This window comes from Narcine bancroftii, chromosome 3 (genome assembly GCF_036971445.1).
Source record: "Narcine bancroftii isolate sNarBan1 chromosome 3, sNarBan1.hap1, whole genome shotgun sequence".
Lineage (NCBI taxonomy): Eukaryota > Metazoa > Chordata > Chondrichthyes > Torpediniformes > Narcinidae > Narcine > Narcine bancroftii.
Genome location: NC_091471.1, coordinates 229,609,703 through 229,898,060, shown reverse-complemented (window position 1 = coordinate 229,898,060; position 288,358 = coordinate 229,609,703). Strand labels below are relative to the sequence as shown.

At 43.5% G+C, this 288,358-nt stretch overlaps 4 protein-coding genes, 1 long non-coding RNA gene and 1 pseudogene across 5 annotated transcripts; 2 read left to right on the top strand and 4 right to left on the bottom strand.

Moving 5' to 3' along the window:
- Window positions 1-89,093: 89,093 nt before the first annotated feature.
- Window positions 89,094-166,397, bottom strand: LOC138758212 (zinc finger protein 850-like). The gene is given in 5 exon segments (XM_069926818.1): window positions 89,094-91,796; window positions 91,799-92,720; window positions 145,319-145,397; window positions 145,481-145,633; window positions 165,348-166,397. Coding segments are annotated over 5 exon segments (1,986 nt in total). The 5' UTR covers window positions 166,058-166,397; the 3' UTR covers window positions 89,094-91,674.
- Window positions 94,365-123,043, bottom strand: LOC138758215 (uncharacterized). Its single transcript, XR_011354217.1, has 3 exons — window positions 122,954-123,043; window positions 98,654-98,792; window positions 94,365-95,467 (listed from the first exon to the last, which is right to left on the bottom strand). It is a non-coding gene; the product is annotated as an uncharacterized lncRNA (long non-coding RNA).
- Window positions 97,233-131,032, top strand: LOC138758211 (zinc finger protein 420-like). The gene is made up of 2 exons (XM_069926817.1): window positions 97,233-98,774; window positions 123,549-131,032. The coding sequence occupies exons 1-2, from the start codon at window positions 97,733-97,735 to the stop codon at window positions 124,259-124,261; spliced, it is 1,755 nt and encodes a 584-aa protein (XP_069782918.1). The 5' UTR covers window positions 97,233-97,732; the 3' UTR covers window positions 124,262-131,032.
- A 25,225-nt stretch (window positions 166,398-191,622) lies between the features above and the next one.
- On the bottom strand, window positions 191,623-192,290 carry LOC138756759 (zinc finger protein 239-like). The gene is made up of 3 exons (XM_069923143.1): window positions 192,203-192,290; window positions 192,091-192,141; window positions 191,623-191,984 (listed from the first exon to the last, which is right to left on the bottom strand). The coding sequence occupies exons 1-3, from the start codon at window positions 192,288-192,290 to the stop codon at window positions 191,623-191,625; spliced, it is 501 nt and encodes a 166-aa protein (XP_069779244.1).
- A 17,903-nt stretch (window positions 192,291-210,193) lies between these two features.
- Window positions 210,194-214,226, top strand: LOC138758203 (zinc finger protein 229-like; annotated as a pseudogene).
- A 23,731-nt stretch (window positions 214,227-237,957) lies between these two features.
- LOC138758207 (zinc finger protein 774-like) lies at window positions 237,958-244,211 on the bottom strand. The gene is made up of 2 exons (XM_069926807.1): window positions 244,018-244,211; window positions 237,958-240,858 (listed from the first exon to the last, which is right to left on the bottom strand). Exon 2 carries the CDS (start codon window positions 240,326-240,328, stop codon window positions 239,402-239,404), a length of 927 nt encoding a protein of 308 aa, XP_069782908.1. The 5' UTR covers window positions 240,329-240,858; window positions 244,018-244,211; the 3' UTR covers window positions 237,958-239,401.
- Window positions 244,212-288,358: the final 44,147 nt, after the last annotated feature.

Genomic DNA, 288,358 nt, shown 5'->3' with positions numbered 1-288,358 from the left:
CATAATATAAACTTATCTTTCACTGATTCCGTATTTATTTCAAAGTACATTTTAATTTGTCGTTCAATTAATTCTCTAAAATCCTGTCTTTTAAGTAGCATGGAGTTTAATCTCCATCTATACATTCTTGGTGGGATGTCCTCTAGCTCTATTTCCAATAACAGGGGTGAGTGGTCCGATAATAGTCTAGTTTTATATTCTGTTTTCCAAACTCTCCCTTGAATGTGGGCTGATAACAGGAATAGGTCTATCCTTGAGTATGTTTTATGTCTACCCAAATAATATGAATATTCCTCTTCCTTTGGGTGTTGTTTCCTCCATATATCCAAAAATTGCATTTCTTGCATCGATTTAATTATAAATTTAGTTACTTTGTTCTTTCTGTTAGTTTTTTTTTCCCAGTTTTATCCATGTTTGAGTCCAAATTAAGGTAAAAATCCCCTCCTATTAGTATGTTCCCTTGCATATCTGCTATCTTCAAAAAGATATCTTGCATAAATTTATGATCTTCTTCATTAGGTGAATATACATTAAGTAAATTCCAAAATTCTGAATATATGTGACATTTTATCATTACATATCTACCTGCTGGATCTTTTATTTCCTCTTCTATTTTGTTTGGTATATTTTTATTCATTAATATAGCTATTCCTCTGGCTTTTGAATTATATGATGCTGCTGTTACATGTCCTATCCAATCTCTCTTTAATTTCTTGTGTTCCACTTCAGTTAGATGTGTTTCTTGTACGAATGCTATATCAATTTTTTCTTTTTTCACTAAATTTAACAGTTTCTTCCTTTTGATTTGGTTGTGTATTCCATTAATATTTAAAGTCATATAGTTCAACATAGTCATTTCATACTTTGTTTTCTTTCCTTTCCGTTTCCTCATCACCACCTTCCCTTCTTATCTATTTCTGCTTTCTTTTTTTGAACACATTATAAGACAACATTTCTAAAACATAAAATATTTCCACTATTCTCATATCTAAGATTCCTTTAACCCCAATAGTCCCTCCCCTTTCTGAGTTGCCCTTTGTCCCTTGTCGGGCAACCACATCTCCCCTCTCCATTTGGATTTGCGAATCCACTCGCACGAGTTAACTGATTTCGCAGTGACTGTTATTCCCCCCCCCACCCAGCCCCCCCATAAAAGATTTTAATCTTCATATATAACAAAGGTCACCCTCTTAATTTCCTCCTTACTTCCTTTCTTTCCCTTCTTAGTTCTTACCTATAGTCTATTTTTTATATATACATATATATATGTATACATACATACACACATACACATAGTTTGTTGTCATTTTGTTGTTGTTACATCTCTTCATCTCTCTGTCTGTTTTGTAGTTGTTCTGCAAATTTTCGTGCTTCTTCCGGATCCGAGAATAGTTTGCGTTGCTGCCTCGGAATAACTATTTTAAGTTCTGCTGGGTATTTTAACATAAATTTATAACCTTTTTTTCCATAGGATCATTTTTGCTGCATTGAACTTCTTCCTCTTCTTCAGGAGTTCAAAACTTATATCTGGATAGAAAAAAATTTTTTGACCCTTGTATTCCAGTGGTTTTTTGTCTTCTCTTATTTTTTTCATTGCCTTCTCCAATATATTTTCTCTTGTTGTATATCCTAGGAATTTTACTGGAATGAATCTTGGTGTTTGTTGTGGTTGTGGTTTAGGGGCTAATGTTCTGTGTGCCCTTTCTATTTCCATTTCTTCCTGTAATTTTGGTCTCCCTAGGACCCTGGGGATTCATTCTTTTATAAATTCTTTCATATTTTTGCCTTCTTCATCTTCCTTTATATCTATCCCCTGAGCTAACAGCTCCTGTGTCTCTTTAACTTTTTTATCAGATGCTTCTACTTTCTTTTTTAAGTCATCTACTTCCATTTCTATGGCTGTTTCTCGTTCTTCCACCTTGTCTATTCTTTTTCCTATATCTGTCATGATCATCTCTAATCTATTCACTTTTTCTTCTGTACTTTTTATTCTTCTTTTTATTTCACTGAATTCTTGTGACTGCCATTCTTTTACTGATTCCATATATTCTTTAAAAAAAATATATCCATTGTCTTGCCCTTCCCTTCATCTTCCATTTCTCTGTGTTCTTCCTCTTCTTCTTCTGAGTCCATTCCAGGATCTGTGTTCTTTACCTCTGTCTCTTCTGGTTTTCTTGTTGGGTTGTTTGTTTTATTTTTTTGGGTATTTTTGGTCTTCTTATTTTTATTAAAAGTGTCTTGGTGTTGGTCTTCTTCCTCTGGGTTGGTCATCTGTTGTTTCTTTGATTTATTTTAATTCTCTTCCTTCTTGTTCTCGTTATTTTCTATGTTTTCCTCTTGCTGTTATGTTCTAGTTGTCTGTTCCAGCTGTGGAGATTTACTCCCAGCTGGTCCCCCCTCCCGTCAGTGTTATTTTTGTCTGTTTCAGCTGTGGAGATTTACTCCTCAGCTGGTCCCCCCTCCCGTCAGTGTTATTTTTGTCTTGCGCATGCGCGGTTGCAAACTTTTGTTTGGCTCCGTGAGCCATTTTTGTAGTCCCGAGTTCGGGGCTTCCACTGACCTCAGGGAGCGGGCTTCTCTCTGCACAGTGGGCCTCCTCATACCGGTAAGGCCTTCACCTTCCTCCTCCGACGTCCTTCCTTCTTCTTTTCTTCCTATTGTTTTTGATTTTTCTTTCTTCGCTGCCATTTTCTCCACACTTTTACTTTCACTTTGTTGTGGTTTTTATGTTTGTGCCTTTGTTTTTTCTCTATCTTTTTTTACTTTTCTGGAGAGGGCTGGAGTTCCCTTACCGGCCACTACTCCATCATGTAACTCCTCCCGAAAGCCTGTCTTAAAGTATATTTGTTTGAGGTTGTGTGTGGGTGTATAGTGGGAACGCGATGCTGCAGAAATCAACGATCTGCTGCACGTATATAAAATATACGACTAAAATTTAGCTGAGATATCTGCAAATAATATCTGGATGTGGGGAAAGTGTACAGCTGTAAATTCTTCTTTTCTGTCTCTGTCAGTCTGTCTTATTATTTCTTTCTTCTTTCAATCTATGTGCATGTGTGCTTGAAGCGTCTATGTATGTGAATATGTGTGTTTCAGTCAGTACGTGTGTGTTTGCATGTGCATGTGTGTTTATTTGTGTCTACGTGTCCAGATTCATGAATCTGTGTTCGTATGTAGATTTGAGTGCCTGTTTGTGCTTGTGTGTGTTTCAGTGTGCATTCGTGTGTACGTGTGTGTGTGTGTGTGTGTGTGTGTCTGTCTGTCTGTCTCAGTGTCCTTGTGTTTGTGCACATGAACGCATGCATGAGGGTTACTGGAGAATATGAGCTTTGAGATAATGCAAGAACACAAGATAACAGGAGCAGACGTTGGCCACCAGGCCATTCAAGCCTAGTGCAATTCTCGTAGTCTTTCTCTAACTCTGTTGGCCTCAATATCTCTTCGATGCCATGTCCACATCACCCACAATTCCTCGTCATTTTTTCGAAATTTATTTATAGTATCTCCATACATTCATTTCAAATTGACTTAGTATAATATTACATAATAGATACTAAATAATTTTCAAATTTTCACCCCCCCCCCACCTCCCCTAACTCCTTAGGAAACCACCTTGTGGTGGTTAATTCCCAAAAACCCAAATGGGTGTGGTATAAACCACAAGTGGCATATGACTTTCGGGAGCAGAAGTACCACTCCCTCCCCCCCCCCCCCCCCCAGGCAGACAAAATACACGTATAAACCTGTGATAGTACAGGTCTATCACCAATGTACATAGTGTATATAGTTACTGTATCTAGACTGTGCTTACAGCGATTGGCTGAGAGCTAAGCCACACCTATTGTCTGGGCCTTAAAGGGTTGTGTCCCTAGCCAGGTCGGATCATTCCGGACTGGTCGGCCACCTGTGAAGAGCTCCGGTCTTTTGCTAATAAAAGCCTTGGTTTGGATCAACAAGTCTTTGGTTCTTTCGACGAGCTCTACAATTTTATTAGCAAAAAGAATTTTTTTTGAAAGGGATGGAGCGTTTAACTCGGCCAGAAAAACTTGATATCGACCCACAGTCAGCTACAGCCTTCAAAGCCTTTAACTTCCGGCTGCTGAACTTTGAAAACTTCCTGAGACTCATTGAGGTGGAGGAGGATAACCAGCGTCTAACAGCATTGCTGTCTATGGTGTCCTTGAGAGTCTACGAGAACATCCAGGGTGAGACCACTTACACCGCAGCCATAAAGGTACTGAAAGGACTGTATGATCAACCGGTGAACAGAGTTCATGCCCAGCTTGTGCTTGCGTCGAGGAAGCAACAGCCCGGTGAGTCCAGCAGGGCATATTTACAAGTATTAAAGGCATTGGGCAAGGACTGTAACTGTGTGGACAAAACTGCTGCCGAGATCACAAATGACCTCGTCCGGGATGCCTATGTGGCTGGGCTCAGATCAAATGACGTGAGGCTGCGCTTGCTCGAACAAGGGGTAGAAAAACTAGAGGACGTGGCCCGGATTGCAATCACAATGGAGGATGCAGCCTTAAAGTCCACCGAGCTCTCTAGGGACTGGACCCCTCGATCTGATGTGAGTAGAGTGCCCTTCTACCCTACCACCCCAAGAGAAACTGACGGCCTGTCGGCTGCTGCTACACTGCCCCGTGTGAACCAGAAATGTTATTTCTGCGGGAGGGACAAGCACAGCAGGTCCCAGTGCCCAGCAAGAAAAGCCAGGTGTCAGAAGTGCCTTAAAAACGGCCACTTTGCTGCAGTCTGTAGGTCTAAAATGGCCGCCAGCAAACACAGTGCCTCGTGTGAAGCCCAATCGCCGCTTTCCCATTCAAACTCTTCTTCCCCAGAGCTCTCGTCCAATGAGAGCGAGGGCTCCGCTGCACGGCAACGCCTGACGTCACGGAGACGCCGAACCCGGAAGGGGAAACCCACCGTCGCAACCATGGTGATGGCCCGCCTCTCGCCCCCGTGCGGAACACTCGACATTACCGCCGCTGCTGCCGCCGCCACAGACAACCCAGGGGCCGCTGCTGCCGCCGCCACAGACACCCCAGGGGCCGCTGCTGCCGCCGCCACAGACACCCCCGGGGCCGACGCTACCGCCGCCGCTGCTGCCGCCGCCACAGCCACCCCCGGGGCTGACGCTACCGCCGCTGCTGCCGCCGCCACGGACACCCCCGGGGCCGACGCTGCTGCCGCCGCCACAGACACCCCCGGGGCCGACGCTACCGCCGCCACAGCCACCCCCGCGGCCAACCAGGTGCTCACCCTAACGTCCAATGCTGACGACCGCCAGGGCCCGACCGCCGCGACCAATGACCTACCCACCGCCAATCGCGAGCAACTACAAACCCCACTACTTACCATTCACCCGCCAACGCCGCCACAACAGCACTTCCGGGATGTCCTCCAACCTGCTCCTCGAGCGTTGACTACGTCATCCCGTTGCGTGACGTCATCGCGCAAAACTCCCCTGTCAACTGCTTCAATAACATTAAACCAGCAATGCTCTCATCCCCTCACCAGAGCAATGGAACTGATTAAAGTGCATGAACACTACACCAATTGCTTATTTGACTCTGGGTCAACTGACAGTTTTATCCAGCCAGATCTGGCCCTCAGTTGGGGACTTGACATTATCCCCACTACCCAGAGGATCTCATTAGCGACGAGGTCGCACTCGACTGGGATAAAGGGGTATTGCATCACCACGCTGGAAGTGCAGGGTGTGACGGTCACCCACTTCAAATTATTCGTCCTTCCCCAATTGTGTGCCCCAGTGTTGCTGGGATTAGACTTCCAGTGTCAGTTCCAAACGGTGTCCCTACACTTTGGGGGACCCCACGCCCCCCTCTCGGTCTGCCATCGCCCCACTCCCGAAGCACCCGAGCAACCCGCCCCCGTGCCCCGGGGCCAATCCTGCGGCCTTTCCACACTCCGGATTGCCCCGCCAGCTCTCTTCGCAAACCTCACCCCTGGCTGGAAGCCTGTGGCCACCAAAAGTCGGCAATATAGTTACGAAAACAGGCAATTCATTAGGAGTGAGGTGCGTAGATTGCTGGATGAGGGCATCATCGAACCCAGTTCAAGCCCCTGGAGAGCCCAGGTGGTGGTTGTCAAGAATGGGGAAAAACTACGGATGGTGGTCAACTATAGCCAGACCATTAACCGCTTCACGCTCCTGGATGCGTACCCCCTGCCACGCATCACGGATGTGGTGAACCAGATCGCCCAGTACCGCATTTTCTCCACTATTGACCTACGTTCGGCCTACCACCAGCTCCCGATCCGCTGCGAGGACCGACCATTCACGGCCTTTGAAGCGAATGGGCGGCTATATCAATTTCTCAGGGTACCATTCGGGGTCACGAATGGTGTCGCGGTCTTCCAGCGGGAAATGGACAGGATGGTGGACCAGAACGGGCTAACCGCGACCTTCCCGTATCTGGACAATATCACCATCTGCGGCCACGACGTGCAGGACCACGACGCCAACCTAGACAAATTTCTTCAAACTGCCCGTCAGCTAAACCTGACTTACAATTTGGACAAGTGTGTCTTCCGGACCACACAACTCGCTATTCTAGGTTGTGTGGTGGAGAACGGGATAGTCATGCCAGATCCTGACCGCATGCGTCCCCTAATGGACTTACCCCCCCCACCCCCCACATACCCAGAAAGCTCTCAAACGTTGCCTGGGCCTTTTCTCGTATTACGCCCAATGGGTTCCAAACTACACCGACAAGGCGCGTCCTCTTATCAAGACCACCTCTTTTCCCCTCTCGACCGAAGCCACAGCGGCTTTCGATCGAATCAAATCTGACATCGCTGCTGCGACGCTGCACACGATCGATGAGTCTGTCCCATTTCAAGTCGAGAGCGATGCATCTGACTTCGCCCTGGCAGCCACCTTGAACCAGGCCGGTCGGCCTGTAGCCTTCTTCTCCAGAACCCTCCAGGGTCCGGAGAGTAGACATTCCTCGATCGCGAAGGAGGTCCAGGCCATAGTTGAAGCGGTGCGTCGTTGGAGACATTACCTCGCTGGGAGGCGCTTTACACTGTTGACTGATCAACGCGCGGTCTCCTTCATGTTCAGCAACACCCAGTGTGGTAAGATAAAAAACGACAAAATCGCCAGATGGAGAATCGAACTCTCCACCTTTAACTATGACATCCTGTACCGGCCTGGTAAGCTCAACGACCCGCCTGACGCACTCTCCAGGGGGACGTGCGCCAGCATACAGATGGACAAACTACGGAAACTCCATGAGGCGCTCTGTCATCCAGGGGTCACTAGGTTTGCTCACTTTGTCAAGGCGCGCAACTTACCCTACACAGTCGAGGAGATCCGCTCCATGACCCGAGCCTGTTCGGTGTGTGCTGAATGCAAGCCCCACTTCTTCCGTCCGGATAACTCCCACGTTATCAAAGCCACCCGCCCCTTCGAGCGTCTTAGCGTAGACTTTAAGGGGCCCCTACCGTCGACCAACCGTAATACCTACATCCTTACAGCCATCGACGAGTACTCCCGCTTCCCGTTCGCTGTGCCCTGCCCAGACACCACTGCCACCTCAGTGATACAGGCCCTTCACAGTATTTTCACCATCTTCGGGTACCCCAATTCCATCCACAGTGATAGGGGGTCCTCATTCATGAGTGCAGAACTGCAACAGTACCTTCTGGAGTGTGGTATTGCTTCAAGCAGGACCACGAGCTATAACCCACGCGGTAATGGCCAGGTCGAGAGGGAGAATGCCACCATATGGAGAGCGGTTACACTGGCTCTCCGGTCTAAAGGTCTCCCCACCTCTCACTGGCAGGAGGTTCTCACTAGTGCTTTACACTCCATCCGCTTCCTCCTATGTACTGCAACAAATGCCACCCCCCACGAAAGCATGTTCCTTTTCCCGAGGAAATTCGAATCGGGAACCACTGTACTGGCATGGCTCACCGTCCCTGGCCCCGTCCTTTTGCGACGCCACGTCCGGCACTCAAAGAACGACCCCTTGGTCGACCGAGTGACTCTACTCCACGCGAACCCACATTATGCATACGTGGAGTTCCCAGACGGGCAGGAGGACACTGTTTCGGTGCGGGACCTAGCTCAAGACGCGGTAGACCCAGCAAACCCCCCAACTCCTTCTCCAGGCCCCGTGCCGCAACAGAAGGACCAACAGCACCCCAATGACCCGGGCCAGCCTGCCGACAAAACGACTGGGGAATTGAGCGACGGAGCAGTCGCACCCGACGAGCCCGCTGGCAACACCACTCCAGCGACCCCAATCCCGGCACCACGGCGGTCACGCCGGATGGTCAGACCCCCTGACCGCTACAGTCCTTGACCTACCCCTTCCTTTCATTCTCTCCCTCGTTTTTGTTTTTTTTTCCCAGGGTCAATTCTCCAAGAAGGGGTGAATGTGATAGTACAGGTCTATCACCAATGTACATAGTGTATATAGTTACTGTATCTAGACTGTGCTTACAGCGATTGGCTGAGAGCTAAGCCACACCTATTGTCTGGGCCTTAAAGGGTTGTGTCCCTAGCCAGGTCGGATCATTCCGGACTGGTCGGCCACCTGTGAAGAGCTCCGGTCTTTTGCTAATAAAAGCCTTGGTTTGGATCAACAAGTCTTTGGTTCTTTCGACGAGCTCTACAAAACCGAAAAATCATCATTTCTTATATCCATAAAACCCCGGTCCATCAATTTAACCAATCTTATTCATAAACTCTTTTTTTTGAAAATCCAAACTTGATATTAAATTTTGCACCCTTTCCACCCTCCCAACACTGAGTTAAACATTGTTTACAAACAATAAAAGTTTTAAAAAAAATTTTTTTTTCAAGTCTTTCTGAATTTCATCCACTGAATTAAAACACCTCTGAACATCCCAGTTCAACACCGAATCTTCCATTCTTCTCAGTCTCAAGTTGAATTTGTAGCTTACTTTCAAAAAAAGTTTTTTTCAAATCTTTTAAAATTTTCTTGAACATAATTCCTTCGGTCTTGATCTTCTAAAGCATCAATGTTATTCATAAGTTCTTTCTTCTGTGTTTCCCAATTTAATACCAAATTTTCCACTTTGTCAATCTTCTCAATGTTAAGTTGAAATTATTGTTTATTTTCAAGAAAAACTTATTCAAAATTTTTAACTCTTCTTGGACATTGCTCCTTCGACTTTAATTTTATAAATCATCAATCTTGTTCATAGTTTCTTTCTACTGAATTTCCAAATGTAATAATAAAGTTTCTGTTTTTTCCAATTTTCTCAATATTAAACTGATCTTGTTGTTTAGTTTAAAAAAAACCTTTTCAAAACTATTAAAATCTGTTTGCAATGTATGCATACTCACAGATAATAAATTCACTCTTCCAATATTCCATCCAATAAAAATCACTGATAAACCTTATTGCAGGTCAAGGAGTTCCATATATATGTTTATCTTCAGAAAATATTTCAAATATTTCAAATCAACATTCGTCGCCATCTTTCAAAAAGGAGTCCGAAATCAACTTTAATAAGTTCTGTTCTTGAGAAAATTCCAGCACCAACTCCGGCTCTGTCTGGGCAAATAGGTCAAATTTATTCCAAAGTCAAAGAATGTAATTTTGTTCTGTATTTATAGATAATAAATTCATCCTTCCGATATTCCATCCAAAAAAAATCACTAATAAACTTTAATGTTATCTGGATTTTAAAACTCACGGGCAACCAATGCCAATTACTGCAATTTATCTTCATAAAACATTTCAAATCAATATTCATCACCATCTTTCAGAGGGGTGTCCAAGACCAGCTTATCCGACAGTCCAATTAATGAGCTCCGTTCTTAAGAAAATTCCAGCCTTGACTTCGTGGTTCTGTCTGGGCAAGTAGGCCGAGTTTCTTCCAAAGTCGGAGAGTGTAATTTTGTTCTGTATTTGAACTCTATTTTCCTTAATCTTTGTTGCCATTTTAAACATCTTTCAGAGGGGTGTCCAAGGCCAGCTTATCCGACAGTCCAATTAATGAGCTCCGTTCTTAAGAAAATTCCAGCCTTGACTCCGTGGTTCTGTCTGGGCAAGTAGGCCGAGTTTCTTCCAAAGTCGGAGAGTGTAGTTTTGTTCTGTATTTGAACTCTATTTTCCTTAATCTTTGTTGCCATTTTAAACTAAAAACAATTGATAAACAAAACAAAGACTTTTAACAGAAAAGAAATATTCTTAAAACGGGTATTTATATAACTGCCTGGGGGAGACTGGGAATGCACGTCCGCTCCCTACGCCATCTTGCCACGCCCCATTCATTCCTCGCCATTTTAAATATTTCCTCTCCCCTTGGAAGGTATCCACTAATCTCGCGACCCTCTTCCTGTCAAGAGGAGATCCAGCAATTGATTTTTTTCTGGGAGAATATATTTCCAGACACCACCGTTGTCAATAACCAGCCCTTCCTTTTTGTCCATGACACCTTCTTCGTCTCGCCGGTGTTTACACAAGTAACCCTCGACTTTGTAAAAACCAATTAAAATTTCTCAATTTAAATACCATCGACCCTCATTCTCTTGAACGTCATTGAATATCGACACACAGTGCCTGCCTTCACGTGGAGAACAAAATGGGTCAATAGGTCGAGGAAATTTCATGATTGGCACAGCTTAATGTTTAACAGAAGAGTCCATGCAGTTCGGGTCCAAATAAAGAAAGACAAATTCTCATCTTAACAGCAAAAGAGTTGCAAAAGGTGAGGTAGAATTAGCTTTGGACATCCTTGGGCAATAATCTCCACCATGACCCAATGGTTGGTGAGTAATCGACAATCATCGTTTTCAAATCAACATAAAGCCCAGATCTTAGTGACCTTTGTCAAAGCATCCGAGATATCAGAAAACCAGACCAACCTGGATCTTTGAAGTAAAATGTTAAATTGATGTAAACATTCTGCGGGCAATATTAGGAAAAAGAAAAGAAAAGAAAGCATCCTGTCTGGGGCATCACAGTGTGGCATGTTTGCTGCACGGAAATGGATCTTGGAAAATTGATAGGTTAGAAAATTATAGTAGGTGAAACAACATAAAATTAGTGGGCCTGAAGGAGAGTGAAGAAGGCATAACGTGAAGAAATTTATAAAAGGATGGATCCCAAAGTCCTGGGAACGACAGAAATGCAGGAAGAAATGAAAATAGAAAGGCCACACAGAGCATTAGATCCAAAACCACAGGCACATCAAAAACCAAGATCCATCTTATTAAAATGTTTGAGATATACGATAAGAGAAAATATACTGGAACTGGCAAGGAATTAAATTAGAGAAGATAATAAACCATTGGAATACAAAGGTCAAAAATATTTGTTTACCCAAACATAAGTTTTGTACTCTTAAAGAGGAGGAAGGAATTTAATATAGCGAAATTAATTTTATGGATAAAAGGTTACAAATTCATATTAAGACATCCAGGCGTGCTTAAAATATTTATACCCGGGGAGCAAAACAGACAGTTCTCGGATCCGGATAAAGTGCAAGAATTCGCACAATGTTTGCAGGACAGGAGAATTGATCAAGAGATGTAAAAAGAATGAAGAATGGCAATAAAATATATATAAAGATGTAAAGACAATGTATATGTAAGGAACTAAAGAGGAAAAGAGAAGGGAAGGAAGGGAGTAAGGGGAAAAAGAAGAGAGAGAGCCTTGTTATTTGTGTTAAAAAGTTTTTTCTAGAGAGGGCTGGGTGGATGGGGTAAAACCGTCACTGCAAAATCAGTTGATGCTGCTAACAAGATCGCAACTCAAATGAAAAAGAGAATTGTGGTTGCTCAGCAAGGGGTATGGGGAAACTCAGAGAGGGGGAACCTTTGGGGTTAAGGTATTAGTGGATGTGGGAACTGCAGGGGAACTTTATGTTTTAAATGTGTTGTCGTATATTAAGTGTAATAAGAGAAAACTAAGAGATGAAAATGGGGAAAAGGAGGATGGAGGTGACAAAGAAGTGGAAGAGAAATGTATGCAAGATATAAGATGTCCATGATGAACTATATGAACATAAGCATTAATGGAATACATAATCAAATTAAAAGGAAGAGGTTGGTAAATTTATTGAAAAGGTAAAAGTAGATAGAGCATTTGTGCAGGAAATGCATCTAACTGAAGCGGAATTTAACAAACTAAAGAGAGACTGGGTAGGACACGTAATGGCAGCATCCTATAATTGAAAAGCTAGAGGTGTAGCCATACTATTGCACAAAAATGTACCAATCAAAATACAGGAGGAAATAATTGATCCGGCAGGGAGGGATGCAATGACAAATTGTGAGATATACTCAGAATTTTGGAATTTGCTCAATATATACACACCTAACGAGGATGATCAAAAGTTTATGCAGGATATATTTTTTTTAAGATTACGGTCACACAAGGAAATATATTGATCGGAGTGGATTTTAACTTTAATTTGGACCCAATGTTAGATAAAACTGAAGAAGACAAGTAAAAAGAATAAAGTAGTCACATTTATGGTTAAATCAATGCAGGCAATGAAACTTATGGATATATGGAGGAGGCAACACCTAAGAGAGAAGGAATTTTCATATTATTCGAGTAATCACAAAACTTACTCAAGGATTGATATGTTTTTGTTGTCAGCCCATATTCAAGGGAGAGTTAGGAAAACTGAATACAGAGCTAGAGTACTATCAGATCATTCACCCCTATTATTAGCAATGGAACTGGAGGACATCCCACCAAGAACTCCATGCTACTTAAAAGACAGGAATTTAGGGAGTTTATTGAACACCAAATTAAAACATATTTTGAAATAAACACGATATACAAATTTATATTATGGGACGCAATGTAAGCCTTCATTAGAGGACAGATAATATGTTATGTGACTAAGATGAAAAAGGACTACAATCGGGAAATAGAGCAGTTGGAAAGGGAGATAGTATGAACAGAAAAGGAATTAGTAAAAAGGTTTGATATAACAAAAAGGAGAGAACTGGCGGGATAAAAAATTAAATATGAAACATTACAAATGTACAAGGTGGAGACAAACATAATTAAACCAAAGCAAAAGTATTATAAACTGCGAGAAAAAATACAAAATATTAGCCTGGGAACTTAAATCAGAACAAGCTAAAAGAACGATACTGCCATCAAGGAAAAAGGACAAACAAATTACATATGATCCAACAGAGATTAATGAAAATTTTAAGGAATTTTATGAACAATTGTATCAAACTGAGAACGAGGGGAAAGATGATAAAATAGAGGAATCTTTAGCTAAAATTGAACTGCCGACATTGCAAGACGATGAACAAAACAAACTAATAAAACAATTTGAAATACAGGATATAGTAAAAATCTACTGAACAATAAAACACCAGGAGAGGATGGAGTTCCAATAGAATTTTATAAAACATTTAAAGAACTATTAATTCCTGCTCTCCTGCAAGTAATACACCAGATAGAAGAAACACAAAACTTGCCAGATTCACGTAAGACAGCAATAATTACATTAATACCAAAGAAGCAGAAGGATCCACTAACACCAGCATCATATAGACCAATATCTCTATTTAACACAGACTATCAGATAATAGTAAAATTATTAGCAAACAGATTGGCTGATTGTATACCTAAAATAGTAAAACAAGATCAAACTGGATTTATCAAGAAAAGACGAACAGTGGACAATGTCTGCAAATTTATTAATCTAATTCACGCAGTTCAAGCAATTATTAAACCAACAGTGGCTGTTGCTCTATATGCAGAAAAAGCCTTTCACAGAGTAGAAAGGCTTCAATCTACAAATTCAATCTACCAGAAAAATATATAAATTGGATTAAAGCATTGTATAATGGATCGTTGGTGAAGGTAACAGTCAATGGATATGTATTGAGTCACTTTAAATTAAGTAGGTCAAATAGACAGGGATGTCCACTATCCCCCTCATTGTTCACCTTAGTAATAGATCCTTTGGCAGAACTGATAAGAATAGAAAATAAAATAAAAGGGATAAAAATAAAGGAAAAGATGTATAAAATCAGCTTATTTGCAGATGACATCATAGTATACCTAACAGAAGCAGAGGTATCAGTAAATGAATTATGTAAGAAATTGAAGGAATATGGAGAAATATCGTGGTACAAGATCAATGCAATTAAAAGTGATGTGGTGCCAATGAGTAACGCAGACTATTCAGAATTTTTTAAAAAAAAATCACTATTCGAATGGCAAGCACAAGCAATCGGATACCTAGGGATCAAGTTAGATAATAACTTAAGCCACTTGTACAAACTAAATTATCAGCCACAAATAAAAAAAATTGCGGGAAGACTTAGAACAATGGAAAGAATTACTGCTAATGTTGGTAGGGAGGGTAAACTGCATTAAAATGAACTTGTTCCTAAGGATACAATACTTATTTCAAACATTACCAATTCCCCTAACAGAAAAATTATTTAAGGAACTAAAGAGAATAATAAGGAAATTCTTGTGGAAAGGGAGGAGTCCAAGGGTAGCATTAGATAAATTAACAGAGAGGTATGATAAAGGTGGTTTACTGTTACTAAATTTTAGAAATTATTATAGAGCCTCACAATTGAGGTATGTATCATATTTTTACAAGACAAGGAAAAAATCAGACTGGACTAAGACAGAACTTGCTGAAATAGAGGAATGGGTACCGGAACATATATTTTATAAGTGGGATGAAAAGCTGGTGCAATATAAAAACTCAACAGTACTGCATCGTCTACTTAGTACATTGAAGATTATCCACTTAGAAAGGAAGAAACGAATGATCAAATACCAAAATTACTATTGACACAAAATCCACTAATCCCTTTTACAATAGACAACCTTTGCTTTAGAGATTGGGAGAGAAAAGGAATCAAAAGAATTGAAAACTGTCTTTTGGGAAATAATTTATTAACATTTCAACAGTTGAAGTACAATATGGAATAACTCATGGTACAATGCTTGCATATCATCAATTGAAAGCACATTTAAAGGATAAATTGGGAAACAGGTTGAGATTACCTGAAGGAAGCAGCTTTGAATACCTGATTACAACACAATGATAATCAAAAGATTTATAACCAACATGTGCATTAAGCTGTAAGCTAAGGAAAATGAAATAAACTATACACCTAAGCAGAAGTGGGAAAAGGATCTAAACATAAAAATGAAAAATGAAGTATTGGAAAAGTAATTTTCTGGAACTATGAAGAATACAATAAACAAGGTGATGCATGACACAGTATAATTGGTTACACAGTGTATATATTACTTCTCAAAAGTTAACAAAAATGGGATTCAACATTATCAGATAGATGTTTTCGCTGTAAGAATGAAATGGGAACAACTTTACATGGAACTTGGGTATGTACATAAGTAAATATGTTTTGGGAAGAATTAAATCAGATACTAAATAAAATTACAAAAAATAACATACCAACAAAACCAGAGATATTTCTTTTAAGTAACATAAAAAGTAGAGAATTAGGTCTCAAATTGGATAAAGTGCAAAAAAAATTCATTATGATAACCTTAGTGATAGCAAAACAATGTATAATGTCAACTTGGAAAATGGAAGAGAGCATGAGTATACAGCAATGGTACATTGAAATGAATAAATATATTCCATTGGAAAAAAATAACATACAATTTAAAAAATAAAGTCACAATGTTTGAACAAATTTGGGAACCGTACATGGAACATATCAGAGAGAGGTTGCCTACGACCTCCGTCTCCTTAATTGAGAATGAAAATGATAAGATAAAATGACTAGATTCAGTGTGTAATAAATAGATGATGCATTTTTCTTGTTTATTTTCCTTTGTGTGAATATATTGGTTTATGGTTTTATTTTATTGTATATGTTGAATATTTATGGGTATTGGAGGGGTTGGGTAGAATGGAGGGAGGGAAGGGGGAAAGGGGAGAAAAGACTACTGTGTAAATTTAATGAGATACATTTGTACATATTTTGGTTGATATGGTTCACAGTGTGAAAAAAAAACAAAAACCACGGTGTCTGCAGATTTGCGTGTTTCACTCTTCTCACAAGGAATTACTCAACCGGGAGTGAGATTACTAAGAGTCGGCGCCTGCAATTTGCCATCAGTCATCAAAACACGCTATATGTTGGATAGTAGTATAATGATTCGATCTTAATCAGGTAAAGATGTAAAGGACAAATGGAGGATATTCAAAAAGAAATTTTGAGGGTACAGAGCAGATTGTCCCAGTGAGGATCAAAGGAAAGGCTGGAAGCCATAGGGAGGCTTGGTTTTCAAAGAATATTGGAAATTTGGTTAGGAGAAAAAGGGAGGTGTACAAGAGGTATAAAGAGCAGGGAGCTGAGAATTTGAAGGAGGACTACAAGGAGTGTAGAAGCAATCTTAAGAAAGATATTAGAAAGGCCAAAAAAAGGCACGAAGAGGCTTTGGCAGACAGAGTAAAAATAAATCCAAAGGGTTTCTATAGGTACATTAAAAGAAAAAGATTAGTGAGGGATAAAATTGGACCCCTTGTAGATAGCGAGGGTAGGCTGAGTGAGAAGTCAGAGGAAGTGGGGGAAATTTTGAATGATTTCTTTGCCCCGGTATTCACTAGGGAAAAAAATATTGAACCAGTTGAAGTAAAGAAAAATAGTGGGGAGGTCATGAGCATATAAGGATAACTGAGGAGGTAGTGATGGCTGTTTTGAAAAAGATAAAGGTGGATAAATCTCCGGGACCGGACAAAATATTCCCAAGGACACTCAGGGATGCTTGTGGACAGATAGTGGGGCCATTAACAGAGATATTTAGGATGTCACTGGCCACGGGGATAGTGCCAAAGGATTGGAGGGTTGCACACGTGGTTGCACTGTTTAAGAAAGAATCCAAATGTAAACCTGGGAATTATAGGCCCGTGAGTCTGACATCTGTGGTGGGAAAGTTGATGGAAAATGTTCTGAGGGATGGTATTTACAAATATTTGGAGGTACAGGGATTGATAGGGAGTAATCAGCATGGTTTTGTCAGGGATAGATCATGCTTGACAAATCTGATTGAGTTTTTCGAGGGGGTTACAAAAGGTTGATGAAGGGAAAGCTGTGGATGTTGTCTATTTGGACTTTAGTAAATATTTTGACAAAGTTCCCCACAAGAGGTTAGGAAAAATGGTGGAGGCATTAGGTATAAATAAGGAGGTAGTGAAATGGATTCAGAAATGGTTGGATGGGAGGTGTCAGAGAGTAGTGGTAGAAAATTGTTTGTCCAATTGGAGGCCGGTGACTAGTGGAGTTCCTCAGGGATTGGTCCTGGGTCCACTATTGTTTGTTATAGATATATTAACGATCTGGAAGTAGGGGTGGAGAGTTGGATAAGCAAGTTTGCAGATGATACAAAGATTGGTGGTGTTGTGGACAGTAAGGAAGATTACAGTAGATTAAAAGGTGATTTGGAAGGCTGGGGGTGTGGGCTGAGAATTGGCTGATGGAATTTAATACAAATAAATGTAAGGTGTTACATTTTGGAAAGGCAAATCAAAATAGGTCATATGCATTAAATGGTAGGCTACTGAGATGTGCAGAGCAACAAAGGGATTTAGGAGTTATGGTAAATAGTACCCTCAAGGCTGATACTCAGGTAGATGGTGTGGTGAAGAAGGCGTTTGGAATGTTGGCCTTCATAAATCGGAGTATTGAATTCAAGAGTAGGGAGGTTATGATGAAATTGTACAAGGCATTGGTGAGGCCAAATTTGGAGTACTGTGTACAGTTTTGGTCACCAAATTATAGGAAAGATATAAACAAAATAGAGAGAGTGCAGAGAAGGTTCACGAGAATGTTGAAAGAATTTCAAGGTTTGAGTTACAGGGAAAGGTTGTGCAGACTAGGGCTTTTTTTCTCTGGAGCGTAGAAGATTGAGGGGGGACTTGATAGAGGTGCTTAAGATTTTAAAAGGGACAGACAGAGTAAATGTGGATAGGCTTTTTCAATTAAGAGTGGGGAAGATTCAAACTAGAAGGCATGGTTTATGGCTGAAGGGGGAGAATTATAAGGGGAACATGAGGGGAAATTTCTTTACGCAAAGGGTGGTAGGGATGTGGAATGAGCTTCCGGCAGATGTGGTTGAGGCGGGATCATTGGTTACATTTAAGGATAGACTGGATAGTTACATGGAGAGGAGAGGACTGGAGGGGTATGGACCGGGTGCTGGTCAGTGGGACTAGGAGGGTGGGGATTTGTTACGGGATGGACTAGTAGGGCCGAACTGGCCTGTTCTATGCTGTAACTGGTTATATGTGTCAGAAACACAAATTCTCACAAATTAGTCTCTTTAAGATCGGTGACACGACAAGCTTTATTCTCAAGTCTGCAGAGTTGGACTCAACCGGCTTCTTGCCAAGTCGAGCTCTGATACATACAGTGCATTGTTTTTTATACAATTTGCTTGTCCTTCGGCATCTCCACTACACTGCTTTAATTGGTTAGTTTTTGCAGAATCATCCTGATTACTGTTAATCACGCACACCACGATCATTCATGACCTCTGCTCACACCAAATTCTGTTTTTCACTCTTTATCAATCTTTGGCTCCTGCATGTCTCTCTGTAGTTAAATCTGTTGCAAGTCTTTTGTAACATTTTCCAGCTAAACTCCAGTGGTTAGCCCCCTTTTATGACTAATCATCACATTTTAACTTAAACCCTTTTTAACCCAAATTCTCTATCTATAACAATCCACCCCTTTCTTTCTTTAAAATGTGTGTACTATTGCTGAATGGAGATCTTAACCCAGGGAAGAGAACCATCTTCTGCTATCAGGCCAACCGTCAAGAGGGAAAGGAGTGCGATTAGGAATCTGTATATAATAACTCACACTACTTCCCTCGTGCTCCGTACAAGGGGTATATGGATGTTGGGTGGTGTTGTCTGCCCAGCATTTCTTAGAAACTGAGGTATGGGAAAACCAAAGAAAAACCAAAGCATATAACAATAACATTGTCAATCAAGTCCTCCTGCGAAGTCACAAAGTAAGAGGACTGTCCCCAGGAACACAAGTCCAATCTGAGTCCGTATCAGGGTCCTGAGGCGCCTCTACAGGTCCCTTAAATCTGGATGCATGCGTCCACCCCCTCTCTCTTGTTCGCACTGCAGCCTCTGTAGTCAAGAGAACTTGGAATGGACCTTCCCACTGTGGCTGGAGTCTTTCGGTTTTCCAGGTCTTGATGAGGATCCAGTCTCCCGGTTCCACCTTGTGTAGAGAGAAGTCTAAGGTCGGTGTTTGTGTCAATAGTCCCCTCTTCCGTAAATCTGTAAGAGAGTGTGACAGTGCCAGTAAATAGTTCCTAACAAAAATATCCCCTTCCCCCAAGGTGGGACACCCCTCAACTTTACTCCAGAAGGGAAGCCCAAACATCATCTCATAAGGGGACAACCCACATCCCTGCGTGGGGCAGTACGAATTCTCAATAAGGCCAGGGGCAGACACTTTATCCTAGGTATTTTAGTATCCACCATTAATTTTGTCAACTGCGTCTTTAGGGTTTCATTCATACGCTCAACCCTCCCTGAGCTTTGCGGATGCCAAGGGGTATGCAGTTTCCAAGAGACTTGCAGGGCATCACAAATCAATTGGTGAACTTTGGAGCAAAAGTGTGGACCCCTGTCCGAGTCTATAGAATCCATGGTAAAGTGATCTACCATCACCAACAGATACTTCCACCTTTGGACCTGAGGTAACTCCGTGAAGTCGATCTGGATTCTTTGGAAGGGGCGTATTGCCAACGGTTGACCTCCCACGGTGCCCGTCCTCATTACCTTCTTATTAATTCTTGTGCAGATGTGGCAGTTCTGCACTTCCTGTCGGGCCAAAGTGTAGATCTCCTTACACACATAGTCTTGAAGCACTGTGTCGCACAAGGCCTGGGTGCCCCAGTGGCTCTGATGATGCAGGTGTTTTAAAATATTGCGAGTTCTTTCCTTATTTAGAACCATTCTTCCATCTGGGGTCTTCCATGTTCCATCCGGCAGTCGGCATGCGCCCAGCTGAGCCATGTCCGTTTCTTCCTTAGCAGTGAAAATGGGAGCCTTTTTTATACCTGGTCTTACTGGGATTAAGGTCAGCAAGCAGACTTCCCGTTGCATGGCCGCCCTTTTGGCCTCTTCATCAGCCCGTCTGTTCCCAATTGCGGTCGGGGTATCTCCTCTCTGATGGCCTGGTATGTAGACCACTGCTATTTCCCGGGGTAATGTCAGGGCTTCCAGAGTCAGAGTAATCATCTGTTCATGTGCCAACTCCTTCCCTCTTGATGTAATTAGACCACGCTCCTTCCAGATCTTACCAAAGGTATGCACTACCCCGTATGCATATTTGGAATCAGTGTAAATTGTCCCAGTTTTCTCTGCCAGTACTCTGAGGGCCCTCTGCAAGGCATATAGTTCGCAGGACTGTGCCGACCAGCTTCCGGGTAGCCTCGCAGATTCTACCACTTCCCAAGCATCTCCTTCTATTATGGCATATCCGCTTCTCCTCATTCCGTCAATACATCTGGCGGAGCCGTCAATGTAGAATTCATATCCCTCTCCCAGGGGGGTATCGCGAAGGTCCTCTCGGGTCTTGGTCTGGAGATCTGTCAACTCGACACAGTCGTGCTCCACTTCTTCCCCTGTTTCACCACCGTATAAAAACTGAGCTGGGTTGCAACTATTATTCTTAGCAAACTGTAGGTCTTTTCCGACTATTAAAATGGTCTCGTACTTTAATATGCGGGAATCAATCAGCCATCGATGGGCGGTTTGTGCTAATAGAACACTCACAGAGTGGGGGGTGTACACAATCATCCTTCCTCCAAAAGTGAGTTTGCGTGCCTCCTCCACCAACAGAGCAGCCGCTACTCCCTGGATGCACGTCGGCCATCCACGAGACACTGGGTCCATCATTTTGGAAAGGAAGGCCACTGGGTGTCACTGGCTGCCTTTTTCCTGTGTCAGAACCCCCACAGCTGTTCCTTGATTATGGGTGACGAATAGCTGGAAAGGTTGCTTCAAAGAGGGCAGAGTGAGTACCGGGGCCCGCGTCAGGCGACGGTTCAGGTCCTCAAACCATCCCTTCTCCTCCTGGGTCCATTTCAATGGATGTTCATCCTCATTTGTCAGCTTTTCATACATAAACTTCACCAACGCCGAGTAGTCCTCTATCCATAACCTGCAGTAACCTAAGAGCCCCAGGAATTGTCTTATTTCCTTCTTATTATGGGGTAACGGCATTCTGGTGATTCCCGCAATCCTTTCAGGGGTAATCCATTTCTGTCCTTTACTTATCTGGTGTCCCAGGTACACCACAGTCCTCTCAACGAACTGTAACTTGTTCCTGGACACTCGCAGACCCTTTTTCCCTAGATAGTTCAAGAGTCTAATTGTATCTCCCCTCATTTCTTGTTCCTTGGGCCCTGATAACAACAGATCATCCACATACTGCATCAATTGGGAGTCATTGGACCATGGATAGTCCGCCAAGATCTGTTCTAGCATTTATCCAAACAGGTTCGGAGATTCAGTGAACCCTTGGGGCAATACGGTCCACCGAAGCTACCTCCGTCTACCTGTCCATGGATTCTCCCATTCAAACGCGAACATATCTCTACTTCCCTCTTCTAAACCAGGGGTCGCGAGTTCAAATCTCGCTGGGGCATCCATAGGATCATTTCGGTTTCTTCACTAGGAGTATGGGGGTGTTATAGTGTGACATACATTTCTCCAATAGTCTGTCCCGTATCAGGGTCTCGATTACCGGCTGTAGCCCCTTCCTCCCTTCCAAAGAAATAGGATACTGACGTTTCCTTATCGGCTGATGACCTGGTATTAATGTGACATGTAAAGGTGGGATGTCCAGACCTCCTCGATTTCCCTTCTTATACCAGACTCTCTCGTCAATCTGCCGTTCGTCTTCCTCCTTCAGAACACAGAGGTGGACCCGCACTTCTCCGTCCACGGGGAGAGCACCCAGACCTAGGAGAGCCTGTATATCTCTTCCTAAGAGGTTAAATCCGGCCGACGGTAACAACAAGAGGTCCTGTACCCCTTCTCTCCCTTCCAGCCTTACTGTCACTTGGGGAATTATCGATACAGTCCTGGGAGCCCCTTCTATCCCAGAAATTTTCAAATTGCTTTTTACAGGCTCGGTCCCAGTTGGCACAGTTATTACACTACTTCGTTCCGCTCCCGTGTCCACCATAAACACCACCTCTTCTTCCTGGGGACCAATTTTCAGTTTTACCAGGGGTTCTCTCTTATACTTGGTCCCCAACACCCGGAAACCCTGGCCCCCCTAATCTTCTTCCATGAGTTCGATGGTCCGCACTTCCCTCCTATATCGGGGGCATTCCCTCTTGAAGTGTCCTTCCTCGTTACAGTAATAGCACTTAGCGGGTCTCCTGGGTCTCCACTCTCTTGGATTTCTTGGGTTGCTTAAAGGGGGGTTTTGTCTCCTTTCCTCTCTAGACCTGGCATTTACCTGCCGGATAGTCTGTACCATAATCTTCGCTGCCCTCTTTTGACCTTCCTCTTCCCTCCGTACATATACCCTTTGTGCCTTTTTAACAGGTCGCTCAAGGGTTTTTCATTCCAGTCCTCCTCCTTTTCTAGTTTCTTCCTAATGTCCTGCCACGATTTGGACACAAATTCGATTCGAATAAGCTGTTCACCCATTGGTGTACTAGGGTCCACACCCGCATACTGTTGGACATTCTTTCTCACCCTCTCCAAGAAATCAGTAGGGGACTCATCTTTCCCCTGGTGGTTCCCAAATGCCTTGGCGAAATTGTGACCCTTTGGCACAGCCTCCCGTATCCCTTTAATCGTCCACTCTCTGTAGTGTCTCATATTTGTCAATCCCTCGGGTGTTCGTTTGTCCCACCTGAGTTCATTCAGGGGATATTTTTGTTCATGGGGTCTGGGGTCCCCAGGTTGTTCACGTTCCCACATAAGGAGGGCAGCCTGTTGAATCATCTGCCTCTCCTGGGGTGAGAATAATGTTCCCATTATTGCATGCATCTCTTCCCAGGTATATGTGTTTGGTCCCAGGAACTGGTTGAACTGTTCGGCCAGTCCCATGGGATCTTCCAACAGATTTTTCATTTCCTTCTCCCTCCAGCAGCAAGTTTCCCTCGGGCGCCATGGGCGCCTGGGGAACATAAGGAGGGGGGGAGGTTGTCCAAAGGTTCCCACTTCTTTTCTCCCGCTACCCCCAATTTAAAACATTTTGTTAAGGATCCTGGCCAGGGAACCCAACAAAATGCATACGCTGACTCTTCTTGATTCACCTTTGGTCTCGAGTTTACATATATGTTTAATGCTTGTCTAACCCAATCCTCGTCAGATCCGAATTTCGGCCACCTGACCGAGAAACCTTTAATAGGCTGTTTCGACCAAAGGAGACAATATTGAACCATCTTTCTCTTGTCTTTGTCTCGATATCGTCTACTATCCCAATTTTCAAACATTCTCCCCAAAGGGCTGTCAGGGGGAACCCCCGGGAAAAGTCCCGATCCCTCAGACGAGCCCTTAGACTTTGTTCCTCCCATTTTCCCACCTAGATCCATTTATCGTGGCTGAGGACTCCCTTCGTTTTCGGGACCCTACTCCCTTTCGTCTCGGTCGCCTCGTCGGAGGTACTATCCCTCCTTCGGTTCCCCCCAAGGTTTCCCTGGGGTCTATCCTAAGGTCCCACGATGGGGTCCTCACGCCACCCTCTTTACACCTTATTTATATTTTTACTCTGTCATGACTGTTACCTGGGTGGTCTCGTCCGTCAATCCCCACACCACAATCGTAAGTCGTCACTTACCGGTGTCTTCCTGGGGATTGAACCATCACCCCTCTCCTTTTCGTCTTGTCGTGTCACCTTGTCCGGATACCACTCGCTCAAGCCGCCCAAGGCAACGAGCAAGGGACTAGGAGCCGCTGAACTCAGCGGGGTGCACCACCTCCAACGTCCCCCTTTATCGCCTCCCCCAACGGCCGGAGTGTAGATCCCGGACGAGCCCCCAAATTGTCAGAAACACAGATTCTCACAAATGAGTCTCTTTAAGATTGGTGACATGACAAGCTTTATTCTCAAGTCTGCAGAGTTGGACTCAACCGGCTTCTTGCCAAGTCGAGCCCTGATACATACAGTGCATTGTTTTTTATACAATTTGCTTGTCCTTCGGCATCTCCACTACACTGCTTTAATTGGTTAGTTTTTGCAGAATCATCCTGATTACTGTTAGTCACGCACACCACGATCATTCATGACCTCTGCTCACACCAAATTCTGTTTTTCACTCTTTATCAATCTTTGGCTCCTGCATGTCTCTCTGTAATTAAATCTGTTGCAAGTCTTTTGTAACATTTTCCAGCTAAACTCCAGTGGTTAGCCCCCTTTTATGACTAATCATCACATTTTAACTTAAACCCTTTTTAACCCAGATTCTCTATCTATAACAATATGGTTATATGGTTAATGAATGTGTAACATAGTCCTCCTTCGCCCAGTTCTTGAGCACAATCAAACTGGATCCCAATGGAGACCTGAGTTACACGGCAGTACCGGTCATTATACACATGGTCCAGTTGTTTTTCACTTCAGTGTGAACAGCCGGATATTTGTCGTTGCGGGACCCAGCCATGTTAAAACAATTAAATGTTACGTTTACATGTTACAACATCTCTTGTGGACAAAGGTTATTATTTTGCCCTCATCGCCCTCGCCGTAAGCAGAGGGATGAGGAATAGAATCATGGACGGTCATTGATGGAGCAGCTGGAGACGGAAGGTTCGAGAACACTCTGAAGAAGTTTTGGTGTTTCGATCATTGACTCTGGACAACATAACCGTTTTTTTCTGTGCTGGACATTAATTCAACAGTGTTTTCCCGTTGGATTTGTTTAAGCGTGACACTCGGTGCTGCTACAGTTGTTGCTGAGCCAGATGGAGCTGCATCGGGTCTCCCAGCGCTTCACGGCGGGGTGCTACTGGCCGGCAGGTATGGCTGAGAGCTCAGAACATATTTCTTTCACCTGCAGAATAGGGATGGCGATTTATTTTGAGTTTCTGCCAGCTCTCGAATGCTCGTGCCCAAGATGCGAAACCCACACGTTCAGCACAGTCTGATTCAGATTTATTTTTTGTATATAATCCTGAGATTTTTTTTCCTGCATTCGAGAGAGAATGATCACATATTGGTCATGAAAACATTGTACTCAACGTGCACATGTAAACAAATAAAAACATGTAAACAACCGCTGCATACAAGCGATAGGTAAAAAATGAAGTTCCAAGGTAAGTCCTAAAATGATTGAGTTTGTTGTTGAGCCGTCTGATTAGGGAGGGTAATCAGTTGTTCCTGAAGCTGGTGGGGCGAGCCCTGTGGCACCTCCACATTATCACTTATTGGTCTCGAAAAACTTGTACTCAACGTGCACATGTAAACAAATAAAAACATGTAACCAACCCGTGCATAAGAGCGATAGGTAGAAAATGAAGTACAAATGTAAGTCCTAATGTTATTGAGTTTGTTGTTGAGGCGTCTGATTAGGGAGGGTAATCAGTTGTTCCTGAAGCTGGTGGTGCGAGTCTTGTGGCACCTCCACATTTCCCGATGGCAGCTGCGAGAAGAGAGCGTGGGGAGGGTGGTGAGGATCCTTGACATTTCCTGCCGCTCTCCAACAGCCGAGTTCCCTGTAGATATTCTGGATAGTGCGGTGGGTTTAGCCTATGATGTGTAGTTCATTTTACTGGGCGTTATGCACAGGGGTATTGTTTTCCCCATACCAGTCCGTGATGAAGCCGGTCAGTATACGTTTCACCACACATCTGTAGACATTTTCAAGATTCAGCCCATTGTCATTATAATAAAACACTGTCATTTACATAAAACTATTCTTGCCTGCAGTAAAGCAGACAGATTCACCACTGACAGAAATTGCATGAAGTGCCTGAGGGAAAGAGAAGCAAAGAGGAGCCCCGCAGAGTCACTGAGTGTCCTAGATTTGCCTCCAGCGCTTCTTCAGCCAAGCAGAGTACAGTCAAAACCAATGACAACCTGAGCTCCAGATCCGAACTTGTGATATGGTCAGGAACCCCTCAGCTCCTTCACACCCACTCGCATCCCGTTTTCGATAACTGGTACCCCTTCCGCCAATTTAGAGCCAGTCCCCAGCAGTCCGCAGACCTACACGAGTCTCCAGACAGCAGTCTCCAGTGGCCCCCAGCCTCCGTGGGTTCTTTGCGGCCCACCGCATGCGTAGGTCATTCAGCCGCAGATCCACCGCCGTGGTCACCGTCACCTGGGTTGGTCTTCCCTTTTCCTCGTGCCCTGCGCCAGTTCTCTGGAATCTACCACCCCTGGTTGCTGCCGTTCACAGGGCGCAGACCCGCGGTGTTGGGATTATAAGTAAAACTTTAATGGGCCTGTGGCGATTTGACGGCTGTTGAGTCGGTGGTTGGACCCCGCGGGAGCGCTGTATCTCCGCTCCTCGCTCCCGCGGGTCCGCACCAGAGCCAGCTGCCACTACAGCGGCTCCGGCAGTGCAACCATTTTCTTGTTTTCGCTGTCATACCAAACGTCCGCAAAGTCCTGAGGAGGTAGAGGCGCTAACATGCTTCACGATGCTGTTGTTGTGTTGGGTCCAGAGAAGATTCTCCGAGATAGTGACTCCCAAGAACTCAAAAAAAAATGTCTCACCCTCAGCAGTTCTGATCGCTGTTTTTCCACTTATTGCACAGGGTTTGGCGGATTCTGAAGACAAGTTCACGACGGTGGGAGACTCTCCCACGACAAAGAGAAGCTCATTGGAAGACCCTCCGATGTTGAAGACTACAGTAGCACGTGCCTCCAGAGGCGAAACACTCATTCCAGATAGCGGGCTCTGGACACAGGCTCGCGGGACCAGGAGTTTGCCAGTTGACAAGGCGTGCAGTTGTCCCAAAGGGACTCTGACTTAAAAATGGTTCATAATTATATTTAGAATTCACACCTGAGTGTGTGTGGGTGTGTGTGTGGTGGGGGGGGGGGGGTGCGGGGGTGGGGGATGGGAACGCGACATGGATGCCCAAAGCTCAGATTCTCCGCTGTAAGCCGTTAGGTGTCGGGATTGAAGGTGGTGGGATTCATGGATCATGATGTCCCTTTGCTTCTCTAATCTGTCGGGGGTCTGACTGATACAGCTTTTTATAGATGTTTATGTATATAGTTAAGGACAAACAAGGGCAAAGATTTTATAGATTTGTGTGAATGAGAATAAAAGAATCTTGAATCTTTTCCCTGGCACCTTCTGCTTGACCGGCCATTGTTACTGTTCTTTGCTCCATTAGAAATCAGCTCGACGAAGGGAAATGGTGCATAATTTCATCAATTCGCAATTTACCCGAAAACAGACGTTGTCTGTGGATGTATTGCTGATCTCAATATTGTTGAACCTCCTCAGCAATGTAGAATGTATAAAATTGTGACAGATTATGTTATATTATGTAGATATGTTTTGTAAGATAGATTGTGGGGTTTTTAATTTGGTCATCCACAGATACAAGCACTTCAAAACAGATCACATTTAAAATTCCGGAGCTATGCTCAAGTCAGACAAGTCGGCTCAGAGAGCCTTTGCAAAAACTTTGAAAAATGCCTATAGAGAATTCACAGGTTGATGTTAATTAGACATGATGAGGAGTAATGGATTATTGTTTTCGAAAGCAACAGATGAACGGACTCAGAAGATTGGGATCAATGCCACAGTATGTCTGAGAGCAGCAAATTTTAGGAAGGTCATATTGTTGTGCAAGCAGAGAGGTCAAGCAGGTTTCTTTGGCTGAGTGTGAAGAGAGAGAGAGAGAAAGAGAGAGGGGGACAGACTGCTGGTTTTCTGCAATGGCTTTTGGAAGTTTGCTTGAAACCCCATTTTGGAAGACAGGTTGTGAGTTCTGACTTCAGCCACTACAGCCCTTGTGGTCCATACAAGAGGAGAGGACTAGTTGTGTAATATTTCACCTGAAATAAAGAAAACGAAAATGAATTCTGTGGTGACCTGAAAGAAAAAGGTAATCATTTGGAAATCCCTAATGTGGCAAGTTTCTTCAGCAAGACACTGAAGTGGCTGATGGAAGTAAATCAGTTTGTGTGTGTCCAAAGAGCAACAAATCTCTCTCTCTCAAAACTGACAAGAACTTTCCTGAGCAGTAACCACTTACCTTTGAAGCACCAAAGCCTAGTGAAGATTCCTAAATTTCCTTTTACCTGTGCTGAGCAAAATGGAGATTAAGGAAGCACAAATGTTGGATCGTAAAACACATAAAAATTGATATGATGGACTCAATATATCCCAGGCTGCTGTGGGAAGTGGTTGAAGAGTTATCTGGGCCTGTAGCTATGATATTTGAATAATTTCTGTTCACATGGAAGGTGCTTCAAGTTTGGAGAATGGCAAATATAGACCCCTTGTTTATAAAAGAATGATAGGAAGAATCCTGTGAATTTAGGATCAGTGAGTCTTGCATCAGTGGTGTGCATACTCAAAGAGAGGCTGCTTAAGGATAGAATCTATGAGAATTTGGAGACTAAAGTTTACTGAAGGATAGTCAGCATGGCCTTGTAGAGGGAAGTTTGTGCCTCAGGAGTCTAATTGAGTTCTTTTTGTGGAAGTAAAATAAGAAATTGATGAAGGAGAGTAATAGATGAAGTCAACTTAGATTTTACCAAGGCATTTGCTAACGTTCCCCAATGTGAAAAGCATCCAGAAAGACATGAGGTATGAAGCAGCGGAACCTTGGTTTTGTGGAAACAATGGGCTTATAGGAAGAAAGCAGAGTAGTATTAGATGGAAAATATTCTTCTTGGAAGTTGGTGATGACTGCAGGATCGCATGGATCTGGTCTGTGACCCTCTCCTTGTGAATTTTATAAATGACCTGAATAAAGAGGTGGAATGATGCGCCAATACGTTTGCAGATGATCCCAAGTTTGGTAGTTATGTTTGGAGTGGAATGTTCTTGAAGCTTACAAGAGGAAGGAGACTGGATGCAGAGTTGGTAATAAAAGTGGCAGATGGATCTCTATTCAGGTAAGTGTGAGGTGATGCATTTTGGAAGGACAAACTATATGGCTGAGGACAGGGTTAATGGTCGGTTACTTAAAAGTGTGGATGAACAGTGAGACCTTGGGGTACAAATCCATACATCAATCAGGTTGATAGGATAAATAAGAATGACTATTGGATGTTGAAGTTCATTCATAAGGGAAGGGAATTCAAGTGAGGAAGTTCATGAAGCAACTCCACAAATCTCTGGTAAAGCCATACATAGAGTATTGCGTTCAGTTCTGGTCACTTCATTAAAGGAAGTATGTGGAAGCTATGGAGAGGGTGCAGAGCAGATTTGCCAGAATTTTGCCTGGACTGGGAAAGAAGTCATATGAGGCAAGATTAGCAGAGGTGGGTCTTCTTTTCTCTTTGGAGCAAAAAAGGTTGAGAGGAACCTTGATAGACATCTAAATGATAATGGGAGGATTAGATAGGATGGACAGCCAGCACATCAACAAACACCAGCGGACATATGTACAAGGTAAAGGGAGGGAGGTTTAGAGGTGATAATCAGGGGAAAGAATTTTAAGCAAAGAGTTGTGGGTGTCTATAATGCCCTGCTGGGGGATGGCGATCGATGTTGACACTTTGGGGGGAATTTACGAAACTCTTAGACAAACACATGAATGATAGAAAAATAGAGGGTTATGGGGTTGGAAGGCTTTATCACTTTCTTGGGAAGGAATATATAGGTTGGCACAACATCGAGGGTCGAAAGGCCTGTACTGTGGTGTATTGTTCTATATTCTTTCTACCAAAATTATGTGCAGTGAATGAAAACCAGCAGGAAGATCTTAGAAACAATATATTTTACCACTTCAAGAAAATGCAGACAGTGCAGAAGAGCTGATGTGAGCTGGAGTTCAGATCTCCTACCATTTTCTGCGTTTAGCGGTTGTGTCAATGGTGACTAATATGAAGGAAGGAGGTCCATTCTTGTAAATGAGAAATCTGAAGGCAGAGTAATTGTTACCATCACAGGATTGTGGCTAAATTATGGATGCCATTGGGAGCTTAAGGTCAAAGGATACATGGTGTATGGAAGGATAGGATGATAAACAGAGGAGTGACATGGCTTTGTGGGTAAGGAACAACATTATATCCATAGAAATAATTTACTTAGCATCAGAGGATATAGACTAATTGTATGTTGAGTTAAGATATGTCAAGGGTAAAAGCGCACTATTGTTAGTTATACATAGACCTCCAAACTGTTACAGGGATGTGGACAACAGATGACAACAGTAAATAGAAAGGAATGTCAGAGGGTAGTTTTATAGTAGTGGTGTGATATTTTACCATGCATGTAGATTGAGTAAATTAAGTTTGGACTGGATCTCAGGAGGGAGAATTCATAGAAAGACAATGTTTAGACCAGCTTGTGGATGATCCCAGTAGGGGATAGGCTCTGTGAGATTGTGAGTTGTGCAATGAATCAGCAATGAGTAGAATGAACAGCTAGGTGGCAGAGATCACTATATGATTGACCTCACTTTGAGGTTTTTTAAGGAAAATCTGAAGTCTGTTGTCGGTATTGCACTGGAGTAAAGGAATTATAGTGATATGAGAGAGTAACAGACAATGTAGATTGGCAGGGGCACTATAAGGGAAGAGGGCAGAAGAACAATGAATGGAGTTTCGGCAAGAAATTTGCAAGGTGCAGGTGAAGCACATACAAAATAAGAGGAAAGATTTAAATGTAAAATATGTCACAACTGTAGATGACAAGTGAAATCAAAGCCAATGCAGAAGCACAATAAATGGCATTAAATGAGGTAAACTTTAGTGAGAAGATTGAGGATTGGAAAGTTTTTAATAACTTTCAGTAAGTAACTGAAAATGCATAAGGAGAGAAGATGAAGCATGAAAGTAGGCTAGAAAATAACATCAAAGAGAATACATGAAGATTTTTCAAGTGCATAAAAAGTAAAGGAGTGGTTAGAGTAGATGTTGGACTACTTGAAAATGATGCTGGAGAAATAATAATGTGAGACAAGGAGATGGTAGAGGAACTAAACTAGTATTTTGCCACATTCTTCACTGTGAAAAATATTAGCAATGTGCAGGTTGTCGAAGGGTATCAGGGAAGGGACATGAGTGCAATTATGATTTCAAGGGAGAAGGTGCTCTTAAAGCTGAATGGTCCAATGGAGGAAAGGCCTTCTGGTCCAGATGAATTACACTCTCAATAGAGGTAGAGATTGTGCAGGCATTGCTAATGGTTTTCAGGTATCAAGATACTCCGGTGTTGGTTTCCTTAAGGGAAAGTCTTGTTTGACAACACTATTGGAATTCTTTGAAGAAATGACAACCAGGTTGGTTGTGGTAGATGCAGAGGATGTTTCAAAAGATGTATGACAAGATGGCACACATGAGGCTCCTTAACCATATAAGATCCCGTGGTAGAAAAGAAAGTAGAAAGTAGGCATACTGGGATCATCTTCTAGTTGGCTGTCAGTTATTACTGATGTCCTATAAGGTTCCGTGTTGGTGCCACTTCTTTCCATGTTGGTTATTATTAATTTGGATTATGGAATAAATGGCTCTGTGGCCAAGTTTGGAAATAATATGAAGGTAGGTGGAAGAGGAAGTAGTGTCAAGTAAATGGGGAAAGACTGAAACAGATGAGGAGAACGGACAGAAAAATCGCAAATGAAACATAATGGCAGAAAATGTATAGTCACGCACTTAGGTCAAAAAAATAAAGTGACTATTTTATTTTATTAAATGGTGACAAAATTGAAAATAACTAGGTGCAAAAGGAAACGGGAGTCTTTGTGTCTGAAAGTAAACTTCATGTTGAAATATCGTTTCAAGAGGAATAGAATATAAGAGCATGGATATGATGTTGGGCCACTAGGGAGTCCTCGTGTGGCGTATTGTGAGCAGTTTGTGTTTCCCATTTAAGAAAGGATAAACCGACATTGGAGTGGGTTCAGAGGAGGTTTACAAGGATAGTTCTGCGAATAAAACATGTTTCATATGAGGTGCGTTTAACAGATCTTGGCCTGTAATGGTTAGAATTTAGGAGAATGAGGGAGGTTCTCATTGAAATAATTCCAATGTTAAATGCGTGCAGAGTCGATGTAGAAATGTTCTTCCCCATGGAGGAGAGTTTCAGACAAGAGGGAACAATGTTAGGATTGAAGAAAGACCGCTTGTGACAGAAATATGTCATAATTTGTTCAGCCAGAGGGTGGCCGATTGAAGGAATGTGTTGTAGAGGTGAGAGCAATGGGTGTGTTTAAGGCAGAGATGGAGAGGTTATTGATTTGCAAGAGATCAAAGTTTATGTGGAGAAGACCAGCCAGTAGGGATGAAGGAAAATGGATGAGCTCATGTGAAAAAGTGGGTCATACTCGATGGGCTGAAAAGTCTATTTCTACCCCCATGTATTTTGCACTTAAGGACTTATAGTAAAAACACAACACTGGAAAAACTCAGCATGCCAAACAGGGAACTTTATATATAAAAGGTAAAGATATTAATAGGACTTAACAACGGTATTACGAATGGGGAGAGAAAGCACATAAGGTATTGGCGTGGCAATTAAGGAAAGAACTGATATCGAAGACTATTAATGCTGTTAGATGGAATTCCCTTATTACATAAACCTCATGAGATTAATGATGAATTTTATTCATTTTATAAAAAGTTATATACATCTGAAGGAAAACAGAAAACTGGATCGATTGATTTTTTAAATCACAGTTGAATTTACTGACATTAAAGGATGGAGATATACAGGAGTTAGAAGAACCATTTTACTGATTCGGAAATTAAAATGGCTATGCTGGAAATGTCGAACGGTAAATTGCCTGGTGATGATGGATTTTCGGTTGAATTTTATAAATATTTTTTATGATGATTTATCTACAGTGTTTGGGGATGTATTACGTCAAGTTGGAGAACATCATGATTTACCTGATGCTTGTTCTAGTGCTTTAATTACAGTAATTCCTAAAAAGATATAGAGATCTTTTGAAGGTATCTTCATGTAGACCAATTTCAATGTTAAATGCAGATTATAAAATAATAGCTAAAATATTAGCGAATAGACTGGGTAAATTTTTACCAAAGTTGATTCATATTGATCAAAAAAGTTTTATAAAGAATTGATATGCTTCAGATATCATTTTGCGAGTGATTAGTTTGATTAATAGATTTTGACAATCTTTAGATCATCCGATGGTGATATCCTTTGATGCAGAAAAAGCATTTGATAGAGTTGAATGGAATTTTTTGTTTAAAGTTTTGGAGAAATTTAAGTTTGGTCCTTCTTTTATTGGTTGGATTAGGGATCTATATAGTAAACTGGTAGCTAGAGTATTGATGAAAGGTTTGATTTTGGAATCTTTTAAGTTAACTCAATCTACTCGTCAAGGTTATCCTTTATCACCAGCTTTGTATGGGTTAGTGATTGAACCTTTAGCACTGTTGATGAGACAAAATACATAGACACAAGGTTTGAAAGTTTTAGATGAGGAGTATAAAATTAATTTATTTGCTGATGACGTATTGGTGTATTTAATAAATCCAGATCAGTCACTTTTGCATTTGAAGAAATGTTTAATACATAGAAACATAGAAGATAGGAGCAGGAGTAGGTCATTTGGCCCTTTGGGCCTGCTCCGCCATTCAATGAAATCATGGCTGATCTTAAAGTTCAGTACCCTGTCCCCGCCTTCTCTCCGTAACCCCTAATTCCCATATACTGAAGAAATATATCTAACTCGCTCTTAAATATATTAAATGAACTGCCTCTACTGCTCTCTGTGGCAATGAATTCCACAGATTCACCACCTTCTGGGTAAAGAAATTCCTCCTCATCTCAGTTCCAAATGGTTTGCCTATTATCCTCGAACCATAGCCCCGAGTTCTGGACTCTCCCACCATTGGAAACATCCCTTCCACATCCATTCTGTCTAGTCCTGCTAGAATTTTATATGTCTTGATGAGATCCCCTCTCAATCTTCTAAACTCCAGCGAGTTCAATCTGAAATTGCGCAATCTTTCCTCATAAGTTATTCCTGCTATTCCAGGTATGAACCTGGTGAATCGCCTTTGCACTCCCTCCATTGCAAGAACATCCTTCCTCAGATAAGGTGACCAAAACTACACACAATACTCCAGGTGTGGTCTCACCAAGGCTCTGTACAGCTGCAGTTAGGTATCCTTATTCCTATACTCAAACCCTCTTGATATGAAGGCCAACATACCATTTACCTTTTTAAACGCCTGCTGTACCTGCATGCTCGCCTTCAGTGACTGGTGCACAAGAACCCCTAGGTCTCTCTGCACTTCCCCATCTCCCAATCTATTGCCATTCAAATAGTAATCTGCCCTTCGGTTTGTATTACCAAAGTGGATAACCTTACATTTATCCACATTGTAGTGCATTTGCCATGGTTCTGCCCAGTCCCCCAATTTATCCAAATCACACTAGAGCTTCCTGACCCCCTCTTCAGTGCACACAGCTCCTCCTAGCTTACTGTCGTCTGCAAATTTGGAGATATTACATCCAATCCCCTCATCTAGATCATTAATGTAAATTGTGAACAGCTGGGGTCCCAGTACAGATCCCTGCGGCACCCCACTGGTCACCACCTGCCACTCAGAAAATGAGCCGTTTATCCCAACTCTCTGTCTTCTATCTGCCAGCCAGTTCTCAATCCACATCAATTCCTTGCCCCCAATCGCATGAGCCTTGATTTTGCATGCCAGTCATTTATGTGGGACCCTATCGAAGCCCTTTTGGAAATCCAGGTACACCACATCTACTGGCTCTCCCCCATCTATTTTACCTGTCACCATCTCAAAGAATTCCAGTAGATTTGTCAAGTACGATTTACCTTTTGTAAATCCATGTTGACTCTGTCCGATCCCTTCTCTGCTAGTCATATGCTCTGCTATTACATCCTTAATAATGGATTCCACAATTTTGCCCACTACTGATGTAAGGCTCACCGGCCTATAATTCCCCACTTTTTCTCTACCCCCCTTTTTAAATAGTGGGGCAACATTAGCTACCCTCCAATCCATGGGTACTGATCCTGAGTCTATCAAGTTCTGGAAAATAATTCTTAAAGCATCTGCTTTCTGAATGTCCACTTCTTTAAGTACCCTAGGATGTAGATTATCAGGCCCTTGGGATTTATTGGCCTTCAATCCCTTCAATTTCCCCAAGACCACATCTTTTGAGGTACTGATTTCTTTCAGCTCCTCCCTTGCATTAGTCTCTATGTTTCCCAACATCCTTGAGAGGTTATTTGTATCCTCTCTTGTGAAAACAGAAGTAAGAATTTAATTGGTCTGACATTTCCTTATTCCCCATTATATATTCCCCTAATTCTGACTGCAAGGGACCAATTTTGGATTTCACCAATCTTTTCCTCTTGACATATCTATAAAAGCTTTTGCAGTTGGTTTTTATGTTTGCCGCAAGCTTACTTTCGTAATTTATTTTTGCCCTCTTGATTAATCCCTTTGTCCTCCTTTGCTGCATCTTGAACTGTTCCCAGTCTTTGAATTTTTTCTGCCAATTGATATGCTCTCTCTTTGGACCTAATGCTGTCTCTAATTTCCCTTGTTATCCATGGTTGAGTCATCTTTTTTGGTTTATTTTTATGCCAAACCGGTATAAATGATTTCTGCAATTTTTCCATTAGATCTTTGAATGCTTTCCATTGTCTATCCACCATCAACCCCCCCCCTCCCCCCATAAACACCACCCAATCAATCTTACCCAACTCCTGTCTCATAATTCCCTTTATTTAAATTCAGGACCTTAGTCTCAGTTTTAATTTCTTCACTCTCCATGTCGAGTGAGAATTCAATCATATTGTGATTGCTCCTACCCAAAGGGCCTCGTTCAACAAGATTGCTGATTAGCCCCTTTTCATTGCATAATACCTAGTCTAAAATGGCCTGCTCCCGAGTTGGTTCCTCGACATATTGGTCTAGATAACCAATCCATAAACATTCAAGGAATTCCTCCCCTCAGTATTTTTACTAATTTGGCTAGTCCAATCTATATGTAAATTAAAGTCTCCCATGATGTCAGCTGTTCCCTTATGGAACGCTTCTCTAATTTCTCTTTTTATGCCTTCCCTCACCTCTACATTACTATTTGGAGGCCTATATACCACCCCCACTAACGTTTTCCACCCCTTGCTATTTCTCAGTTCTACTCATATAGATTCCGCATCTTCCGAGTTAATATCCTTCCTGTCAATCGTGTCGGTCCCTTCTCTCATCATCAATGCTACCCCACCCCTTTTCTTTCTTGCCGATCCCTCCTAAACATTGTATACCCTGGGATGTTAAGTTCCCAGGCTTGCCCACTTTGCAGCCATGTTTCTGTAATCCCAATCAAATTGTATTTGTTTGTCTCAGTTTCCACAGCCAATTCATCTACCTTGTTCCGAATGCTTCTTGCATTAAGATATAAAGCCTTCAGATTTGCTTTTTTCACCCTCTTTGCTCTTTCTGATTTTTTACTTTCGCTGCCTGACCTAACATTTCCTATTTTATCTTTCCTGTCCTTTGCCCTATCATACAGGTTGTCATCCCACTGCCAAATTAGTTTAAACTGCATCCGACGGCTGTACCAAACCTAGCTGCCAATATATTGACCCCTTTTCGGTTTAGGTGTAACCCATCCTTCTTGTACAGGTCATGCCTTCCCAAAAAGAGATCCCAATTGCCCAAGAAGCCAAAACCCTGTCCTTTACACCAGCCCTTCAGCCACACATTCATTTGTCCAAACCTTCCATTTTTATCCTCAGTTGCACTTGGCATAGGTAGCAATCCAGAAATCACCACTCTGGCAGTCCTGTTTCTTAGCTTCCGTCTTAGCTCACTGTAATCCTTTTTCAGTACCTCCTCCCTCTTTTTATCTATGTCAATGGTACCCACATTTACCAAGACATCAGGCTGCTCACCCTCTCCTTTCAGAATACTCTGGACCTGATTTGAGATATCCCGTACTCTTGCATCAGGGAGGCAGCACACCATGCGGGTATACCTATCTGGTTCACAGAATCTCTTGTCTGTACCTCTGACAATGGAGTCCCCAATGACCACTGCATTCCTCTTTACCTTTTGTACCACCGTGCCAGGCTCAGTGCCAGCGACCTGGTCACTGCGGCTGGCTTCTGTCAGGACATCTCCCTCAACAGTATCTAACAAAATATAGCTGTTGCTACGAGGGGTAGTCACAGGTGTGCTCTCCATTTTCCAGGCATTTTTCTTTCCTCCCCTGACAGTTACCCACTTACCTGACACATCTGGTGTCAGGATAACTATCTCCCTGAAAGTTGAATCTATTAACTCCTCACTCTCCCTTACCATCCGCAGGTCCTCAAGCTGCAGCTCCAGATCTCCAACTCGGTCTTTAAGGAACTGCATCTGGGTGCACCTGATGCAGATGTGGCTATTTGGGAGGGTGAAACTCACCCATGATTCCCACATCTGACACCCAGTAGAAAGCACTAACCCCATAGGCATGACTGAGTTAAAATAATGCTGCTTACCTTTCTCCTTGCCTGCTTTCGCCTAAGCCTATTGAGCAAAAGCCTGGAAGTCCCACTTCTTCACCGCATTGCTCGCTTGCCAGGCTGCTCACCTCACCTTGCCGGGCTGCTCACCTCTGCTCGCCGGGCTGCTCACCTTACCTCACCTCGCCGGGCCGCTCACCTCACCTCACCTCACCGGGCCGCTCACGTCTCCTCACCTTGCCGGGCCACTCACCTCACATGGATATCTTTCTGGATATAAAGTTAATTGGGAAAAAAGTGAAATATTACCGGTAAGTGAAGGAGATTATTCAGTTTATAAGAATATTATTAATTTGAAGTGGACTGATCGAATTAAATATCTGGGTATAACTTTGAATGTTAATTATCAATCTTTATATAAATTAAATTATGCTCCATTAATAAAAAATTAAAACTGATTTGATTAAATGGAAAGATTTACCTATTAATTTAATGGGAAGGCTAAATATAATTAAGATGAATGTATTTCCGCGTATACAATATTTGTTTCAATCTATTCCATATTTACTTGATAACATATTTTTCAAAATTTAAATTTAGGGAGTTTTTATGGAGGGGTCAGTAAATTTTCGAGAGTAGCTTTGAGTAAATTAGCTTGGAAATATGAGTTAGAGGGATTACATTTACCACATTTTCAAAATTATTATGAGGCAGCCCAACTTAAATTTATTAATTAATTGATGGATTTGGTACGGCCTCCTAGTTGGGCTAAAATTGAGATGGCAAGTATTTCTGAATTTGAAATACATCAATTTTTTGTTTAGGTGGAATATGAATGTGTTACAACAATATAATGTGCCTATACTAAAAGATTTAATGAAGTTTAAAGAAAAATAAAGTAATAGGTTCGAGGGGTAAATTATTGGCTTTGACTCTGTTGTAAAATAATCAACTTATTTCTTTTTCAATACATAATCAAAGTTTATTGTATTGGAGATTTAAAGGTGTGAAAAATTTGGGAGATTGTTTTAAAGAGGGTAAGTTTTTATCTTTTAATCTGATGAGGGAAGATTTTGGTATCGATAAGAATTCTTTATTTCTTTATTATCAAATTCGATCTTTGGTAAAATGTATGTTTGGTAGAGATATGATTTTACCTAAAATGACTAAATTTGAGACTTTTCTTATGAAGGTACCAGAGAAGGGTTATATTTCATTTATGTATCAAATATTACAGGATGGTATGGATAAAAAAGGCTGGGATAGATCTAAAATTAAATGGGAAGCAGATATTGTTTTTATTTTTTCTGAAGAGGAGAGGTTAGATATCTGTTTTGGTAGTATAACTAGATTGATAAATGCACGTTATGCAATGATTCATTACAATTTTTAACATCAATTATATTTGACACCTGAAAAATTTTAAAAAATGGTTTTAATGAATCAAATTTGTGTTTTAGATGTGGTGATACGAACTTTTTTCATGTTTTTTGGTCATGATACAATCTTTTTGGAAGAAAATTCAATGAAAAAATGTATTGCTAGTACATGGAAAGGTACAAATATGATTGATATTAATAGATGGCATAATGAGATGAAATATTGTTTAATAATGGAAAAAATTACATATGTTTCGCATGATAATTATATATTTTTATTAATAAGTGGCTGTTATATTTGGAATATTTACTTTTCAATATACATTGATTAGATTTTAATATGTATATTAAACATTTTTTAATATCCTTTTCTATGGCTCTCCTTAGGAGAGTTGGCTGAAGGGGGGGGGGTTCTTTTTCTTTTTTTATCTAAAAAAAATGTTCATGTTCATGTTCAATTGCCGTATATGTCATATACTTTTTTTTTAACGAATAAATAAAATTTAAAAAAAAGGTAAAGATACCTTGCTGAACCAATGATTCGGGCTTGACTCCTTCATCAAGGTGTGGGCACTTGTATGTAGGACCGTATGCAGCACCGACGGCTCCCAACGGGCTTTGAACGGCCTATTAATCGGCTGCAGCAGAGAGGCTGCACACACCGAGGAAGCGCAGGTCTGGGGCAAAGCACCAGAGGACGGAAAGATCACCCCGTGTGAGAGGGAGAAAGAGAGGAGACGACCGGCGGCAACGGTGACTTTTGTGTCGAACCAGTGCTGCGGCTCTACGGTTGAGGTCCAGCAGAGGCGGCGGGCTGCGGACTGCTGGAGTATGGCTAATGCTGGCTTGACGGGTGCAGGTATCGGGATGCAAGGAGGTGCTGAGGGCGCTGAAACATTCCTGACTCTGAAGAAGATTCGGATCTGGAGTTCGTGTTGCCAATAATTTGAGCCGGACTCTGTGAGGCTGCGGGGGCTGCGGAAGCGCTGGAGGGGACACTCGGTGATTCTGGGGGGATTCTGTTTTGCTTCTCTCTCTCTCACTCTCTCTGATTGTCTAGAAGTCTGGCTGTAAGAACTATGAGAGGTACTTTGGCAATCCCTTTCGCTGGCGGCTCTGTCTACCCTACAGCAGGCAAAAAGGAATTTCATGTAATACAAACCTGTTTTATTACCACGTTGTCTCCGCTCCATCCTCAACATCCATTGGAGCGCTTTCATCCCTAACGTCGAAGTACTCGAGATGGCAGAGGTCGACAGCATCGAGTCCACGCTGCTGAAGATCCAGCTGCTCTGGATGGGTCACGTCTCCAGAATGGAGGACATCGCCTTCCCAAGATCGTGTTATATGGCGAGCTCTCCACTGGCCACCGTGACAGAGGTGCACCAAAGAAAAGGTACAAGGACTGCCTAAAGAAATCTCTTGGTGCCTGCCACATTGACCACGCCAGTGGGCTGATAACGCCTCAAACCGTGCATCTTGGCGCCTCACAGTTTGGCGGGCAGCAACCTCCTTTGAAGAAGACCGCAGAGCCCACCTCACTGACAAAAGGCATAGGAGGAAAAACCCAACACCCAACCCCAACCAACCAATTTTCCCCTGCAACCACTGCAATCGTGTCTGCCTGTCCCGCATCGGACTGGTCAGCCACAAACGAGCCTGCAGCTGACGTGGACTTTTTACCCCCTCCATAAATCTTCGTCCGCGAAGCCAAGCCAAAGAAATCTGAATCTTGTTTTATTCGGATGCCGTAACTGTTTGGAGATGCTCTGATTTCCAATAGAAATGCAGCGAACGTAGTGCCGGATATTGTGGTGTATCTGTGGTAAATTGTGTAGAACCTGGCATAAATAACAGAGACCATGGCGTTGATGTAAACTGTTCGTTCAAATTAAGGTAACGAAGACGAGCAATTGGCGATGCAACCGTGTCCCCAGGGACTGATCCTCTGTAAAATTCGGAGCTCATTTGAATTAATCATCTTCGAGTGTCTGTCGGAGCTGTGGGTTGCGGGAGAACAGAAGTCACAACTTCTCACTGAAATGGGATATGCAGTAATCGGGCGGATAGAAGATATTTACTATCCTCTTCCTACAGCCTTTGGAATTCTCGGTAAGCCGCTCTCCCTGCTGCTGTTGGTGGAAATTGATATTTAATTCAAATGGCGGGAACTGGTTTCCCGCTGCCACTTCCCTGATTCGCCCGCCTATAAATAAAGGGCAACCGGCATTTCTGCTCCTTTGGTTTTGATGTCATCTCACTGCATGTGCAATTCTGTTCAAACAGAGCAGGCGCTTTATGCAGGCTGATGGTACGTGATGTGCACCGTGAGAGAATCTCTGCATTAATTCGTAGGAGGTATTATACATCTGCTGGTGCTGAGATCCTCAGGAATTTTCAGATACTTGCCTACCGCTTCATTCTGCCCTGTTTAACAGTCCAGGACTCAGTTTCCATGTATCGATGCAGCAAAAAAAAAATAAAAATAAAATAAAAATGCGGATACGTAAATGCATCCGCCAAACTGTCACTTTGGCTGCTGGACAGGTACGTATTTTATCTTCTTTCCTCTTCTCTTCCAGTGAACTTGGTGGCCATTGCGATCCTGTCCCGAGGAAGGTGCGGTCTCTCCAAATGTATCGCTCGCTACCTGGTGGGAATGGCAGCGGCCGATCTCCTCGTCGTTTTCTCCGACCCTCTGCTGCGGCAGACAGCTGGCATTTATTTTCCACATTCTTTCTTCCACCCACGTTTTCCGATTAATTTTTTTGGCTGGTCTTTGCAGTTACAGCCGTCTCCGTCTGGCTGACGGTCGCTTTCACCTTTGACCGCTTTGTAACCAGTTGTCATCAAAGGCTGAAAACAAAATATTGCACCGAGAGAATTGCGGCGTTTGTTATCGGGACTGTGAGTGGGCTGTGTTTTGCGGAGACAGTGCCCTGGTACATCAGCCTCGGACCTAGTCAATTCATTGACAATATTCCATGGGATTCTGTCAAGAAACAGAGCGTCTTATCGTCCCCAGCTTGGGCGGCATTTGAGATATTTCATCGCATTTTAACTTCTGGTGTCCCGTTCATTCTCATTCTGTTCCTCGATATTCTGACGGTCAGACAGATTTTAGCGGCCAGTAGAGTCGCAGGAAACTCAGGGGTCGCAGCAACGGAGAGAATGAGAAGGATCCCGAGATGGAGAACCGTAGGAAATCGATAGTTTTACTCTTCACCGGCAGCTTCATCTTGTTGTGGGTGACACAGGTGTTGTTTTACATCTATCAACGACTTTCAAAGGCGTTCGAAAACTCTGTCGATGATCCCCGTTACATCACCGAACGCACATCAATAATGTTGCGTCTTCTCAGTTCCTGCACCAACACGTGTATTTACGCCGTGACTCAGAGTAAATTCAGAGAAGAGCTAAAGAACACGGTGAAATACCCGTGAGTCGGATCATGAAATTCTCGAAATGATGGACATAAACAGTTTTAAATTTGGCCTCAACAACACCGACTCCAGTTGAAATGGAAATTATATTCTGATACTGATGGCGCCTCCGTCCAGCGATCCAACGATTCACTGATATCTTGGAGAATATATTTCCACGCACCTTCATTTTGAACAACCGATTTCTTTGTATATGCGACCCATTCTTCATCTCCCCAAAGAGTGTGCACAAGTAAATCTCTACCTTGTACACCAGCATTAGAATTTCTCTGTTTAAATAACGTCGTCCCTCATTCTCCTAGACTCCAGAAAATATTGACACACAGCGTCCGATTTTGCGTGGATGAACGAGCCAATATGACCAGAGAAATTCATGGCAAGAGCACGTTAACATTGAACGGATGGGTTTATGCACTTGGGCTCCAAATAAAGAAAGACAAATTCCAACCTTAACAGCAATAGGCTTGTAAAAGGTGAGATGCGATGAGCTAAAACATTCGTTGGGAATTATCTCCCCTATGACCCAATGGTTGGCGAAATGTCGGCTGCCATATTTTCCAGAGCTATATTAAACCCCACCCGTAAGATCAACGGCCAGCGTGCATGGTCTTGAAGAAGTCCACTCCGGGGCAATCCCGCGCTACTCTGGCTGTCGTGCTCTGTGGCGTGGGACCCAGATGAAGGCTTTGGTCCTGGGCAAGCACTCGCCTCCAAGTCCTTGCCCCGGCATACGGTGCCTCAAGCTACAAGGTACTGTGTTCATCTTCGCTTGCGAAGGGATGGGCTTAAAACACAGCACTCAGCGATCTTTGTCAAAGCATGGGAGATTGTTGAAAACAATACTAAAATCGAACCGTGAGGAATGAAGCAACATTGCTGGAAACACCCAGGAAGCGCTATCAGTGGGAAGAGAGAAAGACCACGTCAGGCAGTAGCACTCACCGCTACTGCGCTGTCGCTGACAAACACCAACACCTCGATATCATTTTTAATTTTGTGATACAGCATGGTAACTGACCCGCCCTTCCACGCACCGGCACTGCCCAAATTCACCAATCTCACCAACTAACCCCGGACATATTTAAAACTTGGGAGTGTCTTGGGTAAACTTATACCTCTCACTTTGTTCGGTTTAGATTGGTCACAGTGTTTAAGCTACCGAAAGAGAATAGACACACACACCAAGAGCAGTTCAGATTATACAAATGTTTATTACAAATTCAAAAGCTGATTTCACACTACAATATGTAAGCCCTTCCCAACTATACTTATCAACGCTTGGACTGGTCCCAACTGCCGAAGCGAGGCAACGACTGCACACTTGTAGTAGGTTGTCAGGGTGCCGGTAGCAGCTTCTCCACCTCCCCTGACCGGGAAGTTGGCTGGACTCCAGAAGTTCTTCTTCTTGCTGAGAGATGTTGCCACTTTTCGGAGAGTCTCAAACTTCAGCAGCGGGACCATGACTTATATTACCCAAAAACTGCTTATCCAAGCACCTATTCCCAGCACAGCAAGAAAGATAAGCGAGCAAGCTAGCATGCTAGGCTACTAACGAATAACATAATTTTCGACTTCTCACTTTGAATACAATGGTTTATTTTGCATCAAGGCAAAGCCTCTGACAGTCTGTGACCAAAACAAGCAGGAAGATTAAATGTTCTTGGTACAGAGATGTCATTTCTTCAGATAACAGCATCTCTGGCCCCTCGTGGAATTTTGCTTATGTCTGCTGATTCTAAAAACAATTAGATTCTCAGCCTTGCAGAACCCAAAGCTGCAAATTTAAAAAAAAGACAGGTTAGAATCTTCCATTATAGGGAGGAAACCAGAGCAGCCCAGGAAACTTGTGCAGACAAAGAAAGAATGTACAAACTCCTTGCAGAGAACAACGGATTCGACTCCAGTCGCTGGCGCTGTAATAGTGTGTGCTGAACACACATTAAACCATCTGTTCGTGAACCAGACCGCCTCCGATGCTACAGATTTCTCAGCGACGGGTGCAAAATACAGATCCCATTGAACTGTTTTCTGATGACACCTGACTCGTTCCGACGCAGTTCCCGATCCGTCCACGTGATGTCCCCATCGCACAACATGAGGAAGGATTCAGCCGAGAGCGAGTTTAATGTCAGTCGGCGCCTGCAATTTGCCTTCAGCTATCAATGCAGCACGAGGTGTGCCGCAAACTTAATGAGATCGTTTTATTGTCTCTATGCGAGTTGAAAGACACGTGGTCATGTGTAACATGGTCCAACCTTCGCCCAGTTCCTGAGCACTGAATTCGAAAGCACACTTGACTTCCCTCTTGTCACACGGCAGTAATGGTCACAATGTGGGTGTCCAGTTGTATGTCAGTTCAACGTGGACAGCCGGATATTTGTGGTTACGGGACTCACGACCGTGAAGACTACTCTGATGAAGTTCTGGTGATGCGATCACTCGGACAACACATCTGTCTTTTCCTGTTGGCTCTGTTGAAATCAACCCACGGCGTTGCTGCACCTTTAGGAAGGCAGCGTTGCTTGCGGACCCAGGAGGAACGGACACGCGTCTCGCAGCCCATCTCGGTGCGGCGCTACGACCTGGCTGAGAGCTCAGAACATATTTCACCTGTCTGTTCAACAGGGATAGCGGTTTATTTCAAACGTAGGTTAGTGCAATATAACTTTTTACACCAATTGTATTTGACTCAGCATAAATTGAAAAATTTTCAATTTAGTTCTACAGATTTATGTTTTAGGTGTGGTCAAGAAGTAGGTACTTTTTTTTCATTCGACGTGGCCGTGTCCTAAGGTTAAAAGTTTTTGGTTGCAATTTTAGGAACGGATATGAAAAGTGAATTTACCTTTTGATCCATTGTTGTTCTTATTAGGAGATATTAAGTTTTTAGCTTTAAGATTGTGATTGACCCATGTATCAAATTGAATGTTTGCGTTTGTCTCTGGCTGTTTATAAAAAGTGTTTAGCTATTAAGGCAAAGGAGGAAAAACCCAACACCCAACCCCAACCAACCAATTTTCCCCTGCAACCGCTGCAATCGTGTCTGCCTGTCCCGCATCGGACTTGTCAGCCACAAACGAGCCTGCAGCTGACGTGGACTTTTTACCCCCTCCATAAATCTTCGTCCGCGAAGCCAAGCCAAAGAAAAAGAAAAAAAGAAAATCTGACTCGGTTTTAGATATGAAAAGATGCCACCGTTCCTGCAGCCAAAAAGTTTAAATGTGATTGTAGTCATTGATAATCTCCTTTGTAGGTGGGGAAGGGAGGAGGGAGGGTATTAGTAGAGTTGTGTGTGGGGGGTTGTATATTTTTATATAAGTATCTAATCACTCGATGTCAGTATCAATATGCAGTAATTAATGTTATGTTATGTGATTTTAAATTTTAAATAAAATATTTTTTTAAACGTAGACACCCCAGATGGGGCAGGCACGCTTTTCAGCTCAGACCACAGGGTTTGGGGGATTCCGGGGGCCAGATTACCCGGACAAGAGTCCACTCCCTCGACAAGAGAAACTTCGTAGAAGTTCACCTGACTTCCTCCTGATTTAATCATCTCCTTGATTTTGCTAATGTTGAGCGCAAGGTTGTTGGCATGACATCACCCAACGAGCTTGTCTATCTCCTTACTTTATGCTTACTCATTGCTTTTTGTGATTCTGCCAAGAACAGTGGTGTCATGGGGAAATATGTAGATAGCTTTGGGATTGTGCCTAGCCACACAGTCATGAGTGTATAATGAGTAGAGCAATGAGCTATAAACATGCATCCTTGGGCCTGTGTTGATAATCAGTAAGAAGGAGATGTTGTTTCCAATTCGTACTGACTGTGGTCTTCTGAAGAGGAAGTTAAGGATCCATTTGAAGGGGGAGGGGGCACAGCTTGGAGCTTTCTTGACCAGCAATGGAGCTGAAGGCTGAGATGAAGTCAATGAAGAGCAGCCGTATGTATGAATTTCTATTTTGGAGGTGATCCAGACTGAGTGGAAAGGTAGCGATATTGCATCTGATGAAAGGCGACTTGCAGTGGGTCCAGATCTTTACTTAGGCTTGTGTTAATTCTTGCCGTGACCAATCTCTCAAATAATTTCAGAGTATATGTTAGTTCTCCGGAGGATAATCGTTGAGGCTTCTCACACTTCTCTTCTTGGTTCAAAGCGCCATCACGCACAAAACTCATGGCGCACTCAAGTACTGCTCCTTGCATATCACCCAGGTTCCGTTACGCAATTGCCTGATCAGCAGATAAAACACTGACATTCATAAATTCTTCTGCCCCAACAGCCCCACCCCATTTACTGACTTGGTTTTGAATGAACTGGTTGACCCTCCAGTGTGGCAGGGTGGACATTGCCAAAGGTTCACTAGCCTTCAGTGAAGAGTCACCTGACCAAAACCGACCCTTGCATCGAAGCTGCGGTTGGACACGATGAGATCGGGGAAAAAGGTCACCCTCCCCCTCCCTTCATCCTACTCGTTCCTATGTGACGTCATTCCACACCGGGAGAACAGCCAGAGTGTTCACTTCACACCCAATATTCAAGATCCCCGGATCCTCTCTTTGGAACATTCATTGCTACCCCACAATGTGCGAAACTACTTTTGTAGCGGGGATCAGGCCTTACTCAGCTCCAGTACCTCCACCCAGAAAAAGCGACAAATAACTTATTCGGCTGTCCGTCCTTTTAAGCAAAGTGTAAAAAAAACAAATCCTCCTAATATTATACGCACGCCGGCAATTACTCAAATCATCTCCTTGATGACATTGTTATTAGATACCCCGCAAGGAATAACACGCTGAAAGGAGAGAACCCCAGAGTGAATAAGGAAACAGCGGAGAACTGGGCTCTTGAACAATATTATATTTTCTCAAGACCAACATTTCAAAGAAGTTGCCATCAGACTCTGCGCTGACACCCGCCTTCTGTGCCCACAAAACTAACACCAGACAGTGGACCAACGGACAGCATCACTGCCCCGGCTACCACTCCACGGGACGGGCATTCAGAAGCACCTCTTCCAAAATAAGACGGGTTTAAAGCGTCTGCAGGTCCCTGCGCACTCGGCAGATGTGGGTACTTCCTTTACGCTTCTTCGGACAACGGTTGTTGAAGGATGATGGTCCCACCGGCGCTTCATCGTCTTTCTTGGGATTGGTGGGGAGGTCTGAAATCTGGAGGGACTCAACGGGTCCATTACTCCATGGAGAGTAATGGGCACCTTTTCGGTTCGGGACCCGAATCTGCAACTTACGTTGGGAGAGACAAGGGGGGGTGGAGGTTTGTTGAGACATGTCCTGGAAAAGACAACGGGTGAGGCGAGAGAAAAGGAGAAGAGGGTCGGTAATGTCAGAAATAAAACTTCTCACACATGAGTCTCTTTAAAACTGATGACACGACAAGCTTTATTTACAAGTCTGCAGAGTTGGACTCAACTGGTTTCTCACCAGTTAAGCCCCGATACATACAGTGCATTGATTTTTATACCTTTATTATTTGCCCTTCCCCTTCTTATTAATACTGTTTTAATTGGTTAGTATTACAAAAACATTCTAAGTATAACTGCATTATTAATTATCACGTTCGTTACGTACGCTGTGAACTCTACATTCACTGAATTCTGTTTCTCACACTTCTTATCAATCCTTTGTCTCCTGCATGTCTCTCACTATGACCATGAAAAGATAGGTTTAAAAAAACATATTCAGCAGCTCCTTTTGTCCTTGGCTGCTAGTAAGCTCCCTGTCCGTTCTGGCTTCCCTGTTTATGATTAATCATCACATTTTAACTTAAGTCTTTTTAACCTAAATTCTCTATCTCTAACAATCCACCCCTTTCTCTCTTTAAAATGTGTGTATTATATATATATATATATATATATGGGGATTTTAACTCAGGGAAGAGAAACGTCTCATGATAAATTAATTTCGTGCTGAATTAAAATTCTAACGGGATCTCCCAGTTCCCCTGGTTGCATAGCCTGTTGGACCATGGAAATCACCAGGCTGCGTAGACAGGGAATAATACAGGGCAAAACAAGTATTACCACATACCCAGAATAATCCATTTGGGGATACTCCATATCCCCGTTCCCCCGCAGACCCAACAATTGGTTACATTAAAAGTTCCTGCAATTTTAGTTGCAAGATCTACAAAAAGGTTATCTCCCCCAACTGCATTACCGAAACTTTCATGGTTATTTGGATGGACTCGAACTAAGTCCGGCTGTCTTAAAGGGGCAGGCACTTTTGACTGTGGAGTGGAATTTCTTATTGGAACAGTACGCTGGTGTATGCAAAACCAGAGTCCATCAGGGCATGGTGGGCCTGAGTCACCCTTCCAACCGTTAAGAGGGAAAGGAGTGGTATTAGGAATCTGTATATAATGACCCATATTATTTCCTTCTTTTTCCACACAAGGGGTATATGGATGTTGGGTGGTATTTTCTGCCCAACATTTCTCAGGAACTGAGGTATGGGAAATGAAATTACCTTCCTTTCTTCCCCAAATGTGGTCCTGAAACAGGACCACTGTATCTCTGCATTTCTTACATTTCACACCTGATAAAGACATAGGCAAACTAAGAAAAATCAAAGAACATAACAATAACATTGTGAATTAAGTCTTTTTGCGAAATCGTAAGGTAAGAGGTTTTTCTCCAGGAATACAAGTCCAATCTGAGTTCGTATCAGGGTCCTGAGGCGCCTCTACAGGTCCCTTAAATCTGGATGCGTGTGTCCACCCCTTCTCTCTTGTTCGTGCTGCAGCCTCTGTAGTTAAGAGAACTTGGTATGGACCTTCCCACTGGGGCTGGAGTTTTTCAGTCTTCCAGGTCTTGATAAGAATCCAGTCTTCTGGTTCCACTCTGTGTAAAGAAAAGTCTAGAGGCGGTGTTTGTGCCAATAGTCCTCTCTTTCGTAAATCTGTAAGAGAGCGTGACAGTGCCTGTAAATAGTTCCTAACAAATATATCCCCTTCCCCCAAGGTGGGACACCCCTCAACTGTACTCCAGAAGGGAAGTCCAAACATCATTTCATAAGGGGACAACCCTACATCTTTTCGTGGGGCAGTACGAATTCTCAATAAAGCCAGGGGCAGACACTTTATCCAAGGCATTTTAGTTTCCACCATTAATTTTGTCAATTGCATTTTTAGGGTTCCATTCATACTTTCAACCCTCCCTGAGCTTTGTGGATGCCAAGGGGTATGCAATTTCCAAGAGACCTGTAATGCATTACAAATCAATTGCTGGATTTTTGAACAAAAATGTGGACCCCTGTCTGAGTCTATAGAATCCATTATACCATATCTGGGGATTATCTGCTCTAGGAGGAGGCGAGCTACTGTAGAGGCTGTAGTATTTATTGTTGGGAAGGCTTCTACCCATCGGGTAAAGTGATCTATTATCCCCAACAGATATTTCCATCTTTGAACTTGAGGTAACTCTGTGAAGTCGATCTGGATACGTTGAAAAGGGCGTATGGCTAATGGTTGACCTCCCATGGTCCCTGTCCTCATTATCTTCTTATTAATTTTTGTGCATAGGTAACAATTTTGCACCTCTTGTTGGGCCAAGGTGTAGATTCCCTTACACACATATTCTCGAAGCACTGTGTCACATAAGGCTTGGGTGCCCCAGTGGCTCTGTTGATGCAGGTGTTTTAAAATATTGCGAGTTATTTCTTTATTTAGAACAATTCTTCCATCTGGTGTTTTCCATGTTCCATCAGGTAACTGGCTTGCGCCCAGCTGATCCATGTTCTTTTCTTCTTTAGCAGTGAAAATGGGAGCTGTCTTTATGCCTTGCCTTATTGGGATTAAAGTCAGCAAACGGACTTCTTGTTGCATGGCTGCTCTTTTGGCTTCTTCATCAGCCAGTCTGTTTCCAATTGCTGTCGGGTTATCTCCCCTTTGATGGCTTGGTATGTAGACCACTGCTATTTCTTGGGGTAATGTTAAGGCTTCTAGAGTCAGATTAATCATCTGTTCGTGTGCCAATTCCTTTCCTCTTGATGTAATTAGACCACGCTCCTTCCAGATCTTACCAAAGGTATGCACTACTCCGTATGCGTATTTGGAATCTGTGTAAATCGTTCCAATTTTCTTTGCCAGTATTTTGAGGGCTCTCTGCAAGGCATATAGTTCACAGGATTGTGCTGACCAGCTTCCGGGTAGTCTCGTGGATTCTACTACTTTCCAAGTATTTCCTTCTATTATAGCATACCCATTTCTTCTCATTCCGTCAACACATCTGGCGGAGCCATCAATGTAGAATTCATATCCTTCTCCCAGAGGAGTATCGCAAAGATCTTCTCGGGTCTTGGTCTGAAGATCCGTCAACTCGACACAGTCGTGCTCCACCTCTCTCTCTGTTTCACTGCCGTATAAAAACTGAGCTGGGTTGCAGCTATTAATCTTTGCAAACTGTAGATCTTCTCCGACCATTAAAATGGTTTCATACTTTAATATGCGAGAATCAGTCAGCCATCGATGGGCAGTTTGTGTTAATAAAACACTCACAGAATGGGAGGTGTACACAGTCATCTTTCCTCCAAAAGTAAGTTTACGTGCTTCCTCTACCAACAGAGCAGCAGCCGCTACTCCCTGGATACACGTCGGCCATCCGCGAGACACTGGGTCCATCATTTTGGAAAGGAAAGCCACTGGGTGTCGCTGACCGCCTTTTTCCTGTGTTAAAACTCCCACAGCTGTTCCTTGGTTATGAGTGACAAATAGCTGGAAGGGCTGTTTTAAAGAGGGCAGAGTGAGCACTGGGGCTCGTGTTAGGCGATGTTTCAAGTCCTCGAACCATCCCTCCTCCTCCTGGGTCCATTTCAATGGATAGTCATTTTCATTTGTCAGTTTATCATACATAAACTTCACCAAAACTGAGTAGTCCTCTATCCATAACCTACAGTATCCTAAGAGTCCCAGGAATTGTCTTATTTCCTTCTTATTACGGGGTAAAGGCATTCTAGTGATTCCCGCAATTCGTTCAGGGGTAATCCGTTTCTGTCCTTTACTTATCTGGTGTCCCAGATATATCACAGTTTTCTCAACAAACTGTAACTTGTTTCTGGACACTCGTAGACCCTTTTTCCCCAGATAATTCAAGAGTCTAATTGTATTTCCCCTCATTTCTTGTTCCTTGGGTCCTGATAATAGTAAATCGTCCACATACTGCATTAGTTGGGAATCATCAGATTGTGGATAGTCCATCAGGATTTGTTCTAGCATTTGTCCAAACAGGTTCAGAGATTCAGTGAACCCTTGGGGCAATACAGTCCACCGAAACTGTCTCCGTCTACCTGTCCATGGATTTTCCCATTCAAACGCAAACATATCTCTACTTTCCTCTTCTAACGGACAAGTCCAGAAGGCATCCTTCAAGTCGATAACACTAAACCACTCATGGTCTGGGGGAATCCGACTCATAATAGTATAGGGATTAGGCACCACTGGGTGGCGGGTCTGAACAATAGCATTCAAACTTCTTAGATCCTGAACTAGGCGATAGGATCCATCTGACTTTTTCACTGGGAGTATAGGGGTGTTATAAGGTGACATGCATTCTTCTAATAGTCCGTCTCATATTAGAGTCTCAATTACCAGCTGTAGCCCTTTTCTCCCTTCCAAAGAAATAGGATACTGACGTTTCCTTACCGGCTGATGACCTGGTATTAATGTGACATGTAAAGGTGGGATGTCCAGACCTCCTCGATTTCCCTCCTTATACCAGACTCTCTCGTCAATCTGCCGTTCATCCTCTTCCTTTAGAGCACAGAGGTGGACTCGCACTTCTCCGTCCACAGGGAGAGCACCCAAACCTAGGAGAGCCTGTAAGTCCCTTCCTAGGAGGTTAAATCCAGCCGACGGTAACAACAAGAGGTCTTGTACCCCTTCTCTTTCTTCCAGTTTCACTGTTACTTGGGGAATTATTGATACCATTCTGGGAGCCCCTTCTATTCCAGAAATTTTTAAATTACTTTTTACAGGTTCAGTCCCGATTGGCACAGTTATTACACTACTTCGTTCCGCTCCTGTGTCCACCATAAACACCACCTCTTCTCCCTTGGGACCAATTTTTAGTTTTACCAGGGGTTCCCTCTTATACTTGGTCCCTAACATTTGGAACCCCTGACACCCCTAATCTTCTTCTATAAGTTCGAGGGCACGCAATTCCCTCTTGTATCGGGGGCATTCCCTCTTAAAGTGTCCTTCCTCATTGCAGTAATAGCACTTAACGAATCTCCGGGGTCTTCCCTCTCTTGGATATTTTGGATTGTTTAGAGGAAGGTTTTGTTTTCTTTCCCCTCTGGATTCGGCATTCATCTGTCGGATAGTCTGTACCATAACCTTTGTCGCCCTCTTTTGATCTTCTTCTTCTCTCTGCACATATACTTTTTGTGCCTTTTTTAACAGTTCACTTAGGGGTTTTTCACTCCAGTCCTCCTCCTTTTCTAGTTTCTTTCTAATGTCTTGCCATGATTTGGAAACAAATTCAATTCGAATAAGCTGTTCACCCATTGGTGTACTAGGGTCCACACCAGCATACTGTTGGACATTCTTTCTCACCCTCTCCAAAAAATCAGTAGGGGACTCGTCTTTCCCCTGGTGGTTCCCAAATGCCTTGGTAAAATTGTGACCCTTTGGCACAGCCTCCCGTATCCCTTTAATTGTCCACTCTCTATATTGTCTCATACTTGCCAATCCCTCGGGTGTTCGTTTGTCCCACCTGGGTTCATTTAAGGGATATTTTTGTTCATGGGGTCTAGGGTCCCCAGGTTGTTCATATTCCCACATGAGGAGGGCAGCCCGTCGAATCATCTGCCTCTCCTGGGGTGAAAATAATGTTCCCATTATTGCCTGCATCTCTTCCCACGTATATGTTTGGTCCCAGGAATTGGTCGAGCTGTTCGGCCAGTCCTATAGGATCTTCCAATAACTTTTTCATTTCTTTCTTAAATCCCCGCACCTCTGTACTAGTTAGGGGAACATTCACATATCCCGTTCCCCCTCCCGGTCCTCCCATAGGAACTTCCCTCAGGGGATTTAGGCTTACTGAAAACTTTGATGGTCCTGGACCAGTCTGGGATCTTGTCCAGGGTCAGTTTACCGGTGGAAGTTTAGGGTCCGACTCCCTTAATTCATTCTTTTTTTCCCGGCCCCTTTCGGGGCAGTCAGATTCATCACCTTTCCCCTCCGGTAATGAGCTTTCCTCGGGTGCAGTAGGCACCGGGGGAATATAAGGAGGGGGAAGGTTGTCCAGAGGTTCCCACTTCTTTTCTCCCGCTACCCTCAATTTAAAACATTCTGTTAAGGATCCTGGCCAGGGAACCCAACAAAATGCATATGCTGACTCTTCTTGATTCACCTTTGGTCTCGAATTTACATATATGTTTAATGCTTGTCTAACCCAATCCTCATCAGATCCAAATTTCGGCCACCAGACCGAGGAACCTTTAATAGGTTGTTTCGACCAAAGGAGACAATATTGAACCATCTTTTTCTTGTTTTTGTCCCGATATCTATTACTATCCCAATTTTCAAACATTCTCCCCAAAGGGCTGTCAAGGGGTACTCCCAGGAATTGTCCTGAATTTTCAGACGAGCCCTTAGATTTTGATCCTCCCATTTTCCCACTTAGATCTGTTTATCGTTGCTGAGGACCCTCTCGTTCTGGACCCTACTCCCTTCTTCTCAGACGCCTCGTCGGAGGTACTGTCCCTCCTTCGGTTACCGCTGAGGTTTTCCTGGGGTTGACCCCTCTCTTCTCGGCACTTCGTCGGAGGTGCTGTCCCTCCTTCGGTTACCGCCGAGGTTTCCCTGGGGTCTATCCTAGAGTCCCACGACAGGGTCCTCACGCCACGACAAAAGCTCTATACCTGATCTATTACGTTAGGTTTTTTATCCAAACAGGTGTATCCCGTTACACCTGTTACCCAATCCCCACACCACAATCGTAAGTCGTCACTTACCGGTGTCTTCCCGGGGATTGAACCGTCACCCTTCTCCTCTCCGTCTTGTCGTGTCACCTTGTCCGGATACCACTCGCTCAAGCCGCCCGAAGCGACGAGCAAGGGACTAGGAGCCGCTGAACTCAGCGGGGTGCACCGCCTCCGATGTCCCTCTTCTCGCCTCCCCTCACGGCTGGAGTGTAGATCCCGGACGAGCCCCCATTTGTCAGAAATAAAACTTCTCACACATGAGTCTCTTTAAAACTGATGACACGACAAGCTTTATTTACAAGTCTGCAGAGTTGGACTCAACTGGTTTCTCACCAGTTAAGCCCCGATACATACAGTGCATTGATTTTTATACCTTTATTATTTGCCCTTCCCCTTCTTATTAATACTGTTTTAATTGGTTAGTATTACAAAAACATTCTAAGTATAACTGCATTATTAATTATCACGTTCGTTACGTACGCTGTGAACTCTACATTCACTGAATTCTGTTTCTCACACTTCTTATCAATCCTTTGTCTCCTGCATGTCTCTCACTATGACCATGAAAAGATAGGTTTAAAAAAACATATTCAGCAGCTCCTTTTGTCCTTGGCTGCTAGTAAGCTCCCTGTCCGTTCTGGCTTCCCTGTTTATGATTAATCATCACATTTTAACTTAAGTCTTTTTAACCTAAATTCTCTATCTCTAACAATCCACCCCTTTCTCTCTTTAAAATGTGTGTATTATATATATATATATATATATATGGGGATTTTAACTCAGGGAAGAGAAACGTCTCATGATAAATTAATTTCGTGCTGAATTAAAATTCTAACGGGATCTCCCAGTTCCCCTGGTTGCATAGCCTGTTGGACCATGGAAATCACCAGGCTGCGTAGACAGGGAATAATACAGGGCAAAACAAGTATTACCACATACCCAGAATAATCCATTTGGGGATACTCCATATCCCCGTTCCCCCGCAGACCCAACAATTGGTTACATTAAAAGTTCCTGCAATTTTAGTTGCAAGATCTACAAAAAGGTTATCTCCCCCAACTGCATTACCGAAACTTTCATGGTTATTTGGATGGACTCGAACTAAGTCCGGCTGTCTTAAAGGGGCAGGCACTTTTGACTGTGGAGTGGAATTTCTTATTGGAACAGTACGCTGGTGTATGCAAAACCAGAGTCCATCAGGGCATGGTGGGCCTGAGTCACCCTTCCAACCGTTAAGAGGGAAAGGAGTGGTATTAGGAATCTGTATATAATGACCCATATTATTTCCTTCTTTTTCCACACAAGGGGTATATGGATGTTGGGTGGTATTTTCTGCCCAACATTTCTCAGGAACTGAGGTATGGGAAATGAAATTACCTTCCTTTCTTCCCCAAATGTGGTCCTGAAACAGGACCACTGTATCTCTGCATTTCTTACATTTCACACCTGATAAAGACATAGGCAAACTAAGAAAAATCAAAGAACATAACAATAACATTGTGAATTAAGTCTTTTTGCGAAATCGTAAGGTAAGAGGTTTTTCTCCAGGAATACAAGTCCAATCTGAGTTCGTATCAGGGTCCTGAGGCGCCTCTACAGGTCCCTTAAATCTGGATGCGTGTGTCCACCCCTTCTCTCTTGTTCGTGCTGCAGCCTCTGTAGTTAAGAGAACTTGGTATGGACCTTCCCACTGGGGCTGGAGTTTTTCAGTCTTCCAGGTCTTGATAAGAATCCAGTCTTCTGGTTCCACTCTGTGTAAAGAAAAGTCTAGAGGCGGTGTTTGTGCCAATAGTCCTCTCTTTCGTAAATCTGTAAGAGAGCGTGACAGTGCCTGTAAATAGTTCCTAACAAATATATCCCCTTCCCCCAAGGTGGGACACCCCTCAACTGTACTCCAGAAGGGAAGTCCAAACATCATTTCATAAGGGGACAACCCTACATCTTTTCGTGGGGCAGTACGAATTCTCAATAAAGCCAGGGGCAGACACTTTATCCAAGGCATTTTAGTTTCCACCATTAATTTTGTCAATTGCATTTTTAGGGTTCCATTCATACTTTCAACCCTCCCTGAGCTTTGTGGATGCCAAGGGGTATGCAATTTCCAAGAGACCTGTAATGCATTACAAATCAATTGCTGGATTTTTGAACAAAAATGTGGACCCCTGTCTGAGTCTATAGAATCCATTATACCATATCTGGGGATTATCTGCTCTAGGAGGAGGCGAGCTACTGTAGAGGCTGTAGTATTTATTGTTGGGAAGGCTTCTACCCATCGGGTAAAGTGATCTATTATCCCCAACAGATATTTCCATCTTTGAACTTGAGGTAACTCTGTGAAGTCGATCTGGATACGTTGAAAAGGGCGTATGGCTAATGGTTGACCTCCCATGGTCCCTGTCCTCATTATCTTCTTATTAATTTTTGTGCATAGGTAACAATTTTGCACCTCTTGTTGGGCCAAGGTGTAGATTCCCTTACACACATATTCTCGAAGCACTGTGTCACATAAGGCTTGGGTGCCCCAGTGGCTCTGTTGATGCAGGTGTTTTAAAATATTGCGAGTTATTTCTTTATTTAGAACAATTCTTCCATCTGGTGTTTTCCATGTTCCATCAGGTAACTGGCTTGCGCCCAGCTGATCCATGTTCTTTTCTTCTTTAGCAGTGAAAATGGGAGCTGTCTTTATGCCTTGCCTTATTGGGATTAAAGTCAGCAAACGGACTTCTTGTTGCATGGCTGCTCTTTTGGCTTCTTCATCAGCCAGTCTGTTTCCAATTGCTGTCGGGTTATCTCCCCTTTGATGGCTTGGTATGTAGACCACTGCTATTTCTTGGGGTAATGTTAAGGCTTCTAGAGTCAGATTAATCATCTGTTCGTGTGCCAATTCCTTTCCTCTTGATGTAATTAGACCACGCTCCTTCCAGATCTTACCAAAGGTATGCACTACTCCGTATGCGTATTTGGAATCTGTGTAAATCGTTCCAATTTTCTTTGCCAGTATTTTGAGGGCTCTCTGCAAGGCATATAGTTCACAGGATTGTGCTGACCAGCTTCCGGGTAGTCTCGTGGATTCTACTACTTTCCAAGTATTTCCTTCTATTATAGCATACCCATTTCTTCTCATTCCGTCAACACATCTGGCGGAGCCATCAATGTAGAATTCATATCCTTCTCCCAGAGGAGTATCGCAAAGATCTTCTCGGGTCTTGGTCTGAAGATCCGTCAACTCGACACAGTCGTGCTCCACCTCTCTCTCTGTTTCACTGCCGTATAAAAACTGAGCTGGGTTGCAGCTATTAATCTTTGCAAACTGTAGATCTTCTCCGACCATTAAAATGGTTTCATACTTTAATATGCGAGAATCAGTCAGCCATCGATGGGCAGTTTGTGTTAATAAAACACTCACAGAATGGGAGGTGTACACAGTCATCTTTCCTCCAAAAGTAAGTTTACGTGCTTCCTCTACCAACAGAGCAGCAGCCGCTACTCCCTGGATACACGTCGGCCATCCGCGAGACACTGGGTCCATCATTTTGGAAAGGAAAGCCACTGGGTGTCGCTGACCGCCTTTTTCCTGTGTTAAAACTCCCACAGCTGTTCCTTGGTTATGAGTGACAAATAGCTGGAAGGGCTGTTTTAAAGAGGGCAGAGTGAGCACTGGGGCTCGTGTTAGGCGATGTTTCAAGTCCTCGAACCATCCCTCCTCCTCCTGGGTCCATTTCAATGGATAGTCATTTTCATTTGTCAGTTTATCATACATAAACTTCACCAAAACTGAGTAGTCCTCTATCCATAACCTACAGTATCCTAAGAGTCCCAGGAATTGTCTTATTTCCTTCTTATTACGGGGTAAAGGCATTCTAGTGATTCCCGCAATTCGTTCAGGGGTAATCCGTTTCTGTCCTTTACTTATCTGGTGTCCCAGATATATCACAGTTTTCTCAACAAACTGTAACTTGTTTCTGGACACTCGTAGACCCTTTTTCCCCAGATAATTCAAGAGTCTAATTGTATTTCCCCTCATTTCTTGTTCCTTGGGTCCTGATAATAGTAAATCGTCCACATACTGCATTAGTTGGGAATCATCAGATTGTGGATAGTCCATCAGGATTTGTTCTAGCATTTGTCCAAACAGGTTCAGAGATTCAGTGAACCCTTGGGGCAATACAGTCCACCGAAACTGTCTCCGTCTACCTGTCCATGGATTTTCCCATTCAAACGCAAACATATCTCTACTTTCCTCTTCTAACGGACAAGTCCAGAAGGCATCCTTCAAGTCGATAACACTAAACCACTCATGGTCTGGGGGAATCCGACTCATAATAGTATAGGGATTAGGCACCACTGGGTGGCGGGTCTGAACAATAGCATTCAAACTTCTTAGATCCTGAACTAGGCGATAGGATCCATCTGACTTTTTCACTGGGAGTATAGGGGTGTTATAAGGTGACATGCATTCTTCTAATAGTCCGTCTCATATTAGAGTCTCAATTACCAGCTGTAGCCCTTTTCTCCCTTCCAAAGAAATAGGATACTGACGTTTCCTTACCGGCTGATGACCTGGTATTAATGTGACATGTAAAGGTGGGATGTCCAGACCTCCTCGATTTCCCTCCTTATACCAGACTCTCTCGTCAATCTGCCGTTCATCCTCTTCCTTTAGAGCACAGAGGTGGACTCGCACTTCTCCGTCCACAGGGAGAGCACCCAAACCTAGGAGAGCCTGTAAGTCCCTTCCTAGGAGGTTAAATCCAGCCGACGGTAACAACAAGAGGTCTTGTACCCCTTCTCTTTCTTCCAGTTTCACTGTTACTTGGGGAATTATTGATACCATTCTGGGAGCCCCTTCTATTCCAGAAATTTTTAAATTACTTTTTACAGGTTCAGTCCCGATTGGCACAGTTATTACACTACTTCGTTCCGCTCCTGTGTCCACCATAAACACCACCTCTTCTCCCTTGGGACCAATTTTTAGTTTTACCAGGGGTTCCCTCTTATACTTGGTCCCTAACATTTGGAACCCCTGACACCCCTAATCTTCTTCTATAAGTTCGAGGGCACGCAATTCCCTCTTGTATCGGGGGCATTCCCTCTTAAAGTGTCCTTCCTCATTGCAGTAATAGCACTTAACGAATCTCCGGGGTCTTCCCTCTCTTGGATATTTTGGATTGTTTAGAGGAAGGTTTTGTTTTCTTTCCCCTCTGGATTCGGCATTCATCTGTCGGATAGTCTGTACCATAACCTTTGTCGCCCTCTTTTGATCTTCTTCTTCTCTCTGCACATATACTTTTTGTGCCTTTTTTAACAGTTCACTTAGGGGTTTTTCACTCCAGTCCTCCTCCTTTTCTAGTTTCTTTCTAATGTCTTGCCATGATTTGGAAACAAATTCAATTCGAATAAGCTGTTCACCCATTGGTGTACTAGGGTCCACACCAGCATACTGTTGGACATTCTTTCTCACCCTCTCCAAAAAATCAGTAGGGGACTCGTCTTTCCCCTGGTGGTTCCCAAATGCCTTGGTAAAATTGTGACCCTTTGGCACAGCCTCCCGTATCCCTTTAATTGTCCACTCTCTATATTGTCTCATACTTGCCAATCCCTCGGGTGTTCGTTTGTCCCACCTGGGTTCATTTAAGGGATATTTTTGTTCATGGGGTCTAGGGTCCCCAGGTTGTTCATATTCCCACATGAGGAGGGCAGCCCGTCGAATCATCTGCCTCTCCTGGGGTGAAAATAATGTTCCCATTATTGCCTGCATCTCTTCCCACGTATATGTTTGGTCCCAGGAATTGGTCGAGCTGTTCGGCCAGTCCTATAGGATCTTCCAATAACTTTTTCATTTCTTTCTTAAATCCCCGCACCTCTGTACTAGTTAGGGGAACATTCACATATCCCGTTCCCCCTCCCGGTCCTCCCATAGGAACTTCCCTCAGGGGATTTAGGCTTACTGAAAACTTTGATGGTCCTGGACCAGTCTGGGATCTTGTCCAGGGTCAGTTTACCGGTGGAAGTTTAGGGTCCGACTCCCTTAATTCATTCTTTTTTTCCCGGCCCCTTTCGGGGCAGTCAGATTCATCACCTTTCCCCTCCGGTAATGAGCTTTCCTCGGGTGCAGTAGGCACCGGGGGAATATAAGGAGGGGGAAGGTTGTCCAGAGGTTCCCACTTCTTTTCTCCCGCTACCCTCAATTTAAAACATTCTGTTAAGGATCCTGGCCAGGGAACCCAACAAAATGCATATGCTGACTCTTCTTGATTCACCTTTGGTCTCGAATTTACATATATGTTTAATGCTTGTCTAACCCAATCCTCATCAGATCCAAATTTCGGCCACCAGACCGAGGAACCTTTAATAGGTTGTTTCGACCAAAGGAGACAATATTGAACCATCTTTTTCTTGTTTTTGTCCCGATATCTATTACTATCCCAATTTTCAAACATTCTCCCCAAAGGGCTGTCAAGGGGTACTCCCAGGAATTGTCCTGAATTTTCAGACGAGCCCTTAGATTTTGATCCTCCCATTTTCCCACTTAGATCTGTTTATCGTTGCTGAGGACCCTCTCGTTCTGGACCCTACTCCCTTCTTCTCAGACGCCTCGTCGGAGGTACTGTCCCTCCTTCGGTTACCGCTGAGGTTTTCCTGGGGTTGACCCCTCTCTTCTCGGCACTTCGTCGGAGGTGCTGTCCCTCCTTCGGTTACCGCCGAGGTTTCCCTGGGGTCTATCCTAGAGTCCCACGACAGGGTCCTCACGCCACGACAAAAGCTCTATACCTGATCTATTACGTTAGGTTTTTTATCCAAACAGGTGTATCCCGTTACACCTGTTACCCAATCCCCACACCACAATCGTAAGTCGTCACTTACCGGTGTCTTCCCGGGGATTGAACCGTCACCCTTCTCCTCTCCGTCTTGTCGTGTCACCTTGTCCGGATACCACTCGCTCAAGCCGCCCGAAGCGACGAGCAAGGGACTAGGAGCCGCTGAACTCAGCGGGGTGCACCGCCTCCGATGTCCCTCTTCTCGCCTCCCCTCACGGCTGGAGTGTAGATCCCGGACGAGCCCCCATTTGTCAGAAATAAAACTTCTCACACATGAGTCTCTTTAAAACTGATGACACGACAAGCTTTATTTACAAGTCTGCAGAGTTGGACTCAACTGGTTTCTCACCAGTTAAGCCCCGATACATACAGTGCATTGATTTTTATACCTTTATTATTTGCCCTTCCCCTTCTTATTAATACTGTTTTAATTGGTTAGTATTACAAAAACATTCTAAGTATAACTGCATTATTAATTATCACGTTCGTTACGTACGCTGTGAACTCTACATTCACTGAATTCTGTTTCTCACACTTCTTATCAATCCTTTGTCTCCTGCATGTCTCTCACTATGACCATGAAAAGATAGGTTTTTAAAAAAACATATTCAGCAGCTCCTTCTGTCCTTGACTGCTAGTAAACTCTCTGTCCGTTCTGGCTTCCCTGTTTATGATTAATCATCACATTTTAACTTAAGTCTTTTTAACCTAAATTCTCTATCTCTAACAGGTAAAAAGATGGAGACAATGGAATCAGAAGTGGGGGCGTGATAAATTGGGGTGGACGGTAGGACGGTGGGATTATACGCAAGCCGTTGGTATGAAGACTGTGCAGGAAGGATTCTCTGTATTTCTCCTTAAGTTGATGCTTAACCTTAACCCAGCCGAGGACCATCGTGTCCGCATAAGAATGGTGAGCGCAACAATTGGTATCAACCGGCATTTGAAGCGAGAGTGGTCTGCCTAAAAAGGAAAGTCGCGTTCTGACCAGCAATCTCCAGTGAACGGGATTTGTAGGGAGAGAGTGCCGGAGCAAGTTGCTTTCAATAGGTGAGTAGCAAAGCGGAACGGTCATCGGGGAAGTTGGCCAGAGTTAGAATGTGCCGTTGAGAATTTGGCTCAAGAGGCTTCAGCGAGAAGAGGCAGAGCCTTGTATTACCTTTGACTTTGTATTAATTATAGAACTCTGCCAAGTGGAGTGTTCGTCCTGTGAGATGTGACAGTTCTGGGAGACTTTCCATCTCCTTCATATCTAATCTGCTGGAAGTGTGTGGGGATGCAGCTGCTTACAGATAGTATTAGGGAACTGGATCTGCAGCTCCATGACCTTCAGTTCCTATGGGAGAACGAAGGGTTCAGAGACAGGAACTACATGGTGACAGTCACACCAAAGGCAGGAAACTGGGTGACTGTCAGGAGAGGGCAAGGAAAGACAAGCAGACAAGTAGAGTAGGGTACCCCTGTGACCGTTCCCCTCAATAATAAGTCTACCACTTTGGATACTGTTGAGGCGATGACCTACCAGGACAAAGCTGCAGAGGTCTCTGGCATTGTGCCTGTATCTCAGAAGGGAAGGAGGGAGGAGAGGAGAGAGGCAGTGACAGGGGATTCAATAGTTAGAGGGACAGGTGAGCAAACCTGAGACACACAGATGGTTTGTTGCCTCCCAGGTGCCAGGGTCAGGGACGTCTTGAATCGGTCCATGGTATCCTGAAAAGGGAGAATACATATTAGTAGATATTGCTATCAATTACATAAATAAGAAAATAGATGAGGTCCTAGGTAGGATGCTGAAAGACAACACCTCATGGGTAGTAATCTCAGGATTACTGCCTGTGCCATGAGCCAGAGAGAGTAAAACTAGGATGATATGGCAGATTAATGCATGAATGAAGAATTGGTGTACAGACATGGGTTCAGATTTCTGGTTATTGGGAACTCTTCTGGGGATAGTACAATCTCCACAGAAAACACAGCTTATATCTTAACTGGAATGAGGCTAATATCCTGGTAGAAAAGCTTGTGCGAGCTGTTAGCAATGTTTAAACTAATTTGGCAGGGGGATGGGAAATGGAATGATTGGGCTGAGAACAAGGTAGATGGTAGAAAGGTTGATGGAATGCATCCCAGGGCATTGAAAGAAATGGCAAAAGTTATGGTCGAGGCTTTGGCGATAATTTAACAAAATTATCCAGATCATGGGTAGCTCCAGTGAGTTAGCAGATGGTAAATGTCATGCCACTAATTGAAAAAAGGGTGTAGAAAAAAGGAAGGGAACTACAGGCCAGTTAGGTTAACTTTCGTAGTTGGAAATATTCTTGAAGCTATCATTAAAAAAGAAATAACGAGGCATCTGGAGTGAAATGGATCTGTTAGGGAAAAACAGCATGAATAGAGCAAAGGCAGATCCAGATTGACAAACATTCAAACTCTTTCTGGTGAAAATGAACGCAATAGATAGAGGGGAGCAGGTGGATGTTGTTTACATAGATTTACAGAAGGCATTCGATAAGGTGCTGAATAAAAGACATACATAGAGTTGGAGTGATGTATTAGCATGACTGGTTAATCAAAATTCATTTTGATTAATTGATGATTGGCTAATCAAAAGAAAGCAGAGAGCTTGTATTCAGGAATGCTTTTCTGGTTGGCACTCAGTGGTGAGTGGAATACTGCGGGGGTGGGGGCTGTGCCTGCAACTCTTCATGATATACATTAACAATCTGAAAGAGGCAACTGTGAGTAGTATTTCTGAGTTTGTTGATGACATTAAATTGATTGGAAAAGAAAGTTGTGCAGAGTAGACAGAGAATCTGCAGGGATATAGATTGATTATGTGAGTGGACAAGGGTCTGCCAGATGAAGTACAATCTTGGTAAATGTGAGGATCTAGCAAGGTCACTAAGGCTACAGGTAGGTTATAGTTCCTGGTTATAGCCCTAAGGCTGTAGCTCGAATACTCAGGAGAAGAAAGACACACACACACACCAATAAAGTGTATTAGGCATTGGGTTTATTCAGTGGCAGCTTAACCTTTTATAATCAGCTTGGCTGCATCACCACCAGGGCGTGGCTTGAACGGGCCAGCTGCCGATTGGTTATCTTGGATGCCTGTGTGAGAGATGGGAAAATTGACCTAAAATTATGAACATGGAAGAAACTAAAGTTCATCAGTAAAATGGCTGAAACCAGTTCAAACAGGATAAGTTTGGGGCTTAGGATGCAGGAAAGCAGAGTCAGCACGATTAACATAAGAATCTTCTATCCTTTGTGACAAGACCATAGGACTAAGATAAGGAATGGTAAGGTACAATAGAATGTAGGAAGTTGAGGTAGTCTGGATCAGATAAGGGTCTCCTAGCCCTGGACAGAAGTACCAAGTCATACATTTCTATTTAGCTAACCATACACAGATTTATACATATGAAATTAGCCAACCCTAGATAGAATGAGTCAACTCTGCATATCAAGAGACTGTAGCCCAGAGAATCAGGAAGGTGTGAATAAGGACAATGACATGATGGGACACCCACAGGATACCCCCTGGTCCTCCAAGTGTACTGAAACTGCACGTAGGCAGGAAGAATTGCCTATGCCAAACCCATCCAGGGGGCAGAAGAATGTAAGGGGGAGGGCATTCTGATACTGAAATTGACTGTATAAAAGTTGGGTGAGCCCCAGTATGTGTGTGTATTCCCAGGGTAAGGGGAAGCACCCAACTTTGCATTGTTGTAGTAATAAATGTTCTTTGTTCTCAATTTTTGTCTCGAGCAATTTCTTTAAAGGTACTTTAATTCCTAACAAATGGGGGCTCGTCCGGGATCACACTCCCTCCACTGACAGAGTACCCCGACGACGAGAGTAGGTGCACCCTGGCTGATTCAGCTGGACTCACGGGCGACGGGTGGCTGGTCAGTGGAAGAAGCGAGTGATATCCGAGAAGAGGCATTGAGAACAAACGGCGGAAGGACGCGCGCTAGAGCAGTACTGCCAGAACTCGGTAAGAGTATTTTACTTGTTCCTAAGTATGGGAATAGCGGGCAGTAGAGATGAGAGTCCTGACACAGGACGTGACCACCAGATAGCTACGTACAGCCCGCTTGGGATGATGTTATCTGAGTGGGGCACAGGAAAGACCCGCGGTAAAGACAGACTAGCGGGCAGTAGAGATGAGAGTCCTGACACAGGACGTGACCACCAGATAGCTACGTACAGCCCGCTTGGGATGATGTTATCTGAGTGGGGCACAGGAAAGACCCGCGGTAAAGACAAACTGACGACGGTCAGGTATTGTTGTAATGAATGGGTGGGATACCCGGTTAAAGGGAGCTCCGTGTACTGGCCAAAATTCGGATCCGAGGATGAATGGATGTGTGAAGTTTGAACTTATGGCTCTATCAAAACCAGCCAGACAATGTTGAGAGCAGGGAATATGCAGCCTGCTGGCTCAAGGGATCCATTGAACAGCTGGTTTTGAATGAGAAAGAATCCAGGGATAAGAGAGAGGAGGAACTTCTTGTCCCTGAATCACAGGGTTGGGATGTGTTACATTCCCTCCCTCCACCCTATGTTCCTCCTATGCCAGCTCCTATCTTTCCTTCCCCTCCTATGACCTACCCTTCTGCACCTTCCCCACCTCCCCCACCACTAGAGAAGAGAGAAGAGAGCAGGAGTGGTATGATAACTTGCTCACAAAGCACTCGATTACCACCTCTGTTGACAGGAGAGAGAGGTAACTTTAATTCAGAACAGCGTGAGACTCTTCAGGAAGAAAGGGCAGAACCCTTTGATTCATTTCCCAGGGAGCAGGAACCCAGACCTAATAAGCCAGAAACCAATTGGATGAGACCACTGCGGGAAGTTCCCATGAGAGAGGGTCTCGGTTTCGTAAATGTGCCCCTGACCAGTACTGAAGTGTGTAACTTTAAGAAAGAACTGACCTCCCTGATAGAAGATCCCCAGGGATGTGCCGAACAGTTAGACCAATTTTTGGGACCAAATATATATACAATATGGGGGTCTCGACATAGAATCCCCAGCAGGGGAACAATTGGTACTAACAGGTTTTGTTACCAACTCAGCCCCAGACATTAAGAGAAAATTACAAAAGACAGAAAATTGGCATGAGCAGGGAATAACCCAGCTTCTACAGATCACACAAAAAGCATTTGTCCAGACATCTGAGGATAAGCAGAAAGCAAAGGCTAACATTTTGATGCAAGCAGTTAAAGGAATAGTAGATGAGTAACATGAAAAAAAAAGGCAGGGACTGTGTGCCAGCTCCTGAATGTTGGGAGAAGTGCAGGGAGTGGGAGAGTAGAGACCAGAGATAATTTCATAAATCACGACTTCCCACTTCAGTCACTGACCAATATTGATTAAAATTCATGCTAAAAATTAAATGTCATAAATGATCGTTTTTCAATACTGTAGAATTAGCGAATTTAACTACCAGTTAATTCCAATTTATGAAATAAATTGTATTTAAATGTGATTTTGCACAGGGAGTACCTGAGAGTTGAGTGATGTTATAACATTTGCAGGGAGAAATGTTTGCGCAAATAGGGTGAGTTCTATACATCTTAACTTTAAGTGTATGTGAGATAAAGAAAGGATCTGATGTGTAAAGTGGCTGGATCAGCCAGTTGAAGGGGGAGTGTGCATGTCCCTTTAAGTGCACTGTGGCACTTGAAATTGAGGCTTCAGGCTCTTGTCTTGCAGTTAGAGGTATGGAGCCCTATCAACACATTTAATACATTTCTTCTACACATTCAGCAGTCAAGGTCCGTGAGTTTAAAGATCACCCACCTCTGGAGAATAAAGATACCTCTGGGGATTCCTATGGGGATTCCTATAAGTTTAATCATTCATTTCTCTGGTGCATTTTCCTCTGGAGTGAAATTAATGCCTCAGCACAATTTCTCTGTATTGCCGCTGTTATTTAATTCATGATAACTTTCCCCCATTCATCAGGTTTATATTTAAATCCGGTAGTGCGGAAGTTACATTGTAAATAATCACGGAGGTAAACCCTGCGCAACTGGATTCAGCTTAATGGAGAAATAAACCTGCGAACTGGTCTATGGTGCTGTGTGAGTACTGCAATAGGTGGAATATGATTTAAATTGGTGGCATAGTTCAGAACAATTGGGTGCATAAGAATAATAATATCATTAAGAACTCACAGATCTTGTACCGGATGCTATTCAGTACATCTTGACTTAAGGACTGGAGAAATTGGCATGTTAGAATGAGATTGGCATGGTACCAATATTTCTTGATTCAATAATGACTCCACAAGCTCCAGGATTCATGCAGCAGAACTTTTAAGTGGAATATAATAGAAACTAGCCTGTACTTAAATTATTGTGTGTGCAATCTTCATAAGAACATCTTTTAACTTTTTTTTGGTGCCTGTTTTACAGACTGTTTTAAATAAGGCCAGCTCCTGTGAGCTGTGGCACAAGGCATTTTACTTAAGGCAGAACTAAAGGTTGAATATGTTTCAAGTTCTCTTGCAGGGGCTCTTGTGCTGCAATGTCTGTTATGTACTCACTCTAACAAATTGGAGGGTTGTGCCCCATACAGACAAGCAGCTCCAACTGCATTTTAATAAGGTCTAACATATTCAAAACCCATGCAAATATGGTTTGTGTTTCATTTTACAATTTTTACACTAACACAAAGGAAAGTCAGATTGTTATTCATTTTATTAAAATCTAGTGATTGGTTATATGTAAAAGCATGGCAAGAGGATCAACTAAAACCTGCCTGGGATGGTCCCTTCTGTGTACTTTTAATTACAGACACCGCAGTAAGAACAAGAGAGAAAGGCTGGACCCACATTCAAAGAATTAATGACAAAGTGCCATAATGTTACAATTTTATTCGTTTTTTTTTAATGGTTTATTCAGTTTTGTGTATTTTATTGCTGTTTTCAATGAGCTTTACATTTATCGTGGTTTATTCAGTTTTTGTGTATTTTATTGCTGTTTTCAATGAGCTTTACATTTATTGTGGTTTTATTCAGTTCTTCTTGCATTTTATTGCAGTTTTCAATGAGCTTTACATTTATTGTGGTTTTATTCAGTTCTTCTTGCATTTTATTGCAGTTTTCAATGAGCTTTACATTTATTGTGTTTTATTCAGTTCTTATTGTATTTTATTGCAGTTTCCAATGAGTTTGACATTTATTGTGGTTTTATTCAGTTCTTCTTGCATTTTATTGCAGTTTTCAATGAGCTTTACATTTTTTGTGGTTTATTCAGTTTTGTGTATTTTATTGCTGTTTTCAATGAGCTTTACATTTATCGTGGTTTATTCAGTTTTGTGTATTTTATTGCTGTTTTCAATGAGCTTTACATTTTTTGTGTTTTATTCAGTTCTTATTGTATTTTAATGAGCTTACTAATTTCTTTGGAATATTGTTCGTTAATGTTTTAAGCCCCCTGGAATAGGGGCAGCAGAGGTTACAATTCAGCTCCTTTAGAATGTAGACATGGCATAGATTTAATGTATAGTCATAATGGGATATAAGGGATCCCAATACGGACCAGGGGAATTAAACAGCTTTAGTGGAGTACTCTCGATGTTTTAAGTACTTCTGGAGAAGGGGTAGCAGAGGTTACAGATTGTACTGTTTTACAGGCTAGAGAGGGCATAGAGGCAAGGTATTTAGAATACGGATCAGGGAAACACAGTGGGGATAGGCAGTCACACAGTGAGGCACCTGTGTACACAGACTAACCGCAAAACAAACAATGTACATTTCACACAAAGGGGGAAACTAACAAGCTAACCGCAAAACAAACAGACACTTCACACAACCACGAGACACATAATCCCCCACCTGGCTCTCTCTCTCTGATCATCCCTGAAGGGGAACACCTGTTTTCAGGGAGCTGCTGCTCATCTGGTGGTTATATAACGTGGAAAGGAGCGAAGTAGAGTGCAGGGTGTCAAAATCCTCACAAAGGACATGGTGGGACAAAGACAGACAGAATGGTAGTCAGGATTGTACATGTAGCAGAGAGAGAGAGAGTTGACACATATGCTAATGTTAGCAGACAAGCTGCAACACACAGTTAAATCACAAGAAACAATCCCCCCCCAGCTTGGTCTCTTTTCATCACCCCATGAAAGGGAGCACCAGTTTCCAACAACGTGAGCTGCTTGACACTTTAATATCAGGCTCCAAACAGCCTTCGGAGATCGGTGGCCCTAGGGTTCGGGGCTGAAGAGGACATCAGATACTAGCCACAATCAAACGGAACCGCCTGACTACTGCTACTCGTTCGCTGCTGAAGGCAGCGCTTCTCATAGACTGCGACTCGTTCGCTGCTGAAGGCAGCGCTTCTCATAGACTGCGACTCGTTCGCTGCTGAAGGCAGCGCTTCTCATAGACTGCGACTCGTTCGCTGCTGAAGGCAGCGCTTCTCATAGACTGCTACTCGTTCGCTGCTGAAGGCAGCGCTTCTCACAGACTTCGTCGGGACAACACTTACAAAGGTCGTGTGCTTCAAAGACACTGCTTCAATATTTCAACGTATGGGATGGACTAGACTTTTTACTGAGAACTGGAGCCTGATACTCCAAACCCTAATAAGCAGCTGGACTCACTCCCCTGACCTTCATGGTGCTCCCCTACCTAAAGACTTTACACAGACATTACAATTCGGTTATTGACCAGCTGGGTAAAACTACACCTTACACTTGAAAGATCAGTGTTACTGATCTAAAAGAAAAGTGAGGAGGGGGGGGGGGGGGATCAGTCACACTGACACTAGTAACCAAAGATCAGTAACACTGATCATGGTGAAAGATCAGTATTACTGATCTAAAAGAAAAGTGAGGATTGTGAGAGATGGGAAAATTGACCTAAAATTATGAACATGGAAGAAACTAAAGTTCATCAGTAAAATGGCTGAAACCAGTTCAAACAGGATAAGTTTGGGGCTTAGGATGCAGGAAAGCAGAGTCAGCACGATTAACATAAGAATCTTCTATCCTTTGTGACAAGACCATAGGACTAAGATAAGGAATGGTAAGGTACAATAGAATGTAGGAAGTTGAGGTAGTCTGGATCAGATAAGGGTCTCCTAGCCCTGGACAGAAGTACCAAGTCATACATTTCTAATTAGCTAACCATACACAGATTTATACATATGAAATTAGCCAACCCTAGATAGAATGAGTCAACTCTGCATATCAAGAGACTGTAGCCCAGAGAATCAGGAAGGTGTGAATAAGGACAATGACATGATGGGACACCCACAGGATACCCCCTGGTCCTCCAAGTGTACTGAAACTGCACGTAGGCAGGAAGAATTGCCTATGCCAAACCCATCCAGGGGGCAGAAGAATGTAAGGGGGAGGGCATTCTGATACTGAAATTGACTGTATAAAAGTTGGGTGAGCCCCAGTATGTGTGTGTATTCCCAGGGTAAGGGGAAGCACCCAACTTTGCATTGTTGTAGTAATAAATGTTCTTTGTTCTCAATTTTTGTCTCGAGCAATTTCTTTAAAGGTACTTTAATTCCTAACACCTGGGACTTGATTGGGCCCCCTGCATCCACGGGCAGTGATTGTCCAGTTTTGCTGTTCTGCCTGCGGCGTATGGAAACAGGTGTTTCAGCCCCCATGATGCTTTGCCAGTCGCCACGTTTGACAGCCATTTCCTTGTTTACCCAAGGCACAGACCGCGGGCTGCTACATGACCCCGCCCCCCCACACACACAAGAAATGGCAATCGAGGCATTGTTTTTAGCAGGCCTACCCCTGTGCCATGGGGTCAAGAGAGAGCTGGTCAAAGACCAATTAGGCAGATGTCAACAGGTCAAGTATGAAAATCTCTTCCCTGCTGCCAATGTCCAAAACACAGGTGGAGCCATTGCATCTGAGGACATGGTATGGCCTCTCATAAGGCCACTGTAGAGGTGTCTGGTGAGCCCTGCACTGAACAATCATGCATTTACAGTCAGTAAAGTTCTTTGGGATGTAAGTGCAGAGTTGCTATGGGGTCTAGGTTTAGCAGGGGCCAGGGTGTCAGGCACTCAGCTAGTTGGGACAATGTGGTAACCAGAGGCTCCCTTAAGTCCTCAGGGGCTGTTACTAATTTGCCCAATATAACTAGGGGTGCACCATACTTACTCAACAGAGGATGCCTCCTTGGATGCTGTGCAGATGCCTAACATGACCCAAGCGATTTTGTAGGCCAAATTAGGGCTGATAAGCCATGCCATTAAGGCTGCCTTAAGGTGTCTATGGAACCTCTCCACCAACCTGTTGGTCTGTAAGTGATACATGGTGCGTAGTGGAGTTGGGTCCCCTGTGTGTGGGCCAAAGCGGTCCACAGACTGGAAATGAATTGCCCCCTGTCTGATGTAAGGTGTTAGGGGACCCCAAAAATGCTAGCTAAGTGTTGAGTAGGGCCCGTGCACATACCTCTGTGGAAGCCTCCAATAGTGGCATCGCCTTGGGCCATCTGGTCACCCGGTCGACCAGTGTGAGGAGATAGTGTGCATCTCTGGACACAAGTAGGGTCCCCCACAATGTCAACATGCACATGGCTGAACTAGCAATCTGCTGGCTCAAATGAATGTGGTGGAGCTTTGATACGAATCTAGATTTTGTATGACTGGCACTGAGTACAACTCCTGGTCCACAGAGAAACCTCTTTGCAGAGGCTGTGCCAGATATATCTGTTCGCCACCATTTTGACTGTAGTCCTGATGGCAGGGTGATCCAAGTTGTGGACCGAGTTGAAAACCAGACTCTTACATGCAGCCAGAATGACAGGGTGAGGTTTACCCATTGAGGTGTCACCGAGCACCATGCAGTTGCCGGGGGTGGGCTGGATGTTCCCCAGTTGTAAGCTGATGAGTGCTGTCTGGTGCGCTGCAATGTCTGGGTCCACTTGCTGTACAGGGTCGTGTAGTCAATGCCTGGGGTAGGGTTGTGCATTGCTAAGATAACCAGATGGGATAGGACGTCAGCCACCATGTTGGATTTGCTAGCTATGTGTTCAATGTCCATTGTAAATTTGGAAATGTAGGACAGGTGCCATTGTTTCCTGGCTGATCACGGATCTGATACCTTACTGAAGGCACAGGTAAGGAGTTGGTGGTCTGTTTAAATGTTGAACTTCCTGCTCTCCAGGAAATAACGAAAGTGCCAAATTGCCAGGTATAAGGCTAACAGTTCTCTATCAAAGACTCTGTACTGGAGCTCTGGTCGTCCGAAGTGTTTAGTGAAAAAGGCCGGCAGTTGCCATTGTCCATTCACCCCTGACCACTGTGCTGGAGGCATCTGTCATGATGGCAGTTGGGGCATCTGTCCATAGGTGCACAAGGAGGGTGGCATTTGGTAGGGCATTGTTGGTGGGATGTAAGGACTCGGTTGCCTCCTGAGTCCACTGTATGTTTTTACTGGGACCTGCTATGAGGGGAAAGAATGGGTTCATGATGCAGGATGCTGCAGGTATGAAGAGGTGATGAAAGTTGACCATACCTGCAAATTCTTGTAGTCCATTCACTGTTGATGGCAGGGTAAAAAGTGAATAGCATCCTCCTTAGTGGGTAATGGTGTGGCTCCATGTTGGTCGATATGATGGCCCAAGAAGTAAATAGTTTCTTGGCCAATCTGACACTTAGCCAGGTTGATCGTTAGGCTGAAATTGCTCAGTCCAGAGAATAATTCTTTTAAGTGGGTGGTGTGCTCAGTGTGGAGGGGCTGGTGATTAAAATGTCATTGAGGTAGATGAAGGCAAAATGCAAAACCCGGCCCACTGCATCCATCAGCCTCTGGAAAGTATGAGCCACGTTTTTTAACCTGAAGGGCGTGTGCAGAAATTTAAACAATCCAAAGCAGATTATGATTGTGGATTTTGGGATGTCTTTGGGGGTGTATTGATATCTGGTGATAGCTCCTGATGAGTGCTACCTTTGAGAATATCCATGCCCATTGCAGGTTCATGGTGAAGTCTTGGATATGGGGCATGGGATATCTGTCTGGTTTGGTGGCCTCGTTGAGGTGATGGTAGTCTCACATGGTCTCCAACTCCCCACTGCCTTCGGGATCATGTGGAGAGGGGAAGCCCAAGGACTATCAGAGTGCCAGACAATGACAAGTTCCTCCATCTTTTTGAACTTGTACCTGGCTAGGTTGAATTTTGCGAGGAGAAAGGCTGCACCCTGGCATGGAGGGGAGGGCCCTCTGTGATGATTTGGTGCCTCACCCCATGTTTGGGTTCTGCCAAGTGGAAGTGAGGTATGGTGGAGTGGAATTCTGCTAGGACTCAAGTGAATTGGTTGTCGGCAGTACTGACTGAGTGCAGGGAGAGTTGGTGAGTTCAGTGCCCTTGACTGAGCATGACTGAAGTGTCCAGGTGTGCACCAGCCAACAGCACTTGATATCCACAAAGAGTGAGTTGGTTTGCAGGAAATCTGCACCCAGTAATGGTTGTTCCACGGCCATCACCATAAACTTCCAAGTGAATAGTCTGTCCAGCAAAGAATGTCAGCCCGACTGGGAGTCTTGAATGTGTAACAGGCTTTGAAGTTGGCTGGATGTCGCAGCCTTTAACGATGGCTGGTCTGGACGTGCCCCTGGAACATGCAGGTGGAGCAGCATTGACAGGCCTCAAAACCCTATTGACGGTAATAGAAACAATAGTGCTCACTGGTGGGGCATGGTCGGTCAGATGGTCGGTCAGATGGTCAGTTGGATGTTGATCTTCCTGGCCGCGTACATTTGATGTGGTGCTGTCACCTGGTCAAGTGAAGTGTGGGCGTCCCTCCTTGCCGCCTATAGCAGGTTGTCTTGGGTAAACTTATACCTCTCATTTTGTTTGTTTTAGATTGGTCACAGTGTTTGAGTTACCGAAAGAAAATAAACACACACACACACCGAGAGCAGTTCAGTTTATACAAGTCTTTATTACTAAATGTGAAGCTGAATTCACACTACAATATGCAAGCCCTTCCCAATAATACTTATCAACGTCTGGACTGGTCCCAACTGCCAAAGCAAGGCAATCACTGCACACTTGTAGTAGGTTGTCGGGGCACCGGTAGCAGCTTCTCCACCTCCCTCGACCGGGACATTAGCTGGACTCTTGAAGTTCTTCTTGCTGAGAGATGTTGCCACCTCTTGGAGAGTCTCAAACTTCAGCAGTGGGACCATGACTTATATTACCCAAAAGTTGTTTACTTTAGATCTTATCTCTTTGAACAAATGATTTAATTATCTTCAAGGTCTCCTGACAGTCTGCGACCAACAAAAGAAAACTGCATCTCTGGGCCTCATGGTGGAAGTTGGATAATGTCTACTGATTCATATGCATCCCTGGGCCCCATAATGGAATTTAGGTGTGTCTACTAAATATGTATCTGGGCCTCCCATGGTGTAAATTAGATTATGTCTGCTGATTCTAAAAAACAAACAGGTTCTCAGCCTTGCAGCTGCAGAAGTACAAAACACAGTTTAAATCTTCCATTACACAGGTCTGTTCAGCCGCCACCTTCCTAGGGTCATCGAAGTCTTCTTCCGTGATGAGCAGCTGGATGTCCTCGGGCAGCCTCTCCAGGAATATCTGCTGGAATAGCGGGTAGCAGGTGTGCCCATCATTGAGAGCAAGCATGTCGCTTATGAGAGCAGAAGGGCCCTGACCCCCAAACTATCGATATGCAGCATTTGGGCAACACACTCTCACTTTGAGAGCCTGAAAGTGCAAGTGATCAGCTCTTTGGTGGCTGCATACCGTCCTTGTTCCAGGGGCTGCTGGAAGAATTCAATGATATAGGTGCAGTGTCCTAATTGAGGGCGCTGACCACGTGGTAGTATCACATGTCATCAGCAGAGCTCCATCGAATGGTGAACTGCATCTCGGCTTGCTGGAATCTCACCCGTGGTTGTAATATCCAGCTAGGCAGCTTCAATGCTATGACATTAATGCCAGGTTGCTCTTCAATCTTCAGGTGCAAAGTGCCATTTGGACTGGTCGGGGTTACCACTGTAGTGAAGTCACTACGCCTGCAGCTAGGTTATAGCTCTCAGTTATAGCCATAAGGCTGTTGCTCGAATCTGCCAGAGAAGAAAGAAACACACACCAGTAGATTACATTCAACACCTAGTTTATTCAGTGGCAGCTCTGCCTTTTATAGTCAGCTCAACTGTGTCACCACTGGGGCATAGCTTCAGTGGGCCAGTTGCCAATTGGTTACCTCGCATGCCCATGCCCTGATTTGGCCTCCTGCAACCCACTGGCTGTGATTGGCCAGTTTTACCACTCTATTCAAATAGGCGTTTCAGCTGTATGATGTTTTGCCAGTCACCGCATTGGTCAGATATTTCCTACGTCAGCCCAAGGGATGGGCCGCGGCCGCTACAGTATTATATTATTGTTATTTAATAATTTAAAAATTATTTTAAATATAACACTGCCTGGCTCATTTCTATTGCTGCTGTCTGGTATGTAACAAAAATGAGGGTTCATCTGGGATCAAAGCAAATTGGGAGCTGAATGGTCGAATTCATTTTCAATTTGATTGGTTGGAATTCGTTTTGAGCCAAATTAAAGGCTTGTGTGTGGAACGAAAGCAGCGATTGACATTGATATTTTTTGGCATCGCCCACCATTGCAGATTTGTAGGGGGCAAAAAAAAATGAGTTGAGGACGATCAAACAAAAGTTGGTACTTGTGATGGGAAAAGATGAAAAAGGCTGAGATTCAGAAAATTATAGGGAACTGTTATGTAACAAAAGAAAAGTTTGGAGAGGAGGAGGTAAAACAATTTCTCCTGAGAGAATCACCAGGGGAACAAATTAAATTTGTAAAACCTGGGAGTTTGGGCAAGAAAACCTTATATTGCCAGATGCAGAGAGGAGAGAAAGAAGAAAAGCATGTTGAGCACGAATTAGAGAAAAAAAACCATAGGTTTGCAGAAAAGCAAAGGAGATTTGAGGCTGAGGCAGCCCAGAAACAAAGGCAGGTCGAGTTAGAAAAATTTAGAAGGGGAAAAGCCAGGAGGCAAAGACAGTTGGAAAGAGAAATTTGGCAGATGAATGTGCCACAGGGTTCAGTTTGTGCAAAGTGGATCTTTCCATTGGGTTGAATTTGTGCCAAGTAAAATTTTATAGAGTGGTAATGAGGAATATCCACGTAGGTTAGGAAATTAATCGGAACCTTGTGCTAGGGATTGTAAAGGTTAAAACCCTTGTGTTCTACTTCTTAGTTAATTTTATGACTATCCCTTTAAGAAAATTTGTTGTTTATAGTGTTACCATAGTTACTATGATGTCATATATCATAATATCTGAGCATATGGGGACCTTGCTTTCATTTTTGAAGAACCATGGAGGATATTAATCATCTTATTATCGCCTCATACCATTATGTCTTTAAATATAGCTGAATGCTTTGTTTATCCACCATTATGAAAATCTCTATGTGAAGTTACAGAAAATGTTTAGTCATTTTCAAAGAATTAAAGTTATTTACAGCTCCAATTACAGAGTTTGGTTTATTGGATTAATAAGATAGTAATTCGGAATATCATTGCTTATGTCTCTACAAAGATGACATGTTTTGACATTTGGAAATACCAAAGATTGGAATATGTCATCTACATTCCTCTTAAAAAAAAAATAAAATTGTGAACTTTGTTTGGAAGAAACAATCATAAAAATTTGTCTGAGAGAATTTACAACCAGGTTTAAAATCGAAAAGCAGTTTTCTGTGAGAAAATGTCTTATCAGGTATGTCTGTTTGGATTGCGTAGTTTGAAACCAGCTGATGTCTTTCAAGATACCTGTGGCCTTGGGAAGATAAGATAGAACTAAAGCTACTGCTACCAGCCACAGAATTGGCAGGAAGCACAGAAATGATTTGACAACTTGTATAAACAACTGGTAAGAAAGTTGTATGAAGTAACCACTTAAAGGGACCACGCAAGATACAAATTTATTTACAGTTCCCAGGAACCAGAAGAAGTGAGGCGAAGGCAGGCTGCTGTGTGAAGAATCCTAAATGGACAAGAAGAAGTTTAATCCGACTAGAGACCTCCACCAAGCAGTTCATCTGAAAGAACTGTATAATCGTGAGTTGAGTCAGTATGGTGGACTGACAATGCTTGGCATGAGATTGGAACCAGCTACCAAAGAAGAAGTGACTTCAACTACCAACCAAAAAGAAGACTCCAATAAGGCACTGCAGGCCTCAGTAGCTGGTTTAAAGGTTACTGGAACTGAAACAGATGAATGTATGTTGCAAATCCCCACTGGTGCCGTATTGAGTGAAATGCTGAAGATAGGGGCTCAATCAGTGGTATGTGAAAGTTCAGATGTGAATCCTGATGATAATATTTCAAAGTTTATGAGCACTGGAAGATCGTCAAAGTCTACAGAGGCATCTAGAGCAAGTACACATCCATGTGCTTCAAGCTTATCAGTTATGCATGTGAAAGCACAAGCAGACTTGTCTACTATCTGTACACAACCTGAGTGGTTTGAGAAAAGACATGCTCTAGAAGATATGGAAACTGAAATGAAAAACCAGCAACATAGGCAATAAGCTGAAATGAAGAATCAGCAACTAATGAAAGAAGCTGAAATGAAGATTCAGCAAGAAGAACAAAAAGGATTATTGAATATAGAAAAAAAAAATAGATTTCTAGGAACAACATGCAATGAATATGGCCGGAGTAAAAGCATAATCTCAGATTTCTGTAAGATCTATCTCTCAAAGTGAAATACCCAAAGAGGTATCACATAACATTCCAGCAGGTCAATGGGTACCACAGCCACAAGAAATGAGTAGATTTAAGCAAGATGCCACAGGTGGCACTCCTAGTGCTCAATGTTAATGAGCAACCCTCTGGAAAGAGCTAGAGACATCCCACCCCTTCCAAGTACACAATTTATGAATCTGCCCAAAGGAGAACATTTTAACCATGTGAATTGATCATACTCAACAACTGATGTATTTTCATGTTGCTGAAGAACCAGTGACAAGTCAAAGATCCCAACCAATACCAACACTTACATACCAAGGATCCCCATCAATGCCATCACTTACATATTAAGGTCCAACACCTATGGCACCAGTTCAAATTCAACCAGCTCCATTCACAACAAGACAACCAGTCGAAAGCCATGGTGGACAAGACAATATAATATCACTCATAACAAAACAAAATTAAATTTTTGCTATGTAGGCACAGCAAAAAAGTTTATATGGTTTACCTAAGAAAGAAATTCCAGTTTTTAATGGAGATGCATTACAATTTCTGACAGTCATAAATTCCTTTGAACATCACATTGAAAGCAATACTAAAAACACTAAAGATCATCCTTATTACCTAGAGCAGTACACTGGAGGACAGGTGAAGGTCAAAAGTTGTCAGTATATGGATCAAGACCATGGTTTTAAAAGGGAAAAAGCATTATTGCATCATCATTTTGGCAATGAACATAAGATGGCAAGGGCCCACATGGACAAGATTCTTTCTTGGCCAGCAATAAAATCAAAGGACACAAAGACTTTACAAGCACACACACTCTTTCTGAGAGGACGTTGTAATACAAAGGGTAGTAGTGTATATTTGCAAGAGCTGAATTTGCTTGCTAATTTATCAATTATTATAAACAAATTTTATTACAAGCTGAAGGGCATACGGTGAACTAAAGTTGCAGAGCTTAAAATGATTTCTGAAAGGGACGCCACTTTTGAGGATGTTGTACAATTCTTGGAATAGCATGTGTATGTTTATACCATACCAGTATTTGGAAATATTAAAGATGCTTCAATAGTTCCTAAAGATGTAAAGAAGACTAAATGTTCATCTCAACAGAAACCAAAGGGAAGTCCCTTTGTTACTACTATGTCAGATACTAGCACAGGAAAGAATAAGGAAACAATGGAAAAAGAAGATCAGTCTGATCAGGAAAGTTGTTTGTATTGCAAAGATAAGGATGCTTTAGAAAAATGCTCACAATTGAAGAAAAATTTGCATGAAGAGAAATTAACCTTGCTTGTGTAAAGGACACATCAGCAAAACTTGTAATAAGTGACTCAATTGTGACATATGCAGTTTAAAACATCCCAAGTTACACCATACTCAATGAAGTAAAGTTGAGAAGGAAGTCAAACAATCTGAATCTAAGACTAAAGACACAGTCAAAGAGAATGCTTCAGCTTCAGTTCAGACAAACAGTCTTACTGGGGCCGGTGACAAAACCCTTTCAATAGTTCTTGTACAGGTTAAAGCTAAAAACAAAAAGGAAGCTTCATAGTGAAGACCTATGCATTTCTTGATCCAGGAAGTACCGCATCATTTTATACTGTTGAATTGTTGGTTGGGTGTGGGTTGGGCAGCATGATCTCGTGGGCTGAGGTGGCCTGTTAATAAGGTTAATATGTCTAAATGAAAAATCAAAGACATATTTTTAATGGGAGATATTTCTCAATTGAAGTTGGATATTTATTAGAAGTTGTTTTTAAGTATAGCAATTACAAAGAAATATATAGCTTTCACGTGGAAATCAGGTGATATTGTGGGGTTAAATAGATGGCGAATTGAATTATTAAATTGTATACGACTAGAGAAAATAATGTATAATTTACAAAATCAGCCAGAAAAATTTGGTAAGATTTGGAAACCCTTTACCTACAGAGTCCACCACTCTACCACTTAACCTGCCCTAACTAGTTCATGGTTTAAGCTTATTATGTAAATTTGCAATTTATAAGTTTAAAAGATGTATGTTTATTATACAGGCCTTTCCTTTTCTTTTTCTTTTCTTTTCTTTTCTTTTCTTTTCTTTCTTTTTTCCTACTTTTTGGGGAGGGAGGGGCCATGGAAGGGGAGGGTGAGGCAGAGAAAATGTGGAAAATGTATTCTTTTTGCGTTGTAGTTTTATTTGTGTGATGATGCAAATGAAAAATAAAATGTAAAAAATAGACAATGAATGCTGAAAGGCACATTGAAACTAATATAGTTTTAAGTCTATAAATTGCTATATTAAATAACAATGAACTTTGTGATCTTGCAAGTGTATATACTCAGAAAACTATGCCTGGGAATAAAGAGAATATTCCATATCAGGATAATTTAAAAGACATTTGCTTACCCAAGATTGATGCTAATTCGAGATGTTAATTGGATTAGGGAGAGATATTGAATGTTTTTTTCTCATCTGTATTAACATAACATAACAATTACAGCACGGAAACAGGCCATTAGGCCCTTCTAGTCCGCACTGAACCAAACACTCCTCTCTAGTCCCACCTACCTGCACAATGACCATAACCCTCCACCTTCTTCTCATCCATATACCTGTCCAGCTTTTTCTTAAATAATAAAATTGACTCTGCCGCCACTATTTCTCCCGGAAGCTCATTCCACACCGCTACCACTCTCTGAGTAAAGAAGTTCCCCCTCATGTTACCTCTAAACCTCTGCCCCTTAACTCTTAACTCATGTCCTCTTGTTTCAATCTCTCCTACTCTCAACGGAAATAGTCTATCCACATCCACTCTGTCTATCCCTTTCATAATCTTAAATACCTCCATCAAATCCCCTCTCAACCTTCTACGCTCCAAAGAATAAAGACCTAATCTGTACTCTAGATGCTTAAACAGGTAACATTCTGGTAAATCTTCTCTGCACTCTCTCCACTCTTTTTATATCCTTCCTATAATTAGGCGACCAGAACTGCACACAGAACTCTAAATTAGGCTGCACCAATGCCTTATACAATCTCAACATCACTTCCCAATTCCTATATTCCATGCAATGATTGATAAAGGCCAGCATACTAAAAGCCTTCTTCACCACCCTATTCACATGAGTTTCTACCTTCAGGGAACAATGTACCGTTACTCCTAAATCCTTCTGCTCTTCTGTATTCATCAATGCTCTCCCATTTACTACGTATGTCCTGTTCTGATTCTTCTTACCAAAATGAAGCACCTCACACTTATCAGCATTAAATTCCATCTGCCATTTTTCATCCCACTTTTCTAAGCAGCCCAAATCCCTCTGCAATCCTTGAAAACCTTCATTATCCACTATTCCATCTATCTTAGTATCGTCTGCATATTTACTAATCCAATTCACCACCCCATTATCTAGATCATTAATGTATATAACGAACAACAATGGGCCTAATACAGATCCCTGAGGCACACCACTGGTCACCGGCCTCCAACCTGACAGACAATTTTCCACTACCACTCTCTGGCCTCTCCCTTTCAGACAATATTCAATCCATTTGACTATCTCAAAATTTATACCTAAAGACTGCACCTTCCTAACTAACCTTCCATGTGGTACCTTATCGAAGGCCTTACTGAAGTGCATATAGACAACATCCACGCTATCCTCATCCACATTCCTAGTCACCTCTTCAAAAAATTAAATCAGATTGGTCAAACAGGACCTTCCGCCCACAAATCCATGTTGAGTGCTCCTGATCAGACCCTGTCTATCCAGATATTTATAAGTACTATCTCTAAGAACTTTCTCCATTAATTAACCTACCACAGACGTCAAACTTACAGGCTGATAATTGCCAGGCTCCCTCCTTGAGGGAAAGGGTCATTGGGCTACATGAAATAAGTGAGGCAAATGGCTTAATTATGGAAAGGATAGGGATTAGTAAAGTGAGGGTCTTGGATCAATAAAAATGGATGTCTCCAGGTCCTGATGGGATTTTTCCCAGGACGTTAAGGGAGATCAGGGGCAAATAGTAAGGGCTCTGACAGTGATTTTTCAATGATCACTGAAGGAGGTTGTGGTGCCGCAGGATTGGAGGGTTGCAAATGTGGTTCTGAATTTTAAAGAAGGCATAAGGTGAAGGCCAAGTAATTATTGGCCAATAAGTTTGAATTCAGTGGGGGGGGGGGGGAGTTATGAAGGGTATTCTTCACAATAGTATACATGCATATCTGGATAGGCAGGGATTGATTAGGGGCACCCAGCATGAGTTTGTAAAGGGAAAGTCATGTTTGACAAACCTTGTTGTGTATTTTGAGGACAAAAAAGTGGATGAAGGTAGGGTGGTTGATGTAATCTATTTGGATTTCAGTAAAGCTTTTGATAACGTTCCACATACAAGGTTAATAAAGAATTTCAGTCACTAGGGATAAATAGAGAGATAGCGAGAGGGTTCAAAGATGGCTGGAAGATAGCAGAGAGTCATGGTGGACAACTCTTGGTCAGGTTGGAAGCCTGTGACAAGCGGGGTGCCTCAGGGATCAGTGCTAGGTTCCTTGTTGTTTATCATTTATATTAATGATTTGGAGGAGAGTGTTGTTAACTGGGTAAGCAAATATGCAGACGATATTAAAATAGAGGGAGTGGTGGATAGTGAGGGGTTTTCTTGGATAAGTGGACAGAAAGATGGCAGCTGGAATTTAATGTAGACAAGTGCGAGGTGCTGCATTTTGGAAAAAATAAGCAAAATAGGACATATGTAGTTAAGGAAAGGGCATTGAGGCATGCAGAGGAACAGAGGGACCTTGGGGTTATGGTACAGATTTCATTGAAGGTGGATTTCCATGTAGACAGGGTGGTTAAGAAGGCATATGGTATGCTGGCCTTGATAAATCATAGTATAGAGTATAGGAGCTGGAAAGTGATGCTGCGGCTGTTTAAGACATTGGTGAAGTCAGGTTTGGAGTATAGTGTTCCGTTCACTTCTCCAAATTATAGAAAGGATATAGATAAGGTGGAGAGAGTGCAGAGAACATTTACAAGGATGTTGCCTGGCTTACATCATCTAAAGCACACAAGTCAAACTCAGGCCCGCAGGCCAAATTTGGCCCATGATATAATTATATTTGGCCTGCAAGATCATATCAAATATGTATTAGAGCTGGCCCGCTGGCTGCTGCGCCAGTATAGTGCATGCACAGCTAATACTACAAATCCCAGAATGTTTTGCAAATGCATTGGCGCCGGCCCGTCAGCCCACTAATCGCCCCCACCTCCTCTCTTTACTTTCATTAGCATCTGTGACCTCTCGCCCAACTCACATGTAATAAACTCCTTACGGAAAATGGCCAAACCAAAGACAGAAAACAGGACCTTTCAAGACAGGTGGGAGGGAGACTATATGTTCATCATTTTAATAGACAAACCTGTTTGTCATTGAAGCAAGTTGTTATTTTTTTGACTTGTTGGCTTGTGAAAAAAAATACATTTAGAAGGAGCTTGAAGGCTATAGAGAAATATTATTTATTGAATATTTTATTTCTCATTTGTTAATGCTTCTTCTGGAAAGAGTTTAACCAAAACTATTATTAAACATTTATTTTAATAAGAAAAAGTTTAACATTACATATGTTGAAAGAAGAGAAAACATGCAGATGTTGTTGAAAATTTTCAATAAATATTTAGTTTGGCCCACGACTTAGTCCAAGTTTTTAATTTTGGACCTCTGTGAATTTGAGTTTGACACCCCTGATCTAGGGTATGGAGAAATATTAAGGAGACTGGGACTTTATTCATTGGGAGAGGTGTTTAAAATTATGAAGGGAATAGACTAGTCTAGATGTAAATAGATTCTTTCCCCTGAGGGCAGGAGGTTGGAACAAGGGGGCATAATTTAAGGATAAGGGGGCAAAACTTTAGGAGAAATGTTAGAGGATGCTTTTTTGCTCAGAGTGGTGGCAGAATGGAATGATCTTCCAGAAGAGATAGTTGTGGCAGGATCCCTTCTATCATTTAAGAGAGGTTGGATGTGTACATAGATGTGAGGGGATTGGATGGTTATGAGCAGGGAGCGGGAGGGGGGTACTAGTGGAGTTGTTCAAGCAAACTGGTGTGGACTCGAAGGACAACATGGCCTGTTTCTCCACTGTAAATTGTTATATGTTTATATAGATGTACCAAAGGCTCTCGAACTTCTTGAAGAAATGAGGAGTCAAAATGATGGACCTTATTCCATGAGAACATTGCTTGGATGGACGATTAACAGGCCGTTAGGAGGAAAACTTAATTATGATCAAGAGTCGTCGAATGTAAATGTCAACAGAATTTCAGTTGTCAAACTTAATCTGTGGGAACAATGGTTTAAAATTGCAATGGTGTCTTCAATCTGATATTTTCAAATACAAAATTGTTTTGAAAGAATGGCATTTAACAAGAAGTATTCTTTCGATCGTAAGTTCAATATTCGATCCTTTGGGAATATTGACACCAGTAGTACTAATAGTCAAGAAAATTGTGCAAGAATTGTGCAGAAGAAAATTTGGTAGGATGAAATTATACCAGATTCCATTGCACAAGAATGGATGAATGAGATTGAGTCTTAAAATGTTAGAAAGTTTTGAAGACAACAGATGTTTTAAACCAAGAGATTTTGGAATTGCCACGTTTGCTCAGTTACACCATTTTCCTGACACAAGCAAAGGTGGTTTTGGTACTGTCAGTTATTTAGTACTGCAAAATAACCAAGAGTGAGTACATTGTGGATTTATAATGGGTAAAGCTGGAGTGACTCCATTAAAGCCAGTCACCACACCTTGAATGGAATTGACTCTCACTACCATGGCAAGCAAAATGGACACTGTTATGAAGAGAATTACACAAAGGAGTTAACAGATTCTATGCTTTTGACTAATGGTACATGAACCATAAGGTTTTGTACTTTTGAGGCTAACAGAATTAATGAGATCGTAAAGGCTTTGCAAGTTAATCAATGGAGATATGTTAAACCAGTGGATAATCCAGCTGACATGGCTTCACATGGATCAAATGTACAATAATTTCTGAAAAGAGCCAACACTTGGGTGTTCGGTCCTCAATTTCTTTCACAATCTCGAGAAGAGTGGCCTCAAAATCTGAAAAAGTTAACGAAGTTTCAATGATAGATCTCGAAATCCAAAATACTAATATAAGTACTATTCAAATATCTAATGAGAATGATCCAATTATTCGATTAATTTGCTATTATTATTCACAATTTCATTTGAAAAAGGCAGCAGCATGGATTCTTAGATTAAAAACTATGTTTTTACATTGTGTCAAGAAAGAAAATCAGAAGTCTGAAAAGAGCTGTTACCTAACAGTTGATGAGTTGGCGAATGCTGAATTAGAGATCACTCGTTTTTGTCAGAGAAAGGCATTTGATAATGAGGTATCAAAATTGAAGAAGAATCTGAATGTTACAATAGAAAGTCATGTTTACAAGCTAAAACCTATTCTGGTAAATGATGTATTGAGAATAGGAGGAAGATTGGAAAAAGCAATAATGCCATTAGAAGTGAAACATCCAATTATATTAGTGAAGGAATTTCCTATTTCTGAATTGATTGTTTGACATATACATGAGGAAACAGGTCATGGTGGTTGTAATCAGAATTGCACCAGAAATATTGGATAATTGGTGCTTTGACATTGATCCAAAAGAATTATATCAAAATGTGTGTTAATTGTCGACATGCAAATGCTAAACCTGGACAACAACAAATGGCGGGTTTGCCAGAAGACAGAGTTTTGCCTGATGAGCCCCCATTTACATAGATGGGAGTTTATTATTTGGTCCTTTACAAGTAAAATGAGGAAAAAGTGTTGCAAAATGATACTGAGCTATTTTTACCTGTTTGACTATGAAAGCAATTCATATTGAAGTAGCGTTATCAGTTGATACAGACTCTTTTATCAATGTTCTTCTATGTTTTATCACCAGATGAGGTAAAGTAAAAAAATTAGGTTCTGATAATGGATCTAATTTTACAGGATCTCAACTAAAATTACAAAAATCAATTCAAAATTGGAATCTGCATCAAATTCATGACTTCAAAAATAAATTAATTGGATATTTAACCCACCCACAGGATCACGTCATGGAGGTGTGTGGGAAAGAAAGATTAGGTCATTCAAGAACATTCTTAATTACATTTTGAATAGTCAAATACTAAATGATGACAAACTTCAGACAGTTTTGTGTGAGATTGAGGCTATTTTAAATAGTTGTCCAATAACGAAATTCCTGTTGATTCAAATGACATTGAGGCACTTATACCAAATCATTTCTTACTTCTTAAATCGAAACCTTTAATACCTCCAGGTCAACTTGAAAAAGAAGATATCAATGCCAGACACAGATGGAAAAAGTGCAATTTCTTGCATATTTATTTTGAAAAAATGGGTTAAAGAATATCTTTCATTATTCCAAGAAAGACTAAAATAGTCTAAAGCTAAATGCAATTTTGTGTGCGGAGACATTGTAATTAACATGGACGATTCTGCACCAAGAAATTATTGGTTGCTGGGCAGAATCATGGCAACAGTTCTGGACAAGAAAGGATTTGTATGCCAAGTGTGGATTAAAACCAAGACTGATTACTTAAATAGACCTATTACTAAAATCTGTCTTTTACAAGAAGCAGAAAGTTTTGATTTCTAATTTTATACTTAGCATATTTACTTTTATATCTGTAATAGTAATTAGGGCACAGAATGTAAAAGTTAAAACCTTGTATTTTACTCGTCAGTCAATTTAATGACTATCCCTTTAAGAAAGTTTGTTGTTTGTAGTGTTACCATAGTTACTATGGCATCATATGTTGTAATATGTACATGGAGCTTGCTTTCATTCTTCGAAGAATCATGGAGAAGGCGTAAGCATCGAAATACACTTCTTTGAATACATCTTATTTTGTATTAATCATCTATTAGCTTATCATCTTATATCGTTGTCTTTAAATATAGCCGAATGCTTTGTTTATCCATCGTTATGAAAATGTCTATGTGAAATTATGCAAAATGTTTAATTGTTATCAATGAATTAAAGCTACTTGCAGCTGCGATTACGGAGTTTGATTTATTGGATGCATAAAAGTAATTCGGAATATCATTGCTTACGTTTCTGTGAAGATAACTTGTTTTGAAATTCGAAAAATACCAAAAATTGGAAAGTGTCATCTACAGGGGTAAAGATGAATGAAAGCAAGAAAAGGTAAACCCTTTGGGTCCCCTGTGCTACTATTGTTAGAAACCCAGTCAGTGATAGCAAATTGTCCCATGTTAAGGATAAAGATCAAAAAGGAGGTAGCACCTGTTGTCTGTATTCAAAGATATTGGAAAACATGGAAACCATGAGAGTTCCAGACTGGCTAGTAATATTAAGGAGTCCAAATCTTTTGTGTCAGTGGGTTTGTTTTCACTGGAGGATGGGTCACCACAAGTGAAAATGAAAATCCTTTAAAACACTGGGGGCCACCCAGTCACCTGTGTTTGAAATTTGATAATGAGACTGCCATGGTGATGTGAATTTGGTCCAAGGTTTGGGAGGAGGCCCAGAGTCAATACCTCTGCACAGTGTAATGTTCACTTTTCAATATTTTTATTGGTTTCATCAAATAAATGTAGCAGAGGAATATAATAGTAGACTAAAATACTAACAGGTCTTTATAGCAATAGAAATGATATTAAACCTGTTACATTAAAAGTAAAGGAAATAAAAAAAACAGTTTCTAAATATCAATCCCCTCCTGACAGAGGCCACTGGTTTAACAGAAAGTTCACTTCTAATAATAAAAAGGAAAGTAAACAATGAAGTCAAAAATAAAAAAAAAAGACTTAATGAATCTAAAATTTTTCAAAATAATTAAGAAGCCTGAAAATAAATGAAATTAAGATTCTTTTCCATAGTGGAACATCTAATTTTCCAAAGTCAAACATGCCAGACATCTGACAACCACTGGGTATGAGTGGGAGGGACAGCATATTTCCATCTCATCAATGTGAGAGCAACAACATGGGATTGTGAAGCAGTGAACATCAAACCAGTAGGTCCACTTATTGCAAAGAGAGCAAGACAAGGATTTGGAATCAGAGTAATATTGAGAAGAAAAGACAAAGTACGAAACACCCCTTCCCAAAAATTAGAAAGAGGTGGTAACAAGAGCACATGATACTGCAGTGTCATGGTGAAATCATTTTTAGTTCATGGACCTGTTGCAATAGGGATCCAATCATGTTTACCAGTGAAGGGGGTCTTCTTATTGAGAAATTATCATGCAGAGGTTAAAGTTGTCCCTGCGGTGAGGTTGACTGCCATACCAGACATTGAAACAAAGATAAATGCTTATCCTATCCCTTGTGTGGAAGATCCTGTAGACAAGGTTGGAAAGGTGAAGTTTCCTACAAAGTTGGACTTATTGAAAGGTTACTGATGTGTGCCCTTCACATTGGGAAATTTTTGCATTTGTGACCTTGCCAGGTTTAACAACTGCTCTTTTTGGAATGATACTTCCAGAAGTGGGATGAGTTCCCACTTCCACATAACAGGTTGCAGCTTTTTCTACATTGTTGGCTAGAACAGTTATGGGTAAGTTCAATGGAAAGATTCTAAGCCACCTACTTTGACTCAGTGGCTCTCTCAAATTATGTAATCTTTAAGTTTAGTGTAAGTTAGGAGCCGTAAATTTGAAACTTCTGTTAAATTTGAAGAGACTTGGCAAATTATTTCCACATCTTAGTAGAATTAATTTCCCTTCTGGACTACATGTTATTTTTTTTCTCTTTGTTGGTGAAGACCAGACAACCAGACGATCAACTTTTATTAATAAATTCTCAGGATAGGCTTCCCAGTCTTATACATTCTTTTAGATTAGATGGGGCTGTGTATAATGTTTTTTTTTTTCTTTTTTGAAGACTTCAGTTTGAGATGAGAACATATTTGTTAATTGTGGTGTAAAGTAATATGTTAAATCATATGCCATCACATTGTGATATTTTTCCCATTTGGATAATTTACTCCTATTCTCATCATGTATTGTTCACCTAAAATATGATTCACAAAAAGATTGAAAAAGAAAAGGTCTATATGAAAAGAATGTTTTGCCATTTGAAATGAAGAATGCTCCAGGGATGTTCCAAAGAATGATTAATTCTATAACTCAAGGTTTATCTTCCCAATCTTTTTATTCATTTTAAACATACAAAAAGAAATGTAATATATAGAATGCAAGGTTACAGGTTCTAAATCAAACAAATATCCATCATAAACAAACAGGAATTGATTCCCCACAGCTCTATTGTTCAAATAATAAACAGTCGAAAGGATATATAATCTGAATGTACAAACTAATCCTAAATAAAGAAGCCCGACCCTAGCCCTCTAACCTCATAATAGAAATTAGAAGTTGGGATGTCTTAAAGGAATAAAATTCAACAATAAACAACAAAATATTCTGCAACATAAATGAGAATAGTTGACGTGAAGGGAAAAAAATAACAAGCCATATTGTATTAAAGCAGATTTAAAAATCATGAAACCCAAATTCATAAACAGGTACTACATTCTCTCAAACTTAATATCAGTCAGTATCAGTTGTAACACACCCAATCTTCTCTAAATGTAAATAAGCTAAAGTCTGGCACATCCACTGAATGTAGGGGCGGGATCGAATCTTTCCACCTAAACTATATATGTCTTCTTGCCAGAAGCGTCATGAATTCAAGAACATTGCGATCGGATGGTGACAGATGAATATCTTCCATCACCGCTCCATATAATGCAGTAATTGGATTCAGCTATAAATTAACAGCTAAAATTGTAGATAAAGTATAAAAACATTCTTTCCAACAAGATTCCAATGCCGGGCAAAACCAAAATAGGTGAAGTAATGATGCCACCTGTTGTTACACCTGTATCTCTCAAAGTTTCAACCACATAGATTCTTATATTGATGATTTAATTATTGGGAATGACACATGGGAAGCATGTATATCTGAGTTCGAGAAATTGTTTGACAAACTTTCAAAAGCAAAGCTTACCATCAATTTAGCTAAAAGTGTATTTGGCCATGGTGCTGTAACTTTTGGTTATGTGGTTGGTCAGGGCAAGTTGGTGCCTGTTCTGGCAAAAGTTTGGACGAATTCTGAGTTTCCATCTCCACAGGTAAGAAAGTATTAGGAGGTTTTTGGGAATCATTAGGTTTTACAGAAAGTTGTGTAAAAATTAGATTGCCTTTCAAGATGTTATCTTTGCAACGTTACTAAAAAATGTTATATTTGTCTATTTTATGCCATGTAAATAGTGAATGCATTGTTTCAAATATTGTAGGCTACAGCTAAAATGTTGCTCTTACAGTTCAAAATGTTCTTTGCTGGTGGGAGGTATTACGTGCTCCCATTTTTCAGTTCATTTTCATTTGTGTGGGACTGCCACATTAAGAGAACAAATGTAACAAAACCCTGCAGGCTTTGGTGAGTGACAGTGAACTGACAGCAGGCTGAAGACAGCATGTTCCTAAGTTGGATACATCTGGAGAGAGAGGAAGTGCAGGTGCAGAGACCATGTGACCATCAGATTAAAGACACAGTACCGAGTTTGCTTAGCACCATTTTGTGGAGTAGAGCTCTTGGAAGTAATGCAGTTCTGAAGTGGACTTGTGTATGATTGTCCCCATGTTACAGGGGAATGAGTAGTGGCTATTGTATGGATTCAGCACTTAGAGAACCATCCTTTGAAGGGATTCTGTATCAAACATGACCTCGTGGTGATGGAGTGTCTGATTTCTCCATATGAGACTGTGAACATATGACCCACAGAAAAGTTCTGGAAGCAGTAAAATACTGTGTTTGAATTTTGACCATTGAGAGGGCCACTTGGAATGGCTGATCCACAAAAGGGTTTGTGGAATCTTTGTGAGAGTCATTGACTTTGTGTACCCTACACCAAAGAGTGCATTTTGGTTGCCATCTGTCTGAAAAGGACATTTTTCTGGAAGCATTTCAACAAGGATTTTGAGAGTTTATAAATAATATATCACCTCAGTCTTTCTCACCTATTCCATGAACTGCTTCACATCCAGCTAAACCAGTGGTTTTCAAACTGCCTCCCTAAACTGCAGTCTCCACATCCTCTTCACAATTTGCTATTCCACTGAACTTAGAGTCATCACCAAACTTAAGATACACTACCCTCTGTCCCCTCTTGATCATTAAAGCCTAGATGTCACATCCATCTATAGCCTGCGTGTCTCATCCATCTAAAGTCTGTGTGATGTAACCATTTAAACCCTGTGTATCTCATCCATCCAAAACCATGCAGGTGGCATCAATTTCCAGCTGATGTGTCAACATTAAATTTCCAGAACTGAACTTGGAACTGCCTTCCAAGAATTTGGCCTTGAGCTGCATTGGCTTGAGGTATTCCACACACATCAGTATATTTGCCCATAGTTGGGGGATAGTTTTAGAAAATTATTCATCTTTAGGTGATATATTATAGTTAATTAATAATTAAAATTATTATTTTAAATACAACACAGCCTGGGCTCATTTCTATTACTGCTATCTGGAATGTAAAATGTGTCAATAAATTTTAATCTGAAAACAAATTACAAATTGACAACAATACCAAGACCTGTTTTGATTAGTTGCCTCAATAACCACAAGACTCCAGTTTGAGTGAGTGATGTTTAAATATCCCACCCTCTGGAAATATTGTGTGTGAACTCACTGGTTTTCATCAGGTTGTTTGACTGTGTCAACTCCTTCCTGTACTCAAAACAGTTGAATGGCCTTTCCCCATGTGGACCCACTGGTGGGTCAGCAGGTGGTAGACCCAAGTGAACCCCTTTCTGCACTCGGGGCAGGTGAATGGCCTCTCCCTGTGTGGACTTGCTGGTGGGTCAGCAGGTGGGAAAACTGAGTGAACCCCTTTCCACATTCAGAACAAACGAACGGCCTCTCCCCAGTGTGGACCCGCTGATGTCTCAACAGATGGGAAACCTGGGTAAAGCCCTTGCTGCACTCAGTGCAAGTGAAGGGCATCTCACCAGTGTGGATCCGCCAGTGCATCTCAAGACCATACGACCTGCTGAAGCCCTTCTTGCATTCGGGACAGATGTATGGTTTTTGCCCAGTGTGGACCCACTGGTGGGATAGCAGTTGGGAGTGCTTGGTGAAGCCCTTTCCGCACTTGGAGCATATGAATGGCCTCTCCCCAGTGTGGACCCGTTGGTGGTTCCTCAGGTCGGAGGACTGAGTGAAGCCCTTTCCGCACTTAGAGCAGGTGAACGGCCTTACCCCAGTGTGGACCCGCTGGTGGGTCCGCAGGTGGGAGGACTGGGTAAAGCCCTTCCCACACTCAGAGCAGGTGAACGGCCTCTCCCCGGTGTGGAAACGCTGATGGATCCGCAGTTCAGAGGATTGGGTGAAGCCCTTTCCGCACTCGGAACAGGTGAATGGCTTCTCCCCGGTGTGGAACCGCTGGTGGGTCAGCAGGTGGGAGGACTGGATGAAGCCCTTCCCACACTCAGAGCAGGTGAACGGCCTTACCCCAGTGTGGACCCGCTGGTGGGTCAGCAGGTGGGAGGACTGGGTAAAGCCCTTCCCACACTCGGAGCAGGTGAACGGCCTCTCTCCGGTGTGGACCCGCTGGTGGACCCGCAGATGGGAGGACTGGGTGAAGCCCTGCCCGCACTTGGAGCATGTGAAAGGCCTCTTCCTGGTGTGGATCCGTTGGTGGGTTATTAACTTACTCGACGTTTTAAAGTTCTTCCCGCAGTCGGAGCACTGAAACGGGTTCATCTCTGTGGGGACGAAAGGATGTGACCGGGGATAAATCAATGCAGTCCTGCCCCGGGGCACACAGCGCCTGTTCAGCCCGATGGAGGGTGCGGGAGAGCCGGGCAGCGGGTAAAATCAACACCGAGGCTGGGGCTTGGGCCCGGACCCGGACACGGACCCGGGGAGAAGCGTCCTCGAGCCAGGCGTAGCAAACCCCGGAACTGCGGGAGCCCTCCGTTCCGGGACCCGGTGCTGCGTTCTGCTCCTGGCACTGAACCACCTTAGCTCCCCGACAAGAAGCTTTCCCGCGTTTCTGGCGAAGAGAGAGAAAAAGAGTGAGACGGAAACAGAGCGCACTAACGCCTACTTGCCCCGCAGCCTGATAGGCAATGGGCGGCACGCGTCCTTGATGGAACTAGCCAATAGTAGCGGGTAGTAGGCCGGAGCAGGAGCCTGTTTGTCTGCATTTAAAGGGGTCGCACCCTCGGACATTTATTTATTTTCATGGTCGAGGCGGTAATGCTGCGAGATTGCAACGGGAATTTCGGTGCCGGCGGTGCGGAAGGGTGTCTCCGCATCTGCATTAGTCTTGGTGCATAGGCTGGGTTTGCATTCAAGGTGAGACGAAGAAGAGGGGGGCACTGGAAGTACCACGGCTAAAAACTTTAAATTCCCGCTAGCAATTACCACCCACATGCATAAAAACAGCATCCAACCCCTTCCTGTCCCCACCCAGCAAAACTGCAATGTCCTAAATATACCCGACACCCAACGCTGCATTTCCCCAATACCCACCCTCCCTGTCCGTGTTACCCCTCCGGACCCCTACAGACTTCCCTATCACTAACTCCCTATGGTCGCCAAGATCCATCCCTGTCTCTGTAACAACCCCCCTTCCCCCCACCGCACTCCAGTCCACGACACCCCTATCTGTGTAACCCCTTCCAGTCCCTATACACCTCCCTCTCTTTATGCCCCTTGTATCGCCTTCACCCCTCCCTGTCTGTGTAACTCCCTCCAGTCCCCAGCACCTCTCCCTGTCTCTGTAACCCCCCCCCCCTCCTGTGCTCTACACCCCTCTATTCTAAGGTGGTAGCTTACATCAGTGAGGAGTTTGGGAAGTGGGAAAGTTGAAACGATGAGATGGTTGATGAAAACTGTACCCTTCCTCCAGTCTCACCTTCCCCTCTATCCCTCCTTTTGTTCCCTCCCCTCACTCCTAACTGTCCCCTCCTTGTGGTCCTCACCCTCCCTCTTCACTGTCCCCTCCCTCCACACTGACACCTTCCTTCCTCATGGTCCCCTCCCTCCCTCCTCACCACCCCCTCTCTCATTGCCATCCCCTCTCCATCCCTACCCATCCCTCCCTACTCCCAACTGCTCCCTTTTCCCTGACTAGAGCACCTACCCCAAATCACTAAGGTGAACTGTGAGCTGAATCCCTCCTGGGACATCCCCAATTGGAACACGCTGACTCCTTTCATCTCCCTCCCTACTGGAGAATGAGGGAGAGGACCGTCACCCTGCTCAGACATAGGTCCTGGGAACCCTTACCTACCCTATACCTTTCTCCCCCACCTGCCTGTGGAGGAACACTTCCCTTCCCCACTTGGTGTGGTCCCTATATTCTGCATCCAACATCTTACCTATTCCCCATCTGCAGGTGGAGTTAGTCCAGATGCTCTTCATCCAATACATTATTGATTCCCTGGCTTTTAGGCCAGGAGTGAGATGGAACACTCTCCCCTTCCCCAGTTGGAGTTAGTCCATGTATTCTGTATCTGACACCTTTTTGTTTTCTTCTTTAACCATTTTATTAATTTTCCACAATAAAACAGAATATACAGAAAAAGTGAAAAAGTTATATGAATATAACAATCAAGTATTTTCAAACTAATTCAACATTTCCATATATTGACAGTTATATTGAACTCCAAAGAGAAAAAAATATAAATTAAAAAAAAAACACTATCTATTCCACACTTTCTGGTCAGTAATGTGAGTGAATACTCTTCCATTCCCCAGGTGGAGTTAGACCATGTACTCTACATTCAGTATGTTATCTGTCTGCTGTCAACAAGATAGTAGTGTGACAGAACATTCTCCCGTTTTCCCAATGGAGTTAACCCAGGTCAGGGCTTCCCAAACTTTTTTGTTCATGGGACCCTTTTGGGGAGCACTTGGAAATTGTGGAACCCTGTAGGTATGAACCAGAAACTAACTTAAAGTATAATGGCATCAACTTCCAGTTTGAGTGTGATTGAGTCTAATTTAGATTAAGTTATTTTTCTTTAAACAGTAAGCAGTTCTTCAAAATTTGATTGTTTCAATTGAATTTTTAACCAAATTGCAAATACAAATATCACCGATCTCCCAGCCCCAAATATCCACCAACCCCAACCTTCCAGAAGCGTGTTTCCAACCCATCCCCAGCCGTCAACAGGCTGGACCTCCCAACACCTCTGACGTGAGTATCCACCGCGGCCCCAACTGAATGAGGAGGGAGAGAGTTAGCGAAAGGGGAAGGAGGGAGCGAGTGAGGAGGGCGGAAGTGTGAGTATGGAAGAGGGTGAAAGTGAGTGAGTGAAGAGGGAAGGAGCGAATGGGTGAGAGGGGAGGGAGTGAGTGAGAAGGATGGGTGTGGCCAGCCTTGCACCAAAAGAAATCCGAGTCTCATTGGTTGAAAATGGCATCTTGCTGCCTGACGTCTGCGCTGCTGATGTCATCAGGCCTCAAGATGACTTTTTGTTTTGTTAGCATAGAGGCAACTGTTTAGAAACACAGAGAAAAAGTAATTTAAATTAAATAAAAACGGTGATTACAAGTTTTAGTTATTATTATGCATTTCTTCCGCGGAACCCCTGCGCCTTTCTGCAGAACCCTGTTTGGGACTTGCTGGACTAAAGCATCGAAGTAAATAGACCCTCCACCACACTGTAATACCTCGTTAGGTTAGCGTAGAGAGCACCAGGTCATTGGGTCACTAAGGTTGGTGACACCCAGTGCAGTAACTTATGGTGTCCACCCCCTCCCACATCAACCTCCTCCCATTCCAGACCATACAGAATCCTTTGTCATGTTTTTTGTAGTAATGTTACTCTTAAGTCGTAATTCCTGTGCAGGGACTACATTGTGAAGAGAGGATTGCATTCAGTTCTGATTGTCTAATTACGGGAGCGATGTAGATACTTTGGAGTGGGTGAAGAGAGTGGGTGGCTTGGTTAGTGGAGCAGTTAGTGCAGTGCTGTTAGAGCGCCAGCGATCAGAACCGGGTTCGAATCCCACGGTGCCTGCAAGGAGTTTTTAGTTCTTCACTTGTGTCTGCTTGCGTTTTCCCCAGGGGCTCCAATTTTTTCCCACCCTCCAAAATGAACAAGGGGCTGCAAGTTAATTGGGTAGCACAGGCTTGTGGCCCGAAAGGGCCTGTTACTGTGCTGTAGGTCTAAATTTAAATAAATAATTTGGTCAAGAGAAACACTGATTGCTCTGGTTTTATCAGTTGGATGAGAATGAACTTGAACCTCTATAACGAGAGGGTTAACACACATCTTTTGGTTTGAAATGGAGTTGTCCGTTCATCATCCTCAAAATGAGCAGGCATGTTAACTGGGAATATAAACATGACAAAGTCCATTTCTGGGGTCTATTAGGCTGTGAATCCTGCACACGGGACATAAAGTTTTGTGATAAGATGAATTAGGTGAACAATGTAGGACCTGTCTTTCACTATTGATGTTGGGAGTAATGGCCACCTGGAACGTGTGGATTAGGAAAAACCACATAGGCCTGTGCCAGGAGGGTCTTTTTGAGCAAGGTCTTTCAACTTCTCAGACCAGAATCACAACTGCTTCTCCCTTTTGTTTACTCACTCCCTCCCTCCCTCTTTGCTAACTCTTTCCCTTCTCCCTGCTCACTCACTCCCTCCCCCTCTCGATCATTCGACCCCTCCCTCCTCCTCCATCACCTGCTGAGTCCCTCCCTCCCCCTTGCTCACTTGCTTGATCCCTCCCTCCCCTTCACCCAGAGGGTTTCAGAGTCAGGGAGGGTGTAGGGGACCGGAGGGGGTTACAGAGGGAGGGGTGTAGGGGACTGGTGGGGGTTACAGAGACAAGGAAGATACAGAGATAGGGAGAGGTGTAGGGGACCAGAGGGATTTACAGAGACAGAGAGGAGGGTAGGGGATCCGAAGGGGGTTAGGAGATCGGGAGGAGTTTAGGGGACCGGAGGGGTTTACAGAGACAGGGAGGAGTGTAGGGGACCGGTTTGATTACAGAGACAGGGAGGGTGGGTATTGCAGTGTGATTGTTAAGGTGTATTTGGAGGCATTGCAGTTTATTTGGGTGGGAACAGGGTGGCTCTGCAGGTGGGAGACTTGGCTGAACCCCTTTCCACACTCGTGTGGGTGGGTGTCGTTTATATGCATACGGGAATTAATTTTTTTTTAGCCTAATATTTCCAGTGGCCCCCTTTGCTCCGTCTCCTCTTAAATGCAAACCCAGCCTTTGCACCGAGACCAACGCAGATGCAGAGACACACTCCCGGCACCGCCCCCGGTATCGAAACTCCGGTTACAATCCGCAGCATTTCCCGCTCAGCCCGGATGCAGGCAAGCAGGTTCCTGCTCGCCCCCCTCCGCCTTGCTTCTATCGGCTGGTTCCATCCGGGACGCCGCGCATTGTCTATCAGGCTACGGGGCAAGGAGGCGGAAGTTCATTCTCCTTCCTCGTCTCTGCCCCGCAGTCATCTCTCTCTCTCTCGTTGCTCGTTTATTTGAACGCGCTGGAGCGCCAGAAACGGGGGGGAAGGCGCTTTTCGAGGAGTGCCGGGAGGAGAGCGCAGCACCGGGTCCCGGAACGGAGGGCTCCCGCGGTTCCAGGACTTGAAACGCCTGGCTAGAGGATGTTTCGCCCCGGGTCCGGGCCTGAGTCCTAGCCTCGATGTTTATTTAATCTGCTGCCCAGCTCTCCTGGAACCTCCATCTGTCTGAACAGGCTCTGTGAACACCCGGGGCAGGACTGCATTGTTTTATCTCCATGTCACACCCTCTCGTCCTCTCAGCGATGAACCCATTTCAGTGCACGGACTGCGGGAAGAACTTTAAAACGTCGAGTGAGTTAACGACTCACCAGCGGGTCCACACCGGGGAGAGGCCTTTCATCTGCCCCGAGTGTGGGAAGGGCTTCATCCAGTCCTCCCACTTGCGGTATCACCAACGGGTCCACACCGGGGAGAGGCCGTTCACCTGCTCAGAGTGTGGGAAGAGCTTCATCCAGTCCTCTCACCTGCGGTACCATCAACGGGTCCACGCCGGGGAGAAGCCATTCACCTGCTCAGAGTGTGGGAAGGGCTTCACCCAATCCTGCAACCTGCAGGCCCACCAGTGGGTCCACACCAGGGAGAGGCCATTCACCTGTGCCAAGTGTGGGAAGGGGTTCACCCAGTCCTGCAACCTGCGGGCTCACCAGCGGGTCCACACTGGGGAGAGGCCATTCACCTGCTCTGATTGTGGGAAGCGCTTCACCCGGTCCTCCCACCTGCTGACCCACCGGCGGATCCACACTGGGGAGAGGCCGTTCACCTGTTCCGACTGTGGGAAAGGCTTCATCCAGTCCTCTGAACTGTTGACCCACAAGCGGGTCCACACTGGGGAGAGGCCATTCACTTGCCCCGAGTGCGGAAAGGGCTTCATCCAGTCCTCTGACCTACGGAACCACCAACGGGTCCACAACGGGGAAAAACCATTCACCTGTTCCAAGTGCAGAAAGGGCTTCACCACGCACTCCCAACTGCTCACTCACCAGTGGGTCCATACCGGTCAAAAACCATACATCTGTCCTAAGTGCAAGAAGGGCTTCAGCAAGTTGTATGGTCTTGAGATGCACTGGCGGGTCCACACTGGCGAGATGCACTTCACTTGCCCTGAGTGCAGCAAGGGGTTTACCCAGATTTCTCACCTGCTGAGACACCAGCGGGTCCACACCACGGAGAGGCCATTCGTCTGTTCCGAGTGTGGAAAGGGGTTCAGTCAGGTCTCCCACCTGCAGAGCCACCAGCGAGTCCACACAGGGAGAGGCCGTTCAACTGTTCCAAATGCTGCAAGGAGTTGATACAATCAAACAACCTGATGAAACACCAGCAAGTTCACACATAAAATTTGCAGAGTGTGGAATATTTAAACATCACTCACTCAAACAGCAGGAGGGACACAAATCTTGTGGTTATTGAGACAAGAAGTCAAAACAGGTCTTGGTATTGTCAATTTACAATTTGTTTTCAGGTTCAATTTTATTGTCACATGTTACATTCCTGAAATGAGCCCAGGCAGTACCATATTTTAAATAATATTTTAAATTATTAATTAACAATAATATATAATCTAAAGATAAATAATTTAACTAAACCTATCCCCCAACTATGCGTGAATATACTGGTGTGTGTGGGATACCTCAAGCCACTGCAGCTCAAGGCCCAATTCTTGTAACACAGTTCAAAGATCAGTTTTGGAAATTCAGTGTTGATACGTAGGCTTGAAATTCATGTGACTCACAGGCCTTAGATGGATGAGACACACAGGATTTAGATGGATGTGATACGCAGGCTTTAGGTGGATGCGACATGCAGGCTTTAGGTGGACACGACACGCAAGCTTTAGGTGGACGCGACACGCAGGCTTTAGGTGGACACGACACGCAAGCTTTAGGTGGATGCGACACGCAGGCTTTAGGTGCACGTGACATGCAGGCTTTAGGTGCACGTGACATGCAGGCTTTAGGTGGACGCGACATGCAGGCTTTAGGTGGACATGACACAGTGCTTAGATGTACGTGACGTGGGATTTAGATGGATGAGACACGCTGGGTGTGAATGGATGAGACACGCAGACTTTAACGACTACAAGAGGCAACAGAGGGTAGTGCATCCAAATTTCTGATGGTGAGAAAACTCAGAGACTGTCTCTCATCACACAAGGCCATGTTCAGCACAGTATCCCTTTCAGGGCTGTTTCTCCAAGTGCTGCATCTGTACAATGGCCACGACTCATTCCCCTATAACATGGGGAAATCAGACAGTTTGTCCACAACCACACACAAGTCCACTTCAGAGCTGCATTACTTCCAAGACCCTGCAGCCCCGCACTGTTTCGTCAAAATGGCCCTAAACAAACAGTACTGTGTCTTTAATCTGATGGTCACATGGTCTCTACACCTGCACTTCCTCTCTCTCCAGATGTATCCAATTTAGGAACACTCTGACTTCAGCCTGCTGTCAGTTCACTGTCACTCACCAAAGCCTGCAGGGTTTTGTTACATTTGTTCTCTTGAAGAAGCAGTCCCAAACAAGTGAAAATGATCTGAAAAATTAGAGCAAGTAATATCTCCCACCAACAAAGAACATTTTGATCTGTAAGAGCAAAATTTTAACTGCAACCTAAAATATTTGAAACAATATATTTGTGATGGATTATGTTATATTTTGTATTGTACATAGATGTTTTAAAGGAGATAAATTGTGGTGTATAATTAGGTCAGACACAGGTACAAACACTTCAAAACAGATCTCATTTAAAATGCACGAGTTTGGCTAAGCCAGACGGTCCAGGGTCTGGGTGCCTTTGCAAAAACTTTGAAGAATGCCTATAAGGACTTTACAAGCAACAGGTGAATGAACTCAGAAAATTTGGTCCAGTTCCACAGTCTGAGTACAGTTTGCTGTTCTAAGAGGGTCATGTGGGAGAATTCAGTTCTACAGTTCAGCAGCAGCAGCTGGGACTGGAACAGGACAAGCTGGCAAGCTTGTGGAAAACCCCATTTTGAGGACAGGTTCTATGTTCTTAGTTCAGCCTAGTCAAAGCCCTTGTGGTCCATACAAGTGGAGATGGAAGGCTGCATAATGTTTCACTTGAAATAAAGAAAACAAAAGGGAACTTTGTGGGGACCTGAAAGAAAGAGGTTATTATCTGGAAAACCTTGATGGGGCAGGTTTCTTCAGCAAGTCACTGAAGGAATCAATTTGTGTCCAATGAGCAACGAATCTCTCTCTGAAAGCTGACAAAAACCTTCCTGAATGATAACCATTTACTTTTCAAGCACCAAAGTCTGCTGAAGATTCATAAATGTTAAATTCTGTGCACAGTATAAGAGTAAGAATTTCCTGATACTAGTGAACTTGGAGGAGTGAGAAGTGAGATTGGAGTGTGAATCAATTAACTTTTCTGAACTTATATACACATTACATACATGTGCACTTAGAATTAGAAGGGGGTTGTTAGGTTTAATTAATAGTAATAAGTTAAAGTTTGATCCTGTTTTTATGTTTAAAGATAATTAAAAGCAACTTTTGTTTAGTAACCATTTGTCTTGGTGAATTTCTGTTGCTGCTGGGTTTTGGGGTCATCTGTACTCATAACACATTCACTATTTACATGTTAAAAGACAGACAAATATAACATTTTTTGTAATGTTGCAAAATTAACATCTTGAAAGGCAATCAGTGTAATTTTTACAGAACATTCTGTACAGGCCAACCATTCCCAAAAACTTCCAGATAGAGATGGGAAACTCAGAATTCGTCTGGACTTTTGTCTGACCAGGTACCAACTTGCCCTGACCAACAACATAACCAAGAAAAGTCAAAGTAGCATGGCCAAATACACTTTCAGCTAAATTTACAGTATGGTTCTCTTTTTAAAGATTGTCAATCTCTCAAACTCAGACTTATGAGATGTGTTATTTCCAATAATGAAATCATCAACATAAGAATCCATGTGGTTGAAACCTTGAGATTTACAGGTGTAACCACAGGTGGCATCATTAGTTCACTTATTTTGGGTTTGCCCACATTGGAATCCAATTGGAAAGAATGTTTTTACACATTATCTACAATTTTAACTTAATTTACAGCTGAATCCAATTACTGCATTATTTGGAGGGTTGATGGAAGATATTCATCTGTCACCATCCGATTGCCATGTTCTATTAAGTTTAAGTGGAAAGATTTGATTCTGCCTCCTTAAGTCTAGTGGATGTGCCAAACTTTAGCTTGTATAAATTTAGAGAAGATTGGATGTGCTTTAACAGATACTGATATTAAATTTGAGAGAATGTTGCACCGGTTTATGAATTTGTTTCATGATTTCATGATTTTAAATCTGCTTTAATACAATATGGTTTGTTATTGTTTTTCCCTTCATGTCATCTATTCCCATTTATGTTACAGAACATTTTCTTGTTTATTATTGAATGTTAATTGAAAGCCATGAAAGACCTCAACAATGAAGACGCGGTTTACATCTGGTACCGCACGGATGGCAGTCTCTTCAATCTGAGGCGCCTGCAAGCTCACACCAAGACACAAGAGCAACTTGTCCGTGAACTACTCTTTGCAGACGATGCCACTTTAGTTGCCCATTCAGAGCCAGCTCTTCAGTGCTTGATGTCCTGTTTTGCGGAAACTGCCAAAATGTTTGGCCTGGAAGTCAGCCTGAAGAAAACTGAGGTCCTCCATCAGCCAGCTCCCCACCATGACCACCAGCCCCCCCCACATCTCCATCGGGCACACACAACTCAAAACGGTCAACCAGTTTACCTACCTCAGTTGTACCATTTCATCTGATGCAAGGATCGACAATGAGATAGACAACAGACTCGCCAAGGCAAATAGCACCTTTGGAAGACTACACAAGAGTCTGGAAAAACAACCAACTGAAAAATCTCACAAAGATAAGCGTATACAGAGCCGTTGACATACCCACACTCCTGTTCGGCTCCGAATCATGGGTCCTCTACCGGCATCACCTACGGCTCCTAGAACGCTTCCATCAGCGTTGTCTCTGCTCCATCCTCAACATTCATTGGAGCAACTTCATCCCTAACATCGAAGTACTTGAGATGGCAGAGGCCGACAGCATCGAATCCACGCTGTTGAAGATCCAACTGCGCTGGGTAGGTCACATCTCCAGAATGGAGGACCATCGCCTCCCCAAGATCGTGTTATATGGTGAGCTCTCCACTGGCCATCATGTCAGAGGTGCACCAAAAAAGAGGTACAAGGACTGCCTAAAGAAATCTCTTGGTGCCTGTCACATTGACCACCACCAGTGGGCTGATATCACCTCAAACTGTGCATCTTGGCGCCTCACAGTTCGGCGGGCAGCAACCTCCTTTGAAGAAGACCGCAGAACCCACCTCACTGACAAAAGACAAAGGAGGAAAAACCCAACACCCAACCCCAACCAACCAATTTTCCCCTGCAACCGCGTCTGCCTGTCCCGCATCGGACTTATCAGCCACAAACGAGCCTGCAGCTGACGTGGACATTTACCCCTCCATAAATCTTCATCCGCAAAGCCAAGCCAAAGATTGAATGTTATTCCTTTAAGGCATCCCAACTTCGAATTTCTACTATGAGGTTAGGGGCTCAGGCTACTTTATTTAGTTTAGGATTAGTTTGTTCATTCAGATTATATATCCTTTTCATTTGTTTTTATTATTTGAACAACAGAGCAGTGGGGAATGAATTCTTGTTTGTTTATGATGGATATTTGTTTGATTTAGAATCTGTAACCTCACATTCTATATATTACATTTCTTTTTCTATGCTTAAAATGAATAAAAAGATTGGGAAGATAAACCTTGAGTTATAGAATTAATCATTCTTTGGAACGTCCCTGGAGCATTCTTCATTCCAAATGTCAAAACATTATTTTCATCTGGAACTTTTCTTTTTCAATCTTTTTATCATTTATATTATTGGAGAACAATACATGACAAGAATAGGAGTAAATTATCCAAAAGGGGAAAATATCACAATGTGACATCATATGATTTAACATATTGCTTTCTACCACAATTAACAAATATGTTCTCATCGCCTCAAACTGAAGTCTTCGAAAAAGAAAAAATATTATATAAAGCCCTATCAAATCTAAAAAATGTACAGGACTAGGAAGCCTATCCTGAGAATTTATGATAATTGATCATCTGGTCTTCAACAAAGAGAAAATAAATAAAATATAGTCTGGAAGGGAAAATAATTTATAAAAGGTTGCCAAGTCTCTTCAAATTTAACAGAAGTTTCAAATTTACGGCTCCTAACTTACAATAAACTTAAAGATGACATAATTTGAGACTGCCACTGAGTCAAAGTAGGTGGATTATAATCTTTTCATTGAACTGTTCCATAGCTGTTCTAGCCAACAATGTAGAAAAAGCTGCAACCCATTGTGTGGAAGCAGGAACTCGTTCCACTTCTGCAAATATAATTCCAAAAAGAGCAGTCATATAAACCTGAGAAGGTCCCAAATGCAAATATTTCCCTCTCTCTGTTAAGGGAACACACCAGTAATCTTTCAATAAGTCCAACTTTGTAGGAAACTTTGGCTTTCCAATCTTGTCCACAGAAACATCCTCCCAAGGGATAGGATAAGCATCTATTTTTGTTTCAATGTCTGGTATGGCAGTCAATCTCACCACAGAGACAACTTTACCCTCTGCATAGTCATTTCCCAATAATAGCAAGACCCTGTTGTGGGTGATGAAACAGGTTTGGTAGGTCTCAAAGGAAAGGACTCTGAACATAGTTTTGATGGGGAAGTATTTTATTTACAGAAAGTAAGTATGTGAAATGGTAACATATGCAGCGGGCACACGCACAATGAACTAATACATATAATGTTCAAGGAAAAATCACTACGATGCCCCACCACCCCTTGACTCAGTGCAGGCACAGTTCTGTGCCACAAGGGACACTAATTAAATGCTTCCAACCCTTTTAACACTGCACATCTTACCAACAGTTTCTCTAGCACCATTTCTAGGCCAGGGGTGAAGTGGGGTGGTCCCAAGCTGGCAAAGCGAGAGAACAAAAAGCACATGGCATCTTTAAAATGCTGGAGCTTCCAGCCCAGATCATTTACAGGGTGCCAGTGGCTTGGTGCCAGGAGGGTCAATCCAATTACAAAAGCCAATTGTCCAAGGCCAAGTACAGGCAGGCTGGAGAGCCCAGTCTAGGTCATTTATATGAGGCCAAGTGTGCACTTAATGGGTGGGGCAGAAGCAAACCTGATTGGCAAGTGGTGTGTCCTCCATCTAGGTAAGCAGCAGTGCTGTCACATGACAGCCACAACCCTTCCCAATACAAACCTCCTCCACTGGTAAACTTGATCAGATCCCTATCACAACAGGTCCATTAACTAAAATTGATTTCAACATGACACTACCCAGTATCGAGCTCTGGTTACGTCCTTCTCTTTCTAATTTTTGGGAAGGGCTCCTTCATACATTGTTTTTAGTTCTTAATATTACTTGTCTTGCTCTCTTTGCAATAAGTGGACCTACTGGTTTGATGTTGACTGCTTCACAATCCCATGTTATTGCCCTCACCTCCCTATTACCAGAAAGGCCACATTGATCAGGTGGAAATATGCTGTCCCTCCCACTCATACCCAATGGTTGTCTGATGTGATGGCATGTTTGACTTTGGAAAATATATGTTCCAATATGGAAATGAATCTTCATTTCATTTATTTATGGGCTTCTTAATTGTTTACTTTCTTTTTATTATTAGTAGTAAACTGTGTTAAACCAGTGACCTCTGTCAGGAGGGGATTGATATTTAGAAATTAGCAGATTTTTTTGTTTTGTTTTCCTTTACTTCTTGTTAATGTAACAGGTTTAATACCATTTCTATTACTATAAAGATCTGTTAGTATTTTAGTCTACTACAAGGTTCCTCTGCAACATTTATTTGATGAAACCAATAAAAATATTGAAAAGAGAACATTACACTGTGCAGAGGTATTGACTCTGGGCCATCTCCCAAACCTCAGACCAAATTCATGTCACCGTGGCAGTCTCATCACCAAATTTCAAAACACTGTCCAACACAGGTGACTGGGCGGCTTCAGAGTTTTGAAGGATTTCTACTCTTACTTGTGGTGACCCATCCTCCAATGAAACCAAACCATCTGCTACAAAGGATTTGAACTCCTTAATATTACCAGTAGGTCTGGAACTCTTATGGTTTCCAGGTTTATCAACATTTTTCAATACAGGCAACAGGCGCTGCCATCTTTTCTGTCTTTCTCCTTAACTCTGGACAATTTGTATTCACTTAACCAGGTTTCTTCAATAGTGGCACTGGGGACCCAACAGTTTTACCTTTTCTTGCTTTCATTCATCTTTACCCCAGCACGACTTCCCGTTTAGTTTTCTAACTTACGTGGATATTCCACATTACCACTATGGAACGTTTTACTTGGCACAAATTCAACCCTGTGGGTTAAAGAATACTCATCTGCTAATTCAGTAGATTCCTGCCAACTTTACGTTTCTCTTACAAACTGTCTTTGCCTCTTGGCTTTCTACCTTCTAAGTTTTTAACTTGACCTGCCTTTGTTTCTAGGCTTCCTCAGCCTCAAATCTCCTTTGCTTTTCTGCAAACCTAAGTTTTTCTAATTCAACCTCAACCTGCTTTTCTTCTCTCTCTCCCTCTCTGTATCCACTAATCTTAGTTCTTCTCGCTCAATCTCCAATCCAAGTTTTGTGAATTCAATTTGTTTCCCTGGTGACAGCTACTCACAGGATTCACTCAGGAGAAATTGTTTTACCTCCTCCTCTCCAAACTTCTTTTCTGTTACATAACAGTGCCCAATAATTTTCTGAATCTCAGGCCTTTTCATCACTTGTTTTCCCATTACAATTTCCAACCTTTGTGTGATCATCAACAACTCACTCTGCAAATCTGCAAAGGTGGCCGATCCCAAAAAATTGTCAATGTCCATTGCTGCTTTCATTCCACACAAAAGCCTTTAATTTGGATCAAAAATAATTCTAACCAATCAAATTGAACTCAAATCGACCACTCGGCTCCCAATTTGGTGTGATCTGGATGGGTCCCCAATTTTATTATGCACCAGACAGCAGCAATAGAAATGAGCCCAGGCAATATTATATTTAAAATAATATTTTAATTATTAAATTAACAATAATATAACATCTTAACTCATTTATCTAAACTTATCTAAATATATCTCCCATTTATCCATGAATATACGTGTGTGTGTGTGTGTGTGTGTGTGTGTGTGTGTGTGTGTGTGTGTGTGTGTGTGTGTGTGTGTGTGTGTGTGTGTGTAGAATAACCCACATTTCTACAGCTCAAGCCCTAATTCTGGAAAGAGCTCAAGCCCTAATTCTGGAAAGGCAGATCAAAGTTCAGTCTCAGAAAATGTTGACAGGCAGATTTTTTTTAATCAATATGAAATGCGGGGTTTGGAGGGACGGAACATGTGGGGTTTGGAGGGACGGGACATGCGGTGTTTGGAGGGACGGGACACGTGGCCTTTGGAGGGATGGGACACGCGGCCTTTGGAGGGACAGGCCACGCAGCCTTTGGAGGGACAGGCCACGCGGCCTTTGGAGGGACGGGCCACGTGGCCTTTGGAGGGACGGGCCACGCGGCCTTTGGAGGGACGGGCCACGCGGGATTTAGATGGATGAGGCACGCAGTGTTTAGATGGATGTGATACAACTGGTCAATACACTTTCCACCACACATCTGTAGAAATTTGTCAGGGTTTCCAAAGTCATATCAAAGCACTGATGTGTTTTCTTCATGATGACATTAGTGTCTTCAGTCCAGTAGTGATCCTCTGAGATAGTGACTCCCAAGAACTTAAATGTGCTCACCTTCTCAACCTCTGATCCCCCAATGATCACTGGATTGTATGCCTTTGGCTTTCCTATCCTGAAGTCAACCATCAGCAACTTATTTTTGATGACATTGAGTGCAACGCTGCGTGTCCCATCCATCTAAACGCCGCGTGTCCCATCCATCTAAACGCCGCGTGTCCCATCCATCTAAACGCCGCGTGTCCCATCCATCTAAACGCCGCGTGTCCCATCCATCAAAACGCCGCGTGTCCCATCCATCAAAACGCCGCGTGTCCCATCCATCAAAACGCCGCGTGTCCCATCCATCAAAACGCCGCGTGTCCCATCCATCAAAACGCCGCGTGTCCCATCCATCAAAACGCCGCGTGTCCCATCCATCAAAACGCCGCGTGTCCCATCCATCAAAACGCCGCGTGTCCCATCCATCAAAACGCCGCGTGTCCCATCCATCAAAACGCCGCGTGTCCCATCCATCAAAACGCCGCGTGTCCCATCCATCAAAACGCCGCGTGTCCCATCCATCAAAACGCCGCGTGTCCCATCCATCAAAACGCCGCGTGTCCCATCCATCAAAACGCCGCGTGTCCCATCCATCAAAACGCCGCGTGTCCCATCCATCAAAACGCCGCGTGTCCCATCCATCAAAACGCCGCGTGTCCCATCCATCTAAACGCCGCGTGTCCCATCCATCTAAACGCCGCGTGTCCCATCCATCTAAACGCCGCGTGTCCCCATCCATCTAAACGCCGCGTGTCCCATCCATCTAAACGCCGCGTGTCCCATCCATCTAAACGCCGCGTGTCCCATCCATCTAAACGCCGCGTGTCCCATCCATCTAAACGCCGCGTGTCCCATCCATCTAAACGCCGCGTGTCCCATCCATCTAAACGCCGCGTGTCCCATCCATCTAAACGCCGCGTGTCCCATCCATCTAAACGCCGCGTGTCCCATCCATCTAAACGCCGCGTGTCCCATCCATCTAAACGCCGCGTGTCCCATCCATCTAAACGCCGCGTGTCCCATCCATCTAAACGCCGCGTGTCCCATCCATCTAAACGCCGCGTGTCCCATCCATCTAAACGCCGCGTGTCCCATCCATCTAAACGCCGCGTGTCCCATCCATCTAAACGCCGCGTGTCCCATCCATCTAAACGCCGCGTGTCCCATCCATCTAAACGCCGCGTGTCCCATCCATCTAAACGCCGCGTGTCCCATCCATCTAAACGCCGCGTGTCCCATCCATCTAAACGCCGCGTGTCCCATCCATCTAAACGCCGCGTGTCCCATCCATCTAAACGCCGCGTGTCCCATCCATCTAAACGCCGCGTGTCCCATCCATCTAAACGCCGCGTGTCCCATCCATCTAAACGCCGCGTGTCCCATCCATCTAAACGCCGCGTGTCCCATCCATCTAAACGCCGCGTGTCCCATCCATCTAAACGCCGCGTGTCCCATCCATCTAAACGCCGCGTGTCCCATCCATCTAAACGCCGCGTGTCCCATCCATCTAAACGCCGCGTGTCCCATCCATCTAAACGCCGCGTGTCCCATCCATCTAAACGCCGCGTGTCCCATCCATCTAAACGCCGCGTGTCCCATCCATCTAAACGCCGCGTGTCCCATCCATCTAAACGCCGCGTGTCCCATCCATCTAAACGCCGCGTGTCCCATCCATCTAAACGCCGCGTGTCCCATCCATCTAAACGCCGCGTGTCCCATCCATCTAAACGCCGCGTGTCCCATCCATCTAAACGCCGCGTGTCCCATCCATCTAAACGCCGCGTGTCCCATCCATCTAAACGCCGCGTGTCCCATCCATCTAAACGCCGCGTGTCCCATCCATCTAAACGCCGCGTGTCCCATCCATCTAAACGCCGCGTGTCCCATCCATCTAAACGCCGCGTGTCCCATCCATCTAAACGCCGCGTGTCCCATCCATCTAAACGCCGCGTGTCCCATCCATCTAAACGCCGCGTGTCCCATCCATCTAAACGCCGCGTGTCCCATCCATCTAAACGCCGCGTGTCCCATCCATCTAAACGCCGCGTGTCCCATCCATCAAAACGCCGCGTGTCCCATCCATCAAAACGCCGCGTGTCCCATCCATCAAAACGCCGCGTGTCCCATCCATCAAAACGCCGCGTGTCCCATCCATCAAAACGCCGCGTGTCCCATCCATCTAAACGCCGCGTGTCCCATCCATCTAAACGCCGCGTGTCCCATCCATCTAAACGCCGCGTGTCCCATCCATCTAAACGCCGCGTGTCCCATCCATCTAAACGCCGCGTGTCCCATCCATCTAAACGCCGCGTGTCCCATCCATCTAAACGCCGCGTGTCCCATCCATCTAAACGCCGCGTGTCCCATCCATCTAAACGCCGCGTGTCCCATCCATCTAAACGCCGCGTGTCCCATCCATCTAAACGCCGCGTGTCCCATCCATCTAAACGCCGCGTGTCCCATCCATCTAAACGCCGCGTGTCCCATCCATCTAAACGCCGCGTGTCCCATCCATCTAAACGCCGCGTGTCCCATCCATCTAAACGCCGCGTGTCCCATCCATCTAAACGCCGCGTGTCCCATCCATCTAAACGCCGCGTGTCCCATCCATCTAAACGCCGCGTGTCCCATCCATCTAAACGCCGCGTGTCCCATCCATCAAAACGCCGCGTGTCCCATCCATCTAAACGCCGCGTGTCCCATCCATCTAAACGCCGCGTGTCCCATCCATCTAAACGCCGCGTGTCCCATCCATCTAAACGCCGCGTGTCCCATCCATCTAAACACCGCGTGTCCCATCCATCTAAACACCGCGTGTCCCATCCATCTAAACACCGCGTGTCCCATCCATCTAAACACCGCGTGTCCCATCCATCTAAACACCGCGTGTCCCATCCATCTAAACACCGCGTGTCCCATCCATCTAAACACCGCGTGTCCCATCCATCTAAACACCGCGTGTCCCATCCATCTAAACACCGCGTGTCTCATCCATCTAAACACCGCGTGTCTCATTCATCTAAACGCCACTCAGACAGGAGCTGATCTGCTTCATCAGTAAGTAGCATGTCAAAATATTTCATCACTGTTAACGTAAGTGCTACTGGTCAACAGTCATTAAGGCAGGTTATTACACTCTTCTTCTACTAGGAACATAGGAAGTAGGAACAGGAGTAGGCCAAAAATGGCCCATCGAGCCTGCTCCGCCATTCAATAAGATCACGGGTGAGACGAGAACTAAAGGGCAGAGCCTCAAGATTTGGTGGAGTAGATTTAGGACAGATACAAGAAGGAACTGTTCTCTCCAGAGAGTAGTGAATCTGTGGAATCCTCCGCCCATGAAGCCGCAGGGACTACTGATATGATGGATGCCTGTTTGAAACATGTGAGTGCCATGCCCTGCTGGAGTGAGATATCCGTAAATATGGTGGCAAGTTGGTCAGCACAGATCTTTAGTACTCAGCCAGGAACTTCAACTGAGCTGGATGTTTTCCTTGTGTTACAAACTGCACGTAATGAGAAGCAATAGGCAATGAACCAAACAGTGTTGAATTTTAAAACACTAAATTTATTTCTAACTCTTTTAGTCTTAACTTTTAAACTATTCTTAATACTAAATCTATCCTTAGCTATGAGGTGTGTGTGTTAGTTATACCCAAACCATAACAATCCAGGCCTAAATTTAGAAATTAACTTCATTGTTCAGTCTTTCAAATTCAGTGTTGAAGTGCAGGCCTTTGAAATTTGATGCCCAGAATTAATGATGAACTGATGGGGAGACGAGTTGAAGCTGCTACAGACTCATGAATTCACCTTGTGTTGCCTTTGAAGAAATGTCCATCCACACAATCTGTGGTCATAACACTCCTGGTCCTTTTGTAGGCAAGACTTGAACTGGGAGGCCTCCACGAAGCTTCCGATATCCCGGCATTGGTCTCTCCAAGTAACTTCACTGCTAGTCACACTTAAAATGAACCAGTCTCTCCAAGTGGCCTCCATTTTTAGTCAATTGAAATGAAATACTTTGCTTTCCAAAAAGACCGTCCTGGGACATGCCTATGTGGTTTGTCCTAATCTACACGTTTTAGGTGGCATTACTCCCAACACGAATAGTGAAAGAAAGGGCTTACATTATTAACCTAATTCAAACCCCCCCCCATTCTGATTGTTGGCGCTCTAACAGCATTGCGCTAACCGCTCCTCTAACTGAACCATCCTAGTCTCTTCACTCACTCCAAAGCATCTACATCCCTCCTGTAACAAGGCACCTAGAACTGAATGCAATCCTCTGTTCACAATGTAGTACCTGTATGGGAATTACAATTTACAAGTAACATTACTACAAAAAACATTGCTAAGATCCTGAATGGTCTGGAACCAACCCTAGTGACCCACTGACTTAGTGTTCTCTACTCTCACCTACTGAAGTATTACTGTGTAGTGGAAGGTCTATTTACTTCGATGCTTTAGTCCAGCAAATCCCAAACTGAGTTCTGCAGAAAGGCGCAGGGGTTCTGCGGAAGAAATGGGTAGTAATAACTAGTAATCACGGTTTGTATTTAATTTAAATTACTTTTTCTCTGTGTTTCTAAACAGTTGCCTCGATGCTAATAAAACAAAAAGTCATCTTTCAGCCTGACGACATCAGCAGCGCAGATGTCAGGCCACAAGATTCAATTTTCACCCAATGAGACTTGGATTTGTTTTGGTGTGAGGCCGACCAAGTCCCCTCCCTCTCATTCACTCCCTCCCTCCCCTCTCTCACTTCCTCCCCCTCCAATCACACTTCCTCTCTCCTCCCTCCACTCCCTCTCGCTGAGATTGGTGTGGAAACTGTGTATAGAGTCGGGGTGCATGCTGGAATGGTGTTGGTCGGGACCGGGACCTGAGTCGATAGAGGTCTTGGGGGGGGGCTATGGTATGTTTGCATTCGGGGTCTGGAGGTGACTGTGGCTCCAGCACCTGGTCAACTGGGATGGGGGTTAGTGATGGAGGATTTGGAAACTTGGGCCTGTGGGCAGCAGGAGCCGGGATGCAAACCCACTGGAGGCATCAAGAGCTCCACCTACTGCAGCCGGGGCTGCGGTGGATACTCATGTCAGAGGTGTTGGGTGGTTCTGCCTCGGGCCAGCTGGGGATGGGTTGGAAAGGTTCTAGAAGGTTGGGGATGGTGGCCATTTGGGTCTGGGAAGTCAATTATATTTGTATTTGCAATTTGGTTAATATTCGGTTGAAACAAAATAATCAAATTCTGAAGAAATGGGATTTTGCAAACCCTGCTTCAGATTGCTTAATGTTTAAAGAAAAATAATTTAATTTAAATTAGACTCAACCACGCTCGAATTGGAAGTTGATTGCATTATTCTTCCTGTCTGGTTCAGAACTATGCGGTTCCATGATTTCCAAGTGCTCTCAAAAAGGGTTCCACATACAAAAAAGTTTGGGAAGACTTGACCTGAACTAACTCCACTGTGGAAACAGTAGAGTTTCTGTCACACTACCATCTTGTAGACAGGGGACAGATAACATTCTGAATGTAGAGTACATGGACTAACTCCATCTGGGGAAGAGAAGACTGTTCCTTCACATTACTGACCAGATGATGGGGAATAGATAAGGTGTTGGAAGCAGAGTTCCAATTGGACATGCTCCTCCTGGGGAAAAGAAGAGTGTTCCCTCACACCATTGACCAGAAGATGGGGAACAGATAAGGTGCTGGATGCAGAGTTGCAATTGGACGTACTCCACCTGGGGAAGGGGAGAGTGTTCCCTTGGCCCCCTGACCTGTGGGAGAGTGGTGGATAAGGAGTTGCTTTTGTTTTTTGTTTTAAATTTATCATCGTTTGTCATCGGAGTTAGATTTTTTTTGTTTTATGTTTAAACCTTTTAGTTCTTTACTCAATATAACTGTCAATATATGGAAATGTGGAATTAATTTGAAAATACATGATTGTTATATTCAAAGACAACATCTATAATTTTTTCACATTTTCTGCATAATATTCTGTTTTTTTTATTTTTTGTGGAAAATTAATAAAATGGTTAAAAAAGAAAAAAAAAATGTCAGATGCACAGTTCATGGACTAACTCCATCTGGGGAAGCGCACTCTTGACCTAAAGGCAAGGGAATCAATAATATGTTGGATGAAGAGCATCTGGACTAACTCTACCTGGAGATGGGGAATAGGTAAGGGGTTTAATGCAGAATATAGGGACCACATTGTTCAGGGAAGAGAAGTGTTCCTCCACAGGGATGTGGGCAAAGAAAGGCACGGGCGAGGTAAGAGTTCTCCATGATCTGGGTATGAGCAGGGTGAAGCGACCCTCTACCTCACTCTCTAGTAGGGAGGGAGATGAAAGGAGTCATCATGTTCCAATTGGGGATGGCCCAAGAGGGATTCAGCTCACTGCTCACCCTGGTGAGTTAGGGAAGGAGCTCCAGTCAGGGAAGGGGGCAAGGTAGAGAGGAGGGAAGGAATGATAGGGAGTGAGGGGACAATGAAGAAGGAGTCCATGTGGATGGAGGGAGGTGTTGGTGTGGAGGAAGTAGACAGCAAGAGGGAGGGGTCAGTGAGGAATGAGGGATGGATCAGTGAGGCAGGAGGGAAGGGATGGCAAGTGTGATATAGAGAATTTAGGTTAAAAAGACTTAAGTTAAAATGTGATGATTAATCATAAACAGGGAAGCCAGAATGGACAGAGAGTTTACTAGCAGTCAAGGACAGAAGGAGCTGCTGAATATGTTTTTTTTAAACCTATCTTTTCATGGTCATAGTGAGAGACATGCAGGAGACAAAGGATTGATAAGAAGTGTGAGAAACAGAATTCAGTGAATGTAGAGTTCACAGCGTACGTAACGAACGTGATAATTAATAATGCAGTTATACTTAGAATGTTTTTGTAATACTAACCAATTAAAACAGTATTAATAAGAAGGGGAAGGGCAAATAATAAAGGTATAAAAATCAATGCACTGTATGTATCGGGGCTTAACTGGTGAGAAACCAGTTGAGTCCAACTCTGCAGACTTGTAAATAAAGCTTGTCGTGTCATCAGTTTTAAAGAGACTCATGTGTGAGAAGTTTTATTTCTGACAAATGGGGGCTCGTCCGGGATCTACACTCCGGCCGTGAGGGGAGGCGAGAAGAGGGACATCGGAGGCGGTGCACCCCGCTGAGTTCAGCGGCTCCTAGTCCCTTGCTCGTCGCTTCGGGCGGCTTGAGCAAGTGGTATCCGGACAGGGTGACACGACAAGACGGAGAGGAGAAGGGTGACGGTTCAATCCCCGGGAAGACACCGGTAAGTGACGACTTACGATTGTGGTGTGGGGATTGGGTAACAGGTGTAATGGGATACACCTGTTTGGATAAAAACCTAACGGAATAGATTAAGTATAGATCTTTTGTCGTTGTGTGAGAACCCTGTCGCGGGACTCTAGGATAGACCCCAGGGAAACCTCGGCGGTAACCGAAGGAGGGACAGCACCTCCGACGAAGTGCCGAGAAGAGAGGGGTCAACCCCAGGAAAACCTCAGCGGTAACCGAAGGAGGGACAGCACCTCCGACGAGGCGTCTGAGAGGAAGGGAGTAGGGTCCAGAGCGAGAGGGTCCTCAGCAACGATAAACAGATCTAGGTGGGAAAATGGGAGGATCAAAATCTAAGGGCTCGTCTGAAAATTCAGGACAATTCCTGGGAGTACCCCTTGACAGCCCTTTGGGGAGAATGTTTGAAAATTGGGATAGTAAAAGATATCGGGACAAAAACAAGAAAAAGATGGTCCAATATTGTCTCCTTTGGTCAAAACAACCTATTAAAGGTTCCTCGGTCTGGTGGCCGAAATTTGGATCTGATGAGGATTGGGTTAGACAAGCATTAAACATATATGTAAATTCGAGACCAAAGGTGAATCAAGAAGAGTCAGCATATGCATTTTGTTGGGTTCCCTGGCCAGGATCCTTAACAGAATGTTTTAAATTGAGAGTGGCAGGAGAAAAGAAATGGGAACCTCTGGACAACCTTCCCCCTCCTTATATTCCCCCGGTGCCTACTGCGCCCGAGGAAAGCTTATTACCGGAGGGGAAAGGTGATGAATCTGATTGCCCCGAAGGGGGCCGGGATAAAAAGGATGAATTAAGGGAGTCGGACCCTAAACTTCCACCGGTAAACCGACCCTGGACAAGATCCCAGACTGGTCCAGGACCATCAAAGTTTTCAATAAACCTAAATCCCCTGAGAGAAGTTCCTATGGGAGGACCGGGAGGGGGAACGGGATATGTGAATGTTCCCCTAACTAGTACAGAGGTGCGGGGATTTAAGAAAGAAATGAAAAAGTTATTGGAAGATCCTATAGGACTGGCTGAACAGCTTGACCAATTCTTGGGACCAAACACATATACGTGGGAAGAGATGCAGGCAATAATGGGAACATTATTTTCACCCCAGGAGAGGCAGATGATTCGACGGGCTGCCCTCCTCATGTGGGAATATGAACAACCTGGGGACCCTAGACCCCATGAACAAAAATATCCCTTAAATGAACCCAGGTGGGACAAACGAACACCCGAGGGATTGGCAAGTATGAGACAATATAGAGAGTGGACAATTAAAGGGATACGGGAGGCTGTGCCAAAGGGTCACAATTTTACCAAGGCATTTGGGAACCACCAGGGGAAAGACGAGTCCCCTACTGATTTTTTGGAGAGGGTGAGAAAGAATGTCCAACAGTATGCTGGTGTGGACCCTAGTACACCAATGGGTGAACAGCTTATTCGAATTGAATTTGTTTCCAAATTATGGCAAGACATTAGAAAGAAACTAGAAAAGGAGGAGGACTGGAGTGAAAAACCCCTAAGTGAACTGTTAAAAAAGGCACAAAAAGTATATGTGCAGAGAGAAGAAGAAGATCAAAAGAAGGCGACAAAGGTTATGGTACAGACTATCCGACAGATGAATGCTGAATCCAGAGGGGAAAGAAAACAAAACCTTCCTCTAAACAATCCAAAATATCCAAGAGAGGGAAGACCCCGGAGATTTGTTAAATGCTATTACTGCAATGAGGAAGGACACTTTAAGAGGGAATGCCCCCAATACAAGAGGGAATTGCGTGCCCTCGAACTTATGGAAAAAGATTAGGGGTGTCAGGGGTTCCAAATGTTAGGGACCAAATATAAGAGGGAACCCCTGGTAAAACTAAAAATTGGTCCCAAGGGAGAAGAGGTGGTGTTTATGGTGGACACAGGAGCGGAACGAAGTAGTGTAATAACTGTGCCAATCGGAACTGAGCCTATAAAAAGTAATTTGACAATTTCTGGGATAGAAGGAGCTCCCAGAATGGTATCAATAATTCCCCAAGTAACAGTGAAACTGGAAGAAAGAGAAGGGGTACAAGACCTCTTGTTATTACCTTCGGCTGGATTTAACCTCCTAGGAAGGGACTTACAGGCTCTCCTAGGTTTGGGTGCTCTCCCTGTGGACGGAGAAGTGCGAGTCCACCTCTGCGCTTTAAAGGAAGAGGATGAACGGCAGATTGACGAGAGAGTCTGGTATAAGGAGGGAAATCGAGGAGGTCTGGACATCCCACCTTTACATGTCACATTAATACCAGGTCATCAGCCGGTAAGGAAACGTCAGTATCCTATTTCTTTGGAAGGGAGAAAAGGGCTACAGCCGGTAATTGAGACTTTAATACGAGACGGACTATTAGAAGAATGCATGTCACCTTATAACACCCCTATACTCCCAGTAAAAAGTCAGATGGATCCTATCGCCTAGTTCAGGATCTAAGAAGTTTGAATGCTATTGTTCAGACCCGCCACCCAGTGGTGCCTAATCCCTATACTATTATGAGTCGGATTCCCCCAGACCATGAGTGGTTTAGTGTTATCGACTTGAAGGATGCCTTCTGGACTTGTCCGTTAGAAGAGGAAAGTAGAGATATGTTTGCGTTTGAATGGGAAAATCCATGGACAGGTAGACGGAGACAGTTTCGGTGGACTGTATTGCCCCAAGGGTTCACTGAATCTCCAAACCTGTTTGGACAAATGCTAGAACAAATCCTGATGGACTATCCACAATCTGATGATTCCCAACTAATGCAGTATGTGGATGATTTACTATTATCAGGACCCAAGGAACAAGAAATGAGGAGAGAGACCATTAGACTCTTGAATTATCTGGGGAAAAAGGGTCTACGAGTGTCCAGAAACAAGTTACAGTTTGTTGAGAAAACTGTGATATATCTGGGACACCAGATAAGTAAAGGACAGAAACGAATTACCCCTGAACGAATTGCGGGAATCACTAGAATGCCTTTACCCCGTAATAAGAAGGAAATAAGACAATTCCTGGGACTCTTAGGATACTGTAGGTTATGGATAGAGGACTACTCAGCTTTGGTGAAGTTTATGTATGATAAACTGACAAATGAAAATGACTATCCATTGAAATGGACCCAGGAGGAGGAGGGATGGTTCGAGGACTTGAAACATCGCCTAACACGAGCCCCAGTGCTCACTCTGCCCTCTTTAAAACAGCCCTTCCAGCTATTTGTCACTCATAACCAAGGAACAGCTGTGGGAGTTTTAACACAGGAAAAAGGTGGTCAGCAACACCCAGTGGCTTTCCTTTCCAAAATGATGGACCCAGTGTCTCGCGGATGGCCGACGTGTATCCAGGGAGTAGCGGCTGCTGCTCTGTTGGTAGAGGAAGCACGTAAACTTACTTTTGGAGGAAAGATGACTGTGTACACCTCCCATTCTGTGAGTGTTTTATTAACACAAACTGCCCATCGATGGCTGACTGATTCTCGTATATTAAAGTATGAAACCATTTTAATGGTTGGAGAAGATTTACAGTTTGCAAAAATTAATAGCTGCAACCCAGCTCAGTTTTTATACGGCAGTGAAACAGAGAAAGAGGTGGAGCATGACTGTGTCGAGTTGACAGATCTTCAGACCAAGACCCGAGAAGACCTTTGCGATACTCCGCTGGGAGAAGGATATGAATTCTACATTGACGGCTCCGCCAGATGTGTTGACAGAATGAGAAGAAATGGGTATGCTATAATAGAAGGAAATACTTGGAAAGTAGTAGAATCCACGAGACTACCCGGAAGCTGGTCAGCACAATCCTGTGAACTATATGCCTTGCAGAGAGCCCTCAGAATACTGGCAAAGAAAATTGGAACGATTTACACAGATTCCAAATACGCATACGGGGTAGTGCATACCTTTGGTAAGATCTGGAAGGAGCGTGGTCTAATTACATCAAGAGGAAAGGAATTGGCACACGAACAGATGATTACTCTGACTTTAGAAGCCTTAACATTACCCCAAGAAATAGCAGTGGTCTACATACCAAGCCATCAAAGGGGAGATAACCCGACAGCAATTGGAAACAGACTGGCTGATGAAGAAGCCAAAAGAGCAGCCATGCAACAAGAAGTCCGTTTGCTGACTTTAATCCCAATAAGGCAAGGCATAAAGACAGCTCCCATTTTCACTGCTAAGGAAGAAAAGAACATGGATCAGCTGGGCGCAAGCCAATTACCTGATGGAACATGGAAAACACCAGATGGAAGAACTGTTCTAAATAAAGAAATAACTCGCAACATTTTAAAACACCTGCATCAACAGAGCCACTGGGGCACTCAAGCCTTATGTGACACAGTGCTTCGAGAATATGTGTGTAAGGGAATCTACACCTTGGCCCAACAAGAGGTGCAAAATTGTTACCTATGCACAAAAATTAATAAGAAGATAATGAGGACAGGGACCATGGGAGGTCAACCATTAGCCATACGCCCTTTTCAACGTATCCAGATCGACTTCACAGAGTTACCTCAAGTTCAAAGATGGAAATATCTGTTGGTGATAATAGATCACTTTACCCGATGGGTAGAAGCCTTCCCAACAATAAATACTACAGCCTCTACAGTAGCTCGCCTCCTCCTAGAGCAGATAATCCCCAGATATGGTATAATGGATTCTATAGACTCAGACAGGGGTCCACATTTTTCTTCAAAAATCCAGCAATTGATTTGTGATGCATTACAGGTCTCTTGGAAATTACATACCCCTTGGCATCCACAAAGCTCAGGGAAGGTCGAACGTATGAATGGAACACTAAAAATCCAATTGACAAAGTTAATGGTGGAAACTAAAATGCCTTGGATAAAGTGTCTGCCCCTAGCCTTATTAAGAATTCGTACTGCCCCACGAAAAGATGTAGGGCTGTCCCCTTATGAAATGATGTTTGGGCTTCCCTTCTGGAGTACAGTTGAGGGGTGTCCCACCTTGGGGGAAGGGGATATATTTGTTAGGAACTATTTACAGGCACTGTCACGCTCTCTTACAGATTTACGAAAGAGAGGACTATTGGCACAAACACCGCCTCTAGACTTTTCTTTACACAAAGTGGAACCAGGAGACTGGATTCTTATCAAGACCTGGAAGACTGAAAAGCTCCAGCCCCAGTGGGAAGGTCCATACCAAGTTCTCTTAACTACAGAAGCTGCAGCACGAACAAGAGAGAAGGGGTGGACACACGCATCCAGATTTAAGGGACCTGTAGAGGCGCCACAGGACCCTGATACGAACTCAGATTGGACTTGTATTCCTGGAGAAAAACCTCTTACCTTACGATTTCGCAAAAAGACTTAATTCACAATGTTATTGTTATGTTCTTTGATTTTTCTTAGTTTGCCTATGTCTTTATCAGGTGTGAAATGTAAGAAATGCAGAGATACAGTGGTCCTGTTTCAGGACCACATTTGGGGAAGAAAGGAAGGTAATTTTATTTCCCATACCTCAGTTCCTGAGAAATGTTGGGCAGAAAATACCACCCAACATCCATATACCCCTTGTGTGGAAAAAGAAGGAAATAATATGGGTCATTATATACAGATTCCTAATACCACTCCTTTCCCTCTTAATGGTTGGAAAGGTGACTCAAGCCCACCATGCCCTGATGGACTCTGGTTTTGCATACACCAACGTACTGTTCCAATGAAAAGTTACACTCCACACTTGAAATTGCCTGTCCCTTTAAGACAGCCGGACTTAGTTCGAGTCCATCCAAATAACCATGTAAGTTTCGGTAATGCAATTGGGGGAGATAACCTTTTTGTAGATCTGGCAACTAAAATTGCAGGAACTTTTAATGTAACTAATTGTTGGGTCTGCGGGGGTCCACGGATGTCAGAACAATGGCCTTGGTGGGGAGAACCTCTCAATTCATTGACCATGATTTCCCGCATTTGGACAACTAACCGAACGAGATCAAGAGAAACCTGGTCTCTCTCTAACGTCCCCTCTGGTTTTTATTGTCTCTCACGAGCCGGCAAATACCCAGTAGGAGAAAGTCCCTGCAAGGCTGTATGGATTCGCATTTCACCTGGTGTTTTCACTTGGTTTCCTAAACCTCAGACTTGGTTCTTATCCACTGTTTTTAAAACTAATTGCCTACCCCTATCTAATAGCAGTATTCAGTTTTGGAATTGTACCACTTCCACCATCACAGGACCATACCAATCAAATCCTGTTCTTAAAAGAGTTTGGGAAAGGGGGTATGGAGTATCCCCAAATGGATTATTCTGGGTATGTGGTAATAAAGCTTATACTCGTCTTCCCTCACAGTGGAGTGGAACTTGTTTCCTAGGAATAATCCGCCCAGAATTTTTCCTTCTACCCCACGATCACGGTCATAAATTAGGCGTGAAGGTCTTTGATACATTACATCGTGAACCCCGCTCTACCACGGTACATTTGGGAGAATGGAGAGATGATTGGCCTCCAGAGCGCATAATTCAATATTATGGTCCCGCTACATGGGCTCAAGATGGATCTTGGGGTTATCGTACTCCTATATATATGTTAAATTGCATAATTCGCTTACAAGCAGTGCTTGAAATTGTTACAAATCAAACAGCTATAGCCCTGCAATTACTTGCATCCCAGCAAGGTCAAATGCGTTCTGCTATATATCAGAACCGTCTAGCCCTAGACTATCTCCTAGCCACGGAAGGAGGTGTATGTGGCAAACTTAATTTGACTAACTGCTGCTTACAGATTGATGATAATGGAAAAGCCATTCGTAAAATCGCTGATAATATTCGTACATTGTCCCATGTACCGGTTCAAACCTGGCATCCTTTCCCACAATTTAATTGGATGGACAAATGGTTTGGAGGAACCTGGTGGCGTACCTTCTTGTGGGTCATCGGAGGTATTTTATTCCTCCTACTTATTTTGCCCTGTATTATTCCCTGTCTACGCAGCCTGGTGATTTCCATGGTCGAACAAGCTATGCAACCAGGGGGGATGGGAGACCCTGTAAGACTTTTATTTCAGCGTGAGATTAATGTATCATAAAACATTTCTCTTCCCTAGCTTAGAATCCCCATTCATATCTATACATATATTCAACACATTTTAAAGAGAGAAAGGGGTGGATTGTGATATAGAGAATTTAGGTTAAAAAGACTTAAGTTAAAATGTGATGATTAATCATAAACAGGGAAGCCAGAATGGACAGAGAGTTTACTAGCAGTCAAGGACAGAAGGAGCTGCTGAATATGTTTTTTTAAACCTATCTTTTCATGGTCATAGTGAGAGACATGCAGGAGACAAAGGATTGATAAGAAGTGTGAGAAACAGAATTCAGTGAATGTAGAGTTCACAGCGTACGTAACGAACGTGATAATTAATAATGCAGTTATACTTAGAATGTTTTTGTAATACTAACCAATTAAAACAGTATTAATAAGAAGGGGAAGGGCAAATAATAAAGGTATAAAAATCAATGCACTGTATGTATCGGGGCTTAACTGGTGAGAAACCAGTTGAGTCCAACTCTGCAGACTTGTAAATAAAGCTTGTCGTGTCATCAGTTTTAAAGAGACTCATGTGTGAGAAGTTTTATTTCTGACAGCAAGGATGGTACAGTGAGGAGTGAGGGGAGTGAATGGTGAGGCACGAGGGAGGGGACATTAAGGCAGGTGCAGTTGTTATCTACCATCTTGTCGTTTCAAATTTGCCATCTCCCAAACTCCTCACTGATGTAAGCTCCCACCTCAGAATACAGGGGAGTAGGGAACAGGTTGGGGTTACTGACACAGAGAGGGGTGTAGGGGACGGGAGGTGGGGGGGGGGGAGGGGTGTGTTTACATAACAAGAGAGGGGTTTGGGGACCGGAAGGGATTACACAGACAGAGAGATGTGTAGGGGACTGGGGGAGGGGGGGGGCTTGGGGTTACAGAACCAGGGAGAGGTGTAGGGAACCAGAGAAGATTACAGAGACAGGGAGGCGTGCAGAGGACGGGAGGGGATTACAGTGAAATGGAGGGGTGTGGGGACCGGAGGTATTTCCAGAGACGGGGAAGGGAGCAGGGGACCAGAGAGAGTGACAGAGACAGGGAGAGTGGGTATTGGCTAACTGCAGTGTTTTGGTATTAGGGTATATTTGGGAAAATTGCAGGTTTGTTGGGTGGGGATAGGGAGGGGGTTGGTGCTGTTTTTGTGCATTTAGACGGTGTGTAAAATTTTTAGGCATGGCACTTCCAGTGGCCCCCCCTTTGCTCCGTCTCACCTTGAATGCGAACCCCAGCCTTTGGACCGAGACCAATAAAGAAACGGTGAGCCTCTCCTCCCGAAACTCCGGTTACAATCCTGTGGCGTTTTCGCCTAACCGGGGTGGGGGAGGAGCCGCAGCCCTTTAAATGCAGGTAAGCGGGCTCTGCTCCCGCCTCCTACGCGCTCCTATTCGCTGGTTTCTTCCATCAAAGAGGCACGCCGCCAATGCCCCCGCCCATTGGCTATCAGGCTGTGGGGCAAGGAGGCGGAAGTTCGTTCTGCTTCCGTGTCTCTGCCCCGCAGTCACCTCTTTCTCTGCTCGTTTCTTTGAACGCGCTGGAGCGCCAGAAACGCGGGGAAGACACTTGTCGGGGAGCGAAGGCGATTCAGCGCCGGGAGCAGCAGCACCGCGTCCCGGAACGGAGGGCTCCCGCGGTTCCCGGGCTTGCAACGCGCGGCTATAGGACGCTTTCCCCAGGTCCGGGCCCGAGTCCCAGTCTCGGTGTTGATTTAACCCACTGCCCGGGTCTCACGGAGCCTCCAACGGTCTGAACACCGGCTGTGCGTCCCGGGGTAGAACTGCATCGTTTGGTCAAATCTCGTCCCCACAGCGATGAACTCGTTTCAGTGCTCCGACTGCGGGAAGAACTTTAAAAAGTCGAGTGAGTTAATGATGCACCGGCGGGTCCACACCGGGGAGAGGCCCTTCACCTGCCCCGAATGCGGGAAATGTTTTATCCAGTCCTCGCACCTGCAGACCCACCAGCGGGTCCACACCGGGGAGAGGCCGTTCACCTGCTCGGAGTGTGGGAAGGGCTTTATCCAGTCCACCCACCTGCGGACCCACCAGCGGGTCCACACCGGGGAGAGGCCGTTCACCTGCTCCGATTGTGGGAAGGGTTTCATCCAGTCCTCTGAACTGTTGATCCACCAGCGGGTCCACACCGGGGAGAGCCCGTTCACCTGCTCTGAGTGTGGAAAGGGCTTCATCCAGTCTTCCGACCTGCGGAACCACCAACGGGTCCACACCGGGGAAAAGCCGTTCACCTGCTCCAAGTGTGCAAAGGGTTTCATCACACACTCTCAACTGCTCACCCACCAGTGGGTCCACACCGGGCAAAAACCGTACATCTGTCCCGAATGCAAGAAGGGCTTCAGCAAGTTGTACAGTCTTGAGATGCATTGGCGCGTCCACACTGGTGAGATGCACTTCACTTGCCCTGAATGCAGCAAGGGCTTTACCCAGGTCTCCCACCTGCTGAGGCACCAGCGGGTCCACACAGGGAGAGGCCGTTCAACTGTTCCAAGTGCAGCAAGGAGTTGACACAATCGAACATGAAACCCCAGCGAGTTCACACATAAAGTTTGTAGAATGTGGAATATTTAAACATCACTCACACAAACACTAGGAGGGACTGGAGTCTTGTGGTTATTGAGGCAAAAATTCAAAACAGGTCTTGGCATTTTTTTCAGGTTCAGGTCTATTGTCACATGTTACATTCCAGACAACAGTTATAGAAATGAGCCCAGGGATTGTTATATTTAAAAAAAATATTTTTAATTATTAATTAACAATAATATATCATCTAAAGATAAATCATTTATTTAAACATTCCCTAACTATGCGTGAATATACTGGTGTGTGTGTGGGATACTTCAAGCCACTGCAGCTCAAGGCCCAATTCTTGTAACAGTTCAAAGTTCAGTTCTGGAAATTCAGTGTTGATACGTAGGCTTGAAATTTGTGTGACACACGGTCCTAAGAGGGATGTGACACGCAGGCCTTAGAGGGATGAGATATGCAGGCTTTAACAATCTACAAGAGGGAACAGAGGGTAGTTTATCTTAGTTTCTGATGACTAAATTGAGTGGAAATATAAATTGCACAGTTTAGCAGGGCAATTTGAAAACCATTGGTTTAGATGGATGCGAAGCAGTTCATGAAATGGGTGAGAGAGACAGGGGTAACTTTTGTGTTTATACTCACAAAATCCTTGTTGAGCTGCTTTCAAAACAATGCCCTTTTCAGGCAGGTGGCAACCAAAACTCCCCTCTCTTTTGGTATTGGGACATGAAGTGAATGATGCTCACAAAGCTTCCACAAACCCTTTCGTGGGTCAGTCATTCGAAGTGACCCTCTCAATGGTCTCAATTCAAACATAGTATTTTACTGCTTCCAGAACCCTTTCTGTGGGTCAGCTGTTCACAGTGACTGTCACTTTTTGGTCACACAATGGTATTCTCATTCTCTAAGTTGGAGAAATCAACGATCACCACACAAGGCCACATTCAGCACAGTATCCCTTCAAATCATGCAGTGTCCATACAATGGCCACTACTCATTCCCCTAATACATGGGGAAATTGGACAGTTTGTCTACAACCACACACATGTCCACTTCAGGACTGTATTACTTCCAAGAGTTCTGCTCCACAGCACTGCTTTCTCAAAATGACTCTGAGCAAACTCAGTAGTGAATCTTTAATCTGTTCATCACATGGTCTCTGCATGTACACTTCCTCTGTCTCCAGATGCATCTAATTTAGGAACACGCTGTCTTCAGCCTGCTGTCAGTTCAAAGCCTGCAGGGTTTTGTAACATTTGTTCTCTTCATGTGGCAGTCCCACACAAATGAAAATGAACTGAAAAATTGAAGCATGTAATACCTCCCACCAGCAAAGAACATTTTGAACTGTAAGAAAAAATTAACTGCAACCTACAATATTTCAAACTTTACATGACATAATACTGAAAAATATAACATTTTTTAGCAACGTTGCAAAGATAACATCTTGAAAGGCAATCAGTGTCATTTTTACTGAACTTTCTATAAAACCCAACCATTCCCAAAAACATCCTAATGCTTTCTTACCTGTGGAGATAGGAAACTCAGAATTCGTCTGAACTTTTGCCTGAACAGATACCAACTTGTCCTGATTAACAATGTAACCAAGAAAAGTCACAGTAGCATAGCCAAATACACTTTTAGTAGGTTTGCTTTTGAAAGATTGTCAAACAATCTCTCAAACTCAGACATATGTGCTTCCCATATGTCATTCCCTACAATGAAATCATCAATATAAGCATCAGTGTGGTTGAAACCTTGAGATATGCAGGTGTAACAACAGGTGGCATCATTACTTCACTTATTTTGGTTTGTCCGGCATTGGAATCTTATTGGAAAGAACGTTTTTATATTTTATATACAATTTTAGCTGTTAATTTACAGGTGAATCCAATTACTGCATTTTTTGGAGGGGTGACGGAAGATATTCATCTGTCACCATCTGATCGCCATGTTGTTGCATTCACGATGCTTCTGGCGAGAAGATCTATTTAGGTGGACAGATTCGATTCCGCCTCCTTACGTTCAGTGGATGTGCCAGTGTTTGAATTTAGCGAAGATTGGATGTGCTTTAACTGATACTGATATTAAATTTGAGAGAATGTTGCACCGGTTTATGAATTTGTTTCATGATTTTAAATCTGCTTTAATACAATATGGTGTGTTATTGTTTTTCCTTTCATGTCAACTATTCTCATTGACCTTACGGAACTTTTTTTGTTTATTATTGAATTTTATTCCTTTAAGGCATCCTAACTTCTAATTTCCACTATGAGGTTAGGGGGTCAGGCTACTTTATTTAGTTTAGGATTAGTTCATTCAGATTATATATCCTCTTGACTGTTTTTATAATTTGAACAATAGAGTGTGGGGAATCAATTCCTGTTTGTTTATGATGGATATTTAGAATCTGTATGTAATGCACGTCGAAAGAACCAAAGACCAAGAACCAAAGACTTGTTGATCCAAACCAAGGCTATTATTAGCCTGGTCTGGCTAGGAGCAATCCTTTAAGACCTGTCAGTAGGTGTGGCTACACTCTCAGCCAATCACAGTCATCCTACACTACCATCTGTACTATCACATTCACCCCTTCTTTGAGAACTGACCCCAGGGTGAATGGAGGTTAGGGTGTTGTTGGCCCCTCTGTTCAAGCACATGACCTGGGGGAGAAGGAATAGGGGGGAGGTTGGGTTAAAGGCACTGCTGCGTCTGATCCAATTTGGGCTAGGTCCCTTACTGAGACTGTGTCCTCCCGTCCGTCTGGGTACTCAACGTAGGCATAATGCAGGTTCACATGGAGCAGAGTCACTCGGTCAACCGGGGTCATTCTTAGAGTATCGGACGTGGCATCATAAAAGGACTGGACCGGGAACTGTGAGCCATGCTGGTATGGTTGTACCCAACTCAGATTTCCTCGGGAAAGATAACATCCTTTCATGGTGGGGTGGCATTGGTCGTGGTGCATAGGAGGGAGTGGATAGTGTGTAGGGCACTAGTGAGCACATCCTGCCAGTGAGAGGTGGGGAGACCTTTGGACCGGAGGGCAAGTGTAACTGCTTTTCAGACGGCATTCTCTATTTCGACTTGGCCATTACCACGTGGGTTATAGCTGATAGTCCTGCTTGAAGTAATACCACGCTCCAGAAGGTACTGCCGCAGCTCCGCGCTCATAAACGAGGACCCCCTGTCACTGGATATAACTGGAGTACCCGAAGATGGTGAAGATGCTGTGCAGGGCCTCTATATCTGAGGAGGCAGTCATGTCCGAGTAGGGCACAGTGAACGGGAAGTGGGAGTACTCATCGATGGCCATAAGGATGTAGGTGTTATGATTGGTCGATGTAGGGGCCCCTTGAAGTCTACGCTGAGATGCTCGAAGGGGCGGGTGGCTTTGATGATGTGGGTGTTCTCTGGACGGAAGTGGGGCTTGCACTCAGCGCACACTGGGCAGGCCCGGGTTTTGGAGCGAATCTCGACCATGTAGGACAGGTTGTGAGATTTGACAAAGTGCGCGAACCTAGTGACCCCTGGATGACAGAGCTCCTGTTGGCGCAAGTTCCCCTGGATAGCGCATCTGGCGGGTCGTTGAGTTTACCTGGCCGATACAGTATGTCATAATTAAAGGTGGAGAGTTCGATTCTCCACCTGGCGATTTTGTAATTCTTGATCTTGCCTCGCTGGGTATTGCTAAACATGAAGGAGACTGCGCGTTGGTTGGTCAGCAGTGTAAAGCACTTGCCAGTGAGGTAGTGTCTCCAATGACATACTGCCTCGACTATGGCCTGGTCCTCCTCAATAGAGGAGTGTCGGCTCTCAAGACCCTGGAGGGTTCTAGAGAAGAAGGCAACCGGCCGGCCAGCCTGGTTCAAAGTGGCAGCCAGTGCAAAATCAGACGCATCACTTTCGACTTGGAATGGAATGGATTCGTCAATGGCGTGCAGCGTTGCAGCAGCAATGTCCGATTTGATGCGGTCGATGGCTGCTTCGGCTTCGGTTGACAGGGGGAAGGAGGTGGTCTTGATGAGTGGCCATGCCTTGTTGGCATAGTGTGGAACCCGTTGGGCATAGTAGGAGAAAAAACCCAGGCAGCGTTTGAGTGCCTTCTGGGTATGGAAGGGGGGGGGGGCAAGTCCATGAGGGGACGCATGCGGTCAGGATCCGGTATGACCACCCCACAGCCCAGAATTGCAAGCCGAGTGGTCCGGAAGACACACTTGTCAAAATTGTAGGTCAAGTGCAGCCGAGTTGCAGTCTGAAAAAGTTTCTCAAGGTTGGCATCATGATCCTCCGTGTCATGGCCGCAGATGAATAATTGCCACGGTTTGGATCAACAAGTCTTTGGTTCTTTTGACGCGCATTACAATGTTATTAACTAAAACACGGGAGCATATCACAAGAAGATCGACCAGTCCAGAATGACCTGGTCTGGCTAGGAGCAATCCTTTAAGACCTGCCAGTAGGTGTGGGTATATTCTCAGCCAATCACAGTCATCCTACACTACCATCTGTACATATGTACACATATACACATTGGTGATAGAATCTGTACCTATCACACTGTAACCTCGCATTCTATATATTACATTTCTTTTTCTATGCTTAAAATGAATAAAAAGATTGGGAAGATAAACTTTGAGTTATAGAATTAATCATTCTTTGGAACGTCCCTGGAGCATTCTTCATTCCAAATGGCAAAACATTATTTTCATATAGAACTTTTCTTTTTCAGTCTTTTTGTGAATCATATCATAGGTGATCAATACATGATGAGAATAGGAGTAAATAATCCAAAAGGGGAAAATTACACAATGTGACATCATATGATTTAACATATTGCTTTACACCACAATTTACAAATATGTTCTCATCTCAAACTGAAGTCTTCAAAAAAGAAAAAAAAAATATAAAACCCCACCTAATCTAAAAAAATATACGTCTAGGAAGCCTTTTCTCAGAATTTATTAATAAAGATTGATCATCTGGTCTTCACCAACAAAGAGGAAAGAAATAAAATATAGTAAGGAAGGGAAAATAATTCTACTAAGGTGTGGAAATAATTTGCCAAATCTCTTCAAATTTAACAGAAGTTTCACTTACAGCTCCTAACTTTCATTAAACTTAAAGATGACATAATTTGGGACAGCCACTGAGTCAAATTAGGTGGATAAGAATCTTTCCATTGAACGGTTCCACAGCTGTTCTAGTCAACAATGTAGAAAAAGCTGCAACCCGTTATGTGGAAGTATAATTCCAAAAAGATAAACATGTTGATAAACCTGTGGATAGTTCATAAACCTGACAAGGTCACAAATGTAAATATTTCCCTACCTCTCTCTGTTAAGGGAGCACACCAGTAACCTTTCAATAAGTCCAACTTTGTAGAAAACATCACCTTTCCAAATTTGTCCACACAATCATCCACCCAAGGGATAGGATAAGCATATATCTTTGTTTCGACGTTTGGTATGGCAGTCAACCTCAGCGCAGGAACAACTTTACCCTCTGCATGGTCACTTCCCAATAATAATGAGGCCCGGTTGTGAGTGATGAAACAGGGTTATTAGATCTGAGAGGCAAGGACTCTGAATACAGTTTTGATGGGGAAGTATTTTATTTACAGAAGGCAAGTACGCAGCGGGCGTGCGCGCGCGCACACACCCCTTGACTCAGTGCAGGCATGGCTTTGTGCTACAAGGGACACTAATTAAATGCTCCCAACCCTTTTAACAGTGCACATCTTACCAATTGTTTCTCCAGCACCTTTCTATATTTCTAGGCCTAGAGTGAAGCAGGTTGGTCCCAAGCCGGCAAAAAGAGAGAACAAAGGGCTTATGGCACCTAGAAAGTGCTGAAGGTTCTGGACATGATCATTTACAGGGTTCCAGTGGCTCAGTGCCAGGAGGGTTAATCCAATGACAACAGCCAATCACCCAAGGCCATGTACAGGCAGGCTGGAAAGTCCCGTCCAGGTCACTTACATGAGGCCAACAGCAAGGTGTGCACTAATAGGTGGGGCAGAACCAAACTTTGGTGTGTCCTTTGACTAGGTAAGGGGCAGTGCTGTTATATGACCACCACAACCCTTCCCAATACAGACCCCCTCAACTAATCCATTAATTAATTCTGATTTCAACATGACACTGTGCAATATCATGTTCTGGTTACGTTCTTCTAATTTTTAGGAAGAGGTGTTTCGTATTTTGTCTTTTGTTCTCAATGTTACTCTGATTCCAAATCCTTGTCTTGCTCTCTTTGCAATAAGTGGACCTACTGGTTTGATGTTGACTGCTTCACAATCCCATGTTTTTGCCCTCACTTCCCTTATCGCCAGAAGGGCCACATTGATCAGGTGGAAAGATGCTGTCCCTCCCACTCATACCCAATGGTTGTCTGATGTGATGGCATATTTGACTTTGTAAAACATTAAGTGTTCCACTCAGGAAATAAATGTTCATTTTGTTTCTTTTGCAGCTTCTTAATTATTTTCAAAAATTGTAAATTAATTAGTGTTTTTTTGTTTTTGACTTCATGGTTTACTAGTGAACTGTTTGTGTTAAACTAGTGGCCTCTGTCGGGAGGGGATTGATATTGAGAAATTGACAGTGTTTTTTGTTTCCTTTCATTCTTGTTAATGTAACAGGTTTAATACCATTTCTAGTATTATAAAGACTTGTTAGTATTTTCGTCTACTGTTAGGTTCCTATCCAAAATTTATTAGATGAACCAATAAAAATATTGAAAAGTGAACATTACACTGTGCGGATGTATTGAGCCGATCACACATCTATAGAAATTTGCCAGGATTTCCGATATCATACCAATCCTCTGCAAAATCGTGAGGAAGTACAGGTGCTAATGTGCTTTCTTCATGATGCCATTAATGTGTTGGGTACAGTAATGAACCTCTGAGACAGTGACTCCCAATAACCTAAATGTGCTCACTCTCTCCACCTCTGATCCCCAATAATAACTGGATTGTATATCTCTGGCTTTCCTTTCCTGAAACAAACCATCAGCTCCTTAGTTTTGGTGACACTGAGTACAAGGTTGTTGTTGGTGCACCATTCAGCTAAGTTTTCAATCTCCATCCTGAACGCTAACTGATCCCCATCCTTTATACAAATTTCTAGATGGTGTTATTGCTGATCCCCATCCTTTATACAAATTTCTAGATGGTGTTATTGCTGTACAAAGCTACACAGTTGTAGGTGTAAAGTGAGTAGAGCATAGGGCTAAGAACTGAACTCTGGGGTGCTCTGGTTCTGATCGAGATTGTAGAGAAAAAATTTTTACAAATCTTCCCTTGACTGGAGGTGAAGAAACCCATGATCCAATTACACAGTAGGGTGCTAACTCCCAGGTCTTGGAATTTGCTCATCAGTTTTGAGGGTATGATGGTGTTAAATGCTGATTTGTAGTCGATAAAGGGCATCCTGATGGATGTGTATTCACTGTCCAGGTAGTCTAGGGCTTTGTGTAGAACCAATGAGATGGCATGTGCCATATACCTGATACTACGATAGGCAAACTGGAATGGATCTATGCCACTGCTCAGAAAGGAGCTGATCTGCTTCATCACCAGCCTATCAAAACATTTCATCACTGTTGATGTAAGTGCTACTGGTCGATAGTCATTGAAGCAGGTTACTACACTCTCCTTGGGCATCGGTATGATTGACACAGATGGGTACCACGCCCTGCTGGAGTTGTTTCTGGGCTTCCTTAGCCTTAAATCTCCTTTACTTTTCGGCAAAGCTTTTTAATTCAAGCTCAACCTTCCTTTCTTCTCTCTTGCTCCTCTCTGGATCCACTAATCTTAGTTTTTCTCACTCAAACTCCAGTCCAAGTTTTGCACATTCAATTTGTTCCCCTGATGACAACTGCTCACGGGATTCACTCAGGAGAAATTGTTTTACCTCCTCCTCTCACTGCTGGAGTGAGATATCCGTAAATACGGTGGTAAGTTGGTCAGCACAGATTTTTAGTATTTGGCCAGGAACTCTGTCCAGGCTGGATGTTTTCCTTGTGTTACAAGCTGCACATCATGAGAAGCAATAGGCAATGAACCAAACAGTGTTGAATTTTAAAACACTAAATTTATTTCTAACTCTTAAAAGTATAATCTTAACTTTTAAACTATCCATAACTCGAAATATATCTCCAGCTATGAGCAGGTTTCAAGTGTCTGTGTGTGTTTTGAAGTGTAGGCCTTTGAAATTTGATGCCCAGAATTAATGATGAACTGATGGGGCGACTGGAGTTGAAGCTGCTACAGACCCACGAATTCACCTTGTGTTGCCTTTGTAGAAAATGTCCATCCACACAAGCTGTGGTTCTTTTGTAGGCAAGATTCGAACTGGATGGCCTCCACGAAGCTTCCGAGACTGTGGCACCAGCCTCTCCGAGTAATATCACTGCTATTTACACTTAAAATGAAGCAGTCTCTCCAAGTGGCCTGCACGGTTAGTCACAATCAAATGAAGCACGTTGCTTCGCAAAAAGACCCTCCTGGTACAGGTCAATCCACTGAAAAGCACAGTCATTCACAGAGCATTCTTTGCCCTGAATTTCACAAAAAATTGTCTGGCCACAAGAGTTGCTTTCTAAAAGCTGCTTCCTTTCCAGCAGCTAGCATGGTTCTCCCTTTGCCAAATCACAATGTCTTTGCAAATGTATCAAATTCTGGAACAGACTGTGACAAACCTTCCAATGTATCAAATTATTGCTGGGTTGTGACTTGTGATGATGCTTGTGTGACCATTCAGTCCCTCCTGTCTATACTATCCCTTTTCGATCATCTATTTTACTAAAATGGGAGCTCATAATACCTCATCCAACAAAGAAAGTTTTGAGCTATAAGAGCAAAATTTTAACTGCAATCTACATTAAATAATACCTTCATTGTTGTTATATTGTACCGGGGTCACTACTGCTACAGTCAGTGTATAACTCATGGTTATAGCTCCTGGGCTGTAGCTCGAAACTTGCAGAGGAAAGAAGACACACACACTGGTGGAGTGTGTTCGACAGAGTTTATTCAGGAGCAGCTCTGCCTTTTATTGTGAGCTCAACTGCATCACCACTGATGCATGGCTTGAGCAGGCTGGGCACTGATTGGTCAGTTCCAGCATCCGGGCCCTGATTGGGCCTCCTGCGATCTACCAGCAGTGCGGGCCAGTTTCACTGTTCCACCAGCAGCCTATAGAAATGGGCATCTGACCCTGTGCAAGGTCTTGCCGGTTGCCACTTTCGACAACCATTTCTGGTGTTGGCCCAAGGTGCAGGCCATGGGTCGCTACATGCCAACCCCCTCCCCCAGAACCAGCAATTGGTGCAGAGTTTTTAGGAACCCAACCCCTGCGTGGGTGAAGGGCTGATCAAAGTCTAATTAGGTCAGTTTCAACTGGATGATGGTAAAAGTCTCCTCTCTGCCACTAATGTCCAGAACACAGGTGGAACAATTGTTTCGTATCAGATGGTATAGCCCCTCGTAAGGTCTCTGGAGAGGTGGCCGGAGGGCTCCACACCAAACAAACACATATTTACAATTGGTTAGGTCTTTGGGGATGTTCGTGTGGGGCTGGCCGTGGGGTTTGGGCTTGATGGAGCTATGGTGCCTTGGCACACGCGAAACCAGGGCCAGTGTGGTCACTGGGGGCTCCCCTAAGTCATCAGAGGTCATAACAAATTCACCTGGTATGACCAGAGGTGCTGTGTAGAGCCTCGAGGTCCTCCTTGGCTGCGGCTTGAATTCCCAACAATCTCATAAGCCCAGTTAGGTCCAGTCAGCCTTGCCATTAAAGCCACCTTGAAGTGTCTGTGGAACCTCTCCACCAAATCGTTGGCCTGCAGGTGATACGCTGTGGTGTGGTGAGTTGGGTCCCCAGAGCATGAAATGGGCCCCCCTGTCTGTAAGTTTGTTCAGAGACCCTGAAACACGCTGCCAAAGTGTTGAGTAGGACCTGTGCATGTGCCTCTGTTGAAGCCTGCGATAGTGGCACTGCCTCAGGCCATCTAGTCACCCAGTCGACCAGTGTGAGGAGGTAGTGTGTAGCTCTGGACACATGTAGGGGCTCCACAATGTCAACGTGCACATGGCTGAACTGGTGACAAGCGGGTTCAAATGTCTGTGGCGTGGGGTGGGGGGGGGAGGCCTTGGTGTGGGTCTGAATTTTGGACGATGAGTGCAAGTCCTGGTCCAAAGCAAGACCTCATTGCGGAGGCTGTACCAGACATACCTGCTTGCCATCATCTTAACAGTAGTCCTGATGGCAGGATGAGCCAAGTTATGGACTGAGTCGAACACTCATTGTCTCCATGCGGCTGGAACAACAGGGCAAGGTGTACCTGTCGAGGTGTTGCAGAGCAGCATGTGATTGCCTGGGGGGACGTTCTCTAGGTGTAAGCCAGTGAGCACTGTCTGAATCGCTGGAATGTCAGGGTCTGCTTGCAGTGCTTTTCCCAGGGATGAATAGTTGATGCCAGGGTAAGGGTCATGCACCACTAAGATAGCTGGCCAGGATCGGACGTGGGCTACTACAGTGGATTTACCAGCTATATGCTCAATGCCAGTAGTAAATTCAGAGATGTACAACAGGTTCCACTGTTGCCTGGCTGACCATGGGTGGCACACCTTACGGAAGGTGAATGTAAGGGGTTTGTTGTCTGTGTAAATTTTGAACACTGCCCTCCAGGAAGTATTGAAAGTGCTGAATTGCCATGTATAAGGCTACAATTCTCTGTCAAAGGCACAGTACTTGAGGTCTGGTGGCCTGACGTGTTTACTGAAAAAGGCCAGTGGTTGCCAATGTCCATCAATGAGCTGCTCAAGTCCACCCCCAACCACTGTGCTGGAGGTGTCTGTGGTGAGTGTGGTCGAGGCACCTGTCCTGGGGTGGACGAAGAGGGTGGTGTTGGCTAGAGTGTTCTTAATGACCTGAAAGGCCTCGGTAGCCTCTTGTGCCCATTGTAAGTTTTCATTGGGTCCTGCCATGAGGGGAAAGAGGGGGCTCATGAGGTGAGCCGCTGCAGGTATGAACCGGTGATAGAAGGTGGGCATACCTGCAAACTCCTGTAGCCCTTTCACTGTTAAAGGCATGGGGAAAGAGTGGATAGCCTCCACCTTTACTGGCAACAGTCTGGCTCCATGATGATTGATTCAATGACCCAGGAAGTCAACAGTCTCTTGGCCAAATTGGCACCTGGTCGGGTTGATGATGAGGCCAAAATCACTCAGCCTGGAGAATAATTGCCGTAAGTGGGTGGTGTGCTCGGACCAGGTGCGGCTGGCGATTAGAATGTCTTCAAGGTGGATGAATGTAAAGGGCAGATCCTAGCCCACTGCATCCATCAACCTCTGGAAAATCTGAGCTGTGTTCTTAACCCAAAGGTCATGAGGAAGAATTCAAACAATCTAAACAGGTTTATGATGGCCATCCTTGGGATGTCTTCTGAGTGAAATAGGATCTGGTGTTAGCCCCTGAACAGCCTCCTTCAGATTACTGACAAGTCCACCGGTCGGCGTTTCCTGGTGGACACAGGAGTGGAGCTGAGCATCCTGCCCACCCCCCCCCACTGCCCTCAAGACACGCACCCGATCTCATGGTCCCACCCTGCGGGCAGCCAATGGTTCCACCATGAAGACCTTCAGTACCTGCAGGGCGCAGATCCAGATCGGAAAAGAGAAATTCTGCTGTAAGTTTGTGCTTGCCTCAGTGAGTACTGTGTTGTTCGGGGCTGACTTCATGAGGGCACATGGACTGTAGGTCAACATGAAGGGCAAGAGGCTGGTCATTCGGTGTGCCTGGATGCCACAGATGCCTGTAGGCCTGAGATGCCACTTCCAGGGATGAGTATTCGAGCACACCCCAGGAGTTCCCCACATCCTACAACCACGATTCAGCGCCACCTTTCCCCAGCACAGGGTATACCACCATATCTCCATGGAGGGCCCCCCGCTGCACGCCAAGCCCAGACAACTTCCACCCAAGAAGCTGCAGCTGGCAAAGGAGGAGTTTTCCCGACTGCAGGAGTTGGGGATCATCCATCACTCGAACAGCACTTGGGAATCCCCTCTGCACATGGTCCCCAAATCCTCTGGGGGCTGGAGACCCTGCGGCGATTTGTGGTGTTTGAACAACATGACCACACTGGACAGGTACCCGGTTCCACACATTCAAGACTTCTCAGCCAATCTCCAAGGCAAGCAAGTCTTCTCCAAGGCCAATCTGGTGTGGGGTATCATCAGATCCCGGTCCACCCCGAGGACATCGGCATAATAGCAATCATCACCCCCTTTGGCCTTTTTGAATTCATGCGTATGCCTTTCGGCCTCAAGAACGCGGCCCAGACTTTTCAGCGCCTCATGGATGTAGTTGGTAGGGACTTGGACTTTGTGTTTATCTACCTGGACGATATCCTTATTGCCAGCCACAACCATGAAGAGCACAAGGTCCACCTCCGTACACTGTTTGCCTGAGTGGCGGAGTTTGGCCTCACGGTCAATGTGGCCAAGTGCCAGTTCGGCAAGCAGACGCTGCAGTTCCTGGGGCACACCATCTTGGCAGCAGGCATCAGAGAAGGTCGCAGCCATCCAGCGGCTTCCCAAGCCAACCACCTCAAGGGCCTGCAGGAGTTCGTGGGGATGGTGATTTTTTATCATCGGTTCATCCCCGGCACCGCCCGCACCATGCGACCGCTGTTCGTGTTGATCACCACTAAGGAGAAAGCCCTGACCTGGTAGGAGGAGGCAGAGACTACTTTTGCCGCAACAAAGGAGGCCCTCACCAATGCAACTCTATTGGTGCACTCACACCTGGAGGCACACACGGCACTCTCGGTGGATGCCTCAGCCAAGGCAGTAGGGGGCGTACTTGATCAGTGGCTCAACATACAGTGGTGTGCGCTGCCCTTCTTTATCAAAGAGCTGTACCCGCCGGAGCTCAAGTACAGCGTTTTTGACCGGGAGCTCCTAGCACTGTACCTGGCCATCTGCCACTTTCGATACTTTCTGGAGGGCAGGCCCTTCACGGTGTTCACGGACCACAAGCCCCTCACACAGGCACTTGCAATGGCCAAAGATCTGTGGTCGGCTTGCCAGCAATATGTCGGAGTTTACCACCAACATATGGCAAAGGGCAGGCAAAGACAACATCGTGTGGATGCACTCTCTCGTCCAGCGATCAATGCTCTCGCCCCTGGCCTTGACTACACACAGTTGGCACAGGATCAGAAGCTGGACACAAAGACACAGACTCTCCAGACCGTCATCTCTGGCCCTGAGCTCCAGAAAATTCAGTTAGCCAATGGCCTGGACACGCTGCTCTGCGACATCTCTTCCGGCTCGCCATGCCCTGTAGTCCCACCACAGTGGAGGTCGAGGGTTTTCAGTTTAGTCCATGACCTAGCCCACCCCTCAGTGAAGTCTTCGGTACGAATGGTGGCAGAGCAGTTTGTGTGGTACGGGCTCAAAAAGGTGGCCAAGATTGTGAGGAACTGCACCAGATGCCAGGCCTCCAAGGTTCACTGGCATACACAGGCCCCAATCCAGCAATTTGACTCGGCAGAGAGGAGATTTCAGCACATTCACTTTTTAAAAAATTTTTTATTTTTCACACATTGATCAAGACACATACATTTTTCTTTTCAAATATATAGTGTCGTTTTCTTCCCCCATCCCTCTTCCCATCCCACCCTCACTACCTCCCCTCCCATTCATTTAAAGTTAAGAATCTAAAACACACTAAACCCGTCAAACAATGTTGTCACTCAATAAAAATAAACAAGAAATAAACAAGAAATTCCACTGAGCAGCACATTCACTTTGACGTCGTAGGTCCCCTGCCAGTGTCCAGAGAAGCGCGCTACCTTCTCACAGTAGTCGATCGGACCATGAGATGGCTGGAGGCCATTCCCATCAAAGAGGCTTCCGCAGTGACGTGCGCCAGGAACATAGTAAGCCATTGGATCGTTAGATTTGGAGTCCCAGCGCACATCACCAGTGACAGGGGTGTCCAGTTCACCTCCACGCTCTGGGCTCAGCTGGTGAACCTCCTGGGGGTTAAACTCCACCACACCACACCCTATCATCTGCAAGCAAATGTTTTGGTGGAGAGGTTTAATCATCATCTGAAATCTGCCCTCATGGTTCACCTCACTGGCCCAGGCTGGGCAGACGAACTGCCGTGGGTCATCCTTGGCATCAGAATAGCACCAAAGGAGGACCTACAGGCATCTTCTGTGGAACTGGTCTATGGCACACCGCTCTCGCTGCCCGGTGAGTTCTTTGGCCCAGAACCCAATGTCATGTCTGAGCACGCGAACCTTTGGCGGATCTCTGTAAGAAACAATCCTCGCTAGCTCCCCCCTGCCTCTTTGCATCCAACACCCAACAAACACATCGTCCAAAAGAGCTGGACTTGGCAGAATTCATATTTGTTCGGCGCAACCCACATTTGGGACCTTTGCAACACCTGTACGAAGGTCCATACAAGGTCATCCAGTGTCCGGCAGGACTTTCACTTTGGACATAGGGGATAAAAATGAACTTTTCACTGTGGACCGTTTGAAGGCAGCACACTTAGCCCTATCATGGCCAGTGCAAACAGCCATGCCCAAATGCCGGGGCCATCCGCCTAAGTGGCGGGACACGTAGCTGGTTCTGGGGGAGGGGGGGTGGTTGTGTGGTGGCGCACTCTCTCATGGCGAACAAGCCCCACGTGAAATGGCATGTGGGAAGATGGCACCATCAGGGTTTCTCACTGCCTCGTCTCTTGCCCAGCGCGCACCTGTGGCAGTGATTATGATGTCACCACGCACGTGGTGACTGAGTTCATGCTGCCCTTAAAGGGGCGCGTGCTGAATTTAAATTAAACAGTTGTTAACGACTTTCAACGTGGTGGCTGAATCTTTTCTTGGCCATGTCCAGCTCTACAATATAATCTTTTAGTTCAACTTATTTACTTGAGTGTATAAAAGTTGGTGCATCCCTTTGTTGAGTGGAGACCTCTGGAGACTGCTTTCAAGTCTAAAAGCAGTAAAGGTTCTCTCAGGTTAACTTGGTGTTCAATAAAGAGTTAACTGTACCAGTCTGTGTGCTGTGTTCTTTGCATTGGGAAACAGCAGGTTCAAGATATTTGGTGAGACAGCCAGGAGTCCAAGATTGAGGAATGCTTACTGGATGGTGTCAGTGATCAGCTGGACTAGCATTTAAAGACACTTTCCCAGTTCTTCTCTTGGGGTTCTAGATCAACTGATCCTTCCCTCCCTATAGCAGAACTCTGACAGATTCCAGATGAACTAAGAGTGTCGCATCCCAAGCGCACAGAGGATAAGGGCTTGAGGGGATAAAAGTACTGTCCAACATAACGTGTTGCCCTAGTTCTGATGCCCTGCCTTAGACTGGTTGTTAAGAGGGGAAATCCCCTAAGTGAAGGTCAGTACCCTGATGTGGGCACAGAAGAACAAAAAGACAGCATGGGACAAATGTGTGATAAATCAGGAGTAAACATTCCTATGGGTAGAATGTTGGAAATGAGTGCTGTGGAGACCCTGGGACAGCCAATGTGTCTGAAATATGGTAAAGATTAAGGGTAGAAATTTAAATTGGACAGTGAGTAAAATAAAGGTAGGAATTGAGCAGGAGGCCAGAAAAGGGCTGGCCATGTAAATTTATGATAGAGTTAAAAAGGTAATGATATATCAGAAAAGGGACCGGTCCCATCCCTGTTCCAATTACACGGAGCAGGAAGAAGAATTTATAATGGTAGTAATACAGCCGTGGCAAAACAACTAATGTGGAAAAAATAAGCGTTGGAGGTAATGCGTGCACAGGAGAGGAAACTTTAGGAATCTCAATTATGTGTCTGGCATATTGCTTAGTAATCAAAAATAAAGTTAATAATGATTGGCAGCTCTCACCCTGTCTATGCGGTATATCTTTAAGGCTGAAATTAAACTTTTCTCCAGGTAAGATGTGTAATAAAAATTAAATTTAAATAAGGAACGGACCAGCACCAACTATAGAATTTGAAACTGATTTAGCATTCCAAATTAAAGATATATTTATGATTAAAATGGTAGCACATTCTCTTGCCCACACACTTATCCTAGAGAGAGAGAGAGAGAGAGAGAGAGAGAGAGGGAGGGAGAGAGAGATTTTTTTCTCTGCTATCCATTCATGACCGATGTAAGCCTCTGTTTTGCTAATTTTTCAAAACAGCACTAAGCCCACATCAAATGTTCTACTTGAAACTCTCAAACATGTTATGGACCAAACCAAGCCAATAATTGTTTTCAAAAATAAACAATAAGAGAGAAAAGAGAGGAAACAGAATCAAAGGGATTAACAGGAAAAGGTAAGTGTAGGAAAAGGATGCAAAAAAAAACAGAATTCCTGCTTGCTGAATGTGAGAGGAAAGAAATCAGGTGCCAAATGGTTAACAATCAGAAGGTGAAAGAAGAACATCCCGGGACCCCAATGTCAACCAGAGCAACCCTGTTCTTGTAGAATGATGAGAAATGGTGAATATCCAAACAACAAACCAGAAAATTAAGTTTTGGTAAAGAATTGGAATCAGAAGAAATTGGAAAGGACAATTCCAGGTCCCGTTAATAACATTGAATGCAGCGAAGCTTTAACGACAGCCTCACTAGATATAAACACACTTAAGGAAAAAGACCCACCTACAACATGAGAACTTTATTGTTATGCCTTTTGCCACCTTGACATTTGAACTGAACACCGGAGTCGTGACTGAAAAGAGGAATTTTGGGTAATAGCATAATATCTTTTTAAATGTGTCTTACTTATATGTTGATGTGATAAAATTTTATAGTTGATGAATCCATTCCCATATCCTAACCAACTCAACATGAGACATTCCCTCAAAACCCAGTCCCAATCCTATACAGAAAATTATAGAAAGGATTTTGAGACAGAACAGACTACAGACATTTGGACGTTAGGACCTCTTGTCGTTCCATGTCCAGAAAACACTCGAGTCAGAAGATGGATAATCGCCTGAGGAGTGACCAAGAAATTTGTGCAGACTATAACAATCCTGTTACCCTAGGATCTGACATCAGATGGGGAGTCCTCAGCTCTATATCCCTTGGAGGATCAGCTGGGGTGGTGACTACCAAGTATTGCAATTATCTCATCTGTGGCTTAACAGCGTTGGGCAATAGGACAGTGGCAGGGATGGAGGTTGTTAACCGAGATTTGGTAGAATTGAGGCCCTTCTCACAACAAACCGGATATACGGGGGATTATCAGTTTGCTACCCAGAATGGTGTATACTCGATTGTTGGGGACGTGCATTAAAAAGGTGACAGATGAATTCTTCAATATCTCTCAAGCAATAGAAAATATCCATAATCAGTTAGACAGTTTTACACAGGGACTGAGGGGCAGAATGGATGGCTTGCTTGACTAATCTGAATAATTGGAGGGTCAGGAGGTCATATATCTTACATGCAATTGTGATATTAGCTGCAGGATTAGTTGCTTTCTGTGCTGCAATTACTTGTGTAAATATCAGCCATAAAACCTTACTCTCAAAATTATTTGCCTCTATCCCACTGTAATTATCACATAAACCTCCAGACCTCTATTACTTGTCTAGAACCATTTCGACATTATAATCTAGTATTTATCATCCCATGATAAAAAGGAAGGACTGTAGTATTAAAGTGAATATTAAAATAATTTAGAAGTATTAAAGTGAATTAAAACACAAAATGGAAGCCTGATGTCCAGATTAAGGAGAGGCTCCATGAATACAGATTGGTATGACCTTTATAAGGCACCTGTAGATGGCTTTGGGATGTAGGCAGTGCAGCTAAAAAATGTGACAGGTTCTCTGTTTAGATTTTCCTTTTCTTGGGAGACCAGAGTTCGATTCCCGGGGGGTGGGAGAGTGGGATAATCAGACAATCCCACTGGCAGATACTGATGTACTGTTATAATCTGCATGATATGCAAGATGACTAGGAGTGCAGCAATATTGGGAATAGTTTGTGAGGACTTCTGGATCTTCTTTCCTTTCTCAGACACTCAGGGACAAGTTTTTGGCTCAGTGGCCCAGGGATGTAGAGAGAGAGAGAATACTTTGAGATATGAACACAGAAAATTGTAAATAACCCAGTTTTGGGGATAACTACTGTGGTTTATTCTGACCTTTGTGTGTGGTTCTTTGTCTTCTCTCTCTCTCTCTCTGTGAGACCATTTAGGTCTCATATGGGTGAATATATGGAAAATAAGCCACATGAACTATGTACTATTTTTTATGTATTCATTAATCCATTATTATGTAACAATTTATTATGTACACACATGTAACAATTTACCAAGTAACAATTTATTTGCATTATGTTACAAAAGTAACAATTCAATATGAATTTACAACACTAGGCCACAGTGATTGAGTCAAAGGTAAGGTTGCAGGACATGTTGAAACATGTGGTTCAAAACAAGAAAAGATTAATGGGTGGAAAATAATTGTGGTGAGTCAAGGGATGTCATGCTGCTGAGATATGTGGTTATGAATAATTAATTGCAGAAATGCAATATAAACAGAGGCTGTGCATTGTGTTCAGTGGAGTCAGTGTCCACAAATTTTCTTTGCAAATAAAAGTACAAAACTTCTAGAAGAATCATCTGCGTCTCCTGGATATTCTTGGTGTTCCACAAACCACGACAAACACAAGTGATTGGGCTGTCCCAGTACCTCAAAGTATGCTCACTGACACGTGCCCATTCCTTTACAACCCTTTAACACAAAGTATTTAAATTCATCCCTAATGTTGTCAGTAGATCTGAAACTTTCTTCGTTTCCCGGTCTCTCGTCTTTTTGAATACAGGCATCTGGCGCTGCCTCTTTCTTTTTCTTCAGCTTATAACAATTTGCCATCACAGGGCCAGGTTTTCTACAATAATGACAAAAGGGAACCTGAAGGTTTTCCCTTTCCTGCTTCCCTTCATCTTTAATTCTCACATTATTTCCTGATCATGGTTAACATTTAAATGTTTACTTAAGCACAACACAAGTCATAGCCCAGTGATAATTCGATACATTAGAAGAACTGAGGGAAGGTTTGTCACAGTCTTCCAGAATACATTTGAAAAGACATTGTGTTTATGCAAGGGAAGAAACCGTTCTGAAGGCTGAAGAAAAAAACAACTTTCTGAAGCAGCTCTTGTGGCCGGCCATTTTTGTGGAATTCTGAGCAAAGCAGGCTCTGTGAATGACTAGGCCTTTTTGGTGGATTGACCTGTGCCAGGAGAGTCTTTTTGGGAAGCAAAGTACTTCATTTTGATTGTGACAAACTATGGAGGTTACTTGGAGAGACTGTTTCATTTTCAGTGTGACCAGAAGTGAAGTTACTTGGAGAGACCGGTGCCAGAGTCCTGGAAGCTTTGTGGAGGCCGCCAAGTTCGAGGACCAGGAGTGTTGTGACCACAGCTTGGGTGGATGGAAATTTCTTCAAAGGCAACACAAGGAGAATTTTTGCGTCTGTATTGACTGTAATTCCAGTCTTCCCATCAATTCATCATTAATTCTGGGCATCAAATTTCAAAGCCTATGCATCAATACTGAATCTGAAAGACTGAACTTCGAATTAACTTTTGATATTTTGGCCTGGACTTTAATGATCTGGGTATAGCACACACACACACACACACACACACACACACACACACAGAGTTTAAGAGTAAGAAATAAAACTAGTGTTTTAAACTTAAATATTGTTCAGTTGATTGCCTCTTGCTGGTTGTTACACACAGTTCGTAACAAAACTGAACATTCGTCATCCAAGATTTTACCAAATTTGGAGCTAATTGAAGCTTAACAAAATTGGGGAGCTTATATTGTACGTGCTACAAAAGTCAGCACAGAATTTGGAGCTTTGTGATTGATAACATTTTGATTGGGTGGTTAAAATCCTTTTTTTCAAGCCAATTCAGAGGCTTGGGTTTGTCTGTAAAAGCAGGGATGGATATTGAATGATTTTTTGGAATCACCATTTCCTGCAGAGTTGTGGAAGGCAAAAAAGGATGATTTGGTAAATATTGATCAAGAGTTGGGACTTGCTGAAAGAAAATTATCTCTGAGAAAGGAGGAGATAAAGGAAATAATAGGAAGGAAATATGTAGAAGAGGGAAAGTTTGAAGAGGTGGAGTTAGAGAAATTTCCTGAGAGTAAATTCATTAAGCAGCAGCTGGTGTTGGAAAGAAGCGAGTTAAAAAAAAGTGAGGCAGATGAGAAAGATTCAAATTGAGTTAGAGGAAAAAAAGTTCACCAGGCTTTGGTGCTCAAAAGGTAAAGGTTTACCACTCAGGAAGGTTCTTGTAGGGTTTGCAAAAAGAGATATTTGTTGTTCCAGGATTTCCACAACTGAGGTACCACCATTAGTCACCTCAATGTCTCACTGATTAAACTTGCCCCATCATAAGCTCTTTCTTTCAGGCTATCACAGAGTTCCTTTATGTTCCACTTATTCCAAGAGATACATCAGACAGATAGCACTTTCAGCCATCCACTGCTCTGGAACTTTCTGTTTCCAACCAGCTTTTCCTGGCTTGTACTGTTCAGCTGTTTTCAGTGTCACATACACTAGCTGAGGGAGGTTGTTGAACTTGTCTTCTCTCTCTCTCTCCAACTGCTAACTGCTAGAAAGCCCATGTGACTCTCTCACTTGCAAAAATCCCACCTTCTTCAGCAAACAATAGAAGTTATCCTTCTGCTCCCATCTGTTGTCTTAGATAAACAAAACCCAGGGGTGACCTTTCTTTGAGCACACTGTAGGTACTTTTAAACAGCCATAATGTCTCCTTCAAGCAATGGTCTATTCATTTCATGACATCATTTCAATTAGCAGCTAGTTGTGAAATGTGCATAGCATTCTCCATAGTTTTTGCAATATTCCTAAATAGGAATTTTTCAGTATTTCAAACAAGATCTGTTTTAAAATGTGTGTATGTATGTAACCTACTCTAATTTTACAAAATTCATCCCAATATTTATCTATTACATTGGTGTGGACCCGCTGGTGGGTCAGCAGGTGGGAGACCTGGGTAAAGCCCTTTCCACACTCGGAGCAGGTGATAGGCCTCTTGCCGATGTAGATCCGCTGGGGCATCTCAAGGGTGTACGACCTGGTGAAGCCCTTCTGAACTGAGGGCAGATGAATGGCTTTTCACCGGTGTGGACCCACTGATTGGTCTGCAGGTCGGAGGACTGCATGAAGCCCTTTCTGCACTTTGAGCAGGTGAATGGCCTCTCCCCAGTGTGGACCAGCTGATGGGTCAGCATGAAGGAGGAACAGGAGAACCCCTTCCCACATTCAAGGTAGACGAATGGCTACTTCCTGGAGTGGTGTTGCTGGTGGATCTGCAGATTGGAGGTCTGGGTGAAGCCTTTGTGGTACTCAGGGAAGGTGAAGGGCCACTTGCTGGTGTGGACCAGCCAGTATATCTCAAGGCTGTACGACCTGATGAAGCCTTTCTTGCACTCGGGGCAGACGAACAGCTCTTCTCCAGTGTGGACCCTGTTACGGAGTCCGGAGGACCCCAAAAACCACAAGCAATAGATATGCACCACAACACAGGGTCACTTAAACAAAAGTAGTTTTAATTATATTTGAACAAGAAAACAGAATTAAACGTTAATGTATTACCTAACCTAACTACATAATCCCTCCTCTAATTCTAAGCACAGGTGTGTGTAATGTATATTTAAGATTAGAAAAGTTCTTTGGTTGACAGTCCAATCTCACTGGTTGCAGGCAATTCTTGTTCTGTGCACAGAAGTTAGCATTAATAAAGTTCATCAGTCTTTGGTGCTTAACAGGCAAATGGTTAACACTCAGGAGGGTTCTTGCTGGTTTTCAGAGAGAGATTCCTTTTCCAGGACATCCGCAACTGATTCCTTCTCTTTTTTTAAATAATTTTTTTATTTTTCACACCGTGAACCATATCAACCAAAACATATATAAATGTTTTTCATTAAATATACACAGTGGGATTTTCTCCCTTTTTTTCCCCCCTACCTTCCCTCCCCCCTCCAAAACCAATAAATATTTAACACATACAATACAATAAACCCATTAAACAATGTCATCACACAATGAAAAATAAACAAGAAAAATGTGTCATCTACTTTTACACACTGGATCAAGTCGTTTTGTCTTCTTATCATTTTAGCGGGTGGAGGTCCGAGGCAAGCCCTCTCTGTTATGTTCCATGTATAGTTCCCAAATTTGTTCAAATGTGACTTTATTTTTAAATTATATGTTATTTTGTCCAATGGAATACATTTATTCATTTCCATGTACCATTGCTGTATTCTCAGACTCTCTTCCATTGCCCAAGTTGACATTTTACATTTTTTTGCTACTGCTAAGGCTATCATAATAAATCTTTTTTGCACTTTATCCAATTTGAAATTCCTTACTTCTATTACTTAGAAAACAGATCTTTTGTGATTTTATTTAATACCTGATTAAGATCTTTCCAAAATTATTTTAACTTTCTCACCTGCCCAAATTGCATGCACTGTTGTTCCCATTTCCTTCTTACAGCGAAAACATCTATCTGATAATGTTGGATCCCATTTTTAAAAAACTTTTGGGGCATGATATATAACCTGTGTAACCAATTATACTGTATCATGCGTATCCTTGTGTTTATTGTATTCTTCATCGCTCCAGAACACAACTTTTCCTATGTTTCATTTTTTATCTTTATGTTTAAATACTTTTCCCACTTTTGTTTGGGTTTATAGCTTATTTCATCATTTTCCTTATCTTGCAGCTTAATATACATGTTCCTTATAAATCTTTTAATTATCATTGTGTCTGTAATCACATATTCAAAGCTGCTTCCTTCTGGTAATCTCAGTCAGTTTCCCAATTTATCCTTTAAATAAGCTTTTAGTTAGTCACGTGATGGAGTAGTGGCCAGTAGGGGAACTCCAGCCCTCTCCAGAAAAGTTAAAAAAAGATAGAGAAAAAGCAAAGGCACAAACTTAAAAACCAAAACAAAGTGAAAGTTAAAGTGTGGAGAAAATGGCAGTGAAGAAAGAAAAACCAAAAACGGGAAGAAAAGAAGAAGGAAAGACGTCGGAAGAAGAAGGTGAAGGCCTTACCTGTACGAAGAGGCCCGCCCCGGAGAGAGAAGCCCGCTCCCACAGGTCAGTGGAGGTCCCGGGCTCGGGACTACAAAAATGGCTCGCAGAGCCGAGTAAAAGTGCGCAACTGCGCATGCGCGACTCCTCGCGCTGTGCGCGATGCGCATGAAAAAAAACACACTGACGGGAGGGGGGGAACAGCTGCGGAGTCGATCTCCACAGCTGAGAGAGACACCTGCAGCACAGCAGCAGGTGCAGAACACAGACAATAACGACAACAAGAAAGAAGAGGGTAAAAAGAAAACAAGGAAACAACAGATGGTCATCAGAGTTAGGAAAAAGAGTGGAAAATATGGAAAAACAAGAAACAATTGTAGAAATGGAAGTAGAAGACAAAAGAGAAATTAGAAGAATCTAATAAAAAGGTTAAAGAGACACAGGAGCTGTTAGCTCAGAAGATAGATATAATAGAAAACTATAATAGAAGAAATAATATAAAGATAGTGGGCCTTAAGGAAGATGAAGAAGGCAAGAATATGAGAGAATTTATAAAAAATTGGATCCCCAGCATCCTGGGAAGATCAGAATTACAGGAAGAAATGGAAATAGAGAGGGCACATAGAACTTTCGCCCCGAAACCACAACCGCAGCAAAAACCAAGATCCATTTTAGTAAAATTCTTAAGATATACAACAAGAGAAAATATATTGGAGAAAGCAATGAAGAAAGTAAGAGAGGACAAAAAGCCACTGGAATATAAAGGTCAAAAATTTTTTTTCTATCCAGACATAAGTTTTGAACTCCTGAAGAAGAGGAAGGAGTTCAATACAGCGAAAACGATCTTATGGAAAAAAGGATATAAGTTTATGTTAAGGTACCCAGCGGTACTTAAAATAGTTATTCCAGGGCAACAAAACAGACTATTCTCAGATCCAGAGGAAGCAAGGAAATTTGCAGAACAACTACAAAACAAGCAGAGAGATGAAGACATGTAATAAGAGTAAAAATGATCACGATCTATATGTATGTGTGTAAAGGGCTATATATATATATATAGTGTGCATACATTAATGTATCTGTATTTAGAGGAAAATATATAGAGTATAGACAAGAATTAATAAGGGAGGGAAATGGAATAGAGGGAATAAGGAGGGAATTAAAAGAGTGACCTTTGTTACATATGAAAATTGAAATCTTTTCTGGGGGGGATGGGTGGGGAGGAGTTACGGTAACTGCAAAATCAGCTGACGTTTGTGAGTGAATTCGCAAATCCAAATGGAGAGGGGAGATGTGGTTGTCCGACAAGGGATAAAGGGCAACTCAGGAGGGGGAGGGGAGAATGGGGTTAAAGAAGTTTTAAATAGGAGAATAAGGAAAATGTTTGATGTTTTAGAAATGTTGTCTTATAAAGTGTTCAAAACAAGAAAGCAGAAATGGATAAGAAGGAAAGGTGATGATGGAGAAATGGAAAAGGGAAGATAAACAAAGTATAAAATGGCTACGCTGAACGAAATGACTTTAAATATTAACAGAATACATAAGCAAATTAAAAGGAAGAAACTGCTAAATTTACTGAAAAAAGAAAAAATTGATATAGCATTTGTGCAAGAAACACATTTAACTGAATTGGAGCACAAGAAATTAAAGAGAGATTGGGTAGGACACGTAACAGCAGCATCGTATAATTCAAAAGCAAGAGGAGTAGCTATATTAATTAGTAAAAATGTGCCAATTAAAATAGAAGAGGAAATAATAGATCCAACAGGGAGATATGTAATGATAAAATGTCAGATATATTCGGAGTGTTGGAATCTACTCAATGTATATTCACCTAACGAAGAAGATCAAAAGTTTATGCAAGATATTTTTTTGAACATAGCAGATACGCAAGGGAACATATTAATAGGAGGGGATTTCAACCTGAATTTGGATTCAAATATGGACAAAACTGGGAAAAAAATTAACAGAAAGAACAAAGTAACCAAATTTATAATTAAATCGATGGAAGAAATGCAACTTTTGGATATATGGAGGAAACAACACCCAAATGAAAAGGAATATTCATATTACTCGGCTAGACATAAAACATACTCAAGAATAAACCTATTTTTGTTATCAGCTCGTATGCAAGATAGAGTAAGAAAAACAGAATATAAAGCTAGAATATTATCGGACCATTCACCCTTAATATTGACAATAAAGTTAGAGGACATCCCTCCAAGAATGTATAGATGGAGATTAAACGCCATGCTACTCAAAAGGCAGGATTTTAGAAAATTCATTGAAAGACAAATTAAAATGTATTTTGAAATAAATACGGAATCAGTGAAAGATAAGTTTATACTATGGGATGCAATGAAAGCGTTCATTAGAGGGCAAATAATAAGTTATGTAACCAAGATGAAGAAGGACTATAATCAGGAAACAGAGCAGTTGGAAAGGGAAATAGTAAATATAGAAAAAGAATTAGCAATGAAGGAAGATACAACTAAAAGAAGAGAATTGGCAGATAAAAAAATAAAATATGAAACACTACAAACATATAAGGTGGAGAAGAATATAATGAAGACAAAACAGAAATATTATGAACTAGGGGAAAAAACGCACAAAATTCTAGCATGGCAGCTTAAGACAGAACAAGCTAAGAAAGTGGTATTGGCATCAAGGAAAAAAGACAAACAAATCACATATAATCCAAAGGAGATCAAGGAAAACTTTAGAGAATTCTATGAACAATTATACCAAACTGAAAACGAAGGGAAAGAAGGGAAAATAGATTAATTTCTAACTAAAATTGAACTACCAAAATTACAAATAGAGGAACAAAATAAATTAACAGAACCATTTGAGATAGTAGAAATACAAGAGATAATAAAAAATGACCAAATAATAAAACACCAGGAGAGGATGGATTCCCAATAGAATTCTATAAAACATTTAAAGATTTATTAATTCCTCCCCTCCTGGAAGTAATCAACCAGATTGATAAAACACAAAGCTTACCAGATTCATGTAAAACAGCAATAATTACAGTAATACTAAAGCAAGGGAAAGATCCACTCGCACCAGCGTCATATAGACCAATATCATTACTTAACACAGTTTATAAGATAATAGCTAAACTATAAGCAAACAGATTAGCAGAGTATGTACCGAAAATGGTAAATCTAGACCAAACTGGATTTATTAAAAAGAGACGCACAACAGACAATATTTGTAAATTTATTAACTTAATTCATGCAGTAGAAGGGAGTAAAGCGCCAACAGTAGCAGTTGCTTTAGACGCAGAGAAGGTCTTTGACAGAGTAGAATGGAATTATTTATTCAAAGTATTGCAAAAATTCAGTTTACCAGAGAAGTATATTAATTGGATTAAAGCATTATATAAGGGGCCATTGGCGAAAGTGACAGTAAATGGATATATATCAAAGCAATTTAACTTAAGCAGGTCAACATGGCAGGGATGCCCACTATCACCCTTATTGTTCGCGTTAGCTATAGAACCACTAGCAGAATTGATAAGAACAGAAAATAATATAAAAGGGATAAAAATAAAAGACAAGGAATATAAAATCAGTTTATTTGCGGATGATGTTATAGTATACTTAACAGAACCAGAATTATCAATAAAAGAATTATATAAGAAATTGAAGGAATATGGAGAAGTGTCGGGTTACAAGATTAACGTAAATAAAAGTGAAGCAATGCCAATGAATAATGCGGATTTCTCAAAATTTAAGAAGGAATCACCATTCAGATGGCAAATGCAAGCAATAAGATACCTAGGTATACAAATAAATAAAAATCTCGGCCAACTATATAAACTCAATTATTATCCACTAATGAAAAAATTACAGGACGATTTAGAGCATTGGAAAGATTTACCATTAACACTAATAGGAAGGATAAACTGTATTAAAATGAACATTTTCCCAAGGATATTATACCTATTTCAGGCATTGCCAATACACTTGACAGAGAAATTCTTCAAGGAGTTAATGAAAATAATAAGGAAATTTTTATGGAAAGGGGGGAAACAAAGGATAGCACTAGATAAATTAACAGAATGGTATAAACAAGGAGGCTTACAACTGCCAAACTTTAAAAATTATTATAGAGCCGCACAATTAAGATACCTATCAGATTTTTATCAAACAAGGGAAAAGCCAGATTGGACTAGATTAGAATTAGATAAAATAGGGGAAAAGATACCTGGACACATATTATATAAATGGGATGAAAAATTGGTACAACATAGAAGTTCTCCAGTATTACATCATCTACTCAATATTTGGAAAAAGATTCATGTAGAAAGGAATAAAACAAATTATGAATTACCAAAACTAACATTGACGCAAAATAAGTTACTCCCTTTTACAATAGATAACCTTTCCTTTAGAGAATGGGAGAAAAAAGGGATCAAAAGAATAGAAAATTGTTTTTCAGGAAATAGATTATTATCCTTTGAATAAATGAAAGATAAATACAATATAACTCAAGATACAGTGCTGACATATTACCAATTAAGATCCTACTTGAAGGAAAAATTAGGAAGCAGTCTGAGTTTACCCGAGGGAAGTAACTTTGAATATGTGATTACAGATACAATGATAATCAAAAGATTTATAACAAATAAACTGCAAGAAAAGGAGAATGAGGAAACAAATGGTAAAACTAAACAAAAATGGGAACAAGATTTAAATATAAAGATAAAAAAGGAAACATGGGAGAAGTTGCGTTCTGGAATGATGAGAAATACAATAAATATGAGGTTACATATGATACAATATAACTGGATACACAGGCTATACATTACACCTCAAAAGTTAAATAAATGGGACCCAACAGTATCTGATAGATGTTTTCGATGTAAAAAAGAAATGGGAACAACAATTCATGCAATCTGGACATGTGAGAAAGTAGAAAAATTTTGGGAAGATCTAAACCAAATATTAAATAAAATTACAGAAAACAATATACCAAAGAATCCAGAGATTTTCCTCCTAAGTAACATAAAAAACAAAGAATTTGGAATTGATTTGGATGGTGCACAAAAAAGATTTGTTAAGATAGCTCTAGCCGTAGCAAAAAAATGTATTATGTCAACCTGGAAATTGGAAGATAATTTGAAAATACAACAATGGTATATAGAAATGAATAAATGTATTCCATTAGAAAAATAACATATAGTTTAAGAAATAATATTGAAATATTTGAACAAATATGGGAGCCTTACATGAAACACAATAGAGAAAACCTACCGGGACATTCACTACCTAAATTAACGAAAGGAGAAGGAAATGAAAAGAATTGACTCAGTGGAATTTCTTGTTTATTTTTATTGAATGACAACATTGTTTGACTGGTTTAATGTATCCTAGATTTTGTAGTTTAAATGGACAGGGGGGGGGGGGAGAGGTAGGGAGGGTGGGGGGAGAAAATGGCACTGTATATATTTGAAAAGGAAAAAGTATGTATCATGGTTAATGTGGTTTATGGTGTGAAAAATAAAAAAAATTAAAAATAAAAGCTTTTAGTTGATGATATGCAAACATTGTACCATGAGTTATTCCATATTTGTATTTCAACTGTTCAAATGTGAATAAATTATTTCCCAAAAATCAATTTTCTATTCTTTTGATTCCTTTTCTCTCACATTCTCTAAAGGAAAGGTTATCTATTGTAAAGGAATTAGTGGGTTTTGTGTCAATAACAATTTTGGTATTTGGTAATTCATTTTTTTCCTTTCTAAGTAATCTTCTTCCATATATTAAGTAAATGATGCAATACTGGTGAGCTTTTATATTAAACCAGCGTTTCATCCCACTTATAAAGTATATGTTCCGGAACCTTCTCCCCTATTTTATCTAGTTCTAACTCAGTCCAGTCTGGTTTTTCCCTTGTATGGTAAAAATCTGATAAATACCTTAATTGTGCTGCTCTATAATGATTTTTAAAGTTGGGTAACTGGAAACCACCTTGGTTGTTCTTCTTTTTTCTTTGGCTTGGTTTCGCGGACGAAGATTTATGGAGGGGGTAAAAGTCCACGTCAGCTGCAGGCTCGTTTGTGGCTGACAAGTCCGATGCGGGACAGGCAGACACGGTTGCAGCGGCTGCAGGGGAAAATTGGTTGGTTGGGGTTGGGTGTTTGGTTTTTCCTCCTTTGCCTTTTGTCAGTGAGGTGAGCTCTGCGGTCTTCTTCAAAGGAGGTTGCTGCCCGCCAAACTATGAGGCGCCAAGATGCACGGTTTGAGGCAATATCAGCCCACTGGCGGTGGTCAATGTGGCAGGCACCAAGAGATTTCTTTAGGCAGTCCTTGTACCTTTTCTTTGGTGCACCTCTGTCACGGTGGCCAGTGGAGAGCTCGCCATATAACACGATCTTGGGAAGGCGATGGTCCTCCATTCTGGAGACGTGACCCACCCAGCGCAGCTGGATCTTCAGCAGCGTGGACTCGATGCTGTCGACCTCTGCCATCTCGAGTACTTCGACGTTAGGGATGAAAGCGCTCCAATGGATGTTGAGGATGGAGCGGAGACAACGCTGGTGGAAGCATTCTAGGAGCCGTAGGTGATGCCGGTAGAGGACCCATGATTCGGAGCCGAACAGGAGTGTGGGTATGACAACGGCTCTGTATACGCTTATCTTTGTGAGGTTTTTCAGTTGGTTGTACCTCTCTGTTAATTTACCTAACATTATCCTCGGTTTCCTCCCTTTCCACAAGAATTTCCTTATTATTCTCTTTATTTCATTAAAGAATTTCTCTGTTAAGGGAATTGGCAACAATTAAAATAAGTATTGTATCCTTGGGAAGACATTCATTTTAATGCAATTTGCCCTCCCTGTCAACATTAGTGGTAATTCTTTCCAATGTTCTATGTCTTCCTGCAATTTCTTTATTAGTGGCTGATTATTTAGTTTATCGAGGTGGCTTAAGTTATTATCTAACCTAATACCTAGGTATTGGATTGCTTGTGTTTCCCTTTTAAATTATGATTCTTTTTTAAATTCTGTATAATCTCTGTTACTCATTGGCATCACTTCACTTTTATTTGCATTGATCTTGTACCCCAATATTTCTCCATACTCCTTCAATTTTTTTTTTTTTTTTTTTCTCCTTCAATTTCTTATGTAATTCTTTTATTGATATTTCTGGTTCTGTTAAGAACACTATTATGTCATCTGCAAATAAACTGATTTTATACTCCCTCTCCTTTATTTTTATCCCTTTTATTTTATTTTCTGTTCTTATCAGTTCTGCCAATGGTTCTATTGCTAAAGCGAACTGTGAGGGGGATAATAGACACCACTGTCCAGTTGACCTACTTAATTTAAATTGGTTTGATACATATCCATTTACTGTTACCTTCGCCAATGGCCCATTATATAATGCTTTAATCCAATTAATATAATTTTCTGGTAGATTGAACCTCTGTAATACTGTAAATAAAAAAAATTCCATTCTACTCTGTCAAAGGCTTTTTCTGTGTCTAAAGCAACAGCCACTGTTGGCTTCTTATTTCATTGAACTGCATGAATTAGATTAATAAGTTTACAGATATTATCCGCTATTCATCTTTTCTTAATAAATCCAGTTTGATCTTGTTTTACTATTTTTGGAAAACAATCGGCCAATCTGTATGCTAATAATTTTGCTATTATCTTATAATCTGAATTAAGTAGAGATATTGGTGTATATGATGCTGGTGTTAGTGGATCCTTCCCCATCTTTGGTATTACTGTAATTATTGCTGTCTTACACGAATCTGGCAAGTTTTGTGTTTCTTCTATCTGGTTCATTACTTCCAGGAGAGGAGGAATTAATAACTCTTTAAATGTTTTATAGAATTCTATTGGGAATCCATCCTTTCCAGCTTTTTTAATATATCCTATAATCCCTCTATTTCAAATGTTTTTTTCAGTTTGTTTTGTTCCTCTTCTTGCAATTTCAGCAGTTCAATTTTAGCTAAAAACTCTTCTATTTTATCATCTTTCCCCTTGTTTTCAGTTTGGTATAATTGTTCATAAAATTCCTTAAAATTCTCATTAATCTCTATTGGGTTATATGCAATTTGTTTGTCCTTTTTCCTTGATGCTAATACAGTTCTTTTAGCTTGTTCTGTTTTAATTTGCCAGGCTAATATTTTGTGTTTTTTTTTCCCAGTTTGTGATACTTTTGCTTTATTTTCATTATGTTCTTCTCCACCTTGTAGGTTTGTAATGTTTCATATTTTTTTTGTCTGCCAATTCTCTCCTTTTCGTTATATCATCCCTTTTTACTAATTCCTTTTCTGTACTTACTATCTCCCTTTCCAACTGCTCTATTTCCCGATTGTAGTCCTTTTTCATCTTAGTCACATATTATCTGCCCTCTAATGAAGGCTTTCATTGCGTCCCATAATATAAATTTGTCTTTCACTGATTCCGTATTTATTTCAAAATGTTTAAATTTGGCATTCAATAAACTCTCTGAATTCCTGCCTTTTAAGTAGCATGGATTTTAACCTCCATCTATATGTTCTTGGTGGGTTGTCCTCCAGTTCTATTGCTAATAACAGGGGTAAATGATCAGATAGTAATCTAGCTTTATATTCAGTTTTCCTAACTCTCCCTTGAATATGGGCCAACAACAAAAAACATAAATCCTTGAGTATGTTTTATGCCTACTTGAATAATATGGGTATTCCTTCTCTCTTGGGTGCTGCCTCCTCCATATATCCACAAGTTTAATTTCTTGCATTGATTTAACCATAAATTTGGCCACTTTATTCTTTTTGCTCGTCTTTTGTCCAGTTTTATCCAACACTGGATCCAAATTAAGGTTAAAATCCCCTCCTATCAATATATTTTCTTGTGTATCTACAATCTTCAAAAAAATATCTTGCATAAACTTTTGAATCTCCTCATTAGGTGCATATATATTGAGCAAATTCCAAAATTCTGTATATATCTGACATTTTATCATTACATACTTCCCTGCTGGATCTATTATTTCCTCCTCTATTTTGATTGGTACATTTTTATTAATTAACATAGCTACACCTCTAGCTTTTGAATTATATGATGCTGCCGCTATGTGTCCTACCCAGTCTCTCTTTAATTTGTTATGTTCAACTTCAGTTAGATGCTTTTCCTGCACAAATGCTATATCTGTTTATTCTTTTTTCAGTAAATTTAATACAGCAAAATTGATCCTATGCAAAAAAAAAGGTTAAAAATTCATGTTAAGACATCCAGCTGTTTTAATTTGGTTTATGTATTCCATTACTGTTTATAGTCATATAGTTCAACGTGGCCACCTCATTTACACCTCATTTCTGCTTTCTCACCACCATCCCCCTTTTCATCTCAGTTTTCCCTTTTTAAACTCAAATATATGACAACATATTTAAAGCATAAAATACTCCAACAACTCCCACATCCAATATTCCCTTAACCCCAAATATTCCCCCCGAGTGGCCCCTTATCCCTTGCCGGGCAACCACAACTCCCCTTTCCATTTGGATTGCGAACCTGCTCGCAAGCGTCAACTGATTTCGCAGTGAGTTATTCTCTCCCCCCACACATTTAAACAAAAACACATATAACAAAGTTCTTTTTTCCCCCGACTTCCTTCCTTCCCTTCTCTTTAGCTTCTTTAGTTCTTTACATATACATTGTTTTTACATATTTATATACATTTTATCGCCATTCTTCATTCTTAATACATCTTTTCATCTCTCCTTCTGTCCTGCAAGCGTTCTGAAAATTCTTGTGCTTCCTCCAGATCCGAGAACAGTCTGTTTTGCTCCCCGGGGATAAATATTTTAAGCACAGCTGGATGTCTTAACATGAATTTTTAACCTTTTTTTTTTGCATAGGATCAATTTTGCTGTATAAAACTCCTTCCTTTTTTTATGAGTTCAAAATTTATCTCTGGGTAAAAAAAATTTTTTGACCCTTGTATTCCAATGGTTTATTGTCTTCTCTAATTTTATTCCTTGCCCGCTCCAGTATATTTTCTCTTGTCATATATTTCAAAAAGTTTACTAAAATGGATCTTGGTTTTTGATGTGTCTGTAGTTTTGGAACTAGTATTCTGTGTGCCCTTTCTAATTCCATTCCTTCCTTCATATCTGTGCTTTCTTCATCTTCCTTTAGGCCCACTATTTTTATGTTATTTCGCCTACTATAATTTTCCAACATATCAATTTTCTGAGCTAACAACTCTTCTGTCTAATTTTTTAAAATCACTTTCTTCCAATTTTCCTCTGAAGTAATTTACTTCCATTTCTACAGCCATTTCTCGTGTTTCCACATTTTCTACTCTTTTCCCCATTTCTGTCATGACTAGTTCTAATCTTTATATTTTATCTTGTGTTCTTTTCATTTTTCTTTTAATTGCACTAAATTCTAATGACAACCATTCTTTTAATGCTCTCATTTGTTCTTCAAAAAAAGTTTTATCCATATACTGTCCATCTGTTTTACCTTCTATCTCTCTGTGAAGAGCTTGATCTTCTTCTTCCTCATCTTGTGTCTGTACCTGTGTTTGTCTCTTCTTCTTTGTATCTGTGTCTCTTCTGATTTTTCTGATGAGTAGCTTGTCTCACTTTGTCGGGTCTCTTCTTGCTTGGCCTCTTGCTGTTGGTCCTCTTCTGAGCTGCTCATCTGTCAAGCCTCCTGCTGCTGCTCCTCTTTCCGTTCACCCCATCGACTTTCTTTCTCATCTAGTACTTCACTCCCTCTCCTGCCGCTTTCCTCATCTTCCAGCTGAGGGCCCTGGCGTCGGGCGTCCCTCAGCTGGCTGCGTCGTGGTTGTCCGCTTCTCAGCTGAGCCCCCCACCCGTCGGTGTTTTCCTTTACCTTAAGTTGCGCACTTTTGTTTGGCTCAGAGAGCCATTTTTGCAGTCCACCGGTCGGGTGGGGGGAGGGTCATGACTCCGCAGGGCCGACACCAACCTCGGAGATCAGGCGCTCTTCTCCACCATGGCTCCCTGTTCCTTCGTGCAGATAAGGCCTTCTCCTTTCTTTTCCAATGTCTTTTTTCCCCCATTGTTTTTATTTTCCTTCTTAGGTGCCATTTTCTTTCTCTTCTCTGCAACTTTATCTTTTATTTCTCATATTTTGTATTTATTGAACTTTGTCTTTTCAATCAGTCTTGCTGACGAAACTTGTCCCCTTCAGGGTTCTCCAGATGATCCTCTTTCTTTCAGGTCACCTTTCACACTCCCAGTCTTCTTCTTCGACCAGGCAGCCTTTCAAACTTTGTAGCTTGTCCTTCTTGAACTGATTTCTGTCTCCTCTCTCGGTTTCACACCCTCCCTCTCTGAGAGCAAAACAGTTCTCTTCTACCTGCAAAGATCACATGTTCTCCCAGGCAAGCTGTTGTCGATACTTTATTGCCTCCTGCAAAAGTCCTGCAAATATTCTGTTTTAAAATGTGTGTGCAAGCTGCTCTAACTACTCTGTCACACCTTCCCCCTTTAAAGGGAATTTTAACTCTAGTTAAAATTCAGTTATAACTATCTTAAATTAATTAAAGAGATAACAATACACAAAATACATGTTATAGTACAATATACATGTTATAGTACAGTAAGATATTGTTAATTTGCAGATCATATTCTTGTAATATCAAATTTCAGTTTAACAATCTTCTGTTTTTATTGTTCATTTTATTCAAAAACACCAGAGGATTGTGGTCAGTGAATATAACAATTGGTTCATGAGAGATACCAAGATACACATCAAAATTCTGCAGAGCAAATGTGATAGCCAACAATTCTTTTTCAATAATGGAATAGTTCTTTTGATGAACATTGAATTTCTGTGAAAAGTAGGCAACTGGATGGTCAATTTCATTATGTTTTTGCAATAAAATTGCACCTGCTACTCCCTCACTGGCATCCACTGCTGCAGAAAATGGTCTGTCAAAGTCAGGAGATTTTAAACACAGGGCAATGGCATAGCATCTCCTTTAAATTTTCTAAAGCTGCCTGACAATCTTTAGTCCACGTAAATTTTTTTCTCCTTTCTTCAGATTAGTTAAAGGAACAGCAACCTGAGCAAAATTTCCTATAATATCCTGCCATTTCTTGCCATTGGGAGTAGGAAACTCAGAAATTGCATTCACCGTATCTTGAATAGGTGCAACTTTGTGATGGCCAACTACATAACCCAAGTATGTTACCGTGGCATTTGCAAATTGACTCTTTGCTAAATTAACAGTTAAGTTTGCTTTGGATAATCTTGTAATTTGTCCAATTGACTTAGATGTTCTTCCCATGTGTCACTTTTTGTGACCAAGTCATCAATATAAGCATATGTATGAGTTAACCCTTGGATAACTGAATTAATCATCCTCTGGAATGTTGTGGGGACTTATTTCATGCCAAAAGGTTACATATTGTACTCATATAAACCGGATGCAGTTACAACAGCTGAAATATTCTTTCCTCTCTCAGGTAAAGGCACGCACCAGTAACCCTTCAACAAATCCAACTTAGTAAGAAATTTAGCTTTGCCTATTTTATCAATACATCTATTCTTGGAAGAGGACAAGCATCTGTTTTAGTTACTGAATTAACCTTCCTTTAATCCATACAGAACCTAACAGTTCCATCTGGTTTTGGTACCAGAATATACGGAGAACTCAAATCTGAGTTCAAAGGTCTAATAATCTCATCCCTCAACATATATTCCACCTCCTGATCCATGATTTTACTCTTTTGAATATTTATTCTATATGGGTGCTGTTTTATGGGATTTACTTCTCCAACATCTACATCATGGTAAATCACTGATGTCCTTTTTGGAACATCAGGGAACAAATTTATGTATTTCAAAAGTAATTCTTTCAACTGCATCTGCTCTTGTAACTTAAGATGGCCTAACTTTTCTTCCAAATTTTCCAAAATTGTTGAGTTAGCCAGGCGCACAGGAACCATGGTTTCTTTAAGGTTACCCTCACAAGATTCTGTTTCCATAATCTTATGATCCACCACTTCCTCTACTCTGTCAACAGCCAACACCTCTGATACAGATTGTTCTCAACTACCCTTATTCTCGTAATAAGGTTTCAACATATTTATGTGACAAGCATGAGTTTTATACCTTCCAATTTGAGTGTTAACAACATAGTTAACATCATTCAGTTTTAATTTAATTGTGTATGGTCCAGAAAATCTAGCTTTCAAAGGATTGTCATGTGTTGGAAACAAAATCAAAACTTTACTTCCTGTCTTAAAATTTCTCACCTGAGCTTTTCTGTCAAATAAACGCTTCATTTTACCCTGAGCCATTTCCAAATTCTCTTGAGCCAAAGTCCACACTTTTTGTAACCTATCCTTAATCTAGCAAATTCAACAATATATTCTCATTAACCCACTGTTCTTTTATCAACATTAAAGATCCTCTAACTTGATGTACAAACACAATTTCAAAGGCACTAAAACCTAATGACTCCTGCACAGCCTCCCTTGTTGCAAACAACAATAAATGAATACCTTCATCCCAATCTTTTCCATTTTCTGTACATTAAACTCTCATCATATTTTTAAGAGTAGAATGAAATCTTTCCAAGGCTCGCTAAGTTTCAGGATGGTTCGCAGATGAAGTGATCTGTTTTATTCCCAACTCAATCTAAGTGTTGAAACAACCCAGACATAAAGTTAGATCCTTGATCACTTTGGATCTCTTTCAGTAGTTCAAACACTGAAAAATCTTTTCAGAGCCTTTACCACTATTTTGGTTTTAATATTTCTCAGTGGTATAGCCTCAGGAAATCTCGACGCTGCACACACAATTGTTAATTAATACTGGTTATCAGACTTAGTTTTCAACAGGGGACCTATACAATCTAGTTGAAAGGTTCCCTAGTGAAAGGTTCCCCAAAAACAGGAATAGGTTGTAATGGAGCCACTGGAGGACCCTGGTTAGGTTTCCCCACAACCTGACAAATGTGACATGTCCGGCACAAATTTACAACCTCCTCCCTCAAACCAGACCAGAAAAATTACTCCAAGATGACCACCCAAAGGTGTACTGTGGGTTAGATCTAATAGTTCCTTTCGGTAATTTCTAGGAACAACCACCTGATGATCATTAAGAGGAATATTCATTAAGAGGAATATCCCTGTCCTTCATTAAGAGGAATATCAAGACTTCTCCATTTTTTCATCAACACTTCACCTTTTAAGTAATATCCACAAGCCATTTCTTTAATCTCCTGTTCAGTTACTGCTTTCTCCCTTAAGATAACAAGATCTACATCTATTTCCTGTTGCTGAATTAACTCTTTCCTTGACAAAGAGAAATCTTCACTCTCACAATGACCCTGTTCTTTCAAAAGTACTTCAGAAGTATTGAGCAAATCTCTATCAAATGGATCTTCTTCAGCTGTCATCATTTCCTTAGTCACAGACCTAGTTACCGCACATGCAGGGTATATCTCACCATCCTCTCTAACCACATCCTTACTTGGCTGATTTGTCAATCTTAAAACTGACCCAACTTTATCCTCTGCCAAATCATTCCCCAACAAAAAAGAACACCCTGCATGGGTAACTTTGGAATTACTTCTACAACAGGTCCTTTGACTAATTCTGAATTTAGCACAACCTAGCTCTACTTCACCTCCAACACCTTTAATCAAAGTTGTCTCCCCTGTGTCAGTCCTTTGATCCACAGTTAAAACACTTCCCAACAACAACAGCCCCAGTATCTCCAAGAATTTTAACTGGAATCTGTGGTTCTCCCTCCTTTACTCTGACACAAAAGGCTTGAAAACATCCATGACCTCCTTACCAGGTTTGGCACCTCTGCTCTCCTTAAATTCCTCACAAAGATCAGCGTATACAGAGCCGTTGTCATACCCACACTCCTGTTCGGCTCCGAATCATGGGTCCTTTACCGGCATCACCTACTGCTCCTAGAACGCTTCCACCAGCGTTGTCTCCGCTCCATCCTCAACATTCATTGGAGCGACTTCATCTCCAACATCGAAGTACTAGAGATGGCAGAGGCCGACAGCATCAAGTCCACGCTGCTGAAGATCAAACTGCGCTGGGTAGGTCACGTCTCCAAAATGGAGGACCATCACCTTCCCAAGATCGTGTTATATGGCGAGCTCTCCACTGGCCACAGAGACAGAGGTGCACCAAAGAGGTACAAGGACTGCCTAAAGAAATCTCTTGGTGCCTGCCACATTGACCACCGCCAGTGAGCTGATATCGGCTCAAACCGTGCATCTTGGCGCCTCTCAGTTCGGCGGGCAGCAACCTCCTTTGAAGAAGACCGCAGAGCCCACCTCACTGTCAAAAGACAAAGGAGGAAAAACCCAACACCCAACCCCAACCAACCAATTTTCCCTTGCAACCGTGTCTGCCTGTCCTGCATCAGACTTGTCAGCCACAAACGAGCCTGCAGCTGACGTGGACATTACCCCTCCATAAATCTTCGTCCGCGAAGCCAAGCCAAAGAAAAAAAAGTCAAACCTGTTTTTCTCTTTTTTTTCCAAAACTAGACAATTCGCAATCACATGACTAGGTTTCTTATACAAATGCAGAAGTTCTGTCCTTTCTTACCTTTCCTTCATCTTTTAACATTTTCTCCATACTAACCTTCTGAACAGGTTTATTAATCTGTTCCACATTAGCTCTCTGAAAATGCCTATTATTCTGGAATGTACTTTTGTGAATCAGAGCAAATTCGTCAGCTAATCTAGCCACTTTGTTGCCACATCTCTCTCATCCAGGTATATAATTTAATCTCCACTGGGGCACACCTTTTAATTTCCTCTATTAGTATTAATTCTCTCAATCTGTCAAAATCATTGTTTATTCCTTTTGAGGTGCACCAATGGTTAAAACACACAGGTTTCTTCAGAGCAAAATCCACATAAGACTGATTTCATGTTTTCACCAAACTCCTAAATTTTTGCCTATATGCCCCTGGAACCAACTCCTAAGCTTTCAATACTGCTTGCTTAACAGTATCATAATTCACCACTTGCTCTGCAGTCAAGCTGCAGTATGCAATTTGTGCTTTTCCTTTCAATACACTTTGAAGCAGAAAAGGCCATTTTTCTTTTGGCCACCTTGAGCTCTCAGCAAATTTTTTTAAAAGTTGAAAATATGTATCTATATCTCCCTCACCAAAAGGATTTACCTCTCTACTAGCCAAAAACCTCTCCCCAGGAGTTAGAGTCTCATCTCTCTTACCTTTCTCTATCTCCATTCTTAACTTCTCTCATTGAAACTTTTCAGCCAACTCTAACATATATTTCCATTTTCTCTCAGCCTCTGCTCTTTGCTTTTCAGCTTCATATTGTTGTCTCTGCAACTCTAAATAACATTTCTCTCTTTCTTCCTCCACCCTCAATTTCTCCAATTCCAATTCAAAAGATCTATTCTCTGGAAAATTTTCTAAGTCTTCCTGAACAGATTTTCCTTCACTTATATAATATTTCACTACAATCCTCCGTATTTGTACTTTTCTCATCCAATATTTAACTTCAGCAATATTCAAAGCCTTGGAAATAGCCATCAGTTCCTCTTTTCTCATGCTCTGCATGTGATGGTTGCAACAAAAATGTATCCACATCCATTGCTACTGTTTTTCCAAAGGCACCAGCTTTAAGTTAGCATGCAAAAATTCCAGACATAGCTTGCAAACAAAAAAACCCAATCAACTAACAAATCTGTTCAAATGTTAGAGTCCAGAGGACCCCTAAAACCAGCAGCAATATATATGCACAACAACACAGGCTTACTTAAACAAAAGTCATTTTTAATTATATTTGAACAAGAAAATAGAATTAAACTTTAACTTATTACTTAACCTACTTACTTAACCTAACTACTTAATTCCCCCCTCTAATACTAAGCGCAGGTGTGTGCAATGTATATTTAAGATTAGAAAAGTTCTTTGGTTTACAGTCCAATCTCACTGGTTGCAGGCAATTCTTGTACTGTGCACAGAAGTTAACATTATCGAAGTTCACTAGTCTTTGGTGCTTAACAGGCAAATGGTTACCACTCAGGAGGGTTCTTGCTGGTGTTTAGAGAGAGATTCCTTTTCCAGGACATCCACAACTGATTCCTTCTCAATCAGTCTTGCTGACAAAATTTGCCTTCTTCAGGGTTCTCCAGATGATCCTCTTTCTTTCAGGTCACCATTCACACCGCCAGTCTTCTCCTTCGACCAGGCAGCCTTTCAAACTTTGCCATCTTGTCCTTCTTGAACTGATTTCTGTCTCCTCTCTCGGTTTCACACCCTCCCTCTCTGAGAGCAAAACAGTTCTCCTCTGACTGCAAAGATAACATGCTCTCCCAGGCAAGCTGTTGTCCATTTTTTATTGCCTCCTGCAAAAAACATTCTGCAGAAATCCTGCAAATATTCTGTGTTTTAAAATGTGTGTGTGCAAGCTGCTCTAACAATTCCTCCCAAACCACCTCTAAATACTCTGTCACAACCCTCTGGTGGGTCAGCAATTAGGAAGTCTGGGTGAAACCATTTCCATACTTAGTACAGATGAACAACCTCTCGCTGGTGTGGACCCACTGTGGGTCAGCAGCTCAGAGTACTGGATGAGGTCTTTCTGCACTCAGAGCTGGTGAACATCTTATCCCCAGTGTGGATCTGTTGGTGGATCAGTATGCCATAGGACCAGGCAAACCCCTTTCTGCACTTGGGCAGGCAAACAGCATCTACCTGTTGTGAACCTGCTGATGGATCAAGAGGTTGAAGGACTGGGTGAAGCCATTCCTGAACTCAGGGCAGACAAATGGCCTCTCCCTAGTGTGGACCTGCTGGTGTCTCAGCAGGTCACAGACCTGGGTGAAGCCCTTGTCACATAGCGCAGTTGAAGGGCCTCTCAAGTGAATCTGGTGTATGGTTGCAGCGGTGTCTCTGAAGGGAAGTCAACCAGGTAAAGCCCTTCTTGCATTCAGGGCAGAAAAATGGCCTCTCCCCAGTGTGGATCCGCTGGTGTCTCAGCAAGTCGGATGACTGGGTGAAGCCCTTCCTGCACTCAGAACAGGTGAATGGCCTCTCCCCAGCATGGACCTGCTGATGTGCCAGCAGGTGGGAAGTCTGGGTGAAGCCTTTGTCACACTCAGGGCAGGTGAAGGGCCTCTCAAGTGAATCCGGTGTATGGATGCAGCGGTGTTTCTTAAGGGAAATCAACCTGGTAAAGCCCTTCTTGCATTCAGTGCAGACAAACGGCCTCTCTCCGGTGTGGATCTGCTGGTGGGTCTGCAAGTGGGAAGATTGGATAAAGCCCTTCCCACACTCAGGGCAGGTGAATGGCCTCTCCCCGGTGTGGACCCGCAGATGTGCCAGCAGGTGGGAAGTCTGGGTGAAGCCTTTGCCACACTCGGGGCAGGTGAAGGGCCTTTCAAGGGCATCCGGTGTATGGACACAGCAGTGTCTCTTAAGGGAGGTCAAACAGGTAAAGGCCTTCTCGCATTCAGGGCAGACAAACGGCCTCTCTCCGGTGTGGACCCGATGGTGGGTCTGCAGGTGGGAAGACTGGATAAAGCCCTTCCCACATTCAGGACAAGTGAAGGGCCTCTCCCCGGTGTGGACCCGCTGGTGTGTTGTTAAGTTACTGGATGTTTTAAAGTTCTTCCCGCAGTTGGAGCACTGAAATGGATTCATCGTTGTGGGGACGAGAGAATGTGACCAGGGGATAAATCAATGCAGTCCTGCCTCAGCCCGATGGAGGCTCCCGGACAGCTGTACAGCGGGTTAAATCCACATCGAGGCTGGGAACTCGGGGAAAACCGACCTCTCGCCGCGCGTTGGAAGCCCCGGAACCGCGGGAGCCCTCCGTTCCGGGACGCGGTGCTGCTGCTCCCGGCGCTGAATCGCCTTCGCTCCCCGACAAGTGTCTTCCCCGCGTTTCTGGCGCTCCAGCGCGTTCAAAGAAACGAGCAGAGAAAGAGGTGACTGCGGGGCAGAGACACGGAAGCAGAACGAACTTCCGCCTTTCTCCGCAGCTTGTGGGCAGCGCGCGTCCTTTATACATTCAGCCAATAAAAGCGCGGAAGAGGAGGGAGCAGACGGCCGCTGGCCTACATTTAAAGGGGTGCATTTTTTCCCTCCCTGGTTGAGACGGGAAAGCCACGGTATTGCAAAGGCGTTTCGGTGCGGGGATCTCCGCATCTGCACACGGAGCAGGGCAGGGCAGGGCAGGGCAGGGGGGGGAGGAGGGGAGGGGAGGGGGGGGAAGGGGGGGTGGAGGGGGAGAGGGATGGGGAGAGGGAGAGGGAGGGGGAAGGGAGGGGGAAGGGGGAGGGGGAAGGGGAAGGGGGAGGGGGAAGGGGGAGGGGGAGGGGGGAGGGGGAAGGGGGGGGAAGGGGAAAGGGGGAGGGGAAAGGGGGGGGAAAGGGGGGGGAGAGGAGGGGGAAAGGAGGGGGAAAGGGGGGGGGAGGGGGGAAGGGGGGGGAAAGGGGGGGGGCACTGGAAGTACCTCAGCAAAATAAAATTAAATTCCCACGAACAATACCACCCACCTTCCTGTCCCCACCCAACAAAACTGCAATGTCCCCAAATATACCTTGACACCCAAACATTACACTAACCAAATACCCTGTCCCTGTCCCTGTAACCCTGCCCTGTCTCTGTAACCCCCTCAGGTCTCCTATACCCCTGTATCCCGAGGTGGGGGGCTTACATTGCAGACAGAGTTTGTGGGTGAGAAAGTTCAATGAGATGGTTGATGACAACTGCACCCGCCTCATTGTCCCCTCCCTCCCTCCACGCTCCCCTCCCTCCCTCCCTCTTCACCAAGCTTTCCCTCCTTGGAGATCCCTCCCTCCCTCCTCACTGCCCCTCTCTACCCTTTCCTTGACTAGAACCCCTTCCCCAACTCACCAATGTGAGCAGTGAGCTGAATCCCTCCTGAGCCATCCGCAATTGGAACATGCTGACTCCTTTCTCTGCTGACCCTGTGGGACAGTGGGGGTCCCTTCATCCCGCTTGGACCCAGATCCTGGGGAATGCTTACCTCCCCCACCCCTTTCTTTGCCCACCTTCCTGTGGAGGAACTCTTTTCCTTGATTGGAGTGGTTCCTATATGCTACATTTGACACCTTACCAATTCCCCATCTGCAGGTCAGGAGTCTTCCCTACTTCTGTGGTGTGCTGTCGCTCAGAAGCAAACACACAAAACCAAAAGAGTGTACAACAGGCTTTATTCACCATAAAACTCCACAGAGCCAGCTGTGAGATGTGCTGCTGTGAGCTCCGAGAGTGATTTCGTAGGGCCTGCTCAGGCTTATATTCTGGAGGGTGATTGACACCTGACTGTGTGGGGCTTGGTCCATTCAGGTCGGCTGATTGACAGCCGGCCAGGTGTTCTCTTGTCCCCATGCTCTTCTGCAGGTATAGTGGTTGCCCCTGCAGTAGGACAGTGGTGTACCACCACATTCACCCCTTTCTTTAAAATTGACCTGGGATGGGGGGGTGGGGGTAGTTGCAGTAAAGCCCCAAACATATATACAATATTTACAGATTAAGACAGTCCGGCAGGCCATCGGAGTCTCTGCGACCGTTGCAGGACTGGCTCCCGGTCACTGGTCGGTGAGGGTCCGGGGCTGGGGGCAGGGGCCGGAGGAGCTGGCATGGTGCTGCATGGAGAGGTGTCCGAGGGGGCCGGGGTTAAGTCGTGTGTATTGCATCAGATGGGTGGGGGGGGGGGCGGGTTCATACCCTATGGTTGTAGCAAGTCCTTGGTGCCCATGGAGGTCTTGAGTGCCCCATAGCTGTTCGGGGTCGGAGGTGTGTGTCAGGCCAGTGGTGTCCTGGCCTGGAAGATACTGTGTTGTGGCGGATGCTCCTGCCCTTGGCAGGTCCCTGGTTGAGACGGTGTCCTCCCTGCCACTGCCGAACCTAACGTAGGCATAGTTGTGCTTCGCATGTAGGAGGAATACCTGCTCGACCAGGGGTTCGGCCTGGTGCACCTGCACACATCTACGCAGGAGCACCAGTCCTGGGGATGTGAGCCATGCCAGGAGGGACGTTACCATCGCCCATCTCCTGGGGAATGAAAACAGGTGTTCGTGAGGGGTTACGTTGGTAGCCGTGCATAGAAGTGACTGAATGGCATGGAGCGCCTCCGGAAGAGCGTCCTGCCAGTATTCTATGGACCACCCTTTTGACTTAAGGGCCAAAAGAACTACCTTCCACTTGCCCATTACCTCTTGGGTTGTAACTAGTCGTGAAACTAGTTACGATGCCACTTGAGGTCAGGTACTGGCGTAATTCCTCACTCATGAACCTAGACCCCCAGTCGCTGTGGATAAATGTGGGGTAGCCAAAATTGGTGAAGATCTGTGTCAGTGCCCTGATGATGGTGGCCGAGGAGGTGTCTGGGCAAGGAATGGCAAAAAGGAAGCGGGAATATTCGTCTCTGACCATGAGGAAATAGATGTTGTGATTCGTGAAAGGCAGGGTCCCTTGAAATCTATGCTGAGGCGCTTGAAGGGTCGAGTGACCTTCACAACATGAGCCTGGGGTGGGTGGAAAAAGCGAGGTTTGCGTTCCGCGCAAACCCAGCATGCCTCAGTCATGGTCCTGACATCCCTGACGGTGTACAGGAGGTTCCAGGACTTGATAAAATGGTATAAACGGGTGACACCCGGGTGGCAGAGGGACTCATGCACTGCCTGCAGCTGGTCATCATGGAGGGTCCAGGAGAGGGTATCGGGAGAGTCGTTACAGTAGTGCTGAGGCAAGATAGAGTGGAGGACTCATCGCTTGAGGCTCTGTGGGTTGAACAAAAAAATACAAAAGGCGAGGATACAAATAATGGTGTGTAGCGGGTGAGCAGTGTAAGAAGCACAGCCACCACGCTGAGGGTCGTTAATGACTGTTTTATTTGAATTTGGCATGTGCCACTTTAAGGGCAGTATTGGTTCAGTCACCATGTGTGATGACGTCACAATCGCTGCCTGGGGCATGCGCCACATGGGAGGTTTGAGTGAGGAAGAAACCCCCAATGGCGCCATGTTCCCAGGGCTGCCCCACCATCTAGCGTCACAAGCGGGGCCGGTTCGCCCTGAGCGAGTGTGCTACCACAAAACCCGCTCCCCCAGAATCGGCTACGTGTCTCGCCGCTTGGGCGGGCGGCCCCGTCGCTTTGGCCTGGCTGTCTGCACTGGCTGCGACATCAGATGGGCCATCTTCAGCGGTCCACCGTGAAAAGTTCCTCCCTCCCCCCAAAGTCCAGTGTGAAGGTTCCGCCAGACCAGTGTAGGACCTAGTACGGACACTCATACGGGCACTGTAGTGGTGCCACTTGCGGTCTGCTCCAAACGAACATGAATTGGGCAGAGTCGAGTATCTTGGGGAGGTAGGCTGGCTGAGTGCCATGGCACGCTGGGAGTGGTGGGGGGCCAGGGAGGCCAGTCTCTGTCAGCAGGTTCGTGTCCCCAGGCGCGGTCAGGTTCCAGGCCAAAGAACTCGTCAGGCAGGGGGAGGTGCACGGTATACCATTTCCAATGCCGAGGCTTGCAGGTCCTCCTTGGGTGCCGCCCTGATCCCAAGGAGGACCTAGGGTAGTTCGTCTGCCCAGTCCGGGCCGGTGAGTCTGGCCATGAGCGAGGACTTAAGGTGCCGGTGGAACCTCTCCACCAAACCATTGGACTGTGGATGGTAGGCTGTGGTGTGGTGGAGCTTGATCCCCCCAGGAGTTTCGCCATTTGGGTCCACAGAGCAGATGTGAACTGGGCACTCCTGTTGCTAGTGATGTGTGCCGGGACCCTGAACTGGGCGCCATTAATGGCTGACCAGGATCCTGGCTCATGTCTCCGCAGAGGCTTCCTTGATGGGGATAGCCTTGGGCCATCTCGTGGCATGGTCCACCACCATGAGTAGGTAACACACCTCCCTGGACACCGGCAAGGGGCCACGACATCTATGTGGATGTGCTGAAACTTGCAAGCTGCCGAGTCGAAGTCCTGGATGGGAGCCTGCATGTGCCAGTGGTCCTTGGAGGTCTGGCACCTGGTGCAGTTCCTGGCCAGCTCCACCACCTCTTTCTTAAGCCCATGCCGCACGAACCGCTCTGCGACCATCTGAACGGTCATCTTTACCACTGGGTGAGCGAGGTCATGTACCAGACTGAAGACTCTCGCTCTCCAGTGCGGTGGGAGTACCGGACATAGCGTACCTGTTGAAATGTCACAGAGCAGCATGTCCAGGCTGTTGGATACTTGGACGTCCTTGAGTGCAAAATCTGAGATGGTGGTCTGCGGGGCTTGCTCTCTGTGGCGGTTCACTGGACCTGGGCTAGTTGTGCGTATCCAACCCAGGGGTGAACGTGTTGATGGCCGGGGGTGAGAGTGCGTCTGCCACCACATTGTCCTTGCCTGCCCTGTGCCAGATGTCAGTAGTGAACTCCGACAGGTACGAGAGGTGGCACTGTTGTCTGGTGGTCCATGGGTTCTTGGTCATCGCCAGTGCCTGGGAGAGGGGCTTGTGGTCTGTGAAGACTGTGAAAGGTCTGCCCTCCAGGAAGTAACGGTAATGGCGGGTGGCCAAGTACAGCGCCAGGAGCTCCCAGTCAAAGGCACTGTATTTGAGCTCTGGCGGTCGCAGCTGCTTGCTGAAAAAGGCCAGTGGGCGTCATTGTCCATCAAGCCATTGTTCCAGGACCCTCCCCCCCAACTGCTGTAGCTGTAGAGAGTGCCATGTGCGCCTCCGGCCATGGGTGCACCAGCAGTGTTGCGCTGGCAAGGGCCTCCTTAGTTGCCATGAATGCCTTGTCCGCCTTTTTCTGCCAGGATTAGGTTTTTTCTTTGGTGGCCATCAGAGCGAACAATGAGCGCATGGTATGGGCAGCCCTGTGGATGAAACGATGGTAAAAGTTCACCATCCCCACAAACTCCTGCAGGCCTTTAAGGGTGGAGGGTTTGGGGAAACATTGAACGGCCGCCATCTTCTCCAGCGCCGGGGCGGTCCCAGCCGCTGAAATGGTATGCCCCAGGAACTGCAGGGACTCCTTGCTGAACTGGCATTTGGCCACGTTGACCATAAGGCCAAAATCTGCCAGCCAGGCAAAGAGGATGCGGAGGTGGGCTTTGTGCTCCTTGCGGTTGCGACTGGCAATCAGTATATCATCCAGGTAGATGAACACAAAGTCCAAGTCCTTTCCCATCATGTCCATGAGGCGCTGGAATGTCTGGGCCACATTTTTTAAGTCAAACAGCATGCGTAGGAACTCAAAGAAGCCCAAGGAGGTGATGATGGCTGTCTTACCCACGTCATCTGGGTGCACCGGGATCTGATAGTATCCCCGCATGAGGTCCACTTTGGAGAAAACCCATGTGCTGTGGAGGTTGGCGAAGTCCTGTATGTGGGGAACCAGGTACCTGTCAGGAGTGGTTCCATTGTTCAACTGACAGTAGTCCCTGCAGAGCCTCCAGCCCCCAGACGATTTCAGGACCATGTGGAGCAGCGATGCCCAGGCACTGTTGAAGCATCAGACAATTCCCAGCTCCTGTAGTCTGGAAAACTCCTCCTTCGCCCGCTGGAGATTTTCGGGCGGCAGCCATCTGGGCCTAGCATACGGCGGGGGGCCTTGCATGGCGATGTGTTGGAAGACCCTAGATTTGGTCAGGGTGGCATTGAAGCATGGTTCCAAGATGGTGGGGAACTCATGGAGGATGTTGGAGAACGTTTCCCTGGTGATGGCTATGGTGGCGATTTCCAGCTTGCAGGCATCTGCCGTGTCCAATCGTACCAAGTGGAACATGCGAATGTTGACCAGCCTCTTGCCCTTCATGTTGACTAGTAGACTGTGAGCCCTCAGGAAGTTGGTCCCCAACATCACGGTGCGCACTGAGGCTAGCACGAACCTCCAGTGGAATTTTTCTTGTTGATCTGGATCTGTGCCCTGCGGGTGCTGTAGGTCTTAATGATGGAGCCATTAGCCACCCACAGGGTTGGACCATGAGATCAGGTGTGAATCTCTAAGGTTGTGGGGGGGTAGGACGCTCAACTCAGCCTCTGTGTCCTCCAGGATGTGGCGGCCGGTGAATTTGTCCGTAACATGAAGGAGGCTGTTCACGTGGCCAGCTGTTGCATCCATTAATGGCGGCTGGCCTGGTCATTTCCCTGAAACCCATAGGGTTGCACTCCCCAGCGCTGATGGTAGAAACACCAGGTCGCCTGGCTCTCCTCCGGCTTGGACTTGGGGATTGCTTGCGGTTGTGTCACCTGGTTTAGGGCTGCCTCGTGCTCCCTCTTTGTTTGCCAGAGGGCATCTGCCCAGGCCGCAACTTTGCATGGGTCCGAGAAATCCTCATCAGTGAGGAGCAGCTGAATGTCCTCTGGCATCTGCTCAAGGAAAATTTGGCGAAAGAGGAAACAGGGCTTGTGGTCCTCCACCAGGGCCAGCATCTCATCCATCAGCACTGAGGGACTGCAGTCTCCAAGCCCGTCCAGGTTCAGGAGCCCGTTGCTGGGGGGTGAGCCCAAATGTTCCCAGTAGCAGGTCTTTGAGGGCGGTGTACTTCCCGCAGCCGGGGGGTGGTGAATGAGGTCGTCCACCCTCGCTGCCATGTCTTGGTCCAGCGCATCACGACATGGTAAAACATCATGGCATCTGTGGAGATGTTTCGAAGCTGGAACTGTGCTTCCGCTTGCCTGAACCATGTCCTTAGGCGGTGGGTCCAGAAGGGGGAAAGCTTGATCGAGATGGCATTAACCTCTGCCGAATCCATGGTTCAGAGTCCAGAAAAACATCTGGGCTCGTTGGGGTCACCAATGTGGTGGGTGAGCAGTATAAGAAGCACAGCCACCACGCTGAGGGTCGTTAACGACTGTTTTATTTGAATTTGGCATGTGCCCCTTTAAGGGCAGCGTTGGTTCAGTCACCACATGCGTGATGATGTTACAATCTCTGCCCGTGGTGCGCGCCACGTGGGAGGATTGAGTGAGGAAGAAACCCCCGATGGTGCCATCTTCCCAGGGCTGCCCAGCCACATGGCGTTACAAGCGGGGCTGGTTTGCCCTGAGCGAGTGCGCCACCACAGGGGTATATTATAGGACACCAAAAAGGATAGGGAACTGGAAGAGCAAATGTGCAGGGAAATATCTGAAATGTGTCGTAGAAATAGGGTTGTGATAGTTGGGGATTTCAATTTTCCTAACATTGATTGAGAAACACAATCAGTGAGAGGGCAGGATGGCTTAGACTTTGTACAATGTGTTCAGGATTGCTTTTTATAGCAGTATGTTGAGGTGCCTACTAGAGGGGAGGCAGTGTTACATGTATTGTTAGGGAATGGAATAGGGCAGGTGAGGGAAGTGTGCGTTGGTGAGAACTTTGGATCAGTGATCATGGGTCCAGTAGTTTCAACTTCAATATGGAAAGGGATAGGTCATGTCCAAGATTGAGTGGGGGAAGGCTAGATTTGAAGAAATGAGAAGGGATTTGCAGAAAATTGTATGGGCTGATCTTTTTTCTGGAAAGGATGTAGAGGCGATTTGGAGAGTATTTAAAGAAGAGATATTGAGAGTACAGGATCTTTAAGTACCAGTCCAATCAAAAGGCAAGGCTAAAAGCTAAAGGGAACTGTGGTTTTCTGGAAAAATTAGGAAGTTGGTTCAGGATAAGGCGGGGGGGGGGGGGCATTTATTAAATTTAAGAAGCAAAAAATGGATGTTGTATGATTATTACATAGATTGCAGAAAAAAACTCTTAATAGGGAAATTAGAAAGGCAAAAAGAAGGTATGAGGTGTCAATAGCTGATAAGGTAAAAGTGAATCCTAAGGGTTTTTACAGATATGTGAATACTAAAAGGAGCGTTAAGGATAGAACAGGACCGTTGGAAAATGAGAGCAGTGAACTGTGCGAGGAACTGTATCGGATGAAAGAGATATTAAACGATTTTTTTCTCATCTGTGTTCATGAAGAAAAACGACATTGAACTATGTGAGATAAGTGAGGCAAATGGCTTAGTTATGGAAAAGATAGGGATTAGGAAAGAGAGGGTTTTGAAGCTGCTAGGGTCAGTAAAAGTGGATGTCTCCTGGTCCTGATGGGATTTTCACCAGGACGTTAAGGGAGGTCAGGGAGCAAATAGTGGAGGCACTGTCAGTGATTTTTCAACAATCACTGGAGGAGGGTGTGGTGCACCGGGATTGGAGGTTGCTAATGTAGTTCCGTTGCTTAAAAAAGGCATGAGGTGTCGGCCAAGTAATTGTAGGCCTGCAAGGTTGACTTCGGTGGTAGGGAAAGTTATGGAGGGTATTCTTAGAGATGGTGTGTATAAATATCAAGATAAGCAGGGATTGATTAGGAGCACCCAGCACTGGTTTGTGAAGGGGAGGTCATGTTTGACGAACATTGTTGAGTTTTTTGAAGAAGTGACAAGGTGGATGAAGATAGGGCAGTTGATGTAATCTATCTGACTTTTAGCAAAGCTTTTGATAAGGTTCCACATGAAAGGTTAGTAAGGTTCAGTTTCTAGGGATTAATAGAGAAATAGTAAGATGGGTTCAGAGGTGGCTAGAGGAGAGACTGCAGAGGGTCATGGTGGACAACTGTCGGTCAGGATGGAAGCCTTTGATGAGTGGTGTTCCTCAAGGATCGGTGCTAGGTCCCCTGTTGTTCATAATTTATATTAATGATTTGGATGATGGGGTGGTTAACTTCGTAAGTAAATACGCAGGCTATATGAAAATAGGGGGAGTGCTGGATAGCGAGGAATGTTTTCAGGGATTACAGAGGGATTTGGTTTGCCTGGAAAATTGGGCTGAAAGATGGCAGATGGAATTTAATGTAGAGAAGTGTAAGGTGCTTTATTTCGGAAAAAATAATCAAAATATGTAGTAAAGGGGAGGACATTGGGGAATGCACAAGAACAAAGAGATCTTGGAGTTATGGTGGAGCATTTCTTGAAGGTGGATTCCCATGTTGACAGGATGGTTAAGAAGGCAGTTCGTATGTTAGCCTTTATAAATCATAGCATAGAGTATAGGAGCTGGGAAGTGATGCTGCAACTGTTTTAAGGCATTGGTGAAGCCAGGTTTGGAGTATTGTGTTCCGTTCTCATCTCCAAATTATAAGAAAGATATAGATAAGGTGGAGAGGGTGCAGAGAAGATTTACAAGGATGTTGTCTGGCTTAAAATACCTAGAGTACAGAGAAAGATTGGTTAGGACTTTATTTATTGGAATGTAGATGGTTGAGACGGGATTTGATAGAGGTGTTTAAAATTATGAAGGGAATAGATAGACTAGATGCAAGTCGACTCTTCACCCTGAGAGCAGGAGAGGTAGAAACAAGAGGACACAAGTTGAGGGTAAGGGGCAAAAATTTTAGGAGAAACATTAGAGGATGCTTCTTCACTCATAGAGTGGTGACTGAATGGAATAATCTTCTGGAGGAAATAGTTGAGGCAGTCAATTCTTTCATTTAAGAGGAGGCTAGATATATACATGGATAAGAGGGGGGTTAGAGGATTATGGGTGGAGAATAGGCGGGGGTATCTAGCGGAGTTGTTTGAGCGAACTTGCATGAACTTCAAGGGCTGAGTTGGCCTGTTTCCATGCCATAAACTTATTTGGGTTAAACTTCCTGGGATGATACTGGATGTCGTAGCTGTACATTGCCAGCTCGACTCTCCAGCACAAGATCTTAACATTCTTGATCTTGCCTTTGTGGGTGTTGTTGAACATGAACGCCACTGGTCAGAGATGAGGGTGAACCTGCTGCCGGTCAGGTAGTGGTGCCAGTGATGGACCACTTCCACAATAGCCTGGGCCTCCTTTTCAATGGCAGAGTGCCCTAGCTCGGAGCCATGGAGGGTCCTGGAAAAGAAGGCAACTGGGTGCTCCCCTTGGTTGAGGGTAGTGGCGAGAGCTACATCAGAGGTATCACTCTCCACCTGGAAGGGGGAGTCCTCGTCTGAGTCTGCGATGCCCTGCCTGATGCGCATGAATTACGTCTGCGCCTCAACTGGTAATGGAAATCTTGTGCCCTGGGCCAGTGGACAGACCTTGTCTGAGAAACGGGGAACCTATTGGGAGTAATAAGAGAATAAGCCAAGGCACCTCCAGAGGGCTTTGAGCATAGGGGGGAGGGGCAGCTCCATTAACGGGCGCATCCATTCTGGATCTGGGCTGATGACACCATGTGCCATGATGTACCCCAGGATGGCAAGGTGGGTGGTGCTGAACATGCATTTCTCCTTGTTGTATATTAGGTTCAGAGCCTCAGCCGTCCGGATAAATTTCTCTAGGTTGGCATCGTGGTCCCGCTGGTGGTGGCCACAGATGGTGACATTATCCAGGTACAGGAAAGTCAGCTTGTGCCGGTCTATCATTCGATCCACCTCCCACTGGAAGACAGAGACCCCATTCGTGACTCCAAACGAAACTCAGCGGAACTGGTACAGGCGCCCATCCGCCTTGAATTGGTATAAGGCTTGTCCCATGGGTGGATGGAGAGTTTGTGATAGGCTGACTTCAGGTCAGTTGTGAAGAAGACCCAGTAACAGGTTGACCATGTTGGCTATCCTTGGTAGGGAGTAGGCCTCCAGCTGGGTGTACCTGTTGAAGGTCTGGTTGTAGTCCATGACCATCCTTGGCTTGCTTCCCCCTTTGACAACTAGGACTTGGGCTCACCAAGGGCTTTTGCTGGGCTCTATGACACTTTCCGCCAGAAGTCGCCGCACCTAAGCCTCGATAAACTCTGCGGCTTCTGGCGGCTATCAGCTTGCAGTCTGGTGTGAGGTGTGAGAAGAGGGTGGAAGGGGAGATGTGCAGCATTGAGAGGCTGCACGTTGGCCGGGGCTGGTTGGATGGTGCACTGTGGAGCACGAGTGGAGGTAGTGGCCCCCCGAAGATGAGGGTTACGATCTGCAGGTGGCATTGGAAGTCTAAGTCCAGGAGGATTGGGGCGCAGAGTTTGGGCATGACCAGGAGCCTGAACCCAGTGTATGTCTCCCCCCACCCCCCCCCCCCCCCACAGTCAGATTGGCAGAGCATTACCCGAGGGTATTGATAGTCTGGTCCTTGGTGGTGAAGGCGATAGAGAAGGTGGTGGGGTGGATCTTTAGTTTTAGTGAGTTGGCCACGCTCGGGTGAATGAAACTCACGGTGCTGCCACTGTCGATTAGGCACTTTGTTACCTGTCCATTGATTTTAACGTCCATCATGGAGCACCTGAGGTCGTGGGGAATGTCCCTGATAAGTGTGGTGGCTGCTAGAAACATCTCGGGGTCTAAGTCATAATTTCCTGATGGTAGAGGTGAGGTGTGGTCGTTGGAGTCTACTGGAGACATCGTGAGAGGTGAGTGTCGACCGGTGATGCTCTCCATAGTCATGGGGTGCAGTGTGCGGCAGTTAGTGACGTCCAGAAGCATGGGGTGCATCAGTAGGGTGGCCTGGTCAGTGCCTGTGTTGACCACATCATTATCGCTGGAGGCCTGGGGGGGGGGGGAGCCTCGGTGTCAGTGGCGTCTACGCCTGTCTGGCCCAAGATGGTGGTGCCACGTAGAAGGGTGAGGCATGGCCAGCCTTCTTCCCCAGCTGCGCTCAGTGCATTGGGGGAAGTGAAGTCATGCCGCTGGGTGTCGGGGAGGGCAATGTCATCACAGCCGACGGAAGTGCCATCATTCCATAGACCAGAAGTGATGTCGTTGTAGTCTTTGGCAGGCAGCACTGACGAGAGCGAGGACTGGCCCGGGCGCATAGCACGCATGCAGCAATCATTGCCAGCGAGGCCGGAAGTTGAGTCACCGAGGCTGCAGGGGCAAAGGCGCCGCCTGGCAATCGCACTCAGCGGGGGCTGTGAGGGGGGGAGAGATCGTAGAGGACCACTAAGCTGATGGCTGGCTTTGAGAGGCACATCTTGGCAAAGTGACCTTTCTTGCCACATCTTGAGGAATACTGGGTTTTGGCCAGCCAGTTTTGGTGCGATCGACGATCAGACCCACACCTGGACCCACAGTACTTACAAGGGCAGTGGGTGCCTGTAGCTGTGAAGTTTTCTTCCCCAGCTTGATCCAGGGCTATAGCAGCCAAATGTGCTGACCATGAGGAGGCCTGAGGAAGCCTGGAATTGAAGGCTTTCAGTGTGCAGGGCTGCTGCCTCCACGGTTCGGACTACCTCCACTGTTTTGGCCAGGGAGTAGATATTTTCTTCCAGCAGCTTCTGCCTGGTGTCCCTCAGAGATAGGTGTCCCTGATCAGTCACTCGACCTCCCCTTTGCTTACCCCGAATTCAGCCAGACAAGGTCAGGCCAACTGACACAGGGCTCCCAGGTAAGACTTGGCCGCCTCCCCGGGTTGTTGGGCTCGGATACTCAGGAGGTACCTTGCAAAGACCACATTAATGGGAGGCTTATACATGGCCTCAAGGGTGTTCATCGTCTCCGAGTACCCAGTGCAGTCTTTGAGAGCCTGGAATGCTCGGGGACCCAGCTTTGATTGGAGTAAGATGAATCTCTTGATTGGAGTCCACGATGTCGTCAGCGTGAGCTTCCAGATCTCGAAGTGTGTTTGTGCTTCCGGGTGGCGTGGGCCGATTTCGAGGCTCCCAGCACTCAGGAGCTTTTCCATAGCAGCTTGTAAAATTTATGCCGAATAAATTGTGGTGCGCTGTCAGTCAGAAGCAAACACACAGAACCAAAAGACTGTACAACAGGCTTTATTCAACATAAAACTCCACAGAGCCAGCTGTAAGATTATGCTACTGTGAGCTCTGAGAGTGACTTTGAAGGACCAACTCAGACTTGTATCCCGGAGGGTGATTGACACCTGACTGGATGGGGCTTGGTCCATTCAGGTCAGCTGATTGAGAGCTGGCCAGGTGTTGTCTTGCCCCCATGCTCTTTTGCAGGTACAGAGGTTTCCCCCTGTCCCCTGCAGTCAGCCAGTGGTGTACCACCACAGCTTTCCTGAGTGGAGTTAGTCCAGATGTTCTTCATCAGACTCCTCATCTATTCCCTTGCCTATAGATCTGGACTGTGATGGAACACTCTTCCCTTCCCCAGTTGGAATTACTCCATGTGTTCTACATCCGACACCTGATCTATACCCTACCTACAGGTTAGGGGTCCAAGGGACCACTCTCCTGTATTGAGGGTGTAGTCCAGCTACTCTTCATCCAACACCTTATCTACACTTCACCTACAGGTCAGGGGTCTAAGGGAACACACTCCTGTTCCCTGGGTGGAGTTAGTGCAGGCACTCTACATCCGTTACCTTATCTGTTCCCCTCCTACATGTCAAGGGGCCAAGCAAACACTCTCCTGTTCCCTGGGTGGAGTTAGTCCAGCTGATACTCTGCATCCAACACCTTATCTTTCCGCACCTCAGTAGTGTGAGGGAACACTTTTCCCTTCCCCAGGTGGAGTTAGTCCATATACTCTACATTCAGCATCTTATCTGCCTGATGTCAACAAGATAGTAGTGTTACAGAACACTCTCTAATTTCTCCAGTGGAGTTAGTTCAGGCCAGGGCTTTCCAAAGTTTTTTGTTCACAGGACCCTTTTGGGGAGCACTTGGAAATCATGGAACCCCATAGTATGATCCGGAAAACGACCAAAAGTAAAATGGCATCAACTGCCAGTTCGAGCGTGGTTGAGTCTAATTTGAATTAAATATTATGCAGTGTTTGCAAAATTTTATTTATTCAGATTTGATTATTAGTTTCAACTGAATATTAACCAAATTGCAAATACAAATATCATTGATCTCCCAGCCCCAAATCCCCACCACCACAACCTTCCAGAAGAGGGTTTCCAACCTGTCCCCAGTTTCCCAGAGGATGGATCTCCAACAACTCTGATGTGAGTATCCACTGCAGCCCCAGCTGCAGCAAGTGAAGCTCCTCATGCCTCCGATGTGGGTTTGGATCCCAGATCCTGCTGCCCCCAGGCCCATCACTAATCCCTGTCCCAGCCAACCAGGTGGTGGAGCCACGTCACCTATGCCGGTGACCCCGAATGCAAACATATCATAGCCCTCCATCGCCTCTATCGACTCAGGTCCCGGTCCCAACCAACACCATTCTGGCACTCATGCCGACTCCATCAACAGTTTCCACACCAATCCCAGTGAGAAGCAGAGGATGGAGGGAGCAAGTGAGTGAGTGAAAGGGGAAAAGAGGGAGTGAGTGAATGAGAGGAGGGAGGAACAGAGTGAGCGAGTGAGCAAGTGGGAGAGAGGGACTGAGTGGGTGAGCGAGAAGGGAGAGAGGGATTGAGTGAGTGGGAGGGAATGATTGAGTGAGCAGGGTGGAGAGAGATAGTGAAGGGGAGGGAGGGAGCGAGTGAGAGCAATGGGGAGAAGGAGGCAGTGAGCAAGTGAGTAGGGTGAAAATGAGTGAGTGAAGAGGGAGGGAGCAAATGAGCGAGAGGGGGAGGGATGGAGTGAGTGAGAGGGAGGGGACATAGCCAGCCTCGTGCCAAATGGCATCTTGTGGCTTGACGTCTGCACTGCTGATGTCATCAGGCCTTAAGATGCCATTTTGTTAGCATTGAAGCAACTGTTTAGAAACTCAGGGAAAAAGGTAATTTAAAATAAATAACAGTGATTACAAGTTTTAGTTAATACTACTGTTAAGAGCCCAGAGGACCCCAAAACCTAGCAGCAATAGATATTCACCAAGACAAATGGTTACTTAAACAAAAGTTGCTTTTAATTACCTTTAAACATGAAAACAGAATCACACTTTAACTTATTACTACTGACTTAAATAACCTAACTTAACCCACTTCTAATTCTAAGCACAAGTATATATAATGTGTGTGTAAGTTCAAAAAGGTTCTTTGATTCACAGTCCAATCTCACTTCTCACTGGTTGCAGGCAATTCTTATACTGTGGACAGAATTTAACATTTATTAAGTTCACCAGGCTTTGATGCTTGAAAGGTAAATGGTTACTGCTCAGGAAGGTTCTTGTCAGTTGTCAGAGAGACATTTGTTGAACATTTACTTCCATCAGCCACTTCAGTGTCTTGCCGAAGAAACTTGCCCCTTCATGGTTCTTCAGATGATAACCTCTTTCTTTCAGGTCACCATAGAGTTCCCTTTTGTTTCTCTTATTTCAAGTGAAACATTAGATAGTGAGTCCTCTCCTCTTGCATGAACCACAAGGGATTTTTCCAGGCTGAAATAAGAACTCACAACCCATCTTCCAAATGGGGTTTTCCACAAGCTTGCTAGCTTATCCTGTTCCAGTCCCACCTACTAGTACCACTGTAGAAGTGATCTGTGTGTGTGTCTCTCCCTCACACACACACACAAGAGAAAACCTGTTTTACTCTCTATGCTTGCAAAACTACATTCCCCTCTAAGAACAGCAAGTTTCCTTCCAGACAGTATATGCCTCTGACAAGCTCTTTCATCTGTTGCCTTTTTGTAAACAACAATCCATTAGTGGTCTCCTGAGCACTCTACAAAGCTCTTGCAAAGGCTGTGGGCCAATATGTCTAGCATTAGCAGTGCTCCAGTATTTCAAATAAGATCTGTTTTAAAGTGTTTGTATGTGACCTACTCTAACAAACCTCTCCCAATCTATTCCCCAAAAAACATATCTATATACTTTGTCACACTACCCATTCCTTCCATGGAACACCTACGCCTTTCTGCAGAGCCTAGTTTGGGACTCACTGGATGAAAGCATCAAAGTAAATAGACCATCCACCACACAGAAATACTTCAGTAGGAGAGAGTAAAGAGCACCAAGTCAGTGGCGTCACTAGGGTTGGTGTCACCCAGTGCAGTAACTCATGGTGTCACCCCCCCCCCCCCCCACCAACATGGACCTTCTCCCATTCCAGACCATACAGAATCTTTTGTCATGTTTTTTGTAGTAATGTTACTCATAAATCGTAATTCCCGTGCAGGGACTACATTGTCAAGAGAGGATTGCATTCATTTCTGGTTGCCTCGTTACAGGAGGGATGTAGATGCTTTGGAGTGGGTGAAGAGACTAGGGGGGGGGACTCGGTTAGTGTAGTGGTTATTGCAAAGCTGTTAGAGTGCCAGCAATCTGGACTGTGGTTCAAATCCCATGCTGACGGTAAGGAGTTTGTAGTTCTTCGCTTGTGTCTGTTTGGATTTTCCCCAGGGGCTCCAAATTCTTCCCACCCTCCAAAGTGAACAAGAGACTGCAGGTTAATTGGGTAGCACAGGCTCATGGGCCAAAAGGGCCTGTTACAGTGCTCCTAGTCTAAATTTAAATAAATAATTTGGTTCAGAGAAACACTATCAGCTCTGGTTGTATCAGTTAGATGAGAAGAAACTTGAATCTCTGAAATGAGAGGGTTAAGGACACATCTTTGGCTTGGCTTCGCAGACGAAGATTTATGGAGGGGTATGTCCACGTCTGCTGCAGGCTCGTTGGTGACTGACAAGTCCGATGCAGGACAGGCAGGCACGGTTGCAGCGGTTGCAAGGGAAAATTGGTAGGTTGGGGTTGGGTTTTGGGTTTTTCCTCCTTTGTCTTTTGTCAGTGAGGTGGGCTCTGTGGTCTTCTTCAAAGGAGGTTGCTGCACGCCGAACTGTGAGGCGCCAAGATGCACGGTTGGAGGTGATATCAGCCCACTGGCGATGGTCAATGTGGCAGGCACCAAGAGATTTCTTTAAGCAGTCCTTGTACCTCTTCTTTGGTGCACCTCTGTCTCAGTGGCCAGTGGAGAGTTCACCATGGAACACGATCTTGGGAAGGCAATGGTCCTCCATTCTGGAGACGTGACCCACCCAGCGCAGTTGGGTCTTCAGCAGCATGGATTCGATGCTTGCGGACTCTCCCTGCTCGAGTTCTTTGATGTTGGTGATGAAGTTATTCCAATGAATGTTGAGCATGGAGCGGAGACAGCGCTAATGGAAGCATTCTAGGAGCCGTAGGTGATGCCGGTAGAGGACCCATGAGTCAATAATCCCCCCTGTATTAGATGAGGGGCTTCCCCTTAGTCTCAACCCCTGAGCCCAGTAATGGGAAGACTCTAGACTGTGGTCCTTCCCTGCAGTGCCCTCGCGTTAGCTGCACCAAGCCTCAGTATTTCCTCAGTACGTACTCCTGCAGCCTGGAATAAACAAGTGAGCTGCTTTCCTGTACTAACATCTCCGTGTGCTTAAAGATCAAGAGGTTTCAGCCTGACCAAAGTACATCTTTCACCGAGCTGATAGTCCTCCAGCAGTTCTGGATGTTGGACTCAGTGTGGGTCCCTGGGAATAGCCTGTAGATCAGTGAGTCCTCTGTCACGCTGCTGCTGGGGATGAACTGTGACATGGACCATTGCATCCTTCTCCACACACTCTTCACGAATCTACATTCAGCAAAGAGGTGGGTGACAGTCTCCACACCACCGCAGCTGTTCCAAGGGCAACATGTGTGGTAGGCGATGTCCGGTTGTACAAGAAGGATCTGACCGGGAGGACACCTCTCACTGCCAGGCAGGCCAAGTCCTGGTGCTTGTTTGTGAGCCCTGGTGATGAGGCATTCCACCAGATGACCTGGACAGTCTGCTCAGGGAACCAACCCACTGGATCCATCAAGTCTTCATCTCTCAATTTCTGCAGGATGTTCCGTGCTCACCGCTGTCTGATGGCCTTGTGGTCAAAGGTATTGTTCTGAGAAAACTTTTCCACAAAAGGAATAGATAAGATGGAAGCAGAAAGGCTGTTTCCAGTGGCAGCTGACACTAGAACTAGGGTCAGAGCCTCAAGATATGAGGGGAGTAGATTTAAGACAGGGATAATGCATAGAAGTGGTGGAGGAACTCAGCAGGTCACAGAGCATCCTTGGAAAGATAGGCAGTTTACATTCCAGGCCTGAACCTTCCAAATTATGCCAAAAATCAGGCAAACATGCAAATTAGGTTGAATCTCAGAGGAGAAAGGAACAAAAGAGTATTCCAGCAGGGTGAGGTGGTTGAGGGCTGGTCTGGAGCAGAAGACAAGATGAAAGATACCAGGACGCTCCCAGTTGGGACCCAGCTGGAAGAATGGCTTTATCTTTGTATCCACATTGAGTGATACAAGGGGATGAGACACAGATTTCAAACACAGCTGCTTTATTTCATATAGACCCAGGACATGAAATTCAATTCCTGTCATTGGATGGCATGGTTAGTGAAACGCTATTATAGCACCAACAATTGAGGTTCAAATCCAGTCCTGCATGTAAGCAGTTTGTACGTTCCCCCTATGATTGGCAGGTTAATTGGGCAGCATGGGTTTCATGGACCGGAGAGCCTTCAACCGAGCTGCATTGTTAATGTTTTAAAATATATAATCGGAGTCACTAACATTGACAGAGAACATCCATTCACCTCCACTTCCTGCCACCTTGGAAAAGCAACCAAGATATTAAAAGGCTCACCTGGGGGGGTGGGGAGTGGTGAAGGGGAGGGTTGTGGTGTGGCGTGATGGTGTAGTTTGGAGGTGTGGAAATATGCCTCTCCCAGCAGAATTAATTAAAATCTGACTCAAAATAGAATTTTTAAATTTTTCTTAAATTTAAAGGCTTTATGAACTGTGTATCAATCGACATACAATGGGTACAAGAAAGGGAAAATAACAAAGAAAACTACTGCTAAAGAGGTGAGTATTGCTGAAGAAGTTGGGCCTTCCTTGATAATGGATTCTTGGGCTCTATTTCTCTCCCTCCTCGAGTCACTTGTGCTATGATGGCAAGAATTAATGTGACTCCATGCCTCCTCTCCAGGGAGCAGGTGAAGATGGCACTGGAGCCCAGAAGAAGATCGTCAAACTCCAGACATGTAGAAATAACAGCATATGCGCAAAAGTTCATGCATGCATGTTTTCCTATGGGGAACAGCAAAATCTACCAAGTCACTGGTCACTAGTGTTGCTAGTCAAACTCATTTACATCCACTAATTCAAATGGGTATTGTTTCAGCTCGTTCTTCAAGCGATTCAGAGGGACAAGAAGAAGATGAACAAGATGCAGAGAGAGAAACTGTGAGGGACTAGGAGTAGAATTTGAAAAAGAAGAAGCTCAATTAGTCCAAGGGATTCAAGCAAATGCATTTTAAGAATCCTGAAGCTAAGGGTGTATCTCAAGGTTGCATGACCTGGTGAAGCCCTTCTTGCTTTTAGGGCAGGATTCACTAAAATGTGGCCTGGATTGCAGTATCTAGAATATGAAGAAAGATTGAGTCGACTGGGTCTTTATACATTGGAGCGTAGAAGGTTGAGGGGGGATTTGATAGAGGTTTATAGTATTATGAGGGAAATAGATAAAGGAGAGGTGAATAAGCTCTTCCTCTTGAGGGTAGGAGAGATTGGAATGAGGGGTCATAAGTTAAGGGTTAGGGGAAAAACTTCACAAGTAACGTAAGAAGAAGCTTTTTCACTCAGAGAGTGGTGGCTGTGTGGAATGATCTTCCGGAAGAGGTGGTTGCAGCAGGGCCAATTTTGTCATTTAAGAGGAAGTTGGATGTGTGCATGGATGTGAGGGGGTTGGAGGGTTATGGGCAGGGAGTAGGTAGGTAGAAGTAGTGGAGTTCACTTAAATTGGTGTGGACTAGAAGGGCCGATATGGCCTGTTTCTGTACTGTAATTGTTATATGGTTATAAAACTAAAGGTATGGAAATTCAACAGCAAACTTCTATTCTTAGTTAACAAATGCAGTTATTGTCTAAGCAAATGAATATACAATTTTTATCTGTAAGATCTGATGCCAAAGCACAATTTCAATATGTCAGAAATGAAATGAAAAATATAAAAAAGAAATCGCAAAATATACTGAAGTTGTTGATAAAGTGAAAATACAAGTTCATAAGATTGAAGGTGATATTGAAGATTATCATTATGAAGTAGAACAATGTAAAGATACAGTTTACAAACTGGAAGATTCTTTTATGGCTTGGGATGTTCAAAGGAAGGATCTTTTACAGAAGATTGATGTATTGGAAAATCATAGTCGCAGGAATAATGTAAAGATTGTGGGGCTGCCTGAAGACTTTGAAGGCCCTAATCCAGTACAACTTTTTCAAAAATGGATTCCAGAAATTCTGGGTCCTGAGAACTTTCCAAATGGACTTGAGCTGGATAGAGCACATAGAGCTAATAGGGAAAAAAACATTTCTGGGACAAGGGCTACGTTTAATTTTGATCAAATGTTTGCATTATCAAGATAAAGAAATTATATTAAGATTAGCAGTTCAAAATGCTCAAAAGCATCAAGGTCCATTGTGGTGGCAAATAATAAGGTATTTTTTAGGCAGATTTAAATATGCAAGATGTGAAAAGAAGAAAGGAATTTCATCCTGTGAAATCTGTTCTTTGGAAAAAGGGATATAAATGGTCCTTTCAATACCCAGTCAAAATTAAAGTGTTTTCTGGAGAAAATCAATCACGTTCTTTACAGATGAAGCTTTGAAGTTTGCAAATCTTAAGCAAGCTCAACATATGGATGCACAGAGCCAGACTTCTCAGCAAAATTTGACAGGTTGATTTGAGAGAAAATTGAACAATGGATGACAGAACACCAAGAGATGGTGGAGATTGATGATGATCAAGTCAATAAAGGTCTCGAAGAAGCTTATCATACTTTTAAATGAACTGCTTGATCAAAGTCATCTATATTCTGTCTGAAGTAGGCGGACTTTTTGCCTTCTCCTTCCATAGCCACGTGCCACCTTGTGGTGAAGGCCACTTCCCACATGGTGGAGGGAATTAGTACTGATTTTATCAATTTTTTTTGTGTTTTTAATATTTTTTTCTTTGGTTTGGAGATATCAAATTTAATTGTAAGTTTTATCGAGTGGGAGTCCAGTGGGATGGGTGGCAAGAGTTCTCTGGTGTTTGGACCCAAGTAATAGTGGATAAAAATCAATTAAAATTTGTAATTTTGAATATAAATGGGCTTGTATTAAAAAATTGAATGTTGATATTGCTTGTTTTTTTACAAGAAACACATTTAACAGAAAAAGAACATCAAAAATTAAAGAGATTGGGTTGATCAAGTGGCAGTTTCTTTGTTCAATTCTAAAGCAAGAGGAGTTGCTATTTTGATTAATAAGAAATTACCTGTTAAGATTCAGTCTGTGGTTATGGATCCTACTGGGAGATTTGTTTTGGTACATTGTCAAATTTATTTGGAGATGTGGACACTTATGTCTATATATGCACCCAATGTGGATGAGAGATTTGTTCATGATTCTTTTATGCATCTTGCTGAGGCACACGAAAAGAATTTAATTGGAGCAGATTTTAATTGTTGCCTTGATCCAATTTTGGATAAATCACAGAAATCATCAACTAGGACAAAAACTGCAAAAAGGATCTTGACTTCGATGAAGGATTTAAATTTGATAGATGTTTGATGAAGGTTGAATCCAAACGAAAGGGATTATTCTAATTTTTTTCTTACAGGCATGATTCTTATTTGAGAATAGATACGTTTTTAATGTCGGTGCAGTTACAAGGAAGAGTTAAGCATGCAGAATATAAAGCTAAGATTTTATCTGATGTCGAGTATAATTTCTGAAAAGGAAGCATCGTCTTATAGGTGGGGATTTAATTCTACGTTGTTTAAGAGTAGATTTTTTTAATTTATAAGGGAACAAATTGAAGAATTTTTAGACATTCTAATTCTGTAAATAATAAATTTATTTTATGGGATACTTTTAAAGCTTATTTTAGAAGTCAGATGATAAGTTATTCAGCAAAAATTAAGAAGGATTATGTTAAAAAATTAGATTGAAGAAAGAAATAGAAAATTTGGAAAAAAGATTTGCACAAAAATCCTTTGAGAAAAAAAGGGAAAATTTAATTAAAAATTTTTTTTAATTATAATTCAATACAGACATTTAGAACAGAAAAAAATATTTGAGAAAACTAAAGAAAAGCATTATAAATTGGGGGAAACAGCTCAAGGTTTGGCTTGGCAATTAAAGACAGAACAAACCACGGAAAATTAATGCTATTAGAAATAATTCTAAGATTGCTTACAAACCGCAAGAAATAAATGACTCTTCTAAAGATAATTTATATAGATCTCAGTTTGATATAGATGAAGTTAAAATTGATACATTTTTATCTAAGATTAATTTTCCTGTTTTGGATTCGTAAGGATGGAAATATTTGTATGCTCCATTTATGTTGAGAGATTATTGAAGTTCTTAATTTTTTGAAGTGTTAAGTCACCAGTAGAGGATGGGTTCCTGTCTGAATTTTATAAGAAATTCAAAGACATATTGACACATCCTTTTATGGAGGTGTTGAAACAGGTGATGGTAACTCATTCTTTACCAGAGTCTTTTTTAAATGCAATTATAACTCTTATACCTAAGAAAGATCAAGATTTTTTGGAAAACTGAATCATATAGGCCAGTGGTTCTGAACTTTTTTCTTTCCACTCACATACCACTTTAAGAATTTCCTATGCCATAGGTGCTCTGTGATTAGTAAGGAATTACTTAAGGTGGTATGTGAGTGGGAAGGAAATCACTGCTCAAAAAGAATCACTGCTCTAGACCCAATTGTTACTGAAATATTTGGCTTGAGAAAAATTGTCATTGGCCCATTTCCTTTGGAATTATGAAACTGTGGACTTAATAAGTCAATTGGGTATGATTAAAACAGTGGTTTTCAAACTTTTTCTTTCCACCTACATACCACCTTAAGCAATCCCTTACTAATCACAGAGCACCTGTGGTATCGAGAATACTTAAAATGATATGTGAGTGGAAAAAAAAGGTTGAGAACCATAGATATAGGCCAATATATTTATTACATGTTGATTATAAAATTGAAGCTAAGGCTTTGGCAAATAGAATGACGAGATAATTACCATATGGATCAAACTGGCTTTGTTAAGGAATGCCATTCTGCTGATAATGTTGCCAGATTGATTAGTTTAATACATATGTTTCAAAAGAAGGGTGATTTAGCAGTAGCAGTAACTTTAATGCTGAGAAAGCCTTTGATAGATTAGAATGGAATTATTTATTTAAGGTGTTAGAATAAATTGGTATTGGATCTATATTTATTAATTGGGTTAAAACTTTATAAAAATCCCTCTGCTAAGGTTGTGACTATTGGACAAATTTCTTCTGCTTTTCTATTAACTAGAAACAATAGACAAAGATGTCCATTACCTCCTGCTTTGTTTGTTTTAGCAATTGAACCTTCAGCAGAGTTAATAAGACAAGATTCTATTACTAAGGGTATAAAAGTCAGTCAAGAGGAATATAAGATTAATTTATTTGCTGATGATATTCTGATTTACATTACAGATCCTATAAGTTATTTGCATCAATTACATACAAGATTAGATGAATATGGTGAAGTATTAGGTTATAAAATTAATTTGGACAAAAGTGAAATTATGTGTTTGGTTAAAGGAGATTATACTCAGTGTAAAGTATCTGCCTGATTTAAGTGGCCAAGTGATGGAATTAAATATTTAGGGATTAAAGTTGATAATGATTTAAATAATTTATATAAATTGATTTATTCACCTTTTCTTTAAGAATTATTTAAATAGTGGAATGATTTACTATAACTTTAGTAGGTAGAGTTAATTGTATTAAAATGAATATTTTTCTAAGGGTTCAGTATTTATTTCAGTTAATTCTTTGTTGGATTCCTCTAATTTTTTTTAAGGATTTAAATTCAAGTATTAGGAAGTTTTTGTGGAAAAGGAAAATGGCGAAAATTTGTTCTTAAAAATTGACTTGGAAATTTCAATTAGGATGTTGGCAACTTCTCCATTTTCAGAATTATTATTAATGGGATGTTTGATTTGAATAAATTTCCAAGCTGGATTAAAATAGAATGGAATAAAATAGGAATTAGAGATACACCTATTTTGAGACATTTGATTGAATTATGGAATAAAATAAATTATGATATAGGTCAAAAAATTTATACCTCATAAAATATATTAAAGTGGTTAGTATTAAATTTTGATTGACTGTGCATCAAGTTGAATTTTTACGACCGGCTTTAGCTGATTATAGGAAATGCATAGTAATTACTTGGAAGTCAGATATGGATTTAGGGATGGAGAGGTGGCATGCTGAATTGTATTAATGTATTCCACTTGAGAAAATAACATAATCTATGTAATAAATATAATTTTTTTCTTGAAAGTATGGAGTCCATACTTACAACATGTTGGTTGAAGGTTTAAGAGTCTCTGGGGGGAGGGGGGCATCCCGCTGGTAACCCTTAACTTCATTATTATATGTAATGAATTAATAATTGTTACTGATATTCTCCTTGTTTCTGTTCTTTTCCTTTTATCAGTTTAGGATTAGTAGGTGGGGTGCTGAGGATGGGAGGGATGAGCATGGCTTTTTTTTTAATATATGTACATGTATTCTTTCTATGTATACTTTTATTCAATATGGATATGGTTTTTAAATTCTTAAAGTGTTAAAAAATTTGAAAAGACTCCTCCCTCCCCAGACAAACTCCCTTTACCCTCCTCCCCATGGAAAAGAAGATTCACCAGTGTGAGATCACACACCACCAGATTCAAGGACAGTTTCGTTCCTGTGTTATCAGACTCTTGAATGATTCTCGCACGTAAAATAATGCTGCTTTTGCCTTGTACCAATTGATCTGTTTCTGTAACTGCACTCCTGCACTGTGACTATTTGCTGGACTATGTACGGCATGTCTAGCTAGACTGCTCCAAAATAGATTTCCTCACTGCACCTTTGTACATGTGTTACGTGCTCCCATTTTTCAGTTCATTTTCATTTGTGTGGGACTGCCACATGAAGGGAAGAAATGTAACAAAACCCTGTAGTCTTTAGAGAGTGACTGTGAACTGACAGCAGGCTGAAGACAGCATGTTCTTAAATTGGATACATCTGAAGGGAGAGGAAGTATAGGTGGAGAAACCATGTGACCATCAGATTAAAGAAACAGTACTGAGTTTACTCAGGGGAATTTTCAGGGTACAGTGCTGTGGAACAGAGCTTGTGTGGATATAGACAAACTGTCTAATTTCCCCAAGTTAGGCAGCAACTGAATGGATACAGCACATGTAGTCAGATTTGATCACCAGCTGAATCCCTTGCCACACTCAATGTGGACCCGCCGGTGCATCTCAAGGTTGCATGACCTGGTGAAGCCCTTCTTGCTTTTAGGGCAGGATTTACTGGTGGCTCTGCAGGTTGGAGATCTGGGTGAAGCCCTTTCTGCATTCAGAGCAGGTGAATGACCTCTCCGCGGTCTGGACTTGCTGATGGGGTCAGCAGGTGGGTGACCTATGTGAACTCCTTCCTGCGCTTGGAGCAGGTGAATTGCCTCTCCTTAGTGTGGACCTGCTGATGTCTCAGGAGGTGGGAGGACCAAGCAAACCCCTTTCTGCACTCAGGACAGATGAATGTCCTCTCCCCAGTGTGGACCTGCTGGTGGATCTGCAGGTGGGAGGAAAGTGTGAACCCCCTTCTGCACTCAGGGCAGGTGAACAGCCTCTCCCCAGAGTGGACCCACTGGTGGGAGACCTGAGTGAATCCCTTTCCACACTCTCCTCGGTGTGGACCGGCTGGTGAGTCAACGGGTTGGAGAACCGGATGAAACCATTTCTCCACTTGAAGCAAGTTAAGGTCCTCTGCCTGGTGTGGACCTGCCAGTGGGTCAGCAAGTTGGAGGACTGGTTAAAGGCCTTAACGCACTTGGGGAAGATGAATGGCCTCTCCCCAGTGTGGACTTGCACTGTTTCATGAACTCACTTGACCTTTTAAAGGTCTGCCCACAGGCGGAGCACTGAAACAGGTTAATCGCTGTGGAGGCAAGTGGGTGTGACCAGGAGATAAATCAATGCAATTCTGCCCCAGGGTGCACAGTGCCTGATGAAGTCTCCCAGAGAACTGGGCAATGGGTTAAAACCACCCCGAGGCTGGGACCAATGCCGGGACCTGGGGAGAAGCATCCTCTAGTTGAGCGTTGCAAGCCCTGGAACTATGGGAACCTTCCGTTCTGGGACCTAGTGCTGCACTCTGTTCCCGGCACAAAATTGCCTTCAGTCCCCAACAAGCGCCTTTCCAGGATGCATTGCCAATTTCCCTGGTGCTCAGAATGGTGGCTGTGGAGACCTTTACTGAGTGCGGGGCATTGTGGTCAGAGAATCCTCCAATGATCAAGCACTTTGATGGCAGCCAACAAAATCCCACCTTGGAAATACAGGTGGGAGAGTGATGGGCAGATACTAGGAGCTGGGGCTACCTTTGTCACACACGGGCTGATTTAAAATCCAAGTGAGCAAACCTCTCCCGATCCTGAGAAGTTCACAGATGCAAGTCTGTTGCTGAATATAACACAATAAGATCAAAAGCGGATTAGTCCATTTGGGTGATCGAACACAGCCTGCAATTCCATCATGACTGATTTATTATCCTTTTCAGCCCCATTCTCCTGCCTTCTCCCCACAACTTTTGATTCTGTTCCTACTTCTGCCTTAAAAATCCCCAATGAATGGGCCTCCACAGCCGCTCGTGGCAACAAATTCCACAAATTTACTACTGTAAAGAAATTCCTCCTCTCTTTTCTAAAGGGATCTTTTGTTTCTGAGGGTGTGCTCTCTGGATGCAGATTTCCCCACCACAAGAAACATCCTCTCCATGTCCACCATATGCAGGCCTTTCAGTATTCCATGGGTTTCAATGAGGCCCCTGTCCTCATTCATCTGAACCCCAGTGAGTGCAATCCCAGTTAATTCTTCTTGCGTGAAAATCTGTCACTCCAGGGATCATCCTTATAAACCTCTTCTGGGCTGTCCCCAAGGCCAACATACCCTTCCTTTGATATGGAGCCCAAATCTGTGCTCTCACCAAGGCTTCATAAAGCCTCATTACAACATCCCTGCTTTTATTTAGACCTACAGCAAGGTAACAGCCCACGAATCCATTCCACCCAATTACATCCAATTAATCTATAAACTCCGATAATTTCAAACAGTGGGAGGAAACCAGAGGACCCCGAGGAAACCCATGCAGACACGGGGAGAAGGTACAAACTCCTTATGACAGTGCCTGATTCGAACCCCATTCCCGATTACTGGTGCAGTAACAGCATTTGCTAACCTCTGCACTAACTGCATCACCCCAATATCCTATATAATTTCAAATATTGGGGTGGGATTATATTCTATCGAGGAATTGTATTCTATCCCTCATAAAATAAATGCCAGAATTCTACTTGCTTTGATTGGAGGAAGAAGCTGATTGGAGCAAGACAGGTCAAGTGAATGGAGGAGCAGCAGCAGTTAGAATTTAAAAGGGACGAGGCAGCAGCAAGAAGTTGTTTAGAGGAAGAAGCTGAGTATCGTTATAAAAGTGAGGGACTGTGTGGCAGAGTGGTCATCGTCAGAGTGGACTGAGTCAGAGTGGTAAGGCTTTGGCTCAGTAGGCTTCAGGAAGAACAGGTAAGAGACAAGGGATAGTAGGAGATGAAGGAAGAAAGGGCCACCATTTTCAAGGAACAAAACTGATTCAGCAAGTAAGCAAAGGGCAGGTTTTAGATATTATATATTTTGTTCCTCGTCATAAATAGTGGGAATGGCAGCCATATGCAGAACGTGGGCCATCAGGGAAGTCAGATAAGTGCATCCAGCTGCAGCTCCTGACAAGCCGAGTTGAGGAACTGGATCTGGAGTTGGATGAATTCCAGATCATTTGGGAGTTAAGAGGGTGAATGACAAGAGTTACAGGAACACTCTCACACCTTGGAGGCAGGAGGAGGGTAGATGGGTGACAGTCAGGAGAGGAATATATGAAGTCTACCATATACTTCACGTATGCGAAGTATACCATTTTGGATACTGTATGGGGTGGGGGTAGATCTACTAAGGAAAAACCATGGCAATGAAGTCTCTTGCATGGTCTGGCCCTGTGGCTAAGAAGGGAAGGGAGGAGAAGATACAAGGTGTAGTGATAAGGCATTCCATACTTAGGGGGATAGATAAGAGGTTCTGTAGAAGAGATCGAGGATCTCGGAGGGTATGTGGCCTCCTTGATGCCAGGGGCTGAGATAACTCAAATTGAGTTCACGACATTCTCATGAGGGAGGGTGAGTAACTAGATGTCATGGTCCATATAGGGATCAATGACATAGGTAGGAGGGGTGAGGAGGTCCTATAATGAGAGTTCAGGGAGTTAGGCGTTAGGTTAAAGGACAGAACCTCACTGTAGTGATCTCAGGATTCCTACCTGTGCCACGTGCTAGTGAGGTTAGAAATAGGAGGATAATGCAACACATAGCTAAAAACATGGTGCAACAGGGCAGGCTTCACGTTTCTGGATCATTGGGCTCTCTTCCAGGGAAGGTGGGACCTGTTCCAACGGGATAGTTTGCATCAGGACTAGAAGGGGACTTGCGGGAAGGTTTGCTGGTGTTGCTCTGGTGGATTTAAACTAGATTTTCAGGGGGATGGGAACCAGAGTGCCAGAGCAGATAGAAGAATGGAGGTGGGAAAAGATGGCATGAAAATCGAATGCACCGTTAGAAGTCAACGGGTTGAATCTGGTGGTATTTTAGGAAAGTAGATGAGTTTAGAGCATGGATTGGCACATGAAACTTTGTTGCAAGTCAGGCAGGACTGGCAACTCAATGTTCTGGGCTTCCGTTGCTTCAAATGCGATAGAACGGGGGGTGGTGGGGGAGAGAGGAAGGGGGTCAGGGAATGAAAAGGGGAGGAGTGGCATTGCTCATCAAGGAAAATATCCCAGCTGCGCTCAGGCAGGACAGACCAGAGGGCTTGTCCACTGAGGTAAAATGGGTGAAGCTGAGGAATGGGAAAAGTATGACCACATTCTTGGGGTTGTATTATGGACTGCCAAATAGTCAAAGAGAATTGGAGGAGCAAATCTGTAGATAAACAGCTGACAGCTGGAGGAAACGCAAGGTTGTGATTGTAGGAGAGTTTAACTTTCCAAATATTGATTGGATGGCTTGGAGTTTGTCAAATGTGTTCAGGAAAGTTTTCCAAATCAATATATAGAGGTACCACTGGAGAGAGGGCAATACTGGATCTCCTATTAGGGAACGAGACAGGACAGGTGACATAAGTATGTGTATGGGAACATTTTAGGTTCAGTGATCATAATGCCATTAGGTTCAAGTTAATTATGGAGAAGGATGAACCTGGGCCTCAGGTTGAGATTCAACATTGGATAAAGGCTAATGCATTCATCCAATCTTCTCTTAAAAGACAAATTGACCCTGCTGCAACTATCTCTTCCAGAAGGTCATTCCATTCAGCCATCACTCTCTGAGTGAAGATGCTTCCTCGACGTTACATCTAAAGTTTTGCCCCCTAACCCTTAACTTATGGCCCCTCGTTCCAATCTCACCTACCCTCACAGGGAAGAGCCTATTCACATCTACTCTATCTATCCCCTTCATAATTTTATGTACCTCTATCAAATTCCCCCTTACCAATTTAGGAAATGAGAAAGGATCTAGAATGCACGGATTGGGATAAGTTATTTTTGGGCAAGAATGTGCGAGGTAAATGGAGGACCTTCAAAGGTGAAATTTTGAGTTTATATGTTTCCTGTCAGGATTAAAAGCAAGGTTACTAGACATAGGAACCATGGTTTGCAAGGGATATTGGGGATCTGGTTTGTAAGTAGAGAGAGGTATATGGCAGAATTAGATAACATGGAGTATATGAAGTATTTGAGGAGAATAAAAATTGCAAGAAAAACCTCAAAAAAGAAATCAGGAAGGCTAAAAGAAGCATGAGGTTGATTTGGCAGACATAGTGAAGCAAAATCCTGAATGGGTTCTTCAGGTAATATTAAGAGCAAAAGGACAGTAAGGGACTAAATTGGTAAGGGGGAATTTGATAGAGGTACATAAAATTATGAGGGGGATAGATAGAGTAGATGTGAATAGGCTCTTCCCTGTGAGGGTAGGTGAGATTGGAACAAGGGGCCATAAGTTAAGGGTTAGGGGGCAAAACTTTAGAGGTAACGTCGAGGAAGCTTCTTCACTCAGAGAGTGGTGGCTGAATGGAATGACCTTCTGGAAGAGATAGTTGCAGCAGGGTCAATTTGTCTTTTAAGAGAAGATTGGATGACTGCATAGTTGTGAGGGGATTGGAGGGTTAGGGGAAGGGTGCAGGTAGGTGGGACTAGTGGAGTTCACTTAAATTGGTGCAGATGCGAGGGGCCAAGATAGCCTGTTTCCATACTGTAATTGTTATATAAAATTAATGCAGACAAGTGTGGGGTGTTGCACTTTGGAAGGACAAACCAAGAAAGGATGTACATGGTATATGATTGTGCTCTAAGGAATGCAGTAGAACAGAGGGATTTGGGAATAGAGATACAAAATCCCCTGAAAGTGGCATCACAGGTAGAGAGGATTGAAAAGAGAGCTTTTTGGCAAATCAAACGATAGGAATTGGGATGTTATGGTAAAATTGTATGAGACATTGGTGAGGCCAAATTTAGAGTATTGTGTGCAGTTTTGGTCACCTCCTACCAGAAAAATATCAAAAAGATTGAAAGAGTGCAGAGAAGATTTTCTAGGATGTTTCCCGGACTTCAGGTACTGACTTACATTCTAAAGGGTAAACAGGTTAGGACTTTATAACCTGAAGCATAGAAGAATGAGGGGAGATTTGATGCAAAACTTTAAGGGGGCATAGACGGACTTGGCTTTTTCCATCGAGGGTAGATTAGATACAAACCAGAGGACGTGGGTTAAGGGTGAAAGTGGAAAGGTTTAGGGGAAACATTAGGAGGAACTTCTTTACATAGAGAATGATGGAAGTGAGGAACAAGCTGCCAGTTAAAGTGGTGAATGCACGCTCAATTTTAACATTCAAGGAAAATGTGGACAGGTAGATGAATGGGAGGGGTATGGACTGGTGTAGGTTAATGGGACTAGGCAGAATAATTGTTCGGCACAGATGAGAAGGGCTGAAGGGCCTGTTTTCTCATGTTCTATTGTTCTAGCAGCAGAAGAGGGTGAAGGGGACCATACAGAGATGCAGAGAGAAGCGAGATAATAAAACACTATTGCCCATGGCAGAGGTTTAAGGAGAGGAAGAAGAGGTTTTGAGGGGATCAGGGGAAGAATTTCATTTTCCCCTTAGAGGGTGGTTACAATCTAGAATACATTGCCTGAGGGGAAAGGGTTCAGGCTGATAGCATCCATCGGAAGAAATTTTGGCTCAGTGCTGTTCCTCTCCAGATGGTGTCACTTGATTCATTCCTGTCTATTTTCAACCTTGCTCAGAGGAAAGGGTTTTGAAATGTTTAAACTTATTTTTGTTGACATGCTTTATTTTATATCAAAAGTCTGCTCTGGATTCCTTAATTATGATCATATTTGTAATATTTTTTCTAATTTTGTGGCCCTTTTTATAATTGTACCATTCAATTGTCTATACTTTAAATATCAATAAAAATATTTTAAAGAGTCTCCCCCGAAACATTCAGAAACAAGCCTGATGGATGAGCATATCCCCGACGCCCAGCACCACTTTGTACAAACTTCTTAGGTGTGGTGAATTGGTGAAACGACTCGGATAATGTGAGGGGCGATGACTGACAGCTGGATCAAAGTGGATAAGTGTAAAGATCACAGCCACAGCCAAGGGTTCCAGTGAGGCAAGCTCAGAGCTAAAGGCCCAGGTAGTCAAAGCCACTGCAGGCAGTGATGGAGTATCATTGTCAGAGAGTTGTACAGTGTTGAAACAAGTCCTCGGGACCACCATGTCTCTGCTGACCATCACCACTATCCACATTCATCCCACTTCCCTGCATTAATTCCACATCCCTCCATGCCCTGCTCCTTTAGGATCCTGCCTCGATGTCTCTCAAATGTGGTCACTGTTCCTGCCTCTGCTGTCTCTGGCAGCTCAGTCCAGACACCACCAACTCTCTGTGTGCAACATTTACCCCCCCCCAGATCCTCTTTAAACCTCCACCCTCTCATCTTTAACCTGTACCCCCAGTTTCACACACACCTATCATGGGAAACAGACCACTTATCAACTTGGTCTGAGTCGCTCATATTTTATGACCCCTCTCTGCCTCCTGTCTCTCTTTACAATGCAGGCTCTCTATTCCAGTCAACATCTTTGTGAACCTTTTGTGCACACTGTCTGGTTTAATCACTCCTTCCCTAAGGTGTGGTGACCAGAACTGCAACAAATCAACATTTTGTACATCTGGAACGCGACGTCCCTACGTTTTTACCCTCTGCTTTGGTTAGTGAAGGCAAGCACACGAGACCTCCACAATCTGCTCAGCTGTGGTGGTTACCCTATTCAAGGATAACTGTCTGCACTGTCCACTCCATCACCAATTGTGTGGCTATTGGCAAAATTACTCATCACAATATGCACGTCCCCATCCAAATCATGAATCGATACAACAAACTAAAGTTTCATGCAGACAAGTGTGAGGTGATGCATTTTGGAAGGGCAAACAAAGGTAGGACATACACAGTAAATGGTAGGGCACTGAGAAGTGCAGAGGAGCAGAGAAATCTGGGAAAACAAATACAATGTTCATTGAAGGTGGCGTCGCATGTTGTCAGGGTTGTAATGTAAGCTTTTGTCATCTTAGCCTTTATAAATCAAAGTATTGATTATAGGAGTTGGGAAGTTATGTTAAAGTTGTTTAAGACATTGGTAAGGCCAAATTTGGAATATTGTGTGCAGTTCTGGGTGCCTAACCACAGGAAGGATATCAATAAGATTGAAAGAGTGCAGAAAGGATTTACTAGGATGTTGCCAGATCTTCAGGAATTGAGTTACGGGACTTTATTCCTTGGAAAGAAAAAGAAGGAGGGAGTATTTGATGAAGGTGTTCAAAATTATGAGAGGTATAGACAGAGTGGATGTGAGTAGGCTTTTCCACTTACATTGGGGGAGATAAATATGAGAGATTATAGTTTTAAGCTGAAAGGGTAAAGGTTTAGGGGCAACATTAGGGTAAAGTTCTTCCCTCAGAGAGTCATGGGAGTGTGAAATGAGCTGTCATCTGATGTGGTGAATGCAGGCTCAATCGTGTTTAAGAATTGGATAGATATATGGATGCAAGAGATCTGGAAGGTTATGGAATGGGAGCAGGTCAATGAGACTAAGGAGGTGATAGTGAGCACAGACTAGAGGGGCTGAATGGCCTGAGCTGCAGCATTCTATAGTTCTATACTACAGGGATCCAGCATAGATCCTTGTAACACACCATTGGTCACAGACCTCGACTCTGAAAAGGGAAAGGGATGTGTAGATGCAAAATGGGGACACAGGTGGAGGAGTGCAGAGATTTCAGAGGGTCATAGGTCTGATTATCAGATGAATAGTTGAGGTTGACAGCCAGCACCTTTTTTTCCCAGCACAGTGGGTGCTTGGAAAGTATTGTCAGTGGTTGTGGTGGTGGCTGGTATAATAGGGACATTTAAAAGACTCATGAATAGGCACATGGATGTAGAAAAGTGAATGCTTCTATGTTTGAGAAGATTAATGCAGGTGGGCACAACATTGTAGCCATGGGGTCTGTACTGTATGGCTCTGTTTTCCATTTAAGTTCATATTCATCTGACTGTAAATATACAACTGGACCGCGTTTCTCTGGACCATGCTGCATGCACAACCCACAGCACATATTAAACACATATACACATCAAGATACAATTTAAAATAAATATGTCTAAATATTTTGGGATTATTTACTCAATTTCAGAACACTGTTGATTGATCTACAATCAGCGGGGAGAAGGTAGTTCCCTGATTTTGATGGTCTACCTCTTTATTGATGGTATTGGGCCAAAGATACTGTGTGCTGAATGGAAAGGGTGCTCCATAATCCTTTGAGCATTATTTCAGCAACTCATGGAATTATAGTTTCATGACTGGAGCAGCTTGCATCGAGTAAGGGAATGAAGGCCAGGGAGGGGTTTGAAGAGGAGAATGAGAACATTGAATCTGAGGCAGGGAATTGGGGAGGCAAGGCCCTCACAGATACTTACTGTTCGCTGCCCAGCAGGTAGGAAAAGAAGGCACAATGTACACAGTGGAAAGCAGTCAGTTCCACAGACTCCACCAGTCAGGTCATGGATCCATGTGGGAACGCCTGGAGAGCAAGGACTAATTCACTTGGTACAATCACCATCTTCTCCGTCTCTCCACAGCAATCTGAAAACCACAAGAGAAGTCAATTGGATCACCTCTCATTCTTCCAAACACAGGCACATCCAGACCAACCCCTCTTCAGTTCCATCATTGACCTCAGGAACAATTTTTAGACAAAAGGAAAACAAAACTGCAGATGCCGGAAATGTGAGATAAAGACAGACAATTTTGGATATCTCAGCAGCTCAGGCAGTGTTGGTGGAGAACAGAGCAGAGCTGTGAGATGGATCTGAAACTCTGCTTCTCTCCCAAGAGGTGCTGACAGACTGACTGAATGTCTGAAGAATGTTCTACCTTTATTTATACATTTGAATCTTGGCATTCTTATCCCCCTGATCCACTCACTTTACATCTACGACTTTGTAGCCCAGTACAATAAAACCATCTACAAATTTGCAGATGATACCACAGTAGTGGGTTATATAAAGGATGAGGATGAGTCAGCGTACAGGATGGAGATTGAAAACATGGCTGAATGGTACAAGAACAACACCTTGCACTCAATGTCACCAAAACCAAGGAACTGATTGTTGACTTCAGGAATGGAAAGCCAGAGGTTTACAATAAATTCTGATTTTCTTTTGTTCTTTCTGTATTGCACAGTGAGTTTCTTTACATTGGTTATTGGTTTACTTTTTTTTACAAGTTTACACTGTGTACAATTTATTTTTGCACTATCAACTAGTGGAAATTCTGTCATGCCCACAGGAAAAAAGAATCTGAGGGTTGTATGTGATGTCATGTATGTACTCTGACAAGTGTGAAATCTCAGAATTTCATGAACAAGTCATGAAATTCAGTGTTTTCCAGCAGTATCATAGTGCAAACATTCATATTATAACCATCCTACAACTTTAATATAAAAAAAATAATAGTGCACGAAAAATAAGGCAGTGTCTTTAATTCATTGATTATTCAGGAAACTGATGGCAGCAGGAAAGAAGCTTTCCTTGTGCCACTGAGTGCTCATCTTTAGGCACCTGTACCTCTTTCCCCAAGGTAGCAGAGTGAAGAAGGCATGGCCAGTGTGTTCAGTAGAGGCAGGTTCATTGAATATATTTAAGAGGGAATTAGATATATTTCTTCAGTATAAGGAAATTAGGGGTTACGGAGAGAAAGCGGGGATGGGGAACTTAACTTTAAGATCAGCCATGATCTCATTGAATGGTGGAGCAGGCTCGAAGGACTGAATGACCTACTCCTGCTCCTTTCTTCTATGTTTCTATGTGTTGGTGGTCTTTGAGGATAGAAGCTGCTTTTTTAAGACACTACCCCATGTAGATGTCCTCATTGGAGTGAAGTCTGGTGCCTGTGATGTCACAGGCCAAGTTAACAACTCTCTGGAGTTTATTCTTGTCCTGAGAGCTGGCACCTTCATACCAGGCAGTGATGCAAACAGCCAGGTAGTCCACGGTCCACCTGTAGCAGTTTTCATTGACACACCGAACGCCTCAGACACCTCACAAAGTACAGCTGCTTGCGAGCCTTCTTTGTGATTGCATCAACGAGGAGGCTGCAGGACAGATCCTTGGAGATGTTGACCCCAAGAATTTGACGTTCTTTACCCTCTCCACTACTGAGCCTTCAATGAGGACTAGGTCGTGTTTCCACGACTCCCACAATCATCTCCTTGGTTTTGATGACTTTGAGCATAAGGTTGTTGTCCTGACACCATTCAACGACCTGATCATGAATAGACATCGTGATAAACGGGCCGACTGCGGGGAGGGAGCCGGCCTTGCTCGTGGTGTTGCCCACCCCCTTAACACCAAAGGCCGAATGGAGATCCTGGCAGTGCTTTCCCTCAGGACGTGCAGCCACGGGCACCGGAACACACAGGGGACGGCATCTCACATCCTGTCCCACAACCGCTCCGTAGGGGGGAAGAGACTCACCTCCATCCGCAGGCCCAACAGGTCGCTTCATCTTCGTTGCTATGGGAACAACACTGGGAGACGCCGCTCGAGCTCCTCTGACGTTATCACGCGGATCGGAAACAGCCAGTGATTCTATTCGTCAACAGTTCTGCGCCCGCTCCGTTGCGTGACGGCCAACTCCGACTCATGCGAGCTGACGTCAGTCCACCGACGCTGAAAGACGTTGCCCGAGGAACGAACCAGTTCGCGAAAGGAAGCCGCGGCCTGGTGTCCGGACTCCGGGTTGAGGACATGGTTGAGCGGGGCCGCCGAGAAGAGGGTGGAGGGGGGTTTCCAGTGCGATCTTTGGAGAGGAGCGGGATCCGGGAGGGGAGAGGCGAGAGGGTGGGGGTAAGAGGCGTGGGGGGGGGGGGGGGGGGTGGTGTGGGGGGGGGGGAGGCGAACGAGCGGATCAAAAGTCCAGGGCGGAGCAACGTGCGTGTGTGTGTGTGTGGTGGTGGGGGGGTCCGTGGCCTCCTGTCAGATGGTACACACCAGGGAGGAGGGGCCCATCTGCAGCGACTGTGTCCGGTACAGGCCACCCATCGGCCTCAAATGTGGTGTTGGAACAGACCTCGGAATGGATTGGTAACTGGTGATATGCAGCTTTCAGGTCGATGGTGAAATAGACCTGGTACTGCACAATTTCATTCACGATGTCTGAGATTTGGGGGAGGGGGTATGCATCCAGGAGTGTGAAGCCATTAATAGTTTAGCTATAGACAATCACTAGCCTAGGTTTTTCTCCCCCTCTCACGACTACCACCTGGGCTCTCCACGGACTGTTTTTCATGGGTTCAATTATTTTTTTCCTTCAGCAGACTCTGTGTTTCGGCTCTAATAAATCCTCGGTCCGCTGCACGGAATCGCCTGATCTTTGTGGCTATCGGCTTACAGTCAGGGGTTAGGTTCTGAAACAAGGGTTGGGGCAGGGTTCAATATTCAGCATTGAGAGACCGCATGCAGTGTCTGGGTTTTGGGACCTTCTGTTCTATACTGTGATTGGTCAGGCTTTTAAGGTGACACGGGAAGACTAGGCCCAGCCACACAGAAGCATACAAACCTTTCAATACATACAGTCGGATCTTGCAAAATTCCTCCCTTTTACAGATAACTGCACCGTACAATACCCCTGAATAGTCGCTGAATATGATTGCGATGCTAGATAGATATGGTAGTCCATGGGGTAAAGCTTTAATTTGTACCGCTGAATGCCGATAGAGCTTATAAAGCTCACCGTCAGGCCAGTATCTATTAAACAATCCATCAGATATCCATTCACCCTCACCTCCATCATCAAGTTACTCAACTGGTGGGGTTTTGCTTGGTTGAGGAGGACTGATGCCAGCGCTCCAGAGGCTCCATCGCTCCCCCTGCCACCATGGTCTTGATCCGCCGTTTCCGCCATTGCTTCTCTATCATTAGCGGTGATAGCCAACGTTCCTGCCATTGCTTCTCTTCTGGTAGCAGTTCCTGCCACGAGACGCAGGAAAATGACGGCGGCGAGCAGCATAGAGAGGTGGAGCCTGCACCTCTGGGCTTGGGCACGGGAGTTTACGACTATTTGGGGCCATGTATGTGGTAGCCTTCCTGAGGTTCCCCTTTTCCTGACAGACTTTTACCCAGTGTCCCCACTTACCGCATCCTGAGTGCATAGAGTCTCTCAGGGGTCGTCTGGCGTGGGGGTGTTTGGCCTGCCGCAGAAGTATCACTCCCAGTTGTGTGTCCATGGTACCTGGGGCAGTTGTGTTCTGTCGGCCAGGCTTTTCTAGAAGGTGCCACTTTTGTTAGCGAGGTGGTCCATTCCCAGTTGGGCCTGTCTGAGGGATTTCGCCAGGTCGAGGGATCTGGCAAGGTCCTTCCCCATCTATAATAGTCACTGCCTCATGCACTTCGAATTCAGTCCAGCCATGAGAGTATCCTGGACTTCTTGTTCTTCCCTCACCCGAGCTGACACTGCCTCGTAGTGGCACTTTCTCGTCAGAGTCCATAGTTCCAGGACATAATCATCCAGCGATTCATTGCTGACGTTGAGAGTCGGTGTCATACCAGCATGTCGTTCTGATGCCTCATGTAATAGGCCTTCGATGGCTGTCTTGTACATCGCACAGTCCCTGATGACCGCGTATCGCAGAGCCGACTCAAGAGAGGAGGGCCGATCTCCGGAGAACCTTGGAGTGGAAGACTTCTTTGGTGGCTGCTACATAGGACTTGTCATGATAATGAATATGTATGAGATGTACCGAAAGTCACGTGGTAGGAGAGAGAGATAAGAGCACAAGCAGGAGAACAAAGGAAACTGGAAAATAAAGACCCTGAGAAGTTTACCTGATAAAACTTGTGTTTGATGTTTTATTAACTTCACATTTCGGGCCACAAATGTAACATTGGCGACGAGGATGGGATAAGCTTGAAGAAAATTAAAGACTAAAGAAGATTACAGAGGATTACAGAGAACTTCAAGGTGATAAGAATTTTCTCTTAGACTCAGTACTTTTGGGGCTGGAATATTTCCTCATGGCTGGGGCAGACGGTGACTTTCTAACACATAGTGGAATTCCTCATTTTGACCCAACGGGTGATGCAAGCACTGTAAGTGTGAAGTGGAAGGCATGGCTGGAAGAATTTGAATCCTACACCGACAGTCGTGGCCTATTTCTAGATACCGGTACAGTTGAACAAAAAGCGCAGAGAAGGGCGTTACTTCTTTTCACCGATGGACCCGCAGTTCGGGAAACATTTAAGACACTTTTGAATACTGGAAGAAAGGATGAGTATCGGAAAGCGGTAGATGAATTAAATGCATACTATGTAGTGACAACAAATGCTACATTTCAACGCCATTTGTTTCAGAGAACGAGACAAGAAGATGGCCAGACAATTGCTCAGTACGTGACGAGACTACACCAGCTAGCAGTTGGATGCAATTACATGCCAGCTGATTTGGACAACCAATTATTGGATCAAGTCGTACAGCACTGCAGATCAGATAAACTCAGAAGACGTCTACTGGAAAGAGGGAGTGAGTTGGAACTCACCGATGCTTTAACCATTGCTGCTGCATTAGAGGCTGTTGAAGGGCAATTTCATACCATGACCCTGAAAGAAAACTCAAGCCAGTAAATTAAGAGGCTCTCACATCGCCATAACCAGCCAAGATATACGTCGACACAGGACGTGGAGTGTTATCGATGTGGAAACCGAGGTCACTTTGGAAAAGACCCATATTGCCCGGCCAAAGGCAAAGTTTGCAGAAAGTGTGGAGGTAAGGACCACTTTGCAAAGAAGTGCAAAAGCAAGTCCAATGCAGACCAGAAGAGGAAGAGTACAACTTCCAAAGGCAAAGCCTGGGGGAAAGGAAAGTATCCTGGAAAGAAAGATACCATTCGCCAGATAGATGGTGACGATGATGATACCCAGGAGGGATAGAGTTGTTACCAACTTACGTTGAATGAAGTACATAATGAGAAGGTCCCAGTGATCATTGGTGGAGTGACAGTGCAGGTCATTGTAGACTCAGGCAGTGACAGTAATGTGAATGATCGACATTTATGGGAGAAGTTGAAAAGGAAAAAGATCATCTGTACCTCAAAGAAGTGTTCCAAGAAACTGTATCCATACACAGCAACCAAGCCATTGCAGACCATTGGATGTTTTACTGCAACTGTTGAAGCTGGAGATAAGTACACCGAAGCAGAGTTTATGGTCATAGAAGAGAGGGGAGAACCATTGCTGAGTAGAAGCACAGCGCAAGACCTGGCAATACAATCATATTGGAGCTTGTGTCAATTCAATTCAGTCATACGAGGATATGAAGCAAGAATTCCCCGCAGTCTTCCAAGGAGTAGGAAAGCTGAAAGGTCGACAATTGAAGCTAGCGGTAGATGAAACGGTCAAACCCAAGGCACAACCAATGCGCCGAACTCCGTTTGGACTTCGTGGGAAAGTCGAAGCCAAAATTAAAGAATTGATCGAACAAGACATTATTGAACCGGTGGAACATTCGACACAATGGGTCAGTCCTGTAGTGATTGTACCCAAACAAAAGGGTGACATAAGACTATGTGTTGACATGAGAATGGCCAATGAAGCTATAATTAGAGAATGACACCCTATACCAACAGTGGAGGAAATACTTCAAGAACTAACTACCAGCAAGGTATTCTCAAAAATTGATCTGAAATGGGGCTATCATCAATTAGAGCTGGATCCAGGTTCCCGAGATGTAACATTTGTGATTCACTGTGGATTGTATCGTTACAAGAGACTATCATTTGGAATTAATGCAGCTTCGGAGATCTACCAGTATGAATTCCATCGAGTGATTCAAGGCATTCCTGGAGTTGCCAACATTTCTGACGACATCATAGTCCATGCACCAACAAAGGAAGAGCATGACAAACGGTTGAGGTGTGTACTATCTAAACTACAGGAGGCAGGCCAAGGTGAAAGCTATTGCAGAGGCACGTGCACCTCAGAACGCAACAGAGGTGAGGAGTTTCCTGGGATTGGTCAATTTTTGTGCAAAGTTCATTCCTAATTTCGCTACAGTGGCAGAACCACTAAGGAAACTAACCAGGAAAGGTGTACCTTTTCATTTTGGATCTGAGCAGAAGAAAGCCTTCACAGCGCTGAAGCAAAGCCTGACAGATGCAAAAACTCTTGGATATTACGATCCAGCAGCATCAACCAAAGTCATAGCGGATGCCAGCCCGGTTGGTTTAGGAGCCGTGTTGGTCCAGATGCATGATGGAGGACCAAGAATCATTGCCTATGCCAGCAGATTGTTATCAGATGTGGAAAGAAGATACTCTCAGACAGAGAAAGAAGCACTCGGACTTGTATGGGCCTGTGAGAGGTTCCATGCATATTTATACGGCATTGAATTTGAACTCATCACAGATCATAAGCCATTAGAGGTGATCTATGCACCTAGATCCAAACCATGTGCCAGAATAGAGAGATGGGTACTCAGACTACAACCCTACAAATATAAAGTAATCCACATTGCAGGGAAAGCAAACATTGCAGATCCGCTGTCCAGATTGGTGAAGGATGGTGGTCCACAATCCAAGTCAGAATTGGGAAGAGAAACAGAGAGCTTTGTACACTTCGTAGCTATTCAAGCGACACTGAAAGCTGTGACTATGAAGGAAGTCGAGAGAGAATCCGAACGTGATCCAGAACTCATGGAAGTAAGAGAATGCATACAGAGTGGACAATGGGACAAGTGTACTCACAAGGCTTACATTCCCATTAGAGACGAACTTTGTTGCATCGGACAGTGTGTATTAAGAGGTTGCAGATTGGTGATACTGCAAAGATTGAGACCGAAGATCGTATCCTTAGCGCATGAAGGACACCTAGGTATTGTTGGTACCAAGCAAAACCACAGGACCAAGGTATGGTGGCCAGGTTGTGATAAAGACGCAGAGAAATTTGTTAAAACATGTCACGGATGTCAAATCACAAGTAGGAGTAATCCGCCAGAACCGATCCGGAGTACGCAACTCCCAACAGGACCATGGATCGACGTAGCTGTTGATTTTCTTGCACCTTTACCGACGGGTGAATCAATTATGGTAGTGATAGATTACAACAGCAGATACTATGAGTACGTGGTGTTGAAGTCCACAACCACTGAAAAAACAATACAAGCATTAGCAGAGATATTCGCAAGATATGGATTACCTGTTACATTATACTCTGACAATGGTCCACAATTCATTTCAGAGACATTTGCGGAATACATGAGGTCCACAGGTATCCACCATCATAAAGTAACTCCGAAATGGCCGCAAGCCAACGGAGAAGTAGAGAGACAAAATCAGTCCATTGATAAACGATTGAGGATTACACACGCAGAAGGACAAAATTGGCGAGAAGCATTGCTATCTTATGTGGCTGTCTATCGAGCAACACCTCATGCAACCACTGGAAAAAGTCCTGCAGAAGCATTTTTTGGGAGAAAAATCCGCACAAAAATGCCAGAAATAAAGGAAATCCAAGACGACCAGGAGATGAGGGACCACGATGCTGAAAAAAAAGGTGCAGCAAAGCTGTACACAGATTCGAAACGTGGAGCTAAGTACTCAGACATCATGCCAGGAGATAATGTTCTAGTGAGGCATGAAACTGGTGGTAAGCTTGACACACCTTATTACCATCAACCCTATACTGTCGTATCCAGAAGTGGCAGTATGGTGACAGTCAAGTCTCCGACTGGTGTCCTGTATAAGAGAAATGTATCAGGTGTAAAAAGGTACCAGTCCAGAGATACATCGAGTGAAGAGGTTGAAAGGCCAATACGAGATGCTGAAACTGAGAGACCTGATAATGTTCCAGAGGCAGTTACCAGCACTCCTGATGAAGTGACTAGAGCGCCAGAAACACTCGAAGCCGTGGCGAGCAGTATTTCCGACGCTGAGAGTGAACAACCGAGAAGCGACGACAATATCGCAGGCAGGCCGAAACGAAACCAGTAAGTGCCCAAACGATACGAAGACTTTGTGCCATAGTTTTAATAAAAACTTTGGGACAGTATTTAATCTTATATCATAAAGTGCATGTATGAGTGCTGTAGGAAGTAAATTTTATGTAGTTGAGTTATAGTATTACCATTAGTTACGATGTTTGTATGTTTCCGAGGGATATTGGTAAGTGAAGGTAAAGTTTATTTCTGATTAAAGGAGGGATGTCATGATAATGAATATGTATGAGATGTACCGGAAGTCACGTGGTAGGAGAGAGAGATAAGAGCACAAGCAGGAGAACAACGGAAACTGGAAAATAAAGACCCTGAGAAGTTTACCTGATAAAACTTGTGTTTAATGTTTTATTAACTTCACATTTCGGGCCACAAATGTGACAGGACTGAAGCACTTCAACCAGTAGACAAATTCCTCCAGGGCCTCTGGGAACGGAGGATCAACATGGAGCACGCCAGGCTTCAAAAGTATGCCAATAAAATTGTAATGTGATCGATAGTTCTTGGAGACTTGCGAGGAGCACAAATATGTTTTATTGGTTTACAACAAACAGCCAATAAATCTGAGATAAGGCAGGTAAACAGGGCTTATATCGGGAGCGACGGGGATGGAGTCGAGAGGAGGGCTTGGCCTCTACACTCTACACACAGACAGTGGATTACAGTTCACGGCAGGGTGTATGTGTCCTGGGGTGGAGGTGGTGTTGAAGAGACAGGGAGGGGTGCAGGGGACGGGAGGGAATAATAACAGAATGGAGAGTAGGGGACCAGAGTGATTTACAGTGACAGGGAGGAGGGTAGGGTACAAGAGGGGTTTGCAGAGACAGGGAAGGGTGTCGGGGACCGGAGTGGGTTACAGAGACAGGGAGGGGAGGGTATTTGGTAAATGCAATGTTTGGGTGTCAGGATATATTTGGAGACTTCGCAGTTTTGTTGGGTGGGGATAGGGAAGGGGTGGGTGTTGTTTTTGTGCATGTGGGTGGTAATTGTTAGCGGGAATTAATTTTTTTTTAGCCGTGGTACTTCCAGTGGCCCCCCGTCTGCTCCGTCTCACATTGAATGCAAACCCCAACCTTTGCACCAAGACCAATCCAGATGCGAAAAACACCGCCAGTACCGCCCTCGGAACTGAAACTCCGGTTACAATCCTGCAGCGTTTCCGCCTCAACCAGGAAGGAAAAATTGTAGGAGAACGCAAGCGGGTGCCTGCTCCCGCCTCCTCAGCGCTCCTATTGGCTAGGTCTATCCGGAACGCGCGCCACCAATGGCCGCCGCATAATGTCTATTATTCTGCGGAGCTAGGAGGCGGAAGAGCGCTTTGCTTCCTCGTCGCTGTCCCGCAGCCAACTCTCTCGCTCATGGTTCTTTGAACCCGGTGGAGCGCCAGAAACGCGGGGAGGCGCTTGCGAGGAGTGAAAGCGGTTCAGCGTCAGGAGCAGAACGCAGTACAGGATCCCGGAATGGAGGGGTCCCGTGGTACCGGGGCTTAACGTCCAGCTTGAGGTCGGTTCTCCCCGAGTCTGAGCTGATACCCAGCCTCGATATCGATTTCACCCGCGCCCAGCTCTCCCGGACCCTCCATCGGGCTGAGCAGGCACTGTATGCCCCAGGGCAGGACTGCATTAATCTATCCCCTGGTCCCCACAGCAATGAACCGGTTTGCGTGCTGCGACTGTGGGAAGAACTTTAAAACGTCGAGCGAGTTAACGACCCACCAGCGGATCCACACAGGGGAGAGGCCCTTCACCTGTTCCGAGTGTGGGAAGGGCTTCACCCATTCCGCCAACCTGCGGGCCCACCAGCGGGTCCACACCAGGGAGAGGCCGTTCACCTGCTCTGAGTGCGGGAAGGGCTTCATCCAGTCCTCTCACTTGCGGGCTCACCAGCGGATCCATACAGGAGAGAGGCCGTTCACCTGTTCCGAGTGCGGGAAGGGCTTCATCCAGTCATCTGATCTGTGGATCCATAAGCGGGTCCACACTGGGGAGAGGCCATTCACCTGTTCCGAGTGTGGGAAGGGCTTCACCCATTCCGCCAACCTGCGGGCCCACCAGCGGGTCCACACCAGGGAGAGGCCGTACACCTGCTCTGAGTGCGGGAAGGGCTTCATCCAGTCCTCTCACTTGCGGGTTCACCAGCGGATCCATACAGGAGAGAGGCCGTTCACCTGTTCCGAGTGCGGGAAGGGCTTCATCCAGTCATCTGAACTGCGGATCCATAAGCGGGTCCACACAAGGGAGAGGCCCTTCACCTGTTCCGAGTGTGGGAAGGGCTTCACCCATTCCGCCAACCTGCGGGCCCACCAGCGGGTCCACACCAGGGAGAGGCCGTTCACCTGCTCTGAGTGCGGGAAGGGCTTCATCCAGTCCTCTCACTTGCGGGCTCACCAGCGGATCCATACAGGAGAGAGGCCGTTCACCTGTTCCGAGTGCGGGCAGGGCTTCACCCAGTCTTCTGAACTGTTGACCCATAAGCGGGTCCACACTGGGGAGAGGCCATTCACCTGCCCTGAGTGTGGAAAAGGCTTCATCCAGTCCTCCGACCTGCGGAACCACCAACGGGTCCACACCGGGGAAAAGCCGTTCACCTGCTCCAAGTGCAGAAAGGGCTTCACCACGCACCCCCAACTGCTCACCCACCAGTGGGTTCATACCGGGCAAAAACCGTATACCTGTCCTGAGTGCAAGAAAGGTTTCAGTAGGTTGTACAGTCTTGAGATGCATTGGCGGGTCCACACCGGCGAAATGCCCTTCACTTGCCCTGTGTGCTGCAAAGGTTTTACCCAGGTCTCCCACCTGCTGAGACACCAGCGGGTTCACACCGGGGAGAGGCCGTTCGTCTGTTCCGAGTGTGGAAGGGGGTTTACTCAGGTCTCCCACCTGCTGACCCACCAGCGAGTCCACATAGGGAGAGGCTGTTCGACTGTTCCAAGTGCGGGAAGGAGTTCACAGTCGAACAACTGAGAAAACACCAGCGAGTTCACACAAAGTTTGCAGAGTGTGGAATATTTAAACATCACTCACTCAAATACCAGGTGGGACAGGAGCCCAGTGATTGCTATATTTAAAATAATATTTTAAATTATTAATTAACAATGATATATCATCTCAAAAGATAAATCATTTATCTAAGCCTATCCCCAACTATACGTGAATATACTGATGGTGTGGAATATTTCAAGCCACTGCAGATCAAGGCCCAATTCTTGGAAGGCAATCCCAAGTTATTTTGGAAATTCAGTATTGATACTTAGGCTTGAAATTGATGTGACTCACAGGCCTAAGATGGATGAGACACGCAGGATTTTGATGGATGTATCATGCAGGCTTTAACGATCAACAAGAGGGGACAGAGAGAAGTGCATCTATATTTCTGATGATTCTAAATTGAATGGAAAAGAAAATTATGTAGAGGATGCTGAGACTGCAATTTAGGGGGGCAATTTGAAAACCACTGATTTAGATGGAAACAAAGCAGTTCACGAAGTAGGTGAGAGAGACCAGGGTGACAAATTGTGTTTAAACTCTCAAAATCCTTGTTGAGGAGCTTCCAGAACAATGTCCTCTTCAGACAGGTGGAAACCAAAACTCCCTCTTCCTTGGCATAGGGGACATGAAGCGAATGATGCTACCACAAACCCTTTTGTGGGTCTGCTGTTCAAAGTGACCCTTTCTGTGGGTCAGCCATTCACAGTGACCATCACTTTTTGGTCACAGAATAGCCGTCTCATTCCCTTCTAACATGGAGAACTCAGACACTGTCTATCACCACACAAGGGCATGTTCAGCACAGTATCCCTTCCAAGGCTGCTTCTCCAAGTGCTGTAATCCATACAATGGCCATGACTTATTTCCCTATGACATGGAGAAATCAGACAGTTTGTCTACAACCACACACGTCAACTTCAGGACTGTATTACTTCCAAGAGCCCTGCTCCATAGCCCTGCTTCGTCAATATGGCCCTGAGCAAACTCAGTACTGTGTTTTTAATCTGTTGGTCACATGGTCTCTGCACCTGCATTCCTCTCTCTTCATACTATTTAATTTAGGAACATGCTGTCTTCAGCCTGGTGTCAGCTGATTGTAACTCTCCAAAGCCTGCATGGTTATGAAGTTGTATGAAGTAGCAGCCCCACACAAATGAAAATGAGCTGAAAAATATAAGCACATAATACCTCCCACCAACAAAGAACATTTTGAGCTGTAAGAGCAAAATGTTAACTGCAACCAACAATATTCACAATTTACATGACATAATATGGACAAATATAAATTTATTAGTAATGTTGCAAACTTAACATCTTGAAAGGCAATCTGTGTAATTTTTACAGAAAGTTCTGTAAAACCCAACCATTCCCAAAAACATCGTAATGCTTTCTTACCCATAAAGATGGGAAACTCAGAATTTGTCTGAACTTTTCCTTGAACAGGCATTAACTTGCCCTGATCATCAACATAAGTAAGAAAAGTCACAGTAGCATGGCCAAATACACTTTTAGCTAAATTGACAGTAAAGTTTGCTTTTGAAAGTTTATCAAACTATCTTTCAAACTCAGACATATGTGCTTCCCGTATGTCATTCCCTATAATGAAATCATCAATATCAGTGTGGTTGAAACCTTGAGATATACAGGTGGCATCATTACTTCACTTATTTTGGATTTGACTGGCATTGGAATCTTATTGAAAAGAACATTTTTACACTTTAATTACAGCTGAATCCAAGTACTGCATGATTTGGGGGGCCGGGGTGATGGAAGATATTCATCTGTCATCATCTGATTGCCATGTTGTTGCATTCACAATGCTTCTGGCAAGAAGATCTATTTAGGTGGAAAGAATCGATTCCGACTCCGTACGTTCAGGGGATGTGCCAGACTTTAGCTTGTTTAAATTTAGAGAAGATTCTAACCGATACCAATATTAAGTTTGAGAGAATGTGGTACCTATTTATTAATATGTTTCATGATTTTAAATCTGCTTTATACAATATGGTTTGTTATTATTATTCCCTTCAAGTCAACTATTCTCATTTATGTTACGGAACATTTTCTTGTTTATTATTGAATTTTATTGTTTTTACGGCATCTCAACGTCTAATTTCTACTATGAGGTTAGGGGGTCGGGCTACTTTATTTAGTATAGGATTAGTTTGTTCATATCCTTTTGACTGTTTTTATTATTTGAACAATAGAGGCGTGGGGAATCAATTCCTGTTTGTTTATGATGGATATTCATTTGATTTAGAATCTGTAACGTCACATTCAATATATTACATTTCTTTTTTTATGCTTAAAATTAATAAAAAGATTGGGAAGATTAACCATGAGTTATAGAATTAATCGTTCTTTGGAACGTTCCTGGACTATTCATTTCAAATAGCAAATTTTCATATGGAACTTTTCTTTTTCAATCTTTTTGTGAATCATATTATAGGTGAACAATACATGATGAGAATAGGAGTAAATAATCCAAAAGAGGAAAATATCACAATGTGACATCATATGATTTAATATATTGCTTTACACCCCAATTAACAAATATATTCTCATTTCCTCAAACTGAAGTCTTCAAAAAAGAAAAAAAAAACATTATACAAAGCCCCATCTAATCTAAAAAAAATGTACAGGACTGGGAAACTTATCCTGTGAACTTATTAATAAAAATTGATCATCTGCTTTTCACCAACAAAGAGAAAAGGAATAAAATATAGTCCAGAAAGGAAAATAATTCTACTAAGTCATGGAGATAATTTGCCAAGCTCTTCAAATTTAACAAAAGTTTCACTTTCTAGCTCCTCACGTTCACTAAACTTAAACATGACATAATTTGAAAGAGCCACTGAGTCTAAGTAGGTGGATTAAAACCTTTCCATTGAACTGATCCATTGCTGTTGTAGCCAACAATGTAGAAAAGGCTGCAACCCGTTATGTGGAAGTGGGAATTCGTTCCACTTCTGGAAGTATAATTCCAAAAAGAACAGTTGTATAAACCTGACAAGGTCCTAAATGAAAATATTTCCCTTCCTCTCTCTGTGAAGGGCACACACCAGTAACCTTTCAATGTCCAACTTTGTAGGAAACTTTGTCTTTCCAACCTTGTCCACACAAACATCCACCCAAGGGATAGAATAAGCATCTATCTTGGTTTCAATGTCTTGCTTGGCAATCAATTTCATTGCAGGGAAACTTCACCTTCTGCATAGTCATTACCCAATAATAAGGAGACCCAATAATAAGGAGACCCTATTGTGAGTGATGAAACAGGTTTGGTAGGACTCAAAGGCAAGGACTCTGAACAGTTTTGAAGGGGAAGTATTTTATTTAGAGAGGCAAGGGTGAGAAATGGTAACTGTTGCAGCAAGGGTGAGAAATGGTAACTGTTGCAGCACACAGACATGCACAAACACGTATAGTTTACAGCAGCCATGGGAAAGAAATAGCAGACAATTAATAACAAATGTGGAAAATAGAGAGGGAATAAAATACACATATACACACACACACACACACACACAAAATGAACTGGTACAAACAATGATCAAGGAAAAATCACTACGATGCCCCACCACCCCTTGACTCAGTGCAGGCACGGCTCTATGCTACAAGGGACACTAATTAAACACTCCCAACCTTTTTGATAGTGCACATCTTACCAACAGTTTCTCCAGCATCTTGCCACATTACTAGGCCTGGAGTAAAGCAGAGTGGTCCCAATCTGGCAAAGAGAGAAAGATCAAAGGGCACATAGCATGTGTATAATGGTGGTAGTTCCAGCCCAGATCACTTACAGGGTGTCAGTGGCAAAGTGCCAGGAGGGTTAATGCAATTACAACAGCCAATCGCCCAAAGCCAAGTGCAGGCTGGCTGGAGAGTCTGGTCTAGGTCATTTACATGAACAGCAAGGTGTGCACTAATGGGTGGGTCAGAAGCAAACCTTGATTGGTAGCTGATGTGTGCTCCAACAAGGTAAGGGGCAGTGCTGTCACATGTCAGCCACAACCCTTCCTAATGCAGACCCCCTCCAGTGGTAAACTTGATCAGATCACTATCACAACAGGTTCGTAACTAATTCTGATTTCAACATGACATTATGCAGTATCATGTGTTCTGGTTATATTCTTGTGATGTACTGTAGTGACAGTAAGCAGACACAAGATTCAAAGACTGAACAACAGGCTTTATTCAGCTTAAAGTCTCTGCTGTGGCTAGCTGTGCCCTGCTCCCGAGTGACTGATCTCGAGAGGGGCTGGATGTAGCTTATATCCCAGGTGGCTGATTGGCAGCTGATTGGGTGGGGTTTGGTCCATTCAGGTCGACTGATTGACAGCCGGCCAGGTTTATCCGTCCTCCAGTGATCTTCCTGCAGGTACAGTGGTTGCCCCCTGCAGTAGGCCAGTGGTGTATCACCACATTTACCCATTTCTTTAAAAATTGTCCTGGGGGGAGGGGTGACATAACAATCTTCCACAAGACCCAAAATATTTACAAGTTCAGATGGTCTGGGAGCCATCAGAGTCTCTGTAACTGTTGCAGGGTTGGTTTCTTGTCAAAGGTTGGCGAGGGTGTGCAGGGGCTAGTCCGGGGAGGGGGGTGTTGGGCTGGGGCAGGTGCCGGAGGGCCTGACATGGTGCAGTGTAGTGGGGTGCTGACAGAGTCAAAATGTGTGTGAGGCATTGGAGGGGGAGGGGAGAGGGGTCGTACCCCACGGTTTGAATGTGTAAGAGGTGCCCAAGATGGGGAAAGCTTGGCAGGCTGACGTGGTCCTTGGTGTCCCATGGTTGTCCAGGGCAAGGGAGATGCATCGGGCCAGCATGTTCCTGGGGCAGTGGGGGCTATTTAGTGGTGGGTGCCCCCATTGGTGCCAGGGCCCTGGTCAAAACGGTGTCCTCCCTGCTGCTCGGGTACCTGCCGTAGGTGTGGTTGTGGTTTTCATGTAGGAGGAACACATCTTGACCAGGAGGTTGGCCTTGTAGGCCCATGCTTGTTTTCACAGGAGCACTTGTTCCAGGGATGTGTGCCATGCTGGGAGGGAGATTCCAGTCACTGATTTCCTTGGGAGCGAAAACAGGTGTTCTTGAGGGGTCTTGTTGGTAGCTGTGCACAGGAGCCACTTGATGGTGTGGAGCGCCTCAGGGAGGGCATCCTGCCAGTAGTCCATGGACCAGCCTTTCGACTTAAGGACCAGGAGGACTGCCTTCCAGATCACCCTGTTTCGTGCTCCTCCTGCCCATTGTGCCTCGGGTTTTGCCTCTTGCTGTCAGGTACTGGCGCAGCTCCTCACTCATGAAACTGGACCCCCAGTCACTTTGGATGTATGTGGGGTAGCTGAACAGAGTGAAGATCTGTATCAGTGCCCTGATGACGGTGGATGTGGAGGCATCTGGTCATGGGATGGCAAAGGGAAACCAGGAGTACTCATCTATCACTGTGAGGAAGTAGATGTTCTGGTTCGTGGAAGGCAGTGGGCCCTTGAAGTCAATACTGAGGCATTCAAAGGGCCAGGTGGCTTTCACAATGTGGGCCTGGGGTGGGTGGAAGAAGTGGGGCTTGCATTCTGCACAGACCTGGCATGCCTCAGGAAGTCTTGACTTCCTGGATGGTGTATGGGAGGTTCTGGGACTTGATGAAATGGTAGAGGTGTGTAACGCCTGGGTGGCAGAGGGATTCGTGGAGTTTCCAAAGCTGGTCGGCTTGAGCCTACGTGCAGGTTTGGGATACGGTATCGGGGGAGACATTGAATTTCCCCAGTCAGTACTGGATGTCATAGCTGAACCTTACTAGCTTGACTTTCCAGGGCAAGATCTTGTTGGTTTTGATCTTGCCTTTGTGGGTGGTGCTGAACATGAATGCCACTGCACGCTGGTTGGTGAGGAGAGTGAATCTCCTGCCTGCCAGGTAGTGGCGCCAGTGGCAGATTGCTTCGATGATCACCTGGGCCTTCTTTTCAACGGCTGAGTACCCAAGCTTGGAACAGTGGAGGGTTCTTGAGAAGAAGGTGACCAGGTGCCCCTCCTGATTGAGGGTAGTGGTGAGGGCTACATCGGAGGCATAGCTCTCCATCTGGAAGGGGGAGTCTACATCCACAGCATGCATCTTGGTGTCTGCAATATATGATGCGAGTGAAGGCTGCCTGCGCCTTGGGTGGGAGGGGAAAGGTTGTGGCTTGGGCCAGTGGGTGGTCCTTGTCCGAGAAGCGGGGAACCCACTGTGATCAGTAAGAGAATAAGCCAAGGCACCTGTGGAGGGCCTTGAGCGTGTGTGGAATGGGTAGCTCCATTAACAGGCACATCCATTCTGGAACCGGGCTGATGATACCATGTGCCACGATGTTCCCCAGGATGGCGAGGTGGGTGATGCTGAACATACACTTCTCTTTATTGTAAGTGAGGTTCAATTCCTCAGTTGTCTGGAGAAATCTCTTCAGGATGGCTTCATGGTCCTGCTAGTTGTGGCCACAGATGGTGACATTATTCAGGTACGGGAAATCGCTTTTAGTTTGTGCTAATCTAGGAGACCCCATTAGTGACCCCAAATGGATCTCGGCAAAACTGGTAGAGGTGCCCATCTGCCTCGAAGGCAGTGTAGGCTTGTCCTGCACATGGATCAGGAGCTGATGATGGGCATACTTTAGCGAAATGGCCTTTCTTGCCACACTTTGAGGAGTACTGATTTCTGGCCAGGCAGTTTTGTTGCAATTGTCGATCTGACCCACACCGGGACCCACAGTACTTACATGTGCTCAGGGGGCCTACAGAAGCTATGCACTCATCTACTAGCTGGATTTGGGTCACAGCTGCGGTCTGGGCTGTCCAGGCGGAGGCCTGAGGGATTCAGGAGTCGAAGGCTTTGGTGTGGAGGGCTGCTACTTCCAGGGATCAGACTAGATCAGTTCAGGCAGATGGTTCCCGAGTGCAGGCCTCGAACAGAGGTGTCCCTGACCAACCTCTCAATCTCCTTTTCGCTTACCCAGGTTCTGCTAGACACAGACAGGCCAGCTCATGCAGGTCTCCTAGGTAGGATTTAGCTGGTTCTCCTGGCTGTTGGGCACAAATACTCAGGAAGTAAGTGGCAGAGTGCATTCATTGGCGGCTTATACATAGCCTCCAAGGTGTCCACCACTTCTGAGTATTCTGAGTAATCCTTGAGTGCCTGGAAGGCTTGGGGACCCAGCCTCAAGAGGAGCAGTATGAGTTTCCTCCTGTTGGTGTCTAGGATGTTGGGGTGTGCCTCAATGATTGCTTCAAGTGTGTGCCTCCATATTTTGAAGCTTGTGCTTCCGTGTGAAGAGGGAAGGTTTTGAGACTCCCGGTGCTTAGGAGCTTCTCCATAGCAGGATAAGTTTCTGAATAAATTGTGATGTACTGTAGTGACAGTAAGCAGACACAATTCAAAGACTGAACAACAGGATTTATTCAGCTTAAAGTCTCTGTTGTGACTAGCTGTGTCCTTCTCCCTAGTGACTGACCTCAAGAGGGGCCGGACGTGGATTATATCCCAGGTGGCTGATTGGTAGCCGATCGGGTGGGGTTTGGTCCATTCAGGTTGATTGATTGACAGCCAGCCAGGTGTTGTCTGTCCTCCAATGATCTTCCTGCAGGTACAGTGGTCGACCCCTGCAGTAGGCCATTGGTGTATCACCACAGTTCTCTTTCAATTTTTTGGGAAGGGCTCCTTCATACATTGTCTTTAGTTCTTAATATTACTCTGATTCAAAATCCTTGTCTTGCTCTCTTTGGAATAAGTGGACCTATTGGTTTGATGTTGACTGCTTCACAATCCCATGTTATCGACTTCACCTCCCTTATCGCCAGAAGGGCCACAATGATCAGGTGGAAAAATGCTGTCCCTCCCATTCATATCCAATGGTTGCTTGATGTGATGGCATGTTTGACTTTGGAAAATATTATATGTTCCACTATGGAAATGAATCTTAATTTCATTTCTTTATGGGCTTCTTTGTTATTTTCAAAAATTGTAATTTATTTATTTATTTTTGTTTTTGACCTTATTGTTTACTTTTTAAAATTATTATTAGTAATGAACTGTTTGTGTTAAACCAGTGGTCTCTGTTGGGAGGGGATTGATATTGAGAAATTAACAGTGTTTTTTGTTTCCTTTACTTCTTGTTAATGTAACAGATTTAATAACATTTCTATTACTATAAAGACTTGTTAGTATTTTCTTCTTCTGTTAGGTTGCAATAAAAATATTGAAAAGAGAACATTACACTGTGCAGAGGCATTGACTTTGAGCAAACCCCTCCCCCCCAAAAAAAAACCTTGGACCAAATTTATGCCACCATGGCAGTCTCATTCCCAAACTTTAAAACACCGTCCAACACGGGTACCTGGGCAGCCCCAGAGTTTCAAAGGATTTTGTCTTTCATCGTTGAATGGAACCAAACCCTTTGACTCAACTCCTTAATATTACCAGTAGGTCTGGAACTCATGGTTTCCAAGTTTTCCAAAATTTTTGAATACAGACAACAGGCGCTGCCTCCTTTTCTGTCTTAGAAAAGGAGGCACAGACCTGTTACTACAATAGGGGAACCAAAATGGATCTATGCCACTGCTCATACAGGAGCTAATATGCTCCATCACCAGCCTTTCAAACATTTCATAATTTTTGATGTAGGTGCTAATGGTTGACAGTTATGAAGGCAGGTTATTACATTCTTCTTCGACCCAGTATCATGGACACCTGTTTGAAACAAGTGGATACCAATCCTGCTGTAGTAAGATATCCATAAATGTGGTGGTAAGTTTCTCAGGACAGATCTTTAGTACTCAGCCAGGAACTCCATCTGGCCTGGATGTTTTCCTTGTGTTATGAACTACGCATAATGAGCAGCAATAGGTAATGAACCAGTGTTGAATTTTAAAACACCAAATTTATTTACAACTCTTATAGTCTTTTAAACTATCTTTAACTCTAAATCTATGCCCAGCCATGCAGAGGGTTCTTGTGTGTGTGTGTGTGTGAGTGAGAAGTTCATTCAAATTCAGTGTTGAAACATAGGCTTTTGAAAATTGATGCCCAGAATTAATGATGAACTGTTGGGAAGACTGGAGTTGTGGCTGCTACAGACTTATGAATACTCCTTGCATTGCTTTTGAAGAACTGTCCATCCACACGAGCTGTGGTCCCAACACTCCTCGTACTTTTGTAGGCAAGACTTGAACTAGGTGGCTTCCACAAAGCTTCTGAGATCCTGGCACCGGTCTCTCCAAGTAACTTCACTGCTAGTCACACTTAAAATGAAGCAGTCCCTCCAAGTGGCCTCCACTGTTAGTCACAATCAAAATGAAGCACTTAGCTTCCCAAAAAGACCTCCTGGCACAGGCCTATATGGATTTTCCTAATCTACATGTTCTATTACTCCTAGTACCAATAGTGAAAAATAGACCTTACATTGTTCACCTAATTCATCTTATCACAATGCTTTATGTCCCACATAAAGGATTCAAGACCTAATGGACTTCAGGAATGGACTTGCCGATTTGCCCAGTTAGCATGCCTGCTCATTTTGAGGACTGTGAACAGACAACTCAATTTCAAACCAAATTATGTGTCATTAACCCTCTTGTTACAGAGGATCAAGTTCCTTCTCATCTGACTGATAAAACCAGAGCAAACAGCATTTCTCTGGACCAAATTATTTATTTAAATTTAGACTAGGAGCACTGTTATTACAGGCCCTTTCAGCCCATGTGCCTGAGCTACCCAATTAACCTGCAGCCCCTTGTTTTTTTTGGAGAGTGGGAAAAAATAGGAACCCCAGGGAAAACCCAAACAGACTCAAGGGAAGAACTACAAACTCATTACAGTCAGCATGGGATACGAACCCTGGTCCTGATCACTGGCGCTTTAACAGCGCTGCACTAACTGCTCCACTAACTGAATCCCCCCCAGTCTCTTCACCCACTGGTTGACACCAATCTTAGTGACCCACTGACTTCGTGCTCTCTACTCTCACCTAGTGAGGTATTACTCTGCGGTGGTCTATTTACTTTAATGCTTTAATCCAGCGAGCACCAAATTGGGTTCTGCAGAGAGGCACAGGTGTTCCAAGGAAGAAATGGATAGTAATAACTAAAACTTAGAATAACTGTTTTTATTTAAATAAAATTACATTTTCCCTGGGTTTCTAAACAGTTGCCTTGACGCTAACAAAACAAAAAGTCATCTTGAGGCCTGACATCAGCAGCACAGACGTCAGCCACAAGATGCCATTTTCATCGAATGAGAATTAGATTTCATTTGGTGCAAGGATGGCCATGCCTCCTCCCTCTCACTCACTTCCTCCCTCCCCCCTTGATCACTCCTTCCCTCCCCTCTCTCGCTCACTCACCTCCACTCGCACTTCCTCCCTACTCACGCTCGCTTCCTCCTCTCCCTCTCTCTGAGATTGGTGTGGAAACTGTTGATGGAGTCTGCACGAGTGCCAGAATGGTATCGGTCGGGACCAGGACCTGTTGATAGAGGCGATGGAGGGCTGTGGTATGTTTGCAGTTGGTGTCACCAGCAGAGGTGACGTAGCTCCAGCATCTGGTCAGGTGGGATGGAGGTTAGTGATGGAGGATTTGGAAGATTAGGCCTGTGGGCAGCAGGAGCCAGAATGTAAACCCACATTCGAGGCATCAGGAGCTTCACCTGCTGCAGCCAGGGCTGTGGTGGGTATTCATGTCAGAGGTGTTGGAGCTCCAACCTCTGGGCGGCTGCGGACAGGTTGGAAATCCGCTTCTGGAAGGTTGGGGATGGTAGGCATTTGGGGCTGGGAGATCAGTGATATCTGTATTTGCAATTTGGTTAATATTCAGCTGAAACAAAATAATCAAATTCTGAAGAAATGGGATTTTGCCATCACTGCCTCAGATTGCTTACTGTTTAATGAAAAATAATTTAATTTAAATTAGACTCAACCACACTCAAACTGGAATTTGATGCCATTCTACTTCTGGTCAGTTTCCAATTCAGAAAAATGGGGTTCCACAATTTCCAAGTGCTCCCCAAAAGGGTCCTGCGAAGAGAAAAGTTTGGGAAGCCCTGACCTGGATTAACTTTACAGGGGAAACGGGACAATGTTTTGTCACACTACTATCTTGTAGACAGGGGACAGATAACTTGTTGAATGTAGAGTACCTGGACTAACTCCACCTGGGGAAGAGGAGAGTGTTCCCTCACACTACTAACCTGAAGATGGGGATAGATAAGGTGTTTGATGGAGAGTAATGTGACAGATTATAAGATACGTTTTTGGGAGATAAATTTGGTTTTTTTTTTAAGTGTAGGTCACATATAAACACTTCAAAGCAGATCTCATTAAAAATACTGGAGCTCTGCTCAAACTGGACAGGCTGGGTTCAAGAGCCTTTGCAAAAGCTTTGGAGAGTGCCCAAGAGACTTCACTAATGTATTGTTTACAAAAAGGCAACAGATGAAAGAGCTTGGAGGAGTAGGTTCGGAGCCTCAGGCTGTCTGGGAGTGCTGTTTGCTGTTCTAAGAGGGCCACGTGGTTTTTGCAAGTAGAGAGGGAGTCAAATAGGCTTTAGTCTGAGAGAGAAAGAGAGAGAGAGATAATAATTTCTGCAGTTTTACATTCAGCAGCAACAGCTGGCACTGGAACAGGACAAGTTGGCAAGCTTGTGGAAAAATCCCCATTTTGAAGACGGGTTGTGAGTGTTTACTTCAGCCTGGTCAAAGCCTTTGTGGTTCATGCAAGAGGGAAGGACGGGTTGCCTAATGTTTCACTTGAAATAAGGGAAACAAAAAGGAACTCTGTGCTGACCTGAAAGAAGGAGGATATCATCTGGAAAATCCTGAGAGGGCAACTTTCTTTGGCAAGACACTGAAGTGGCTGATTAAAATGAATCAGTTGTGGGTGTCAAGCGAACAACAAATTTCTCTCTGAAAACCGACAAGAAACTTCCTGAGTGGTAACCATTTATCTTTCAAGCACCAAAGTCTGGTGAACTTCATAAATGTTAAATTCTGTGCACAGTATAAGAATTGCCTGCAACCAGTGAACTTTGAGGAATGAGAAGTGAGATAAGATTGTGAATCAAAGAACTTTTCTGAACTTACACACATATTGCATACATGTGCACTTAGAATTAGAAGGGGATTAAATTAGGTTACTTAATAGTGATAAGTTAAAGTGTGATTCTGTTTTCCTGTTTAAAGATAATTAAAAGCAACTTTTATTTAAGTAACCATTTGTCTTTGTGAATATCTATTGCTGCTGGGTTTTGGGATCCACTAGGCTTGTAACAGTTCCAAGTGGACTAACTCCACCTAGGGAACAGGAGAGTGTTCCCTTGGCCCCCTGACCTGTAGGAGGGAGGTGGATAAGATGTTGGATGCAGAGTATCTGCACTAACCCCACCCAGAATACCTGCATTAATTCTACCTGGGTATAAATGACACCTTCCAAGTTCTAGTATTTCCCATTTTCAAAACATGTCATCTTCAAAGAGTCGTAAGAGGCGATATTCTGAATTACTATCTTATTAATCCAATAAACCAAACTTTGTAGTTGTAGCCTTAATTTGTTGATAAAACAAACATTTTGCATAACTTTGCATTGAGATTTTCATAACAGTGAATAAACAAAGCACACATATAATGAATAAATGATATTCAACTTCAAAAATATGACAAAATAAGACAAATTAAGATGAATTCAAAAAGTATCTTGAGCTCACGTCATAATTCATTAAAGAATGAGATGCAAGCACTTGATCGGCTTGGATATTATGATATAGTTACTATGGTAGCACTACAAACAATAATTTCTTAAAGGGATAGGCACAAAATTAACTGCGAATCAAAATCACAAGGTTTTAACCTTTAGATCTGGCCCCTAATTATTATAATAGACATTAATGACTAATATATAATAATTACTATTACAGATACACAAGTAAATATGGTAAGTATAAGATTAGAAATCAAAACTTTCTGCTTCTTGTAAAAGACAGATTATAGTAAGAGCTCGATTTAGGTAACCACTCTTGGTTTTAATCCACACTTGCCAAACCAAACCTTTTTTGTCCAGAACTGTTTCCACAATTTTCCCCAACAACCAAGAATTTCTTGGTGCAGAATCATCCATGATAATTACAATGTCTCTACATACAAAATTGTCTCTAGCTTTTGACCATTTTTGTCCTTCTTGTAACAGTAAAAGATATGCTTTACTCAATTTTTTCCAAAATAAATCCACAATAAACTGCACTCGTCTCCATTTGAGTTTTGAATAAATATATTCTTTCTTAAATTGACCCGGAGGCATTAAAGGTTTAGATTTAAGTAAGAGATGGTTTGTTATAAGTGCCTCGATGCCATCTGAATCAACAGAAATTTTCGTTATTGGACAACTATTTAAAATAGCCTCGATCTCACACAATACTGTCTGAAGTTTGTCATCATTCAGTATTTGACTACTCAAAATGGATTAACAATTTTCTTGATTGATCTAATCATTTTTTCCCCACACACCTCCATGATGTGATCCTGTGGGTGGATTAAATATCCAACTAATTTCCTTTTGAAGTAATGTATCATGAATTTGATGTTGATTCCAATTTTGAATCAGTTTTCATAACTCTATTTGAGTGCCTGTAAAATTAGATCTATTATCAGAATGGAATTCTTTGACTTGATCATGTCTAGCTATAAAACATCAAAGAATATTGATGAGTCTGTATCAAGCAATGACACTACTTCAATATGAATTGCTCTTGTAGTCAAACAAGTAAAAATAGCTCCATATCGTTTTTCAACACTTCTTCCTCATTTTACTTCCAAAGGACAAAAGTTATCAACTCCCACATATGTAAATGGGGGTTCATCAGGCGAAACTCTGTCTTGTGGCAAACCCGCCATTTGTTGTTGTCCAAGTTTAGCATTTGCACGCTGACAATTAACACATTTTGAAATAATTCTTTTGATCAATGCTGAAGCACCAAGTATGCAATATTTTTGGTGTAATTCTGGTAACACGATTACAACCACCATGTCCCGTTTTCCAAAATATTTGTTGAACAATCAATTCATAAATATTAAATTCCTTAGCTAATATAATTGGATGTTTCACTTCTTCTGGCATTATTGCTTTTTTCAATCTTCCTCCTACTCTCAATACATCATTTACAAGAATAGGATTTAGCTTGCAAACATGACTTGCCGTTGTCACATTCAGATTATTCTTCAATTTTAATATTTCATTATTATACACCTTTTTCTGTCAAAAATGATCTCCAATTCAGTATTCACCAATTCAGCAACTCTTAGGTAACAGCTCTTTTGATATTTTAAATTCTCTTTTTTGATATGACGTAAACACAATTTTTAATCTAAGAATCCATGCCACTGCCCTTTTCAAATGAAACCACAAAGAATAATATCAAATTAAATGAATAATTAATAATTAATATCTCTTTAGATATTTGAATAGTACTCACATTAGTGTTTTGGATTTCTGGATTCTCCATTTAATTTTTTTAACTCTTCTGGATTTGAGGCCATTCTTCTTGAGATTGCAAAAGAAACTGAGGACTGAACAGCCAGGTGTTGGCTCTTTACAGAAACGACTGAACTTTTGATCCTGGTGAAGCCAGTCAGCTGGATTATCCTCTATTTTAACATATCTCCACTGATTAGCATGCAAAACCTTCTCAATCTCATTAATTCTGTTAGTCACAAAAGTATGAGACCTCATGGTTTTGTTATTGATGTATTTAAGCACTGAACTGTACCATCAGTCCAAAACACAGAATCTGCTAAGCCCATCTCTAATTCTCTTCTTAATATAGTGTCCATTTTGTTCACCATAGTAGCGGCCATTAATTGCATTTTAGGTATGGTGACTGGCTTTAATGAAGACACTGGCTTTTCCCATTACCAATCTACATTGTACTCGCTCTTGAATCTTTTGCAGTACTAAGCAATTGACAGTACCATAACCACCTTCGCTTGCATCAGCAAAATAGTGTATCTGAGCAAATGAGGGAATTTCAAAGTCTGTTGGTCTAAAACATTTGTTGACTTCAAAACTTTCTAACATTTTAAGACTTTCAATCCAATTCATCCAATCTTGTGTAATGGAATCTGGTATAGTTTCATACCATTCAAATTTTATTCTGCACAATTCTCGCAAAATTTTCTTGGCTATTAATACTATTAGTGCTAATATTCCTAAAGGAGCAAAATGTTACAAGCACAGAGTTCCCCAAAACCCAGCAGCAATAGATATTCACTAAGACTTAAACAAAAGTTGCTTTTAATTATCTATAAACATGAAAATATAATACTTTAAATTATTCTTTGGCTTGGCTTCGCGGACGAAGATTTATGGAGGGGGTAAAAAGTCCACGTCAGCTGCAGGCTCGTTTGTGGCTGACAAGTCCGATGCGGGACAGGCAGACACGATTGCAGCGGTTGCAGGGGAAAATTGGTTGGTTGGGGTTGGGTGTTGGGTTTTTCCTCCTTTGCCTTTTGTCAGTGAGGTGGGCTCTGCGGTCTTCTTCAAAGGAGGTTGCTGCCCGCCAAACTGTGAGGCGCCAAGATGCACGGTTTGAGGCGTTATCAGCCCACTGGCGGTGGTCAATGTGGCAGGCACCAAGAGATTTCTTTAGGCAGTCCTTGTACCTTTTCTTTGGTGCACCTCTGTCACGGTGGCCAGTGGAGAGCTCGCCATATAACACGATCTTGGGAAGGCGATGGTCCTCCATTCTGGAGACGTGACCCATCCAGCGCAGCTGGATCTTCAGCAGCGTGGACTCGATGCTGTCGACCTCTGCCATCTCGAGTACTTCGACGTTAGGGGTGTAAGCGCTCCAATGGATGTTGAGGATGGAGCGGAGACAACGCTGGTGGAAGCGTTCTAGGAGCCGTAGATGATGCCGGTAGAGGACCCATGATTCGGAGCCGAACAGGAGTGTGGGTATGACAACAGCTCTGTATACGCTTATCTTTGTGAGGTTTTTCAGTTGGTTGTTTTTCCAGACTCTTTTGTGTAGTCTTCCAAAGGCGCTATTTGCCTTGGCGAGTCTATTCTCTATCTCATTGTCGATCCTTGCATCTGATGAAATGGTGCAGCCGAGATAGGTAAACTGGTTGACCGTTTTGAGTTTTGTGTGCCCGATGGAGATGTGGGGGGGCTGGTAGTCATGGTGGGGAGCTGGCTGATGGAGGACCTCAGTTTTCTTCAGGCTGACTTCCAGGCTAAACATTTTGGCAGTTTCCGCAAAGCAGGACGTCAAGCGCTGAAGAGCTGGCTCTGAATGGGCAACTAAAGCGGCATCATCTGCAAAGAGTAGTTCACGGACAAGTTTCTCTTGTGTCTTGGTGTGAGCTTGCAGGCGCCTCAGATTGAAGAGACTGCCATCCGTGCGGTACCGGATGTAAACAGCGTCTTCATTGTTGGGGTCTTTCATGGCTTGGTTCAGCATCATGCTGAAGAAGATTGAAAAGAGGGTTGGTGCGAGAACACAGCCTTGCTTCACGCCATTGTTAATGGAGAAGGGTTCAGAGAGCTCATTGCTGTATCTGACCCGACCTTGTTGGTTTTCGTGCAGTTGGATAATCATGTTGAGGAACTTTGGGGGACATCCGATGCGCTCTAGTATTTGCCAAAGCCCTTTCCTGCTCACAGTGTCGAAGGCTTTGGTGAGGTCAACAAAGGTGATGTAGAGTCCTTTGTTTTGTTCTCTGCACTTTTCTTGGAGCTGTCTGAGGGCAAAGACCATGTCAGTGGTTCCTCTGTTTGCGCGAAAGCCGCACTGTGATTCTGGGAGAATATTCTCGGCGACACTAGGTATTATTCTATTTAGTAGAATCCTAGCGAAGATTTTGCCTGCAATGGAGAGCAACGTGATTCCCCTGTAGTTTGAGCAGTCTGATTTCTCGCCGCTCAGTCCAAGATTCCGCCCTGCTCCAGCTCCCTCAACAGCCCCTAAGGCTAGAGCTGGATGAGGTTCCCACCCTGGATGAGACATATAAGGCAATCGAACAACTGAAAAGTGGCAAAGCAGCAGGTATGGATGGAATCCCCCCAGAAGTCTGGAAGGCTGGTGGCAAAACTCTGCATGCCAAACTGCATGAGTTTTTCAAGCTTTGTTGGGACCAAGGTAAACTGCCTCAGGATCTTCGTGATGCCACCATCATCACCCTGTTAAATTATTACTATTGACTTAACTAACCTAACTTAACCCCCTTCTAATTCTAAGCGCACGTGTATGCAATATGTGTGTAAGTTCCAAAAAGTTATTTGATTCACAGTCCAATCTCACCTCTCATTCCTCCAAGTTCACTGGTTGCAGGCAATTCTTATACTGTGCACAGAATTTAACATTTATAAAGTTCACCAGGGTTTGGTGCTTGAAAGGTAAATGGTTACTGCTCAGTAAAGTTCTTGTCTATTTTCAGAGAGATATTTCTTGTTCCAGGACCTCCACAACTGATTCATTTTAATCAGCCACTTCAGTGTCTTGCCAAAGAAAGTTGCCCTCTCAGGGTTCTCCAGATGATAACCTATTTTTTTCAGGTCACCACAGAGTGCCTCTTTGTTTCTCTTATTTCAAGTAAAATATTAGACAGCCAGCCACAAAGGCTGAACTAAACCCTCACAATCCGTTTTCAAAATGGGGTTTTCCACAAGCTTGCCAGCTTGTCCTGTTCCAATCCCAGGTGCTGTTGCTGGCTGTAACACTGTACAACTGATCTCTGTGTCTGTGTGTGTGTCTCTCTCTCTCTCTCTCTGAGTGAAAGCCTGTTTGACTCTCCCTGCTTGTAAAACCACATGATCCACTTAGAACAGCAAGTTCCCTTCCAGACAATATGTGGCTCCGACAAGCTCTTCCAAAGGTTGTGGGGCCGATATGTCCTGCATTAGCAGAGCTCCAGTATTTCAAATAGGATCTGTTTTAAAGTGTTTGTTTGTGACCTACACAAACAAATCTTTACCAATTTCTCTCCAAAAAACATATCTATATACTGTCACACCTTCCTCCTTTAAAGGAGTTTTAACTCTTGAGTTAAAATTCAGTTATAATTAAACTGTCTTTAAAAATCACTAAAGAGATAACAATACACAATAGATAACATGTTATAATAAAGCAACCCAATGTTGAGTATATTTTTCTATCCATGATCAATTTTAACATCGTGACAAACTATCTGTTAACACATTATTTATACCTCTGATAATTACATTCTTGTAATATTAATCTCCAGTTTAACAATCTTGATTTTATTCTTCGTTTTATAGACAAACACCAGAGGATTGTGATCAGTAAATATCACAATTGGTTCATGAGAAGTACAAAGATACACATCAAAATTCTGCAGAGCAAAGACAACAGTTCTTTCTCAAGAGTGGAATAGTTCCTTTCATGAACATTGAATATTTTTGACAAGTAGGCAACTGGATATTAATTTCATTATGTTTTTGTAATAAAACTGCATCTGCTGCTCCCTCACTGGCATCCACTGCTGAAGAAAATGGTCTGTGAAAATCAGATTTGAACATGGGGCAATGGCATAGCATTTCCTTTAAACTTTCCAAAGCTGTTTGACAAACTTTAGTCCACACAAATTTCTACCATTTCTTCTAAAGATTGGTTAAAGGAAGAGCAACCTCAACAAAATTTCTGCAAAATTTCCTATAATACCCTGCTATTCCTAAAAACCTTCTTATTGCTTTCTTACCATTGGGAATAGGAAACTCAGAGATTGCATTCACCTTAGCATGAATAGCTGCAACTTTGACATGACCAACTACAAGATCCAATATGTTACAGTGGCATTTGCAATTTGACTTTTTGTTAAATTAACAGTTAAGTTTGCTTTGGATAATCTTGCAAACAATTTGTCCAATTCCCTTAGATGTTCTTCCCATGTGTCACTTTTTGTGACCAGGTCATCAATATAAGCACCTGTATGTGTTAACCCTTGGATTACCGAATTAATCATCCTTTGGAAAGTTGCAGGGGCATTTTTCATGCCAAAAGGTAACACATTATACTCATATAAAGCGGACGGAGTTACAAAAGCCGAAATATTCTTTCCTCTCTCAGTTAAAGGCACACACCAGTTACCCTTCAACAAATCCAACTTAGTAAGACATTTAGCTTTTCCAATTTTATCAATAGTCATCTATTCTTGGAATAGGAATTAATCTTCCTGTAATCTGTACAGAACCTAATAGTTCTATCTGGTTTCAATACCAGAATACAAGAACTCCAATCTGAGTTCGAAGGTCTAATAAAATAATTTTTCAACATATATTCCACGTCCTGGTCCATAATTTTACTCTTCTGAATGTTTATTCTGCATGGGTGTTGTTTTATGGGACTTAGTTCTCCCATGTCCAGATCATGATAAATTACTGATGTCCTTTTTGGCACATCAGGAAATAAATGTGTACATTTCAAAATTAATTATTTCAACTGCATCTGTTCTTGTGACTTAAGATGGCCTAACATTTCATCCAAATTTCCCAAAATTGCTGAGTTAGACATGTGAAAAATGGCTGGAGCTGATTAAACTAGCACCATTCTGTGAAGGATGATGGAATGCAAAATAAGATTAGAGCTTGAAAATAGTTAGCCACCTGCTCGTGGGCACCTTTCTTATCAGGAGGCTCAAGGATAACGGAATTTGATTTAAAGTGACAAGATGACCTAGGGTATCCAATAGTAACCATTGCGCTTGCTTAATGAAGGCATGAATATTAACTTAGACCCCCCCCAGTGATGAGACTGCCTGATTAACATAACATGCGATGTATGATGAGGGAGGGACTGTGCGGTATCTGCAGGGATGGGAGTAGAAAGTGGAAGATTGTAAAGTATTGAAGTCCCGATTGGAAGGAACCATAAGGAGGTGTGGTGTTGTTGAGCGTGGGACTGTACAAAAAAGTGATGATTCTGGACCTCCGGTGTGTCTTGGGACTAAGAGACACCTGGCTCTGTAGACCCGAAATAAAGCTGAACCTGTTCTCCAAGACTTTGTCTCCAGAGTAGTGATTGTGAACTTTTTATATTTCACAGACATTACCCCCACAAGATTCTGTTTCTATAATCTTATGATCCATAACTTCCTCAACCCTGCCAAGAACTAACACCTCTGATACAGATTGTTCTCCACTACTCTTATCCTCATAATAAGTTTTCAACATGAGAAACCTGTTTTATTCATTCGATCTGAAGTGTTAACAACATAGTTAACACCATTTAGTCTTGATTTAACTACATACGATCCAGAAAATTTAGCTCTCAAAGGATTGTCATATGTTGGAAATTAAAATTCCTCACTTGAGCTTTCCTGTCAAATAAATGCTTCATTTTTACCCTGAACCATTTGTAAATTCTCTTGACCTAAAGTCCACACTTTTTGTAACCTATCTTTAAATTTAGGAACATAATCCAGCAAGTCCAACTGCACATCCTCATTAACCCACTGTTCTTTTATTAATATTAAAAGTCCTCTAACCTGATGTCCAAACACAATTTCAAAAGGGCTGAAACCTAATGACTCCTGCACAGCCTCCCTTGCTGTAAATAGCAATACATTAATATCTTTGTCCCAATCTTTTCCATTATCCAGATAATAAATCCTTATCATATTTTTAATAGAATGAAATCTTTCCAAAGCTCCCTGATTTTCAGGGTGATATGCAGAAGAAGTGATCTGTTTTATTCCCAACTCATAAATCAACTGCTGAAACAGCCCAGACATAAAGTTAGATCCTTGATCACTCTCAATTTCTTTAGCTAATCCAAAAACTGTGAAAAAAATCTTTCTAGACCCTTTACCACTGCTTTGGCTTTAATAATTGCTTAATGGTATACCCTTTGGAAATCTCGATGCTGTACACATAATTGTTAATAAGTACTTATTCCCAGACTTAGTTTTAGGGAAAAGTTCCCCAACAACAGGAATAGGTTGCAATGGAGCTACTGGAGGACCCTGGTTAGGTTTCCCCACAACTTGACAAAAGTGACATGTCTGGCATCAATATACAACATCCTTTCTCAAACAGGCCTGAAATATTGTCTCAAAATTTTATTCATGATTTTCTTTTCACCAAGATGACCATCCAAAGGTATGTTGTGGGCTAGATTTAAAATTACATTCTGATAATTTCTAGGAACAACCACCTGATGAATCACCCCACCAACCCCCATTCATTCTCATCAATAATTGACACTTCAAGTCATATCCACAAGCCATTTCTTTAATCTCCTGTTCACTTACTGCTTTGTCCCTTAAGTCAATAAGTAAATCTGTCCTCTTTTGCTGAATTAACTCTTTACTTGACAACGAGAAATCCTTACTCTCACAATTATCCTGCTCTTTCAAAACTATTTCAGAAGCACTGGGCAAGTCTCTATTAACTGGATCTTCTTAAGCTCTCATAATTTTCTTAGCCAAAGAATTTGTAACGGCACATGCCGGATATATCTCACAATCCTCTTCAACTTATTCTTACTAGGCCAATTTAAAACATTTTCCAACAACAGTGACTGAGCAGCCCCAGTATCTCTAAGAATTTTAACTGGAACCTGTGATTCTCCCTCCTTTACTGAAACCAAGCCCTGTGACACACAAGGTTTGAAAACATCCATGATACCCTTACCAGGTTTGGTCTCCTTAAATTTGACTGTCTGAATACATGCTTCTGGTAAAACTTCATTTTCTCATCTCCTTTTCAATGCTAGACAATTCATAATAACATGACCAGGTTTCTTACAAAAATGACATACAAATCCAGAAGTTCTGTCCTTTCCTGCCTTATCCTCATCTTTCCTCTTAACATTCTTTCCAGACTTAATTTCAGGCTAACTAGTCTGCTCCACATTAACATTTTGAACAGTCTGACTAATCTATTCCACATTAACTCTCTGAAAATGGTCACTATTCTGAAATGTATTTTTGTGAATCAGGGCAAATTCATCTGCAAATCTAGCCGTTTGCTGCCACGTCCTCATGTCTCTCTCATCCAGGTATAATTTAATCTCATTTGGAATACACCTTTTAATTTCCTCAATTAATATCAATTCTCTCAATCTGTCAAAATTATTATTTATTCCATTTGAGGCACACCAATGGTCAAAACATACAGATTTTCTCAGAGCAAAATCAATTTAAGATTGATTCCATGTTTTCACCAAACTCCTAAATTTTTGTCTATATGCTTCTGGAACCAACTCATAAGCTTTCAATATGGCTTGTTTAACAGTATCATAATTTGCCATCTTGAGCTTTCACAAACTTTTCAAATAATTGAAGATATGTATCTATATCTCCCTCATCAAAAGGAGGAACTAGATTTACCTCTCTACTAGTCAAAAATTTCTCTCCAGGAGTTACAGCTTCAATTCTCTTACTTCCCTCCATCTCAATTTTTTAATTCTCTAATTGAAACTGTCTGTCTCTTTCAATTTCCAAACTTCATCTTTCAGCTACCTCTAGCTCATATTTTCTCCATTTTTCACCTTCCAACACCCTCCATTTTTCTCTTTCTTTTTCCACCTTCAATTTCTCCAATTCCAATTCAAAAGATCTATCCTCTGGAAAATGATCTAAGTCTTTCTCAACAAATTTTCCCTCACGTATATATTTCACTATAATCCTCTGTATTTGTATTTTCCTCATCCAATGCTTGACCTCATTCAGCTTTAAAGCCTTAGAAATAACAAAAAGAATCACAATTGGTGCCAGTTCCTTTGAGACTCTCCAAACCAGCCATCCCAAAACCAGAGTCCCCAATGAGAAGGACATTTTGTTTTGCTGATCTTTCATGTTAATTACTGCACTTCACCACACTTTTGATCCCTGGAAGTGTTCTTTCTCCTTCATTGATCTGAATCCTTTAAAACCTGTTGATTTTTATCTCCTTGCAACTTGATCTTGAAATGGAACATTTGGCCAAGGTGCTGACATACAGCATGGGAACAGGCCAATTCGGCCCATGGGCCTGAGCCATCCAATCACACCCAATGGACCTACAACCCCTGACATGTTTTGAAGGGTGGAAGGAAACCAGAACCCCTGGGAAAAACATATGCAGACATGAGGAGAATGTACAAAGACAGCACAGGATTTGAACCTTGGTCCAGATCCCTGGCACTGTAACATTATTGCGTTGACCACTATGCCACCTCTGCCACCCAATCCAGTGGTCAATTCACGAGAGACGTCTTCCCTCAGAGAGTAGTGATACTGTGAAACCTGCTCTCACAGAAATGATCATTCTGGCTTTGGAGATGGTGCCAAGAAGGTGAATCAAGTAGATTCAAGTGGGGGGGGGGGGGGGGGGAAATAGATTGAGTAGCCTCAGACTGTACACCTTGAAGTTTCCAAAGATGGAGGTGATAATATAAACGGAATTTTTCCCCCCAAAATATACTTTATTCACAACAAATTATTCACAATACAAGAAAAACATTTCAGACTTTTTACCTTCATAGTGTCAATCATATCAATACCTTCTCATCAATGTACATTTTACGTTCTTCTCTCAATGCTGTTACCACCACTGTGGCACCTTGTTGTTACTCCCTCCTCCGTTGGTTGAGGGGCTTCCCCAAGTCTCAATGCCCGGTAATAGGAGGATTCTGGATTGTGGTCCCTACCCGGAATGCCCTTCCGTTGGTGGCAATAAGCCTCAGTGTGTTCCTCAGCACATACTCTTGAAGCCTAGAATGAGCAGTGGGCACCATTCCCTCACCATCTCTGTGGGTTGAAAGAACAACAGATTTCGGGCCAACCAAATTATGTCTTTCACTGAGTTGATGGTCTTCCAGAAGTTCTGGATGTTGGACTCAGGGTGTGTCCCTGGGAACAGCCCATAGATCAGAGTCCTCTGTCAGGCTGCTGCTGGACATGAATGATGACATGGACCTTCTCCACACACTTTGCAACTCTGCATTCAGCAGAGGTGGGCAATGGTCACCACACCTCCGCAGCTGTCCCAGGGACAATGTGCTTGAAGGCTGATGTTCCAGTTGCACAAGAAGGACCTGACTGGGAGGGCTCCTCTCACTGCCAGCCAAACCAAGTCCTGGTGCTTAGTAATAAATTTTCAAACTCAGATTCCAGCAATCAACCACAAATTACAGTTATCCATCATATACAAAATTCATCATTGAGCCTGAGCCATTCTTCCCCCTTCCCTCCCCCCCCACCCCACACTCAACAGTTACCCACAACATTCAAAACACCACAACAAAGGGAGGGAACACATTAGTAATTTGTCACGGCCTGACAGCCGGCACCTAGGCTGTTACATTTTTCGTTACTTCATTGAGATAGAATGGACCTCCCCCTGCCCCTTCCTCAGTAGGAAAGATGGGGAAGGCAGGGCGGCAAGATACACAGATCAGCACTATAATTGTGCTCCAATGAATTTAAATATGGTTGTCAAATTTTGAGGAAGATGTTATATTTTTCCCTTAAGTTATAGGTAATTTCTCCAGGGGAACATAACTTTGCATTTCTGTATTCCAGTCCACAAATCCCAAGTGGGAGTCAGATTTCCAGGTAACCACTTCTTGGCCACTACCAATGCGATCATTACAAATTGCATTTGGAATTTGGATAGCTTCATCTTACACCTTATGTCCATCATGTTTCTCAATAGGAACAGCTCTGGGTCCTGTGGAAATTCTTTATCTATGATTTTCTGGAAAATCTTTTCCACAAAAGGAACAGGTAAGATAGAAGCAGAGAGGATATTTCTATTGGCAGCTGACACCAGAACTGGGGACAGAGCCTCAAGATATGGGGGAGTAGATGTAAATCAGGGATAATGAGCACAATACATCAAAATGCTGGAGGATCTCAGCAGGTCACGTAGTGTCCATGGAAAGTGATAGGCAGTTTATGTTCCGGGCCTGAACCCTTCTTAATTATGCCAAAAATCAGGCAAACATGCAAATAAGGTGGGGATGGGTGGATCAGCAAATGGATACAGTTGGAAGGAGCTGAGAGATGATGGGGAGGGGTCAGAAGGCTGAAAATATGCTGTCTGATCGAGGAGAGATCTAGGGAGCGAGCTGGAGGAAGTCAGAGGGATGGGAGAGAGATGAGGGGAATGGGGGCGTGACTGAAAATTGGAGATCAATGTTGACGCCATCTGTAGAGTTAAACAGGATCATCTACAGATCCCGGGATTGAGTGCAATGCACAAACTTCTTGGAGAAACTGAGCAGGTCATGCAGCATCCATACGAAGTAAAGGATCTTCTGAGGCCCAAATTGTTGGTTACCTTTTACTTCCTACAAGGTTTGATGACTTCCAGCACGTTTGTGTCTCACCATCTGGGTGGAACCGGAATTGGCTTCTTGCAGAGTGGTGAATCTGTGGAATTCCCTACCCAATTAAGCAGTGGAGGTAGGCTTGTGGAAAATATTGAACACAACAGGCATGGGTACGTTTTTTAAGAATTGGGGAACTAACAGTTGTAGGGAACAGGCAGGTAAGTAGATCTGAGTCCACGGCCAGTTCAGCCGTGATCTTATTGAATGGCAGAGCACGCCTAATGGTCGACTCCTGCTCCTGTTTCTTACCTTCAGGTAAACAACGCAGCTGTCTAGAAGTTAAAGCTCAGTGAATACAGAGAGGAGAAAGGAAAATAAGAGAATTCCAGCAGGGTGAAGTGGTTGGGGGCTGGTTTTGAGCAGAAACACAAACAGGAGGGAAGATACCTGGATGCTCCCAATATGGCAGCAGCTGGATGAATGGCCTTGTCTTTGTATCTACATTGAGTATACTACAGAGATACAAGGGGAGAAGACATAGATTTCAAACACAGCTGCTTTATTTGGTATAGATCCAGGACATGAAATTTAATTCCTGTCATTGGGTGGCATGGTTAGTGAAACACTATTATAGCACCCAATGACCCAGGTTTGAATCCAGCCCTGCCTGTGGGGAGTCTCTATGCTCCCCCCGTGATTGGATGGTTATTTAAGCAGCGCAGGTTTCATGGGCTGGAGAGCCTTCAACCGAGCTGTATTGTTAATGTTTATGAATATATATATATATATATATATATATATATATACACACACATAAAATCAGAGTCACTAACATTGACGGAGAACATCCATTCACCTCCACTTCCTGCCACCTTGGAAAGGCAACCAACATATTAAAAGACTCACCCTTCCCCAGACACACTCACACTACCCTCCTCTCCGTGGAGAAGATTCACCAGTGTGAGATCACACACCACCAGATTCAAGGACAGTTTCTTTCCCATTTTATCAGACTGTTGAATAATCCTTGCACTGGTAAAATGTTGCTTTTGCTTTGTACTGATTGATCTGTCCCTGTAAATGCCCTCCTGCTCTGTCTTATTTGCTGGACAATGTACAGCATGTCTAGCCAGACTGCCCCAAAACAAACTTCCTAATTGTCCCATTGTACGTGTGTTATGTGCTCCCATTTATCAGTTCATTTTCACTGTAGTGGGACTGTCACTTTAAGAGAAGAAATTTAACAAAACCCTGTAGGCTTTGGAGATTTGACAGTGAGCTGACAGCTGTGTGAAGACAGTATGTTCTTAAATTGGATACATATGAAGAGAGAGACCATGTGACCATCAGATTAAAGACATAGTCCTGAGTTTGCTGAGGGCCATTTTGACAAAGCAGTCCTGTGCAGCAGAGCTCTTGGAAATAATACAGAACTGAAATGGGCTCGTGTGTAGTTATGGACAAATTTTCTGATTTCCCCATGTTATAGGATGAGTAGTGGCCATTGTATGGATAGCGCACTTGGAGAAGCATCCTTTGAAGGGATACTGTGCCGAATGTGGCCTCGTTTTGATAGTAAGTGTCTGATTTCTCCATGTTAAAAGGGAATGAGTATACCACTCTGTGACCAAAAAGTGAACATTTGACCCATAGAAAGGGTTCTGGAAGCAGTAAAATACTATATTTGAATTGAAACCATTGAGAGCATCACTTGAAATGGCTGACCCACGAAAGGGTTTATGGAAGCTTTCTGAGAATCATTCCCTTTGTGTCCCCTACTCCAAGGAAGTGGGAACAACCTCTTCACAATGTTGGTCTGCTGGTGGCTCAGCAGGTGAAAGGACTGGGCGAATCCTTTCCCACACTTGAGGCAAACAAATGGCCTTTTCCCCGAGTGGACCCTTTGGTAGGTCAGCAGGTTGGAGTTCTGGGTGATGCCCTTGCCACACTTGGGGCAGATGAGCAGCTTTTCCCTGGTGTGGGCCTGCTGGTACCTCCACAGGCTGGAGATCTGGGTGAAGCCCTTGCGGCCTAACGGCAAAAGAACAGCCTGCTGCTGCTATGAATCTTCTGGAGTGTAGTCAAGTTTGATCGTCAGTTGAAGCCTTTGCCGCACGTGGCAGGTAAATTGCCTCTCTCTGGTGTGGATCTGTCAGTGTATCTCAAGGTTGGATGACCTGGTGAAATCCTTCTCGAACTCAGGACAGGCGAATGGCTTTTACCTGGTGTGGATCAGCTGGTGGCTCTGCAGGTTGGAGATCTGGTTGAAACCCTTTCCACAATCGGAGCAGGTGAATGGCCTCTCCCCAGTGTGAACCTGCTGGTGCCTCAGCAGGTGTGAGGACTGGGTGAAACCCTTGCCACACTTGGGGCAGATGAACGGCCTCTCCCTTGTGTGGACCCGCTGGTGCCTCAGCAGGTTGGAGGACTGAGTGAAGCCCTTGCCACACTTGGGGCAAATGAATGGCCTCTCCCTGGTGTGGACCCGCTGGTGGGTCAGCACGTGGGAGATCTGGGTGAACCCCCTTCCACACTTGGAGCAGGTGAATGGTCTCTCCCCGTTGTGGACTCGCTGGTGGGTCAACAAGTCAGACGACTGGGTGAAGCCCTTCCCGCACTCTGGGCAGACGAATGGCCTCTCCCCAGTGTGGACCCGCTGGTGACTCTGCAGGACGGAGGACTGGGCGAACCTCTTTCCACAGTCAGGGCAGGTGAACGGCTTCTCCACAACATGGATTCGCCTGTGGGTCAGCAAGTTGGAGGACTGGGTAAAGGCCTTCCCACACTCGGGGCAGGTGAATGGCTTCTCCCCGGTGTGGACCCGCTGGTGGGCCAGCAAATTGGAGGACCAGGCAAACCCTTTACCACACTCAGTGCAGGTGAAGGGCCTCTCCCCGGTGTGGACCCGCTGGTGGGTCAGCAAATCAGAGGACCGGGTGAACCCATTTCCACACACGGGGCAGGTGAAAGGCCTCTCCCCAGTGTGGACCCGCTGGTGGGTCAGAAGGTCAGAGGACCGGGCGAACCCCTTTCTGCACACAGGGCAGGTGAATGGCCTCTCTCCAGTGTGGACCCGCCGGTGTGTTGTTAACTCACTCACCCTTTTAAACTTCTTCCCGCTGTTGGAGCATTGAAACAGGTTCATTGCTGTGGGGATGAGAACGTGTATCCAGGTGGAAATCAATGCAGTCCTGGCCCAGTGTGCACAGTGTGTGCTCAGACCAATGGAGGCTCCTGGAGAGCTGGGCAGCAGTTAAATCGACACTGAAGCTGGGACTATGGTCGGGACCCGGGGAGAAGCATCCTCTAGCTGGGCATTATAAGCCTGGAATCACTGGAGTCCTCCGTTCTGGGACCCGGTGCTGCGCTTTGCTTCCGGCACTAAATTGCCTTCGGTCCCTGCCTTACCTGGGATATGATGCCAACTTCCCTGGTGCTCAAAGGCGGCTGTGTAGCCCCTTGCCCAGCTCAGGGCATTGTGGTCAGACAATCCTCCGTTGATCAGATGCTTCGTGGGCAGCGGGCAAAACCCCACCTTAGAAATGCAGGTGGGGATAGTGATGGCCAGGTGCTAGGATCTGGGGTTGCCTCTGACACACAGGAAATAATTTAAAATCCAAGTGAGTAAACTTCTCCTGCAGCAGTGACGTTCACAGATGCGATGCCTGTTTCTGGCTGTAATATAATATAAACGCATTAGTCCATTTGACCCATCAAACCCATCCTGCCATACCATAATGGCCGATTTACTATCCTTTTCAATCCCATTCTCCTGCCTTCTCCCCCAACCCTTGATTCCTTTCCTACCTCTGCCTTAAATATCCCCAATGAATTGACCTCCACAGCAACAAATTCCACAAATTCCCCACGGTCTGCATAAAGAAATTCCTCCTCTATGTTCTAAAGACATTTTGTATTCTAAGGCTACACCCTCTAGTTGCAGACTCCCCACCATAGGAAACATTCTCTCCATGTCCACTATATCCAGGCCTTTCTGTATTCCATGGGTTTCATTGAGACCCCCCACCCTCATTTGTCAAAACCCTGGTGGGTAATATCCCAGAGTCTTTGAATTCTTCTGATATGAAAATCCGTCACCCCAGGGATCATCCTCGTTAACCTCCTCTTGGCTGTCTCCGTGATCACATTTAATGGTGGTGCTGGCTCGAAGGGCCAAATGGCCTACTCCTGCACGTAATGTCTATTTAACCTAGGTCCTCTAGTTCTTGTCTCACCTTCCCTCAGTGGAAAAAACTTGCTTGCATGAACTCTATTTATACCCCTCATAATTTAAGACACCTCTACCATATCTCCCCTGACTTTCCCATACTCCAGGGAATCAAGTCCTTTCTCTGTTACGCAGTTCCTCAGGTCCCAGCAACATCCCCATAAATCTTCGCTGCACTCTTTGAATCTCATTGATACCTTTCCTGTAGTTTGGTGTCTAAAACTACACCCAATACCCCAACCTTGGCCTCAGTAACATGGTGTATAACTTCCCCATAACACCCTAACCCCTCTACAACACTATGGACCATGAAGGTCAACGTACCAACACCTCCCTTTATAACCCCATCTCCTAATGAGGCTACTTCCAGGGAATTCTGTGATTTCCTCACCTCCAAACCAGAATCAGTGAAGATTGGGAAGAACTTCTCCACCGCAATCTTCATCAGTACCAGAGCACCACAGGCTGTGCTCTTAGCCCCCTGCTCCACATGGATGCAGAAAAGTGGATTGTTTTATGCTTGAGTAGGTTTATGTAGGTGGGCACAACATTGTAACTGTGGGGCCTGTACTGTACAGCTGTTTTCAATACATGTTTATTATCATGACGCTTAATATACATCTGGACTATGGTGCATGCACAATTCACAGCACAAATTAAACACATACATGTTAAGGTACAGTTTAAAATAAATGTCTAAATATTTTGGGATCATTTACTTGCTTTCAGGACACTGTTCATCAATCTAGTCTGCAGGGAGAAGCTATTTCCCTGATTTTGTCGCTCCTAACTTCCTTCTTGATGGTAGTGGGTCAAAGATACTGTGCATTGGATGGAAAGGGTGGTCAATAATCATTAACCATTTCAGAAACTCAAAGATTTATAGTTCATGACTGGTGCAGCTTCCATCGAGTGATGGGGTGAAGGCCAAGGTGGGGGTTTGAACAGGAGGATGAGAACACTGAAACTAAAGGCAGGAAATTGGGGGAGCGAAGTCCTCACAGACACTTACTGCCCAGCAGGCAGGAAGAGAAGACACCCATGTACACAGTGCAGCTGGAGTCAGGCCCACAGACTCCACCAGTCAGGTCACAGATCCACATGGGAATAGCGGGGAGAGCAAGGACCAGCTCGTATGGTACAATCGCCGTCTTATGGTACAATCGCCGTCTTGTCCGTCTCTCCATATCAACCCACAACCATCAGTAGGTACAGACCGACCCCCTCCTCAGGCTCCAATTTTTAGACAGAAGGAAAACAAAACTGCAGATGCTGGAAATGTGAAATAAAGACAGAAAATTTTGGAAATCTCAGCAGCTCAGGCAGTGTTGGTGGAGAAATAACCAGAGTTGAGAGATGAATCTGAAACACTGCTTCTCTCCAGAGGTGCTGAGAGACCCACTGAGCATTTCCAGAATATTCTGCCTTTATTTCTACATTTGAGTCTCTGCCTTCTTAGCCACTGCTCTACTCTCTTTACACCTCTTTACACCTACGACTGTACAATAACACTATCTACAAATTTGCCAACAATACCACGATAGTGAGTAGTAGAAAGGATGGAGATTGAAAACTTGGCTGAATGGTTCAACCAAACTTGCACTCAATGTCACCAGAACTAAGGAGCTGATGGTTGACTTCAGGAAAGCCAGAGATGTACAATCCAGAGATCAATGGGGGATCAGAGATGGAGAGGTTGAGCACATTTAGGTTCTAAGGAGTCACTATCTCAGATGATCTGAGATACATTAATAGCATCAAGAAGAAAGCACATCAGCGCCTCTACTTCCTCAAGAGTTTGTGGAGGTTTGGTATAACACCAGAAACCCTTGGCAAATTCCTACACGTGTGATGGAAAGTGAGCTGACCAGCTGCATCAGTCTGGTATGGGAACACCAATACTCCTGAGAAAAAAGCCATTCAACAGGTAGTGGACACAGCCCAGGGCATTACAGGCAGAGCCCTCCCCACTATTGAGTACATCTACAGAGAACACTCCCGTCGGAGGGCAGCAGCAATCATCAAAGACCATCATAACCCAGTACATGGTCTGTTCTTATTGCTGCCATCAGGAAAGAGGTACAGGTACCACAAGATTCGCACCACCAGGTCCAGGAACAGCTGCTCCCCCTCCACTATCAGACTCCTCAACAACAAACTGAATCAGGGACTTAGTTAAGGACTCTTACTTGTGCAATGTATTGATTTTCCTTTTTGTTCTCCCTGCATTGCAGATTGTTTACATTCGTTATCTGTTTACACGTTTACGCCGTGTCCTGTTTATTGTTTGCACCACCAGTAGGAACACTGCCACCCCCACAGGGAAGAGGAATCTCAGGGCTGGGCGTGACGTCACACAAGTTCTCTGGCAATAAACCTGGATTAAACCCTGTGATTAACGGGCCAACTGTGGGGGAGGGAGGCCCGGCCTTGCCCGTGGTGCCACGCGCCCTCGCCCTCCTCTCCGCCGCCGCACGCTCATCACCTAAGGCTGCACAGACACCCCGGCAGCGCTCTCCCTCAGGGCAGCCCCGCTCCACTAACACCCGGCCACAGGCACCAAACACACGTAGCCCGCACCGACTCTGGGCCGCCCCACATCTCACCTGTATCTGTGGAAGCGACATTGAGTGACGCTTGAAGGCCTCTCTGACGTCATCACGCAGATGCGCGTAACGTTAACAATGAGTCAGCCAATCCACGAGCAGCAGTCCTGCAACTCCACATCACGTGATGGCCAGCCCGACATGTGCGCGTTTTGCGTCATGGTGTTTAAACGAATGTCAATGTCCCAGCAACGAGCTGGTTTACGGCCTGGTGTCGGATCCCGGTTTGGAGAGGAGGGGGAGGAGGAGGAGGAGGAGGAGGAGGAGGGGGAGGGGGAGGAGGGGGGGAGGGAAGGGGGGAGGCAAGGGGGGAGGGAAGGGGGGAGGGGGAGGAGGGGGGGAGGGAAGGGGGAAGGGGGGAGGGAAGGGGGAAGGGGGGAGGGAAGGGGGAAGGGGGGAGGGAAGGGGGAAGGGGGGAGGGAAGGGGGAAGGGGGGAGGGAAGGGGGAAGGGGGGAGGGGGGGAGGGAAGGGGGGAGGGAAGGGGGAGGGGGGGAGGGAAGGGGGGAGGGGGGGGAGGGAAGGGGGGAGGGGGGGAGGGAAGGGGGGAGGGGGGAGGGGGGGAGGGAAGGGGGGAGGGGGGAGGGAAGGGGAAGGGGGGAGGGGGGGAGGGGGAGGGAGGGGGGGGAGGGGGGGAGGGGGAGGGAGGGGGGGGAGGGGGAGGGGGAGGGAGGGGAGGGAGGGGGGGGAGGGGGAGGGAGGGGGGGGAGGGGGAGGGAGGGGGGGGAGGGGGAGGGAGGGGGAGGGAGGGGGGGGAGGGGGAGGGAGGGGGGGGAGGGGGAGGGGGAGGGAGGGGGGGGAGGGGGAGGGGGGGAGGGGGAGGGGGAGGGAGGGGGGGAGGGGGAGGGAGGGGGGGAGGGGGAGGGGGAGGGAGGGGGGGGAGGGGGAGGGGGAGGGAGGGGGGGGAGGGGGAGGGGGGGGGAGGGGGAGGGGGAGGGAGGGGGAGGGGGAGGGAGGGAGGGGGGGGAGGGGGAGGGAGGGGGAGAGGGGGAGAGGGGGAGGGCGAGCGGCACCAAGGTGTGTAGAAGGGCGGGGTCTGTGGGTGTAATGTGGCCTAATGTCACTTAATGTCAAATAGGGCTTGGCTGCAGTGAGTGTCCGGCTGCAGCTCCTCACTCCCTGCCGGCTGAGTGCGGAGGCGGACAGGAGGGGCAGGGAGGTGGGCACACTCCAGGGTCGGTGGGTGACTGCCAGGAGGCACAGGGAGGTGGTGCAGGCGTCCGCTGTGGCTGAGCCCCTTTCATTTAGGGGGAAATGAATCAATTGTCATCTACATTGTACAATGTAAACATGTGCCATCATTCGTGGTTGCTGCAACCAAACATACTTTGTAAAGTTTAAAACGGCTTCAAAATAACAACATTATGACTACATTAAATTAAGAATAATATAAAAAAAGATGAAAAAATATTCAGTTATCCAAGTGGGATAAAAGTGACCTTGCAATATTGCAGGCAATCCTTTTGGTTCAAGATGCTGACAGCCCTTGAAAATAAACCATTCTTGAACCTGCAGATGTTGGTTGTTGGGGTTCTGTACCTTCTGTCTTCAGGTCATAGTGAGGAGAGGTTGTGAACAGGATGATGGGGTATTTTTTTGATGTTGGCTGCCCTCTTGAGGCAGGGCCTCACACAGATGTCTGTAATGGGAGAGTGGTTGGAGCCTGTGATGGATATGGCTGAGTTTGTCACTTCTGGAGCCATCTGTATTCCTGGCAGTTTAAATTCCCAAACCAGTCTGTGATGCACAGTGCACCTGTTGAACTTTGATTGAATATTCAATAATATGCCAAATCTCCTCAGACTTCATGGAAAGTAGACATGTTTATAGTTCTGGGGAGGTACCTTCACAGGGGAAAATAGCAGCATTGGCAGGGTTCATGGCACCACTACTGGCTCTGACATAAACTAGGTTGAGGCAAAGTCTCGGAGCAAAATGGCTTAGTCACAGGCACAGAGAGAAGTTTCTGTGATAACGGGGAGGGGACAAATAGTGATGGTAGATGTGAAGGGTAGGTAGTGGACTGGAAGAGTGAGGGAGAAGTTGAGGGTGTAGATGGCAAGGTGGGAAATGAGGGTGGAAAGGGGGTGAGATGGGTGAAGGATAGGTGTACACATTGAGGGGAAGGTGGAAATTGGGAGTCTGAAGATACTGAGGAGGATAAATACAGTACACGGTGAGGCAGATGGGGAGAGTGGAGTCAGAGAGGATGTGGGAGATGGGGAGGGTGAAGCTGGAGAGCAACAGGAAGGAGATGGGAATTTTGAGACTAAGGGGGAGATGGAGGAGGATGAGCTAATGAGGGAGAGGTGGGATATGGGAAGGGTGAAATTGAGAGGGAATTGGGAGACAGGGAGGATGGAGGATGAGATGGAAGATGGGGAGGGTTGGACCAGTGAGGGGAAAATGGAGGACGGTGGGCCAGAGGGAGAGGTGGGATATGGGAAGGGTGAGAGGGAATTGGGAGACAGGGAGGGTGAAGGAAGATGGGGAGGGTTGGACTAGTGAGGGGGAAGTGGGAGATTAGGAGGTGGCAAATGGGAGGCTGGAGACTGATGTGAAAGTGCGAGACAGTGCCAGGAAGCAAAGGAACTTCACACAGAGAGTGAGACTGTGGAGCGAGCTGCCAGCTGAAGTGATGAATGTGGGCTTGATTTGTACATCTGATAAAAATTGGATAGGTATGTTTCTGAGAAAAAATTGAGGGTTCTAAATGTGAGAGATTAAAAATTAGATTGGTGTGAGTTGGCATAACTTTGTGTCATAAAAATGTGTACTGTAATGTGTCCACATGGGTAGCTGTATTTGTGCTGCAGTGTGATGTGGGCCTCTGCTTTCCATGGGTGATCAGTCCTTGTGGCTCAGTGACCCAGTGACCAACAGAGTACATGAATGTGATGTTCAGTTCGTTGTGAACCCGCAACTCCATTTTCAAATAAAACTGCTTAAATGTCACGCTGAACATCACATTCGCCATTTGATTCTATTGACCAGGTCTCAGATAGGGGATAAATTTTCACAGGGCTGCTCAATGGTGGCAGAAATGGTTTGTGGAACACTTTTTTGGGCTGTGAAGGGAATTGAAAGGCTTTCTTCCAACAGTGTGAAATGAGATCGATATTGTGTCGACCAGTGTATCAGCATTTGGTGGCTCATACTGACACTGTGGACAGAAGGGCATTTTACAATTATACAATTCTATGAAAAATTATGACCTTTGATCTTCATGGGAATTTGCGTTGTAAAGTTTTTGTTCTTCATTTCACGGGATCACTAAAGAGTCAGGCAGCATTTTCTCTTTTTTAAAATCAAATATGGGGCATCTGCTGTTTCTTACCTGCTCCCAAATGATAATGTTTAGATGGGGTTTGGAGGCTCTGAATGATTCTGTGGTGCATGTGCTGCTCTGGCAATGATCCTTCTTCGGTCGTGATGTAGGGAAAGTTCAGATGACAGGTACAGGATATTACCTGGATCGGTGACATTGGGTAAGAGGATACATTGTATTGGCTGCGCTTGTTTTCACTGAAGTGAAGGAGGCTGAGGATGATGGAAAGTATGAATTATGAGGCATTGCTGGGGTAAATGTTCATTATTCGCATCATGGAGGTGATAAAAGCAATAGTGTTGAGCTTTAAGGTGAGAAGATGGAGACTGGAGGGGACCTGAGATGGAGTGATTTTATACACAGAGCCTGGTTGATCACTGGAATGTGCTGCTGCAGGATATGATGGAATTAGATACAAACTGTATCTTTACAGGGTATTTAGAAAGCAGATAAATCAGCAAAGCATTGAAGGATTCAGGAAAACAGGATCAATGAAAATGGAACAAGAGGCTCAGCCTGATTGTGGTGGGTAGAAGGACCTGTTTCTGTCCTGTTGGATTCTACCATCACACCAACACCAGCTGCTCCTGCATGGTGCGTGATGCCTGGAACCTTGGACTGAATCATCACAAACTTTGTGGGCATAGACAAAATAATCAATGTACAGATTGTCTCTGAGGGGAACTTGAATCTCTTGTTTGGGCTGTGAAGTTCAAGGGAATAAGCTCTGTGAATAAGGAGTCAATCATTCAGTACAAAGATGGGAAATGTTTCTTCAACTGGAGGGAAATCATCCTTTAAAAACATGGGGAAAAGCATCCTCGGTTGCTGAGAACATTCTAGAGAGCAGGAGATCATATTTGAGTAGATTGGAAATAGTAAGGTTAATGTGAAAGCAGCATAACGTGTCCTAAAGTAACGTGTTGTATCATTCTGTTATATTCTGAGCTATTCTATTTATATTTGGGGGGAAAAATTGATCTGTGCTAACCTTTCTTTAAACAATAGCGAAATATGCCAGAGCTAAAATCCTGAAATCACGTCAAGTTTGTTGTCATCAGACTGTACAAGTAAAACCCATCAAAACAACGTTCTCTGGTCCTCAGTGTAAAACATGCAGACACATAGCCAGACAGAACACACATACAAACAATACATATATGTGACAAGAATTTATCTGTACAAACTAAAAAAATAAATATTGTTTTGTCCAAATGAGAGTCTCAGATGAGCTGTTCCTTTGGTCATTCAACATTCTTGCTGTTCTTCAACCTGGTGGTGCTAGCTCTGACTCTCCCGTATCTCTTCCCCGACAGAATCAGCTGAAAGATGTGTGCAGGGTGATCAAAAAACCAATTACACACTGGAATGCCCAAGAAAGGATAAAATCTCTGGAATACAGAAAATGATGCAATTTAATCAATTCACTGTCAGCTCCGCTCACTGGAATTTATAAGACTGAAATGGAATCTTATAGAAACATATAACATTGTGAAAAGCATCAATAAATTGGGGTAAGTTGTTCCCATTGGTGGTGGGACCAGAACAAGGGAACATAGACTCAAAATTCCAGGTACTTTATATAGTAGGGAGATGAGGAGGATCTTCTATTCCCAGAGGGTGGCGAGTCAATTTGCTGCCAATTGAAGCTGTGGAGGTGACGTCAGTGAGTAGATTTAGGACAAGGTTGGTTAGATTTTTACATAGTGAGGGAATTTGGGATATGGGGAAAAGGCAATAGGTGGAGTTGAGTCATGATCTCATTAAATGGTGGAGCAGGCTTGATGCACTGGATAGCCTACTCCTCTATTTCTTAAGTAATTATCCTGTTAATATTCTATTTAATACAGAGCAGCAGAGTCTGGGAAAACCGAACTGATGGCTGAAGGTGAAGAGTGGTTGGAGATGCATTCACCTTAATAACACAGAATTCTTTAAAACATATATGTTGCCTTCATATTGGTCCTTATCTTCTTTCTGAGGCCGTAGTCCATAAATGTGGAGGAGTTATGAAGGGCTTAGAAGCAGGATGGAATTAACATCAACAATGCAGCACATTCACTGATTCTGAGGTTTGATGAACTGAAAGTAGAGGGTGTGGATTCCCTGATGTTTACATGCAGATTATGGGGATATATAAGATGTTAGGAGGCAAGTTAAGCTGAGTATTCTCATTGAACATATTGAAGAATTAATGTGTGCTAACGCAATGAGTGAGAGGAAAGGCTTCTGAGAAACAATGACTCAGGATGCTGTTATGGAAAATAAACCACATGAACTACCATCCATTATTATTTAACAATTTACACACACTATGTTACAAAAGTAATAATTGTTGTCATCAGACTGTACAAGTAAAACCAATCAAAACAACGTTCTCTGGTCCTCAGTGTAAAACATGCAGACACAATGCCAGACAGTAACGTATGGAAGGCAGCAGGTGGTTGGATGTGATGAAACACATGGTTCTAAACATGATTAGATTAGATTAATGGATGGAGAATAATGAAAATAATTGTGGCAAACCAAGAGATGAGGCTATGAATTATTGGGTGCAGAAATGTGATTAAGTCAGGACTATAATATGAAAAAAGGGCACTGTCTCGTATCAACAGGCATTTCAGAGTCCATGCTTTAACTTTTCTGAAGAATTCTCTGTGTTTCTTGACTCCTTTTTGGACAACAAAAAACCACAAGAGAATTTGGTGCAGCGAGCAGGGTTGGAAAGAGACTCGTCAGGAAAGAGGTGGTTGGTCGAGAGCACTTTTCAACCCCTTGGGTGATCTTCTCGGAACCAACAGATAAAAGGTAACTGGTCTTTGCTTTAAATTTGAACTAAAATCTGTTGGGAACGGAGGTCTCCAGGGACCAAGAATTGCCAAATGACAGTCAGAGGGTTTCTCTGATCCAAAGAATCTGCTGACAAATTGACCTAAAAGGAGGCTCGGAGAATTGGTCAGGAAAACTGCATAGTGGGGTGAGTAGTAATAAGGGGTAGAGTTTGATTAAAGGAAAAATTCCACATTGTGTTGGTAAGTCCTCGTGGACACTGCCCTAAATGAGTAGGGAGTCTGCATGGACACAACAGGTAAGTTAGATAAAATATGGGACCAATTGGATAATATAAAAGCCCAGTGTTAGGGAAAAAGTAGTAGTATAATATAGTGTAGTGCCTACCAGAGTGGACAGGACTGAAACAAAGATTGTGACTGGAGTAATTGAAGTGTGCTGAACAAAATAGTACAATGAATAAAGCAATTGCAGTTGAAATATTAAGTAAAAAGTACCCAGTATCTAAAAACCGTATCACAAAAACATCTGAAAAATAGGAAAAGAAAAATGAAAAAATCTGTTAACTAAATAGCCAAAGGACATAATGTTTCAACATGAACATTATAAACCTAAAGATAAATTCAAAATATGAGAAAGAAAGGAAGAGCAGGAGGCGGAGATACTGAAGCTTTTCAGGACAGGTAAGGGACTGTTAGACAGTGAAGATAACTAAAGAAGAAAGTAAAAAAAAACTGGAGAAACAGCCTGAACAGGAGGAGAATCAGGAAAAGAAACCTACATTATGTGGAGTAAATGTAATTCAGTGTTCTTATTTAACCTTGATACAGGGATATAGGGGATGGGGCTACGAGGGGTGTGATTTACCTTGTATGGTTCGCTGCAAGCTCAACCTTCACTTCAAGCCAAAGCCCAGGAACAGTAAAAGCCCCCAGAAAGAGGTTCAATGTTGGAAACCTGCAGTCAGACGAAGTGAGAGGAAACTTCCAGGCAAACCTCAAAGCAAAGCTCGAGGATGCAATCCGCCTCATGGACTCGTCCCCTGAAACCCTCCGGGATCAGCTGAAGACTACCATACTGCAATCCACTGAAGAGGTACTGGGCTTCTCCTCCAGGAAAAACAAGGACTGGTTCGACGATAACAGCCAGGAAATGCAGGAGCTGCTGGCAAAGAAGCGAGCTGCCCACCAGGCTCATCTTACAAAGCTGTCCTGTCCAGAGAAGAAACAAGCCTTCCGTCGTGCATGCAGCCATCTTCAGCCCAAACTCCGGGAGATCCAAAATGAGTGGTGAACTAGCCTCGCCAAGTGAACCCAGCTCAGTGCGGACATTGGCGACTTCAGGGGTTTCTACGAGGCTTTAAAGGCTGTGTACGGGCCCTCACCCCAAGTCCAAAGCCCGCTGCGCAGCTCAGACGGCAAAGTCCTCCTCAGCGACAAGATCTCCATCCTCAACTGATGGTCAGAACACTTCCAATCTCTTTTCAGTGCCAACTGCTCAGTCCAAGATTCCGCCCTGCTTCAGCTCCCTCAACAGCCCCTAAGGCTAGAGCTGGATTATGTCCTCACCCAGGATGAGACATATAAGGCAATTGAACAACTGAAAAGTGGCAAAGCAGCAGGTATGGATGGAATCCCCCCAGAGGTCCGGAAGGCTGGCGGCAAAACTCTGCATGTCAAACTGCATGAGTTTTTCAAGCTTTGTTAGGACCAAGGAAAACTGCCTCAGGACCTTCGTGATGCCATCATCATCACCCTGTACAAAATCAAAGGTGAGAAATCAGACTGCTCAAACTACAGGGGAATTACGCTGCTCTCCATTGCAGGCAAAATCTTCGCTAGGATTCTCCTAAATAGAATAATACCTAGTGTCGCTGAGAATATTCTCCCAGAATCACAGTGCAGCTTTCGCACAAACAGAGGAACTACTGACATGGTCTTTGCCCTCAGACAGCTCCAAGAAAAGTGCAGAGAACAAAACAAAGGACTCTACATCACCTTTGTTGACCTCACCAAAGCCTTCGACACCGTGAGCAGGAAAGGGCTTTGGCAAATACTAGAGCGCCTTGGATGCCCCCCCAAAGTTCCTCAACATGGTTATCCAACTGCACGAAAACCAACAAGGTCGGGTCAGATACAGCAATGAGCTCTCTGAACCCTTCTCCATTAACAATGGCGTGAAGCAAGGCTGTGTTCTCGCACCAACCCTCTTCAATCTTCTTCAGCATGATGCTGAACCAAGACATGAAAGACCTCAACAATGAAGACGCTGTTTACATCCGGTACCGCATGGATGGCAGTCTCTTCAATCTGAGGCGCCTGCAAGCTCACACCAAGACACAAGAGAAACTTGTCCGTGAACTACTCTTTGCAGATGATGCCGCTTTAGTTGCTCATTCAGAGCCAGCTCTTCAGCGCTTGATGTCCTGTTTTGCGGAAACTGCCAAAATGTTTGGCCTGGAAGTCAGCCTGAAGAAAACGGAGGTCCTCCATCAGCCAGCTCCCCACCATGACTACCAGCCCCCCCACATCTCCATCGGGCACACAAAACTCAAAACGGTCAACCAGTTTACCTATCTCGGCTGCACCATTTCATCAGATGCAAGGATCGACAACGAGATAGACAACAGACTCGCCAAGGCAAATAGCGTCTTTGGAAGACTACACAAAAGATTCTGGAAAAACAACCAACTGAAAAACCTCACAAAGATAAGCGTTTACAAAGCCGTTGTCATACCCACACTCCTGTTCGGCTCCGAATCATGGGTCCTCTACCGGCATCACCTACGGCTCATAGAACTCTTCCACCAGTGTTGTCTTCGCTCCATCCTCAACATTCATTGGAGCGACTTCATCTCCAACACCGAAGTACTCGAGATGGCAGAGGCTGACAGCATCGAGTCCACGCTGCTGAAGATCCAGCTGCGCTGGGTGGGTCACATCTCTAGAATGGAGGACCATCGCCTTCCAAAGATCGTGTTATATGGCGAGCTCTCCACTGGCCACCGTGACAGAGGTGCACCAAACAAGAGGTACAAGGACTGCCTAAAGAAATCTCTTGGTGCCTGCCACATTGACCACCGCCAGTGGGCTGATATCGCCTCAAATCGTGAATCGGCGCCTCACAGTTCGGCGGGCAGCAACCTCCTTTGAAGAAGACCGCAGAGCCCACCTCACTGACAAAAGACAAAGGAGGAAAAACCCAACACCCAACCCCAACCAACCAATTTTCCCCTGCAACCGCTGCAACCGTGTCTGCCTGTCCCTCATCGGACTTGTCAGCCACAAACGAGCCTGCAGCTGACGTGGACATTTACCCCCTCCATAAATCTTCGTCCACGAAGCCAAGCCAAAGAAAGAAGAATAATGATGTAATCTTTTAGTTCAACTTGTTTTCTCGAGTATATCCACTTGTTGAATAGTGGCATCTGGAGACTGCTTTCAGCCTTGAGTTAACTGGAGCAGTTCTGTGTGCTGTGTTCTTTGCATTGGGAAGTGGCAGTTTTGATACATTTGACAAACCAGCCAGGAGTCCAAGATTGAGGAATATTTACTGGATGGTGTCAGTGACCAACTGGACTAGCATCTAAAGTCTAAAGAATGGGGACACTTTCCCAGTTCTTCTCTTAAGCTGTTAGATCAATTGATCCTTCCCTCCCTCCCTATTAGCAAAGCTCTGATGGACTCCAGATGAACTAGGAGAGTCGCATCCCGAATGCACAGAGGTTAAGGGCTTGAGGATTTTCCCGGGGAGGGGATAAAAGTACTGACCAACATAGCATGTTGTCCTAGTTCTGACGCTCTGCCTTAGACTGGTTGTTAAGAGGGGAAATGCCCCACGTGAAGGTCAGGACCCTGAACTGAGCACAGAGGAACAAAAGGACAACGTGTATGATAAATCAGGAATAAACATTCCTATGGGTAAAATTTTGGAAATAAGTGATGTGGGCACCTTGGGATAGCCACTGTGTTATTTGTATCTGAAGTATGGTAAAAATTTAAATTGGACAATGAGTTGTGCAACTCAGTAAAAGGTAGGAATTGAGCAGGAGGCCAGAAAAGGGCTGGCCAGGTAAATTTCTGATAGAGTTAAAAAGGTAATGATATATCAGAAAAGGGACCGCTCCCATCCCTGTTCCAATTACATCGAGCAGGAAGAGGAATTTAAAATGGTAGTAATATGGCCATGGCAAAACAACGAATTTAGAAAAAAGTGTAAGAGCTGGAAAAATAATGAGAGCCACGGGAGGAAACTTTGGGAATCTCAATTACATGTCTGGAATATTGCTTGGTAACCAAAGTAAAGTTAATAATGATTGGCAGCTCTCACCGTGTCTGTGCAGTATTTTTTTAAGGCTAAAATTACACTTTTCTTCACATAAGATGTGCAATAAAAATTAAATTTAAATATGGAACAGACTAGCATCAACTACAGAATGTGAAACTGATTTAGCATTTCAGATTAAAGATATGATAATTAAGATTAAAATGGTAACACATTCTCTCAGGTGCCAAATGGTTAACAAACAAGATTAAAGAATAAAACCCCATGGTCCTGATGTCAGGCAGGGCGACCCTATTCTTGCAGAATGAGAATGAGGAATCAAAAGATACTTTGTGGGCAAGACCACCCCCATATGTAACCTAGCAGGCATAGTGACCAGTCCTTTGTCTCACTAGTTTCGATAAAGAAGGTTTTTGACTTAGCTTTGATGTAAAATTAAGTTGCTGTTATAAACACTCCCTTCATCGTTTATTCAGAAAGTGATGAACTGCTTGAATAGACCGGTCTTGCCTGATATGGGGATGAAGCATAAGTTCAAGGAAACACTCCTACCATTTCATTAAGATCTGTAAACAGTAGTAAGTGTGCCAGAAATCAAATTATGATCCACCTCTGCTGGACAATTTCTGTACCAAATGCAATTTCTTTTACTTGAACTACTTAATTATATATATGCAATAATGTAGATTGGCTAAGGAGGAGTGGCATAGGAGGGGCACATCACTAATCTAAGAAAGTAGGAACTTCCAAAGGAAGGAATTATTATCTGCCTACAACATGATCCTGGTAAAAATATTGAATGCCTACCATTTTAGTGTATATGGATTGATTTTATAGAATTAAGTATGTAACTATGTATTGTCTTGTCATTATTGATTTGCCTGGGTCCTTAAAGAATAAATTGACTAAGCTGTCAGCAGAAACTGGGTTGAATTGGATAAAAGAATTGGGGATTACAGTGGTTCCACTACTCCCATTAACCCCAGGCAACAGGAATAGTGGAATGTGCAAATGAAAAAAAAACGTAACTGGCCAAATTGACTGAGGAGTCAGGGCTAAAATTGGCTAAAAAGTGCTACCCCCAGTATTGTTTTAACTGCGCATGACACCACAGGCTAAGTCAGGGCTATCTGCTGCAGAGATGGTTCACGGACAATCAGTACGGACATCCTGGGGAGCAAAGCCCACAAAAGCAGTAGGAATGGATTTATTTATATTAGGTGAATGCATAAGCAAATATTTGAGTAATGTAACTTAAACTTTTTTGAGAGTAGCATTCACAGGTACAGTAAGCACACCTAAAGGAGGCTGATCCAACAGATCAAAGTGGTGAATATTCTAATGTCAAACCTGAGAATGACGTTCTGGGAAAGAACTAGATCAGAAAAAATTGGGAACTTGCTGGAAAGACAATTTCATGTCCCAGTAATAACAATGAGTGCAGTAAAGCTTGAAGGACAGCCTCACTAGATACACCAAACAGACTTAAGGAAAAAGGTCCAGCTAAGACATTAAGACTTCTAATATAACTGACTGAAAAAGAGAGGCCTACCTACAACATGTAAACTTTATTGTTATGCCTCTTGTTGCCCTGACATTTGAACTGAAGACCGGAGTCGAGATTGAAAAGAGGAATTTTTGATGACAGCATAATATCTTTTAAATGTGTCTTACTTAGATGTTGATAAGATGAATGTTTATAGCACCAATCAGAAGTTAGGGCTAATGAATCAGCTAAGTGTTTCAATTCAGCTAAGGGAAAGTGTATAGAAAGCCAGCCACACTTATTTGATCAGATAGACAGTATGACTGGAGGAAATTGCCAGGCTTTTACAACGCCATTTCTTCTGAATGAACTCAGCCAGCATATTTCTTAAATAATAGTTAACCCATGTTTTTTGATGGTCTGAGATGGGGATGTGGCATCTTTTTCAACAACTCCAAACTTATATCAGGATAAAATAAATCTTATTCTGATTATAAATCATGGGTGACTGTCATTCTTTATCTTGCTTCGCTGCCAACTCTAAAATCTTCTCTTGTATTTCATATAGTATTGGGCACGGCTTCTGGTCCAGCTGTGGCTTTGGTCTCAATTATCAATGTGCTCTCTCAATTTCAATGTCTCCTTGAAATTCAGTCACTCGCAAAGATTGTGGAATCCAACGCTGTAAAAACTTTTAAAGTTTCTTGTCATTCATCACCTTCTTTAAGTCCAATAATCTTTGTTGTTTCTTCTGCAGAAGTTCTGTAAAAATGTCTCTTTTCTGCATTAACTGATCTTTTGTTGCAGCTGCTTCTGCCGTTTTCATTTGCTCCTTAATGCCTCGAATTTTAAATTCATTTCATTTAATTTTCTCATCCATAACTTCAAATCTTTTATCTACCTGCTGCATCATTTTCTCAACCTTCTCCATAAAAGTCTTGTTTTTGCTACAATCTCTCCATATCTTTTTTATTTCTGCCATACCCTGTCATGTTGGGAAGATTCCATGTATTTTTACATTTCTGCTGCAGAAATAAATGATTCTTTCATTTTCTCCAGCAGTTTGGCCTTGGAACTTAGAGTAAACAAAAATTCTGTTCTTCTTGTTCCTCTTGCCCACTGGAGCTGGAAGTCTGTAAGGTCCTTTTAAAAGTTGCCTCAGTTTTTTTGTGCTCTGTGCATGCCTGAGGAGTCATGTATGCGCAGAGTCACATCTTCTCCCAAGTTCGGTGGCCTTTGTTTGGAGAGACCCTGTATGGCAGATTTCAAGGTCTCCCCAGCTCTTGGCTTATCTCCCCTGGGCAGTACCTTACGAACAGCTCCTGGATCCTTCCTCAAGGTAGGAATTTCATCCTTTTCAATAATTTTCTTGCTTAGTTTTTTTGTACTGTCACGGCTGGCTTTTCTTTCTTTGGTGGCATTTAAAATATTTCTGCAGGTCTTCTTTCTTCTATTTTTCTTAAGTCTTGCTAACTTTTTTGACTTTTTTTTAACCTTTTCGAGGAGAGTAGGAAATTGCAGTCTAACCCCACGTCATAATGTGGCACGCCCCCTCTACCTCCCTCTTCTTAATTAGATCTCCAATATCCCTCAACACCAAGTTCCCTGTCCTTGTTAACTTTGCCTTTAATCCTGACAGGAACATATAAACATCTGTACTCTCAAAATTTTGCCTTTGAAAGCCTTCCCTTGTACAACCCATCCTTGCCAGAAAACAACTTATCACAATCCATGCATCCTTGTGTCTTAAAAATTATGTCTCCAATTTAGAATCTCAGCCGGAGGGCCAGACCTATCCTTGAAGCTAATAGAATGATGATCACAGGACAAAATGTTCTCCTACACATACTTCTGTCACCTGTCCCGTCTTGTTCCCTAATAGGAGATCCAGTATTACACTCTTTCTCGTTTATACCTGTACAAGTATATAGGTACTTAGATACTAACCCATCTAAGATCCCTTCTCCTGCTTCAAGCCTTCTTCCTCCTCCTGGTCACCTCGTTTTAGCCAGCTACTTGCTCTGGACATTTTATTTCCAACTTCCACCAAGATATTGACTGTCCCAACTTTACCACCCCCTCTACAGCAATCCCAACCTCACCATCAAACCCACAGATAAGGTTGGTGCTGTTGTGGTTTGGTGCACTGACGTCTAACTTGTCGAGGCCAGTTGACAGCTCTCAAGCCTTCTCTGATTGACCCCTTCCACAGGACCCCACCACTACACATCAAGTCACTATCTCCAACACCATCTCTAACCTCATCACCTCTAGTCATATCCCCTTCATGGCCACTAACCTCATTCTCCCACCCCTGCACTGTCCATTTCTACCTTATACCCAAGACACACAAGCCCAACCATCTGGGCAGACCTATTGTTTCTGCATGGTCTTCCCCCACCGAACTAGTTTAATCTTACCTTGACTCTATATCTTTTCTCCCCAGGTCCAATCCCTCCCCACCTACATCCACGACACCTTGCATGTTCTACATCTCAATGACTTCAGATTCCCTGAATCTGACTGCCTCATCTTCATGATGGATGTCCAAATCCTTTACACCTCCATCCCCCACACAGAAGGTCTAAAAGCACTTCACTTCTTGAATCAAAGCCTGACCAGTCACACTCTACCAACACCCTCCTCCACCTGGAAGAACTTGTCCTTACTCTAAATAACTTTTCCTTTAACTCATCTTACTTTTTCCAAATTAAAGGAGTATTTATGGATATCCACATTGGTGCCAGATACACCTGGATTTTTGTGGGCTTTGTAGAGCAATCCATGCTGCAAGCCTACACAGGAAAGATCCCTCAACTCTTCCTCTGGTCTATCAATGACTTCATCAGGGCTGCCTTATGCATCCGAATGAGCTTGTTAACTTCATCCACTTTGCATCTGACTTTCACCCTGATCTCAAATACACCTGCTTCATCTCCGACAAAACTCTCCCCTTCCTGAATCTCTGTCTCCATCTCGGGAGACAAGCTTTCCACCAACATATAACTCAAATCCCCTAACTCCCACAACTACCTGGACTGCACTCCTCACACCCTGTCCCCTGGAAGGATTCCATCCCCTTCTCTCAATTTCTCTATCTTTGCCACATCTGTTTCCACGATGAGGCCTTCCAGTTAGATCTTCTGGAATGCTTGCCTTTTTCCACAAACATGGGTTCCCTCCACTATTATAAATTCAGCCCTCACCTGCATCTCCTCCATTTCCCGCTAATCTGCCTTGGACCCTCTCCCCCCAGATGCAACAAGCATAGAATTACCTGGAATTTCCAACACTTATTACAGGATCTGATCACCAAACACATTTTTCCTTATCCTCTTGGTCTTCTGCACGGACTGCTCCCTCCATGATTCCCTCATGCAGCCCACCTATTCTCCCCCTGTGGCCGCAGGAGGTGCAACACTTGCACCCACACTTCCTCTCTCACCATCGTCCGGGGCCTCAAATAAGCCTTTAAAATGAAGCAACACTTCAGGACTCATTTATTGCATCTGGTGCTCCCTTTGTGGCCTTCTCTACATTAGAGAAACCGATTGCAGGTTGGGAGATCACTTTTCTGAGCACCTCCTCTCCGTCCACAACCACAGTGACCTCCCAGTAGTCAACCATTTTAATTCTGAGTCACACTCCCAGACTCATTGATTGTTCATGGGCTTTTGCACCCTCCTACCCAGACCACCCATATATTGGAGTAACAACACCTTATCTTCCATTTGGGCATTCTCCAGCTAAATGGCACTGTTGGGTGGTATCGGTAGCCCCAATAATAATGCAGACAGAAAACTGAGGGGAACAATAGGCTTTATTAAGCTAGAGACTGCTGGCCCGGGTCCAGGCTAGGAAAATAAGCGGGAAGGAAAAGGGGACTCGACCTTTATGGCCCAGTGTCACATGGGCAGGGTTAAGGGAGGAGCTCAGGCAGGGAGACACCTGGAGAGCAGGCCAGCCAGTCATCACCACAGGTTTGAACATCGATTTCTCTGCTTTCTGTTAAACTTGCTCGCCTTCCCCCTTACCCACACAGCCATCCCTCCTCCTCTTCATTTCTTCTGACCCCTCCCTCCCCTCATTCACCTATCATCTCCTGCCTTTGCCACCCCTTCCCCCACACTCTTTTGTTCGGACTCCTGTCGGCATTCTTGATGAAGGGGTCAAGCCCCAAACGTCAGTTATTTATTTCTACCTTTGCTACACAAAGGACACGTTTTGATCAGCATATTGTCTTTTTTACTTCACCACTGTTTCTTGTACAGTAATACCCAAGAACGATAGAGATTTATTGAAACCAGCTTCATATAGACCGATTATTGTTAATAAATGCTGATTATATTAGCCAAAAAATTAGCAATAAGATTAATAAAATATTTACCGAAGTTAATACATATGGATCAAACTGGATTTGTTAAAATGTGAAATCTGCAGATAATATGGCAAAGTTGATTAGTTTAATATTTAATTCAAAAAAGAGGTGATTTAAGTGTTGCAGTGACTTTAGATACAGAAAAAGCGTTTGATAGATAGAATGTGATTTTATTTTTAAAGCCTTAGAGAAATTTGGGTTAGGGTCAACATTTGTTGTTTGGATTAAAATAATATACAAGAACCCTACTGCAAAAGTAGTGCCCAATGGTCAAATGTCACCAACTTTTCGATTGACTAGATCAAGTAGAAAAAGGTTATCCACTGTTGCCTGCTTTATTTGTTTTAACAATTGGACTTTTTGTTGAATTTATGACAGGATTTTAAAACAAAGATGTGAGAAACAGAAGTACCTTCACAGAATTTGCTCGAGACAAAAATTGAGAACAAAGAACTTTTATTATACTATTACAACAATGCAAAGTTGGGTGCTTCCCCTTACCCTGGGAATACACACAGATACTGAGGCTGACCCAACTTTTATACATTTCATTTCAGTACAGAGATACCTTCCCCCTAACATTCTTCTGCCTCCTGGATTGGTTTAGCATTAGGTAATTCTGTCCACGTGGATTCTAACTTCTTATCAGTTTATGTGCCTTGCAAACTTGTTAGCCGGGAAATATCATGTCTTTGTTCTTTACTCATTAATCAATCCCCAAGACTTGCTAAAGGTCTAAAGGTTATCCTGTTTTGAAGATCCTTATTTTATTATACTTTTATAACCCTTCCTCCCATTCCAGCATCACTTCACCCTGATTTAACCCATAATACTTCATTTCTAATGAGCACTTGCTTGAGTCCTCACATTCCAGCATCCCTTCACCTTAAGTTAACCCATAATACTTAATTTCTAATGAGCACTTGCTTGATTCCTCACATTCCAGTATCCCTTACAAAGGGTATTAAAGTGAATCAGGATGAGCATAAAATAAATTTGTTTGTGGATTATATTTTGATTTATTTAACAGATCCATTAAATTTGTTGCGTAGTAACAGCCCATGTGTGGAGACATGGACTGGTCTGCAAAATGGCTGATGAACGCGACAACCTTGTGGACCTGGAGATGACACAAGCAGTCATCCCAGGTGAACTCAACATGGTGAGAAGATGGGGAACTCTGCTGGGAACTCTGGCTAATCTGAGGACAGCCCTCCAATGATGTGGGGCCCTGACATCAGCATCAGGGTCCCATATAAGTGCTAGAGCAATAAATCAGTCTCATTTTCCAAGGCTGTGGTGTGAGTGTCATTCGTCTCCATGCTCACGTAACGCTATGCTACATTAGTGACCCCGACAGGCAGTTGGACCCAAAGATGACGGATCAAGTGGAGCTAGTGATCATCCACACAGTCTTTCCCAGGTTTCCAATGTTTTGGGTGTCACAGCCAGACGTGTAGTTTGAGCAGGCAGAGGCTCAGTTCCAGCTTATCCACATCACTGCCGACACCCACTACTTCTATGTTGTGAGCACCCACAGTGGCAAGGGCAAGATTTCCTATGACAGCCTCCAGAGCAATGCAAATACATGGCCCTGAAAGTGTTACTAACTTGCACTTTTGGGAAAATGGACGTATTGGGAGACAGGGCCCTGAATGCTCTAATAAACTAGATGCTCGCTCTAACTGAGGTCCACAAGCCTTGCCTGCTCTTTGAGCAGATTTTTCTGGAGCAGCTGTCCAAGGATATTTGACTCTTGCTCACAGCCCAGGCAGACATGCTCTGGAGAGCAAAGAGAACGCCAGCGTCATAGAAGACCACACAAGGAAGCCCCACAAACCACCCCTGGTGAGATCAAGGTCAGCAGAGAGGCGTGAAAAACACCCCTGGACAGCTGTGTTACTACCACCAGCGATGGGGTGCAGAAGGCTGTCGATGCCACTCACCCTGTGGGTTTTCAGGAAGTGCCTTGGCCAGCCATCATTGATGGCTGTGACAGTTGGCCCATGTGATAGGATCCTCTACGTCTGGGACTCACTGTCAGGCAGGCATTTCTTGGTCGACAGGGGAACCGAGATAAATATCCTATCCCCCGCGGGCCTTGACACCTGCAACGGCAAACAGGGTCCAGCACTGCGGGCAGCCAACAGGTCCTCCATTCAAACTTTTGGGTCCTGCACCATCCCTCTTCGATTCAGCAACAGCCGCTTTACATGGACCTTCACCCTTGTGGCAGTGGAGCAATTGCTCCTTGGTGCCGACTTCCTTTGGGCCCTTTGCTTGCTTGTCAACTTCAAGGGGCAGCGCTTGATGCACACCAAGACCTTTCAGGCTCCGCCTCTGGGGGACGCCAAGCTACCCAACCCCAAACCTGGACTCTATAAAACTCCCGAACAATGAATTCAGCTATATCTTGGAGGAGTTCCCCTCAACAGTGGAGCCACAGTTCACTGCGGCTGAGTCAAAGCACGGGTTAAGGCACCACATATTGATCAAAGGTCCCCACGCTGTATGTCAGGTCACGCTGACTCCCCCCCGAAAAGCTCAGCCTGCTGAAGGAGGAGTTAAAAAATGGAGGAGCTGGGGATTGTGCAGTGCTCCAACAGTCCCTGGGCCTCTCCCCTCCATATGGCGCCCAAATCATCAGGGGACTGGAGACCATACAGTGACTGCCACCACCTCAACGAAACCACCACGGGGCAGCTCAATTTCCAGAATTCCATTGTTTTTGGTGTGTTAAGGGGAAGGGATGGCATTGCTGGTTAGGAAAACTGTCTCAGCTGTGTTCAGACATAACAGATAGGATGGCTCATCCACTGAGGCTATATGGGTGGAAATTCAGAACTCTGCATCCCATATTTCTCCTGTTGTAAACTATGACAATCTTCAATGCTATCCACAACACCTTCAATCTTTGCAGAATCCGCAAACTTACCGACCCATCCCTCAACACCTTAATCCAGGTCCTTCATAAAAATCACAAAGAGCGGGGATCCCAGATCTCCAGGAAGAATACATTCCATCTCCTACTTATTCTGCTTTCTACAGATAGGTCAATCTGAATCCACACAGCAAAAATCCCATGCCTCATGGCCTAATGATTGTCTGCCAATGCAAATGGCTTACTAAATTCCATCATGTTCTACTGCCCTACCTTCATTGATTACTTCCTTAAAAATGTAATTAGGCTCTGTAATGGAGGTTTTAGACCAACTTATGCAAGAAGGGATGCAGTTGCATCAGAAAACATAACCTAAATTCCACCATGGGGCCCAGGGTGCAGTTGAATCAGAAGACATAATCTAATTTACACTATGGGGCCCAGGGATGCATATGAATTAGTAGATACAGCTAAATTCCACCATGAGGCCTAGAGATTCAATTTTCTTTTGTTGGTCGCAGACTGTCAGGAGACCTTGAAGATAATTAAATCATTTGTTCAAAGAGATAAGCTATGAAGTAAACAACTTTTGTGTAACATAAGCCATGGTCCCACTGCTGAAGTTGGAGACTATCCGAGAGATGGCAAAATCTCTCAGCAAGAAGAAGAACTTCTAGAGTTCAGCTAACGTCCCGGTTGAGGGAGGTAGAGAAGCTGCTACCAGCACCCTGTCAACCTACTACAAGTGTGCAGTCATTGCCTCGCTTCGGCAGTTGGGTCCAGTCCAGGCATTGATAAGTATAGTTGGGAAGGGCTAGCATATTGTAGTTTGAAATCAGCTTTTGAATTTGTAATAAACATTTGGATAAACTGAACTGCGCTCAGTGTGTGTCTCTATTTTCTAAATCCTCCATTACAGGCTCATGAGGCACAATTTACACCCCACAAACCCGTGCTGACTCTCCATGAGAAGACTATATTTCTCCAAATGCTCATAAATCCTGTCCCTGAGAATTCTCTCCAATGGTTTGCCGTTCACTGACAAGTCTCACTGATCTATACTTCCCTGGATTCTCCATAAAAACAAGGGGACCACATTTGTATTCTCCAATCCTGCAGTACCTCCTCTGTGGCAATACAGGACATAATGGTCATTGCCAATGCCCCAGAAAACTCTTAACTTTCTTCCTGTAGTAACTTGAGGTATAACGTGTCTGGTACCTGGGATTTATCAATTTTGAATTTACTGCTGCTGTGGTTGTTCAGCTCTCAGTGATTTTTTTAAATGCCCCATATTGGCTGATTGTGAATTCTTAAATTATTGACCAAAGCAAAGTTGTACTCAAGAGGATGAGAGAAACAAATTCAATGGAAGTTTTACAAAAGAATCAAATAAATAATTGAAGGCAATTAATAAAAGCAGATATTGAAACAAATAAGAGAAATGGAACCATTTGGAGAGCATTTTAAAAAGTTCTCATAAGCAAAGTTGTCTCCTTCTGAGTAGCACAGTGCTGTGATTCCATGAAAATGATGACCATTCATGAACATGAATGACTAACATGGTTAGCGCAACACTGTTATGGTACTAGCTATTGGACTGGGGCTCGAATCCCATGCTGTCTGTAATGAATTTTGACATTGTCCCTGTGTCTGCGTGGGGTTCCTCCAGGGGCTCTGGTTTCCTTCCACCATTCAAAACATACCAGCGTTGCAGGTTATTTGGGTGTAAATGGGTGGCACAGGCTTGTGGGCCAAAATGGCCTGTTACTGTGCTGAATGTCTTAAAAAAATTATCCTGTGGGTATATTGCCATTTGTAACTCACCACAAAGTTCTTTGATGTTCCCATCTCAGTAAGCTTTGTTTTGGATATCCATGTGTGGGTATGCATTTTGAATCATTAGATGAAATGTCAAAAAAAGCTCCACTTTAAACTAATGATTTGGAGTTATGAATTGGAGCAGAATACTTAGCATAGTGTGGCAGCACATATCCTCCTGGCGAACCAGCCCCGCTTGTATTGCCACGTGGTGGGGCAGCCATGGGGAAATGGCATCATCAGAGGTTTCTCTCTGACTCCAGCGTGCCTTCCAGCATGCACCCTGGGCAGCGATTATGATGTCAAAATGCACCAGGTGACTGAGCTCATGCTGCCCTTAAAGGGGCGTCCTGAATTTGAATAAAAACAGTCGTATACGACCCTCAACGTGGTGGCTGTGTTTCTTCCACTGCTCACACCACCACAGTGGTGACCCAATGAGCCCAGACGTTTTTCTGGACTCAAAGCATCATGGATTCAGCAGAGGTTAATGCTGTCTCCATCAAGCTTCCCCCCTTTTGGACCCACTGACTGAGAACATGGTTCTGGCAGGCGGAAGCACAATTTCAACTCCGCAACATCTCCTTAGATGCCACGATGTTCTATCATGATGTGAGCGCTCTGGACCAAGTTATAGCAGTGAGAGTGGATGGCCCCCTGGTTACAGGCAAGTACACTGCCCTCAAAGACCTGATGCTTAGAACTTATGGGCTAGCTCTTCAACAACGGGCTTCCAGGATCCTTCACCAAGATGGGCTTGAGGAATGTAGTCCATCGGCACTGATGGACGAAATGCTGGCCCTGGCAGAAGAGCACAAGCCTTGTTTTCTTTTCTGCCAGATATTCCTGGAACAGATGCTGGAGGACATCCAGGTGGTCCTCACAGATGAAGACTTCTTGAACCCGAGGAGAGCAACAGCCCGTGCGGATGCCCTCTGGTGCACAAAGAGGGAGAATGAGCCAGCCCTCATCCATGTGGCATGACTAGGAGCCAGCTGACTGAAAGCCACTCCCAAGACCAAGCCAGAGGAGGGCCAATCGACCTGGTGTTTTTACCACCAGCACTGGGGAGTGCAAGCCCATAAGTGCCACCAGCCTGCGGGTTTCAGGGAAATGACCAGGCCAGCCACTGTTGATAGCTGTGATGGCTGGCAACACAAACAGCCTCCTTCATGTAACAGACAGATCCACCGGCCGCCAATTCCTGGTGGACACAAGGGCTGAGCTCAGCATCCTTCCCCACACAGCATTAGAAACTCGCACCTAATCTTGAGGTCCAGCCCTGTGGGCAGCCAACGGCTCCACCATCAAGACCTACGATACCTGAGGAAGTCACGTGATGGAGTAGTGGCCGGACGGTGAACTCCAGCCCTCTCCAGAAAAGTTGAAAAAAATAAAGGAAAGCACAAAGGCACAAAAATAAAAATTAAAGTAAAGTGAATATAAAGGTGGAAAGAAGATGGCGAAGAAAAAATAAAAGTTGAAACCAACGGTAAGAAGAGAGGAAGAGAAGACAACGGAAGAAGAAGGAGAAGGCCTTACCTGTTCGAAGAGGCCCATGGTGGAGAGAGAAGCCCGCTCCCTCAGGTCGGTAGAAAGTGGACTACAAAAATGGCTCGCTGAGCCAAGTAAAAGTGCGCAACAGCGCATGCAAAAAAACACACCGACGGGAGGGGCGACCAGCTGGGGAGTCGATCTCCACAGTCGGCAATGACAGCTACAGAACAGCAGCAGCAAGAGGAGAACATAGAAGACAACAAAAACAAGAAAGAAGAGAAGAAAAAGAAAACAAAGAAACAACAGATGGCCAACCCAGAGGAAGAAGAAGAGGAAGAGGAAGAGTACAGTGAAATGGAAGAAGAAGGGAAAGGCAAGACAATGGATATATTTTCTCTTATTAAAGAATACATGGATTCATTTAAAGAATGGCAAGCACAAGAATTTAGTGATTTAAGAAGAAGAATAAACAGTCCAGAAGAGAAAGTGAATAAAATAGATATGACCATATCAGAAATAGGAAAAAGAATGGACAAGGTGGAAGAATGAGAGCAGCAGTAGAAATGGAGGTAGAGGACTTAAAAAAGAAATTAGAAGAATCTAATAAAACACAAGAGCTGTTAGCTCAGAAAATAGATATAATGGAAAATTATAACAGAAGAAATAATATAAAGATAGTGGGCCTTAAGGAAGATGAAGAAGGCAAGAATATGAGAGAGTTTATAAAAGATTGGATCCCCAGGATCTTAGGATGTCCAGAACTACAGAAAGAAATGGAAATAGAAAGGGCACATAGAGCATTAGCCTTTAAACCACAACCACAACAAAAGCCAAGATCCATTTTAGTAAAATTCCTAAGATATACTACAAGAGAAAAGGTACTGGAGAAAACAATGGAGAAAGTAAGAGAGGACAACAAGCCACTGGAGTACAAAGGGCAAAATTTTTTTATTTATCCAGATATAAGTTTTGAACTCCTGAAGAAGAGAGAGGAGTTCAATACAGCAAAGGCGATTTTATGGAAGAAAGGGTATAAATTTATACTAAAGCATCCAGCGGTATTGAAAATATTTATTCCAGGACAGCAAAACAGACTATTCTCGGATCCAGAGGAAGCACGAAAATTTGCAGAACAATTACAAAATAGACTGAAAGATGAAGACATGTAACGAGAGTACAAAAGACTGCGAACTAAAAAGACATGTGTATAGGATTATATACATATATAATACATATATTACATAAGTGTATGTGCATTTAAAAGAAAATATATAGTGTATAGAGAAGAATTAATGAGGGGAAAAAAGGGGAAGAGAGGAGTAAAGAGGGAATTTAGAGAGTGACCTTTGTTGTATATAAAAATTGAAATCTTTTCTGGGGGGGTCTGGGTAGGGAGAAATTACGGTCACTGCAAAATCAGTTGACGCTTGCGAGTGAATTTGCAAATCCAAATGGAGAGGGGAGATGTGGTTGCCCGACAAGGGATAATGGGCAACTCAGGAAGGGGAGGGGACAATGGGGTTAAAGAAATATTAGGTAGGAGAATAAGGGGAATGTTTGATGTGTTAAAAATGTTGTCTTATAAACTGTTCAAAGAAAGAAAGCAGAAATGGATGAGAAGGAAAGGTGATGATGAGGAAACGGAAGGGAAAGATAAACAAAGTATAACATGGCTACATTAAACTATATGACTTTAAATATTAATGGAATACATAACCAAATCAAAAGGAAGAAACTGCTAAATTTACTGAAAAAAGAAAAAATTGATATTGCATTTGTGCAAGAAACACACTTAACTGAAGAGGAGCACAAGAAATTAAAGAGAGATTGGATAGGACATGTAACGGCAGCGTCATATAACTCAAAAGCTAGAGGAGTGGCTATATTAATCAGTAAAAATGTACCAATTAAAATAGAAGAGGAAATAATAGATCCAGCAGGAAGATATGTAATGATAAAATGTCAGATATATTCGGAGTTTTGGAATTTACTTAATATATATTCGCCTAATGAAGAAGATCAAAAATTTATGCAGGATATTTTTCTGAAGATAGCAGATACGCAAGGGAATATATTAATAGGAGGGGATTTCAATCTCAATTTGGATTCAAACATAGATAAAACCGGGAAAAAAATTAACAGAAAGAATAAAGTAACCAAATTTATAATTAAATCGATGCAAGAAATGCAACGTTTGGATATATGGAGGAAACAACACCCAAAGGAAAAGGAATATTCATATTATTCGGATAGACATAAAACATATTCAAGAATAGATTTATTCCTGTTATCAGCTTGTATACAAGATAGAGTTAGGAAAACAGAATATAAAGCTAGTATATTATCGGACCATTCACCCTTGATATTGACAATAGAGTTAGAGAGGATATCCCTCCAAAAATGTATAGATGGAGATTAAACCCCATGCTACTTAAAAGACAGGATTTTAGATAATTCATAGAAAGACAAATTAAAATATATTTTGAAATAAATACGGAATCAGTGAAGGATAAGTTTATATTATGGGACGCAATGAATGCGTTCATTAGAGGGCAAATAATAAGTTACATAACTAAGATGAAGAAGGATTACAATCAGGAAACAGAACAGTTGGAAAAGGAAATAGCAGATATAGAGAAAGAATTAGCAAGGAAGGAAGACACTACTAAAAGAAGGGAATTGGTAGATAAAAAAATAAAATATGAAACATTTCAAACGTATAAGGTGGAGAAAAATATAATGAAGACAAAGCAGAAATATTACGAACTAGGAGAAAAAACGCACAAAATTGTAGTGTGGCAACTTAAGACAGAACAAACTAAAAGAATGGTATTGGCATCAAGGAAAAAAAGACAAACAGATCACATATAATCCAATGGAAATTAATGAAAATTTCAGAGAATTCTACGAACAATTATACCAAACTGAAAACGAAGGGAAAGAAGGCAAAATAGATGAATTCTTAACTAAAATTGAACTACCGAAATTATAAACAGAGGAACAAAATAAATTAATAGAACCATTTGAAATAGTAGAAATACAAGAGACAATAAAAAATCTGCCGAATAATAAAACACCAGGAGAGGATGGTCGCCCAATAGAATTCTATAAAACATTTAAAGATTTATTAATTCCTCCCCTCCTGGAAGTAATCAACCAGATTGATAAAACACAAAGCTTACCAGATTCGTGCAAAACAGCAATAATTACAGTAATACCAAAGGCAGGGAAAGATCCACTTGCACCAGCATCATATCGACCAATATCTCTACTTAACACAGATTACAAGATAATAGCTAAATTATTAGCAAACAGATTAGCTGATTATGTACCAAAAATAGTAAGTCTAGACCAAACTGGATTCATAAAAAAAAGATGAACATCAGATAATATTTGTAAGTTTATTAACTTAATTCATGCAGTAGAAGGAAATAAAACTCCAACAGTAGCGGTTGCTTCAGACGCAGAGAAGGCCTTTGACAGAGTAGAATTGAATTATTTATTCAAGGCACTACAAAAATTTAGTTTACCAGAGAAATATATTAATTGGATTAAAGCATTATATAAGGAGCCATTGGCAAGAGTGACAGTAAATGGATATGTATCAAAACATTTTAACTTAAGCAGATCAACAAGACAGGGATGCCCACTATCGCCCTTATTGTTCGCGTTAGCCATAGAACCACTTGCAGAATTGATAAGAACAGAAAATAAAATAAAAGGGATAAAAATAAAAGGCAGGGAATACAAAATCAGTTTATTTGCAGATGATGTTATAGTATACCTAACGGAACCAGAAACATCAATAAAAGAATTACATAAGAAATTGAAGGAGTATGCAGAAGTGTCGGGATACAAGATTAATGCAAATAAAAGTGAAGCAATGCCAATGAATAATGTGGATTTCTCAAAATTCAAGAAAGAATCACCGTTTAGATGGCAAATGCAAACAATACGATACCTAGGTATACAAATAAATAAAAACCTCAGCCATCTATATAAACTTAATTATTATCCACTAATGAAAAAAAATACAGGAAGATTTAGAGCATTGGAAAGACTTAACATTAACACTAATAGGAAGGATAAACTGTATTAAAATGAACATTTTTCCAAGGATACAATATCTATTTCAGGCACTGCCAATACACCTGACAGAAAAATTCTTTAAGGAGTTAAAGAAAATAATAAGGAAATTTTTATGGAAAGGGGGGAAACCGAGGATAGCACTAGATAAATTAACAGAATGGTATAGACAAGGAGGCTTACAACTGCCAAATTTTAAAAATTATTATAGAGCCGCACAATTAAGATATCTATCAGATTTTTACCAAACAAAAGGAAAGCCAGATTGGACTAGATTAGAGCTAGACAAAATAGGGGAGAAGATACCTGAACATATATTATATAAATGGGATGAAAAATTGGTAAAACATAGGAATTCTCCAGTATTGCACCATTTGCTTAATATTTGGAAGAAGATTCATGTAGAAAGTAATAAAACAATCTACCAATTATCAAAACTAATACTGACGCAAAATCAGCTAATCCCTTTTATGGTAGATAACCTGTCTTTTAGAGAATGGGAGAAAAAAGGGATTAAAAGAATAGAAAATTGTTTTTCGGGGAATAAATTATTATCCTTTGAACAAATGAAGGATAAATATAATATAACTCAAGATACAGTGCTGGCATATTACCAATTGAAATCCTGTTTAAAGGATAAATTGGGAAGTAGTCTGAAGTTACCAGAAGGAAGCAATTTTGAATATCTGATTACAGACACAATGATAATTAAAAAATTTATAACAAACATGTGTATCAAATTACAAGAAAAGGAGAATGAGGAAATAAATGATAAAACTAAACAAAAGTGGGAACAAGATCTAAACATAAAGATAAAAAAGGAAACATGGGAGAGGTTATATTTAGGAACTATGAGAACTACAATAAATATGAGATTACGTATGATACAATATAATTGGATACATAGGTTATATATCACTCCTCAAAAGTTAAATAAATGGGATCCAACAGTATCTGACAGATGTTTTCATTGTAAAAAAGAAATAGGAACAACAATTCATGCAATCTGGACTTGTGAAAAGGTGAAAAAATGTTGGGAAGATCTAAACCAGATATTAAATAAAATTACAGAAAGCAATATACCAAAAAACCCAGAGATCTTCCTCCTAAGTAACATAAAAAATAAAGAATTTGGACTTGATTTGGAGGGTGTACAAAAAAGATTTGTTAAGATAGCCCTAGCTGTAGCAAAAACATGTATTATGTCAAACTGGAAATTAGAAGATAATTTGAAAATACAGCAATGGTATATAGAAATGAATAAATGTATTCCATTAGAAAAATTAACATATAGTTTAAGAAATAATATAACATTATTTGAACAAATATGGGAGCCGTAAATGGAATATAATAGAGAAAACCAACCGGGACATCTATCACCTAAAATGACAAAAGGGAAAGAGAATGGAAAGAATTGACTCAGTGGAAGTTGTTGTTCGTTAATGTTGAGTGACAACATTGTTTGATGGGTTTGATGTATCTTGGACTCAGAGTTTTGAATGGATGGAGGGGGAGGTGGGGGGGGGGGAGGGGAGGAGGGAGGAGGGGGGAGAAAACGACACTGTATATATTTGAAAGGAGAAATGTGTATATCTTGAATAATGTGATCTATAGTGTGAAAAAAAATAAAAAAAAAGACCTACGATACCTGCAGGGCACAGATCCAGATCGGGAAGGAGAAGTTCCACTGGAGGTTCATCCTGGCCTCCATGGGCACCGTGCTATTAGGGGCTGACTTCTTCAGAACTCATGGCCTACTGGTTGACATGAAGGGCAAAAGGCTGGTCAATGCCCAAACGTTCTACTCCACCTTACTGGACACAGCAGAAGCCCACAGGCCTGAAATGCCACCATAGTGGCCACCAGGGACGCTTGATGAAATCCCCCATGAATACCCCGCCATCTTAGAGCCACAGTTCAACACCGCCCTGCCCAGCATGGGGTCTTCCACAACATTGCCACACAGGGCACCCTGCTGGATGCTAGACCCAGACGGCTGCTGCCTGAGAAGCTCCAGCAGGCAAAGAAGTTTCTCCAGGCTCCAGAAACTGGGAATTGTCCAGCACTCGGACAGCGCCTGGGCATCGCCATTCCATGTGCTCCCAAAATCGTCTGGGGGATGGAGACCGTGGGGGGACGATGCAACCACGCCTAATAGGTACCCAGTGCCCCACATACAGGACTTTCCACCAACCTCAACGGCACACGGGTCTTCTCCAAAGTGGACCTCATACGGGTGTACCATCAGATCCCGGTACATCCAGATGACGTGGGTAAGAAGCCGTTTCGGCCTCTTGGTCCCTGCCTATGCCCTTCGGTCTAAAGAATGCAGCCCAAATGTTCCAGCGCCTCATGGACACGGTTGTTCGTTTACCTGGATGATATTCTCATTGTCAGTCGCAACCGCGACAAACACAAAGCCCACCTCCACACACTCTTTGCCTGGCTGGTGGACTATGGCCTCACGGTCAACGTGCCAAAATGCCTGTTCGGCAAGGAGTCCCTCCAGTTACTGAGGCACACCATTTCGGTGGCTGGGGCCACGCCGGCGCCTACTGAGATCCCTCTCTAAGCCAGTCTGATTCGTCAACTTAGACCGATATTTGGCGACAAATTTCCAGTCCATGTGTCTTTCAAAGATTGACATTTCTCCCCATCAGCACGTGCATTGGCAGCTTGGTTAATATTCGCACTACACTCTGTAAAGACCTATCCTTGAGGTCAAATTTATATGGTGAATCTCTCAATCAAACTTAATCGCTTCAGGTTAAAACGGCCAAACTGGATTAAAAAAAAAACCCTTTTACCATTCAATTTATCGGTACAGATCAATAGTTTACATACCTTTACATTGTGGTTCTCCCACCATCTTCGCTTCGGGGAAAGCAGTCAGTGCCCAACATGCACGTTATTGTAAAATATCAAGTCTAATTGTCCAGGGAACAGCCTTATGAATTTTCTGTAACTTATTCAATTTTTTCATTGTTGTGGGACGACCAAAAGTACGCCAAATATTTTCAGAGCTATCTCATCACAGTCTAGAAAAACGTTAGAATATCGTCCAAATATTGAGCACCTTGTTAGAGCCGAAGAAACGATGGACACTATCTGCATTTTTCCAAACTTTGTCCCGCCGGGTCGCCCATTTCACGGAGAGGTGCTCATGTACTTGTTAATCACTCTGATGTGCAGCATTATTAATTCATGGCAGACGATCGAGTTTCTTACTGATATAATAGTCAGCAGTTGTATGCTGCTCCTCATGACAATCATGGAACATTTTCTTTCTAAAATATGCTACTGGAGGATTGCTGCGAGAAATTTGTTTAGAAAGTTCCCAACATTTATGCACACAAAGGATATGCGTCAATTTGTGAGATCCTGCACAAACACGGGAATGAGCGCAAAAAGTAATTCGTATTTTGAATTAAGAAGCAAAGGAGATTCTGAAGGAGTCAGGGCTAGTAACTATAGTTAATAGGCATCTCATGGGGTGTGAATGAGCAAGGTATTGAGATCGGGTGAGGGCTGTGCAACATGCGCATGTATGGCATCATTCTACTAAATAAGAAAAATCCCGTTCATCGAGCTGTCGATCATAGAAACTGTTTCTTCGACCCAGAGCTTCTATTGCCACCAGAAAGTATCCAAATTCAACGTTCACTGTCCTCAATACCTTGCTGATTCATATCAGACGAGATGCGCATTAAATATTGTTGCTGGCCCCGAATTCTCCTGCACATCCTTTTCCAGTTAATTCCAAATGCGAATTACTTTTCTCTGAGAAAATATTACCCGTCTGCTTCTCTTTTCATCCTGTTTTGTTATTTCATTCCGACGCCTTCCTGTTTTAAACACGCCTATCATGTCCAACCATTGCCTCCACCTACATCTCATAGACACAGCATACATAGATATATCTCATCCTAATTTATGCAGGTTTAGTAGATCGAGCCTGTTCAATCTCTTCTGATCATTTACCCCTTCATTAATGACAACGTGGGAGCGGCACGGGTAGCGGTTAGGACAAAGTTAAAACAGCGCCAACGATCCGGCATAGAATATGTCGCTATCTGTCATAACTTTTTACGTTCGCTCCATAATCAGCAGAGGTTTTTCTCGGGGGACCGGAATATTCCCACCCTCAACAGCGCCCGGGGTTTCTAGATTAATTGGAATTCTTTAGGCTGCATTTTAATCATTCGCTAGAAATGCCTTATATAGTTGTGTATATTTAAAAATAAAAATAGATAAATGTGAACACGATCCTCGCCGTCTTTCGCCGACTCATGACATTTCCGCAGTGTGGTGATAAGTAGCACAGAAAATATTTCAGGTGCAGCTTAATCAACGTTCCGTACAAATCTAAAACGACGACCCAACATTAATATTCTGCGTCTTGATACGGGAATTTATGCGTATGATATGCTTTACTCACTTTCTGAGCGCTTCCTGATCCACAAGTCCCTTCGAATGACCAACCCTTGCGTGAAAATAGCTTGCAAGTATAGTTTACCAAATCACACACTATAAGCTGCCCATGCTTGAATCTCGTGTAGAAAACGGAAAGGTGGAGAGACTCTGTGGACTGGCAATATCCAGGGAAAGGGATGGACAGCCGCCAGTTCGATTCAGGAAAATTTAATGAAACCCTCGAAAAATCGAATGGGTACGAGTCAATTTCTCCCCAAGGATGTTGCCTGCCAATACAAGTGTCATCCTGAAGAAGTATAGCCAAGGAAGTATGTTACTGGTGCAGAACCTGCATGACATTTGCTAATAATTTAGCGACATATAATGGACCATATTTTATTTATACGACGTATGCCTGGATACGACCAAGGGGTCCTATGATTTATGTTATGTGGGTCCCTCTGTACATCACGTGCAGAAGCTAGATCAATAGACAATTGGCATCTCCACAACGGAGCAGGTCTTTCCGATTCTGTTCCATTTTTATGGTAGAGTAAAGGCGTCTAGAGAACTGATTCGCCAAGTCTCAGCGACGGAACTATTGGCTAATGACACGGCAAAGGATCATAAGGAAGCTAAAGATGCTGTTTCTCAACTATCAGCAGATGTCTTTGCCTTCCAGAATAGAATAGCCCTGGACTTTATTTTCGATGATTCTGGCTGTTAATGTGCGATTATCGGTCCTGACAGCTTTGAACACTTGGTGAGGCACATCCAAAAACAGATCCAGACTTATAAGGAATTGACGCCGATATGCATATTCAATCAATATCTTTGCATAATGATTCGGGACTGAGTGGATCCAGTGGATAATTTTTTCTTTATTATACTCCAAGTTATCCTAGTAGCTGTACTGCTATTATGCTGTCCATGTAAATATGTGTTGCAACAGGTATGCTCCACAGTCCATTTGTCGTTATCATGGAATGATAAAAGGAGGGAATGAGAAAGCAGAAAGAATGGTGCGTGTCTGCGAAAGCAGAAACAAGGGTACTGAAACAAGTGTATTTGTCCCACCCCCTTGCCCAACGCGTTCCTACAGCTTCAAATTCCCTTGGACTTCCCTGATACTTATAAATGGCATAGCTCAGGAGATAAAAGGACATTTGTCTGTACATATACACTGTGTGAACCAAGGCGAGAAGAGCCAATTACACCTTATGAATGAAACCTTTGAATCTTACAGTTAAAGGAAATGTTTGACAAGACAGATGGCCGGGCATGTGACAAGCAGTTCCTGGGACAGCTCACGGTCAGAGCTGTAGGAAAATAAGACATTGGGACAGGGCATAATACACAGAGAACATTTTCAAACAACAACCTTTGATAAGACCGTGGGATGAAATAATTTACTTTTTTTCCCGCTTTCTCAGAGAGAAATCAAACAACAAAATAAAGAATGTGGGACAGAATAGCTATCTGCACATAAATAGCATTGTTCTCCCTTTTGAAAAGAGACGTAACTGCCAGTAATTTAAAAAAAATGTAGCTGCAAGGTAGTGGAACTAGGAAGTCAGTCTGTATAAATACCTGTGTTTCAGAGCACCAGGCTGCTTTTTTGCAGTAAGACCCCATTGCTTCTTACAACTGCTTTGCTAATTAGAAAGTGCCCATTTGCTTCGAAAAATAAATAAACATGAGTTGAACTCTTGATGCGGGGTCTGTTATTGCATTGTTTTCTCTTCACAGAGGTTACTGTAACACTTCTCCCATGTTCCTTCTGGCTTTCCTTCAGTGGAAAATACAATAAATCATCTGTTTATGATAATTGGAGGAATGTTTTGGCATGATATCAGAATTTAGTTTTCTTTATCTAAAATAGTTATGGGTGACTAGAATGTATTACTGGGAGTGGTAGGCGTGTCAGGTACAATCAGGATATTGATGGATGTCCGAAAAGTTCAAGATCAAATTTATTGTCAGATATTATAGATATTATAGATGACATCACATACAACGCTGAGATTCTTTTCCCGCGGTTCAGGCAAGATGTTCACATGAACTCTAACTATCAATTGTACTCAAAAAATTAAATGTAAATAAAAAAATGTGCTTACATATTAATATAAATATTTCTTCCCGAAAAATGAGCAAAGAGAAGTCCTTACATTAGTCTCCAGCAGGGTCTGTTTTTCAGGTGTCGGTTGGTTGAGGGAGATCAGCTATTCCTGAAAATAGATGTTTACGGGTTTGAGGTTGGTAAAATTAGGTTTTTATGAAACAGGCTAACAAAGGACGGCATATGCATGGGTCCCAAAGGACTGCACTGCACTGTACATATCTGTGTTCCGGGCTTACAGGCAGAAATTTCATATCAACTATCGTAGCACACAGGCACATCCCCAATTGTGCAACTCACCGAATCAAAGCGTTATTTTTAAACTCCTTGATCAATCAAGTATAACGTGACAACAGAGTGACTGCGCTTAATTGACTCGTTGCGGATTTTGTGGAGATATATAGATGCCTCTTGGCGTTTATCAGCCTAAATCTCCAGGCAGGCAGCAATCAATGTTTCTGGCGGTGAAACTATGCATGAACCACCGAAAGGTCTAGTCTATGCCATTTACTACCCCGTTCTGGCAACTGCAGGAATTCCAGGTATGAGCTTGTAATCACATTTCAATTAGACCTTTTTGGTGAAATAAGTGGAGCATATTTTGTGTTACTTCGTCGCCTGAGTTGGGAATAAAGCAGAATTGAATGTTAGAGCAGGGATGTGATGTTGCGATTTTATAAGGCACTAGTAAGATCTCACTGAGAGCATTTTGAGCAGTTATCGGCTGCTCGTTTAAGAAAGGATGTGCTGAAGTTAGAAAATGTTCAGAGCATATTCAGAGGGATGTGTCCCCGAATGATAATCGTTCGAAGTTTCTTTACCTGCACTCGTTGCAAATAGGAAGGTCGAAGGGTGATCTCATTTAAACATTTAAAACCTTAAAATGCATGGACACATTTGATGTCGGAAGGTTGTTTCTCGTGGTGGAAGAGTCCAGAATAAGAGACCAAAACTTCAGGATTGAAAGGAGTCCACTGAGAACAGAGATGCGAAAGAACTACGTATGCCAAAGAGTGGTAAGTCTGTGAAATTAGTTGCTAGAGGCGCCTGGGAGACCACTTCACTGGGTGTATTTAAGGCATGAATTGCTAGGTTCCTCATTATCCAAGGCATTGGAGGTTTTGGCAGAAGGACTGGGAATGGGGCTGATGAGTGAATGGCTGTATAGCTGTGATGGGCTAAATCGCTTTGATTCTGCTCCGATGTCTTGTGGTTATGCAGACTAATCCAGCGAAACGTGTAACCTGTGGCACATCATAAATATATTTATATGGTCCAAGGTTACGTAGTAAAACTCTGGGCATTGTGTCGCAAAGCAAGTTTCTATTGAGAGTGGAACTCACGCAACGCTCAAAAACAATTCACCATTTTAGCCTCCGGCTCTTCGGTGAAGCGTGTAGTTTAGAAGACTCAGCCGCAGTTGTCTCTGCAGTAACCTGTGCAAAATTCCATCATTCCATCTAATTTTCCCGAAGCAGTCTTGCGGTCCAGTTGCATCGTCATCGCGCTGTAGAACTAATAAATTCGGACTCAGCGATTGTATGAGTTTACCTCCATTCTCCTCCCCACCTCAGGAATGATGTGCAAAACCGCCACAATTAATGGAATGACTCTGATATCACTTGCAAATATGTCTTCCCTGTTTATTTCTGCATTCTACGATTCGCTCATATTTTAAAAATATCCCTTGTGTGTGGTCATATTCAATATTCGGCACTTTTTCTTCAGCATAGCTTCGCTCCCTCCTGCAGATGAACGTTCTACGACTTCTGCACGTGAAGTTCACTCGATGCGATTAAACATTATAGTGAAACACGAAATTTTTGCAGAGGCTGTTAAATTTTTCAGGCTCCGGTTAGTTCGTGTTTTGATATCACATTTTGGTTGAATTAAAACAAAAAACAAATATAAATTAAGCATTATGTTGCATTTGAAGTGCACGGTATCGTATTTTTTATTTGCTATTTACCATAATATAGAGGCATTTTGAAAGGTGGGCGTTGGAATACGGAGGCGATGCGATTTATGATTGGAGTTGGGAAGTGTCCAAATCCAGATTCAATTTCTAATAATATTTATAATAATAATAATACCATCCCGTTTGAGGGCGCCCAGGCGCTGCATTAGGTGACTTTTATCCAATATGCGTGTGGACATGTTGACAGGTGCAAGAGACCAATTGGAAATTGTTTCTTTCTTCACATTATCTTATTTAATAAAATTTAATTTCAGCTAATATTGTCGCCATTGTAATTCTGTCCCGTGGGAAATGCGGCCTCTCCAAATGCATCATCTACTATCTGATGGGAATGGCAGCAGCCGACCTTCTCGTTCTCTTCACCGGAGTTGTACTCAATAGGATCGTCGGCATGTACTTCTCAGGCAGCTACCTGTCCACCACGCCAATGTGCAGTTTCAAACTCGTTCTAATTTACGCCTCCCGGGATATTTCAGTCTGGTTAACTGTCGCATTCACCTTCGATCGTTTTGTAGCCATTTGTTGGCGAGAATTGAGAACCAGGTACTGCAGGGAAAAGATCGCAGCTGCCGTCGTTTGGACCGTATCCACCCTGGGCTGCTTGCAAAACATACCCTGGTACTTTAAGAATGAACCCCTGTACATAATCAACGGGACATCGTGGTATTGTCACACAAAATCCAGTTTCTACACGGCCCTGTTGTGGATAATATTTTCAGTTTTTAGTACCATCGCAACACCCTTCCTCCCGTTCTTTCTCATCATGACGCTCAATGTGTTGACCGTTAAATTCATTGTGGTGGCGAACAGGGTGCGCAAAGCTTTCTGTCGCCAAAATAACCCGGAAAATTCCAAGGACCCAGAAATAAAAAATAGGAAAAAGTCCTTCATTTTACTTTTCACCGTGTCCGGTAGTTTTATACTCTTGTGGCTGACGTCATTCATCCATTTTATTTACTACCGGATCACAAGCACCTTTTATTACTCGGGTTACAATGAACCCGTCTTTATCTGGCAGGAGGTAGGTTATATGCTGCAGCTTCTCAGCTGTTGCACGAACACTTGTATTTATGCAGCGACTCAGCGCAAGTTCAGAGAGGAGTTGAAACAATCACTGAAATGGCCATTATCAGCGATAGCTAAACTCCTCCCGAAGGGCAGCAGCAATCATCGTGGATCCTCATCACCCAGGTCATGCCCTGTTGTCGCTCCTGTCATCGGGAGAGAGGTATAGATGCCAGATAACTCGCACCAGCCGGTTCATGAACAATCGGTACCCCATTACTATCAGATTCCCCAACAACAGACTCAATAGAGATTGATTTATGAACACTTACTTTGTGCATTAGTTATTACTGATTTTGTTTCTGTATTTCTTACCCTGCCTTTAGTTCTTAATATTACTCTGATTCAAAATCCTTTCCCTCCCACTCATACTGAGTAGGTGCCTGATGTGATTGGGCGTTTGACTTTGGAGAATATTAGATGTTACATTACGCCTTCCCAAAATTGGAAAGAGAAGCTTCACGACCGAAATGAATGCGAAACAACATTGCACTCACCACTACGCCGCTAATCGCTAAGCGCTTTGAACACTCAAGTGGTTTACATTTCTTTATTTGTTTACATACCCTTTGTTGTTAAATGTAGAAAATTTAGCAGTTACCGATATGTAGAAATACTGTATGACCCGCACGAATAAAAATCTCAGGAGTTTAGATGATATCATGTACACATTCAGACAATAAATGTGAACTGTGATCATTGAATTTTGGATTAAGCACGACAGATTTCCACACACATAACTGAACATTTCTTAGCAGAGGGCGCTGACAGGTAAACTCGCTGAGTAACTGGACATTCAGATGGAATTATTTTTATCAAAATATATTTATTGATCATCAAAGCAACTTCGTGCACATTATACAGAAGTACATTGTGCTCCTTTCTTTTTATCAGAAAAAGCAAGACAAACACTCTCAGATACAACTCTCTCCTCTCCAGTTCATGACCACCTGGCACCTGTGTTGAATGCATCTCCTTATAATACAGATTGCACTGGTAGAACCGTCCCACAGTTAAGAACTCGTGGAAATCACGCTTAAAGTGTTACCACCTATAGACAAATTTCTAATAGGTACACGTATTTGACAGCAAGCAAGACCCCCCTTTATTTTCCTAAAAAATCACTCCAGAAAATTCCACACATCTTGTATGCGAAGAATGTATTTCGGAGAGCACGGAGAGACTGGCCTTGATATCAGGGAGGGAGGTATCTCCTAATGTACCCCGGTATTGAAGGCAGGGCCGGCTATCATGGAGGAAGCAATCTCCCAGGGTCCTGGGCGCCACTTCAAGGCTCCAACGGGTGTCGTCGACGCCGATCCTAACCGAATCCTAAATTTAACCGCCTCCGCTACCCCCCACCACCAGCACCGCTGCTGCCTCCGCTACATCGGACATGGAAGGAACATTGAATGAAACTCTGAATGAAACAACGCCAAATACAACATGGCAGCCTCCAAGGCCAGGTCTTTTTATCATTAAATACTGTAAAACATGGACCTGTTTACCTGTAAATACACTGACACGTGGACACTAATGTTTAAAAAAATTCTTTAAAAAATTATTTATTTATGATTAATCAATACAAACAGAACAATAACTACTAGATCTAAGTACATATATCATCTGATCAATCATTTCCAACCTTCCCAAACTCACAATTATTACCGTCCCTTCTACAACTACAAAGAAAGAAAGAAAGAAAAGGGAGATCATTATTTAATTTTAAAGTCAGAGCTAAAAAAATCTACTTGGCTGCAGGAGTGAGGGCATCCATTGGAGCGATCGAGACTTCATACTTTAATATCAACAGCTTTCAAGTAAGGGCTCCAAATTTTAATTAAAAATAATACTTATCTCCAAAATTATATGTAATCTTTTCTAAAGGATTACTGGCCTTCATTTCATTATGTTATCTTTGCATACCTAAATTTAAATCAGATTTCCACTTAATAGCTAAACATTTGTTTTGTAACCGCTATTGATAAACGCTAAAACTCAATTTGATACATATTTAGCTTCAATTTTATAGCCCTTGATTTAATATCTCCTAACAAAAATTACATTGGATCAAGAAGTAAATTTATTTTAAAAATGTACTCTAAATATATTAATTTGCAACCAGAAACATTTAACCTGAGAACAAGTCCATGTCGAATGAAAAAATGTAACTACTTCTTAACCACATATAAAACATGTATCTGAGGAAATAAACTGGAATTAATTTTAAAATTTAAACAGACTGAAATATAATTGATGAAAAAATAATACTGCCCTAATCTATAATAAGCATTTATTACTTTCGTCATACTGTTTCTACATATATTTCTCCATACATTTTCATCTATCTTTCTATCTCAATCCACTTCCCATTTAATTCTAACATCACGAATATCAGATTTAGGGAATTTATCTTGTAACAGCTTATACATTTCGGAAATAATTTTTTTCAAATCATCTTTAGTGTGCAATAATTCTAACCAAGACTGTTTAGGTAATTTAAATCATGACTTAATTGCTCTAATAATTTTTAAAAACTTGATAATAACAAAAAGAAACTTTTGCGAAAATTTAAATTTCTCTTTCATACAATTAAAAGTTAAAAGTTTTCTGGCTTCAAAATAGTTCTCAACTCTTTTAATTCCATTTTGATCCCAAATTTTCAAAAATTGATTATCTATAGTAAAAGGAAAAAAGTTTATTCAGATATAAAGGTGTTTTCATTGAAAATCTAACCTTTCCCTCTGTCTGATAATCAGTTTTATTCCATAAATCAACTAAACGTTTTAAGATTTTCACCAATTGTATCTATTTTAGCTCAAGCATTAGATTTCATTGTATCAAACATTGCATTAATAAATTTCAGTTGTGCTACTTTATAATAATTCTGAAACTGAGGAAGTTGTAAACCTACCAATCATAGTTCCCCTGTACATTTTTCAAAAGATACCCTATACATCTTATATTTACACAAAAAATTATGTATAATTATATTTAAATCCTTAAAATATTTGAGGTATAAAACAAGGAATAGACTGAAATAGCTATTGTATTCTAGGAAAAATATTAATTTTAACATAATTAACTCTTCCAACCAAAGTAATGGGTAAGTCGTTCCATCTTTCCAAATCTTTTTAAATTTTCACAAATAATGGAATATAGTTTAATTTAAATTAAAAAAAAAAACCACCAGAGAGAGAGAGATAGAATTTTATTGGAAAATAAAAAGATGTAGTGTAACTCAATTCAGACTTATATAATGTAACGATTGACTGATAGAACTAAACAAAAGGTTTATGAGTTGGGAGAAAGGGCACACAAAGTATTAGCGAGTCAGTTAAAAGCAGAACAATCATCGAGGACCTTATTGCAATTAAAAGGTATTCTAAGATTACATATAAATCACAAGACATAAATGATTCTTTTTAAGAATATTAATACAAAACTGTATTCATCAGAGACGATAAATAACGTAGATAAAACTGAAAATTTTTAAAATCAAAGTTGCAATGACCAATTTTGAAAAGTCAAGCTCATATTATCCCAAATTCTTCATTTATTTTGATAGAAATGATCAAAGCATTAAATTCAATTCAGAACGTAAACTCTCATGAGGAAGATTAATTTACTTCAAAATTTTACTAAACAATTAAAGACCTGCTAATGCTGTCCTGGGTAAACTTGTACCTCTCACTTTGTTCGTTTTAGGTTGGTCACAGTGTTTGAGCTACCGAAAGAAAACAGACACACACGCTGAGAGCACTTCAGTTTATACAAATCTTTATTACAAAATCTTAAGCTGATTTCAAACTCCAATATGCAAGCCCTTCCCAATTATACTTATCAATGCCTGGACTGGTCCCAATTGCCGAAGCGAGGCAATGACCGCACACTTGTAGTAGGTTGCCAGGGCGCTGGTAGCAGCTTCTCCACCTCCCCTGACTGGGACGTTGGTTGGACTCTAGAAGTTCTTCTTCTTGCTGAGAGATGTTGCCACCCCTCAGGGATTCTGAAACTTCAGCAGCGGGACCATGGCTTATATTACCCAAAAACTGCTTATCCAAGAACCTATTCCCAGCACAAAAAAGATAACCGAGCAGCCTAGGCTTCTATCAAATTCCACAACTTTTTAGCTTATCAATTTGAATACAAAGATTTAATTAGCTGCAAGACAACTTTCTAGCTTATCACTTTGAATACAATGATTTATTTAGCTTAAAGACATCTAGCTTATCCCTTGGAATACAATCATCTACTCAGCAGCAAGGTCTCCCTTGACAGTCTGTGACCAACCAAATCCCATCAATCTCAAACAGCAACCAGCTAAAAAGCAGAAAGATTAAACATTCTTGGTACAGATAACTTTTGTCAGATAACTGCATCTCTGGGCCCCATGGTGGAATTTAGCTTATGTCTGCTGAGTCTCAAGCAGGTTACTGATTCTCAGCCTTGCAGGAGCAAAAAGCATGGTCTAAATCCTCCATTACATTCCACCCCTTGGTCGCAGTCTGTCACATAGGAGACCTAACAAGCATTTGAGTACAGAAGGAGCGAAAAAGAGAAACCAAAACTACAACAATCACAAAACTAAGCAATAAAGTGAGCAACCAATGGAGAATAGTATGGCCCAATCCCGCAAATGTACCAGTTTACCATCTAAAAGGATCCAACTAAGGCTCAAACTCTCTTTGTGGGCCACAATACTCAGACGCTGAAGCTCACAAACAGATTTTGAAACATGCTGAACAATATCAGAAATATTAGTGGATATATCGGGCTTTGTCCCCCATGGGCAACTCCCTTGGAACGTCCTCGACATTACATTTGATGGCAATTGATGGCACCAAAGCAGCTGTTAAGCCAAATCAGAAGGAGTGCAAGACGGAAGACTTGGAACAAAGAAGCCTGACATATGTCACTCACAATGCCGTAAGCTTTCAGAATTTAAACAAACTAAACCATCGTGTCCCTCAATAGCTACCAACTGAGTTTTACCCTGGGCAGGTGTCACTATTTCCCCTTTTACAGGAGGGCCACTACCTGGTGGTGCCACCCATACCTTTTGTCTGGCATTTTCTAGCTCGGGAATGGGGGGGGGGGGGGGGGAGAATGACTGTTTTTCCTCTGGAATAGGCTGTAGTTCAGAAGCATGAGGAAGTCGGTGGAAAGGTGTACCTCCCTTTAAAGGATGATGATTCAAATTGTCGACTGCCTGCTGCAGCACATGGCACCACCCCTTCAGGGTCCCCAGTGGTGTTAATAAACGAATTTGTTCCTTCTGTAAGCCATTCATTTGTTCAACTAACCCAGCAGCCTGCGGGTAATAAGAAATATGGTGGACCCAAAAGATACCGTTTTCAGTTGTCCAATCACAGATTGCCTTCCCAGAGAAGTGCGAGCCATTATCAGGCTGAATCTCCTCGGGTACATCATAACGAGAAATTAAATGGTGTATTCCTTGGTAAGTGCTAGCTTGGTCAGCCGTCTTGGTGGGAAAAGCAAAAAACAAGGACTGAAAAGGTGTCAACCATTACTAGGACGTAATGTTTACCCGTACAATCGGGCATTTGGCCTATGTAATCAATTTGCCAGACTGCAGTTGAGTGAGCTCCCTATCTTATTCAGCCATGTGGACCAGGAGGAATGGTGTGGGACTTCACAATCTGGCATGCTAGGCATGTAGGCACGACCATGTGGACATCATCCTGATGGATGGGAAAGGCATGTGTATGGGCCCACAGAGCTGATCCCTTCTACCCAAAATGGCCACTCTGTTCATGTGCCCATCGAGCCAGTGTGATGGCATCGGTGCAGCTGAAAGTGGCAAGCTGATCTACTACTGCATTATGTTGTGCCATGTTCGTCGTTGCATTGGTATGGGTGTCAACGTGATATATGGTTATCTCATGATGGTGGTAAGTATCCCACAACAGCTGCCACAACTGATTGCCCTATACTGGGTGTCATGTATCAGCCAGTTGTTCTTTTGCCAATCAGGCATCCATTCCACTAGTCCATTAGCCACAGCCCAGGAATCGATAAATAGGTGAAGAGAGTGATCAGGGGGACTAGTGGTAAAGTGACTGCCTTCAACTCAGCATACTGGCTGGAGCCACCATCCCCCTCCTCTGATAAGTGAGTTCCCAACCTGGGATGGTAAGCCACCACCTTCCACTTCTGTATTCCTTGCACCACCGGCTACTACCATCAGTAAACCAGGCGGCCTCTTGTTCTGCTGGAGTAAGCGAATCATATGGTTTACCCCACTGAACTGGTGAAGGGGGTAGGGGAGGGGGCAAGGCAGGTTCAACATCCTCATGAGGAGATTGAAGATCAGCCACCTGTTTGTGTATGTGGCCTACCTCTTCAGGTCCTCTGGCCGCAGGACTCTGAATATACCACTTCCATTTAACAATAGAAGACTGTTGAGCCAGCCCGATCTTTAGATTAGCGTCATTAGCCAAGACCTAGTTCATTACTGGAAGTGCAGGTTGCAACTGAACATCTATATTACCTGTTATTCTTACTGTCTCCAGCAGGGTCCAGAAACAAGCCAGTAATTGTTGTTCAAAAGCAGAATAAGGAGTGGCAGCCTCAGGCATGGTTCATGACCAGAAGGCCCTCTTGTTTCTGCCAGAGGCTCTAGGAGGCCACATGATCAGTACCGGAGACCAATCGTTCATCGGGGTATCTGGGATGCGGGGAGCAATGGGCAGGGCCTGAAGAATAGCCTGCTTGGTGAACTGGAACGCCCTTTCCTGATCGTTACCCCATAAAAAGTCTGCTTTCTTTTGGGTAATCTCGCATAGAGGACGTAACAGCAATACCAAGTGTGGAATATGGTGCCGCCAGTATCCCAATAATCCTAGGAATCACTGCGTCTCTTTTTTTGCTAGTAAGAGTGGCCAAGACTGCGATCTTATTGCAAACTTTACCGGGAACCACCTGTTCTCCAGCATGCCACTGAATTCCAAGGAAGATAACCGTCTGGGATCGGCCCTGCACCTTGGCAGGGTTAATGGCCCACCCTCTTTGCATCAGGGTATCTTGGACACTCTCCATACCTTCCTGCACCATCTCCTCCGTGGCCCCTTGGATCATCACATCATCAAAATAATGATGAATCAAGAGAGAAGGCGATATTGGCACCGCCTCCAAATTATGGGCAATTAGACTGTGGCAAATAGTGGGAGAGTGTACATAGCCCTGAGGTAGGCGGTTGAAGGTATACTGGCGCCCCTTCCAGGTAAAGGCAAACTGATCCTGTGAGACCTCAGCTATAAGAATTCTGAAGAAGGCATTAGCGAGATCAATGACAGCACACCATGTTTCTGAGTTCCCAGTAGCAATATTTTCAATAAGGGTAACAATGTCTGGAACTTCCCAAGCAAGTGTTGGGACATGTTTGTTCAAAAAACCATAATCACCTGTCATTTTCCAGGAGACATCCAGCTTCTGGACTGGCCAATCAGGGCTATTAAAGGGTGACATTGCAGTCCTCACTAACCTTTCTTCTTGCAAAGCAATGATGGTGGCAGTAATCTCTTCCTGCCCTCCAGGGAGGCGATATGGTGGAATGCATACTGGTTTTGGGGTGGGAGTAGCACCATCGCAGGATCGCACTTAGCCCGACCCACCACTAATCTTTTTGTAATAGTCCGAATTTCAAATGCAAATCACCCTTGGCTATTATTAAGGGCCGTACCGGCCAACATATAGATACCTAAGATACAGTCGTCAATGACAGCCATCAGGGCATATATCCATACAGGGGAAGGGTCATCACCCACTGTGGTGCGGATTTTTATTTCCTTCAACAGGATGATCGCTCCTCCCATCCCCTCTATTCAAAATGTCGGTCCAGTCCAGAGGTCGGGGTTACCAGGAATCACCGAGTGCTCCACACCGGTATCGTCCAAGGCCAAATATTGGCAGTCATTACCCCCACCCCAGTGGATTGTTAATGGTATGTATGGCTGCAGGTCCCTGTGTATACGCCGTATCTCAATGGAGTAGACATGGGAATCCCGACTGCACTCTCATGCCTTAGTAGGGTTCGGGGGCTTCCAGGACCACATGCTACTATTATCCATAAGAGCCTTTTTAACCAATTGTTGTATCTCATCAAGGGTAACTGGAGCAAGAGAAGCTGGCTTGATATGAGCAGCAGTGGGAGCAGAAGGCACAGCTGGGCCATGATGACTCAGCAGCTGGGTA

Bases quoted from the DNA above. Each gene is read 5' to 3' on its own strand.
- LOC138758211 (XM_069926817.1), top strand. From the start codon at position 97,733: ATGTCACACCCTCTCGTCCTCTCAGCGATGAACCCATTTCAGTGCACG. The intron at 98,775-123,548 runs GTTCAACTGTTC...TCGTCCCCACAG, and splicing joins AGTCCACACAGGGAGAGGCC to CGATGAACTCGTTTCAGTGC.
- LOC138756759 (XM_069923143.1), bottom strand. From the start codon at position 192,290: ATGCTTCTCCCCAGGTCCCGGCATTGGTCCCAGCCTCGGGGTGGTTTT. The intron at 192,142-192,202 runs GTGCACCCTGGG...TTGCCTCCACAG, and splicing joins GGGAGACTTCATCAGGCACT to CGATTAACCTGTTTCAGTGC. The intron at 191,985-192,090 runs GTGAGTTCATGA...ACCCACTGGCAG, and splicing joins GCAGACCTTTAAAAGGTCAA to GTCCACACCAGGCAGAGGAC.
- LOC138758207 (XM_069926807.1), bottom strand. From the start codon at position 240,328: ATGAACCTGTTTCAATGCTCCAACAGCGGGAAGAAGTTTAAAAGGGTG.